The sequence below is a fragment of the Chiloscyllium punctatum genome, chromosome 4 (assembly GCF_047496795.1).
Source record: "Chiloscyllium punctatum isolate Juve2018m chromosome 4, sChiPun1.3, whole genome shotgun sequence".
NCBI classification, from domain to species: Eukaryota; Metazoa; Chordata; class Chondrichthyes; order Orectolobiformes; family Hemiscylliidae; genus Chiloscyllium; species Chiloscyllium punctatum.
The window spans coordinates 4,880,880-5,169,237 of record NC_092742.1 but is presented as its reverse complement, the minus strand read 5'-3'; the positions used below and the strand labels follow the sequence as shown (position 1 = coordinate 5,169,237).

The 288,358-nt window shown below is 44.4% G+C and overlaps 7 protein-coding genes and 1 non-coding gene across 22 annotated transcripts in view; 3 read left to right on the top strand and 5 right to left on the bottom strand.

Moving 5' to 3' along the window:
• Positions 1–28,598, bottom strand: part of LOC140476049 (uncharacterized) — a 452,737-nt gene extending 424,139 nt beyond the window's left edge. For 5 of the 6 annotated variants that reach the window (XM_072568006.1, XM_072568005.1, XM_072568004.1 and 2 more), the window contains exon 1: positions 27,758–28,020. In XM_072568006.1, coding sequence (XP_072424107.1) covers positions 27,758–27,836 — 79 coding nt within the window. In that variant the 5' untranslated portion in view covers positions 27,837–28,020. Of the gene's footprint in view, positions 1–27,757; positions 28,021–28,559 lie in introns of those variants that run through there. The other variant, XM_072568002.1, reaches the window with a different exon arrangement.
• An 18,306-nt stretch (positions 28,599–46,904) lies between these two features.
• glrx5 (glutaredoxin 5 homolog (S. cerevisiae)) lies at positions 46,905–58,445 on the bottom strand. Its single transcript, XM_072568001.1, has 2 exons — positions 58,025–58,445; positions 46,905–47,805 (listed from the first exon to the last, which is right to left on the bottom strand). Exons 1-2 carry the CDS (start codon positions 58,371–58,373, stop codon positions 47,630–47,632), a joined length of 525 nt encoding a protein of 174 aa, XP_072424102.1. The 5' UTR covers positions 58,374–58,445; the 3' UTR covers positions 46,905–47,629.
• A 343-nt stretch (positions 58,446–58,788) lies between these two features.
• On the top strand, positions 58,789–106,513 carry gstz1 (glutathione S-transferase zeta 1). Of its 8 annotated transcripts, none has more exons than XM_072567999.1 (10): positions 58,789–58,901; positions 69,218–69,278; positions 81,670–81,721; positions 82,208–82,275; positions 83,599–83,679; positions 85,551–85,676; positions 85,939–86,017; positions 86,673–86,725; positions 104,874–104,923; positions 106,255–106,513. In XM_072567999.1, the coding sequence occupies exons 5-10, from the start codon at positions 83,629–83,631 to the stop codon at positions 106,373–106,375; spliced, it is 480 nt and encodes a 159-aa protein (XP_072424100.1). In that variant the 5' UTR covers positions 58,789–58,901; positions 69,218–69,278; positions 81,670–81,721; positions 82,208–82,275; positions 83,599–83,628; the 3' UTR covers positions 106,376–106,513. The 8 variants fall into 8 exon arrangements, with proteins under 8 accessions (XP_072424100.1, XP_072424098.1, XP_072424095.1 ...); XM_072567997.1 differs by having other exon boundaries at positions 69,218–69,327; XM_072567994.1 differs by having other exon boundaries at positions 69,218–69,340.
• LOC140476650 (small Cajal body-specific RNA 13) lies at positions 61,508–61,767 on the top strand. The gene has a single exon (XR_011960577.1).
• A 6,365-nt stretch (positions 106,514–112,878) lies between the features above and the next one.
• Positions 112,879–151,615, bottom strand: LOC140476046 (kelch domain-containing protein 2). The gene is made up of 13 exons (XM_072567991.1): positions 151,520–151,615; positions 142,038–142,214; positions 134,163–134,268; positions 131,934–132,059; positions 126,545–126,716; positions 125,139–125,168; positions 123,925–124,047; positions 121,041–121,240; positions 118,486–118,682; positions 117,270–117,361; positions 116,270–116,321; positions 114,526–114,623; positions 112,879–113,170 (listed from the first exon to the last, which is right to left on the bottom strand). Exons 1-13 carry the CDS (start codon positions 151,588–151,590, stop codon positions 112,974–112,976), a joined length of 1,641 nt encoding a protein of 546 aa, XP_072424092.1. The 5' UTR covers positions 151,591–151,615; the 3' UTR covers positions 112,879–112,973.
• A 3,407-nt stretch (positions 151,616–155,022) lies between these two features.
• tmed8 (transmembrane p24 trafficking protein 8) lies at positions 155,023–185,966 on the bottom strand. Its single transcript, XM_072567829.1, has 7 exons — positions 185,939–185,966; positions 185,189–185,839; positions 169,680–169,782; positions 166,432–166,540; positions 162,639–162,789; positions 159,724–160,011; positions 155,023–156,184 (listed from the first exon to the last, which is right to left on the bottom strand). Exons 1-7 carry the CDS (start codon positions 185,964–185,966, stop codon positions 155,970–155,972), a joined length of 1,545 nt encoding a protein of 514 aa, XP_072423930.1. The 3' UTR covers positions 155,023–155,969.
• On the top strand, positions 185,883–204,823 carry LOC140476044 (sterile alpha motif domain-containing protein 15-like). Of its 3 annotated transcripts, none has more exons than XM_072567990.1 (3): positions 185,883–186,111; positions 197,535–197,633; positions 200,923–204,823. In XM_072567990.1, exons 1-3 carry the CDS (start codon positions 186,058–186,060, stop codon positions 201,094–201,096), a joined length of 327 nt encoding a protein of 108 aa, XP_072424091.1. In that variant the 5' UTR covers positions 185,883–186,057; the 3' UTR covers positions 201,097–204,823. The 3 variants fall into 3 exon arrangements, with proteins under 3 accessions (XP_072424091.1, XP_072424089.1, XP_072424090.1); XM_072567988.1 differs by lacking the exon at positions 185,883–186,111 and adding an exon at positions 186,118–186,288; XM_072567989.1 differs by lacking the exon at positions 185,883–186,111 and adding an exon at positions 186,132–186,246.
• noxred1 (NADP-dependent oxidoreductase domain containing 1) lies at positions 204,713–278,078 on the bottom strand. Its single transcript, XM_072567987.1, has 6 exons — positions 277,828–278,078; positions 259,321–259,520; positions 242,851–243,031; positions 240,441–240,598; positions 215,821–216,037; positions 204,713–205,681 (listed from the first exon to the last, which is right to left on the bottom strand). Exons 1-6 carry the CDS (start codon positions 278,001–278,003, stop codon positions 205,516–205,518), a joined length of 1,098 nt encoding a protein of 365 aa, XP_072424088.1. The 5' UTR covers positions 278,004–278,078; the 3' UTR covers positions 204,713–205,515.
• Between the last annotated feature and the right edge of the window lie 10,280 nt (positions 278,079–288,358).

Below are 288,358 nucleotides of genomic sequence, written 5' to 3'. Positions count from 1 at the left end.
ATCTGATGGAAGCAGGTGGGTGCAAATGGAAGCTGATGGAAGCAGAGGGATGCAGATGGAAGCAGGTGGGTGCAAATGGAAGTAGATGGAATCTGATGAATGCAGATGCAAGCAGGTGGAAGCTGATGGAAGCAGAGAGATACAGATGGAAGCAGATGGGTGCAGATGGAAGTAGATAGATGCAGATGGAAGCTGACAGAAGCTGACAGAAGCAGATGGAAGCTGATGGATGCAGATGAAAGCAGGTGGAATCAGGTGGAAGCTGATGGAAGCTGATGGAAGCAGATGGAAGCTAATGGAAGCTGATGGAAGCAGATGGGTGCAGATGGAAGCAGAGGGATGCGGATGGAAGCAGATAGAAGCAGATTGGTGCAGGTGGAAGCAGATGGAAGCAGAGGGATGCAGATCGAAGCAGGTGGGTGCAGTTGGAAGTAGATGGAAGCAGTTCGAAGCAGATGGATGCTGATAGAAGCAGATGGAAGCTGATGGATGCAGATGGAAGTAAATAGAAGCAGATGGATGTAGATGGAAGCAGATGGATGCAGATGGAAGCTGATCAAAACTGATGGGTGCAGGAGGAAGCAGATGGAAGCTGATGGATACAGATGGAATCTGATGGAAGTGGATGGTTGCAGATGGAAGCTGGTGGAAGCTGATGGAAGCAGATGGAAGCTGATGGAAGCAGGTGGGTGCAGGTGGAAGCAGGTGGGTGCAAATGGAAGTAGATGGAATCTAATGGATGCAGATGCAAGCAGGTGGGAGCTGATGGAAGCAGAAGAATGCAGATGGAAGCTGATGGAAGCAGAGAGATACAGTTGGAAGCAGCTGGATGCAGATAGAAGCAGATGGAAGCAGGTGGAAGCTGATGGAAGCTGATGGAAGCAGATGGAAGCAAATGGAAGCAGATAGATGGAGATGGATGCAGATGGAAGCAGAGGGATGCAGATATAAGTAGATGGAAGCAGATGGATGCAGAATGAAGCTGATTGAAGCTGCTGGAAGCAGAAGGATGCAGATGGAAACAGGTTCAAACTGATGGATGCAGATGGAAGCTGATGGATGCAGATAGAAGCAAACTAACACTGGAGTCTTTACACTTTGTCATTGACAAGCCTGGGCAAATTTCTTTCTCCTGCAGGTTATCATGTTTAGTTTGAGTTCAAACAAGGATTGCCAGGAGAGAAAACTCCTTCATGGGAGACAGGGAGAACAGGAAAAATACACAACAAATCAAACCTAAGATTTAAAGATGCCAAAGATGGTGACACAGAATATATGTGAGTATGGGGATATCCAGTAGACATTTACAGGATTTTGACAAGTTCGATATTTTGATTTGATTTGATTTGATTTGATGTGATTTGATTTATTATTGTCACATGTACTGAGATAAAGTGAAAAGTACAGTTTTGCGTTGTATCCACGTAAATCAAAGCTTACTTAAGTACATCAGGGTAATAGAACAGAATGCAGAATATAATGCAGATAGGGATAAACTCTTCGCATTCACTGATGGCCCAAGGATTTGGGGGGGGGGCACAGATTTAAAGTTTGGGCAATATAACAGGGAGATGTGAGGGAAAACATTTTTGTATAATGAGTGTGGTAAAAGTGAAACATATTTTTATGGGTCTGAAAGGGTTAAGTTTTTCTCGTAGAATCCCTACAGTGTGCAAACTGGCCGTTTGCCCAACAAATCCACACAGACCCATTCCCCTACATTTAACCCATACTAATACACATCCCTGAACAGTATGGGCAATTTAGCATGGCCAGTTTACTAGGGGGAGGAAATGCACACAGACACGGGGAGAATGTGCAAAGTCCACACAGACAGTCACTAGAGGCTGGAATTGAACCAGAGTCTCTGGTGTTATAAGGCAGCAGTGCTAACCACCGATCAACTGTGCTGCCCTCTGAAAGGGTTAATACTGTGAATTTCAATGGCCACTCAGGTGTTTCCTTTCTTCCTGGTGGTGAAATTTGAATAAAGATTTGTGCACCTTGCGTCTTTCACTGTGTCTCACACCTGCACACACACTTGGGTGCTGGGGGAAAAATAAGCACTACCGCAGTGAGGCGGTAGTGTGGAGGTAAAAAAGAGAGAAAAAAATACCAGGAATGTCAGAGGCTCTAAAAAAAAAGAAAAAAAAGTACTGTGAATTTCCAAAAGCGCCACTCAAAATGATAAAGTCATATGGACTTTTTGGCAGAACAGCTTCAGATCACAAGTAGTGAGATCAAGTGATCCTGATCCTCCTTATAGTCACTGGAACAATGCCTATCACTGGAACAATGCCTACCACTGGAACAATGCCTTTCACTGGAACAATGCCTACCACTGGAACAACATCCATCACTGCAACAATGCCTGTCACTGGAACAATGTCTTTCACTGGAACAATGTCTTTCACTGGAACAATGTGTATCACTGGAATAATGCCTATCACTGGAACAACGCCCATCACTGCAACAATTCCTATCACTGGAACAATGCCTACCACTTGAACAACGCCTATCTCTGGAACAATGCCAGTCACTGGAACAATGGCTATGTCTGGAACACCACCTATCACTGCAACAATTCCGATCACTGGGACAATGCTTATCACTGCAACAATACAGACCAGTAAGTCTCACGTCTGTCGTCTGCAAGGTGTTAGAAAGGATTCTGAGAGATAGGATTTATGACCATCTGGAAGAGCATGGCTTGATTAAATGCAGTCAACATGGCTTTGTGAGGGGCAGGTCATACCTCACAAACCTTATCGAGTTCTTTGAGGATGTGACTAGAAAAGTTGATGAGGGTCGAGCTGTGGATGTGGTGTATATGGACTTTGGCAAGGCATTTGATAAGGTTCCCCATGGTAGGCTCATTCAGAAGGTCAGGAGGAATGGGATTCAGGGGAACATAGCTGTCTGGATACAGAATTGGCTGGCCAACAGAAGACAGAGAGTGGTAGTAGAAGGAAAATATTCTGCCTGGAAGTCTGTGGTGAGTGGTGTTCCACAGGGCTCTGTCCTTGAGCCTCTACTGTTTGTAATTTTAATTAATGACTTGGATGAGGGGATTGAAGAATGGGTCAGCAAGTTTGCAGATGACACAAAGGTTGGAGGTGTTGTTGACAGTATAGAGGGCTGTTGTAGGCTGCAGTGGGACATTGACAGGATGCAGAGATTGGCTGAGAGGTGGCAGATGGAGTTTAACCTGGATAAATGCGAGGTGATGCATTTTGGAAGGTCAAATTTGAAAGCTGAGTACAGGATTAAGGATAGGATTCTTGGTAGTGTGGAGGAACAGAGGGATCTTGGGGTGCAGGTACATAGATCCCTTAAAATGGCCACCCAAGTGGACAGGGTTGTTAAGAAAGCATATGGTGTTTTGGCTTTCATTAACAGGGGTATTGAGTTTAAGAGTCGTGAGATCTTGTTGCAGCTCTATAAAACTTTGGTTAGACCGCACTTGGAATACTGAGTCCAGTTCTGGTCGCCCTATTATAAAAAAGATGTGGATGCTTTGGAGCAGGTTCAGAGGAGGTTTACCAGGATGCTGCCTGGACTGGAGGGCTTATCTTATGAGGAGAGGTTGACTGAGCTCGGACTTTTTCATTGGAGAAAAGGAGGAGAAGAGGGGACCTAATTGAGGTATACAAGATAATGAGACACATAGCTAGAGTCGATAGCCAGAGACTATTTCCCAGGGCAGAAATGACTAACACGAGGGGTCATAGTTTTAAGCTGGTTGGAGGAAAGTATAGAGGGGATGTCAGAGGCGGGTTCTTTACACAGAGAGTTGTGAGAGCATGGAATGCGTTGCCAGCAGCAGTTGTGGAGGCAGGGTCATTGGGGACATTTAAGAGACTCCTCAACATACATATGGTCACAGAAATTTGAGGGTACATACATGAAGATCAGTGGTCGGCACAACATCGTGGGCTGAAGGGCCTGTTCTGTGCTGTACTGTTCTATGTTCTATGTTCTATGTTCTAATACCTATCACTGGAACAATGCCTATCACTGGAATAATGCTTATCACTGGAACAATGCTTATCACTGCAACAATGCCTATCACTGGAACAACACCTATCACTGGAAAAATGCCATCACTGGAGCAATGCCTATCATTGGAACAGTGCCTATCACTGGAACAATTCCTCTCACTGCAACAATACCTATCACTGGAAAAACGCCTATCACTGGAACAATGCCTATTACTGGAACAATTTCTAACACTGCAGTAATGCGTATCACTGGTACAATGGGGTAAAAACAATGACTGCAGATGCTGGAAACCAAATTCTGGATTAGTGGTGCTGGAAGAGCACAGCAGTTCAGGCAGCATCCAAGGAGCTCCTTGGATGCTGCCTGAACTGCTGTGCTCTTCCAGCACCACTAATCCAGAATCACTGGAACAATGTCTATCAATGGAACAACGCCTATCACTAGAAAAATTCCTACCACTGCAACAATTCCTATCACTGGAACAATTCCTATCACTGGAACAATGCCTATCACTGGAACCGGAATGGGACTATTTGGCACCACCCTTTTGGTGCCGATCATTTGGCCCTACCATTTTGTCTCTAAACTGTTTTGGTGCTCATTACTTTGCGCCAAGCTGTTTTGGCGCCAATTCAGAATTTTAAAAAAGTCTTGTAGAACCCATAAGAAATTCATTTTTATTGCATTGTAAGAAACAAATCTAATTTTTTTTATTCAGTATTTTTAACTTATTCATTATAAAAATGAATTTCTACATTTTGCTACATTTATCAAACGCATATAGATAACCATCGTGTGAAAATTTTGGTTTGTCTCTCTTGCTTATAATGTTTTCAGCCATTTCTGGTGTGGGCTCTACAAGAAAATAGAAAGAAAATTGTATTACAGCTTTCCAGACTGAAGACAGAAGGGCTTAAGTATCATCAAGGCAGTAGATGACTGTTAATAGTTGTTAAATGAGAAAATGATTACAAAACGAGATTTGAATCTGCAGCGGGTCATTACAGCTTTGACTAACTCTTGCTAGTTGAGAAAATTACATCGGGTCGTTAGTCATCCTCTTCTTTAACCAAACAAGACTTTCTTTATTCTGAATTGGCGCCAAAACAGCTCAGTGCCAAAGTAATGAGCGCCAAAACATTTTAGAGCCAAAATGGCAGGGCAAAATGATCGGTGCCAAAACGTACCCGAGCCACCTGGAACAATGCCTGTCACTGCAACAAGGCCCATCACTGCAACAATTCCTGTCACTGCAACAATTCCTGTCACTGCAACAATTCCTATCACTGGAACAATGCCTATCACTGGGACAATGGGAGTGGTACCAGGGGACTGGAGAGTGGCAAATGTTGTGCCCCTGTTCAAAAAAGGAAATAGGGATAACCCCGGGAATTACAGGCCAGTTAGTCTTACTTTGGTGGTAGGCAAAGTAAAGGAAAGGGTACTGAGGGATAGGATTTATGAGTATCTGGAAAGACACTGCTTGATTAGGGACAGCCAGCACGGATTTGTGAAGGGTAGGTCTTGCCTTACAAGTCTTATTGAATTCTTTGAGGAGGTGACCAAGCATGTGGATGAGGGAGACCAGTGGATGTAGTGTACATGGATTTTAGTAAGGCATTTGATAAGGTTCCCTATGGTAGGCTTATGCGGAAAGTCAGGAGGCATGGGATAGAGGGAAATTTGGCTAGTTGGATAGAAAACTGGCTAACCAGTCGAAGTCAGAGAGTGGTGGTAGATGGTAAATATTCAGCCTGGAGCCCAGTTACGAGTGGATCAGTTCTGGGTCTTCTGCTGTTTGTAATTTTTATTAATGACTTGGAAGAGGGAATCGAAGGGTGGGTCAGTAAATTTGCAGATGATACGAAGATTGGTGGAGTTGTGGATCGTGAGGAGGGCTGTTGTCGGCTGCAAAGGGACTTAGATATGATGCAGAGCTGGGCTGAGGAGTGGCAGATGGAGTTCAACTCTGTCAAGTGTGAGGTTGTCCATTTTGGAAGGACAAATAAGAATGCGGAATACAGGGTTAATGGTAGGGTTCTTAGTAAGGTGGAGGAGCAGACGGATCTTGGGATCTATGTTCAGAGATCTTTGAAAGTTGCCACTCAGGTGGATAGAGCTTGTAAGAAGGCCTATGGTGTATTATCGTTCATTAGCAGAGGGATTGAATTCAAGAATCGTGAGGTGATGTTGCAGCTATACAGGACCTTGGTAAGGCCACATTTGGAGTACTGTGTGCAGTTCTGGTCGCCTCACTTTAGGAAAGATGTGGAAGCTTTGGAGAGGGTGCAGAGGAGATTTACCAGGATGTTGCCTGGAATGGAGAATAGGTCGTACGAGGATAGGTTGAGAGTGCTAGGCCTTTTCTCATTGGAACAGCGAAGGATGAGGGGTGACTTGATAGAGGTTTATAAGAAGATCAGAGGGATAGATAGAGTAGACAGTCAGAAACTTTTTCCCCGGGTACAACAGAGTGTTACAAGGGGACATAAATTTAAGGTGAAGGGTGGAAGGTATAGGGGAGATGTCAGGGGTAGGTTCTTTACCCAGAGAGTGGTGGGGGCATGGAATGCGCTGCCTGTGGGAGTGGCAGAGTCAGAATCATTGGTGACCTTTAAGCGGCAATTGGATAGGTGCATGGATGGGTGCTTAAGCTAGGATAAATGTTCAGCACAACATCTGTGCTGTATTGTTCTATGTTCTATGTTCTATGTTCTAATGCCTATCACTGGAACAGTGTCAACCTTGTAGTCATTGCAACAATGCCGATCACTGCAACAATGCCTATTACTGGAACAATTCCTGTCACTGGAACAATTCCTGTCACTGGAACAATGCCTATTACTGCAACAACGCCCATCTCTGGAACAATTTATATGTCTGGAACAATACCTATCACTGGAACAATATCTATCTCTGGAACAATGTCTACCTTGTCATCACTGGAACAATTCCTATCACTGGAACAATTCCTAACACTGCAACAAAACCTATCTCTGGAACAATGTCTACCTTGTAGTCACTGGAACAATTCCCAGCACTGAAACAATTCCCAGCACTGGAACAATGCCTACCACTGGAACAATTCCTATCTCTGAAACAATGCCTATCACTGGAACAATTCCTATCACTGGAACAATTCCTATCTCTGAAACAATGCCTATCACTGGAACAATTCCTATCACTGGGACAATTCCTATCTCTGGAAAAATGCCTATCACTGGAACAATCCCAATCACTGGAACAATTCCTATCACTGGGACAATTCCTATCTCTGGAACAATTCCTATCTCTGGAACAATACCTATCACTGGAACAATTCCTATCTCTGGAACAATTCCTATCTCTGGAACAATGCCTATCACTGGAACAATGCCTATCACTGCAACAAGGCCTATCACTGGAACAATCCCTATCACTGGAACAATGCCTATCACCGGAACAATTCCTATCTCTGGAACAATTCGTATCTCTGGAACAATGCCTATCACTGGAACAATTCCTATCACTGGAACAATCCCTATCACTGGGACAATTCCTATCACTGGAACAATCCCTATCACTTGAACAATCCCTATCACTGGAACAATTCCTATCACTGGGACAATTCCTATCTCTGGAAAAATGCCTATCACTGGAACAATTCCTATCTCTGGAACAATCCCTATCACTTGAACAATGCCTATCACTGGAACAATCCCTATCACTGGAACAATTCCTATCACTGGAAAAATCCCTATCACTTGAACAATCCCTATCACTGGAACAATTCCTATCACTGGGACAATTCCTATCTCTGGAAAAATGCCTATCACTGGAACAATCCCTATCACTTGAACAATCCCTATCACTGGAACAATTCCTATCACTGGGACAATTCCTATCCCTGGAAAAATGCCTATCACTGGAACAATTCCTATCACTGGGACAATTCCTATCTCTGGAAAAATGCCTATCACTGGGACAATTCCTATCCCTGGAAAAATGCCTATCACTGCAACAATGCCTATCACTTGAACAATCCCTATCACTGGAACAATTCCTATCTCTGGAAAAATGCCTATCACTGCAACAATGCCTATCACTGGAACAATCCCTATCACTGGAACAATTCCTATCTCTGGAACAATTTGTATCTCTGGAACAATGCCTATCACTGGAACAATTCCTATCTCTGGAACAATTCGTATCTCTGGAACAATTCGTATCTCTGGAACAATGCCTATCACTGGAACAATTCCTATCACTGGAACAATTCCTATCTCTGGAACAATTCATATCTCTGGAACAATGCCTATCACTGGAACAATTCCTATCTCTGGAACAATTCGTATCTCTGGAACAATGCCTATCACTGGAACAATTCCTATCACTGGAACAATCCCTATCACTTGAACAATGCCTATCACTGGAACAATTCCTACCTTGTAGTCACTGGAACAATTCCTATCACTGGAACAATTCCTATCGCTGCAACAGTACCTATCACTAGAAAAAAACCCATCTCTGGAACAATGCCTATCACTGTAATAATGCCAGTCACTGGAACAACGCTCATCGCTAGAACAATTCCTATCACTGGAACAATTCCTATCACTGGAACAATACCTATCACTGGAACAATGCCTATCACTGGAACAATTCCTACCTTGTAGTCACTGGAACAGTTCCTATCACTGGAACAATGCCTATCACTGGAACAATGCCTATCACTGGAACAATTCCTATCACTGGAACAATGATGGTCACTGCAACAATGCCAATCACTGGAACAACGCCCATCACTAGAACAACTTCTATCACTGGAACAATTCCTATCACTGGAACAATACCTATCACTGGAACAATGCCTATCACTGGAACAATTCCTACCTTGTAGTCACTGGAACAGTTCCTACCACTGGAACAATGCCTATCACTGGAACAATGCCTATCACTGGAACAATGCCCATCATTTTTTTATGGAATTGAATTCCCTACAGTGTGGAAGCAGACCATTTGGCCCAACAAGTCCACACTGACTCTCCAAAGAACATCCCTCCCAGACCCACCTCTCCCTCCCAACCCTATTCCTGTAACCCTGCATTTCCCATGGCTAATCTAACCTAACCTAGGCATTCCTGTTCACTATAGGCAATTTAGTAAGACCAATCCACCTAACCTGAATACCTTTGGACTATGGAGCACCAGAAGGAAACCCATGCATTCACAGAGAGAACATGCAAACTCCACATGCTAACTACTGAACCGCCGTGCCTTATCAATATCGCATGTACCTTCATTGCTGACATGCAATACATTACTTGCTCAATAAAAGACACACTTTCCAGTTACATCAGGAAGTAGTTTTCCTCCATCACACTAGACTGAGCAAATCCTGTAGCTCCCTGAATGTAAAGAGAACGGTGGGAGCAAATGTAACACAGTGCAGACTCGACTCAGCTGCATGTACAACATAGTGGCAGATCACAATCACAATGGATCCCAACACTGCTTTCAAAAGGAAATTGCATGGACATCTAAATGAAATAAGTTAACAGAGCTATGGGGATGGAGCATGGGAGCCATAGTGGAACAGTCACTGAAGGCTGGCAGTCTAGATTAGAGTGGTACTGGAAAAGCACAGCAGGTCAGGCAGCATCCGAGGAGCAGGAAAGGCTGGCATGCAGGTATAGCTGGCAGTGAGGAAAGCTAATTGCATGTTCCCCTTCAAAGCCGGAGTATAGGAGCAGTCTTGCTGCAGTTATACAGGGCTCTTGGTGAGGCCACACCTTAAGAATTGTGTGCAGTTTTGGTCTCCTAGTCTAAGGAAAGACATCCTTGCTACTGACGGAGTCCAGCAAATGGTCACCTACTGATCCCTGGGATGGCAGGAGTGAGATATCAAGAAAGACTGGATCATCTGGGCTTACACTCACTGGAATTTAGAATAATCAGGGGATCTCCTGGAAATACAAAAAGGTCTGATGGAACTAGACAGGCTAAATGCAGAAGCAATGTTCCTGATGTTGGGGAAGTCCAGAACCAGGGTTTCACTTAGAGAGTTGTGAACCTCTAGACTCTCTCCCACAGGAAGCTGTTGGGTCCAGTTAATTAGATATATTCAAGAGGGAGCTGGACATGGCCCTTGGGGCTAAAGGGGCCAAGGGGTATGGAGAGAGAGCAGGAATGGGATACTGAGATTGCATGATTAGCCATGATCATATAGAATGGTGATGCAGGCTTGGAGCCAAATGACCTACTCCTGCACCTATTTTGAATGTTTCTATGAACAGAGGAATGGGACTGACTGGATTGTTCTGTGAGGTGCCAAAATGGATTTGATGGATCGAATGACCTCTTGCTGTGTCTTAATTTACTTCATGATATCCAAGGCTGAACCTAATAGATCAGATATTCACTAGGGCTATGTCATGATAACAAGGGGAGCCATTCAGCCCCTTTAACATGCTGCACAGGAACAGGAGGAGGTCACTCTGCCCCTTCAATCTGTTACTTACTAACAGCAAGAAGCCATTTGGCTCCACTTTCTTGATCCCCAGCATCAAGGAGTGGCCACTTAGCCCCTCAAGCATAAGCCCTTCATCAGGAATGAGGCTTATGGCCAAGGGGGCTGAGAGATAAATGGGAGGGGGTTGAGGCTTGGGGGAAGGTAGCTGGGAATGTAATTGGTAGATAAAAGTGGGGGTGAAAGTGATAAGTTGGAGAGGAGGCTAGAGCAGATAGGTGGGAAGGAAGATGGACAGGTAGGACCGTTGTAGAGGGTGGCGCCAAGTTGGGAGGCTGGGACTGGGCTAGGTGGGGGGAGGGGAAATGGGGAAACTGGTGAAATTTACATTGATCCCATGTGGTTGCAGGGTCCCAAGGTGGAAGATGAGGCGTTCTTCCTCCAGGCGTCGGATGGTTAGGACTTGGCGATGGAGGATACCCAGGACCTGCATGTCGTTGGTGAGTGGGAGGGGGAGTTAAAGTGTTCAGCCACGGGGGATTGGGTTGGTTGGTGCTGGTGTCCCAGAGATGTTCTCTGAAATTATCCACAAGTTAGCGTCCTGTCTCGCCAATGTAGAGGAGACCACATCAGGTGCAACAGATGCTGAAGATGATGTGTGTGAAAGTACTTGTTTCTGTCGGATGTGGAAAGAGCCTTTAGGGCCTTGGATGGAGGTAAGGAGGGAGGTGTGGGCGCAGGTTCTGCACTTCCTGCGGTGGCAGGGGAAGGTGTCAAGAATGGAGGGTGGGTTAGTGGGGGTTGATGGATCTGACAAGGGAGTCACAGAGGGAATGGCCTCTCCTAAATGCAGGTAGGGTTGGGGAGGGAAGTATATCTTTGGTGGTGGGGTATGTTTACTTGTGGTGGAAATGGCAGAGCATAGTGCAGTGTATCTGAAGGTTGGTGGGGGTGGAAGATGAGGATTGGGTGTTCTGTCCTTGTTGTGATTGGAGGGGTGGGGTTCAAGGGGAGAGGTGCAGGAAGTGAAGAAGATGTGCTAGAGGGCATCGCCAACCACATGGGATGGGAAATTGCAGTCTCTGAAGAAGGAAGCCATCTGGGCTGTTCTGTGATGGAATTGGTCCTCCTGGGAGCAAGTGCAGAGGAATTGAGAATAAGGAATAGCATTTTTACAAGAGGCAGGGTGGGAGGAGGTGTGGTCCAGGTAGCTGTAGGAGTTTCACCAAGTTCAGACCCAGTTATAAAAAAAACAATGTGATGGGAAAGGTCAATGTAAAAATAGCTGTCATCATCAGCAGGTGGAATTTGAGCTGAATTTGGAGCCAACCTAGATGCAGCTGTTTTGATCTCCTCCTCACACCCAGTGATTAACACAATCGGCATGTTCTACAAAACAGATTTTGACAGAGGAAAGCTCACAGGCATCAGGCAGTGATCCTCAGCTTTGGGATGGAGTTACTTACTCTTTACTTGTCCTGCAAAGGAAGATTGCTAGGCATGTGACACAGTAACATCCCAACTAGAACTGGCCTGTAAATGGTAACCCGTCTGACGGGTACTTCAAGCTATTGAGCAATTCATGCAACCAGATAGTTACAAAGGGCGTGAGAGGGTGGGGGGACATCACAATTGGAGCAAGGACTGACAACAACAGCTATTTAGCTGTTTTTTTTCCCATAACTATGAATGAGGACAACACAGGAGGGTAACTTCTTCTCCCAAAGGGTTGTGAATCTGTGGAATTCACAGCCCAGTGAAGCAATTGAAGCTACCTCGATTAATATTTTTAAGACAAAGATTTTTGAACAGTAAAGGAATTTAGAGTTAGGGAAGCGGGTGGATAAGTGGAGCTGAGGCCATGAGAAGATCAGCCATGATTTTATTGAATGGCAGAGCAGGCTCAGTGGATCAGATGGCCTACTTATGCTATTATTTCTTATGTTCTTATGGCACAAGAAACAACTTTCAGCTCATCATCTCTGTGCGGGCTCCCTACAGGACCAAATCATTTAATCCCACTGCCCTGCCTTTCCCCCATAGCCATGCAAATCACTAAATTGCAAATTAGCAAATTTCAAACCAAATTCAATGCTTCAGGGTGGAATAGTATGGTCACTCTTTCATCATTTAGATATCCTGGGAAAATGTAGGACAATACATGTCACTGAGTTATGTCAGTTAAAGAAAACACAGATATACACCACAGAAACGGGTAATGGTCAACACTAGCACCTACTGTCCTCATATTTCATCAATCAACCTATTGATTCTCTTCCGCCTTAAATGCCTGTTTACGTTTTTGATAAATGCATTATTCTAATTCCTTCGAACACTGGACTCCCTCCCCAAGGACATTGTGGGTCTCCTTGCAGCAGGTGAACTGCAGTGGTTCAAGAATGCAGCTCACTCCCACCTTCGCCAGGGGCAATTGAGGATGGGAAGTAAAACCTGATCCAGCCAGTGATGCCCACATCTCATGAGTTAATTAAGTAAAACTCCTAGGGGGAGCGGGTTCCATAGTTTCACCACTCCTAAGTTTCTTCTGAATTCCCACTTGGGATTTTTGGTAACTATCTCATACTGTCAGTCCCTAATTATTCTCTTCTCCAGGAAAAGAACTATTTCCTCGGTGTCTACTCTGTCAAAACCTCTCAGAATTTGTGAACAACCGTGGTTGTAGCACTGATTCTTTCCACCTCTGCCATTCTATTCTTTGAGGAGAAAGTGAGGACTGCAGATGCTGGAGATCAGAGCTGAAAATGTGTTGCTGGAAAAGCACAGCATGTCAGGCACATCCAAGGAGCAGGAGAATCGACATTTCAGGCATGAGCCCTTCTTCAGGAATGAGGAAAGTGTGTCCAGCAGGCTAAGATAAAAGGTAGGGAGGAGGGACTTGGGGGAGGGGCATTGGGAATGCGATAGGTGGAAGGAGGTCAAGGTGAGGGTGATAGGCCGGGGTGGGGGTGTGGGCGTAGAAGTCAGGAAGAAGATTGCAGGTTAGGAAGGTGAGTTCGAGGATTGGGACTGAGACAAGGTTGGGGGGAGGGGAAATGAGGAAACTGGAGAAATCTGAGTTCATCCCTTGTGGTTGGAGGGTTCCTAGGCCGAAGATGAGGCACTCTTCCTCCAGCCGTCATGTTGCTATGATCTGGCGATGGAGGAGTCCAAGGACCTGCATGTCCTTGGTGGAGTAGGAAGGGGAGTTGAAGTGTTGAGCCATGGGGTGGTTGGGTTGGTTGGTCCGGGTGTCCCAGAGGTGTTCTCTGAAACGTTCCGCAAGTAGGCGGCCTGTCTCCCCAATATAGAGGAGGCCACATTGGGTGCAGCGGATGCAATAAATGATGTGTGTGAAGGTGCAGGTGAATTTGTGGTGGATATGGAAGGATCCCTTGGGGCCTTGGAGGGAAGTAAGGGGGGAGGTGTGGGTGCAAGTTTTGCATTTCTTGCGGTTGCAGGGGAAGGTGCCGGGAGTGGAGGTTGGGTTGGTGGGGGGTGTGGACCTGACGAGGGAGTCACAGAGGGAACGGTCTTTTCGGAATGCTGACAGGGGAGGGGAGGGAAATATATCCCTGATGGTGGGGTCCGTTTGGAGGTGGCGGAAATGACGAAGGATGAGACGATGTATATGGAGGTTGGTGGAGTGGTAGGTGAGGACCAATGGGGTTCTGTCCTAGTGGCGATTGGAGGGGCGGGGCTCAAGGGCGGAGGAGCGGGAAGTGGAGGAGATGCGGTGGAGGGCATCGTCGATTACGTCTGGGGGGAAATTGCGGTCTTTGAAGAAGGAGGCCATCTGGGTTGTACAGTATTGGAACTGGTCCTCCTTGGAGCAGATGCAGCGAAGACAAAGGAATTGTGAATATGGGATGGCGTTTTTACAGGGGGCAGGGTGGGAGGAGGTATAGTCTAGGTAGCTGTGGGAGTCGGTTGGTTTATAGTAAATGTCCGTGTTGAATCGATCGCCCGAGATAGAAATGGAGAGGTCTAGGAAGGGGAGGGAGGAGTCTGAGATGGTCCAGGTGAATTTGAGGTCGGGGTGGAAGGTGTTGGTAAAGTGGATGAACTGTTCAACCTCCTTGTGGGAGCACGAGGCAGCGCCGATACAGTCATTGATGTAGTGGAGGAAAAGGTGGGGGGTGGTGCCAGTGTAGCTGCGGAAGATGGACTGTTCCACATATCCTACGAAGAGGCAGGCATAGCTGGGGCCCGTGCGGGTGCCCATGGCTACTCCTTTGGTTTGGAGGAAGTGGGAGGATTGGAAAGAGAAGTTGTTCAGGGTGAGGACCAGTTCAGTCAGTCGAAGGAGGGTGTCAGTGGAAGGGTACTGGTTGGTTTGGCGGGAAAGGAAGAAGCGGAGGGCTTTGAGTCCTTCGTGATGGGGGATGGAGGTGTACAGGGACTGGATGTCCATGGTGAAGATAAGGCGTTGGGGACCGGCGAAGCGAAAATCATGGAGGAGGTGGAGGACGTGGGTAGTGTCCCGAATGTAGGTGGGGAGTTCTTGGACTAAGGGGATTCTATTCTTTCCTCTGCCTTGAAGCCAGCTAATATTTCATTTTACCATTTCATCTGACTCCGCATTCTCTGAATAATTCATCAAGTCTATTATGGGGCACCTTATCGAAAGCCTGTTGAAAATCCAGTTAAATTATATCTATTACCATTATCTACATTCACTGTTATTTCCTCAATAGATTCCATAAAGTTGGTCAATCAGAATGTTTTTGTCAAAACCCGAGCTGACCTTATTCATTAACAACTAACACAGAAATTGCTAGAGACAGTCAGCAGGCCAGGAGAGTAAAACAGTTAACATTTTGACTCTGATGTGACTCTTTTTCAGAACGCATTTCCGGTATTAAAGGTACTATGTAAATACAAATGGTTATCTCCACACTAGTATCACAGATGTGATGTCTTCCTATTTCACCCACGTTCCCTGTCTCCCATTCTTTATCAATGAAGATTCAGGAAAGTTCAGGAAAGTTTCGTTAAACAGTATATATAAGATCCTACTCAAGAAGGGGCAGAAATCCAACCTATTCTTGGGAAATAGGGCAGGACAGGTGACTGAGGTGACCGTGCAGGAGCACTTTAGGACCAGGGACCACAATTTTATTTATTTTAAAATAGTTATGTAGAGAGACAAAACTGGTCCACAGGTTCAATTTTCTAATTTGGAACAAGGTGAATTTTGATAGAATTAGACAGGACCTTCCAGGGGATGATGGGAGTAGTTTGTTTGCAGGTAAAGGGACCTCTGGCAAGTGGGAGGCCTTTAAAAGTGAGATAGTGAGAGTTCAAGGTCTATATGTTCCTGTGAGGGTGATGGGCAAGGTTGACAGGAATAGGGAACCCTGGATGACAAGAGATAATAGAGGGGGTATAGGAGCTTCCTGAAAAAGTAATCAGGAAGGTGAAAAGGAGGCACGAGCTAGCCTTGGCTGAGAAGACTAGGATGAATCCAAAGAGGTTGATTAAGTATACTAGAGGAAAAAGAGTAACTAGAGAGAGAATAGGACTCCTCAGGCATCAAAGAGGAGATGTATGTGTAAAACTGCAGGAGATGGGCCAGGTCCTCAATGAATATTTCTCCTCTGAGTTTATCATGGAGAAAGACATGAAGACTTGGCAACTTGGAGAAGTTAGTGGTCATATCTTGGGGACAGACCATATCATGGTGGAAGAGGTATTGGATATATTAGAATGTATGTAAGTGGATAAATCTCCTGGTCCTGACCAGATATACCCAAGAAAAACTGCAAGACGCTAGAGAAGAAATTGTGGGTGGCCTGGCTGATATTTTTGCATCATTATTAGCTATGGATAAAGTCCCGGAAGACTGGAGGATAGTGAATGTTGCGCCCTTAATCAAGATGGGCTGCAAAGAAAATCCTGGGAACTACAGACCAGTAAGCCAAACATCTGTGATAGGCAAGTTATTTGAGAAGATTCTGAGGGATAAGATATTCATGCTTTTGGAAAGATAGGGTTTGATTAGGAGTAGTCAGCATGGCTTTGTGCATGGGAGCTCATGCCTCACAAATTGTTGGAGTTCTTTGATGATGTGACCAGTAGGTTGACAAGGGCAGGGCGGTAAATGTAGTCTACATGGATTTCTGTAAGGCCTTTACTAAGGTTCCATATTGTAGCTGCTCTGGAAGGTTAGGTTGCATGGAATCCATGGGGAGCTGGCAAACTGGATACACATTAGCTTGATGGTAGGAAGCAGAGAGTAATAGAGGGAGGATGCTTGTCGGACTGGAGGCCTGTAACTAGTGGAGTGCCTGAGGGATCAGTGCTGGGCCCATTACTGTTTGATATCTATATCAGTGATTTGGATGAGAATGTACTAAGCATGATTAGCAAGTTTGCAGATGACACTAAAATAGGCGGTATTGTGGCCAGTGAGGAAGGTTATCAGGAATTGCAGCAGGATCTTGGTCAGTTGGGGAATTGGGCTGAGAAATGGTGGGTGGAGCTTAATATAGATAAGTGTGAGGTCTTGCATTTTGGAAAGTCAAATCAAGGTAGTAGTTCATGGTGAATGGTAGGGCCTTGAGGAGCGTAGAGGAACAGAGGGATCAGAAAGATGTTGCGAAACCTGAAAGGGTTCAGAAAAGATTTACAAGGATGTTGCCAGGGTTGGAATTATAGGGAAAGGTTGAAGAGGCTAGGGCTGTTTATCCTGCAGTGTTGGAGGCTGAGGAGTGACCTTACAGAGGTTTATAAAATTATGAGGGGCATTGGGGAAGTCCAGAACTAGAAGGCATAGGTTTAGGGTGAGAGGGGAAAGATATAAAAGAGACCTAAAGGGCAACTTTTTCATGCAAAAGGTGGTACGTGTATGGAATGAGCTGCCAGAGAAAGTGGTGGAGGCTGGTACAATTACAACATTTAAAAGGCATCTGGATGAGTATATGAATAGGAAGGGTTTGGAGGGATATGGGCCAGGTGCTGGCAGGTGGGACTAGATTGGGTTGGGATATCTGGTCAGCATGGACAAGTTGGACCAAAGGGTCTGTTTCTGTGCTGTACATTTCTATGACTCTATGACTTTGGAGTTCAGGTTCACAGGCTCTGAAAGTGAAGCCACAGTGAAGAAGGCTTTGGCACACTGGTCTTCATCATTCAGGGCACTGAATACAGAAGTTGGGAAGTTATGTTGCAGTTATAGAGGACGTTGGTGAGGCTGCACTTGGGAATATTGTGTTCAGTTTTGGTCACCTTGCTATAAGAAGCGAATTATTAAACTGGAAAGAATGCAGAGGAAATTTACAAGGACTCAAGGGTCTGAGGTTAGACAAGCTAGGACATGGCTCTTTAGAGAGTAGGAAACTGAGGGGGCCATTATAGAGGTGTATACGATCATGACAGGCATGGACAGGGTGAATGCACTCAGTTTTTTCCACAGGATTAGGGAATCGAGGACTAGAGGCATCAGTTCAAGGTTAGAGGGGAAAGAATAAAAGTGACCCTGAGGGGCAACTTTTTTACACAGAGGGTGGTACGCATATGGAATGAGCTGCCAGCAGAAGTGGTTGGGGTGGGTGCATTAATAGCAATTAAAAGGCATTTGGACAAATACGTAGATAGGAAAGGTTTAGAAGGATATGGGCCAAGTGCAGGGAAACGGGGTGAGCATGGATGGACATTTTGGTCGGTATAGACCAGTTTGGGCCAAAGGGCCTTGCTCTGTGCTGTAGGACTCTATGATTCTATGACACTAAGATAAACAAAGTAGACAGAAGCCCTGCCCAAGAGTAACAAATGAGAACATAAAGGAACGAGAAGGAACACAGACCATTTGATAAAACATCCCTTCCGAACCAAGGAGAGCGTACTGGAAGAGAGCAATTACTATATATCTAACCTCATGTTGTACGTGCTCTGGGTGTGTGAGAGGGGCAGTGGAGAGAATACTTCACTTTCAGTTTAAAAGAGTACAGGTTGCTTTATTCTGAATTTAACCCTGTGTTGTACCTGTCCGAGGAGTGTTTGATGAGGCAGCCTGTGTCCTATATTTAAACAGCAACAAAACTTCAAAAGGACTTGGCTGCAAATTGCTGTAAAGTGATCAGGGACAACCCCATGTCAGGAAAGGCAGGCAGAAATTTATGCCATCTTTCGGTATCATGCTGTCCTGTCCTGCAGAATACAAAGCAATAGTAAGCAGGTTGGGGGTGGTTTGGTTAGTACGCGGGTGACCGGGAACCAGTGGTTGATGTCTGTCCCAGAGGAAAGTGGGCTGGGGAGGGTCGGTCAGTACACAGGGCAGCCGGAGACTGGAAGGCCAACAACTAACACATAGGAAAACGGCCTGGGGTGGTATGGTCAGTACACAGGGCGACTGGAAACTGGGTGGGGGATGACCAGCCTGGAGGAAAGCAGGCCAGGGGAGGGTCAGTCAGTACGCAGGGCGGCCAGAGACTGGATGACTGTCCTGCAGGAAGGCTAGCCAAGGATGGTCTGATCAGTAAGTGGCGCAGATGGGTGTCAGGCATCTTTTATAGCTATATTGGGTCTGTGCTCCATGTACTTTCTGATTTGATTGCACTGTCTTGCCTGTGTTTGTTACTGTTATCTTTGTGATAAATGGAAGTGGGATTTGAGGTTTGTCCTCATCTCCCTGAAAACTGGTTGAAGGGTGGGTTTGGGGTTTGGCTTTGCTGCCCTTTCCCCTGTATGTAAAGGGTTTTTTTGTGAACTGCTGCTTTGTTTAATGTCAACTGTATTTTGTATTGTTTCAATAAAATAAAACAAAACAAAGCAGGAGTTTGAAATTTCATGTAGCAGAACAAGGGGTTGAATAAATCCTGGAGCTGTCAGTGAGTGGAGCCTGTGTCAGTGAGAAGGAGTCTCATTGCTGCATGCCAAAGATTTTCCATCCCAACCAGCCCGTGTGTATTTCCCTCCACTGTATTTACTTTTGTAACCATTGGCAACAGAATAAACGCGCCAGCCCAAAAAGAGGTGAGGCTGCTTCTCTTCCTTGTCTTTACAGGCCACATATATTATAGGGTGCGTTAGAAACTGAACTTTGATCTCTAAAATCTGGATCTCAGTTTAACCCATACAGCACTCCTTTTCTCTGTCATTTGTCAGTCTCCCTCTTGTAAAGATAAACTGAAACAATAAAGTCAGGAGCTATACAATTAATGGCAAGGCCCTGGGTAATGTGGTTGAACAGTGAGATCTAGGGGTTCAGGTACAAAATTCTTTGAAATTTGCCTCAGCGTGGTTAAGAAGGCATTTAGCACATAGTTGGTGAGGCCTCTTCTGGAATAGTGTGCACAGTTCTGGTCACCTGCGATAGGAAGAATATTATTAAATTGGAATGGATTCAGAAAAGATTTATAAAGGTACTGCAGGGAATGAGGGATGGAGGTATAAAGATAGGCTGGATAGGCCAGGATGTTTTCACTGGAGTGTAGGAGGTTGAGGTGTGACCTTACACAGGTTTATAACATGATGAGGGACATAGGTAAGATGAATGACAAGGGGGAGTTCAAAACTAGGGGGCATATGTTTAAGGTGAGGGGAGAAAGATTTCAAAAACGACATGGGGGGGCAACTTGTTTTACACAGAGAGTGGTTTGTATGTGGAATGAACTGTCAGAGGAAGTGGTGGATACCTGTTTCCAACATTTAAAATGTTACAACATTTAAAAGACATTTGGATAAGTAAATGAATAGGAAAGGAGTGAAGGGACCAAACACAGTCAAGTGGGGCTAGTTTGGTTTGTGAACATGTTGGCATGGACTTGTTAGGCCAATGGGTCTGTTTCCATGCTGAATGTCTCAATGACTCTATGATACATTCCATTGAAATCTATGGAAGTTCCCCTTCCCTTAATCAATATATGCTCTTCAATGTCAAGAAGCCATGTTAAAAGTTATCCACCATAAGATTCTTTTGAAAAATGCTTTTTCACCTGGAGAGTGGTAGGAATCTGGAATGCTGTGCCTGGGCGGGTAGCAGAGGCAGGAAACTACACAACCTTTAAAAAAACTAAGTGGATGAGCACTTGAAATGTTACAACATTCAAGGCTGCGGGTCAAGGACTGGAAAAGTGGGATTAGTGGGCGTGGGTCAGTGCAGATTTGCTGTGGTGTGCTATACAGAATGTCCTTATGACTCCAACTAACACAGGTCTGCTTGTTGTTTATATTAACAAACAATGCACACAATATGAAATTTTTAATTAATTTCAAAACTGAGGCATGATTCCTAAATTCTGCCCCTCCCTCAACATCCCCCAAATTCCCTTGTAACACTTGCCATTTTCCCCCCATTTATCCCTCACCTCATCCATCGCCTCCTCTATGCCTCCACAATCTCAACGTTCCTTCCCTCCCTCTCCTAGCTCTGGAATCTATCCTGACTATCTCTTAGGGATCCACAGGCTGGCACTGGATGAATGAGGGATGTAGTTTTTGTACTTTGGAATCAGACAATGAGTAGGAATCCAGTGGGAGGGGTGTACAACCATCACAAACTCCGCGACAGCTTGTGTGACACTAAACTAACACCTCCTCCCTAAACCACCCTTCAGCGCCTGGCTGTAGCTAATAACCCAGTGTAATTGTTGGTAGCAGGAACAGGTTCAATTACACTGACTGTAATGTCAATGAAATCTTTGTTACTTTAAGCAAACCTGCTTTGTTACTTCCCTCCTGTGCTGATGAGCTATTTTTACCTTATTAGCTGCCTATCCTTTGCCTGTTCACCTTTCTCTGAGCGATGACACAGGGCTTTGTTGCTCAGCCTGCAGTCTGAAGTATTGGTGGTGAGGTGTGTGGGAAATCATCCACCTCCCAACTGCCCTAGTCTGTGTGGAGGTCTCAGACCCTTCCTGAAATAACTCCACAGAGGCTGGTAGCTCATCATCAGGTCAGCCTTTATTTACACATGAACAGTCCTTGACTTTAGTACTGCCAGATCCAGAGTCAATATCAGAGCGTCGGAATCTCTGACACCTGTCTTTTTATCTGTCAGCCAGGGCTCCCTGATTGGACCAGATTATAAGGCCCAATCAGGGAACTCATAGTCTGTGATGTCCAGATGGCTGACCTTGTTACAGCCACAACATCGCTCCCCCTCTGAGTCTGAGGACATAGGCCGGTCCTTGATCTTGGAAAGTCTCTTGGGTCATTTTAGCACTGGGTAAGGCTCCTCTGACTCAGGTCCAATACAGGTGGCATGTAATGCATGAGAGCTCACCTCGAGCACCTTGGTAGAACTTCGCTCTCTTCTTCTGGTGGCAAAAGCATCAAGGTGACTAAATCTATCATGTCCACCTCTGATTCTGAGTTCTCAATAACACTTGAGGGAGAGGGTGAACAGTTTCCAGCAGCCTTTTTGAATGTCCAAGGAACGGGGCATGTTTTGGTAATGCAACGTTAGCGAATTCACGGCTTTCATATGGTCCAAATGTTGTTCAGGACTGTCGTGACTACCCAAACTTTATGTCACTGTTCCTGACCTTGCATCGACCTTGTCTCTTACCCATATTTCCGTGATTCTTACACCAAATGTGTCCCTTGTATTAAACTATCTCTCTCACTTACGGAGTCTTGTGTCTGGCATCAACATTCCTGATGTCATTTCACCCTCTACCCACCCAGGTCCGGGAAGATCAGACTTAACCTGGTGCGGAATCTTCTACACATTAGCAACTCTGCTGGAGCAATCCTGGAAGTTGCATGTGAAGTGGTCCTATAATCAAATAAGAACTGGTATCTAGTGAGGCTTTAGGCTTTTTGGACTGCTTTTTCTGCTGGGCCATTGGACAATGGATGGTATGGAACAGTTTTTCTATTATCAAACCTGTGTTTAATGAATGGACTCTCTGCACAGTCAACCACTTTGAGTGGACATCTACAATGACCAAGAACCGTAAACTGATGAAAGGATCTGCATAATCAACATGCAACCATTCCTACAGATGTGAGGGAACTGCCAGTGGTAATTTTTGACCTTGTTGGCATACTGGGCACTGCCCCACCAACATGGCTATGTCTGCATCCAAGCCTGGCCACTAGACATAACTTCTCACCAACATCTTCATTTTGGAGACCCCTAGCTGGCCCTGGTGGAGTTCAGTCAGTACCTGGTGGCAACATTTGCTCAGTCCGATCATTCTTGCTCCCCATAATAACATACTGTGAGCTGGTCTCTCTGGGTTCAAAAAAGGTTTCAATTCTGGCTGTAACGGCCCTTTGGTTTCCCCCATCAGGGAGAGCTTTTTTCCAAGTATGGTGACGGCGAGCACGAGGGGGCATAGCTTTAAATTGAGGGGTGATAGATATAGGAAAGATGTCAGAAGTAGTTTCTTTACTCAGAGAGTAGTAAAGGTATGGAATGTTTTGCCTGCCAACAGTAGTAGATTCGCCAACTTTAAGTACATTTAAGTTTTCATTGGACAAAAATATGGACATACATGGAATAGTGTAGGTTAGATGGGCTTCAGATTGGTATGACAGGTCGGTGCAACATCGAGGGCCGAAGGGCCTGTACTGCGCTGTAATGTTCTATGTTCCTAAAGGGCAGCATAAAGTGCATAATAAGTGCAAAACACACAAATTACATTGTAATAAAAGAATGATAAATAATAGACATGGTTCTAGCAGCAATTCGAAGTCGTGCAAAGAATTTCAGATGGAACAGAGTCCAATCTTACAGTATTAAGGAGCCTAATGGCTTGGGGGAAGAAACTGTTGCACAGTCTGGCCGTGAGAGACCAAATGCTCTGGTATCTTCTGCCAGATGGCAAGAGGGAGAAGAGTTTGAGTGAGGGGGTGTGTTCTTAGCCTTCCAGATGCAGCATATGGTGTAAGGTCTGTAATGGAGGGAAGAGAGGCCCTGACGATCCTCTCAGCTGTCCTCACTATCCGTTGTAAGGTCTTACAATCTGAGACGGTGCAATTCCCAAACCAGGCAGTGATGCTGCAGCTCAGGGTACTCTTAATGAACCCTCTGTAGAATGTAGTGAGGATGGTGTGTGGGAGGTGGGCTTTCCTCAGCCTGCACAGAAAGTAGAGATACTGCTGGGCTCTCTTGGCTATGGAGCTGGTGTTGAGGAATCAGGTGAGATTCTCTGCCATGTGGATGGCAAGACATTTAGTGCTGTTCACAATCTCCACAGGGGGGCCGTCAATGTCCAGTAGAATGTGGTTGCTCTTTGCCCTCCTGAAGTCAACAACCATCTCTTTTGTTTTGTCCACGTTCAGAGACAGGTTGTTGGCTCTGCACCAGTCTGTGAGCCACTGCACCTTCTGTCTGTATGCTGACTCCTCATTCCTGCTGATGTGACCCACTACAGTCATGTCATCAGCGATCTTGATGATATAATTCAAGCTGTACATCCCTGCACAGTTGTGTGTCAGCAGGGTGAACAGCAGCGGACTGAGCACAGAGCCTTGGGGGAGCCCCGTGCTCAGTGTGATGGTGTTGGAGATGCTGTTCCCAATCTGGACTGACCGAGGGTCTCCCAGTCAGCAAGCCCAGGATCCAGGTACAGAGGGAGGTATTTAAGTCTAGCAGACTCAGCTTTCCAATCAGGTGCTGAGGAACTATAGTGTTAAATGCAGAACTGAAGTCTATGAACAGTAATGTGATGTAGATGTCCTTCTTCTCCAGGTGGGTGAGGGCCAGATGGAGGGTGATGGAAATGACATCATTTTTTGCACGGTTGGGACGATATTGGAACTATAGAGTGTCCAGTAAGGTGGGCAGGAGGGTCTTAATATGCCTCATCATGAGCCTCTCGAAACACTTCATGATGTGTGTTAGCGCAACGCTGCAGGAATCGTTGAGACAGGATGCTGAAGACTTCTTTGGCACAGGTACAATGGTAGCAGCCTTGAAGCATGCAGGAACTATGGTGCAGCTCAGGGAGATGTTGAAGGTGTCCATGAGAACATCTGCCAGCACATCAGAGCATCTCTGAGCACTGTGCCAGGGATGTTATCTGGTTGCATTTGTACAGCTTTATTGTAATAAAAGAGCCCAAGACACTTCACAGGACGGTTACCAAAAAAGATTTAAAAGTGAACCACAACAGCAGATAACCAAACTTTAACTGTACTAGCTATGTAAAGAATTTGGCTACAAGAATGGCTCAGAAACTGGGAATCCTGCAGTATGCAAACTGATCTGATGAAGTCATGATTTGGAGATGCCGGTGTTGGACTGGGGTGAAAAAAGTTAAAAATCACACAACACCAGGTTATAGTCCAACAGGTTTAATTGGAAGCACACTGGCTTTCGGAGCGACGCTCCTTCATCAGGTGATTGTGATCAGATAGTGACAATCACCTGGTGAAGGAGCGTCGCTCCGAAAGCCAGTGTGCTTCCAATTAAACCTGTTGGACTATAACCTGGTGTTGTGTGATTTTTAACTTTGTTCTGATGAAGAGTCACCAGACTCAAGCATTAACTCTGCTTTCTGTCCACATATGCTGCCAGACCTGCTGAGTTTCTCCAGCAATTTCTGTTTTGTTTCAGATCTCCAGCATCCGTAGTTTTTTATTGTGGTGTGTAATCAACCTTCTGACTCCCCAAAGCCTGTCCACAGGGCAAAAGTCAGGAGTGTGATGGAATACTACAAACTTGCTTGGATGAGTACAGTTCCAATAATACTCAAGAAACTTAACACCATCCAGGTCAAAGGAGCCTGTTTCACTGGCACGCTATCCACTACCTTCAATTTTCACTCTTTACACAACTCATCTGCAGCCGCAGTGTGTATCATCTACAAGGTTCAGTGCAACCACTCACCAAGGCTCCTTTAGTGGCACCATACAAATCCACACCCTACAGTAATCAATAATATCTAGAAGGACAAGGGCAGCAGATACGTGGGAACACCAGCCCCTGCAAGTTCCCCACTGAGGAGTGTAGGACCAACTAGGAGAATGAGTATAAATACTGCGTTAAATCATGACATTGTTTTAAAAGTACTCATAGGCTCTGGGGTATTCCTAGGTAGACAATTACAGAAATGTGAACACTGCTTTCTCCTTCCTGTCTCAGGAGGCTCAAAGATCAAGTATAACATCTGTGTCTCCCCCACCGTCTCAGGCATGCTCACTCAGCACAAGATGGCGGTGGAGTAGCAGAGCTGAGCCCACGGCTCATCTGCTCCTTTTCTCATTTTCTTTTCTCTGTTTTACTGTTGCTCATTTTCTTTTCTCTTTCAAGCCTGGAGAGTAGCAGGTGGAGGAGGAGGCTTCTGGTGGCAGCAGCAGCAACACCAGTAGAACCAGACACACCCCCACTCCATCCCGGGTCTACCTACAACTGAGGAGCAGGTTCCGGGCTGACTCCCCCAGCCCAGACTTGCAGGCTGAGCCAAGGCTCCAGGTCCGCAACTAGGCCTGGGTGCCAGTAGGAGTGGGAGCGGAAGCATCAGCGGAAGGGACAGTGACGATCCTGGTGGCTGCAGTGTCAGGAGGAGCAGTGGATGGGGAACAGGAGGCAGGGAATGTGTGCATCCCCGGATCCATGGCTCCAGCTTGGACACAGCTGTTGCGATTGTGGAGGCACATAACTGAGACCCAGAGCCCATTACAGAGACCCAGGAGCCCATTACAGAAACCCCAGCCAATGTCAACCAGTGACTGGAGGAGCAGGGGAGGAGGAACATGGTGAAGAAGGAAAGATGAACTCTGCTGCAGTAAAATCTTGCATCATATTCAGAGCTTAGCGACACTGCGTGTAACATGTGAAAAACTCTTGTCACTCTATTTTTATATATATGAGAATAAATCCAAACCTAATCAAAAGATCTAAACATATATTTTTCTTGCTGCGGGTGGTGTGTCCCACAATTAGGTGTTGCAATCCTGATTTGGAGATGTCAGTGTGGGACTGGGGTGGACAAAGTTAAAAATCACACAACACCAGGTCATAGTCAAACAGGTTTATTTGGAAGCACTCGCTTTCGGAGGACTGCTCCTTCATCAGATGGTGAAGAGGCAGCACCTTGAAAGCTAGTGCTTCCAAATAAACCTGTTGGACCACAACCTGGTGTTGCATTGCAATCCAGAACTGTAAGCAAGTGGCCTGTGCTTTGTTTCCACCTCACGGTCTCCTTATGCGGCAGTGGGTAGGAAACTGTTCCACCTCCATCTGTGGGGAGACACTGGTGTGGTGGTAATGTCATAGCACTAGCAGTCAGAACCCCAGGCTCCATGGTTTGAATCCTGCCATGGCAAATAGTGGAACTTGAATTCGATAAAAATCTGGAATTAAAAGCTAGTCTAATGATAGCCATGTAACAAATGTTGATTGCCATAAAAACTCATCTGGTTTACAAATGCCCCTTAGGGAAGTAAATCTGCCATCCTTACTTGGTCTGACCCACACTGTGACTCCAGACTCACAGCAATAGGGTTGATTCTTAATTGGCCTCTGGGCAATTAGGGTTGAGGGTGTGGTGCTGGAAAAGCACAGCAGGTCACGCAGCATCCAAGGAGCAGGAAAATTGACGTTTGGGGCAAAAGCCCTTCATCAGGACCCCGATCTGCTGTGCTTTTCCAGCACCACACTCTCAACTCTAATCTCCAGCATATGCAGTCCTCACTTTTGCCCTCTGGGCAATTAGGGACAGACAATAAATGATGGCGTGATAATGCACAAGTAGAAACAAAAAAATATGCAAATTAGAGCTGGTTGCATTTAAAAAAACCAAAGAAACAGCTCCAAAACAGAGGATGCAAAAAAGTGCAGCTTATTTTATCACATCTTCAGGATTTGTTTGGAGAAAGGAAGGAATAAAACAGGCAGCTCCTTCACTCCTGTCTGCTTTCTGCTTGGGGTTCCCAACTTTTACACATCTCATTTGCTTCATCACCACAATTTTTCATAAAATCGCCAGATTCACCATAATAACTTTGAAAGTTTTTCTTCACAACCAGAAATTCCTCCACGTAAAGTGGGTGGGGAGGGTTGAATCAGCAGGTTTTGCCTCCCTCTCTCTCTACCCTCGTTCTCCACATTCCCTACTTTCCTCAGCTACCAGCCCCTTCCTGTCTCTTCTCCTCATACTCTACTCCACCATTTTCCTTTCCTACCCACTGTCCTCCACCCTCAATGACAAAGGCATGGATATAGAAGAGTGGTCTGTGAGTGTGAATGGCTGGAACTGCTCAACAGGTTAAAGGCAATGCAATTTGAGTGTGCTCAAACAGGAACCAGGAAGCAGCTGGTTAATTCATGTCCATCATATTCCTGATGCGTCAACACCTGAGACAAAATTATACCTCCCCACCCTGCTGGTCACCTTCACTGGATTCACTTACCTTGCAACACACACTTCACATTGTCGATATCAGCCCTTTCCTCTTGCTGTGATGTTGGTGCAGGACCTGCAGACAGCATCCTTCCCGTTCCCTGTTCATGGGGGGGAGCAGGACCTGACGTGAGAAAACTTTTATCAACGGCCCAGAAATAAAATAACAAATACAATGCATTAACTTTTTAAAAGCGGAATTGCTTTGAAATCCCACTCCTGATTGCCGACAGGACTGAAGCTCTGAGCACTGAGCTCCTGCCCCACTGCAAGACTGTGCTGAGTGGAGAGAAGTACTGACGCGCCAACACCAGCCCAGCAAGGCAGGCTCCACCCACTGAAAATATCTGAATTGATTTCTCTTTGGTTTGGCACTATTGTGTCTGTAAATGATCTACTTACTTGGCCCCTGTCCAGAGACAACTTCATTTACATATTAAATTAAACAAACTTTCACACTGTGTCAGTAAAAGCCAAGACAACCCACAACCTTTTCTTATCTTTGTTTCATGGGGAAAAGAAAAACCCTGGCTTCTCTCTCTTTTTACACTACTGTTCTGCATTACAACCTGGCAATTATATAGCAACTGCTTGATAAGGTTCGAGTTCTATCTCATTTATTTCCTTTTATCTTCTTGTTACAGTAATACAAATGGATCGACTCGATGCTGCGATTAATTCTCACTGATTAGAGTATAAAATAATTTCTGTGTCAACTTTTAGGTTAAGCACTGCTTAGTTTGGGGCTGAGCTGAAACACTACTTCAACCCAGGTGCCTGAGGCTGATCTTGAACAAGCTGACAATGCTCACCTCGGAATCTGACACGTTCACTCAGAGCCCAGCACCCATTCATTCCAGGATAGGGCTTGGCAATTTAACTCAGAAAAAATGCAGATCCATCTCCTATTCTAGTCTTTGAGCAGCACGGACATGAAGCAGCAGGAGTCCTCTCCAAATTCAAAGCAGCTCTCCAATTAATCTCTTCTGAAATTACTGACTCACATTGGAGTACAGGTCTCCTCCTCTCCTGAAGGTGCTGACTCTCACAGTGTATGGGTCCGTGACAGTGCTGAGGGTGCGCACAGTGGGGTACAGGTCCCTAGCTGCTCATGCTTGTATTTTCCACATCTTCCATTGTACTCTGTGAGGCCAATCTTTACACTCTTTGTATGTTTCATTGTGCTTTACAGATCTCCCAGTGCAGAGGATCTGCTTTTATTTTTAAAAGCCACTTTATTTATTTATCTTGGCACTGTTCCTTACATCATCGGTTGACTTTGTTTCATGAGTACAATCTTTGCCTTTTAGGGGTACTTGCATTATACCAAATATGTCTTTGAATATTTACTACTATTTGTAAGGTCACAGGCTAGCACTCTGAGGGATTACTGCACTGTCTTTAAACTGAGATGACAAACCAATAGCCCACTCAAATGGCACTTTGTTGTTAAGAAGCCGTAGAGTTTTTTTGAAGTCCAATATTTGTCACTTAATTAAGATCACTAAAAGGAGAATATGTGGTCAATATCACATGGCTGGTTCGAATAGCTTGCTTTGTGCACATTATCTGTGGCATCCCCTGTAACAGTGACAACACATCAAAAGTACTTACTCAACTGTGAAGAGCTTTGAAATGTCCTGAGATTATAAAAGGAGCAAGTCACTAATAAATTCAGCCCAGTTTGTTGTGGGCAATCAATGTCTCATTCCTTTGGAGTTTGCCTGTGTTTTACACTCATTACGGTCCTCTCCCATTAAGATCTGCAGTGCACCTCTCCTCACTCCTAATATAGTGTCAATTGCAGTCGAACACGCCTGCCCAGTGAGGCTCTAATTTGGGAGAGTAGAGAACCAGCTGTCCTGAGATTTGACATTGGCACAATTCAATGTTTATGAAATAGCAGGGGAAGGTCATGGCAGTTCCTGAGTTGTCTGTTTCATAACCATGAAGTGAACGTAAAACCTGTTTGGGAAGGTGAGCCTGCTGGGTAAAGCCAGGACAGATAGCTAGTTTGTTCAGTTCGGCTAATCACATTGTTTGATCTACTCCTGGTGTTTACATCCATCATCAAGTGCCACAAATTACATCTGTACCACTTAAATAATACAGAAAGAACACTGCTGGTCTATTACAATTCACACCAAGGAGTGAGAGTTGCTGTAGCCTCGTACATTTCCTTGTATGTTGTAGCTTGAAACTATGGCAAAAGCTCCAGTTCCATCACATGGCCAAACAGGCATCTTTCCCACTTTTTAAACTACCCTGTAATTGGCAGTACAGCATCCCAATAGACAACAAATGGACTGTAGTTGTTCAAGAAAGCACTATCACCTTCTCTAGGACAAATAGGGAAATGGGTCCAGCTAGCAACACCATCAGAACCTGAATGAATATTTTTTTTAAAACTCCTTTCCTCCCCAGTTCTGACAGTTCTTTCAGATTGTCTTCAAAAGCTATCTCCTCTTTGGCCTAATATTAAAACTTGATCAATAGGTTACTATACTTGTAGGTTATCTTATATTATATACATAATGATATAGTCTACATAAACTTTGACTCAGATTTCCCACTCCTGTTCTCGCCAAGTATACCACGGTAAAAGGAGAGTGGCCTATGTTATGAGCAGTCCGTGGACGAGGTTCCCAATTCCTTGTTGTTATTAATGGGCCACCCGAAATTGTCATAGTCCCAGCTGAGAAACGGTGAAGTAGTTCCCCTTCTTTAATCATGTAGGTGGCTGGTTGTAACAAGGTTAATTAAAAAGTATTGTTCCCTTGTGGATACCTTATTTCCAGATTAAATGAATTTGTGATTTAATTAGCTTTTCTTGAATCAAAGGAAGAGTGAGTTTATTAGTGATTAAATGCAACAAAAAGTAATTACACAACACAAATACACAGAGACTAGGAATCAGAAATAGAGATAGAAGTTAAAATACTGTTGGAAATTTTGCAGCCGTTACACTGAGTGATGCCAACTGGTTGATGCTGGTAATTGAACAATTGACTTAAGTTGTTGACTTTGCAAGTTAACTGAAATTCTGCTGTCTGGTATCCTTTTTGACAGTGACCAACTTTCAGCATCGAAAGACAGAAACGCTGTCTTCAGCACAGGGGTGGCTAACTGTTGTCCTCAAACTGTAACCTACATTGCATACTAGAATATTAGAATGTAGAACAGTACAGCGTAGTACCAACCCTTCATCCCTTGATGTTGTGCTGACCTGTGAAACCAATCTAATCTACACTATTCCGTTTTCATCCATTGATCATTTATCCAATGATCATTTAAATGAATTGAATTAAATTGAATTTATTGTCACGCGCATCGAGGCACAGTGAAAAGCTTAATCGTGCAGATCACAGAGTTGCGTAGCACAGATAGTAAATAATAGGTAAACAGCGGCAAAAGCAAAAACACACAGGTACAGCCAAATGTTAAGAGTTCGTGAGTCCATTCCATATTCTAACAACAGTGGGGTAGAAACCGTTACAAAACTGGCTGGTGTGTGTGTTCAGGCTTCTGTACCTTCTCCCTGATGGTAGAGGTTGTAGAAAAACATTGCCAGGGTGGGATGGATCTTTGAGAATGCTGGCAGCCTTTCCTTGACAGTGGGCCAAGTAGGTGGATTCTACAGATGGGAGGTTGGCCTTTGGGATTGTCCGGGCCGAGTTCCCACTCTCTGTAACTGACTCCGATCTTGAATGGTACAGTTGCCATACCAGGTAGTGATACATTCAGACAGAATGCTCTCAATGACGTACCTATAAAAGTTGGCATGGGTATTTGCCATCATGCCAAATTTCCTCAGCTGCCTGAGGAAGAAGATACGTTGTTGGGCCTTTGTAACCAGTGCGTCCACAAGAAAAGTCCAAGAAAGCTTGTTTTGGATGACCACTCCCAGGAGCTTGACACTCTCCACTCGTTCCAACTCTGTGCTGTTAATGTGTAGGGGGACATGAGTAACACCCCATCGAAAGTCAATGCCCTTAAAGTTGGCAAGTCTATTACTGTTCCAGGCAGTGTGTTCCACTCTCCATAGGGGATGGCTGATTTAATATGTTTAGGGTGGAAACTAGAGAAGTGTAGCGTTGTGAGGCTATCTGGGGGTTTGCAATAGAGTGAGGTACTGAGGTGCCATCCTTGATGGAGATGCATGCGCTCGAGAATGAGACAGGTACTAAAGAATAGTCCATGGTAAGTCTGATGGTGGGATTAAACTCATTGATATCACTGTGTAGTTGTTTCAGTGACTCCTCGCCATGGGTCCAGAGGAAGAAAATGTTGTCACTACATCTGGCGTATAGTGTTGGTTGGAGGCCCTGTGCAGCAAAGAAGTCTTGTTCGAACTTGTGCATAAAAATCTTGGCATATTGGGGTACAAATTTGGTCCCCATGGCTGTTCCGAGTGTCTGGATGAAGAACTGGTTGTCAAGGGTGAAAATGTTGTGGTCAAGGATGAAGCGAATGAGTTGTGGGATGGTGCTTGGAGATTGGCAGTTGTTGGTATTCAGTACTGAGGCTGTTGCCGCAATGCCGTCATTGTGGGGGATGCTAACATAGAGTGCTAAAACATCAATTGTAATGAGGAATGTTCCTGGTTCGACTGGTCCGTGGGTGCTGAGTTTCTGTAAGAAATCTGTAGCATTGTGACAGAACCTGGGGGGTCCCCTCTACAATGGGTATCAAGATGCCTTCAACATAGCAAGGAACATTCGCACACAGAGTTCCATTGCCTGATATGATGGGACGTCCTGGTGTGTTGGCTTTGTATATTTTTGGAAGGCAGTAGAAGTCCCCTATGTGCGAAGTACGTGGGATGAGAGTGTGTGGGAACCTGAAGGACTGGAGCAAAAGTCTTAATCAATGTGTTTACTTCATAAGACCATAAGACCATAAGACATAGGAGTGGAAGTAAGGCCATTCGGCCCATCGAGTCCACTCCGCCATTCAATCATGGCTGATGCGCATTTCAGCTCCACTTACCAGCATTCTCCCTGTAGCCCTTAATTCCTCTAGACAACAAGAATCTATCAATCTCGGCCTTGAAGACATTTAGCGTCCCAGCTTCCACTGCACTCCGTGGCAATGAATTCCACAGGCCCACCACTCTCTGGCTGAAGAAATGTCTCCGCATTTCTGTTCTGAAATGACCCCCTCTAATTCTAAGGCTGTGTCCACGGGTCCTAGTCTCCTCGCCTAACAGAAACAATTTCCTAGCATCCACCTTTTCAAAGCCATGTATTATTTTGTACGTCTCTATTAGATCTCCCCTTAATCTTCTAAACTCCAACGAATACAATCCCAGTATCCTCAGCCGTTCCTCATATGCTAGACCTGTCATTCCAGGGATCATCCGTGTGAACCTCCGCTGGACACGTTCAGTGCCAGTATGTCCTTCCTGAGGTGTGGGGACCAAAACTGGACACAGTACTCCAAATGGGGCCTAACCAGAGCTTTATAAAGTCTTAGTAGTACATCTCTGCTTTTATATTCCAACCATCTTGAGATAAGAGACAACATTGCATTCGCTTTCTTAATCACAGACTCAACCTGCATGTTTACCTTTAGAGAATCCTCAACTAGCACTCCCAGATCCCTTTGTGCTTTGGCTTTATTAATTTTCTCACCATTTAGAAAGTAGTCCATGCTTTTATTCTTTTTGCCAAAGTGCAAGACCTCGCACTTGCTCACGTTAAATTCCATCAGCCATTTCCTGGACCACTCTCCCAACCTGTCTAGATCCTTCTGTAGCCTCCCCACTTCCTCAGTACTACCTGCCTGTCCACCTAACTTCGTATCATTGGCAAACTTCGCTAGAATGCCCCCGGTTCCCTCATCCAAATCATTAATATATAATGCGAACAGCTGTGGCCCCAGCACCGAACCCTGCGGGACACCGCTCGTCACCGGCTGCCATTCTGAAAAAGAACCTTTTATCCCAACTCTCTGCCTTCTGTTAGACAGCCAATCCTCAATCCATCCCAGCAGCTCACCTCGAACACCATGGGCCCTCACCTTGCTCAGCAGCCTCCCGTGTGGCACCTTATCAAAGGCCTTTTGAAAGTCTAGATAGACCACATCCACTGGGTTTCCCTGGTCTAACCTACTTGTTACATAGAACATAGAACATAGAACAATACAGCACAGAACAGGCCCTTCGGCCCACGATGTTGTGCCGAACTTCTATCCTAGATTAAGCACCCATCCATGTACCTATCCAAATGCCGCTTAAAGGTCGCCAATGAATCTGACTCTACCACTCCCTCGGGCAGCGCATTCCATGCCCCCACCACTCTCTGGGTAAAGAACCCACCCCTGACATCTCCCCTATACCTTCCACCCTTCACCTTAAATTTATGTCCCCTTGTAACACTCTGTTGTACCCGGGGAAAAAGTTTCTGACTGTCTACTCTATCTATTCCTCTGATCATCTTATAAACCTCGATCAAGTCCCCCCTCATCCTTCGCCGTTCCAACGAGAAAAGGCCGAGAACTCTCAACCTATCCTCGTACGACCTACTCTCCATTCCAGGCAACATCCTGGTAAATCTTCTCTGCACCCTCTCCAAAGCTTCCACATCTTTCCTAAAGTGAGGCGACCAGAACTGCACACAGTACTCCAAATGTGGCCTAACCAAAGTCCTGTACAGCTGCAACATCACCTCACGACTCTTGAATTCAATCCCTCTGCTAATGAACGATAATACTCCATAGGCCTTCTTACAAACTATCCACCTGAGTGGCAACCTTCAAAGATCTATGTACATAGACCCCAAGATCCCTCTGTTCCTCCACCTGACCAAGAACCCTACCATTAACCCTGTATTCCGCATTCTTATTTGTTCTTCCAAAATGGACAACCTCACACTTGGCAGGGTTGAACTCCATCTGCCACTCCTCAGCCCAGCTCTGCATCATATCTAAGTCCCTCTGCAGCCGACAACAGCCCTCCTCGCTGTCCACAACTCCACCTATCTTTGTATCATCTGCAAATTTACTGACCCACCCTTCGACTCCCTCCTCTAAGTCATTAATAAAAATTACAAACAGCAGAGGACCCAGAACTGATCCCTGCGGAACTCCACTTGTAACTGGACTCCATGCTGAATATTTACCATCTACCACCACTCTCTGACTTCGACCGGTTAGCCAGTTTTCTATCCAATTGGCCAAATTTCCCTCTATCCCATGCCTCCTGACTTTCCGCATAAGCCTACCATGGGGAACCTTATCAAATCAAATGCCTTACCTCTTCAAAAAATTCCAACAGGTTTGTCAGGCATGACCTCCCTTTACTAAATCCATGTTGACTTGTTCTAATCAGACTCTGCTCTTCCAAGAATTTAGAAACCTCATCCTTAATGATGGATTCTAGAATTTTACCAACAACCGAGGTTAAGCTGATTGGCCTATAATTTTCCATCTTTTGCCTTGATCCTTTCTTGAACAAGGGGGTTACTACAGCCATCTTCCAATCATCCTGGACCTTTCCTGACTCCAGTGACTCTTGAAAGATCTAAACCAATGCTTCTGCTATTTCCTCAGCAACCTCTCTCAGAACTCTAGGGTGTATCCCATCGGGGCCAGGAGATTTATCAATTTTAAGATTTTTTAACTTTTCTAGCACTATCTCTTTCGTAATGGCAACCATACTCAACTCAGCCCCGTGACACCCTTTAATTTTTGGGATATTACTCATGTCTTCCACTGTGAAAACTGACGCAAAGTACTTGTTAAGTTCTCCTGCTATTTCCTTATGGGTGTGTTCTTTGGTCGGATCAGCCGGTAATTGCCTGTAGTGTTTCTGGTTGTTCAGTTGTCGGAACACTTCCTTGCAGTAGTCCGTTCTATTCTGAATGACGATGGCTCCTCCTTTATCAGCTGGTTTGATGACAATGTCATGATTTGTTTTGAGTGCATGAATAGCGTTGAGTTGCGATCGGGTGATGTTTTGCTCTACCCTGTGGGTGTAGCTGATGAATCTGGCGTTCACACATTTTCTGATGGTTTGAGCAAACATGTCAACCCCAGGGCAGCAGTCTTCTTTGGTCGCTTCTCTACAGATCTCTCTGATGACTGTTCTGGTTCCTTGGTGGGTTCATTGGGATCACTGCTGACTGCTGACCTCTTGGAAGAATTCCCAGAGTCTCATTCTTCTGATGAATACCTCTGTGTCTGCTGCAAGACCAATGGGGTCCATTATGGTGGTGGGGCAGAAATACAGCCCTTGAACTGAGAACTTCAATCTCTTCCATTGAAGGGTGTAGTCCCATAAATTGATGATCTACTTCCCAGTGATGAATATTTAACACAGCTCAAGAACTGCAGTTGGCTTTAATCCCTCTTTTTGAAGGGTAAAACACAAACATGTTGTTTGTCTCACATCCAGAGTCTGGAATGTAACCCACAGATGTTTTTCTAAGAGGATTGTCTTACACCGTTGCCTTTTGAAGTTTCTCTTTGAAGAACCCTTAGCATCCTACAAGGTGCGATGTTCAGTGATTCACACAAGGAGTATTTCAGCAGTCAGTAAATTCCATTGTTAGAAGTTACATTACGATCTAGTCAACCAAACTAGGCATGCAATTTGTATTTTTTTAAAAAAACAAAACTTCGTATTCCAAAGGTTCAATATGTCCATAAGTAATTTAGGATCCTGATCCATCATAATGGCACTTTAAAACCTTGACTGTTCATTTCCTGCTTTTATTAAATTACTCACATCACTGATTTTTGGACTGATACTTTCCGTTAAACATTTTACTATTAGTTCAAGGGCAGGTGCCCACTCCTAATTGTCCTGCAGTTGGTGTTTTGTTTAAAGTATTACCCAAAAGAGCATCACTGAGTAGCTGCAGTGAAGTTTGTCGGTAGTACATACTGCTGCTCTACATTAGTGGTAAAGAAAGTGGAAGTTGAAGTTGATGAATGCAGTACCAATTAAGCAGGCTGCTTTTTCCTGAATGGCATCAAGTTTCTTAACGTTGTTGGAGGTACTCATCCAGGCATGTGAGAATATTCCATCATGATACCGGATGGATGGTAAGCATGACTCAAGGTCAGGAGGCGAGTTACTCTGCAGAATTCCTAGCTTCTGTCCTATTCTTGCAGCCAGTGTTGAATGAGACTGTGTAAGTTTTAGAGTCATAGTGACGTACAGCATGGAAACTGACCCTTTGGTCCAACCCGTCCATGCTGACCAGATATTCCAACCCAATCTAGTCCCACTTGCCAGCACCCAGCCCATATCCTTCCAAACCCTTCCTATTCATATACCCATCCACATGCCTTTTGCTAAATGGTAAGTCCTACAATGTTGACAATAAGGTATTTTGCAATGGTGATGCCGTTGAATGTTATAAACAAGAATCTAGATGCTGCTCCATAGTTAAATATATTCAAGGCTGAGATAAATAGATTTTTGTTGACGCAGCATATTAAGGTAAATGGGGAGTGGGCAGAAAAATGGAGTTGCAGCCCAAGAACATATTGAATAGCAGATCAAGAATACATGACCTACCCTTGCTTCCAGTGACTATGCTATGATCAAGTGTTGTCTGATGGTGCAGAATTGTCATGATGGGATTTGCCTTACTTTTTGAAGAAAAGAAATGCTGGGTATTGTTGGATGCCAATGTTTTAACTGTGCTGGAACAGCATGGGCAGGAGCACAGCCCAAGTGGGTGAGTATTTCAGACAGGATACTGTACTCGGACCGAGACTGGGAATTGTGACATACAACTTACCTCTTTTCTGAAAGCCTATTCACCATTTCCAAGGCATAGATCAGAAGTGAAAAGGAATAATCGTTTAGGTGTGTGCAGCTCTGATACACCCACACTCCAGTGAAAGAATATTTTTAAAAATCCAGTGACTCAGCTACTTTTTGACATCAATGGAGTGAATCAACTTGCCTGAAGACTGACATCTGACACTGGGGGCCTCAAAAGGACATCAAGATGGCCCCCCACGATAGTAATTTTTTTTGAAAAACTGAAAAGCGGACATCATTTGCAAGGCCAGTATTTATTGCCCTTCCCTTTGAGAAAGTGTTGGTGAGTACCTCCAGAATTACTGCAGTTCACATGATGCAAATAGATCAGTGTCAGAGAAGGAGCTCCAGGATTTGACCTAGCAGTAAAAGAACATCAACACAGTTGAGCCTGGCTAGTTCAGTCATATTAGACACAACCTCAGGGTTGTAAATTTCAGCCCCACACTCTATGCTTGGTTGGCAGTGGCTGGCATTGCTGCCTCACAGCTCCAGAGACCTGGGTTTGATTCTAACCTTGGGCAACAGCCTATGTAGACTTTGTATGTTCTCGTTGGGTCTGCATGAACTTTTGCTGAATATTCTGGATTATGCTCACAGTCCCCAAAAATGTGCAGGTTAGGTGGATTGGCTATGCTGAATTGCCCATAGTGTCCAGGGATGTGTAGACTCAGTGGATTAGCCATGGTTAATGCAGAGATTACAGGGACGCAGAGAGGGGGTTGGGGGGAGGTGGGGGGGGGGGGGGGGGGGGGGGGGGGGAGGGGGGGGAGGAAGGAAAGAGAGGGGGTTGGGTGGTATTCACGTAGGAAGCATGGTTAGTAAGTTTGCAGATGACATCAAAATTGGAGGTGCAGCGGACAGTGAAGAAGGTTACACCAGAGTACGTCATCTTGATCAGATGGGCCAATAAGTGGCAGATGGAGTTTAATTTAGATAAATGAGGTGCTGCACTTTGGAAAGTCAAATCAGGGTAAGACTTAGACACTTAGTGGTATGGTCCTAGGGCATGTTGCTGAAGAGAGACCTTGGAGTACAGGTTTATAGTTCCTTGAAAGTGGAGTCACAGTGAGATAGGATAGTGAAGGCAGCATTTGGCTTGCTTTCCTTTATTACTCAAACCATGGAGTATAGGAGTTGGGAGGTAAGGTTGCAGCTGCAGAGGACATTGGTTAGGACAGTTTTGGAGTATTGTATGCAATTCTGGTCTCCCTCCTATCAGAAGGATGTTGTGAAACTTGAAAGGGTTCAGAAAAGATTTACAAGGATGGTGCTAGGGTTGGAGGAGTTGAGCTGTAGGGAGAGGCTGAATATGCTAGAACTGTTTTCCCTGGAGCGTCAGAGGCTGAGGGGTGATCTTATAGAGAGTTATAAAATCATAAGGGACATGGATAGGGTAAATAGACAATTTCCCTGTGTTGGGGGGAGTCCAGAACTAGGAAGCAAAGGTTTAGGGTGAGAGGGGAAAAAAGTTTAAAGGGACCTCAGGGGCAATCTTTTCACATTGAGTTTGGTGTGCATATAGAATGAGCTTCCAGAGGAAGTGGTGGTGGCTGGTACAATTACATCATTTAAAAGGTATCTGGATGGATGTATGAATACGAAGGGTTTAGATGGATATGGACTAAGTACTGGCAAATGGGACTAGATTAGGATATCCGGTCAGCATGGATGAGTTGGACCAAAGGGTCTGTTTCCATGCTGTATACCTTTGAGTCAAGTGCATGGTACTGGAAAATCAAAGCAGGTCAGGTAGCATCTGAGGATCAGGAGAATCGACGTTTCGGGAATAAGCCCTTCATCAGGAATGCACCTTTATGAGTCTATGAAGAGTCGGCATAGATCCAAATAGGCTGAATAGCCTCTATTGATACTGTAGAGATTCTATGATTCATTAAATTAAGACAGGCTGCAGCTTGCTCAAGAAACTCCAGATGGCAGTCTTTCCATACAACTGCTACTCTTGTCCTTCTGCATGGTAGAGGCAGTGTTTGGAACATGCTGTCAAAGCAGGCTTAGTGAATTGCTATAACGCATCTTACAGTGGCACATGTGCATACCAAATATATTGATGGTGCAGGAAATAAACAGTTATGAGATATTCCTGGCTTTTCCTGGCTGCTGCCTTTGAGCCTTGAAAAAACTACACTCTCCCAGGCAAACGGAAAATAACCCATCACACTCCTGACTTATGCCTTGTTGGTAATGGATAAGTTGTAGGGAGTCAGATGAGTTACTTGCCACAGCATTCCCACTTTCCTATCACCTTTTAGCCATGTTTTATGTTTATGGTTGGCCTAGTTCAATTCCTGATCAATGGTCACCCCTAGGATGTTGACAGTAAAAGGTAAAAACAAGGACTGCAGACGCTGGAAACCAGAGTCTAGATTAGAGTGGTGCTGGAAAAGCACAGCAGGTCAGGCAGCATCCGAGGAGTAGGGGAAAAAAAATCAACGTTTCAGGCAAAAGCCCTTCATCAGGAAAAGAGGCAGGGAGCCTCCAAGGTGGAGAGATAAATGAAAGGGGGTGGAGAGAAAATAGCATAGAGTACAATACGTAAATGGGGGGGGGGGGGGGGGGGAAATGGAGGTGATAGGTCAGAGAGGAGGATGGAGTGGATAGGTGGAAAGGAAGATAGGTAGGCAGGACAGGTCATGGGGAGAGTGCTGAGCTGGAAGGTTGGAACTGGGGTGAGGTGGGAGGAGGGGAAACGAGGAAACTAGTGAAGTCCACATTGATGCCATGGGTTGAAGTGTTCTGAGGTGGAAGATGAGATGTTCTTCCTCCAGGTGTCAGATGGTGAGGGACCTCCATATCCTCGGCAGAGTGGGAGGGGGATTTGAAATGTTGAGCCATAGGGGAAGGTTGATTGGTCAGTAAAAGGGCTATTTCCAACGGTAATGCCTTTGAACAGAAAGAGGCAATAGGTAGATTCTCTTGTTTGAAACCATCATTACCTTGGTACATGCTTTGCACAAATATTACTTGCCATTTGTCAATAAAACTAGGATTTTGCTCCAGTCTGTCTATACACTGTCTCAGACTATATCAGAATCTGGGGAGTCGCACATGATGCTCAGCATTGAATAATATGATCAGATGAACAATGAATATTCATATACCTGATCTTATGGTGAGGAGGAGGTCATTGAAGGAGATGTCATGAAAAAGGTTAACCACTTATTTTTGTGCTGGTTATGAAAATTAGTGAAGAATTCTCCCTCCCTCCCTCCCCTCTCTGGCTCACTGTATAATCTTCCACCACCATTAACAGGATGTGACAAGACGCCAGAGTTATGATCTGATCCAGTGACTGTGACATCACTTATCCCTATTGCTTCTACGATTTAGCATGCATCCTCTACAGTTGCTTCATCTTATTAAAACCGGAAAGAACAGTGGAAATCAGAAACAAAAACAGAAACTGCAGGTCTGGCAGCATCTGTGGAGAGAAAACAGATAATATTTTGGATCTAGTGACCCTTTAGAATTGATGGTAGCTAGGAAAAGGTTGGTATTAACGCAAATTAGGTTTTGGTAGGGCTTAGGAGGTAATAAACAACAGGTGGAGATAGAGTCCAGATGTAAAAACATTAGACATAAAAAGAAATAGGTAAATGAATAGTTACTAATAGGGACGATTAGAAGCTGACAAGGGGTTTTGTGGTAGCAGCCCATGTGATGACAAGAGCTGCTATGTGGGGTAAGAACATGGATGAAGGTACTTCAAGCCCTAACAGCTTTGAACTCAGTATGGAGGCCAGAAGGCTACAGAATCCACAAGCAGAAAATGAGGTGCTCTTCTTCCAGTTTTTGCTGAGCTTTGCTCGAACACTGCAGCAGGCCTGACATGGACATATTGGCCAAGGAACAGTGGTGTACTGAGGTGGCAGGCAACTAGAAGCTCAAGGTCAGCAGACAGAACAGAGGCTGCAAAGTAGTCACCCAGTTATACACGTTCTGTTATAGGGGAAGGTGCTGTGGGTCAGTAGGGAAGCGTTGGGAGTGAAGGAGGAGTAGACCATGATGTTCCGGAGGAAACGGACCTTGCCAAAGGCTGAGGAGGGACGGGAAGGGAATGTGTGTCTGGCGGTGGCATCCCTCTGGAGGTGGTGTAAATGGCACCTAACGAACGTCTGGCTGTAGATGGCAGTGAGAATGGGAGGTGAACATGAAGGGGACACTATCACTGCTGTGGGAAGGAAGACAGTGGATAAAAGTCAAAGTGGAGATGGTTTGGAACCAGCTGAGGAAGACAGATGACCCTTTGTCAAAACTGGTATCAGAACTAATATGAGAGAGAGGAATGGGAGAATGGAATAGATTATTTACAGGAAGCAGGGTGTGAGGATGTATAGTCCAGGTAACTGGGACTCTGAATTTATAGTGGAAGTTGGCAGCTGGCCTATCCCCCAGAAACTGAAACAGATGTCAAGGAAGGGAAGGGAGGAGTCAGATGGACCAGGCAAAGGAGCGTGGTTGGGTAGAAATTGGAAGTGAAATAGAAAACTTTTCCAATTCTAGATGAAGGGGAAGCAGCACGGATAACATCATCGATATACCAGAATAGACAGTCATAGCCAGGCTGCATCAGGTGCTACAGAAGTCAATGTTTTGGGTGCAACCCTTCATTCAGGACTGGAGATGGGTGTGGGGGGTCCTGCAGATAAAGGGGGTGGCAGGGGCGGGTGGTGAAGTGGGGATATGTGAAGACAGGTAGTGGGCACTACCTGGTTGATCAGTGGGAGGAATGAATCTGTTGGTGACTGGGAGGAATGGAAGGGAGGGGAAGGGGCTGAGTAGGGAGTCAGGGGATGGGAGGGAGGTTATTTGAAATTGGAAAACTCAAATGTTGAGTCATCTGGGAACGCATAGCCACACTTTTCACTGAAGTAAGAAAGAGGAGTTTAAAAGAGAAGTTGCTTGGGGGAGTGGAAGATGGATGGGGATGGTTTGGTCTTTATTCCAGGAAGAATCAAAGAGCCCAGAGATCACCCTGCTGGAGAATGGACATGTAAAGGGATTACAGGCCCATGGTAAAGAGCTGGTGGCTGGAGACACAACCTGGAAATTCTGACACTGAAAGTGTCAGAAAAATTGCAGATGTAAGTGGGAAGGAGCTGGAAGGGGGGAGAAAACATTGAGCCAAGGTAGGAAGAGATGAATTCTGTGGGGCAGGAGCAAACAAATAACGGGTCCGTTTGGACAGCTCTGTTTGTGGATTTTGGCAAGGGAGGTAGAAGTAAGCTGTGAAAGATTGGGAGATGAATTTGGAGGCAGTGGGGGGAAAAAAATCACCAGATGAAATAAGGTTAGTGACCTTAGTGGGCACAATAGCCTGGTATCCCATGATAGGGTCCTGGGGAGATAGGTGGTGGTATGAGAGCTGGCACTCAGCCTCTGCAATGTAGAGGTCAGTCTGCCAAACAACATCAGCACCACCCTTGGTGGCTAGCTTGATTGGCAAGATTGGATCTGAGAACATGGAGTGCAGTCAGTTCTGAGGAAGATAGGTTGGAATAGGTAATGGGGACACAGAAATCAAGGAGACTAATATCAAGTCACCAGTTCTCAATGAACAGGTCAAGCATAGGTAAAAGGCCAGAGGGAGGGAGGGATCTAATGTGGAGGGAGGTGCTGGAGATGGGCAAAGGGATCTGTGGGACAGGAAGAGGACTCTCATCCATTCACTACAGCTCCAGACAACAAGGAAACCAGCTTTTCAGCCATGAAACATACAAATTAGATGCAGAAGGCCAATCAGCCTCCACAAGGTTCCCCATGCTAGGCTTATGCGGAAAGTCAGGAGGCATGGGATAGAGGGAAATTTGGCCAATTGGATAGAAAACTGGCTAACCGGTCAAAGGCAGAGAGTGGTGGTAGATGGTAAATATTCAGCCTGGAGCCCAGTTACAAGTGGATTTCCGCAGGGATCAGTTCTGGGTCCTCTGCTGTTTGTAATTTTTATTAATGACTTAGAGGAGGGAGTCGAAGGGTGGGTCAGTAAATTTGCAGATGATACAAAGATAGGTGGAGTTGTGGACAGCGAGGAGGGCTGTTGTCGGCTGCAGAGGGACTTAGATATGATGCAGAGCTGGGCTGAGGAGTGGCAGATGGAGTTCAACCCTGCCAAGTGTGAGGTTGTCCATTTTGGAAGAACAAATAAGAATGCGGAATACAGGGTTAATGGTAGGGTTCTTAGTCAGGTGGAGGAAGAGGGATCTTGGGGTCTATGTACATAGATCTTTGAAGGTTGCCACTCAGGTGGATAGAGTTTGTAAGAAGACCTATGGAGTATTATCATTCATTAGCAGAGGGATTGAATTCAAGAGTCGTGAAGTGATTTTGCAGCTGTACAGGACTTTGGTTAGGCCACAGTTGGAGTACTGTGTGCAGTTCTGGTCGCCTCACTTTAGGAAAGATGTGGAAGCTTTGGAGAGGGTGCAGAGAAGATTTACCAGGATGTTGCCTGGAATGGAGAGTAGGTCGTACGAGGATAGGTTGAGAGTTCTCGGCCTTTTCTCGTTGGAACGGCGAAGGATAAGGGGTGACTTGATAGACGTTTATAAGATGATCAGGGGAATAGATAGAGTAGATAGTCAGAAACTTTTTCCCCGGGTACAACAGAGTGTTACAAGGGGACATAAATTTAAGGTGAAGGGTGGAAGGTATAGGGGAGCTGTCAGGGGTGGGTTCTTTACCCAGAGAGTGGGGGGGGTATGGAATGCGCTGCCCGTGGGAGTGGTAGAGTCAGAATCATTGGCGACCTTTAAGCGGCATTTGGATAGGTACATGGATGGGTGCTTAATCTAGGTTAGAAGTTCGGCACAACAGCGTGGGCCGAAGGGCCTGTTCTGTGCTGTATTGTTCTATGTTCTATAAGCCTGCTCCACATTCTCACCAATCCTCCAATGACATTTCACCTCCTTGCTTACCAAGAACCTTAAAAATATTCAAAGGCCCAATCCCACACTGCCTTTTGATGAATTCCAAAGATTCCCAACTCTCAGGAAGAAATAATTTCTTTCTATTTTAAGCATGGGACTCATCTGTGTCAAGACACTTTGAAATATAATTTGTTTTATAAAAGATCCTAAAGACTAGAAATCTGAAAACGTTGGGAGAAACTCAGCAGGTTTGGCATTATCTGTGGGGAAAGAATTAGTCAACATTTTGAATAGAGTTAAAAAAAAAATCACACCTCACCAGGTTATAATCCAACAGGTTAATTTTGAAGCACTAGCTTTCGGAGCATTGCTCCTTCATCAGGTGGTTGTGGAGTATAAGATTGTAAAACAATTTATAGCAAAAGTTTACAGTAGGATGTAGAATGACCATGTTAGCTTCAGTTCTTTTATATGTAAATCACAAAAAACTTTTTTAAAAAAGTTAACATTCTCAAGTGAATGTTAACAATGGAGGTCATGTCAGCCTTGATAATGTATTGAAGGTGCAAGCTGCCCTGTGTGAGACTGTCTGTGTCACAATGGTCAGACTGATTCCAAATCTAAAAAAAAAATGGATTTACAGAATCTTACATGGATTCATGCAGCTTTTAGGCAAAGTAAGATGTAACTCTGCAAATACGAATTCAGCCTACAAACTGGTGTATGCGGGTGGGTGTGTCTCTGCATGAGTATATGACAGAGGGTCTGCATGTGTATAGTGCAATGGGGCCAGCTGTAGTGTGACATGAACGCAAGGTCCCAGTTGAGGCCATCCCCATGGCTACTGAATTTGGCTATCAGCCTCCGCCTGGCCACTTTTCGTTGTTGCCAGCCCTGAAATCAGCCTTGAAGGTCAGTCACCCGAAGGTCGGAGGTTTAAAATCCCAGACCGCTAAAAAGTGTTGATTGTTGTGCAGTGTCCATTCATCCATTGCCGAAGCTTCTGCTTGGTTTCACCAATGTACCATGCCTCAGGACATTTTCACCTGCCGCAGATGAGTAGACAACATTGGCTGAGTCGCATGAGTACCTGCGAGACATGGTGGGAGGTGTCCCCACACGTAATGGTGACATCTATGTTGATATTTTGACTCATTGTACAACCTTGTCACGGTAGATGCTGCATGCTATTGTCCTGAAAGCTGGGCAGTTTGCTATGAACAATGATCTTTGAGGTTTGATGGTTGTTTAAAAGCGAGCAGTGGAGGGGTGGGGGAAGGTCTTGGCGAGGTGCTCATCCTCATTGATAAATGTGTTGCAGGCTGCAAAGCACATGGCGTAGTTTTTCAGCTCCTGAGAAGTACTGAACAATGAAGGGTATCCTGTCAGTCTGTCTCCTGAGGAGGTCATTATGGTTCCTCATTGTGGCACATCAGAACTGGCGGTCAATGAGTTGAGCATCTTACCCTATTCCTATGGAGGGCATCACTGAGTACTTCCAAGTGCCCGTTGTGTTCCCCCTCATCTGAACAGATCTGGTGTATGCAGAGGGCTTGTCCATAGGGGATGGCTGCTTTAATATGTTGTGGGTGGAAGCTGGAGAAGAAGAAGTGTAGCATCAGGTCATCTGTGGGTTTGCAGTACAGTGAGGTGCCCACTAGATTAAAAATCAGTCTGACTATTGTGGCACAGTCTCACACAGGGCACCTCACATTATCTGAGCCAACATGACACCAATTGTTGAAGTTCACTTGAGAATGTAACTTTTAAAAAGAAAAGGTTTTGCGATTTACATGTGAAAGAACTGAAACCAACATGGTCATTGTAAAAAGATGAGACTTAAACAACCCAGGTCTTTTTCAGTTATATATAATATATAATTTCAGTTACATCACACTGTAAACTTGCTCTATAAATTCTGTGTCTTATAATGTTATACTCCATAACCACCTGATGAAAGAGCAGCGCTCCGAAAGCCAGTGCTTCTAAATAAACCTGTTGGACTATAACCTGGTGTTGTGATTTTTAACTTTGTACACCCCAGTCCAACACTGACATCTCCAAATTTTGAATCAAATACAACTCTTCCTCAGAACTGAAAAAGGGTTGGGAAAAATGGTGGATTTTATACTTCTGTCAGAGGCAGAGGAGGAAGAATGGTGTGGAGGTGCAGAGGTGCATAAGACAAAGGCATTGCTAATAGGGGTGAAAGAGAAATAGAGGTGGAAACTAGCTGCCAATTAAGTGGTGAAATGGGTTCTTTTAGCCATAATTCCCTTCAAGGTGTTTCAATCAAGTTGCCTCTTACTCTTCTAAACTCCAGATGATGCAAGTTTGGCCTGTACAACCTTTCCTCACTAGACAACCCTTTCATTTCAGGTGCAGTCAAGTAAACCTCCTGAGTATCTACTCTAAGCATTCTTGAAGATCAAGACCATTTCTCAATTTTTCAAAATCCATAAAATATTGGGTCATTTAGTGAACCGCAAAACCAACTTCCAACTCGAGAATTTATTCGAGTACAGTACTGTCCCCAAACACTCAGGGAAGGTACAGCACGGAGTTAGAAACAGACTAAAGATCTCTCTACACCAAGGTTAGTAGAACTGCATCAATGTGATTTCATCATAAGCCAATGCCTTGGAATTAGAATAGAAAACAGACTGTCCATTGGTAAGAAACTGTAGGCAAATTTTGTAAATGACCAGGTTGACAGTGTTGCAAATGCCCTTGGTTACAGGGTACCTTCAACCACCAGAATATTGTGGGCAAAGGGCTGGAGAACGACAATACATTACTCCTTCTGTAGAACCACACTCACTCTTACTGATGTTTTAGTTGGTAATGGTAATGCATGACCTTGTTCATAGACTGACTTTAAGCACCTCTCAAAACAGCTGTCAAATTTTAAAGGAAAAATCACATAATACATTTTATTAACTGATTAAAAATCCAAGGCATTAAAAAAAACCCACTATTGTACGATCTGCTGTTTAAACCTCCTTTACCATTTTGTTTTGTCCACGAGGGCTATGATTGTTGGGTCCAAAAGGACGAAGGAGAGTGTATAATTCATGTATTAACACCAGCCTCTAATGGGCTCCTATTCCAGCTTTCTTCAAGATCCACTTGGCGACACAGGAATACTTCATATAAAACCAGCAACGCCATCCTCATAATGAGACTACAGTCCAGTTGATTCTGGGCACTGATTATTCTATTTTTTGTCCTCTTTCTCAGCATCTAAAAGTGCAGAGCGGATGCCAAGTTTCTTCAGTTCCTCCACGAGGTCCCCATTCTGATGCATCTGTAGTAGGATATCACAACCACCCACAAATTCACCGTCAAAGTAGATCTGAGGTATTGTCGGCCAGTTGGAATAGTTTTTAATACCTGTTTCAGACAAAACAAATAACGAATGAATTAACGAACAAAGAGTTTATCAAGTTCCTCTATCCCGGTTTCCTGCTCCTTCCCCAGTCTCCAATAACTTCAAAGCTTTACCGCAAGCTTGGGTATTTGGACAATTAAGTATTTGGCCCCTTCAGCTTGCTCTGACATTCACAAGACTAAATCATTAAATTCAAGTCCAGTTCCTATCCTATTCCCATATCCCTTGGGTTTTTTCAAATTTATTTGTGGGATATGGGCCTTGCTGGCTCAGCCAGCACACAAGTGTCCTCTGAGCAATCAGGGATGGACAGTAAGTGTCAAGCACACCACTGCTGATCTGGAGTCACAAGTAGGCCAGGTAAGGGTGGCAGGTTTCTTTCTCCAAAAGAACATTAGAGAACCAGCTGGGTTTTCCTGAAAATTGCCAGTGATCACTAGAGCATTAATTCCAGATTTTTAATATTTCAGAATACTGAATTCAAATTTCATCATCTACTATAGTGGGATTTTAACACAGATCCACAGAATATTACCCAGGTCTTTGGATTAAAAAGTCTAGCAATAATACCACTAGGCTATTGCCTCCCAACAACTTATCTATCTGAGCCTTAAATATATTCATTGCCTGAGCAGCCATGGGTCCTTGGGGTAGAGTATTTCAGAAGCTTTAGGAAAGTCAAAGAATTCTATACCTCAGCCCAGAATTGTTATATCCTCAAAGTATGCTTCCTAGCTCTGGATTCACTAACAATGCTCAACATTTAGCATAAGGTTTTAAAAAAAATTGTCTAAGTAAACTCTCTCTCAATTTTACCTTCACAATAAGATACCTTATTCTAAACTTCAGTGAGTAAAAGCTCATTTTACTCAAAGTTGCTTGAAGAGACAGACAATATTCTCAGTATTTACTGCACTCCACTGACATCTTTCTCTCACTCCCACCACACACTTTTCATTCTCACATTGCAACCCCTTTCAACAAACATATGTATGGGGTAAAACAACTTCATTCCACATACAAGACATACAAATTCCTGAGTATCCAGATTCAGTTGTTTCTCATCCATTCACTTTTTTGCCCTTTCTTGAAAAAGATTTAGGATTTTTATGACAAAATTATAAAGTTACTATAAAATGGTATAACAATCTGAATTGAAATTATTGTCACGTGTACCAAGGTACAGTGAACACCTGTGCCTTGAGAGCAATACAGGAAGATCAGAGTTAAATAGCATAGATAAGTAAATAATAGGTAAACAGCAGCATAGCAAAAACAAAGGTACAGGTGAATCCTAGGAGCTGAGAGTCCATTCAATATTCAAACAACAGTAGGTCAGAAACTGTTTCGAAACCGGCTAGTAGATTAGATTACTTGCAGTGTGGAAACAAGTCCTTCGGCCCAACAAGTCCACACCAACCCATACCCATTCCCCTTCATCTAACACGACGGGCAATTTTAGCGTGGCCAGTTCACCTAACCTGCACATTTCTGGACTGTGGGAGGAAACCCATACAGACAGGGAGAATGCGATGGATTCTATAGATGGGAGGTTGGCCTTTGTGATTGCCCAGGCTAAATTCCCACTCTCTGTAACAGTCTCTGACCTTGAATGGTACTGTTGCCATACCAGGTAGTGATGCATCCAGATAGAATGCCCTCAAATGGCGCACTATAAAAATTAGCAAGGGTATTCACCGTCATGCCAAATTTCCTCAGCTGCCTGAGGAAGAGGAGACATTGTTGGGCCTTTGTAACCAGTGCATCCACACAAGTCCAAGAAAGCTTGTTGTGGATGGCCACTCCCAGCAGCTTGACACTCTCCACTCATTCCACTTCTGCCGAAAGTCAATAAGGAGTTCCTTGGTTTTGTCAGCATTGACAGCGAAATTGTTCTCAGCACACCATTTTTCCAGGTCCAAGATGTCCGAGAAGACATCTGCCAGTTGATCTGCGCATGCTCCGAGTGCACGGCCTGGTACTCTGTCTGGTCCCATTGCTTTCCTTGGATTCACATGAAGGAAGACTGATCTGACTTCTGATGCAGTGACTGTTGGGATAGGTTCGTCAGGATGTGTCAGAATAGGTGTTACCGCTCCGTCAAACTTCTGCTCAAAGCGAACATAGAAGGCATTGAGATGATCCAGGAGGGATGGGTCATCGTCTGCTATCTTGCACTGTCTCTGTCTCTTTTTAGAACCTAATGTCATTCAGTCCTTGCCATAGTTGCCGAGTGTCTATCTGAGTCTCTAGTTTGGATCGGTATTGGTCCTTGCCTGTCTTAATGCTCTGCGAAGGTCATACTTGAATTCCTTATATTTGAGTGGGTCTCCTGATCTGAAGGCCTCACACATGGTTTTGTTAAAAGCAGGTTATGTCCTAATTCATCCAGGGTTTCCTATTGGGTAACACCCAGATGGACTTCCTTGGTATGCAGTCCTCCACACACTTGCTGATAAAGTCTGTGACGGTGGTAGCATACTTGTCCAAGGTACCTACGGACTGCTTGAACACGACCCAACCAGCAGCTTCCAGACAGCCCCAGAGTTGATCCTCTGCCTCCTCTGACCAGCACTGGACCTGTATCCACGAGGGGGGGGGGGCTCCTGCTTGAGCTTTTGCCTACAAGCTGGGAGAAGCACAGCATTGTGGTCAGAGTTCCCAAAATGAGGGTGGGGGAATGGACCAGTCAGCAACTTTCACAGTGGTGTAGCAGTAGTCTAAAATGTTTGGGACCCTGGTGGGTCAGGTAAGGTTCTGGTGGTACTTGGGCAACACCTTCCTTAGATTGGCTTGATTGAAGTCACCAGTTACAATAAACAGGGCCTTGGGGTTTTCCGTCTCCAGGGTGTTAATGGGGGAAGTACAGCACATCCAGAGCTTCCTCAACCTTTGCTTGTGATGGTATGTACACAGCAGTTAGTTTAGCAGTGGGAAATTCCCATAATAGATAGAACGGGCAGCATTTGATGGTGAGAAATTCAAGATTTGGGGAGAAAGAGCAGCCCTAGGGTTGCAATGTGTGTTCATTACAAGTTGTTGATTAAAAAGCAAACCCCTTCACCTTTGTCTTACCCAAGGATGCTGTATGGTCCATACAAGAGATAGAAAATCCATCAGCAGTCGGGAATGGATGGGCTAAACCAGGTTCCTGTGAAGCAAAGTGTACAGCAGTCCTGCAGTTCACACTGGAAGCTGAGCCATGATCTAAATTTGTCCATCTTGTTCTCCAGAGATTGTACATTTGTTAGGAGTAAGTTGGGGTGTGGGTGGAGTCTCTGTCTTACTAGCAGGCCAGCACGCTTACCCTGCTTCCTTGCAGGTTTCTTACATTTGAGTGGTCTGGTGGAGTGGATTATGACTGCTTCCAGTTAATCTTAATGCTATAACAACAATAATGAACTACTACTCTACTTCACAAACAAAATGAGAAAATAAATCTACCCATACCACAATTCAAAAAAAAATAATGAAACAAATACTAAACCAAATTAAAATAGATTGAACTAAATTAAATTACAGCACTCAGCGCAACACCAAATCTTCCCCATCCTAGGAGAAATCAGTTGGCATACCCATATTTATTTGGGATTCTTCCTCTCAAGTGTCCCCAGCCCAGCAAACAAAGCCCTCATAGTTACACAAAGACCCTAAATCAATATAGCCAACAAGCCTGTGTTCATATAATTCAAAAAGGACCACCATGTCATACAAAAACATTCCTTTCAAGTATGGTGCACCAGAAAATGGAAGTCTAGGGGGATATGTTCCATAACTAACCTATGCCAACCCAAAAGTCCTAGGGGATTTTCCAATACCCAGATGACCAATGTTCTTCCTCACATAATATGAAAGAATATGAAAGAATATTAAAACAGTTTCTTCCCATGCACATCTAATAAGGGCAAATTCGGCAGAGCCAAGTGGAGGGACACTGCATCTACCTTGACCTCTGTCCCCAAGATCCCTTCCAAAACACACTCTATAGTGCCCCAACAAGAGTAACAATATCTGTTTTACATTTGAGACACATTGGAGGCATTCCTTTTTAAAATTTCGCAAGCCCCTCTGGAGAACCTTCAGGTGCATGGCCTGCATCTTATTACAAATTGACATCTTTCTCACATTTTCCCAAATATCTCCCCCCATGCTTCTGATGAGATCTCCACTCCAAATTCCTGAGTCCAGATCCCGCAGAGCCATTCAATGCCCTTCAAGGCACTACCTCTTAGTAAATGGTAGAGGGTCCCGATTGAGAGAATACTGGTGGACCGAAGTACTCTCCTCTCCACATCAGACTTCTAGGGATTAACCAGTAATGTAGTCTTTTTCGGTATAAAGTCCCCAATCTGAAAATAATGAAAGGAGGTCCCTACTGGACAATTCACATTTCTGGCACAGCTGATCGAAAGACATCATGACCTCCCCCTCAAATAAGACTCCCAAATAGGAAACTCCTCTCGACTCCCAGAACCAAAAGCCAGAATCCACTGATACTGGCAAAAATCCTGGCATTCCCACTGTAGGAGTAGGAAGGGAAGTTTTATATAAATTGCCCTCACTTTGTCACATCATTCTCCATACTTTAACCGTGTTAAGGACAATTGGGTTTTTGCAATGCTCCTTAACAGCCTTCATCTTGTCCATAAACTAATTAATAGGGATTAATTTTGACTGGGAGGCCTCTATGTCCAGCCAAACTGACCTTAGTTCCTTGCAAGCCCAATCAATCATTTACAAAGGATAATAGTGAACTTATTTGATATTTCATGAAATCTGGAAAGTCCAAGTATCGCCCTCCCCCCACCACCAAATCCCCTATATTAAGCTTGCTAAATTGCAGCTTCTAAGAGGTTGCCAGTTATGACACCAGCAGAAAGAACCAAGCCAGCGTTAAGTCTCCCTAACGCTTGCCTAGGTAGCATCAGAGGGCGCATTCACATGTCAAGGCCATGCGATTATAAGCTCCAGAGGCTTCTTCCTCCAGTTTGCACATGGCCATGTGTTGATGGTGGAGGCTGCCTAGGATGGACATGCCGTTGGGGGAGTTCAAATGGATGGCGACCAGAAGATAGGGTTGATTGGAGCGTACAGACCATAAACATTCCTTGAACTTCTGTGACTTTGCGCTCAGTTTCTCCGATGTAGAGGAGACCACAGATGCAATAAAGTCAGGTTGGACAAAGAAAGCTAACATCGAGTCGAGATGACTCTTTATGGGAGATGAAGTCAAGTCACTTTACTTCACTTCACTTCAGCTCTGATGAAGAATTGTCTAGAATTGAAATATCAACTTTCTCTCTCTCCATGGATGATGACTAACAGGCTGTGATCTCCAGCATTTGTTGTTTTCAGTACAGATTCCAATGTCTACAGTAAATTGCTCCTACAGAATGTCTATGGTCTGACTAGTAAGTTTGCAAATACAACAAAGATTGGGGCAGCTGCAATAGTGTGGAGGATTGCCAGAGGATACAGCAGGAAACAGATAATCTGGTGACTTAGATGGAGAAATGGCAAATCGAATTTAATCTGGGCAAAGGCAAAATACATTTTAGAAGATCTAATGCAGGACAGAAGTATACGGTAAATAGCAGAACCCTTAGAAGCATTAACAAAAGGGGATCTAGGCTTACAGGTCCATAGTTCCCTAAAAGTGGCAGCAGAAGTGGATAAGGTGGCCATGAAGGCATATGGCATTCTTGCCTTTGTAGTGGTTAGGGCAGGGTATAAAAATTAGTAGGTTATGTTGCAGCTGTATAGACTTGGCATATTGCATTAGTTCTGGATTCGTGGTGCTGAAAGAGCACAGCAGTTCAGGCAGCATCCAACAGCAGCAAAATCGATGTTTCGGGCAAAAGCCCCTCATCAGGAATAAAGGCAGAGAGCCTGAAGGGTGGAGAGATAAGCTAGAGGGGGGTGGGGGTGGGGAGAAAGTTGCATAGAGTACAATAGGTGAGTGGGGGACAGGATGAAGGTAATAAGCCAGGGAGGAGAGGGTGGAGTGGATAGGTGAAAAAAGGAGATAGGGAGGTAGGACAATGCTGAGTGGAAGTTTAGAACTAGGGTGAGGTGCGGGAAGGGGAAATGAGGAAACTGTTGAAGTCCACATTGATGCCCTGGGATTGAAGTGTTCCGAGGTGGAAGATGAGGCATTCTTCCTCCAGGCATCTGGTGGTGAGGGAGCAGCAGTGAAGGAGGCCAAGGACTTCCATGTCCTCGGCAGAGCGAGAGGGGGAGTTGAAATGTTGGGCCACGGGGCGGTGTGGTTGATTGGTGCGGGTATCCTGGAGATGTTCCCTAAAGCACTCTTCTAGGAGGCGCCCAGTCTCCCCAATGTAGAGGAGACCGCATCGGGAGCAACGGATACAATAAATGATATTAGTGGATGTGCAAGTAAAACTTTGATGGATGTGGAAGAATGCCTCATCTTCCGCCTCAGAACACTTCAACCCCAGGGCATCAATGTGGACTTCAACAGCTTCCTCATTTCCCCTTCCCCCACCTCACCCTAGTTCCAAACTTCCAGCTCAGCATGTCCCAATGACTTGTCCTACCTGCCTATCTCCTTTTCCACCTATCCACTCCACCCTCTCCTCCCTGACCTATTACCTTCATCCTGTCCCCCACTCACCTATTGTACTCTATGCTACTTTCTCCCCACCCCCACCCCCCTCAAGCTTATCTCTCCACGCTTCAGGCTTTCTGCCTTTATTCCTGAAGGGCTTTTGCCTGAAACATCGATTTCGCTGCTCCTCGGATGCTGCCTGAACTGCTGTGCTCTTCCAGCACCACTAATCCAGAATCTGGTTTCCAGCATCTGCAGTCATTGTTTTTAACCATATTGCACATAGTTCCAATTGCCACACTATAGGAAGGTTGTAGAGGCTTTGAAGAGGATATTGTAAAAGGCTTACTAGGATATTGCTTGGTTTGGAGGATATTAACTTGTAGAGATTCAACAAATTTGGTTTGTTTTCACTTGAACATCAGAAGCAGAGGTGCGACCTGACAATTGGAATAGAAAATTGGATAGAATGGATTAGGGGAGTGTCTTTTTCCCCCCCAGGGTAGAAATGTCAATTACTAGGTTAAAAATCACAACATCAGGTTATCGTCCAACAGGTTTAATTGGAAGCACAGTAGCTTTCGGAGTGCCACTCCATCAGGTGATTGACAATCACCCGATGGAGTGGCACTCCAAAAGCTAGTGTGCTTCCAATTAAACCTGTTGGACTATAACCTGATGTTGTGACTTTTAACATTGTGTATCTCAGTCCAACACCGACATCTCCAATCAATTACTAGATCAGTGTATGGTGAAATAAGGAAGTTTAAAAGGAGATGCAAGTTTTTCAAAACAAAAAACGCAGCGGGTAGCAAGTACCTGCAATGCATTGCCAGAGGTGTTGGCAGAAGCAGATACAAGAACAGGCAGAGAATGGAGGGATATGATCGGATTTCAGCAAATGGCTTTTAGTTTAGAAAGGCATTTTGTTAGTGCAGTCTTAGTAGGTCAAATGGCCTGTCCCTGTGCTGAACTGTTCTTTGTTGGTTCCCCTTTATCTAACTGGTTGGTTAGACCTTTTAAAAGCAAATTTATGCAACATGATATCCCTTTCCTGAAACCATGACAACACTACCCAATCCTAGGTACAGCAAACGTTTATTAACCCATTCCAAAAACAAAGGGGCTGAATAGTCTTGTGCTGTCTTCCCTGGAAGCAGAGACTGAGGGGTGACGTTACAGAGGTTTATAAAACCATGAAGGGCATTGATAGGGCAAGTAGACAAGGTCTTTTCCCTGGGGTGGGGGAGTCTAGAAATAGGGTGCATAGATTTAGGGCGAGAGGAGAAAGACTTTTAAAAAAAAAGGGACAATTTTTTCCTCGCAAAGGGTGGTATATGTATGGAATGAGCTGCCAGAGGAAGTGGTGGAAACTGGTACAATTACAGCATTTAAAAGGCATCTGCATGGGTATATAAAATCAGGACAGTTGCGAGGGATATGGGCCAAGTTGGAATGAAGGGTCTGTTTCCGTGCTGCACATCTCTGGGATGACCTCTTGGACCAGGAGTGTACTGGTTGATTAAAGAGGTTCATATAATCAATGTAAAAACACACATTAAGTGATAGAACTATAATGTGGGGCCATATAAACATCACATCACTGTAGTTCACTCAACCTGTTCAGGCGTAACGACAAGCCTGAAAAGATGGTTCTATAAACCTACCACAGGAGCCCTCTGCCCAATCATATTACAAATTAAGTGTTTTTTTTCCAAACTGGAGTACAAAGACCATCATCTTTCATAACTCTGACCTTTGCAATAGCTGAGAACTATGTACACATGTTAATAACTCCAACCAACTATATGACAGGCAAAAGACATCCTGTTTCACACATAGCATTAACTGGGGCAATAAAAAGCTACTTCCCATTGGCACTGCCTGTGATGGGTTTCAACCCCAAGGCCCCTAATCTGCAACGACCTGCTGTTACTGTCACTAATTTCAGATTTCTCACCCTTAAACCAGATAAGGAAGCAGTGATAGGATTAACATGAAATTACATCATGTCTCTAGCACATATAATTATCTCAAGCTGGAAATGAACCATATCTCCATTAGGTCATACATTTCACATGCTCAGTGTTCTAAGAAATAATATTTGGAAAGCACTTTGAATCAGGAGATTGCGACAGGCTGTCCCACGTTTTAGGAACTTGCTCTGCATCAAATCATTGCAACATCCATCAATATAAGGTAAAAACAATGACTGCAGATGCTGAAAACCAAATACTGGATTAGTGGTGCTGGAAGAGCACAGCAGTTCAGGCAGCATCCAACGAGCAGCGAAATCGACGTTTCGGGCAAAAGCCCTTCATCAGGAATAAAGGCAGTGAGCTTGAAGCATGGAGAGATAAGCTAGAGGAGGGTGGGGGTGGGGAAGAGAGTAGCATAGAGTAGGAAATGACCTGAGAGTTGCAGTGGGAGAGGGACTCCCTGAGATTCTTGTAGAGAGAGGAGGAAAACTTCTTCAAGGCAGGCATCCTTGCAAGAGGATTCGCAGTCGGGTTAAAATGCAACTCCCAGGTCATTTCCTACTCTATGCTACTCTCTCCCCACCCCCACCCTCCTCTAGCTTATCTCTCCATGCTTCAGGCTCACTTCCTTTATTCCTGATGAAGGGCTTTTGCCCGAAACGTCGATTTCGCTGCTCGTTGGATGCTGCCTGAACTGCTGTGCTCTTCCAGCACCACTAATCCACATCAATATAATACTGTCTAGCCTCAAAAATTAAATTGGCAGTGAAAGATACTACAATGAAACATTATCACCTTCTAGTTATGTGGAGAAATCACAATTTCAGTTACTAATTGCACATTTCACTGATAAAAATAGAATTTCTTCATAGTTCAGACCTTTGACACGGAGAAGAATCTATAAATTCCCTCAGAACAGAACTGATCTCAGTTACTCTGGGCTTCTCAAGTCTGATCAGTGGAGTTTGAGGCATGGCTCTCTCCAATTACAACCCTCCAGTTTGAAGGAAACTTTTATTTATATGGTGCTTTCACAAACATTGTAAGTTATAGAATCATAAAGCACAAAAGAGGCCTTTCAGCCCATTAATTCCACATTACCAAAAGTATACTACCACCTCCACTAGTCCCATAGTTTTGAATGTTATGACACTTCCAAGTTATCATCCAAGTACTTGAAGGTTGCAAGGTTTCTTGCCTCAACTACTGGCCCAGGCAGCTTCCAGACCCTCACCATCCTCTGGGTGAAAACGATTTTCTTCAACACCTCCCCCCCCCCCCCGAAACCTCCTGCTTTTCTCCATGCAATTACTCCCTTTCATTATTGACTCTTCAACTAATGGGGAACAGAGTCTCAAAACTCTCCACAGCATTGTGGAAGTCACTGTAAGTAAGAAATGCAGCGACCAATCTGTACACAGCAAGCTCTCAAACAGCAATGCGATAACAACCAGTTATCTCTTCATGTGACAGCACTCCTACTGTTTTTCAAAAAAAGTGTGCCGTGGGACAACAGTCCATCCAGGTGCCTCCCCCAACCCCTGCCTCACCAATTCCGCTCCCCCCTCCAACCACAAGCTCCCCCCTGCCCTTCGAGACCTCCCCCGCCACCAAACGCCTCCCCTCCCCCACCCGCCCAGTCTCCCCACAGGTCCACCTACACCCCTCCCCCACCTTGCCGAATCTCCTGGTCCTCCAGCACGTTGTAGGATCCGTAGTCCTCCACCCCATGCATCCTCAGGATCTGGACTACAGCGTTACTGAATCCGCACATGGGCTGTGCCGGGGTGCCCTTGATGAAAACCACCACCTTGTCCTTCTTCACCAGACCCTCCAGCCGCTGGCGGGTCGCGGCCGCCACGGCGGCGCTGCCCGTCCCCTCATCATCCCCGGTCCCGCTGCTGCTGCCGCCGCCGCTTCCTCCTCCTCCGCCCACCGCACCCTCACTCAGATCCCGCCTGGGGCCCTGCACCACCGCCCTCCGTGCCGCAGTCCTACACGATATCCTCAACAACGAGAACATGTCTATCCCGCTGTGGAGGTGCCGCTCCGTTTCTCCCTCCTCAGTCAGCGGCCTCAAAGAGACAACACCCCACTTGACACCCATTGGCTGGTATGGCTATGACCCCGCCCCTGTTCTTAAATTCCATTGGTTGTTCACCACATCACTCGGTGAGCGCGGACACCTATTGATTGTTGTGTCCGTCCATCAGATACCGCGCCCAATAGACGAGGCGGATATCTAATTCCCGCCCACTCACCCCATGATTGTTAATAACCGGAACATCTTAAAATACAAATCGTATCTGCCACCTTCATTAAAAATATAATCAAATAAATAATAGTCTTAGATCCAAGTTTTTCGTTTTTTGTACAAAGATATAGGTAAGCGCCGTCCTCGCAGTCTCTGATTGGATTATTGTGGGACAGTAGGTGGGCTGTAATTGGACGAATGTCATGTCAATCTGAGTGGTGGGGATTTGTATCCGGGGTCAAGGTCACGGTGTTCGATGCGGTAGCCGGTTTTAAATCGGTCGCTGCTTGTTTCTCGGTAAGGCTGGAGGTAGGGCGAGAGTTTGCCTTGGACAGGGTGGAGAAGGGAAAGGGCAGAGTAGACGAGTGTCCGCCGCTCTCCTGAGGTGGTCCCAATCCCGGATTCATTCCCCTGGCAACGGCTGCCGGAGTTCTCCCGTCCCCATAGCAACCACCCTCGTTGCTCTCTACCCGGTTCCTATGGTAACCGTCCCCCTTCCATTTGGGTTTTACCTACTTCCAAATCATTCTTCATGGGAACAGGAGAAGACCATTCAGCCCCAATTGAGCCTGATCTGCCATCCAACCCAGTGAAACATTGTGGCATCGAAGCAGGCTATTAGGGTCAATAAACCTACGTGGCATTGAAACCTCTTCGGCTAATCTCGTCCACGCCGAGTAGGTTTCTGAAACTGAAAAAGTCCCATTTGCCTGGGTTTGGCCCATATACCTTTAACCCTTTTCTATTCATGCACCTGTCCAAATGGCTCGCTTTTGGTAGCCCTGTGATTTCTTGATCCCATCAGATGCTTTTTGAGTTTTGTTTCAAAGCCATAATTCCCTGAGACAATGCATTCCAGATCATAACCCACTTGTTATTTTCTTATAAATTGTCTGGCATTGCATTTGGTGGGTTCTATTGATAATTGCTTTAATCACTGTACTCTGGGCCTTTCTGTCAACAAGAATAGTTTCTGTCATCTGTGATCTTCAGATCCCTCATGATTTTGAAATTCTATTGAATTTTGTTTCAACATTCTCTTCTCTAATCTATCCTCATCAATTATTCTCAGAATCTTTTCTGTACCTTCCCTAAAAAGTTTCACTAAGATTACAATGGTTGTATATCAACACTATCTAGCAACAACAGTATTAATTAAGATTTATCTACTGGTCTCATTGTCTGCCAACTTCCATTAAATGGCGTAAGATTTATGTGCAGACATAGGTCAGTCAACCCATCCAGTATGTTCCATCCATGCCAGCAATGCCCATGTCCCAGGATTTAATTTCTTAAAAATTCTCCTGCCTTCTCCCTGTAATCCTGTACAGTCTTCCTGCCCTAATAACTATCTTACTGCCTTTTGAACAGCTTAACTGAGCCTGCTTTCACCACATGCTCTCAGGCTGTGCATTCCAGATCCTAACTGCTTGTTGTTTTACCTCATTCCTTTTGCTTCTTTGATGAATGACCGTGGCTCCAATTCACTTGAGGTTTTCTGTATTAGGTGGAAACTATAGGCATGAGATTCATAGAGTCATTGAGATGTTCAGCACGGAAACAGACCCTTTGGTGTTCAAAGCCTGTGAGAAGATTTGTAGCTCGGGTGCTCGTTGTTGTGGTTCTGTTCGCCGAGCTGGGAATTTGTGTTGCAGACGTTTCGTCCCCTGTCTAGGTGACATCCTCAGTGCTTGGGAGCCTCCTGTGAAGCGCTTCTGTGATCTTTCCTTCGGCATTTGTAGTGGTTTGAATCTGCCACATCCGGTTGTCGATTCCAGCTGTCCGCTGCAGTGGTCGGTATATTGGGTCCAGGTCAATGTGCTTATTGATTGAAACATGAATTCGACTGGGACAACACTACTATTATAGGACAAGCCAAACAGATAACAGCCAGGGAATTCCTAGAGGCATGGCACTCATCCACAGATTCAATCAATAAGCACACCGACCTGGATCCAGTATACCGACCACTGCAGCGGACAGCTGGAACTGACAACCGGAAGCGGCAGATTCAAACCACTACAAATGCCGGAGGAAAGATCACAGAAGCGCTTCACAGGAAGCTCCCAAGCACTGAGGATGTCACCTAGACAGGGGACAAAACGTCTGCAACACAAAGTCCCAGCTCAGCGAACAGACCCTTTAGCCTAACTCGTCCATGCTGACCAGATATCCCAACCCAATCTAGTCCCACCTGGCCCATATCCCTCCAAAGCCCTTCCTTTTCATACACCCATCCATGCCTTTTAAATGTTGCAATTGTACCAGCCTCCACCACTTCCTCTGACAGCTCATTCCATACACGTACCACCCTCTCTGTGAAAATGTTGCCTCTTAGGTCGCTTCGGTATCTTTCCCCTCTTCCCCCTAAACCTATGTCCTCTAGTTCTGGACTCCCCCACTCCAGGGAAAAGACTTTGTCTATTTATCCTATCCATGCCCCTCATAATTTTATAAACCTCAATAAGGTCACCCCTCAGCCTCCGATGCTCCAGGGAAAACAGCCCTAGCCTATTCAACCTCTCTCTATAGCTCAAATCCTCCAACCTTGGCAATATCCTTGTAAATCTTTTCTGAACCTTTTCAAGTTTCACAACATCTTTCCAATAAAGGAATGTACCTTAATTCAATTTGTTAAGTTTCCTTTAAATTTTGGCGTGTGTGGGAATAGGGTGATTTGTTACAGTTTATTAGAGCTGCTCCTTTAAAAATAGCATATTAATTATCTCTTAGTAAAATAAGCTGAGCATAAAGTTGAAAAATTGTGAATGGTTTAATAAAAAGAACATAGAGGTACTATGGATTTGGAACTGACTTGATATTATTGGATCCCTCATTTATCAGCAATTATAGCCTTGTCAATAACTCGTGGATAGTGGCTCAAGCTCATCTCTGATGGGAGCTGTCTTCTGTTATTGTGCTTGCTTAGTCTGTATGGGACTGTGCAGGAAGTAAACAGCATGTACACCATCACAGCAGTATATAACTTGCAGTTACCTCTGGCCCACTTGTACTGCACTCATGGACTCCTGTTGTCACGGAGATGTTGGCTTTACCAGTGCCTTCATCGATCTCCAAACAGGAAGAGTAAAGTGTGCCAGTCCCAGATATTGTTGATGAAACGAGAGCACTGTTCTGTCAGACACTGAAGGCTGGTACATGTCTTTTCAGTCCTGTATAACCCTCCCACAGAAGGAAGTTACTTACTGATTAGATTGTAATGGATCTGTATCTAAAAACTATTGATCCTTATTTCCTGATAGCCTTATCCAACAACATTTTTCTCTTTACCATTTGCTGTTTGTTGAATGTTTGTTTTTTAGGTGAGTGCAGGTGGCCATTTGGCCATCTATATCGTTTCTTTTTTCAGGATGTCTGAATATTTATCCCTGGTAGTGTCCTGATACAATTGATATATAAATGCTGCTTATTAAATTAAATTTAACATTTGATGGACTAAATTCATTGTCTGGGATTATATGTCATGCAGTCAAAATGTGTGAATGGTGCTTGTATACATTTCACCACTTACCCAATGGAAGTTGTTTCGATTTTGAGCTGGGTCTGGCTGGGTGGGACTGCACTTGCCTGGTTCCACTCTTATCTTATTGTAGCCAGAGTATAACTTGCATTAGCTTCTTTTCCTACTCCCACATTGTTATCTGTGATGCCCCCAATGATCTACCACCGGACCCTCCTATTTCCCATCTATAAACTGCCTTGCCATGGCGTTATCTAAAAGCACAGTTAGTTTTTGCATGAGGACACTGAACTATACTTCACCACCACTTCTGAGTCCAGCAGTGTGTTAACTTAAAAAAAACCTTCAAGAGCTGGGGACAACTCTGGCTAAACTAGCATTTATTGCCCATCCCTAATTGCCCTTGGGAAGGTGGTGGTGAGCTTCCAGAACTGATGCAGTCCCTGTGTTGTAGGTACATCCACAGTCCTTTAATGAAAGAGTGCCAGGAGTTTGACGCCAAAGGAACAGCGGTATATTTCAAAGTCAGAAACAAACTTGCAAGTGGTGGTCTTCCCACGTATCTGCAGCCTTTATCCTTATTAGATGTATTGGGTTTGGAAGGTGATATTGAACGTGATGTAGTGCATCTTGTAAATGGCACACACTGTATTTATTGCATTGTTTGTCTGACAGCCAGTGCTGGATGAGTAGAAATTTCCTTCAATTATATGGATAGAAAGCGGGGGTCATCGGCAGTGCTTCATCCAGAGGCTCACTGGGGATGTTGCCTAGTATGGTGACGAAACATATGAGAATGAACCTTCCAGCTCAGCGAGCAAACCTACATCCAGAACCTCAACCTGAGCTACAAATCTTCTCAACTCTTTAATCTATATTCTGCTCCAAATCATTATAGATTACAAACCACAGGGGTCCCAGTGCTAATCCCTGTGGAACACCACTGGTTACTGATTTCCAGTCAGAAAAGCGCACTTCCATAACATCTGTTTCTTATGACTAAGCCAGTTCTGTATCCATTGTACCAGCTCACTGTGGATCCCATGTGATATCACCTTTTTAATGTCAGTCTGCCATGAGGGACCTTGTCAAAGATCTTACTAAAGTTCATAAAGCCAACATCTACCACCCTCCCCCCATCAATCATCTTTGTCATTTTCATGCAAAACTATTATCAAGTTTGTGAGACAGGACCTTTCCTGCACAAACCCATGTTGTTAAGTTCATATTTTTCTAAATGTGAGTAAATGCTGTCCTTAAGAATCTTCAATAATTTTTCCAAAGCTGATGTAAGACATATACCGGCCTGTAATTTCCCAGATTATCCCAGTTGTTTGCCTTAAACAAAGGTGCAATATTGGTTATTCTCCAGTCCTTGAGACCACTCCTATATCTGAAGGCACCAGCTATGTCCTCACCTGTGTCCCTCAGTATTCTGGGATAGATTCTGTCAGGTCCTGGGGACTTGTCTATCTTAGTACTTTTCAAAACACTCCCTCAGTGCCATCGTTTTTATATTAACATGCCACAATGATCGGTGCTGGGACCTCTGCTTTTTGCCATTTATATAAATGATTTGGATGCGAGCATAAGAGATTTGGTTAGTAAGTTTGCAGATGACACCAAAATTGGAGGTGTGGTGGACAGTGAAGAAGGTTACAACAGGTCTTGATCAGATAGGCCAATGGGCTGAGGAATGGCAGGATGGAGTTTAATTCAGATAAATGCGAGGTGCTGCATTTTGGGAAAGCAAATCTTAGCAGGACTTATACACTTAATGGTAAGGTCCTAGGGAGTGTTGCTGAACAAAGAAACCTTGGAGTGCAGGTTCATAGTTCCTTGAAAGTGGAGTCGCAGGTAGATAGGATAGTGAAGAAGGCGTTTGGTATGCTTTCCTTTATTGGTCAGAGTATTTCTGTACAGGAGTTGGGAGATCATGTTGCAGCTGTACAGGACATTGGTTAGGCCACTGTTGGAATATTGCGTGCAATTCTGGTCTTCTTCATATCGGAAAGATGTTGTGAAACTTGAAAAGGTTCAGAAAAGATTTACAAGGCTGTTGCCAGGGTTGGAGGGTTTGAGCTATGGGGGGAGGCTGAACAGGCTGGGGCTGATTTCCCTGGCGCATCGGAGGCTGAGGGGTGACCTTATAGAGGTTTGCGAAATTGTGAGGGCCATGGATAGGATAAATAGACGAAGTCTTTTCCCTGGGGTCGGGGAGTCCAGAACTAGAGGGCAAAGGTTTAGGGTGAGAGGGGAAAGATATAAAAGAGACCAAAAGGGGCAACTTTTTCACGCAGAGGGTGGTACGGGTATGGAATGAGCTGTCAGAGCAAGTGGTGGAGGCTGGTACGATTGCAACATTTAAAAGGCATTTGAATGGGTATATGAATAGGAAGGGTTTGGAGGGATATGGGCCAGGTGCTGGCAGGTGGGACTAGATTGGGTTGGGGTATCTGGTCGGCATGGATGGGTTGGACCGAAGGGTCTGTTTCCATGCAGTACATCTCCATGACTCTAAATGTTGAGAAGACTAAAGTAGTTATCCTCCAACCCCAACACATACTGTGTATCCTAGCTACCAACTGCATCCTTCCCCATGGCAACTATTTAATTCTGAACTTGACTGTGCATAACTTCGTTTCATGTTTGACCCTGAGAAGAGTTTCCAACCACATTTCTGTCTCCATCATGTGCCCTGACCTCCGATCACCAGCTGATGTAAACCTTATCAATCCATTCTTACCTCTGGACTATTCCATCACATCGTAGCTGATCTCCCTCATTGTTTCCTCAGAAACTTGGGGTCAATCCACATTCTACTACCAATCTTCTTAGTTGCATCAAATCCATTTTATTTATCATGATTTGCTGTCTGATCAAACTGTCTCTCTGTCGAGCAATTTCTAGATTTTACAATTCTGATCTATGTTTTCAAATCTCTCAGTAACCTTGTTCCTTTCCAGGAACAATATGATGCCTATATCTGATGTGCTCATGCAGGGAACATCATCATAGTTGGGTTGTAAGTTTGCTTGCTGAGCTGGTAGATTTGTTCTCAGACCTTTTGTCACCATGCTAGGTAACATCATCAGTGAGCCTTTGATGAAGCGCTGGTGTTCTGTCCCACTTGCCGTTTATCTGTCTTGGTCCATTGTGATGGGTGACATCACTTCCGGTTCTTTTCCTGAGTGGTTGATAAATGGGGTTCAGATCGATCTGTTTGTTAATGGAGTTCCGGTTTGAATGCCAGGCCTCTAGGAATTCCCGTGCTTGTCTTTGTTTAGCCTGTCCCAGGATGGATGTATTGTCCCAGTTGAACTGGTGTCCAAAGTTCTGAAGGCGTTTGGCAGGTTGGACAATGGGAAATTGTTTCCCCCTGGCTGAGGAATGCTGAACACAGTCCCAGGATAAGGGCAATCATTTAGAATTGAGATAAGGAGAAATTTTGATTCAGAATTATACATCTTTTCAGTGGTCTATCCTAGAGGCTTTGGAGTGCACCATTGCATAGATGGAATTCTGTTCTGAAAATTGGAGGATATGGGAGTAGGTGGGAAAATGAAAGTGAAACTGATCAGCTGTGATCATATTGAATACTACATTAGGCTGGAGAGGCCCAACAGTATACTCCTTATAATGTTCTATACACTGTATTTCCCTCTCTGTCATTTATCTGTTGAGGCATTCCTAAAACATGCCAGTTTGGATAAACATTTGGCAATTTGCCATTTGCCCTAATATTGACCAAAAGTTCACTTAATTTCCTGTGAAGGGTTGGGATGTATTATTATTTTTAAATTGTTATATAAATCCAATTTGGCATTGTTGAGCTGTAAGTGGGACACAGGAAGGGTGAAATGTTAACCAAGTATAAAATAACAAAGAACTGCTGATGCTGGAAATCTGAAACAAAAACAGAAACTGCTGAAGAAATTCAGCAGGTCTGGCAGCATCTGTGGAGAGAAAACAAAATCATAATTCCAGGTCCAATTACACCTCTTCTACGCTGAGATTGCCAGAGGGTGGAAGATAGGAAGGCAAGAGATTGTGGATTGGGCAAGATCCATTGCTGGTGTTTCAGTATTGCCAAAGCTGACCAAATCAGTGAAAAAATTTCAGTGAAAGGAGTGTCTGGGAATTCTGTGCGATCAGGACACTTATGAACTAAGTCAGAGAGGATTTGTAAATGTGTACCTTGTCAATGGTGACCATGCCTGGGGAGTTTGGATGGAATACATCTATAAGTGAATGTAATCCAAGGGCCAAAATAAAAAGTGAGCAAACCTAAAAAAAAATGAAGGGCAGAATTGGAAGGACTACAGCCATTGCATATGCTCGAACACTACACTTCTGCAGAAATTAATTAGAGTACTTGGAACTACAAGTATCAGCTGTTCAAAGTGAAATTTATCTCTGTTTGAAAACCCTTTGCCTGTTTGTTAATATTTGAATTGAGTGGATTTTAATTTGTTAGAGTAAAACTTTTATAGAGTGAGTTTTTGTCCATTGGTTTTCTTTCTGTTGGCTTTTTAGAGATAACTTTAATAAAAGCTATCAATCCTGAATGAGGTTGTAACACTACAGTGAGCTCCATTGCCCCAAAACTGCCAGGGTTTCTGCTATCAATTCCTCCGCAGGTAAACCCTGTCACCTTGAGAGTGGTGAAATTCTCTGCCACAGAAAGTGGTTGAAGCCAAACAAGAAGGAGTTCAAACTAGTTATAAAGGTTAATGGAATGGGGAAGGAATGGGGAGAAAGTGGGAACACAGTTTTGAGTTGGATGATCAGCCATAATCACATTGAATGACAGAGCAGGTTTGTAGGGCTGAATGACCTACTCCACTTCTTATTTTCTGTGTTTCTCAGTATGCATTTGCATTGAAGACCAAGAGACTATTGAGAATCTTGTTGATGCTCCTTTCCTTGGCTCACAAAATGGGACTAATTAGATAGTCATTTCAAAGAGCCTGCACATGTAAAATGGGCCAAAAGACCACCTTCTGTGCTGTATCATTCTGTACATCCACTCGACGAAGATACAAATTTCGGTTATCTGAAGAACTGTACCTCTCTGAAGGTGGACAAAGTGAAAAATCACACACTAGGTTATAGTCCAACAGATTTATTTGGAGGCACAAGCTTTCGAAGCACTCTCTTTCATCAGGTAGTTGTGAAGCAGATCACAAAACACAGAATTTAGATTAGATTAGATTACTTAGTGAGGAAACAGGCCCTTTGGACCAACAATTCCACACCGACCCGGCGAAGCAAAACCCTCCCATACCCCTACATTTAGATTAGATTAGATTAGATTAGATTAGATTACTTACAGTGTGGAAACAGGCCCTTCGGCCCAACAAGTCCACACCGCCCCGCCGAAGCGTAACCCACCCATACCCCTACATCTATATCTACCCCTTACCTAACACTACGGGCAATTTAGCATGGCCAATTCACCTGACCTGCACATCTTTGGAGTGTGGGAGGAAACCGGAGCACCCGGAGGAAACCCACGCAGACACGGGGAGAATGTGCAAACTCCACACAGTCAGTCGCCTGAGGCGGGAATTGAACCCGGGTCTCTGGCGCTGTGAGGCAGCAGTGCTAACCACTGTGCCACCGTGCCGCCCACACTATTCCATTTACCCCTTCACCTAAGGCTACGGGCAATTTAGCATGGCCAATCCACCCTGACCTGCACATCTTTGTGACTGTGGGAGGAAACCGGAGCACGCGGGGAGAATGTGCAAACTCCACACAGTCAGTCGCCTGAGGCAGGAATTGAGCCCGGGTCCCTAGCACTGCGAAGCAGCAGTGCTAACCACTATACCACCGTGTCGTACAGCTGAAGTGATATATTGAACAAACCTAGATTAAGTCTTTCATCTTTGAGGATGGGTTTGTTAGTTTCATAAAACATAGAACATTACAGCACAGTATAGGCCCTTCAGCCCTCAATGTTGCACTGACCTGTGAAACCAATCTGAAATCCATTTTAACTTACACTATTCCATTTTCATTTATATGTTTATTCAATGACCATTTAAGTGCCCTTAAAGTTGGTGAGTCTACTTCTGTGGCAGGCAGGATGTTCCACACCCCTACTATGAGATAGACATCTGTCCTATGTCTATCACCCTTCAATTTAAAGCTATATCCCCTTGTGTTCGCCATTACTATCTGAGGAAAAAGGCTCTAACTGCCCATCCTATTTAATCCTTGTGATTATCGAATATGTCTCAATGAAGTCACCTCTCAACCTTCTTCTCTGTAACGAAAACAGCCTCCAGTCCCTCAGCCTTTCCTCGTAAGACCCACTCCCGCATACCAGGCAACATCCTAGTAAATCTCCTCTGAACCCTTTCCAACACTTCCATATCCTTCCCATAATGCGGTGACCAGAACTGTAAGCATTACTCCAAGTGCAGCCGCACCAGAATTTTGTACAGCTGCAACATGACCTTGTGGCTCTGAAACTCAATCCCTGTACCAATAAAAACTAACATACCATATGCTTTCTTAACAACCCTATCAATCTGGGTGGCAACTTTCAGGGATCTATGTCCATGGACAGAGATTTCTCTGCTCATCTACACTACCCAGGATCTTACCTTTAAGCAGTACTCTGTATTCCTGTGGCTCCTTCCAAAGTGAATCACCTCATACGTTTCTGCATTAAACTCAATTTGCCACCTCTCAGCCCAGCTCTGCAGCTTATCTATGTCCCTCTGTAACCTGCAACATCTTTCGGCACTGTCCACAACTCCACCAACCTCAGTGTCATCTGCAAATGTACTAACCCATCCTTCTACACCCTCATCTAGGTCATTTTTGTGTTCAATATATCATTTCAGCTGCATGACACTGTAATCTTTTGCTATAAATTCTGTCTTATGATCCTGCTTCACAATCACATGATGAAGAAGCAGCTCTTCGAAAACTAGTGCCTCCAGATAAACCTATTGGACTATAACCTGGTGCTTTTGTGATTTTTAACTTTGTCCCCTGTCCAACAGCGGCTCCTTCAAATCGTCTCTGAAGGTGATAATGCAAGGGATAAGATCTCTTGTACAAGTAAAATGTTTGTACTCTGGTTCGAAAATAATGAACCTTTTGGTTTATCTTACAGGGATTTGTTGCAGAGAGTTAAATAAATCCAGTTTCATCAATACCTGCTTCTGAGGAATGAGGTGAGGGATGTGAAGAGCTGCAGGTGAATGGAGACACTGAAGTGGAATGGTAAATGATGCAGGTGTGTGGACCAGCTAGAGAGTATGGCCTCCTCCTGATATCACTGATATACTAAATGTACAAGTATAGGGAAATGAGAGAACATGGAGATTTAGCAGCCGTTAGACCTCAGGAAGAGCTTTCTTGTTTGTTCTCAGCCTCGTCTTCTCCAAATAACACTGAAGATCTCCAGAACTACTGATCCCCAACAGGCTGTTTCTGGTACAGCTATGATGTTGATCTCTAACCAACAATGGGGAAAATTGGCTATATATATCCTGTCCACAGAAGGTAACTCTAATCACCTCATCAGGTATTCTCAATCATTCACAGACTAGTCAACAATGCTATCAAATAGCATTTACTCACAAATAACGTGCTCACCAGTGCTCAGTCTAGATTTCTCCAGGATCAGTTGCCTCTAAATCTCATTACAGCTTGCTTTTAATTATGATGCAGACTGAATTCCAGAGGTGAAATGGGTTTTAGAAAGTTAATGTACTGGGGTTGGGCTTCAGTAGGAGGTGTGGTCTCACTAAATTTTGACAGTTGTAGCCAGACTTTATTCTTTTACTCCAGTCCCCTTGTAATAAAGGTCAACATGCCATTTCCTGCTAATTGCCTGCTGTAACCTGCATGCTAACTTTGTTATTTGTAAGTGTACACCCAAGTTCTTCTAAATATCAATGTTTAAAAGTTTCATGTCTTTTTGCAAAATATTTGTACAACAAAACTCACATAATCCAGCACCCGACCAACCAGAATCTCCAAACCACCCCACCCATGTTATAGTTGCTAAGGACATACTGATGGCTTCAGGCTGAAATGTTTGCAAAAGGACCACTGATGGTTCAAGTATTTTCTCTCTGTGCTTACAGTGAAAAGAGTAAAAGGTGGAGAGGCTCCAAATGATTCTAATATATGTCAAGGCATGTTACCATGAGCTGTACTGTGTTAGCCAGTATCTTTGATGTACCAGCATCATCCAATCCCGACTTTACCATATTCATTTCTATCCTCATAACCAAAGTGAATAACCTCACACTTTCCCACACTATCCTCCTCTGCCACTTTTTTGCTTACTGACTTAACCCTGTTTCTATCTCTTTGCAACCTCTGTGTTCTCCTAACAGCTGCTTTCCTACCTATCATTTTATCATCAGCAAACTTTAGATCTATTACTAATTTTTTAAGTCATTAATATAGATTACAAATAATTGAAGTCCTAGTCTGTTCCTTAAAGCACTCCAGTAGTCAGCTTGCCAAATTGAAAAAGATCCATTTATTTCAACTCATTGCTTGCCGATTAACCAATCCTCTATCCACAGTAATATAAAAATCCTAATTCCATACATCTTTATCTTACATACTAATCTTTTATGAAATACATTTTCAAAAGCTAGGTACATTTACTGGTTTGCTATTATCAATGCCATGATCTTCAAAACCACCAATTGATTTGGCAAACATAATTTCCCTTCAGAAACCCATGTTAGGTTTGTCTGGTCATTATAGGTAAAAACAATGACTGCAGATGCTGGAAACCTGGCCGAACCATTGTTTCAGCATGTTCCTGCCCCACTGAAGTCACTTCTACCTACCTCGACACTGTCCTATCCCCCCTAGTCCAGGAACCCCCCACATACGTTCGAGACATCACCCACGCCCTCCATCTCCTCCAAGTCTTGCGGTTCCCCGGCCCCCAACGCCTCATCTTCACCATGGATATCCAATCCCTCTACGCCATGACCAGGGCCTCCAAGCCCTCCATTTTTCCCTCTCCCGATGTCCCCAACAATACCCTTCCACCGACACTCTCATTCATTTGGCCAAACTGGTCCTCACCCTTAACAATTTCTCCTTCGAATCCTCCCACTTCCTCCAGACCAAAGGGGTAGACATGGGCACACGTTTGGGCCCCAGCTATGCCTGTCTCTTTGTTGGCTACGTAGAACATTCGATTGTCCGTAATTACACCGGCACCACTCCCCACCTCTTCCTCCGCTACATTGATGACTGCATTGGCACCACCTCGTGCTCCCGCGAGGAGGTTGAGCAATTCATCAACTTCACCAACACATTCCACCCTGACCTTAAATTTACCTGGACCATCTCTGACACCTCCCTCCCCTTCCTGGACCTCTCCACCTCCATTAATGATGACCGACTTGACACTGACATTTTTTACAAACCCACTGACTCCCACAGCTACCTGGATTACACCTCTTCCCACCGTACCTCTTGCAAAAATGCCATCCCGTATTCCCAATTCCTCCGCCTCTGCCGTATCTGCTCCCAGGAGACCAGTTCCACCACAGAACACACCAGATGGTCTTCTTTAGAGACCGCAATTTCCCTTCCCACGTGGTTAAAGATGCCCTCCAACGCATCTCGTCCATATCCCGCACCTCCGCCCTCAGACCCCACCTCTCCAACCGTAACAAGGACAGAACGTCCCTGGTGCTTACCTTCCACCCTAGCAACCTTCGCATCAACCAAATCATCCACCGACATTTCCGCCACCTCCAAAAAGACCCCACCACCAGGGATATATTTCCCTCCCCACCCCTTTCCGCCTTCCGCAAAGACCGTTCCCTCCGTGACTATCTGGTTAGGTCCACACCCCTATAACCCACCCTCCCATCTTGGCACCTTCCCCTGCCACCGCAGGAATTGTATAACCTGCACCCACACCTCCTCCCTCACCTCCATCCAAGGCCCTAAAGAAGCCTTCCACATCCATCAAAGTTTTACCTGCACATCCACCAATATCCATTGCTCCTGATGCGGTCTCCTCTACATTGGGGAGACTGGACACCTCCGAGCAGAGTGCTTCAGGGAACATCTCCGGGACACCCGCACCAATCAACCACACTGCCCTGTGGCCCAACATTTCAACTCCCCCTCCCAGTCTGCCGAGGACGTGGAGGTCCTGGGCCTCCTTCACTGCCACTCCCTCACCACCAGATGCCTGGAGGAAGAACGCCTCATCTTCCGCCTCGGAATACTTCAACCCCAGGGCATCAATGTGGACTTCAGCAGTTTCCTCATTTCCCCTTCCCCCACCTCACCCTAGTTCCAAACTTCCAGCTCAGCACTGTCCCCATGACTTGTCCTACCTGCCTATCATCTTTTCCACCTATCCACACCTCCCTGACCTATCACCTTCATCCCCTCCCCCACTCACCCATTGTATTCTATGCTACTTTCTCCCCACCCCCACCCTCCTCTGGCTTATCTCTCCACCCTTCGGGCTCTCTGCTTTTATTCCTGATGAAGGGCTTTTGCCCGAAACGTCGATTTTACTGCTCCTCGGATGCTGCCTGAACTGCTGTGCACTACTAATCCATTGTCTGGTCATATTATTATTTTCTAAGCGAATTATTAAAACTTCATCTTTCCTAATAAATAGTTACTTGAGAAAGGGATTCGAGAAAGACAGAAAAAGCTGGAAACGTTCAAGTCTTGTCTTTGGAGCAAAAACAGAGTAAACATTGAGACGTTATCTCAATTTTATTTTCTCTGTAGCGACAGTGTTTCCAGCATTTACAGTTTGATTCAGATGTCCAGCATCAGTAGTATTTTATTTTTTTGTTGGAGAGAAATATTTTAAGCTATTTTCTTTTTTCCCTAATTATGCAAACTGTACTCAGACTGTCTCATTTAACGCTTTATTGAAGAAAGGAAGCAAAGGTGAACTTTGTAGGGTTTTCCTGAGATGAGTGGAGAAGGTTTCAATCCTCAAAACCTCAGTAGAAATCCTGGGGTAATTCTGAAAATAGTCAGATAATCTACTCTCATTTATCAGCAAAAACATTCCTGATTCAAAATAGAAATGTTAATGCTCTGGAAATCCAGTGGTAAGTGAAGGGTAACCAGCACAGAATTGTCAAAGGTAGCTTGCTGTTTCGTGCATATAATGTTTGTTAGAAGTATTTGGTAATAGGAATGTAGTAAATGCCTTTACAAAACACATTGGATAAGATATCACGCATTCAGCTCAATGTGTGCGTTTGCATATGCCTGATGTGAGAGGTAATGGGTAAAAAGTTGACCGGAAGTAGAATTATGTTAGGCGACTTAAGAACAAAACAGCTGGAGATGTTCAGGTCAGGCTCATCAACCTGAAATGTTAACTCTGTTTCTCACCACAGATGCCTCCAGACCTGCATATTTTCAGGCATTTTTTTTTTTGTTTCTATTTCCAGCATATGCAGTATTTTGCTTTAGTATCAGCTTAGTTTGTGTTGCTTGGGTTTGAGAAGTGCTGGAGGTGGAGTGCTCCAGGGTTTTGTGCTGATCTTTCATTTTTGATATATGATTATATAGATATAAAGATTATGTCATCTTTTTTATTTGTGGACTAGATGGAAAAAGAACGGTTTTCAAACCGGGAATTGAAAGATTTCAGAAAGAAAGTAGCCTGATATCCATTGAAAGTACTGTTTAAACAGCCATTGAGTCAAGCAACAGTAGGCGAGACTGGAGAGGAGCTGGAGCCAAGGGCATGTACAAATGGAGATTCAACCAGCAGCAAATAGCTGATTGGTTGGTGGACTAGGGATTAGTTATCAATACTTACTACCAGCAGTTGTCTGATTGGCTGAACATCTGGGGTTGTGAACACCATTCCTGATGAAGGGCTTTTGCCCGAAACATCGATTTTCCTGCTCCTCGGATGCTGCCTGACCTGCTGTGCTTTTCCAGCATCACTCTAATCTAGACTCTGGTTTCCAGCATCTGCAGTACTCACGTTTTGCCTATAAGCCATCAGATCTCCACCAGCTCAGGAGCACTATCAATGTTCATTTTCTTCAGTAGTTGTGATAAGTCTGCCAATTCTAAAAATCTTTTAACCTTCTTACTGAATTGGAATAGCAGGGCATGATTTCTACAATGCTACCCCAGTGGGGCATAACATAGAGATGACTTGGACTTCTGCACAAGAACTAAAATCATAATTTATAAGTCAATATCTTGCAGAATGAACGTCAATGTAAAAAAGGCACTTTGATGACTGGAATAAATACTGATGCAAAAGAAAAGATTAAGGTAAATAGTGAAACACTGGATTAGTATTACTGGTTTAAGCACTTGGAAAACATCTTGTCAGGAGATAGTGTCATAAAGAAGTTGGAACTACAGTCACAATGGTAAAGAACGAATCACATAGATGTAAAGAATTGTTCAGCATATGTTGATCTGGAGTGTCTTGTTGTGCAGAGCTGATAAAATCCAGACAACTAAAAAATAAATGTGAGATGAGGCTCTGGTGATGGATAGAGTAAGTCAATTACAGAACACCAGTGGAATGCAGAAATTTTCAGAATGGTGGAAGAGGAAAGAATATTGCTGAACATCATCAAAAATGTCAGTAAGGTTGGATTGGCCATTTTTAAGGCATGAGCAGTTGCTGAAGACAGTGACTGAAGGAAGAGGAGCAGATGTACATCAAGCTGAAGAGACAGTTGATGTTAGACATCTTGAAAATGGGAGGGTCCTGCAAGCAACAAGAGGAAATTGCAAGATGTTGAGGCATGGAAAAATGAGCAGAGAACCTGCTCTTTGGCAGATCACTACTGCTATAATAACCAATTCTATCAGTTAGGAAGATTATATACGATTTTAGGAATATGGAGAGATTATTGGGATGGGAAGATGGAGATCAGGGCATAGTTAGGAACATAGGACTGGGATATCATAGCAATTACAGAAACATGGCTCAAGGATGGGCAGGGCTGGCAGCTTAATGTTCAAGGATACAAATGCTACAGGAAGGATAGAAAGGGAGGCAAGAGAGGAGAGGGAGTGGCATTTTTGATAAGGGATAGCATTACAGCTGTGCTGAGGGAGGATATTCCCGGAAATACATCCAGGGAAGTTATTTGGGTGGAACTGAGAAATAAGAAAGGGATGATCACCTTATTGGGATTGTGTTATAGACCCCCTAATACTCAGAGGGAAATTGAGAAACAAACTTATAAGGAGATCTCAACTGTCTGTAAAAATAATAGGGTGGTTATGGTAGGGGATTTTAACTTTCCAGTCATCGACTGGGACTGCCACAGTGTTAAAGGTTTAGATGGAGAGGAATTTCTTAAGTGTGTACAAGACAATTTTCTGATTCAGTGTGTGCATGTACCTACTAGAGAAGGTGCAAAGCTTGACCTACTCTTTGGAAATAAGGCAGGGCAGGTGACTGAGGTGTCAGTGGGGAAGCACTTTGGGGCCAGCGATCAAAGTTCTATTAGTTTTAAAATCGTGATGGAAAAGGATAGACCAGATCTAAAATTTGAAGTTCTAAATTGGAGAAAGGCCAATTTTGATGGTATTAGGCAAGAACTTTCGAAAGCTGATTGGAGGCAGATGTTTGCAGGTAAAGGGGCAGCTGGAAAATGGGAAGCCTTCAGAAATGAGATAACAAGAATCCAGAAAAAGTATATTCCTGTCAGGCTGAAAGGGAAGGCTGGTAGTATAGGGAATGCTGGATGACTAAAGAAATTGCGGGTTTGATTAAGAAAAAGAAGGAAGCATATGTCAGGTATAGACGGGATAGATTGAGTGAATCCTTAGAAGAGTATAAAAGAAGTAGGAATATACTTAAGAGGGAAATCAGGAGGGCATAAAGGGGACATGAGATAGCGTTGGCATATAGAATTAAGGAGAATCCAAAGGGTTTTGACAAATATATTCAGGACAAAAGGGTATCTAGGGAGAGAATAGGGCCCCTCAAAGATCAGCAAGGCGGCCTTTATGTGGAGCCAAAGAAAATGGGGGAAATACTAAATGAATATTTTGCATCAGTATTTACTATGGAAAAGGATATGGAAGATATAGACTGTAGGGAAATAGATGGTGACATCTTGCAAAATGTCCAGATTACAGAGGAGGAAGTGCTGGATGTCTTGAAATGGTTAAAGGTGGATAAATCCCCAGGACCTGATCAGGTATACCCTAGAACTCTGTGGTAAGCGAGAGAAGTGATTGTTGGGCCTCTTCCTGAGATATTTGTATCATCGATAGTCACAGGTGAGGTGCCGGAAGACTGGAGGTTGGCAAACGTGATGCCAATGTTTAAGAAGGGTGGTAAGGACAATCCAGGGAACTATAGACCGATGACCCTGACCTCGGTGGTGGGCAAGTTGTTGGAGGGACTCCTGAGGGACAGGATGTACATATATTTGGAAAGGCAAGGGATAGTCAACATGGCTTTGTGCGTGGGAAATCGTGTCTCACAAACTTGATTGAGTTTTTTGAAGAAGTAACAAAGAGGATTGATAGGGCAGAGCAGTAGACGTGATCTATATGGACTTCAGTGAGGCGTTCGCCATGGGAGACTGATTAGCAAGGTTAGATCTCATGAAATACAGGGAGAACTAGCCATTTGGATACAGAACTGGCTCAGAGGGTGGTAGTGGAGGGTTGTTTTTCAGACTGGAGGCCTGTGACCAGTGAGCAGTGGAGTGCCACAAGGATCCGTGCTGGGTCCTCTACTTTTTGTCATTTACATAAATGATTTGGATGCGAGCATAAGAGGTACAGTTAGTAAGATTGCAGATGACACCAAAATTGGAGGTGTAGTGGACAGTGAAGAGGGTTACCTCAGATTACAACAGGATCTGGACCAGATGGGCCAATGGACTGAGAAGTGGCAGATGGAGTTTAATTCAGATAGATGCTGCATTTTGGGAAAGCAAATCTTAGCAGGACTTATATACTTAATGGTAAGGTCCTAGGGAGTGTTCCTGAACAAAGAGATCTTGGAGTGCAGGTTCATAGCACCTTGAAAGTGGAGTCGCAGGTAGATAGCATAATGAAGAAGGCGTATGGTATGCTTTCCTTTATTGGTCAGAGTACTGAGTACAGGAGTTGGGAGGTCATGTTGCGGCTGTACAGGACACTGGTTAGGCCACTGTTGGAATATTGCGTGCAATTCTGGTCTCCTTCCTATTGGAAAGATGTTGTGAAATTTGAAAGGATTCAGACAAGATTTACAAGGATGTTGCCAAGGTTGGAGGATTTGAGCTATAGGGAGAGTCTGAACAGGCTGGTGCTGTTTTCCCTGGAGCGTCAGAGGCTGAGGGGTGACATTATAGAGGTTTACAAAATTATGAGGGGCATGGATAGGATAAATAGACAAAGTCTTTTCCCTGGGGTTGGGAGCCCAGAACTAGAGGGCATAGGTTTAGGATGAGAGGGGAAGGATATAAAAGAGACCTAAGGGGCAACTTTTTCACGCAGAGGGTGGTACGTGTATGGAATGAGCTGCCAGAGGATGTGGTGGAGGCTGGTACAATTAAAACATTTAAGAGGCATTTGGATGGTTATATGAATAGGAAGGGTTTGGAGGGATATGGGCCGGGTCCTGGCTGGTGGGACTAGATTGGATTGGGATAGCTGGTTGGCATGGACAGGTTGGACCGAAGGGTCTGTTTCCATACTGTACATCTCTGTAACTGTATAAAGTACAATTTAATGTGGAACAGTGTGAGTGATGCATATTGGGAGAAAATCCAAGGAATGGGACTTTGGACTTCATGCAAAGTCTGAAGAATCAAAATATGAGAGTACTGGTAGGGTCCTATATTAAAAGAAGAGCAGCATAATTGTGAATTTTCTAAATAGGAGCTAGAATAAAGAAGTAACTCTCTTAAATTTTCAAGTTAGGTCATTGCGTGCAGTTATGGTCCTTGCAAGATCTTGGAGCTATAAAATACAATGCATGCCAATCAATCCCCTGTGATAAGTCAGTTCTTTTGAAGGATGTACGGAATTAGTCTCACTCGCTAATTTTTCCCATAACCCTGCAATTCTTTCTTTTTGAGTAGACAGTATATCCAGTTTTCTTTGAAAGTCATAATTGAATCTGCATCCACCACCTTTTTCTGGAAGGCATTCTGATTACAGCAACAAGCTGTGCAAAACCGAATTCTCCCAATTTCCTGTTGGCTTTTTTTGTTGATTACAATATGTGTGTTCTCTTGACATTTATGTAATGGAAACAAATTCTCCTTGTTTATTCCCATCATATTGAATTCCTGTATTAAATCTTCATCAACTTTCCTTGCTCCAAGACAATATCGCCAGCTTCTGCTGCATCTCGACTAGGAAAGGGCAATGAATCCATAGGGAGTGAGACAGTGGGATTAGTTTTGGATTGTTATAACGAACAACTAGCACTAGAAGGATTGGCATAATGCTTCTTTTTGTGAAACCTCTGTGATTTAGGATTATTATTCCACTATTATTCAACAAAATCCAAGGTATGGGGTTGACCTTCGTACGGTTGACAGAATTATTTTTTCTTGGGCATACATTCTAGTTAGTGACTTCATATAATGAGCTAAGGGGCTCAAGTGGAAGACCTATGTTAATGCAGCACCTGTGATCTGCAGATTGGTAGGCAAATTCAAGAATGGAAATGCACAGGAGACTGTCAGCATCTGACAAAGGAAACATTGAATTCATGTCATGGATGGGAACTTTGCCAGAATTTGTTTGTGTCTCCAACTGTTTCTGCAAAGTGCCTGTGAAGCATTTGACATTTGTGAAATAGCTGAAGAGCCTTTCTCGAATTGCATTTAATTCAGGGCTCCAGAAGGATAGATTTCCTCCTGGGCAGGTGCAGTGTACCCTGGACTAAAAAGTGGGAGAGGATGCCAATGAGTGCCTAAATGTTAGAATACCAGTACAGCAAGTAATTAGGAAAGTTAATCATGTTATTGTATATTGTAGAGGATTTAAATTCAAAGTTAGGATGGTTATGTTTCAGTTAAAAAGGGGATTAGATTAGATTCCCTAGTGTGGAAACAGGCCCTTCAGCCCAACAAGTCCACACCGACCCTCTGAAGGGTAATCCACGCTCTGACTAATGCACCTAACACTTTGGGCAATTTAGCATGGCCAATTCACCTGACCTGCACATCTTTGGACTGTGAGAGGAAACCGGAGCACCCGGAGGAAACCCATGCAGACATGGGGAGAATGTGCAAACTCCACACAGACAGTTGCCTGAGACTGGAATCAAACCTGGGACCCTGGTGCTGTGAGGCCTTTAAGACCACATCTAGAGCACTGCATACAATATTGGCTTCCTTATTTAAGAAAAGATTTGAATGTGCTGGAAGCAGTTCAGGGAAGGTTTACCAGATTAATAGCTATAATGGCTGAGATGTCTTATATGATTTACTTGTTGTCCACTTTATGAAATAAGTGTTGTGTCGTGTCGCTACCTCCAGCACCATCTTAAAACACAGAAAAATAAACCAAAACACAGAGTGTAAAGGCAGAAAAAAACAAAGAAACAAAGAAAAAGTGTTCAACTTTATAGTCCTTCATACTAAGTGCTCCACCATGGGCCTGGTGGCCAGACATGAGTCCCTTCACTGCGCCGCCGTCACTGCAATGAAAGTTTGTCACTTTTTGTTGTCATTTCACCTTCACTGACATCCTCGCTACTATGCTTCTTGGTGACCTTGCCAATGCAGCTGCCATTGAGTACCACTCCAACCCAAACTACTCTGCCGCTGGCGTGAGTCTGCTTTGGGCCCACCCTACCAGTGCAGCCGCTGCTGATGCCGCCGGGTCTCGTATTGGGCCCAAACTCTCCTCTGCCACCTCCATGAATCTGCAGATGCCGCCAGGAACCCACACTCACCTCCACTGAGATAGCCATGAGATCAGAGCTAGGACCACTTCATCAATGCAGGAGCCTGAACACGCCTGTACAGGCTGGACTTCTATCCACTGGAGTTGAGAAGAGTAAGTGGTGACTTGATTTAAACATATGAGGGATCTCGACATGGTAGATGTGGAGAAGATGTTTCCTGTTATGAGAGAATCGAGAACTAGAGGAACTGTTTAAAATTCAGGGGTCACCATTGAAACAAATGAGCATTTTTCTTTGAGGTTCATGAATTTTTGCGTCCAGTACCTTCTGAGGAAGAGAGTTTGAATCCTTGTGTGTTTTTAAGGCAGAGGTTGGTAGATTCTTGATGAGCAAAGGGGTGAAATGTGATTGGGATTAGGAATGTGAAGTAATCAGTGCATATAGGATCTTATTAAATGGTGGGAGAAGAGGCCTCAAAGTGTTCAATGGCCTACTCCTCACTATTCAAAGACAAATAGGAACGGACAATAAATGCTGGCCTGCCGGTGATGCCCATATCCCATGAGTGAATAAAAACAAATGGTATATGATTATTAAAATAGTTTGCAAAGACTTGCATTCCCTTGAGTGTAGAAGATTCGTGGATGTTTTGATCAAAATGTTTAAAATGTCAAAAGCCTTTGATAATGGATCTATGGAAGCTGTGATCTCCAGGGAAGAATTCATGATAAGGAGACACCATGTTCAAAGCATCAACTCTGCAAATGGCAGTGTGCAGCTTTTCATTAGGGCTAGTGGATATCGAGAGCACTTTCCCTGGAAGGCTGTGGATGCTGGGGGTCACTTGGAGCTTTCAGCTCTGAGAACAATAGATAATTGTCTGGTAAAGAGTGTAGTGTTGAGGAGTATTGTGTAAAGGTCATTGGACTTGAGCTCCATTATGATCTCCATTGTGCAGGTTCAAGGAGCTGAATGGCTCCTCCTTCTGTTGCCATGTTTCTTTTAAACTAGACATGGCACCATTTTAAACTTCCTCTTTCCAGATTCTGTGAATGTGTCTTTAAAGCAAGTGCCTAACTTTTAAAATGTCGAACGGGGAGGGGTTTGTTAGCTCAATTATTAGTGAACATGCTTTTTTGCAATCTGGTTAAATGTGACCTGGCCAATTTAAAAGAGTAAAAATGTTAGAATTGCGTGGGAGGCTAACAGTACCACAGGGTGTGTTTCAGACACATTGAGAATTAAACAATGATAGTAAGGAAACGGCTTTAAACTTTCCTTTCCATACTCCTTAAACCAGGAGTCTAGCCCCTGTTATTGCTCTAACCTAGTCATCTACAGTATTCCATAGCCTCCTATTCCTGTGTGTAAAAATACAGATGTCCAGCTTTCATTTGACCTTCAGCCTGTGAGGAGAGGGAGGTTTGATAATCGACAGAGATGTGGAGGAAGAGTCCTTTGAGGTGGTTTATAAATCTCCAAATCATGTTTATTATAGGCTTATTTTCGTGCCCGAACCCTCCTCCCACTTTTTGATCTTGGCTGTGGAATCATATTTGTCCGTTTAAGAGGGCGGAGAATTGACGGACAGGCACTGGGGTCGGAGCGGGAAACATGGCATCGTCTCCTAAAGTTAGTATCGGGAGAGGAGCAGCAGTATAAATCCTGAGGGCAAGACAGGGCCGTGAGGCTGTGAACGTTCTGTTAATGAATGTGATTTTAATTGTTGTTTCTTTCGACAGCCTGTGTTATACACATACTTCAGGAGTTCCTGTTCATGGAGAGTGCGAATTGGTGAGTAGCTGACCACTGAAACGTTGGGAAATTCTAGCATTGGGTTCTCTCGGCTTTTGCAGAAATTAAGTTTGCGCAGTCTGTTTACTGCGTGTTTATAGGGGCTTTGTGGCTCAGCGATAGTATCTCTACCCTTGGCTTAAGTCCCAGCTCCTTCAGGCGTGTGTCTGAGCAGAATCAAAAGCAGAGTATGCTGGAGAAACTCAGCACGTCTGGCAGCACCTGTGTAGAGAAAGCAGTGTTAACGTGTCAAGTCCGGTTTCTCTCCGCAGATGGTGTCAGACCTGTTGAGTTTCTCCAAGCTCTGTATCTGAGCAGGTTGATTAAAAACATATTCTATATGATTATCTTTGATTTTACTGGGCGGGGAAGCACACTGGAATGCATGTGAGAGTTTTCATATTTGTTTAGATAGATTAGATTACTTACAGTGTGGAAACATTTAAGACTCGATAAAACCTTTCTCCCATCTCTGTGATCACACAGCTCTGGCTTTCAAGGGAGTCGCATATGACCAGGTAGCTGTCAATCTGATCAAAGACGGAGGCCAGCAGGTATATTTCCAGCCTTTTCCACATCTGTCCTTGTCATGTTTCTGAGCCATTACATTATACCCCATTCCCATCCCTAAGAATTTTTCCCCTTTTTTGTCAATTGTCATTTTTAGCTGCACAAACTCCCTTACTATCCAAGCTGTGTGGAACACCCATTTTCTAAATAAGGTAGGAGTGACAGAGCCTGCCATCTACAGTAGTTCCCCTCCTCCCTGTACTCGCAGGGGATACCTTCCAAGACCTACCGTGGAAGCCAGAAACCGCAAACCAATTCATTTCGAGGGGAAATTTACCTTCCGAGCAGCTCCTGGTCCCTGGTTCCGGAAGGTTCCCTATAATATGTTTGGGGCTGCAGTAAACCGCAGGTAACTGTAACCATGGGAAACAATTCTGCAGATACGGCGGTCAACCTGTATTTTTTGTGGGATAGGAAGTAGTGCCTGGTTTGCCTATCTGGGAGTAAAACTTACAAATCCATTTAGCTACCTGAGCCTGCTCCAGCATTCAGTAAGATCATAGTTGATCTGATTACTCTACATTCCCAACTACCACCAATAACCTTTCACCCATAACAGCATAAGAACTAGGAACAGGAGTAGGCCGTCTGGCCCTTAAAGCCTGTTCCGCCATTCAGCAAGATCATGGCTGACCTTTTCATGGACTCAGCTCCACTTAACCGGACTCTCACCATATCCGTTAATTCTTTTGTAGTTTAAAAAAAAACTACCTTACCTTTAAAAATGTTCACTGAAGTACCGTCAACTACTTCACTGGGCAAGGAATCCCATAGATTTACACCCCTCTGGGTAAAGAAATTCCTTCTCAATTCAGTAAAATTTACCCTTTAGCTAATTAAAAATATATTTACTTCTGCCTGAAAAATATTCAAACACTGTGCTACAAGAGAGTCCAAAAATTTTTAGACCTCAGTGAAAATTCTCTTCTCTCTTAAATGGACAACCACTTACTTTTAAAGTGACCCCTCATTCTCTATCCTCTGCACAAGAGGAAGCACCCTCTCCACACTTACCCTGGCAAGATCCTTAAGATTTTATATTTCAGTCAAGCGACCTGTTTCTTGTCTAAACTGGATAGAAGCCTAGACTGTCAAACCTTTCTTCATAAGAACAACTTATTCACTCCAGCTAATAGTCTGGGAAGCCTTCTCTGAATTGCATCCCTCTTCAAGTTAGGAGACTATAGTCTGTTGTCAGCTTTTATTTGCAGCCAAATCCTAACATTGTCCTGTGGAACTACAAGTGTATTACACTGTTAGATAATCTTTTAAATTCCATGTTAATCTGAACCTCACCATCTCTACAGCATGTTGATTCATTCAAGACCATCAATCCCATGAAACAAGTTCCAGCTCTCGCTATTGATGGCATTGTCCTCTCCCAGTCCGTAAGTTTGTTTGTTATGTGATGGGAAAGGGAAGAGGGGAGATTGCTTTCTGTTACTGATTGATGTTTTTCATTGGAAATGAGGTCAGAATTCCAAGGTCTGTTTTCTGGCTCTGTAAATATTTAATTTGTAATCTGACATGACTTGCACTCACCAAAAATTGTGAATCTAAGTTAATTCTGTGGTAGAAGGTGGAATGTGCTGACTGAGAGGGTGGTGGAGGCAGGTTCTCACAACATTACAGAAGCATCTGGATGAGCACTTGAAATACCCAGATGTAATGGTTGTGGACTAAGTGCAGGTAATTAGAATTAATGTAGTTTGGTGTTTATTAGTTGGTATAGACATGTGCCATGAAGGGCCTGTTTCGATGCTGTATGACTATCTGACCAAAGTTTTATGATGATTGAGCCTTGAACCTCTCAAATGGCATAGGTGCACTTAATTACTTCTGACTTCCAGCAATTTTTGTGATGTAGACAAATGTTAATGGCCAGTTTGACCACACCAAGTGACATATTTGAATCATAGAATCTTACAGCTCATTGGGAGTCCATTGTGCCTCTTCAAAAATTGTGCACTTCTTTCCCACTCCCTGCTCTTCCTCAGAGCCCATCAAATTTGTCACCTTGTTTATCAAATTTCCTTTTAAAGGTTGCTATTGAAACTGCTTCCATGACCCTTTCAGTCTGTATTCCAGAAAACAATCATCTGCTGTATGTCAAAATTTCACTTCATCTTTCCCTCGTCTTTTTGTCAAATATCTGAAATCTGCTAGGTACTGACTTCCCTGCTGTTGAAAGTAATTTCTTTTTTATTTACCCCAGAGATATTCATAATCTTGAATAATTTTATTACCTATCATTTCAACTCCCTTAGCTCTTGAGGGAAATGCTGCCCTTTCCTTCAACTCTTTATGTAACTGAAATCCCTCTTCCCTGGTGCCATTCTGGTACATCTCACTATCTTCCTCAGTTAAGGAAATGTTTTATTTCTCTTTGAATGAGGAGTGATGGCTAGAGTACAGGGTAAGATCCCTTTTTTTCCCCTGGATATGCCAATGGAAGTTTTAATGTCTATTGCCACATGTCTTTACAGGAGACCGTCTGATTTGAAGTCCATCCTCCTGACAGTGCAGTGCTGCGTGAGTGCTGTGCTGGAGTATCTGCCCATACATGAGCTCAAATCTTGAGTGTGGCTTGACCCTCACTGTCTCCTGATCAATAAGTGAGCGTCCACTGAGCTAAGCTGCTCATGCAAGTGATTACTGAAGCCTGACAAAATCCCAGTTTGAGGTTTCTTTTCATTTATTTGATGAATCCCTGGTTTTCAAAACAAATGTTTGTTAATTGATGGAATTAAAATATGAAAAATTGTCCTTAAATCTTTCATTCCCATTCCATGAACATTTTTGCTTCCGGTGTACATCAAGTGTGTCATTGACTTCACTGTTGATGACACTTAGTTTCTCTCAGAAAACTTTGGCAACTATTTTCACAGGCTGCCTCTGCCATTGAGTATGTTCAATACGGATTGTTAGATTTATGGATACGAAAGAAAGCAATGTATGTGGAGATAGTGTAAGAAGCTGGAGTTAATGTAGAAAATCAGTGATCGTGATGAATGATAGAGCAGGTCTGAAGGACTGAATAGTCTACTCCTGTTTCTCACCTTGACTTGACATCCCTAACTAGCAAGACTGCAACTCTCCCATACCCTTTACCAGATAATAAAAGTTCTGCTTCTGTGCTTTAATGTCTGTGTAGTGTGAGTCTATCTGCATTTCTAGAATTGGCAAAACTTTGAGGTTGTAGATTATTCTCAATGGATGCTGCAGTTGGATGATCAGTAACTTTCTCTCCTAATGGTAGCTGGCTATAGTACAGTACCTGGATGAGACTAGACCTGGTCCTCGGCTGCTCCCAGAGGATGCCAAGAAACGTGCCCAAGTTCGGATGATTTCTGACCACATCACCTCTGGAATCCAACCTCTGCAGGTAAGACTTCAATGGTAGAAACCAACTTTCTGAGCCCTTGTTACTTCTGGACTAGAGTCCATCTATTATTTCCATTTCTGGTGAGCCCACAGTCCCTTCAATCATCTGTGTGTCAGGCACATGGTGCCTCAATCAGACTGAATAAACCTTGGAGGGAGCTACTTAAGTCAGGTAAGGTCACTCAGGATGAGATTTGTTTGGCTTCAGCTTTGATGCCAATGTGTTTGTAGCTTACTCATGCTGTCTGATGATTTTTTTTCAGAACCTGCATGTTTTGCAGAAGATAGGAGAGGAGAAGAAACTTGAATGGGCTCAGCACTTCATCATTACTGGCCTCCAAGGTAGGTCTGATGGGTAGACCAATAGGCTAATTACACCAGAATAGTACTGTATTGCATTCTAACCCATACAGCACTAATGCCACCAACGTCCATCGTCCTCTCCTCCCACAATATATCCTGCTGAAACCAGCATCATCTACCCCAGCCTTGGCTATTCTGCTGATGCTTTGCCAACTTGCCATTGTCAACTCACTCTCTAACCTGACCTTATCCAGAATTCTACTGCTGGTGTCCTAACTTAAATCATGTCCTGTTTATCCATTGCCCAGTGCATTCTAGAAATTTTAAAATCCTCACCTTTATTTGCTTCCTTGGACTCTTGCCACCCACCTCCCCAATATTCTGTATCTTCCTTCATCAGTCCTACACCCCTCTGAAATCTCTGTGCTCCAGCAATTGCCCATCGCTCTACCTTCAGCTATCTGAAGGTAGAGCTACCAAGCTCTAGAATTCCCTTTGTAAACTACTTCCTCCTCCAAGGTACTCCTTAAAATCTCTCTTCTAACAGAGATTTTAGTCAATTGCTGTAATATCTCCATGAATCTTGATGTCACAGTCCCTGTTACTTGTGAAATGTGCTATGATGTCTTATTATGTAAAAATGCATGTTGTTGTTTACACCACCCTCCTTTGCTAATATCTGCCTCTTTTCCAGCCCTGGAGAGTCTCCTGCAATACACGGCTGGGCAGTATTGTGTTGGTGATGAGGTATGTATGAAGGTGCAATCTCAGTGACTGAGCTTCATACACTGTACAGTTTAGGGCAAGCACTGATGATGTTACCGATGACAAACCAAAAACATTCAAATTATCAGATCTTTACGGCCAGAGATACGTGCACACACATGTGCATGCACACTCCTGCACACACATATATATCCCTACACCACCACCACCACCACCACCCCACCCAATGCAGGCACATATATCTCCAGCACTAACTCTAAATCGCTGTACTTGATGTAGTTGTTTGATTTCCTTGTGATATTACAGCTTAGTTGGCCATGCACACAGCTCATTTTATACTGCGTGCAGTTCAACTGCTTACTCATATAATGGCTCCCCCAATGCTGTTGCAGCTCTTCACCTAAGCCACCATGCTGCAGTTGCGCATTCAAACAATGATTGTTCAATGACCTTCAAAGGGCTTGGCTGTGATGTCCTCTTTGTTCTCTAGCAGTGACCAAAGTGGGGAGTAGACAGTGATCAAAAGCCTTGGATGATTTTCTCCCCTATTCAACCCCCTCACTCACACACACACACACACACACACACACACACACACACACAAAATAAGGAGTGGGGAGTATGCAGGGTTGACTCTTTCTGTCCAATGGGTAACGGAGTTGAGTGTATAAAACAGGCAAAAACTCTGCAATATAGAGGTACGGCTAGAAGGTGAAACAAAGTGTGGCACAAACAAGAGGTCAAACTAAAGCCTCATCTTCTGGTTGCTGAGTCAGTGCTTATTAAACTTGCTACAGCTCTGTTTTTCCCCTAGCTCACACTTGACTTGATCTAAGGTACCCCCTTGCCCAAACTCCGAATGTCCTTTCACAACCTCTTGAGTTCATATTGTCTTTGAGGCTGACTTCCTGTTCTGTGGACCACATTCATCCTAAAGGGATTTCAGCTCCCATTTCTTGCTCATCCGGGCCAGGGACAGGGTCAGTGACAGGGACAGTGTCAGGGACAGGGTCAGGTTTGATTCTGCTTCCCCCACCACCACCCCCCCCCCCCCCCACCCCCCAAGTTTTCATACAAATGAGCAGAAAATTCTACAGCAGTGTCTATAAGGGAGGAAGGAGCTCGCCTGGTTTCATTCTATTTCTATCTCTATCATCATGGATAGTATCTATCCCTGCACTGTGATGTCTAGTGTGTGACAGGGATAGAAGTCTTGATTCACTCCTATTTCTCATCCACATGTTGCCCCTCAGTAATATGTGAAATTGTGTTTTCAGTTTGATTATTTGTGCTGACAGCACCCCATTCTTCCTGTCCTCTACATCTGACCTCTTTGCTATCTGCAATTTGTCAGACTGTCTGTAGTGAAGTAACCTGAATTGCACACAATACTACACAGCTGTGGCCTAACCAATGCTCTGTACAACTCCAATATCACCTCCTTGCTCTTATACTCTATGCCACAACTGATGAAAGCAAGTTTCCCACATCCTTTCTTAACTATCTTATTCATGTGCTCTGTGACTTCAGGGATTTGTGAATAATTACCACAAGATCCCTGTTCTCCTGAGCTACCAATGTCATGTCATTCATTAAATACACCTTTATTTTGTTGTTACTTCCAAAGTATATCACCTTGGACTTATCTGTGTCAAATACCATCTGCCACTGTTCAGCTCATCTGACCAACCTCTTTATAGCTTGCTGTAATCTACTTCACTATGAACCACCCTACTAATCTTGGTGTTGGCTGCAAATTTGCTTAACATTCCCCCACATTTCCATCTATCTTATTTATGTATATAACAAACAATAAGGGTCCTAGTAATGATCCTTGTGGTAAACTGGACAGCAGACTCCAAGACTCAAACAGCCTTCTATCACTACCCTTTATGTCCTGTTACTAAGCCAGTTTCTGATCCATCTCGCCAAGTTTCCTGAATTCCTTGTGTTTTAAACCTTCTCGATTAGTTCCCATGTGCGACCTTGTCAAAAGCTTTGCTAAAATCCATATAAACGACATCAACTGACTTCCATTATCTACGCACTTGATCGCATTTTCAAAAAATGCTAGCAAATTTGTAAGGTATGACAAAGCCATGCTGACTATCCCTAGTTAATCCATGCTTTTCCAAGTGGATATGAATCCTCTCCTTCAGTATTTTCTCTAATAGTTTCCAAGTGGGCTGCTTTGTTTAAAATGATGTCAAACATCAGCAGTGTTAGAGCTACACTCCTGATAGCAAGTGTGTATTCCATCACATTCCTGACTTAGAGTCATAAAATCATACAGCATGAAAACAGACCCTTCGGTCCAACTCGTCCATGCTGACTAGATATCCTAAACTGATCTAGTCTCATTTGCCAGCATTTGGCCCATATCCCTCTAAACTCTTCCTTTCATATACTCGTGTAGGTGACATTTAAATGTTGTAATTGTAATCACCTCTACCACTTTCTCTGGGAACTTCTTCCAAGCTTGCAACACCTTCTGCATGAAAAGTTCTCCCTCTTACCCTTTCATCTTACAACTATGCCCTCTAGTTTTGGACTCCACTACCCTGGGAAAAATATCTTAGCTATTCATCCTATTCACATCCTGCATGATTTTATAAACCTCTAAAAGGTCACCCCTCAGCCTCTGCTCCAGGGAAAAGAGCTCCAGCCTACTCATAGAATCCCTAGCGTGGAAGCAGGCCATTCAGCCTAACAAGCCCACACCGACTCTCTGAAGAGCATCCCACTCAGACTCACCCCCCCCCCCCCCCCCCCCCCCCCCCCCCACTATGCCTGATATCCCATGGCTCATTCACCTAACCTGTACATTTCTGGATGCTCTGGGCATTGCCAATCCACCTAACCTGCATGTCTTTGGACTGTGGGAGGAAACCCACTCAGACACTGGGAGAATGTGCAAACTCCACACAGATAGTCGCCTGAGGCTAAAATTGAACCTGGGTCCCTGACACTGTGAGGCAGCGCTAACTACTGAGCTACCACACCTCCAAACGTCCAGCGAAGATCAAACTTGCGACTCCTGGTTTATGACACAGTGTTCTAACCACTGAGCTATGAGCCTATATTCAGCCTCTCCCTAATGTGACACCCCTGTTTAAAAGGAGACTAAGGCAATATATAGAAAATTACAGACTGATTAGCCTAATTTCAGTCATGGGTAAGATCCTGGAATCCATTGTGAAGGATGAGATTTCTGAGTATTTGGAAGTGCATGTTAAAATAAGGCAAAGTCAGCATGATTTCATCAAGGGGAGGTCATGCCTGACAAATCTGCTAGAATTCTTTTCAGGAAGTAATGAGCAGGTTAGACCAAGGAGAGCCAATGGATGTTATTAGATTAAATTAGATTACTTAGAGCGTGGAAACAGGCCCTTCGGCCCAACAAGTCCAGACCGACCCTCCGAAGAGCAACCCACCCAGACCCATTCCCCTACATTTACCTCTTCACCTAACACTACGGGTAATTTAGCATGGCCAATTCACCTAACCTGCACATTTTTGGACTGTGGGAGGAAACCGGAGCACCCGGAGGAACCACACAGACACGGGGAGAATGTGCAAACTCCACACAGACAGTTGCCTGAGGTGGGAATTGAACCCGGGTCTCTGGCCCTGTGAGGCAGCAGTGCTAACCACTGTGCTACCATGCTGCCCACTAATCTACCTGGACTTCAAGAAGATCTTTGACAAGGTGCCGAACAGGAGGCTATTGAGTAAGATAAGGGCCCATGGTGTTAGAGGCAAGGTGCTAGCATGGAAAGAAGCTTGGCTGTCTGGCGGAAATCGGAGAGTGGGGATAGAAGGGTCCTTATCAGGATGGCAGCCGATGACAAGTGGTGTTCTGCAGAGCTCAGTGTAGGAACCACAGCTTTTCACTTTATACATTTAATGATCTAGGTGAAGGAACTGAGGGCATTCTGGCTAAATTTGCAGATAATACAGAGATAGTTAGAGGAACGGTTGCATTGAGGAGGCAAGGAGGCTGCAGAAAGATTTGGACTGGTTAGGAGAGTGGGCAAAGAAGTGGCAAATGGAGTATAATGTGGGAAAGTGTGAGGTCATGCACTTTGGTAGGAAGAATAGAGGCATGAACTATTTTCTAAGTGGTGAGAAAATTCAGAAGTCTGAAGTGCAAAGAGACTTGGGAGTTCTAGTCCAGAATTCTCTCAAGGTATAAACTTGCAGGTTGAGTCAGTAGTTAGGAAGGCAAATGCAATGATGGCATGAATAGAGAAGTGGGAATGTACATCTGAAGTTGTGTAAAGCTCTGGTCAGACCACGTTTGGAGTATTGTGTGCAGTTTTGGACCCCATATTTCAGGAAGGATGTATTGGCCCTGGAGTGTGTTCAGAGGAGGTTCACGAGAATGGTCCCAGGAATGAAAAGCTTAACGCGTGCGGAATGTTTGAGGACTCTGGATTTATACTCGATGGAGTTCAGAAGGTTGAGGGGGGTATCTAATTGAAATATACAGAATACTGAAAGGCCTGGAGAGAGTAGATGTTGGGAAATTGTTTCTATTGGTAGGAGAGACTAGAACCCAAGGCCATAGTCTTAGGGTAAAGAGAAGACCTTTCAGAACGGAGATAAGGTGCAGCTTTTTCAGCCAGGGAGTGGGGAATCTATGAAATTCATTGCCACAGAAGGCTGTGGAGGTCAGGCCATTGAGTATATTTAAGACTGAGATATACAGGTTCTTGTGTATCGAGGGTTAAGTGGAGAAAGAGGGAGTATGGGGTTGAAAAACCCATCAGCCATGATTGAATGAAAGAGCAGACTCAATGGGCTGAATGGCTTCATTGTTGTGGTTCTGTTCGCCGAGCTGGGAATTTGTCTTGCAAACGTTTCGTCCCCTGTCTAGGTGACATCCTCACTGCTTGGGAGCCTCCTGTGAAGCGCTTCTGTGCTGTTTCCTCCGGCATTTATAGTGGTCTGTCTCTGCCGCTTCCGGTTGTCAGTTCGAGCTGTCCGCTGTAGTGGCCGGTATATTGGGTCCAGGTCGATGTGTTTGTTGATAGAGTCTGTGAATGAGTGCCATGCCTCTAGGAATTCCCTGGCTGTTCTCTGTTTGGCTTGCCCTATAATGGTAGTGTTGTCCCAGTCGAACTCATGTTGCTTGTCGTCTGTGTGTGTGGCTACTAAGGATAGCTGGTCGTGTCGTTTCGTGGCTAGTTGGTGTTCGTGTATACGGATCGTTAACTGTCTTCCTGTTTGTCCGATGTAGTGTTTTCTGCAGTCCTTGCATGGGATTTTATACACTACATTAGTTTTGCTCATGTTGGGTATCGGGTCCTTCGTTCCGGTGAGTTGTTGTCTGAGCGTGGCTGTTGGTTTGTGTGCTGTTATGAGTCCTAGTGGTCGCAGTAGTCTGGCTGTCAGTTCAGAAATGCTCCTGATGTATGGTAGTGTGGCTAGTCCTTTGGGTTGCGGCATGTCCTCGTTCCGTTGTCTCTCCCTTAGGCATCTGTTGATGAAATTGCGAGGGTATCCGTTTTTGGTGAATACCTTGTATAGGTGTTTCTCTTCCTCTTTTTGTAGTTCTGGTGTGCTGCAGTGTGTTGTGGCCCTTTTGAATAGTGTCTTGATGCAACTTCTTTTGTGTGTGTTGGGGTGGTTGCTTTCATAGTTTAGGACTTGGTCTGTGTGTGTGGCTTTCCTGTAAACCTTTGTGGTGAATTCTCCATTCGGTGTTCTGGCTTCATGTCTCCTCCTATGTCTTATGGTCTATTTCAAACCCTCCAATCCTGGCAACATCCTTGTAAATCTTTTTTTAACCCTTTCAAGTTTCACAACATGCTTCTTATAGCAGGGAGACCAGAATTGAATGCAGAATTCTAAAAGTGGCCTCACCGATATCTTGTTCAGCCACAACATGACATCCCAACCCCTATACTCAGTGCTCTGACCAGCTTCTCCACCACCGTCTATCTTCAACTCTACTTTCAAGGAGCTGTGCACCTGCACCCTGAGATCTCTCTGTTTGCCAATCCTCCCAAGGGTCCTACCATTAAATGTATAAGTCTTGCCCAGGTTTGCCTTACCAAAATGCAACACCTCACATTTATCTAAATTAAACTCCATCTGCCACTCCTCAGCCAGGTCTCATTGTAGTCTGAGATAACCTTCTTTAGTGTCCACTACACCTCTATTTTGGTGTCCTCTCCAAATCATATTTATAAATGATGAAAAACAGTGGACCCAGCAGCGATCCTTGCAGCACACCACTGATCCCAGGCCTCCATCCGAAAAACAACCCTCTACCACCACCCTCTATCTCCTACAGTCAAGTCAATTTTGTATCCATTTGGCTAGTTCCCCCCCAAGATCCCATGTGATCTAACTTTGCTAAACAGTCTACCATGCAGAACCTTGTCGAATGCTCTGCTGAAGTCCATATAGACAATATCTACTGCACTGTCTCCATCAATGTTCTTTGTCACCTCTTTAAAAAACCCAGTCAAGTTAATAAGACACAATTTCCCATGCACAAAGCTATGTTGACTATCCCTCATTCCTGATGAAGAGCTTTTGCCTGAAACATTGATTCTCCTGCTCCTTGGATGCTGCCTGACCTGCTGTGCTTTCCCAGCACCACACAATGGGGGAGATACTAAACAAATATTTTGCATCAGTATTTACTATGGAAAAGGATATGGAAGATATAGACTGTAGGGAAATAGATGGTGACATCTTGGAAAATGTCCATGTTACAGAGGAGGAAGTGCTGGATGTCTTGAAACGGTTAAAGGTGGATAAATCCCCAGGACCTGATCAGGTATACCCTACAACTCTGTGGGAAGCTAGAGAAGTGATTGCTGGGCCTCTTCCTGAGATATTCGTATCATCGATAGTCACAGGTGAGATGCCGGAAGACTGGAGGTTGGCAAACGTGGTGCCACTGTTTAAGAAGGGTGGTAAAGATAAGCCAGGGAACTATAGACCAGTGAGCCTGACCTCGGTGGTGGGCAAGTTGTTGGAGGGAATCCTGAGGGACAGGATGGACATGTATTTGGAAAGGCAAGGACTGATTAGGGATAGTCAACATGGCTTTGTGCGTGGGAAATCATGTCTCACAAACTTGATTGAGTTTTTTGAAGAAGTAACAAAGAAGATTGATGAGGGCAGAGCAGTAGATGTGATCTATATGGACTTCAGTAAGGCGTTCGACAAGGTTCTCCATGGGAGACTGATTAGCAAGGTTAGATCTCATGGAATACAGGGAGAACTAGCCATTTGGATACAGAACTGGCTCAAAGGTAGAAGACAGAGGGTGGTGGTGGAGGGTTGTTTTTCAGACTGGAGGCCTGTGACCAGTGGAGTGCCACAAGGATCGGTGCTGGGTCCTCTACTTTTTGTCATTTATATAAATGATTTGGATGCGAACATAAGAGGTACATTTAGTAAGTTTGCAGATGACACCAAAATTGGAGGTGTAGTGGACAGTGAAGAGGGTTACCTCAGATTACAACAGGATCTTGACCAGTTGGGCCAATGGGCTGAGAAGTGGCAGATGGAGTTTAATTCAGATAAATGCTGTATTTTGGGAAAGCAAATCTTAGCAGGACGTATACACTTAATGGTAAGGTCCTAGGGAGTGTTGCTGAACAAAGAGACCTTGGAGTGCAGGTTCATAGCTCCTTGATAGCTCTGGATAGTAGTAACAGGATAGGACAGAGTCAGCATGGATTTATGAAGGGGAAATCATGCTTGACTAATCTTCTGGAATGTTTTGAGGATGTAACTCTGAAGATAGACAAGGGAGATCCAGTGGATGTAGTGTACCTGGACTTTCAGAAAGCCTTTGATAAAGTCCCACATAGGAGGTTAGTGAGCAAAATTAGGGCGCATGGTATTGGAGGCAAAGTACTAACTTGGACTGAAAATTGGTTGGCTGACAGGAAACAAAGAGTAGTGATAAACGGCTCCATTCGGAATGGCAGGTGGTGACCAGTGGGGTACCGCATGGATCAATACTGGGACCGCAGCTTTTTACAATATATATTAATGATATAGAAGATGGTATTAATAGTAACATTAGCAAATTTGCTGATGATACAAAGCTAGGTAGCAGGGTCAAATGTGAGGAGGATATTAGGAGATTACAGGGTGACCTGGACAGGTTAGGTGAGTGGACAGATGCATGGCAGACGCAGTTTAATGTGGATAAATATATGGTTATCCACTTGGGTGGCAAGAACAGGAAGGCAGATTACTACCTAAATGGAATCAATTTAGGTAAAGATGCAGTACAAAGAGATCTGGGTGTTCTTGTACACCAGTCAATGAAGGTAAGCATGCAGGTACAGCAGGTAGTGAAGAGAGCTAATAGCATGCTGGCCTTCATAACAAGAGGGATTGAGTATAGAAGTAAAGAGGTTCTTCTGCAGCTGTACAGGGCCCTGGTGAGACCGCACCTGGAATATTGTGTGCAGTTCTGGTCTCCAAATTTGAGGAAAGACATTCTGGCTATTTGAGGGAGTGCAGCGTAGGTTCACGAGGTCAATTCCTGGAATGGCGGGACTATCTTATGTTGAAAGATTGGAGCGACTGGACTTGTATACCCTTGAGTTTAGAAGACTGAGAGGGGATCTGAATGAGACGTATAAGGTTATTAAAGGATTGGACACTCTGGAGGCAGGAAACATGTTTCCCCTGATGAGTGAGTCCTGAACCAGAGGACACAGCTTAATAATAAGGGGTAGGCCATTTAGAACAGAGTTGAGGAGAAACTTCTTCACCCAGAGAGTGGTGGATCTGTGGAATGCTCTAGAAGGCAGTGGAGACCCAGTCTCTGGATTCGTTTAAGAAAGAGTTGGTAGAGCTCTCAAATATAGTGGAATCAAGGGTTATAGAAATAAGGCAGAACAGGATACTGATTGAGGATGATCAGCCATGATCATAATGAATGGTGATGCACGCTCGAAGGGCAGAATGGCCTACTCCTGTACCTATTGTCTATTGAAAGTGGAGTTGCAGGTAGGTAGGATAGTGAAGAAGGCGTTTGGTATGTTTTCCTTTATTGGTCAGAGTATTGAGTACAGGAGTTGGGAGGTCATGTTGCAGCTGTACGGGACATTGGTTAGGCCACTGTTGGAATATTGCGTGCAATTCTGGTCTCCTTCCTATCAGAAAGATGTTGTGAAATTTGAAAGGATTCAGAAAAGATTTACAAGGATGTTGTCAGGGTTGGAGGATCTGAGCTATAGGGAGAGGCTGAACAGGCTGGGGCTGTTTTCCCTGGAGCGTCGGAGGCTGAGAGGTGACCTTATAGAGGTTTACAAAATTATGAGGGGCATGGATAGGATAAATAGGCACAGTTTTTTTCCCTGGGGTCAGGGAGTCCAGAACTAGAGGGCATAGGTTTAGGGTGAGAGGGGAAAGATATAAAAGAGACCTAAGGGGCAACATTTTCACACAGAGGGTGATACGTGTATGGAATGAGCTGCCAGAGGAAGTGGTGGAGGCTGGTACAATTGCAACATTTAAGAGGCATTTGGATGGGTATATGAATAGGAAGGGTTTGGAGCGATATGGGCCAGGTGCTGGCAGGTGGGACTAGATTGGGTTGGGATATCTGGTCGGCATAGACTGGTTGGATTGTACATCTCTCTGACTCTCGACTCTTATCCCTAATCAGTCCTAACCTTTTAAAATGTATGTAAATCCTGTCCCTTAGAATCCCCTCCAACAATTTACCCACCAGTGGCACCAGGCTCACAGGTCTGTAGTACCCTGGCTTTGCCTTACCGCCTTGTGCCTTTTCGATGATAGACCAGCTTTGGGGATTCAGGAGGTGAATTATTCTCTGCAATATTCCTTGCTTCTGCCCTGCTCTTGTAGCCACTGTGTTGATATGGTAAATACAAGTTCTGGTCAATGTTAGCCCCCATGATGTTGGATGTTTCAGTGATATTAAATGTCATGGGGCAGTTGGTAGATTGTCTCTTATTGGAGATGGTCATTGCCTGGCATTTGTGTGGCATAAGTGTTACTTGCCATTTCTCAGGCCACTTGTGAATATTGTCCAAATGCCTCACAGCGCCAGAGACCCGGGTTCAATTCCCGACTCAGGCGACTGACTGTGTGGAGTTTGCACATTCTCCCCGTGTCTGCGTGGGTTTCCTCCGGGTGCTCCGGTTTCCTCCCACAGTCCAAAGATGTGCAGGTTAGGTGAATTGGCCAGGCTAAATTGCCCGTAGTGTTAGGTAAAGGGGTAAATGTACAGGAATGGGTGGGTTACGCTTCAGTGGGTCGGTGTGGACTTGTTGGGCCAAAGGGCCTGTTTCCACACTGTAAGTAATCTAATACAGACCATTTGCGAACAGGCATTTCTGGATTTGATGATGTGTAAAGAGGCAAACTTGATTAGGGAGCTTAATGTGAAAGAACCCCCTGGGGACAGTGATCATAATGTGATAGAATTCACTTTGCAGTTTGAAAGGGAGAAGCTGGAATCAGATGTAACAGTATTACAATTGAACAAATAACCTGAGGGAGGAGCTGGCCAGAGTTGATTGGAAGGGAAGCCATGCAGGGAAGATGGTGGAGCAGCAATGGCAGGAGTTTCTGGGGATAAAATGCCAGGCATAGCAGAAATTTATCGCAAGGAAGAAGAAACATACAAAGGGAAGGATGAGACAATTATGGCTAACAAGGGTTGTCCGGGACAGCATAAAAGTAAATGGAAAAGCATACAGTGTGGTGAAGATTAATGGGAAACCAGAGAATTGGGAAGCCTTTTAAAAACCAGCATAGGATGACTGAAAAAACAATAAGTGAGAAGATGAAATTTGCAGGTAAAATAGCTAACACTATAAAAGAAGACTGCAAAAGTATTTAGATTCATAAAAGGCAGTAATGGACTTTGGACTGCTGGAAAATAAGGCTGGACATGTAGTAATGGGGAACTAAGAAACTACTGAGGAATTGTATAAGTACTTTGCAAACATTTTCACAGTGGAAGATATGAGCAGCATGCCAGAACTTCAAGAGAGCTGGGGGTAGAGGTGAGTGTCATGGTCATCACTAAGGTGAAGGTGCTAGGGACACTAAAAGTTCTGAAGGAGATAGCCGAGGAAAGTAATTGGTGAATTTCAGGAATCATTGCATTCGGGGAGAGTGCCAGGAGACAGGAAACTATAGGCCAGTTAACCAGATCTCTGTTGTTGGTAAGACTTTAGAGTCCATTATTAAAGATCAGATTGTGAAGCACTTGGAAGTGCATGATAAAATAGGGCTGAGTCAGCACAGTTTCAGCAAGGGGAGGTCATGCCTGACAAATTTGTTAGAATTCTTTTGAGGTGGTGATAAGAAAGTCAGACAAAGGAGAGCCAGTGGACATGGTCTGTTTGGATTTTCAGAAGACATTTGAACCACACAGGAGGCTGCTAAATGAGATAAGACCCAATGGTGTTAGGAGCAAGGTACTGGTATGGATATAGGACTGGCAGAAGGTAGAAAGTGGAGATACAGGGTTCTTTTTCAGTATCGCAGCTAATGATTATTGGCACGGGTCAATGTTTGAACCACAATAATTCACATTATACATTAATGATCTAGATGAAGGAACTCTGCATTATTGCTAAGTTTACAAATGACAAGGGACAGCTAGTGTTGAGGAAGTTGAGAGGCTGCAGAAGGACTTGGACAGGCTGGGAGAGTGGGCAAAGGAGTGGCAGTTGGAATACAATATGGAAAGTGCAAGGTAATGCGCTTTGGTAGCAAGAATAGAGACGTAAAATATTCCCTAAATGAGGAAAAGGCTTTGGAAATCTACAGCACAAAGGAACTTGAACGTCCTAGTTCAGGATTCTCTTAAGGTTAACTTGCAAGTTCATTTGGCAGTTAGAAAGGCAAATGCAATGTTAGCTTTCATTTCAAGAGAGCTATAGTAAAAAAAGCAGAGAGGAGTCCAGAGACAGTATATTCCTGTTAGGGTGAAAGGAAAAGCTTGTAGGTTTAGGGAATGTTGGATGACTAGAGAAATTGTGGTTTTGGTTAAGAAAAAGAAGGAAGCATATGTCAGGTATAGATAGAAGAGATCGAGTGAATCCTTAGAGAATAAAGGCAGTAGTATACTTAAAAGGGAAATCAGTAGGGCAAAACGGGGATATGACAAATAGGGTTTGTCATTGGCAAATAGGGTTAAGGATAATCCAAAGGGTTTTTATAAATACATTAAGGATAAAAGGGAGAGATTAGGGCCCCTCAAAGATCAGCAAGGCAGTCTATGTGTGGAACCGCAGGAGAAGGGGGAGATACTAAATGAGTATTTTGCATCAGTGTTTGCTGTGGAGAAGGACATGGAAGATATAGAATGTGGGGAAATAGACGGTCACATCTTGGAAAAATGTCCATATTACAGAGGAGGTGTTGGATGTCTTGAAACGCATAGAAGTAGACAAATCTCCAGGACCTGATCAGGTGTATCCTAGAACACTGTGGGAAGCTGGGGAAGTGATTGCTGGGCCCATTGCTGAGATATTTGTTTCATTGATAGTCAAAAGTGAGGTGCCGGAAGACTGGAAGTTGGCTAACGTGGTATCACTATTTTAGAAAGGTGGTAAGGAAAAGTTGTGGAACTATAGACCAGTGAGCCTGACATCGGTGGTGGGCATGTTGTTGGAGGCAATCCTGAGGGACAGGATTTACATGTATTTGGAAATGCAAGAATTGATTAGGGTTGTCAGCATGGCTTTGTGTGTGGAAAATCCTGTCTGACAAATTTTTTGAAGAAGTAACAAAGAGGATTGATGAGGGCAGAGCAGTGGGCATGATCTATATGGACTTCAGTAAGGCATTCATCAAGTTTCCTCATGGAAGACCAGTTAGCAATTTTAGATCTCAGGGAATACAGGGAGAACTAGCCATTTGGATACAGAACTGGCTCAAAGGTAGAAGACAGAGGGTGGTGGTGGAGGGTTGCTTTTCAGACTGAAGGCCTGTCCAGTGGTGTCCCAGGATCGGTGCTGGGTCCACTACTTTTCATCATTTATATAAATGATTTGGATATGAACATAGGAGGAATAGTTAGTAAGTTTGCAGATAACACCAAAATTGGAGATGTAGTGAATAGAGAAGAAGGTTACTTCAGATTACAACAGGATCTTGATCAGTTGGGTCAATGGGCTGAGGAGTGGCAGATGGAGTTTAATTTAGATAAATGCGTGGTGCTGCATTTTGGAAAAACAAATCCTAGCAGGACTTATACACTTAATGGTAAGGTCCTGGGGAGTGTTGCTGAACAAAGAGACCTTGGAGGGCAGGTTCATAGCACCTTGAAAGTAGAGTCGCAGGTAGATAGGATAGTGAAGAAGGTGTTTGATATGCTTTCCTTTATTGGTCAGAGCATTGAGTACAGGAGTTGGGAGGTCATGTTGCGGCTGTACAGGACGTTGGTTAAGCCACTGTTGGAATATTGTGTGCAGTTCTGGTCTCCTTCCTATTGGAAGGATGTTGTGAAATTTGAAAGGGTTCAGAAAAGATTTACAAGGATGTTGCCAGGGTTGGAGGATCTGAGCTACAGGGAGAGGCTGAATAGGCTGGGGCTGTTGTCACTGATATGTCAAAGGCTGAGGAATGACCTCAGAGGAGAATGAAATCATGAAGGACATGGATAGGGTAAATAGACAAAGTGTTTTCCCTGGCATGGGGGAGTCAAAACTAGAGGGCATAGGGTTCGGGTGAGAGGGAAAAGATATAAAAGAGACCTAAAAGGCAACATTTTCACGCAGAGGGTGGTACGTGTGTGGAATGAGCTGCCAGAGGAAGTGGTGGTAATTAGCTTAATTTAGGATATCTGGTCGGCGTGGACAAGATGGAGCAAAGAGTCTGTTTCTATGACTATATGTACTGCTAAGGCTATATAAGACTCTGGTCAGATTGTATTTGGAATATTGAGAGCAGTTTTGGGATCCATACGTAAGGAAGGATGTGCTGACATTGGAAGAGTTTAGAGGACGTTCACACGAATGATCCTGGGGCTGTAGGGCTTGACATGAGGAGCAGTTGAGGACTCTGGGTCTACTCAGCAGAGTTTAGAAGGATGAAGGGGAGCTCATTGAAACTTACAGAATACTGAGAGGTGGGTATAGACAGGATGGTTCCACTTGAAGGCACAACTTCAGAGTGAAGGGACAACCCTTTAGAACTGAGCTGAGGAGGAATTTCTTCAGGAGAAACAATGGAACTCATTGCCACAGAAGGCTGTGGAGGCCAAGTCATTGTCCTTGATTTGTTTAGATTCATTTGGGACATGGGCATTACTGGCTATCCAGCATTAATGCACATCCTTTGTTGCTGTTACAAAGGTGATGGTGAGCTGTCTTTTTGAACCTCTGCAGTCCACCTGCTGTAGGTTGACCCACAGTGCCATTGGCAGGGAATTCCAGGAATTAGTATGGGGATCAAGAGTTAAAGGGTGAGGGTGGAATAATAGTATTGGGAAACATATCAGCTATGGTGGAATGGCAGAGCAGACTTGATGGGCCAATTGGACTAATTTTGTACTATATCTTATGGCCTTACAATGGAGCTGTTGAGAACACTGGTTAAGTCATATCTGGAGTTGTGTGTACAGTTCTGGTCAATGCACAATAGGAAGGATGTGATCGTACCCCCTCCAGTGCAGAGGAGATTCACTAGGATGTTGCCTGGGATGGAGCAATTCAGTGATGAAGCAAGGCTGGATAAGCTTGAGCTGTTTTCTTTGGAGCAGACAAGGTTGAAGGGGGTCCTTTATGCAGGTGTGTAAGATTAAGGGACATGGCTGTGGTGGATAGACTCCAGCTGTTACCCTTAGTTGAAGAGTGAATAATATGGCGGTGGGAGGTGGCACAGAGGGGCCACTTGTGGCACAGTGATAGTGTTCCTCCCTCTTAAACAGGAGGCCTCGGTTCATGTCCCACCTGCTTCAGGGGTGTAACATAACATCTCTGAACAGATTGATTAAAAAGTATCTAACAAGGGAGATATAATTTTAAGGTGGAAGAAAGGAGGTTTAGAGGAAATTTGAGGAAAGATGACCACAACATCCTAGAGTTACAAATTCAGATTGAAAGAGTGAAGACAGAATCCCATACAAGAGTTTTAGTGTTGGGCAGAGGAAATTGTGTAGGCCTGAGGAAGAAGTTGGCCCAGGTGTACTGGACAAAATTATTAAAGGGCAAATATTAAATATTGAAGAACAGTGGCAAATGCTTAGAGAGATGCAAATACCTCTGAATTAACAAATATTCTTGAGAGGAAGAGAAATGGTAAAAAGGTGAAAATCATCTATGGCTTAACAAGGAAGTCAAGGACAACATAATGGCAAAAACTGGGGCATATCTTACTGCAAACGTTAGTGGCACTCTGGAGGATTGGAAGAACTTTAAACGTCAGCAAAGGGTTACTAAACATGGCATCAAAAGAGCTAAGATGAAAGGAAGCTAGTGGAAAATATAAACACTGATACCAAAAGTTTCTATAAGTATATAAAAAGGAACAGAATAATGAAAATAAATGTTGGCCCTTTAGAGGATGGAAATTGAGATAATAATGGGATATCCAGAAATGGCAGAGGTGCTAAACCAATAGTTTGGCTCTGATTTCACAGTTGAAGATAATAATGTTTTCCCTAAATCTGCAGTAACTACAGAGGAACTTGATGAATTTACTATAACTAAGGGAGGAGGTGTTAAGTGAACTGATGGGTTTAAAGGCAGATAAGTCCACGGGGCCTGATGGCCTGCACCCTAGGGTATTAAAGGAGATGGATGCATAAGCTATGATATTCCAAAATTCCCTTGATTCTTGAAAGCTACCAGTGAATTGGAAACCTGCTAATGTGACAGCTTGGCTTAAGGATTGCCTGACCGACAGAAAGCAGAGGGTCAAGATGGTGAACTGTAATGTGTGGGGTGCCAAAAGGTTCACTTCTCAGACCTCAACTAATAAAATCGATATAAATGATCTACAAGCAGGGACAGTGTGTAACATAGCAAAATTTGTGGGTGATACTGAAATAAGTGGGAAAACAAGTTGTGACAAAGATATAAGAGTTTATTGCTGGATATTATTAGGTGAGGAGAATGGGCCAGAGTCTGCAGATGGAGCTTAATGTGGAAAAGTGCCAGGTTGTCCATATTATTTAAATGGGAAGCAGATTCAAGATATGTCAGTGCAGAAGGATCTGGGCATATTTGTGTTGCTGTGTTGCCATAGTCTTACCAGACCCTAGGGGCTGCTCTCTTCTTCGAGAAAAGTGAATGGTGGTGATTTAACCTGAGGGCCACCAAACCCCAGGCAAGAGGTTGAGAAGGAGAGTCATAGAGATGTACAGCACGGAAACAGACCCTTTGGTCCAACCTGTCCAGATATCCCAACCCAATCTAGTCCTATCTGCCAGCACCTGGCCCATATCCCTCCAAACCTTTCCTATTCATATACCCATCCAAATGCCTGTTAAATGTTGCAATTGTACCAGCCTCCACCACATCCTTCATTGTAACCTCAAACTGGCGGTGGGAATTGAATCAATTTGTGAATGAATCGCTGAAAGTAGGCATGCAGGTGCCGCATATAATAAAAAAGAGGCAGATAGAATTGTGGGATTTATTGCAAAACCACTGGACTATAAAAGTAAAGAACTGTTGTCGGTGAGACCATACCAGAGTATTGTGTCCAGTTTTGGTATTGTTACTAGAGGAAAGATGTGGTGGCACAGGAGGCAGGTCAGGGGAGGTTCACTGGGTCCAGCGATGAAAGGAGCTGTCATACAAGGTGAGGTTGAATGCTTTGGGCTTGTGTTCGCTGGAGTTCAGAAAATTATGGGGGGAATCTGATTGAGGTGTATAAGATACTAAAGGGGATTGATAAGGTCAGCATTGAACAGGTGTTCCCCTTATGGGACTCTCTCAAACAAGATATAGAATGAGAAGAAGGAGGTTCAAAACTGAAATGAGGAGAAACACCTTCTCTCAAAGGATTGTGAATCTGTGGAACTCGCTGTTTTAGGGTGTAGAGGAGGCAGAATCAATCAATCAATGGATTCAAGAAAGAAATAGATATGTTTATGTTGAAATACAGGTATAGGTCTATGGGGAGCAGGAAGGAACTGCAATAGAGACCAGGATATGATCAGCCATACTCACTAAGTGGTAGAGTGGGCTTGAAGGGCTGAATTTGCCTACTCTTGTTCCTAATTCCTATGTTCCTATGACTGTTTTTTTCACTGAAGGCTGTGGACCTCTGGATTTGCCTCTGAGGGTAGTTGAGGTGGGAAACCTCACTACTTTTGAAAAGTACTTGAAACAATATAACATTCAAGGCAATGGGCCTATGTGGGAAAGTGGCACTAGTGCAGATTTTTTGTAATTTTGCTGGTTCAGACTGGATGAGCTGAAGGGCCTTTTCTGTAGTGTTTGATTCTATGATCAGTTCCTTCCACCATTGATGCTCACTAGCGGCAGTGTATACCATCTGGAAGGTGCACTGCAGAAGCTTGCCAAAGATCCTTAGACAGCACCTTTGAAACCCATCTCAATTTCCATCTAGAAGGACAAAGATACATGGGAACACCACCCCCTACAAGTTCCCTTGAAAACCATCTTGACTTGGAAATATATTGCTGTTTCTTCAGTGTTGCTAGGTCAAAATCCTGGAATTCCCTCCCTAAGGGAATTGTGGCAGCTCACCACCACCACCACCTTAACTGTGGTAAAAGATGAGTAACAAATACTGTCTCAGCTGATAACATACCATATGTATAAAAAAATTAAAGTGCTCTACCATTGCAAATTCTTGTTATAACATGGGAAATGCAGAACAGTTTGAGTGATGTTTGCTAACTGTGAATGAGACAGGATACCTCAATTCTACTTTGGAATAGTTCCTTTTACATTCACCTGAGTAGGCATGCAGAGCATAGTTTAATATTTCATCTGGAAAGTGGCATCCATTACATTGTAGCACACCTTCAGTACTCTCTGGCAATGTCAGTTTGGATTCTGTGAACAAGTGCCTGGAGATGAACTTCAACTCATAACCTCTGTATCAGCGATGAGCACCACAGTTGACCATGGTGTAAGATGTAGAGGAGGCTAGATGAATGCAGATCTGTTCAGCTGAATCTGCTTGGTTTAATCTTGTGACACATCCTGTTCTGTTCCAGGTGACAATGGCTGATCTGTGTCTGGTCCCACAAGTGTATAATGCTGTAAGGTAAGGTTTTGTGCAGCATGTCTGTAGAAATTGTAACTTAGTGTAGTATTTAAATAAAAAGTAATTGAACTAACCGACCCACAAAGAACATTTGACAAAAATTATAGACTTCACCACAGCCCGAAAATCTCTAACTGTTATATACTTAAAGCCCATTTCAGATTTTCACTCTGTGCTAAATGCTGAGAGTATTTCAGCAGTGGTGAGCACTTCTGTTGTTTGTATGTAATTTCTCTCCTCTTTCTCCCCACCCTGTCAACAATAGATATTTTCTAATTGACCTGTTCAAAGATGTTATCATATATCTAATATGGAAATGAGGCAAACACATAGAAAAGGCCCGTAAAAGAAAAAAGGTTTCAGTAGATTTTAACATGACAGATTCAAAAGGAGATTACCACATGTCAGAAAGGTACTTCAGTATTTTGTGTTATTCTTTGGCTCAAAATGTTTGAGAACAGGAAGATTGGGTACAGTAACTTTATTCTGGAATGAATTCATGCGATTGGATCATTCTGCTAAGGCCAATATTTATTGTCCTTGTTTAGCTTACTTGGCCCATTTTAGGGGGCACTTAAGAGTTAACCATATTTCTATGGACAAAGTTAAAAATCACACAACACCAGGTTATAGTCCAACAGGTTTATTTGGAAGTGCAAGCTTTCAGTGCTTGCAAGTGCTCCTTTATCAGGTGGTGAGTGGGGCAGGATCATAGGATGCAGAATTTATAGTAAAAGATCAAAGTGTCATGCAACTGATGCGATGTAATGAATGAAATTAGATTTGCTGTTAAGTCTTTAATCAGGAATGTGATTTTGAAAGAAGTTCTGAGATTTACACATTAATAAGTTGAAACCTCCATCCCCATTCTAAGTGATTAGAAGCTGGCCGAAAGCTTTTACTTCCAATTAAACCTGTTGGGCTATAACCTGGTGTTGTGATTTTTAACTTGGTACGCCCCCAGTCCAACACCGGCCCCTCTAAATCCAGCCATCTTGATTCGATCAGATCCCACCATCAGCCACATTAATACTTGAACCCATGTTCCCAGAGCATTAACCAGGACATCTGGATTACTAGTGTCATAGCACTCATGGACTATCTCCCCTAAAACATCAAAATAGATTCTGATCAACACAAAAGACAAGTAGCTGCAGAGATGAAGTTTTTAGAAAATACAAAAAGGAACAAAAGTGACTCTAAAAGACCATTCCGGAAATTAGAAACTCGTTGGCAGTAAATCTTCACAATGAGTTCCTGTCCCGTTTCTCTAATCAGTGCCGAGGCTGTGGTTCACTTGGTCACTTTAAGGTTTATCCTCTCACCCACAGGTTCAAAGTGGGCCTCACACAATTTCCCACCATTGTAAAGATCAACAATGCCCTTCTGGAACTAGATGCCTTCAAAGTCAGTCATCCATCTTGCCAGCCTGATGCACCTCCTCAATCCTGACCCCCAATCAGCAAGAGCAACATCAGATCAAACAGCTCCTGATGAAACAAGAGAACTTCTCACATCAGTTGCTGGTTTGATAGAACGTGCTCCTTGGACTTTCAAAATGATTAATTAAAAATTATTTTTGTTGAAGTATTTACTGTTCTCTTTTCTGATTCTTTGCCAAACAAACTTACAAAGTGCGAGGGTGGAAACATTTTTTTGGTAATGTTTTTGTTAATTCAACAGCTGTAAATCACTGTCAGCTGTCACATTGTATTTGTAATCATGCCACTTGATGGCTCTGTGGACCGAGTTTCCCTCCCACTTTGTCACCATCTTATGTTGTTCACATGCTTTTGATTTATTGTCTGATTCCATCAATAAGGGAGAAAGAAGTCGACTTGTAATTTTTTTTGTCCCTCAAAGTAAACCTTGAAAAACAACTACTGGAACCTGAGCTCATTTCAGGGAGTTAAACAGCAGTTTTAAGGAAAGCAAAAATATTCACATAGAAGCATTGAAAAAAAAGTAGACCATTTATCCCTTCAGGCCTGCTCTGCCATTTGATGTGATCATGGCTGAAAGAACATGACAACACGTACAGGCCCCTCAGCCTTCAATGTGCCAAGCTGTGAAACCAATCTGAAGTCTATCTAACCTACGTTATTCCATTATCATCCAAATGTTTATCCAATGACCATTTAAATCGCCTTAAAGTTGGCAATCATCCAGTGATCTGTACTCTGTTCCTCTTTTCTCCCCATATACTTTGATCCCTTTATCCCTAAAAACTATATCCACCTCCTTCCTGAAAACATTTACTGACTTGGCCTCATCTTTCAGTGGCAGACAGATCCATAGGCTCACCACTCTCTGGGTGAAGGCATTTCTCCTCCTCTCCATCCTAAGTGATCTGCCCCAGTTCCTTAGACAGTGAACCCTGTTTCTGTTTCCTTACCAGGACCATCCTGGTTTACCGGGGGAGGCAACAACCTGGTGGTATTACAGCTGGACTATTAATTCAGAGGGGAGAAAGTGAGGACTGGAGATCAGAGTCGAGAGTGTGATGCTAGAACAGCACAGTGGGTCAGGCAGCGAGCAAGAGCATTGACATTTTAGGCATAAGCCCTTCATTAGGAATGAGGCTTGAGGGCCAGAACAAACTGTTCAGTCCTTGATGGTTTCACAGGTAAGTGCAACAATCTGAAGCTCATCTAACTTACACTATTCCATTATCATCCAGATGTTTATCCAATGACCATTTAAATGCTCTTAAAGTTGGTGAGTCTACTGCTGTTGCAGGCAGAGCATTCCACACCCTTACTATAAAAAGACCCTCGTAAGTCAGCGGCCTCCATTTTTTGTAGCAAGAACAAGGACCAAGGGGCTGCTGGGAAAGTAAATTAATCCTATAAAAGGTTTACCTCATGTAAAGGTGGAACACACGCTGAGCAGGAGTGGACATGGGACTGCTGAGTAAGTGAGGCTTCAGATTTGGGAGTTGCTTTACTCTAAATACTACTTAGGTAGTGTTTCCTGCCCATCCTCCTCCTCTAACTGAGAAAAAGATTCCAAGTGCAGATTTGGTAAGGTAACTATTCTTTTTCCCCAGTAGTCTCTTTGGGAATTCAGAACAGTGGGAGAGCAGTTGAATGTTCCTCCTGTAGAATGTGGGAGGCAATGGTCACCACTAGTGTCCCTGCTGACTTCATCGGCAAGAAATGCACCCAACTCCAGCTCCTTTGAAGTCACATTAGGGAACTGGAGGTGGATGAACTGCAGATCATTCTGGAAGCTGAGGGGTAATTGAGAGGAGTTAAAGGGAGAGAGTCACACCTCAGGTACAGGAAGAAGGTAGATGGGTTACAGTGTAGGAACGGAAACAGGATAAGTATATACCACAGGGCAAGAGTTATAGCTGGGGGAAAGGCAATGATGATGCAATAAGGCAAGATTCAGGATACATAGGATAGGAAAGGAAACTGCAGGGGATGATCACAATTGAAATGTGGAGTTGTTCAAGGAACAGCTATCGCGTGGCCTTGATAAGTACGTACTGTCAGGCAGGGAGCAAGTGGTCAAGCAAATGAACTGTGCTTTACGAAAGAATTTGAATCTCTTCTCAAGAGGAAGGAGGAGGCTTATGTTAGGATGAACGTGAAGGCTCAGTTAGGGCCCTTGAGATGCCAGGGAGGATCTAAAGAGGGAGCTAAGAAGAGCCAGGAGGGGACATGAGAAGTCTTTGACAGGTAAAATCAAGGAAAACCCTATAGCTTTCTATAGGTCTGTCAGGAATAAAAGAATGACTAGAGTAAGATTAGGATCAAAGAGTGTGGTTCTGGAAAAGCACAGCTGGTCAGGCAGCATCCAAGGAGCAGGAGAATTGAGCATAAGCTGTTTGTCAGGAATTTCCATCTGTCTTAAATGCACATGCTATGGTAATGCTATGGTTTTCGATTCACCCACAAGTGAAACCAGCTTTTCCTCATTTACTCTGTCAAGTCACCTAAGAATGTTGCTTCAATAAGATGACCTTATTCCTTTAAATAGCAGTAAATCACAACTGTTCAGTATTCCAGGTGCAGTCTAACCTAGCAAAACCGGTTTTTATAAGTCATTCCTTCTGAAGTCAAGGCAAACATTCAATTTATTTTCCCTATAACGCAGGCAAATTTTTTTTGAGATTTATATACAATGTCTCCCAAATTCCCATTCCGTAGCTTTCTGCAATCTTTATACAGGTAGAGGCCATTCAGCCTCTCAAGCCTATTCTGCCATTTAATGAGATCATTGTTGATCTGTGGCCTAGCTCCTTATACCTGCCTTTGGCCTATATCCCTTTAAACTGTTTAACAAAACGTTAACGTCATAATTTAAAACTAAACACCTAATTTAGCATCAACTGCTATTTGTGGAAGAGTTTCAAACATCTACCTCTGTGCATAGAATTGCTTTCTAACATCTCTCTTGAATGAACTAACTTTAGACCATACCCACTAGTTCTAGAATCCCCAACCAGTGGAAATAGCTCATCTTCATCTACAATCTTTTTCTGTTCATATCTTAACAACTTCAAACAGATCACCTCAACCTTCAAAATTTACCCTATTTAAATAATAATCAGCTCCTCTATTCTTCCTGTCAAAGTGTATAATGTCATATTATATTCCATCCACTACATTTTTGTCCAATCACTTAGCCAGTCTCTATCCCTCTTCAGACTATTTCCTTTTTAATCGACTCAACACATTCCCAATTAAGCAAAAAGGTCTATAGTTACCTGTGATTTTTTGTCTCCTTCCCTTTTTAAGGGAGACTCTCAATTCACTGGGAAATTTCCAGAATCTAAGCATTTCGGAATTATTACCATTGCATTCACTAGCTCTGCAGATAATTTTTAATATCCTAGGATGCATCGTCAGGTCCAGCAGCTTTAATCAGTCTTCTGCCCTATTAAATTCCCTAGCACATTTTTTTCTATTGATAGTTATTGAATTTATTTTCTGTCCTTTGATCCACAATATTTTGCAGTTTTGACATTCTATTAGTGTTGTCTTGCGTGAAGACTGATACAAAGAAAATTTTCAACCCAGGAACAGGCCCTTCAGCCCTCCAAGCCTGAGCCGATCCAAATCCACTGTCTAAACCTATCGCCCAATTCCCAAACATCTGTATCCTTCTGCTTCCCACCTACCCATGCATCTGTCTAGACACACCTTAAACAAATCTACTGTGCCTTCCTCAACTACCTTAGCTGGCAACACATTCCAGGCACCACCACCCAAATGCTTGCTAGAATCCCTCACGCTGGGAAAAAGCTTATCTCTATCCACCCTGTCTATACCCTTCATGATTCTGTCGACCTCAATTAGATCCTCCCCAATCTTTTTTCTAATGAAAACAATCCTAACCTACTCAACCTCTCTTCATAACTAGCACCTTCCATACCAGGCAACATCCTCGTAAACCTTCTCCAAAGCGTCCACATCCTTTTGGTAATGTGGTGACCAGAACTGTACACAGTATTCTAAATGCGGCCGAACCAAAGTCTTGTACAATTTTAACATAACCTGCCAGCTCTTAAACTCAATACCCCGTCTGATGAAGACAAGCATACTATATGCCTTCTTGACCACTCTATCCACCTGTGCAGCAACCTTCAGGATACAAGTTTTTATTCAAGTCCTCTGCCATTTTCTGGTTCTCCATTATCTTTACCAGTTGAATTCTTGAATGGGCCCTTGTTAACTTTGTTTGATTATACATAACTTTAAAGTTCACTGGTGGGCCATAGGAGTTTATTTGCCATCTCAATTATACTTAAAATAGTGTGACTGTCAGTTTTGATATTATGTGCGAGTTTACTTTCAAGGCTTATTTTCTTTTTTTTTGGTCATCATTTGTTGATTTTATCATTAACTTCCTCAGTTTCTCTCTTCTTAGAACCTTTCTTTCTCATTGGGATATAGCTTTGTTGTGAGTTATGAGCTGTTTTCTGAAACATCTACAATTGTTCAATCATCTTTGCTGTTAAATTCATTTCCCAGGTCGACTCCAGCCAACACTTTCCTCCATTCTTTAATTATCCTGATTTACGTCCAGCACAATTGTTTCGGACCCAAGCTCTTCCTTTTCAAATTCTAGCAGATTCTTATACTCATTTATGAGACCTACCTCATTACACATTGTAAGATCAAAATTAGCCTGATTCATGGTCGGAATCACAACATATCATTCTAGGAAACTGTCCCAAATACACTCTGAATTTGAATGGCTCCCTTTACCAAGGTTGAAAATGTGTTGCTGGAAAAGCACAGCAGGTCAGGCAGTATTCAAGGAACAGGAGAATAGACGTTTCAGGCATCAGCTGCCTGACCTGCTGTGCTTTTCCAGCAACACATTTTCAGCTCTGATCTCCAGCATCTGCAGTCCTCACTTTTTCCCTTTACCAAGGTCCCTTGATCAGTTCACTGATCTGCCCCGATCCACAGAGAATCCTGTAACTTCTGCAAAATTCCAGAGGCCAAGGTTCCTTTTGGTACCCAGACCTGCTCCAGCTGTTGTCATACCCCCATCTCTGATCACAGACCAAGTTTTAATTTCCTAGTTTGAGGATTATGCCCACCATCTGGAATAAAGTGTCCAGCTACCTTCCCCTTCCTGATGTGATGCAACGTCTACAGCTGGGACTCCAGTCCCTCAACTCTGATCTGAAATTCTTTAAACTGCAAACACTAACTATAGATATGCTCGCTCCCAATCACCGAGTCCAGCAGCTTTCACATGTTCCAGGAGCAACACATCACCTATCCTGCCATCATTACCACACTGGAATTAATTTACTAATTATACTAGATTCCCACTCTTTATGTTTAATATTAAAAAGCATTGTAAAAGACACCAGTTTCCTAAATACCGAACTAGTTATTTAAGAAAAAGGAAACATTGAACACCTCAAAACAAACTGAAGATCTTACCTTTACTTCAAAGAATAGAAATGCTTAGCATCCAGTGCTCTGGGCCAAGTGCTGCAAAGTGGGACTAGGGTCGTTTTTTGCCCGTGCAGCCACAACAGGCCAAAGGGCCTCTTCTGTACTATATGATTGTATGAAATACTCACTAATTCTATTCACAAATTAGTTTCATTCTTTGCATTCATGTCACATTGTGGTTTGTGACATCGCTCCACCATTGGTCTCACTGCAAGTCATCCTCTTGAGCTATGACTTCTATCCTTTCCCATTCTAGAGAGTTTACATCCTGCAGTAAACCTGAACGAACATCTGTCCCCCTTTTCATCAAATTCCAGTTTCACTCACTCAGACTCAGTCTCACTCAAAGTCTCCTTCACACTAACCATACTGCTTTAACGTTTTGTTTTAATGAAATCACCCTCATCCTTTAAAATTCCAGGAAATACAACCCTAATCTGCATAATATCAGCTTGTAATTTAAACCTGAGTGTTCAGGTATCATTCTGGGAATCTAACACCATAAATCATCCAAAGACAATTTCACCACCCTGTGGTGTGGTGCCTAGAAGTGCTCAGAGTGACTGTGGATATGATCTAACAGGGTTTTGTAAAACTGGGCACAATGTCTGTGAGTATATAACTGGAAGACAGCGGGATAAGATGCAGACTTCATTATTCTTTTTGACCAGTCTTTGGATTGCCTCATAAAACATCTTCAAGAACAATTAAAGAGGAGGTGATAACTTCTAGCCTTGTCAGAACTGTGTAACCAATCAAATTCCAGGAAGAATACTGAAAGCTCCCTCCCTCTTTCCAAAGTCACCGTGTTGCATGTTGGCGTATTCCTACCCATCAGGAACTTGACTGAGAATCACAAACATTGGTCGTTTTAATCCCTTCCAGCTCTTCTGTCCTAACACTCGGATAGTGAGGGTGTCTGAGCACTGCCCTGAGCAGTTGTTCAGGATTATTATTTGGGTTATTAAAACAAGACAACAAAGGCCTCAATTCTAACTTTTAATGATGAAGTGCAAAATTGTTTAGCTATTGGATGGTCAGATGGCTGTTGTCCACATCGCCTGCTCCTAGAGTTTACTGCCACACACTTAGATGGAAGTTATTTTTCAGGAGAGGTTGGTTCAGTCCCCATCCAGCACCATGCCTACTCGGACTGTGTCACTGTAGAATTTCCCAGCGTTGTCCGAGCCCCCAAACACCAGCAGCTTGTGGCAGGACCCTGTGCTGCATCGACTCGAGTTCAGATACACTAGGCTGTGACCTGTCCGTGGCACGGAGCAGAGTATAGGGTGAGACAGACTGCTCCAACTGTAGGTGTCTGGTGAGGGGTGTGTGGGGGGAGGTAGAAGAAAGAATAAGGATTAGACTCAACATGTCTGATGGTCAAATCGTCACAAGATGGATCTCTGTTTTTGCCAAGGTCTCCTCACTAGAACATGCTTGTTTTGTAATCTCAGTCAACAACTCTGAACTGAAACAGTTGCAGTGTGTATATTTGTTCTTTCTGTCTACAAACAGGATCCACTGCGCTCATGAACAGACCTTCCAGACCATTGCTAGTGAACCCGACTGATGACCCTAAATTAGTTGTCAGCATAATCATTTGTATACTCAGGATGACCCAGATATCATCTAATTGCAGACTTACATCCAGTGTGGTGAGGCTGTTTGGGTTATGGTCAGTACCTCACTCTTGTGAACAGCTACAGGGACATGCTGCTTGATACGATCTGCCAACCTTCAGGATGTTGAGCCAACATATCTAGCATCACACTGGCACTAAAATGATGCTTGTGTTGGTTTCTCTTTATTCATTCATGGGATGAGGGTATCACTGGCTAGGCCAGCATTTACTACATATCCCTAACTACCCAGAGGGCAGTTAAGAGTCAACCACATTGCGGTGTGTCTGGGGTCACATGTAAAGCAGACCAGGTAAGGATGGCAGTTTCTTTCCCTGAAGGATATTAGTGACCGAGATGGGTTTTTCTGACAACTGATTCACAGTTATCACTACATTACTAGTTCCACCATCTTCCGTGGCAGGATTTGTACCCAGGTCCCCAGAACATTATCTGGGTCTCTGAATTAACAGTCCAGTGATAATACCACTAGACCATCACCTCCCTTTGTGTATTAGGCACAACATCTTTTTGGTTGAACAGCAGTACCAATTCATAAACTTCAATCATATTGCTACTGCTTAGCAGCAGTGTAAAACTACAGGCTTCACCTATTGCTTAGACTCAAGATACTTTACCCTTCTGAGGTAAACAGGGCACCTTTCAGGACCAAAGGTAACTGTCTTCAGGCCTTTCACGAGTTTACATGAAGAATGATCTGCGCTGTAATGTTCTATGAAGGTCACTATTATCGCACAGGATAACTTTGACATGCCTTATTTCAGTATGATGTCTGCACGTGAAAAAATGGCCAACCTATTCATGTGTGGCAATGTAGGAATTCCAGCATGAAATGTCTGTCAGAGTCATCAGTCAACAACACAAGATGAGAGATAAGGAGAAACAAACTAAAAGATTTATACAGCTCCAGAAACAACAATAAATGGGAGCTTTAAATCCATAGGACAATCACACAGAAAGACAGACAGACACAGAGAGAGACAATGACAATCAATGGCTTTGCAGCTAGAGGCTACATCCTTGGCCTTACCTATATTGAAGATGAACAAATCCTGCAGGGCTCCGCTCAGATTATGCCCTCCGCTGATCAGTATCTTGTTACCACACACAGGAACAGCAGCATGGCAGCTAGAAGAAAGAATTGCTTTGTCACAGCATCTTTCACAACACCCAGGCACTCCAAACAACCTTGGATCCAACGCAGCAAACTGAGAGATTATAACACCCTCCAACCAGATTTTAAAGCTTAATTCCTCCTGCAGTGTACCTTCCCCAATAGGGAGGCAACAGTCCAGTGGTATTATCATTAGACTGTTAATCCAGACACCAAGGTCATGTTCTGGAGACCTGGGCTCGAATCCCACTACAGCAGGTGGTGTAATTTGAATTCAGTAAAATCTGGAAATAAAAGCCTAAAGATGATCACGAATCCATTCTTGGAAAAACCCATCTGGGTCATGAATGCCCTTTAGGGAAGGAATCTGCCTTCTTTACCTGGTCAGGCCTTACATATGACTCCAGACCCACAGCAATGGGATTGACTCCTAGCATTTAATGCCCAGAGGGCAGTTGTTTTTTAGCCAGCGATACCCTCATCCTGTGAATGAATAAAAACAACGTACAGCACAGGATTAGATACAGAGTGAATAAAGTGGTCAAGAGGGTATATGGTACGCTTGCCTTCACCAGTCAGAGCAAGTCAGGTTGCAGCTGTATGGAACTTTAGGGAGATCACACTTGGAATACTGTATGCAGTTCTGGTCAGCACACCATCAGAAGGGTGTGAGGCTTTGGAGAAGGTACAGAAATAGTTTGCCCAGATGTTACCAGGTTGAGGGTATTAGCTATAAAGGAGACATTGTACAAACTTATTTTGTTTTCACTTTAATGTCAAAGGGTGAGATGTTTAAGGTTAAAGGAGGTACATTTAAAGGAGATGGGAAAGGAAGTTTTTTTATTAAAATGCAGAGAGTGGCAAGTGCCTGGAAAGTGAAGGCAGATACAATAGCAATGTTTAACAGCAGCCTTGACAGACACACAAACAGGCAGGGATATGGACTACAAAGAGGCAAAAGGTTTTTAGTTTAGAAAGGCAGTCTTGGTGGGCTGAAGGGCCTGTTCCTGTGCTGGACTGTTCTTTGTAAAGTGTTGTGACAGTCTCCATCAAACACTCCCAGGACAGGGACAGCACAGGGTTAGATACAAAGTAAAGCTACCTCTACACTGTCCCCAACAAACACTCCCAGGACAGGGATAGTACGGGGCCCCAAACTTTTCCTGAGCACAGATTAGGTGGAGTCAAATCACATTATTCAACTCCAATATCATGCCCACATCCAGATTTTGGGAAACACAACCAAACATAATGCTGTCACTGGATTAGTGGTGCTGGAAGAGCACAGCAGTTCAGGCAGCATCCAAGTAGCTTCGAAATCGACGTTTCGGGCAAAAGCCTTCATTCCTGATGAAGGGCTTTTGCCCGAAACGTTGATTTCGAAGCTCCTTGGATGCTGCCTGAACTGCTGTGCTCTTCCAGCACCACTAATCCAGAATCTGGTTTCCAGCATCTGCAGTCATTGTTTTTACCGCGATAATGCTGTCACTGTTTGCTTTATGAATCTACACTGGCTATCCTGTATGGTCTGTCAGTGAGACCAAGTATAAAGAGCAAGGATCGGACCAGTGCCAGTTCACAGCTTTCAGACTCTCGAGCTGTGCATTTCTCCCATCGCCCTCCTGAAGTGTCCATGTCAATGTTCCTCAATGGTCCTTACCATCGTGGCGAAGGAGGGGCTTGACCCTGGATGTTAATGTACTCCATGAAGCCTAGAAGAAACAGGCAGTGTCAGTTCAGAAACAAATCAACTTGCAGAGTATTCTTCAACTGAAAATACAAGCAGTCCCCTCTTCCACCACGCCCTGCACCAAGCCACGACAACCCCAGACAGTACCAGTCACTCAGATGGCTGGATGATGTTAAATGGAGATCACTTCACAGAGTAGTGCAATTCTCCACCTCGACCCCCAGTAAGGTTGTTGGGATTGGCAATCAACTAAAAGTTTCAAAATAGCTTTTACTTCGCAAAAAAAAACATTAAAGGTCACAGAAACACGTGGGGACATGGAGTTCAGATTTAGATCAGCTGTAGACAGATTGAATGATGAAACATGTTAAAGGGGCTGATGAGACTTCAGCTGTTCCAGTTTTCCGAATCAGGAATCCTGGTGACAGCATCAATGATACGATTCCACTGAGTTACTGTTGACAAACCAACAGCCCCAAGATCACCTCTACCGAGACCAGGCTTTTATTTCCAACATCTTAAAACCAGAATTCAGATTTTCAAACTGTCTGTGGTTACACGCCTGTTTCCCTGAGTTTATGATGATCAGTGCACCCTCGTACTCTAAGGTGGCCAATGTTTCTATCGTACACACAGACACACACGCACACATACAGACGTGAAGTCTAGACCATGTAAAACATTTGTTCATAAAATTAATGCAAATAGCTCTAATTTTGGACCACACAATTCAGGTTGATCAACCTCATCAAGTAACCATCGACATCGTTCCCTTCATTAGCCCATCCCATAATTTTGTCTTTTGTGAAAAGTTCTCAACTCCTTTTCCTATCCCCAGAACAAGTCGTTTTTACCTTTGGAAGTCCCTTCCAGGGGACTCCAATCTATTACAGGGGCCAATCTCCAAGGAGTGAGTTTCTGATAGCCCCTCCCACCCTGTTCTTAAGCCTGAAATCTGGAGTTTCCTCACCAAGATCCAACATGTGAAGATCGTTCAGGAACACTCTGCTCCGACTGCCACCAAACAGGATGAGTTTATCTCGCAGGAGAGTGCCGGAGTGACTGAGAGAAAAAGAGAGACACACAACAAGGGAGAAACAGAAACATCTGCTGAACCACCACCATTCGCAACCGGCATTCCCTGTGGCTACGCTGCAGAATTCCTGGAAAGTAGAATTTCCATCTCGATATCCCACTGCCCCAGACACCAAACAGGTGCACAGACTCCCATCTCACTGACCTGCCCAGGAGGTAGTGGTATCTACTCTGGTCTAGAGGGACCATGACCATCGAAATCAGAATGCTGTGGGTTTAAATCCCAACCCATTCACCAGATCCACATTCTGACCCCAAAGAACCACATTTCACATGAGACCTGACATCAAGCTCCCATCGTCTCCCTCAGGAGGATAGAGGGGATGCCACAGGCTCCATTCAAACAGCAGGGGAGATGCCTTTGGAGTCCTCGGGTGAACCTCAACTAATATCACAAAGGAGGAGGAGAAGGATATGGAGTTAATATCCCTTCACTGTTTGTTTGCAAACTGGCTCAGACACAAAACAGCAAGTGAACCGAACCAAGCCAACCATAGCAAGCAGCGAGTAACTCCCCTCCCAACTCCCCAAAACCTGTCCACCATCGACAAGGCACAGATCAGGAATGGGATGGAATCCTCCCCACTTTTCCTGGATTGGGACAGTTGTAACAACACTCAAACTCGACACCATCCAGGACATGGACTGCAGCGGTTCAAGAAGGAAGCTCACTACCACCTTCTCAAGGACAACTCGGGATGGTCAACAAACACTGGCCCAGTCAGCAACACCCATATCCCAACAGTGAATGAAACAAAAGCAGACCAAATACCCTGGAACTAAACAAAGACAAGATTAAGCAAAGTGATCTTAAAGATATCAGATTGCTGTTAAAAACCCATGACTGATGTCCTTCAAGGAAGGAACCTGGCACCAGGGTGCTGATCTATGTGACTCCAGTCTCCATGCCCATATGGGGTTGATGTTCTCATCCTCTGAAGGGGTTCTGGTTCAAGCAGCAAGGGTAGCCCCTGTGCTCAGGGCAAACTGGGGGTGGGTATTAAATGCTGGCTCCTCCCGTATTCTGACTAAACCAGACTGATGCCAACACTCCCAGCACCCTGCCACGCTAGATCGAGAGGGTGACTCACCCATAGCGAGGGAGGGGCCTGTCACCCACCACGATAGGCTGGTACCAGATCTCATGCTCAGCGTTGAAGATGTACAGGGTGTTGCTGCAGCTTTCTTTGGTCAGTGGCGCTCGGCAAAGTAACCCACCAAATACAAAGAGTTCCCGATGGAAGACCACCGCACTGTGATAGGCCAGTGAGGGCACCTTGCCCCTCCCCTGGGAGAGCAGAACGATTCCATTAAATCTCAGACAGATAATACAACAAGGACACAGCAGGTTCAAGAGACTTTAGACAAAAACAAAACATCAAGTTACACAACATGACATTAGGGCAGATAACTGGACACTGAATTAAAGAGGAAGGCTTTAAGTTACATCTTAAAAAGAGGAAAGAGGTAGAAGGGTGTTCTGAGGGAACTGTAGACATTGGCCGTCAGCAACTGAAGACACTGAGGTGATCAAAACCGAGGATGCCCAAGAGAGGGAGGAGCTGATGGCCTAGTGATATTCGCCCTAGACTATTAACCCTGAGACAAGATTATGTCCTGAGGACCCAATCTGAAGTCCCACCACAGCAAACAGTGGAATCTGAATTCAGTAAAAATCTGGAAGCAAGAATCTAATGGCGACCATGATATCATTGTCAAATTGTCAGGAAAAACTCAGCTGGGTCACTAATTCCCTTTAGGGAAAGAAACTGCCATCTTTACCTGGTCTGGTCTCCATGTGACTCCAGACCCTCAGCAATGTGATTGACTCTTAACTGTCCTCTGGGTAATTAGGGATGGGCAATAAATGCTGGTCTCATCCCGTGAATGAATTTTAAATAGGCAAGAATCAGAGGAAGACAGATCTCAGAGGCCTGTGGGGGAATAGGTAGGACCATCAAAAGCCTTGAGAAAGATTGCATCGATACAAGTCATCTGACAGATTTACCAAATTGTGGAATTGTTTATATCCACTGGAGAGTCTTCCACAACTTCAGTTTGACAGTGGATGCTGACCAATGATAGGGAATGAAGTATCTACCCTCAGGTTCTTGATGAGCGAATACAGTCACTGAAGTAGCATTTATAACACATCTACCCGAGAGTGATAGACAGACCGGGAGTGGGGGATGGGGGACACCACCCTCTCAATAACCACCTTCCATGTAAGTGACCTCACAGCTTCCAGAGTTTCAGGTGAGGAGCCAGGTTCCTCTTAAAGGAGTTGACGGTTTCTGCCTCATCCACCAAACCAGGCTGTGAATGCCATGCAGCCACTACCTTCTGAGCAGGTGATAGTCTCACGCCCACAACTCATTCCAATGACCTTAAATCTGTGCAGCCGAGAGAGTGGTGCTGGAAAAGCACAGCAGCTCAGGCAGCATCCATGGCGATGACCTGCTGTGCTTTTCCAGCACAACACTCTTGACTCTAATCTGCAGTCCTCACTTTCACCTAGTTGATTTTAACCTCACTGTGAAGCTTCTAACAAGGATGCCTACCTTGAAGAAGTTCTCCTCCTTTCTCTACAAAGATCTTGGAGTCTCTCTCTCATTGCAACTCCCAGGTTGCTTCCTCTGCCCTGAAGCTCTTCAGCCACGTCCTGAAACAGGGTCACTACCACAGCCACATCTCCCTCCTCAGTGCCTGCCTATGGAACCGACTCATCCCAAACCAACTCTTAGACCAATGCAATTTGGATCAGGATACTGCCTGACCTGCTGTGGTTTTCCTCTCTACTCATCTCCAGTATCTGTAGACCTCACTTTCACCCTTAAAATCTATGGGGCCTGGTAAAGGAGCTGTCCACTCGGGAGACAGGTCTTCCCCATGCAGTCTGTATAAGGCCCTCATCACCTTTTACACTTCAACTGTACAATGGGAGAGCATCATCCAAACAGCTTCTTTTCCCCCATTCTTCAACATTTACACACATTGGGAGGTGGGGGGGGTCGGGGTGGTGGATACACAATTGCCTTTGATAATCTGATAAATGTGAGGTGAGCAAGACAAGGGAGCTCTCAATGAATGAAGGACACTAGGAAGCTCTTGGAGGGACCTTGGCGTGCTTTATCCCCAGATCCCTGAAGGTGGAAGGACACATTTGTCTAAGGAGGTATACGAGACACTTGCCTTTATCTGTCAAGGCATCGAATGGAAGAGCAGGGAGGTGGTGTTGGAGCTGTACAGGACTTTGGTGAGGCCACAGCTGGAGTACTGTGGGTAGTCCTGGTCCCCACACTATAGGAAGGATATGACTGATGGAGGATGTGCAGAGGAGATTCACCAGGATGTTGCTGGGTATGGAGCAGTTCAGCAATGAAGAGACACTGGCTAAACTCAGGGTGCTTTCTTTAGAGCAGGGAAAACTGAGGGGGGTTGGAGAAGGGATTATAATACTCAGAGGGCACAAGATGTGCAGAGAGAGAGAGAGAGAGATGGATGAAGGAAGACAGTTGGAAATTAAAGAGCATTGGATGATTGAAAGTGGAAAGAACTGGAGGAGATGGAGGTCAATGTGAGGTAGTGTGTTTAGTCTGTGTGAGGAGCCATTTCCTTTGGTATTCAAACAACTGCTCCTACTTACAATTACAGAAGACCACTTCCAGGTCAAAGTATCCAGAACGTAAACATTATCGAAGCATTGCTCATCTTTCACCCCTCCGAAAATGTAGATGCGTTTGGTGTCAGGATCAAAGGTGGCAGAGTGACCACAGACACGTCGAGGAACTGGAATGGTCTTTGCAGAGGTCGTCTCCAAGGGAAACCAGAAATTCTCACCATTATCTGCTCAAAGTTCAAACCAAGAACACATCAATGTAGAAGAAAAAAAACTCTATTCCCTTTGGAATAAAGGCCAACATTCCATTTGCCTTTCTTGTTTCCCAAGGATCTCAGATGCTAGCTTTTGGTGATTCATGAATGAAGATTGCTAAATCCCTCTGTCTGCAGCCTTTCTCCCACCTCTTTGTGTCATCTACAAACTTTGTGATAGTACATTCACTTTCCTCATCCAAGTCAATACAGATCTTGTCAATAATTGTGGGCCCAGCACTGATCCCTGTGGAATTCCTCTTGTTACAGGTTGCCATCCTGAAAACGTTCCCTTATCCCCATTCCGTCTTCTATGAGTTAGCCAATCCTCTATTCATGCTGGTACACTATCTTCAACACCATGGGGTCTTAGAAGTATCATAATGTGTGGCACCTTATCAAGTGCTTTTTGAAAATCCAAAAATATTACATCCACTGCTTCCCCATTTTCTATCCTGCTTGTTACCACCTCAAACAATGTAGTAAATGCATTAGGTGTGATTTCCCCCTTCATGAAGCCATGCAGACTCTGCTGGATTATATGTATATACAGCTAAATGATCTGCTACTACAACCTTTATAACAGACTCTGACATTTTCCAATGACAGACCTTAAACTAACTGGCATATGGTTACTTGCTTTATTTTTGTCTTCCTCCCATTTGAAACAAAAGGTGTTACACTGACAGTTTTCCAATTCGTTTGGACTTTGTCAGAATCTAAAGATTCCTGGAAGATTACTCCCAGTACATCCACACTCTGTAGCTACTTCCACTCACATTCTAGAATGCATCTAAATCAGGTCTGCAAGACTTTACTGGGAGTGTGAGGGACCTGGTGGGTCCGAGATTTGCTTAGGGGAGGATTGAAGACCACTGAAGAACCCAGCAACCAATGGTGGTGATGGGGGGAACAGGAGGAATTGTGAAGGATTACTTATGGTTAGAATCTGTGGACTGCCACCCTATAACTTATAGTTAAAACACTAATCCCTTTGTAAAACTCTCTCTACACACAAACATCCAGAATCAAAATACAGATCTGAAAGTAGAGCGTTCCTATGAAACTACTCATAAGCTGAAACAGTGTAAAGGAAAGAAGCAATTCCCATTAAATTTAGGAAAACATTTTGAGCGTTCCCAGACCCAAACAAATCCTACCAAATAAAACACACAAAACCTAAACAAATACTAACATACAGTAAAGGCCAGAGGTTGGGGTAGTAGGAGGTTCAGGAAACCTTAGGACATAGCTTGCTAACGAATCACAAAATAAATGGAGGTAAAGCACAGATGCTCTCAGACACAGTTCAAAGCTGATGCTGGCTGTAGTTCCTAGGGAAAGTGCTTGGTGGCGCCACACTCACTGCACATGCTTTTTTTGTAAAAGTGAAAATCCTCTTTCAGTTAGCGAAAACAGACACTAAAGTAGGTCATTTGTAAAAGCGAACTGGCATGAGAATGCTCAAAATGCGGGGGATATCTGTAAAACATTGATGTTATGAAATAAAGGGATTAAAATTACTTGGAAGGGAGCTGGTTGGTACCAGTCCTCAGGATTTGATGGGCTGTGCCTTTTGTTTCCAGAGTCCTTCAGTTCTCTCATCTTTTCCTTCAGACTCTTTCGCTTCTTCACAGGGGGCACAGAGTGACTGGGTCACAAATGATAAAAGTCTCTGACTTATTGGGTAAAAGCCACAGCTTACAGCAACCGCTGGCAGAAAACAACTGACTTTGTGTAGCTTTTGTAGACAGAGGGGGGCGGGGGATATCGCATCCATTCCAAAGGCTTCTTACTGTCTCGAACATATCCACACGCTGTTCAGTTACCCAGGGTCCAGACAGCTGTCATCAGGCTGATGACCTTCACCTTTGGAATCCAAGACTGGTCACAGGTGCACAGACTAATCAGCTACACGTTGCCAGCCGAATGTTGCTTTGTAAACATGACCTGGTGCTGTGCCATTTCTTTGCACGTCCCCCTCCCCACTAAATGTTTGCAAAGCAACACAACATACAATGAGGTTCAGTAACTTGCTTTTTTAAAAGCAGGTACAGAAATTCTTCCCTCAGGCCTCTCTTGTAAAATAATCCTTTTCCCAGTTGAGCCCACAAAAAGAAAGAAAAATAAAGACAGTTTTTATTGTGATACAAGTCCACCTGGCTCACTACTGCAATCCTTACCTGGTCTAGTCCACATGAGACTTTAGACCCACAGCAAGGTGGTTGACTCTAAATGGCCCCTTGAAAAGGCAAAGCTAATTACTCAGTTCAAGGGCAGTTAGGGATGGACAATAAATACTGGCCCATCCAGCAATACCACATCAAGAATGCAAAAGGTCACAACAGCATTTTGGGGTTGAGTGTGCCCTTTTGTTAGTTTGAATTGAATTTGGAGATTCTGTTCTCTTGTTTTGGACTGCCCTGAGGGGTAAAGTAGTTCCTTTCTATTAATCCTATTAAATCTTTTCATCATCTTAACTGTTCAATTAGATCACTTCAATAAATTTAATTTTGAGACTGAACAGATCACAGACAGAATCTTGGAGACTGTTGTCAGTTGAACTCTCCATCACTGGAAGCTCAATCGTCACTACCTCCTAACTGCATGATGCCCAAAGCCAATCGCAGTTTCTCCAGTTCCCGGATGTCACTCACCGAGCTCCAACCTCCACAGACCATCTTTACAGTAGCTCTTCGGTCCCCTCTCCCCTCCAATCAGAATGGCTGTTTCTGGGTCACTCAGGCACAGTGTGTGATTCCAGCGTGGGCTTGGACAGGCTACAAAACAGCAAGAGAGGGACATCTCCGCAGTCAGTTACTGAACGAGCGAGCGAGAGAGGGGTCACATCAGGGTGCTTGGGAATCACAGGGGTTTCCCAGGAACCAGAGCTTTCCCTTCCCTGGAAAAGTTAACAGGTGGCAGGATGAGCTGATGGCATAGAGTCTGATTCCATTCAGGGATGTACTCCTCCACGTGAAACAGAACCCGATTGACCAATCACATGAACAGCTTGTACCAAGTGCCACTAAAGGCTGCTCAGTGACTCTCAGGAAGTTTACTGACCCAACTGTGACAGCAATCCACAGCTGAACAGGTCACAGGAAGTTTCATTAAGGTTTAGACATTGTTTTGGTGTTAAAGAGACACTTAGAAGAAAAAACTGTGAGGAAGATGGCATGGGACTCTAAAAGGACATTGACAAGTTGGTGGTGTGGATGAAGAGGGAGCAGATGAGGTTCAATGCAGAGAATTGTAGGGCAATGCACTTTGGTCGAAGAACATTGAAAGACAATATAAAACAGGGGAACCATTGTAAAGGGGCGAGTGCAGGGTCAGAGGGAGCTGAGTGCAGATGTGCACAGATCATTAAAGGAGGCAGGACTCCTTCACAGGCTTGGAGGGCCGAAGGGCCTGCTCCTGTGCTGTAATTTTCTTTGACCCGGGGAGAGAGCAGTAAATAAAGCACACAGTCCTCGGCTTTATACATAGAGGCATGGAGTTCAAGAGCAGGGAGGTGATGGTGGGTTTGTACAAGACCCTTGTTAGCCCCCAACTGGAGTGTTGTGTACAGTGTCTTTTCCCAAGGGGACTGAATTACTCCCTTTGGGACTAACGTTACTGCATAATGTCCATTCAAACGGCACAGACCCAGACCCAGTGTCTAGAAAGTGAGTGAATTATGGAGACTGTCATATTCACAGCACAATCACATTCAAAGCACAAGCTAAACGTTTCCCAGCAGGTTACGAGCAAGTCCACAGGTAGCAGGGTACACCTCCCCCCCTCGGCCCCCTTCCCACCCTCGACACCATGGTTAAAGGGAAGCTTCTTTGATTTAGTCTGATATTTAGAATCAGTGCTTGCTCACCTTTCAGTCTTCTCACACCAGCATCACTACCTAGGACAGAAACAGGAACAACAGTCAACTGTCATCCCTCCATCCCACAATATATTATTTAACGTGGCAACGTGCCAAATCTTCAGCCAGCCCTGTGTGGTCAGGGGCTTAGTCTGGGACATTTGAAGGTTTGGAAACTCCCAGATCACCGAATTTTCAAAAGGCTGTTCTTCCCTACAATGGAGGGAACTGTCCCCCTTTCCTTCGACAAATACATTTCAGTTTGGAAGTTTTCAACCAGCACTCCTACCTCCCCCAGAATCCAAAACGCTTAGCGAGAGCTTCTCATAGTCATTCCCTTCCGTGTGAAGGAGTTTCCTGATATTACCCATGAACAGTTGGGCACAAGTTGGAGTTTGTAACCATTTTCCCCCTTAACCTGGGCTGCTCCCCCTTCCCACCTCCTCAAAACAAACCTACAGTCTATCAACTCCTTTGACCATCTGGAACATCTCCATTAGATGGTCCTTGGGGCAGGTGACCTCCCATGGCCACACCATCTACTCAACAGAACCAACCATAGCTTCACCGACAAAAGCAGAAATTGCTGGAAAAACTCAGCAGGTCTAGCAGCATCTGTTGAGAAAGAAAGCAAAGTTAATGTTTTGGGTCCAGTGACCCTTCTTCAGAACTGACCGTAGCTAGGAAAAGATTGATATATATTAAAGATGGGGTGGGGGTTGGATGAAGAGTAAACAATAGGTAGAGATGGAGCCCAGAGAGAGAAGATCAGTTGAGCAGACAAAGGAAGGGGAAACAGTCAGCCTGGGAGAATAAATGGGTCCATTAGCGACAGATTGTTTGTGATAAAAGCCCATGTGATAACAGGGCCTGGTGTGTGGGGGTTGGGTAAGGACTTGGGAGAAGGTGCTGAGGCCCTAAAGTGAAACTGGAAGAACACCACCTCACTTTTCACTTGGACACCCTGCAGCCTTCAGGACTCAATATTGAGTTCAACAGTTTTAGGGCCTGAGCACCTTTTCCCACGTCCTTCCCCCTAACCCCCACACACCAGGCCCTGTCATCACACGGCCTAATACCACAACCATCCCATTGTCAGCCATTAACGGTCCCCATAAGCAGCTGTTCATTCTCCCAGACTGACCCTGGCCCATTCCTTTGTCTACCCAACTGTTTGTCTCGCTGAGCTCCATCTGCACCTATTACTCCCCTCCCCCAACCCAACCTTCAGCATACATACCAACCTTTTCCTAATCACAATCAGTTCTGAGGAAGGGTCACTCAACCCAAAACATTAACTCTGATTTCTCTCCACAGATGCTGGCAGACCTGCTGAGCTTTTCCAGCAATTTATGTTTTTGTTTCTGATTTAGAACAGCTTTGGTTTTTAAAAAAAATATTATTCACAGCTCCACCTAGCTCGTCGGAAGAAACTGTCTCTTTTCCAGAAGAGTCTGTGTCCTTTCCAGAGGAGTCCGTGTCCCCTAACGGAGCAGGAAATGGTGCCCGAGGACAGGAAGCCTCCTCCATCTTCAGGGTGAAATTCAGGCTCCTGTCTTGCTGTAGATGGGCATGGCCCACTCGAGGCTGCAGACAGGACCAAGATGTTAGTGTAGAACCACACATCACCCCTTCACCACTCCCCCATACCACCTCCCCCGGAGATTTCTGGGTTTCCTACACAGACTGGCTAAAAGGTTTGACTGGGAGTATTCCCCAGGAAGGAGAGATTGGAGGTGGAGGGCTGTAGCACAGATTCACGACAGTGGGACCACATTTGTAGGAGTTAAGTTATAAGTAAGGTGTGTACAATCTAAACTCTAATCCCTTGAGGACATAAAATTAAAGGATGACCAAATTGAAGGTGATCAAAGACGTTACAAGGATAGAGAGAGAGAAAATGTTGTTTTGGCTGGGGATAGCAGGAGCAAAGTTCAAGCATAGAGATGTACAGCACAGAAAGAGACCCTTCATTCCCACTTGTCCATGCTGACCAGATATCCCAACCTAATCTCGTCCCACCTGCCAGCACCGGGCCCATATCCCTCCAAACCTTTCCTATTCATATACCCATCCAGATGCCTTTTAAAGATGCCATTGTACCAGCCTCCACCACATCCTCTGGCAGCTCATTCCATGCACGCACCACCCTCGACATGAAAATGTTGCCCCTCAGGTCCCTTTTATATCTTTCCCCTCTCCCCTAAACCTATCCCCTCTAGATTTGGTCTCCCCTATACCAGGGAAAAGACCTTGTTTATTTATCCTATCCATGCCCCTTATGATTTTATAAACCTCTACAAGGTCACTCCTCAGCCTCCGACGCTCCAGGGAAAACAGCCCCAGCCTTTTCGGCCTCTCCCTGTAGCTCAAATCCTCCAACCCTGGCAACATCCTTGTAAATCTTTTCTGAACCCTTTCCAGTTTCACAACACCCCTCTTATATCAGGGAGACCAGAATTACAAGCAATATTCCAAAAGGGGCCGACCACTGTCTGTACAGCATCAACATGACTGTCTATACTCAGTGCTCCGAACAATAAAGGAAAGCATACCAAGTACTTCCTTCACTGTCCTCCACTTTCAAAGGAGCTATGAACCTGCATTTCAAGTGTCACAAAGCTAGTTCTTTTTGTTTAGAAAAGCTGTTCCTTGGCTCAAGGAGACTCTGTCCTTTTTTCAAGGTGTGGTGTATATTAATGACGTGATGATTTTTCGTCACTCATGGAAGGAACATTTACAGCATTTATCAGACTTGTTTGATCGACTTCAGAAGGCAGGCTTGGTGGTAAACCCTGTTAAAAGTGAATTTGCCAAAGCCCAAGTCACCTTCCTGGGCCGTGTTATTGGACACGGACAAATGGCCCCACAAGATGAGAGAACAAAAATAATCGGGGAATTTTCCCACACAGTCAGTCAACAAACAAAAACAGTACTACAGTCCCTGGGATTGAGTGGATTTTATCCGAAAGTTTGTGCCGAACTTTAGCAGTGTGGCTGCTCTACTCACCGAATTGTTAAAAAAGGGCAAGAAGCTTCAGTGGACAGTGGACTGTCAAAAGGCACTTGACAGACTAAAAACTGTGTTACCCACTGCCCCAGTATTAGCCACACCGGATTACACAAGCCTTTCAACATGGCTATCGATGACAGTGGTGTGGGGGTCGGTGCGGTGCTCCTGCAGGAGGATGACGAGGGAATAGAAAGACCCATCGGATATTTTTCCAGGAGGTTGAACGTTCATCATCAGAAATATTCAACGGGGCGGGAGGGGGGGGGGGGGGGGGGGGGAAGAAAAAAAAAAGACTGAGCTTGGTGTTGGCATTACAACATTTCAGTTTATATGACCAGCAACGCATCTGAGACAATCATATACACCAATTTGTGGAGAAATTTCAGGACAAGAATGTCAGTCTGTTCAGATGGATCTTGTTGTTGCAGCCATTCACTTTGTCAATTGTGCAGGTGACAGGTCACAGAAACGCGATTGTCGATGCGTTACTGAGACTTGAATGAGATATGGAGGAGTTCAGTGGTGGGTATACCTTGCCCTGAATTTGCAGGAGGTTCTGCATGTTTATAGTTAGTATAGTATATATGTGTGTTTAAACTACTAACCGGGGTTTTGAAGAGTTAAAAATGAAGCCATCTTTTGGGATTGATGGGTTTTATTTTACAAAAGGAGGGAGGTGTCACAAAGCTAGTCCTTTTATTTCCAAAATGCTGTTCCGTAGCCCAAGGAGACTCTGTCCTTGATTTTTTTTCCAGAGGGCAATAAATTGAGCCAGGCTTCGATCAGTTGGTTTGATACAGAGATGATAAGGATTTTGAGAGGCCTTTTGTTTATATGTAAACTGATGAGACTGCAGGCCAATGTGGTCATGTTTTAGAAGTGACCTGTATAAAGAGAGGGGAGTGGTCAGCTCTCTAGCCGAGTTGAGCTGGTTTTAGTTCAGTCTTGAACTGGGAAGTTCAACAGGGAGCTGTGTGGAAACGGTCTCTTTTCTGCCCTTCAACTTCAACCTATAAGCATGTGTTCCATTTGTACTGTGTTTTAAAGGGAGTTTGCTTATTGGGATTGTTGGGTGTATTTGGAACAGCATAATTAAATCTAGTTAGATAGGCGGAGTTCTGTCGGGATTCTTTGTTCTTTGTGTTTCATTGTGTATTTCTGTGAATACATTTTTTTGTCTGTTTTAAAATGTAGTAGTCAACCTAGTTATCTTATTCCAGGTAATATTCACTGTACACTTACCGAAACAAATTGCAAAGTTAGGTCTAGGGCTGCCTGCTTAAGAATGTTTTGAGTGATCTGGCCTAGTCCATAACACAAGGTCTCTTCGTTCAGCAACACTCCCCAGGATCTTACCCAGTGTGTAAGTCCTGCTGTGATTTGCTTTTCCAAAACGCAGCACCTTGCATTTCTCTAAATTAAACTCCATCTGCCACTCCTCAGTCCATTGGCCCATCTGATCAAGATCCCATTGTATTCGGAGGTAACCTTCTTCGCTGTCCACTACATCTCCAATTTTGGTGTCATCTGCAAACAAACTAACTATTCCTCCTATGTTCATATCCAAATCATTTATATAAATAATGAAAAGTAGTGGACCCAGCATCGATCCGTGTGGCACACCACTGACCGCAAGCCTCCAGTCTGAAAAGCAACCCTCCACCGCCACCGTCTTCTACCTTCAAGCCAGTTCTGTATCCAAATGGTTAGTTCACCTGGTATTCCAAGAAATATAACCTTGCTAACCAGTCTCCCATGGGGAACGTTGTTGAATGTCTTACTGAAGTCCATATAGATCACGTCCACTGCTCTGCCCTCAATCTTCTTTGTTGCTTCTTCAAAAAACTCAATCAGGTTGACAGAAAACAGTTGACAGAGAAATGGAGGATCATTTGGAGCGGACGCATCCAGATTAGCATGTGTTCTTGGACAAGGCTATCGAAGGATATTGACCTCAGGTGGGAAAATAGAGCAGAGGTATTTATTGATTGAACAACAAACCTAGCTCGAGGGGCTGAATGGCCTGTTCCAGCTGTTTTGAAAGTAACATTTTGTACATACCTTATTAATAGTAGACAAAACCTTTAGATGCTATTAATTGAAGCATTTGGGGGTTACATTCCCCCTCTGACTTGATAAATGAGTCAGGAATCAGACAGATACAAGCTGATCAGGGATCTGTACTGTGCTGTACTGTTCTTCGGCCCACGATGTTGTGCTGAACTTTTATCCTACTGTAAGATCTGATTAACCTACATACCCTACATTTTACTATCTTCCATCTTTCATGAGCCTATCCAAGAGTCGAAGAGTCAGTATGGATGGAAGTCAGAAACAGGAAAGGAGCAGTCACTTTATTGGGAGTTTTCTACAGGCCCCCCAAATAGCAGAGGCAGGGAGGCAGATTTTGGAAAGGTACAGAAGTAACAGGGTGTTGTCATGGGTGACTTTAAATTCCCTAAATGTCGATTGGAACTTTCTTAGTACAAATAATTTGATGGACCAGTTTTGTCAGGTGTGTCCAGGAAGGGTTCCTGATTCAATATGTAGATAGGTCGACTAAAGAGAGGCCATATTGGATTTGGTGATTAGCTGCCAATCAGACCAGGTGCCAGATCTTTGTGGGAGAGCATTTCGGTGATGTGGTGATCACAACTCCCTGACCTTTACTATAGTCATGGAGAGGAATAGGAACAAATGGTATGGGAAAGGGGTTAAGTGGAGGAGGGGGAATTACAAAGCAACTAGACACGAACTGGAGCTCCTAAATTGGGAACAGACATTGGGTGACAAATGTGGAGGTTGTTTAGGGAGCACTTGCTGTCAGTGCTGGATAGGTTTGTCCCACTGAGGCAAGGAAGGGATGGTAGGGTGAAGGGACCTTGGATGACAAGGGATGTGGAGCATCTAGTCAAGAGGAAGAAGGAAGCTTCCTTAAGGTTGAGGAGGCAAGGATCAGACAGGGTTCCAGTGGGTTACAAGGTAGCCAGGAAGGAACTGAAGAATGGACTGAGGAGAGAGAGTGAGAAGGGGGCATGAAAAAGCTTTAGCAGGTAGGATTAAGGAAAACCCCAAGGCATTCTCTAGTTATGTGAGGAACAAGAGGATGGCCAGAGTGAGGGTAGGGCTGATTAGGGACAGTGGAGGGAACTTGTGCCTGGAGTTGGAGAAGGTTGGGGAGGTCTTTAAGAAATACATTGCTTCAGTATTCACGATTGAGAGGGATCTTAACATTTCTGAGGACAGCGTGAAATAGACTGATATGCTCGAACAGATTGAATTTAAGAAGGAGGATGTGCTGAAAATTTTGAAAATCATAAGGAGAGATAAATTCCCCTGGGCCAGACGGGATATACCCAATGTTAGTACAGGAAGTGAGGGAACAGATTGCAGTGCCTTTGCTTTGCATCCTCACTGTCCACTGAAGTTATTCTCTTGTTCAAGAAAGGGAATAAGGATAATCCTGGGAATTACAGATCAGTCTTGTGTCAGTGGTAGATAAAGTATTGGAAAAGATTCTGAGAGAAAGGATTTATGATTACTTGAACAACCATAGTTTGATTAGAGATAGTCAACATGGCTTTGAGAAGGGCAGGTCACATTTCACAAATCTTACTGAATTCTTTGAGGATGCGACAAACACATTGATGAAGGTAGAGCAGTAGATGTGGTATATATGGATGTTAGCAAGGTGTTTGATCAGGATCCCCATGGTAGGGAAGAATTGATTTTGAACACAATCCCACAGGGAAATCACATTTCCAATCCCAAACCTTTTTCCAGGGACTTACGAGTGCAGAGAGACAGGGGAACGATGGACAGAAGTCATCGAGGAGATCAGACAGGAGATCATCAAGGGCGGGGCGAGTCTTCACAGGGACCACTGGAGTGCTGCTCAAGAAATCCACCCGCTTCAACTAGCAAACAAAAATAGATCATTCTTAAACATTCCAATCACAGGACATGGCTGTCCAGCATTTATCGCCCTTCCCTAGTTGACCCTTGAGAAGGTGGGGGTGAGCTGCCTTCTTGAACCGCTGCCGTCCACCTGCTGTGGGTTGACCCACAATACCTTGAGGGAGGGAATTCCAGGAATTTGACCCAGTGACAGTGAAGGAACGGCGATATATTTCCAAGTCAGGATGGTGAGTGACTCGGAGGGGAACTTGCCGGGGTGGGGAGGGGAGCTGTTAGAAGGTGCTGTCTGAGGATCTTTGATGAATGTCTGCAGTGTATCTTGTAGATGGTACACACTGCTGTTACTGAGTGTCGGTGGGGGAGGGAGTGGATACTTATGGATGTGGTGTCAATCAAGCGGCTGCTTTGTCCTGGATGGGGTTGAACTTCAAGTATTGCTGGATCAGAAGAAGGGCTTATGCCTGAAATGTTGATTCTCCTGTTCCTTTGATGCTGCCTGACCTGCTGCGCTTTTCCAGCAACACATTTTTAAGCTCTGATCTCCAGCATCTGCAGTCCTCACTTTCTCCTAGATCAAAAATACTGCCTTGTATTTACATAGCATTTTTCTCAACCACTTTCTCAAGGCTCTTCATAACCAATTAGATACTTTTCAAAGTGCCTCTACCATTCACATGTAGCAAAGTCAGCAGCAAATTTATGCACAGCAAGATCCACAGACAGCACACTGATAATGGTCAGATCATCTGTTTATGTAACATAGCTTGGTATCTAAATACTGCCAGGGGCCCTTTGATAACCACATCGTAATGCCTTGAAAAATCCCACACAACCTTTCACATCCACCTCAGTGTAAAGCTCAGGCCTCAGTTTCACATTGAATGGAGTTGAATTTATTGTCACGTGTACGGAGGCCCAGCAATCTGAAAAACAGCATCTCCAACAATGCAGCACCCTCTATGGGTGGGTTATATCTTGATGGCGATGGCAGTTGTCTGGCATTTGTGTGGCATCAATGTAATTTGCCACCTGTCAGCTCAAGCCTGGATATTGTCCAGATCTTGTTGCATTTGGACCTGGAGAGGACAATTTTCCATATTGTCAGGTAGATGCCAGTGTTGTAACTGCACTGGAAGAGCTTGGCTTGGCAGGGTGGCAAGTTCTGGAGCACATGTCTTTGGTACTATTGCTGGGACCCAAAGCCTTTACAGTATCCAGTGCCACCATCTGTTTCTTGATATCACATGGAATGAAATCAAGTTGGCAGAAGACTGGTATCTGTGATGCTGGGGAAACTGGAGGAGACTGAAATTGATCATCCCTCAGCATTTCTGGCTGGAGATTGCGAGGAATGCTTCAGTCTTACCTTTGCACTGATGGACTGGGCTCTTCCATCATTGAGGATGGGGATATTTGTGGACCCTCCTACTCAAGTGAGCTGGTTAATTCTCCACCAAGATGTGGCAGGACTACAGAGCGAAGATCTGACCTGTTGGTTGCGGGATCACTTAGCTCTATCACTTGCTGCTTATGCTGTTTGGCGAGTGATCCTGTTTGGTGGCTTCACAGGTTGACGCCTCCTCTTCAGGTACACCTGGTGCTGCTGTGGGCATGCCCTCCTGCACTCTCCATTGAGCCAGGGTTGATCCCCTGGCTTGAAGGTACTGGTTGAGTGAGGGATATACCAGGCCATGAGGTTACAGATTGTGCTGGAGTATAGTTATGCTGCTGTTGGTGGCCCACAGCACCTCATGGATACCCAGTTTTGCATTGCCAGATCTGTTCAAAGTCTGTCCCGTTGTGTCACTATCACTTGTCGCGTTGAGCACAGGTGATAGTGCCACACAATTGGTGACACTAGGAAGCTGAAGACGAATTTTTTTAAAAACTAGGACAGAGCAGGGAGTGTGGAACTAATTAGACAGCACTTTCCAAGAGTCACCACCTAATAAAAGGGATGAATGGCCACCTTCTGTACAGTGAAAATGTATGATTCAAAGTGGCCACCTGCTCTCCCAATGTAACAGGCAGGAGTGTTTTACATTTAGGAACTCAGCACTCACAGCCCTTACTGCAGTTGGTGTACCCACCTCATTACCTACCTGTCCACTGAGGATCAGAGAGAGTGTGCCATGGCCCCCCCTCTCAGCGTTGGTGTTGGCAGCTGCCATCAGGTCTGTCCTCCACTCTCCCTGCCACACCAGACACCTAAGGAAAACAAAACAAGACTACCTCTCACTCGAGACGCAGAGACACTGGTCACAACTTTACGTGAGCCCACACTCGCTCCACACACACTGTTCACCATTCTGTCACCTGCAAAAAGATTTCACTTCTTAAAGCCTTACTGGCTGTGTCCTCATACACAGCATGTCCCATTGACCCATTTCCCCCAGCAATGGCTTGTCATTACATCAACCTTGATTTTCAAAACTTCATCCCAGTTTTCAATACCCTCCTAGAGGTCTCCCCTCCCTAACTCTGACCACCTCCAGCCATGCAACCCTCTGATATATCAGCACTCACCTACTTCAAACCAGTTCAGGATCCTGGATTTTAATCACTCCACCATTGATGGCCGTTCCTTAAACTGCCTGGGCTCCATGCTCTGGAAGTCACTCCTGAAATCTCTCCTCCTTCTCCTTGACTAAGTTTTAATGTTTAAGAGACTCCCTCACTAAGTTTCTGGTCATTTGCCCAATTATTGTAGGTGACTCTGTATCAGAGAAGATACTGAAGCACCTTGAGACCTTTCGCTCAAAACTTCAGGTTAACGCAGGGAGCCATATCTAACCTTCAGTAAAACCAGCCAGAAACCTCAGCCATTCACAGTAAACAGTAAAGCCTAATGATAACATCAAGCAGCATTGTGGCTGGGCCTGAAGTTTTCACCTACTCACTAAGCCGGTCACCCTAATACTGGGTTGTTTCTTGTGATCATATATCTTGCAGGCTCCTTTTATCTAAGAACCATAAGACAGAAGCAGAAATTAGGCCATTCAGCCCATTGACTGACGGAGCAGACTCGATCATACCTGATAAGTTTCTCAACCCCATTCTTCCCACAATCCTTGATACTCAAGAACCTCTCAGTCTTAAATATACTTAGGGAGTTCAGTATATTTTGTAGTGCAGGTTGAGGTTTTGGATGTAGGTTGGCTCAATGGGCTGGAAGATTCATTTTCAGACATTTCTTCACCATACTAGGTAACCTCTTCAGTGAGCCTCCAGATGAAGCACTGCTGGTATTTCCTGCTTCCCATTTAGATGTTTGGGTTTCCTTGGGTTGGTGATGTCACTTCCCGTGGTGATGTGATTTCCTGATCTTTTTATCAGGGGGTGGTAAATGGGACCCAAGTCAATGTGTCTGTCGATAGAGTTCCGATTGGATTGCCATGCTTCTAGGAATTTGCATGAGTGTCTCTGTTTGGCTAGTCCTAGGAGGGATGTGTTGTCCCAGTTGAAGTGGTGTCCTTCCTTATCTTATGTGAGGATACTAGTGAGAGAGGGTCATGTCGTTTTGTAGCTAGTTGGTGTTCACATATCCTGATGGCTAGTCTTCTGCCTGTTTGTCCAATGATGTAGTGTTTGTTACAGTTCTTGCAAGATATTTTGTAAATGACATTAGTTTTGCTCATTGTCTGCATAGGGTCTTTCAAGTTCATTAGCTGCTGTTTTAGTGTGTTGGTGGGTTTGTGGGCTACCATGATGCCAAGGGGTCTGAGTAGTCGGACAGAAATTTCCGAGATGCCTTTGATGTAGGGAGAGTGGCTAGGGTTTCTGGATGTGTTTTGTCTGCTTGTTTGGGTTTGTTGCTGAGAAATCAGCGGACTGTGTTCATTGGGTACCCATTCTTTGTGAATACACTGTATAGTTGATTTTTCTCTGCTCTGTGTAGTTCCTGTGCTGCAGTGTTTGTTGGCTCATTGGAATAATGTTCTGATGCAATTTTGTTTGTGGGTTTTGGGATGATATGGTTCTGTAGTTCAGTATTTGTTCTGTATGTGTTGTTTTTCCTGTAGATGCTGGTTTGAAGTTCCCCATTGGCTGTTCGCTCGACTGTGACATCTAGGAATGGCAGTTTGTTGTTGTTTTTCTCCTCTTTAGTGAATTTTATACCAGTAAGGGGATTATTGATGGTCTTGAAGGTTTCCTCTAAATTGTTTCATTTAGTGATGACAAAAGGTGTCATCCACGTAGCGGACCCAACGTTTGGGTTGGATGGTTGGCAGAGCTGTTTGTTCGAGTCTCTGCATTACTGCCTCTGTGAAGAATCCTGATATCGGAGATCCCATGGGTGTTCCATTGGTTTGCCTGTAGGTTTTGTTGTTGAAGGTGAAGTGGGTGGTAAGGCATAGGTCCAGTAGCTTGACGATACTGTCCTTGCTGATGAAGTTGGTGGTGTTTGGCGTATGTGTCTTTGGGTCTTCTAATAGTGTAGTCAGTGTTTCCTTGGCCAGGTTGATCAGCAAAACTAATGTCACTTACAAAATACCATCAAGAACTGTAACAAACACCACATTGGACAAACAGGCAGAAAACTAGCCACCAGGATACATGAACACCAACTAGGCACAAAAAGACATGACCCTCTCTCACTAGTATCCTCACATCTGGTTGAGGAAGGACACCACTTCAACTGGGACAACACAAGCATCCTAGGATAAGCCAAACAGAGACACGCACGAGAATTCCTAGACACGTGGCATTCCAACCAGAACTCTATTGACAAACACATTGACTTGGATCCCATTTACCACCCCCTGAGAAAAAGAACAGGAAATGAAATCACCATAAGAGATGACATCGCCACAGGAAGTGACATCACCAATCCAAGGAAACCCAAACATATAAATAGGAAGCAGGAAACACCAGCAGTGCTTTGTCCGGATGCTCACTGAAGATGCTACCTAGTATGGTGACGAAACGTCTGAAAACCTTCCAGCTCAGCGAGCAAACCTACATCTTTAAATATACTTAATGACATGGTCGCCACTGCCTTTTGTGGCAATGAGTTCCATAGATTCACCACTCTCTGGCTAAAGAAGTTTCTCCTTATCTCCATTCCCTTTACTTTAAGGCTGTGCCCTCAGGTCCTAGTCTCTTCTCCCACTGGAAATATCTTCCCAATATCTACACTGTCCAGGCCATTCAGTATTCTATGTTTCAATTAGACACCCCTCATCCTTCTGAACTCCAGTCCTCAAACATTCCTCATTTGTTAAGCTTTTCAGTCCTGGGACCAGGACTGGAGTTCAGAAAGATGAGGGGTGTCTAATTGAAACATACAGAATACTGAATCCCCTCTGAATGCGTTCCAAGGCCAGTCCATCTTTTCTGAAGTAAGGGGCCCAAAGCCACACACACTACTTCAAAAGTGGTCTGACCAGGACCTTACAGAGCCTCAGAATTACATCCCTGGTTTAATATTCAAGTCCTTTCAAAATAAATGCTTTTACTGCAGTTACTGAACTTTTCAGTATTTGAGGTATTGCTGCAGTTACCTGCTCTCTTGCTTCATGGCTCCAAATGAAAGAGGTCCCTCACTGCCAAGCCCAGCTTTCTCACTCATTCCCTTCAAACAGGAGCTCTTCCAGCCCAGGCCCAACATCTACGCCATGCCCCGCTCTGAGCGGCTGGAGCTGGACACGAGATTGAAGGTGGATCTGAACAGAGCTGGTTGCTGGTGTATGGGAACAAAGACCATTATTGGTCTTTTACACCCAGGTGACTCTCAATTTTATATAGAATAGAATCCCCAGTGGGTAGAAACAGGCCATTCGGCCCAACAAGTCCACACCAACCCTCTGAAGAACATCCCACCCAGACCCATTCCCCCAACCTATCCCTATAATCCTGCATTTCTCACAACTAACCCACCTAACCTGCACATCCCTGAACACTATTTGCAATTTAGCATGGCCAATCCACATAACTTGCACATTTTTGGACTGTGGGAGGAAACTGAAGCACCCGGAGGAAGCCCACACCGAGACAGACAATGAAAATATGCAGATTGCACACAGTCGCCAGAGGGTGGAATTGAACCTGAGACCCTGGTGCTATGAGGCTGCAGTGCTAACCACTGAGCCACCATGCCACCCCAAGGATGTGCTTCGCAATGAGTTCAAGCCTTAATTGCAACATCAGTTAGCACAGCAGGTCCCTCTCAACTTTGCCTGTAGCTATTTGTATACCATTGTCTTCACAATGTAATATCCAGCCTCAGTATTGTCAGCAAACTCAAACCGCAGGCATTGAGCCTGACGCAACACCAGACCCGAAATGAAGTGAAAAACTCCCCACCCCCTGTCCTGTATGTCTGTTTCCATGTAAACAGCAGCAAAAACACAGGTACAGGCGAATGTTAAGAGTTTGACAGTCCATTCAGTATTCTAACAACAGTGGGGTAGAAACTGTTCCGAAACCAGCTGGTGTGTGTGTGTTCAGGCTTCTGTACCTTCTCCCCGAAGGTAGAGGTTGGAGAAAAACATTGCCAGGGTGGGATGGATCTTTGAGAATGTTGACGGCCTTTCCTTGACAGCGGGCCTGGTAGATGGATCCTATAGATGGGAGGTTGGCCTTTATGATTGTCCGGGCCGAGTTCACCACTCTCTGTAACCGTCTCCGATCTTGAATGGTACAGTTGCCATACCAGGTAGTGATGGAAGGTGCAAAAAAAAAAACTACTGAAAGGGTCCACAAATAATTTAATGGGCTTAGAATGTTAACTATTCCTGACCACCTCTTGAGAGAACAATGTGAAAGGCAAAAGGTTTAAAGGAGATTTGAGAAAAAAAATGGTTTCACCCAGAGGCTGGTGGGAATCTGGAATGCAGGGGAATCTCAACTTTTAAAACGTAGCTGGATCAGCACTTAACATCATAACATTCAGGACCAGACGTTAGTAAGGAGGGCATTGCAGGGTTCACACAACACCAGGTCCACACGCCACCTGATGAAGGAGCAGCACTCTGAAAACTTGGTAGACTTGAATGGCAGCTTAGTAAACCAGTGAGCTGGAAGGGGACAGGAACCAAACTTTTGGTATTTGTATCGATTACAAAAGTTTTCAAATGCAGACGGTGGTGGGGGTGCAATTAGAACATTTCATTAATTGGCCACGCTAAATTGCCCATAGTGTTAGGTGAAGGGGTAAGTGTAGGGGAATGGGTCTGGGTGTGTTGCTCTTCGGAGGGTCAGCGTGGACTTGTTGGGCCGAAAGGCATGTTTCCACACTGTTAATCTAATCTAATCTAATCTAGTCTAGTATAATCTACAACATGGAGACAGGCTCTTTGTCCCAAACTGGTCCATGCCGACCAAAATATCCATCCACGCTAACCCCATTTCCCTGCGCTTGGTCCTTCTCATCCCTGCCTATCCATGTATTTGTCCAAATGCCTATTAAATGTTGTTAAGTACCTGCCTCAACTGCTTCCACTGGCAGCTCATTCCATTTGCTTACCACACTTGTAAAAAAAAAAGTTACCCCTCAGATTCCCTTTTATCCTTTCCCCTCTAACCTTAAACTGGTGCCCTCGAGTCCTTGATTCCCCAACCCTGGGAAAAAGGCTGGGTGCATTCACCTTATCCATGCCTCTCACGATCTCATATTCCTCTCAGACTCCTACACTCCAAAGAAAAATTAAACTAATTCAGCTGGGGGATGAGAACCGAAATGTGCAGTTCGAGTATACAGGAGGATGAGAGTAGTGAAGTCAGGATTAATATTTCAAGATCGCAAGAAGGCACCAGCAGGAAAGATATTGGTTTGAAGTGTGTCTACTTCAACACCAGGATCATCCGGAATAAGGTGTGTGAACCTGCAGCATGGGTTGGTACCTGGGATTTCAATGTTGTGGCCATTTCGGAGACATGGACAGAGCAGGGACAGGAATGGTTGTTGCAGGTTCTGGGATTTAGATGTTTCAATAAGATAAAGAGAAGATGGTAAAAGAGGGGGTGGTGTGGCACTGTTAATCAAGGACAGTATTACAGTTGCAGAAAGGATGTTTGAGGGCTCGTCTATTGAGGTAGTATGGGCTGAGGTTAGAAACAGGAAAGGAGAGGTTACCCTGTTGGGAGTTTTCTATAGGCCTCCGAATAGTTCCAGAGATGTACAGGAAAGGATAGCAAAGATGATCCTAGATAGGAGCGAGAGTGACAGGGGAGTTGTTGTGAGGGACTTCAACTTTCCAAATATTGACTGGGAATAGATGGGTCAATTTTTGAACAATGTGTGCAGGAGGGTTTCCTGACAGTATGTAGACAGGCCAACAAGGGACTGATTTGGTGCTGGCTAATGAACCCAGCAAGGTGTTAGATTTGGATGTAGGTAAGCACTTTGGTGATAGTGACCACAATTCAGTTATGTTTACTTTAGTGATAGAAAGGGATATAGATATATACCACAGGGCAAGAGTAATAGCTGGGGGAAAAGGCAATTACGATGTGATTAGGCAAGATTTAGGATGCAGATGATGGGAAGGAAACTGCACAATTGAAATGCAGAGCGTATTCAAGAAACAGCTACTGTGGGTCCTCGATAAGTATGTACCTGTCAGGCAGGGCCCATTCTTTTCCATCACCACACTTTTTGAAACTTACTAATCATGGCTTGTATATTTTCATCCAAATCACTGATATCGAAAACAAACAGTAATGGGCCCAGCACCGACCCCTGAGGCACTCCATAGTCACAGGCCTCCAGTCCAACAAACATCCTTCTACTATTACCCTCCGCTTCCTACCATCAAGCTAATTGTGTGTCCCAATTTGCCAGCTCCCCCTGGATTCCATGTGATCTAACCTTCCAGAGCAGCCTACCATGTGGAACCTTATCAAAGGCCTTACTGAAATCCATATCGACTATGTCTATCGCCATGCCATCGTCAACGTTGCTGGTCGCTTCATCAAAAGGTTCCTGGATGGGTATACGAACAGGAAGGATTTAGAGGGATAAGGGCCAAATATTGGTGAATGGGACCTATCAGTTTAGGACACCCAGTCAGTGAGGACAAGTTGGATGGGAGGGTCTGTTTCCATGTTGTATAACTCTATGGCTATAAGCCTGGTGCTGGAACGTGGGACTCGTGTAGATTTAGAATAACTTTTGTCAGTACAGAGTTGATAAGCTGAAGCGGCTCTTCAGTACAGGATGACTCTTTAAATTGAGAGTCTCAGGAATATGGAGTATTGAACCCAAGGTTATCATGGTACTGTTGAGCAAACAAAAACAAAAGTACTGATTGGAATAGTAAGGGAAGATGATTCTGCACTGGACTATCAGATTAATTCTATCAATGACCTACACTGTGCCAAATGGTCTCCTCTGTTATTAAGCACATGTTCAAATGCTCCTCAGGGAGCATTTATATTCGAGGACGTTTTGCTCCTCTGCACTATACTGAAAGCTTGGCATGGTCACTCCATTTGACCAGAGGTGCAAAATTTACAATGCACTGTTAAAAGTTGAGGTGTTTCCACTTGCAGAGGAAAGTGAGGCCGGCAGATGCCGGAGATCAGAGTCTAGATTAGTGTAGTGCTGGAAAAGCACAGGTCAGGCAGCATCTGAGCAGCAGGAAAATCAATGTTTCTTCCAGTCAAGGCCAGAATGCAAGGGGATAAGCACAAGGGAGTCACAAATAAATGCAGTGGGAAATTCAGAAAAAAAAGCTCCTTTACTCAGCATGTGGAGAGGCTGTTTCATGGGTTGGTTGAGGCAAATATTGTAAGTAGATAAATGACGTATAGAAGGGATAAATAAACAGGTCCTGTTGAATGGCTGAGGTGAAGTACAGAAGGGACAAAGTATGGAGTAGTCAGGCCCAGTCGGTTCCCCAGCCATAAATACTTTGTATTTGACAAGAAGTTACATTGCACCACAATCTATCAATATTCCTGTACCCCTCAAGCACCAACACTCAAAGTCTATGATACCCAGAGCAACACTGACCAAACACAATGGGTCTTACCTTGCCACTGAAGAAAGCATTCCAATTCGCTGAGATTTTGTCTCAGGGCTCACTGACACCTCAACTGAAAGGAAGGTCTCCTCTGGGGACGTGTCCCAGTTTCCAACACCAAAAATAACCAGGTGCTTTGGCAGAGGCAGCACTAACCGACAATGGAACATGGAGCCATTGTGTGCTCTAAGGCAAAAGACAGAAGTGAAAACAAGTCAAAACTCTGAGCTGGTCTACAGCTGGCTCCAACAGAAGGCTGCACAGACTTCACACTCCAGCTTGTTTAGGTGAGAAACCTCCATGGTAGGAGAGAAATTGTCGCCTGAGAATTTGAATTCAGTTCAAAAACCTACAATAAGAAAAGTCCATTTCCCGTGAATATAACCGTACAGATGTTGGATTGCCATAAAAGCCAAACTGACTCACCTTCCCTCCTCACCTACACGGGACTCCACTTAAACACCAATGACTTTTTACGAGGAAGTGAGGAAAATTGAGGGTAATACAGTAGATGTTACGTACATGGACTTTCCTACAGCAAGTGACCACATCCCTCATGCTCGGCTGGTCCAGAAGATTAAGTCACATGGGATCCATGGAGAGTTGGTAAATTAGATACAAAATTGGCTTAGTCATAGAAGACAGAGGGCGGTTATAGAGGGGTATTTTTCTGACCAGAGATCTCTGCCTAGTGGTGTTTTACTTGGATCAGTGCTGGGACCTCTAATTGCTATAAACGATTTGGATGAAAATGTACATAGTCCCATTAGTGAGTTTGCAGTGACAGTAAAATTGTCAGAGTTGTGAATAATGAGAAAGGTGGTCAGAGGAGAAAGCAGGGTGGAGATCAGTTGGAAAGTTAGGTGGAGAAGAACAGATGGAGTTTAATCTAGACAAGAGTGAGATGATGGACTTTGGGAAGTCAATGCAAGAGGAAAGTATAGAGTAAATGGCAAGACCGAGATGAGTACTGATATTCAGAGGAATCTTGGGAAACAAGTCTTTGGATCCTGAAAGCTGTAACACAAGAGGATATGGTTGCAATTGAGGCATTGACATACTTGCCTTCATGGCTCAGGATATTGGGTATAAAAGGGGGAAAGTCATATTGTAGCCATATGGAACATTAGTGAGGTCATGTCTGAAGAATAATTTGCTGTTCTGGTCACCACACTATAGGGAGGATGGGGGAGGCTTTGGAATGGGTCCAGAACGGGTTTACCAGGATGTTTCCTGGATTGGAGTGTATTAGCCATAAAGGAGAGATTGGATAAACTTTGATTATTTTCACTAGTTTGTCGGAGCCTGAGGGGTGACCTGATAGAAATATATAAAATTATGAGAGATATGGATAGGATGGATAGTCAGAATCAATCGTTTTCCCAAGGTGGGAATGTTAAATACTACAGGAGTCAGGTTCAGGCGAGAGGGAAAAAGGTTAAAGGAGATGTGCAAGGCAAACTTTGCTTTTTTAAAAAAAATGCAGTGGCTAGTAGGTGCCTGGTACACGCTGTCCGGAGAGATAGTAAAAGTGGGTATGATACCAAAACTTAGAAGGCATTTAGACAAACACAGGCAAGGAAGAGAGGGATACAGACCACATGCAGACAGATAGGATTAGCAATGTTTGAGAAGAAGATTTGTAACTCAGGTTGAGGCTCTTGTTTTAAGCTTCTCACTGACTGGCATACAATTCACAAGAGGAGGAGAATGACAACAGACTCCCATTCCTAGATGCCACGCTAGAATGAACAGTTAATGGAGAACTTCAAACCAGCATCTATAGGAAAACAACACATACAGACCAAATACTGAACCACAGGAGCAATCATCCCAATACCCACAAATGGAGCTGCATCAGAACATTAATTTCAACGAATCACAAGACACTGCAGCACCCAGGAAATACAAGAAGCCGAAGAAAAATGCCTATACAGTGTATTCAAGAACGGGTACCAAATGAACACAGTCCACCGATTTCTCAACTACAAACCCAAACAAGCAGACAATGTGCACAGAAACTCCAGCTATGTTACCTTACATCAAATACATCGCTGAACTGACTTCCAGGCGACTCAGACCCATTGGCAACATGGTCGCCCACAAACCTACCAACACACTAAAACGGCAGCTAACGAACCTAAAGGATCCAATACAAACAAATCAGCAAAACGAATGTCATTTACAAAATACCATGCAAGGCCTGTAAAGGATAAATAGGGTGGTCACTAGGACTTTAAACTTGGGTTGGGGGGGGGGGGGGGAAGGAAAGCAACAGGAAGTATGGTCATAAATTAAAAGGTAGCAGGTTAACATGTATGCAGGAGGGTTTAGGTTCAAGGCAGATATGAAAGAAGCAAAATTGAAGGATAACTCAGGAGATATTACAGATGTTGTGAAGCATGATAGTAAGAAAGCTAACAGAAAGGCACTTTACCCGAATGCTTGCAGCAGTTGTAACAAGGTTGAGGAGTTAACGGCACAAATCATTGTGAATAAACATGACTAAGTAGCCATCACGGAGACATGGTTGCAGATTGGTCATGACTGGGAATTAAATATCCAGGGATACTAGACTATTCGGAAGGACAGACAGGAAAGCGAGGAATGCACTGATATTCAAGGATGACATCGTGGCGGTGTGGAGAGATGATATAGGTGCAATGGAGCAGGAGGTCAAATCCATTTGGGTGGAAATTAAGAACTCAAAGAAAAAGTCACCAATGGGCGTAGTCTATTGGCCACCAAATAATAACATCACATTGGCTCGGGAAATAAACAAGGAAATAATTAAGGCCTGCAAAACTGATACGACCATTACCATGGGGGATTTTAATCTGCGTTTAGATTGATCGAACCAGGTCAGTCAGAGTAGCCTTGGGGAGAAGTTTGTTGAGTGTATCTGTGATGGTTTTCTTGAACAGTATGTAATGGAACTGATCAGGGAACAAACTATCCTAGATCTGGTCCTGTGTAATGAAACAGGAATAATTAATGACCTCAGTCAGTGATCCTCTTGGAAGCAGCGATCACAGTCTGGTTGAATTTAGAATACAGATGGAGAGTGTGAAGATAAAATCCAATCCCAGGGTCCTGTGCTTGAATAAGGGGGACTATGATAGAACGAGAGAGGACCTGACTAAAGTAGACTGGAAACAGAGACTTTATGGTGCAACTGTTTTCAAGCAGTGGAGGACCTTCAAAGCAAATTTTAAAAGTGTTCAGCAAAAGCATCATTCAGTGAGAAGGGAGGACTGGAAGAGGAGCAGTAATCTGCCATGGGGTGTCGAAGGCAATAAGGTCGGCTGTCAAAGTGAAAGAGAAGGCATACAAAGTGTCAAAAACAGCAGGAAACTAGAAGATTGGGAAAACTTTAAAGGTCAACAGAAAGCCATAAAAAGAGCTAGAAAGTAAAGTAAGATTGAGTATGAGAAAAAACTAGCACAGAATATAAAGACAGGCAGTAAAAGTTTCTGTAAATATATAAAATGAAGAAGAGTGGCTAAAGTAAATGTTGGTCCTTTAGAGGATGAGAAGGAGCAGTTAGTTCTGGGAGATGATGAAATGACTGAGGCATTGAACAGGTACTGTGTGTCGGTCTTCACAGTGCAGGACATGAATAACATGCCAGTCAGTGACAAAGAGACAGAGGTGGGTGAGGACCTGCAAACTATCATTAAAATGGAACAGCTAGTGTTGGGTAAGCTAATGGAGCTAAGGATAGATAAGTTTCCTGGCCCTGATGGAATGCAACTCAGGGTACTAAGAGAGATGACAGGAGAAATAGCAAGTGCAATGGAGGCAATTTTCCAAAACTCGCTGGACTTAGGGGCAGTCCCAGCAGATTGGAAAATAGCAAATGTGACGCCACTGTTTACAAAGGGAGGTAGACAAAAGATGGGGAATTATAGACCAGTGAGCTTAACCTCTGATGGGGAAGATGCCGGAGTCCATTATCAAGGAAGAAATAGCAAGGCATCTCTAAAGAATATGTCCCATTGTACAGACGCAACATGAGTTCATGAAGGGCACGTCATGCTTAACAAATCTTTTGGAATTCTATGAAGACATTTCAACCAGGTGGACAATGGGGACCCAGTGGATGTGGTGTACTTAGATATCCAAAAGGTCTTCAACAAGGTGCTGCACATGAGATAAGGATGCATGGTGTTAGGGTGAGAGTATTAGCGTGGACAGAGGATTGGTTGACTAACAGGAAGAATTTGCTGATGACACTAAAATGAGTGGCAGAACAAAGTGTGTAGAGGACTGTCAAACTTTGCAGATGAATATAGATATATTCAAAGAGTGGGCAAAGGTCTGGCAGATGGAAGACAATGTTAATAAATGTGAAGTCATCCATTTTGGTAGGAATAACAGCAAAATAGATTATTACTTGAATAGTAAAAGTTGCAGCTTGCTGATTTGCAAAGGGACCTGAGTGTCCTTGTGCATGAATCACAGAAGGTTGGTCTGCAGATACAACAGGTAATTAGGAAGGCAAATGGAATTTTGTCCTTCATTTGCTAAAGGAGGTTGAGTTTAAAAACAGAGGGGTAATGTTACAGCTGTACAAGGTGTTGGTGAGACCATGCCTGGAGTAGTGTGCAGTTTTGGTATCCTTACTTGAGAAAGGATCATAGAACATAGATAGAACATAGAACAATACAGCACAGAACAGGCCCTTCGGCCCACGATGTTGTGCCGAACTTCTATCCTAGATTAAGCACCCATCCATGTACCTATCCAAATGTCGCTTAAAGGTCGCCAATGAATCTGACTCTACCACTCCCACGGGCAGCGCATTCCATGCCCCCACCACTCTCTGGGTAAAGAACCCACCCCTGACATCTCCCCTATACCTTCCACCCTTCACCTTAAATTTATGTCCCCTTGTAACACTCTGTTGTACCCGGGGAAAAAGTTTCTGACTGTCTACTCTATCTATTCCTCTGATCATCTTATAAACCTCTATCAAGTCACCCCTCATCCTTCGCCGTTCCAACGAGAAAAGGCCGAGAACTCTCAACCTATCCTCGTACGACCTACTCTCCATTCCAGGCAACATCCTGGTAAATCTTCTCTGCACCCTCTCCAAAGCTTCCACATCTTTCCTAAAGTGAGGCGACCAGAACTGCACACAGTACTCCAAATGTGGCCTAACCAAAGTCCTGTACAGCTACAACATCACCTCACGACTCTTGAATTCAATCCCTCTGCTAATGAACGATAATACTCCATAGGCCTTCTTACAAACTCTATCCACCTGAGTGGCAACCTTCAAAGATCTATGTACATAGACCCCAAGATCCCTCTGTTCCTACACCTGACCAAGAACCCTACCATTAACCCTGTATTCCGCATTCTTATTTGTTCTTCCAAAATGGACAACCTCACACTTGGCAGGGTTGAACTCCATCTGCCACTCCTCAGCCCAGCTCTGCATCATATCTAAGTCCCTCTGCAGCCGACAACAGCCCTCCTCACTGTCCACAACTCCACCTATCTTTGTATCATCTGCAAATTTACTGACCCACCCTTCGACTCCCTCCTCTAAGTCATTAATAAAAATTACAAACAGCAGAGGACCCAGAACTGATCCCTGCGGAACTCCACTTGTAACTGGACTCCATGCTGAATATTTACCATCTACCACCACTCTCTGACTTCGACCGGTTAGCCAGTTTTCTATCCAATTGGCCAAATTTCCCTCTATCCCATGCCTCCTGACTTTCCGCATAAGCCTACCATGGGGAACCTTATCAAATGCCTTACTAAAATCCATGTACACTACATCCACTGCTCTACCCTCATCCACATGCTTGGTCACCTCCTCGAAGAATTCAATAAGACCTGTAAGGCAAGACCTACCCTTCACAAATCCGTGCTGGCTGTCCCTAATCAAGCAGTGTCTTTCCAGATACTCGTAAATCCTATCCCTCAGTACCCTTTCCATTACTTTGCCTACCACAGAAGTAAGACTAACTGGCCTGTAATTCCCGGGGTTATCCCTATTCCCTTTTTTGAACAGGGGCACAACATTCGCTACTCTCCAGTCCCCTGGTACCACCCCAGTTGCCAGTGAAGACGAGAAGATCATTGCCAATGGTACTGCAATTTCCTCTCTTGCTTCCCACATAATCCTAGGATATATCCCGTCAGGCCCGGGGGACTTGTCTATCCTCAAGTTGTTCAAAATGTCCAACACATCTTCCTTCCTAACAGGTATCTCTTCTAGCTTATCAGTCCGTTTCACACTCTCCTTTTCAACAATACGGTCCCTCTCGTTCGTAAATACTGAAGAGAAGTACTTGTTCAAGACCTCTCCTATCTCTTCCGACTCAATACACAGTCTCCAACCACTGTCCTTGATCGGACCTACCCTCGTTCTCGTCATTCTCAGGTTTCTCACATACGCATAGAATGCCTTGGGGTTATCCTTGATCCTATCCGCCAGGGATTTTTCATGCCCTCTCTTAGCTCTCCTAATCCCTTTCTTCAGGTCCCTTCTGGCTATCCTGTATCCCTCCACTGCTCTGTCTGAACCTTGTTTCCTCAACCTTATGTAAGCCTCCTTCTTCCTCTTTACTAGACATTCAACCTCCCTCGTCAACCAAGGCTCCCTCACACGACCATTTCTTTCCTGCCTGATCGGTACATACATATCAAGGACACGTCGTATCTGCTCCTTGAAAAAGTCCCACATTTCCACCACATCCTTCCCTGACAGCCTATGCTCCCAACGTATGCTCCTCAAATCCTGTCTTACAGCATCGTAATTTCCCTTCCCCCAATTGTAAAAACTTCCTTGTTGTGTGCACCTATCTCTCTCCATAACCAAGGTGAAAGTCACAGAATTGTGGTCGCCATCACCAAAATGTTCACCCACTAACAAGCCCACCACTTGTCCCGGTTCGTTACCGAGTACCAAATCCAATATGGCCTCCCCTCTGGTTGGACAATCTACATACTGCGTTAGAAAAGCTTCCTGGACACACTGCACAAACACCGCCCCCTCCAATCTACTTGATCGACTGGCTCTAGACTGGGTGCAGAGGAGGTTCATTAGGTTGGTTCTGGAAGTTGAAGGGGTTGGCTTATGAGGAGAGACTGAGCAGACTGGGATTATATTCATTGAAATTCAGAATAATGAGGGGGACTTTATAGAAATATATAAAGTTTTGAAGGGAGTCGATAAAGTGGAAATAGATAGGATGTTTCCACTGGTAGGTGAGATTAGATCAAGAGGGCATGGCCTCAAGATTAGAGGAAGCAGGTGGAGAACTGAACTGAGAAAGAACCTCTTCACCAGAGTGTTGTAAATCTATGGAGTTCCTGCCCAGGGAAGTAGTTAACACTACTTCAGTAATCGCTTTTAAAAGATAAGGCAGATTTTTTTTTGAAAACTAAAGGAATTAAGAGATATAGTGAAAATGCAAGTAAGTGGAGCTGAGTCCACAAAAAGATCAGCCATGATCTTACTGAATGGCGAAGTAGGCTCGAAGGGCCAGATGGCCTACTCCTGTCCTACTTCTTATATAACAATAACTACATCAGACAAGCAAGCCACCAACATACATGAACACCAACTAGCCACCAAAAGACCTGACCCACTCTCACTAGTATTATACAGATGAAGAAGGACACCACTGACTGGGACATCACATCGATCCTAGGACAGACTAAACAGAGACTTGCACAGGAATTCCTAGAGGCCTGGCATTCAAACTGCAACTCGATCAATAAATACATCGATTTGGACTTCATCTACCATCCATTGAGAAAAAGAACCAGAAATGTTATCACCCACCTTAAGAAACCAAGACACATTATTAGACAGTCGGACATAATACCAGCACTTCACCAGAGTCTCACTGATAACGTTATCTAGTATGGTGATTTAGAAAGCTCCCCAGTTATATGAAGCAAAGAATAGAGTTAAAAGCAAAATAAGGTATAGATGCTAGAAATCTGAAATGAAAACAAAGTATACATTTAATGGTAAGGTCCTGGGGAGTGCTGCTGAACAAAGAGACCTTGGAGTGCAGGTTCATAGCTCCTTGAAAGTAGAGTCGTAGGTTGATAGGATAGTGAAGGCGGCGTTTGGTATGCTTTCCTTTTTTTGGTCAAAGTATTGAGTCCAGGAGTTGGGAGGTCATGTTGCAGCTGTACAGGACATTGGTTAGGCCACTGTTGGAATATTGTGTGCAATTCTGGTCTCCTTCCTATCGAAAAGATGCTGCGAAAATTGAAAGGGATCAGAAAAGATTTACAAGGATGTTGCCAGGGTTGGAGGATTTGAGCTATAGGGAGAGGTTCAATAGGCTGGGGCTGTTTTCCCTGGAGCATAGGAGGCTGAGGGGTGACCTTACAGAGGTTTATAAAATCATGAGGGGCATGGATAGGATAATAGGCAAAGTCTTTTCTCTGGGGTGGGGGAGTCCAGAACTAGAGGGCATAGGTGTAGGGTGAGAGGGGAAAGATATAAAAGAGACCTAAGGGGCAACTTTTTCACACAGAAGGTGGTAAGTGTATGGAATGAGCTGCCAGAGGATGTGGTGGAGGCTGGTACAATTGCAACATTTAAAAGGCATTTGGATGGGTATATGAATAGGAAGGGTTTGGAGGAATATGGGCCAGGTGGGACTAGATTGGGTTGGGATATCTGGTCGTCATGGACGAGTTGGACCAAAGGATCTGTTTCCATGCTGTGCATCTCTATGACTCCATACTGGAGAAACTCAGCAGGTCTAGCAGCATCTGTAGAGAGAGTTAGCATTTCAAATGCAATATGATTCAAAATTCTGAAGTGTTCATTTGTTTCTCTCTCCAAAGATATTACCAAACCTGAATTACTCCAGCAATTTCTGTTTTTGTTTTAAAAATAGGATTGCACAGACATACAGTCAAAATTAATTTAAGATATGGAGACAGCATCACTCTATCAAGGGCAACAAGAATATCAATACAAACATTCAAGAATAAATCATTCCCACAAGAGGGAAGCAGAATAGGAAATAGCAGCCAAGTGCCAACAAGTTTAGATTTTCAGCAATGTAATGGGATATACCCAGGATGGCCAGGAGAAAGTTAGTAGGAATATCTTTTGCTAAAATATTTGCCTGTTAAGATAAGAAGTAGTGATGCAGAGGATGTAAACAGGACCTTGTACTCACCCATGTGCATCTACCACTGGAGTACAGCCTCCTTACCTACACAGCAAGAACCTACTCCAGCTCTATCTGACTACAGTCCACTGCTTCTCCCATTGTAGTAAAATTTAATTTACAGTTTCGATCGAAATGAAACTGCCACAGAAACACAAACTTCACAACAAAGGATATGCATTGCTTTTTTTAAAAAAGAAAGACAAATTTCTATCTTTAAACAGGCTGAGAAATCTGAATTGAAATGTTTGGTGATAGGATATGAAGTTTGTTAGTGCCATGCGTCTCCATCCTAGTAGTTTGATTCTGCCCTGTCTATTTTACCTGACTAATTGCTGAGGTGGCTCAGTGAGTGAGCACAGTAAATAAAACTCCATCCTTCCCTCCCCATTCATCCGCACGTGGTTCAGCTACTTGCCGCCAGATTCAAATCTCCCGCTACCGCGCTGCACCACGGGACCTCGCCCATTGGCGGCCGAGTCACAACCGGTGCGGTGACGTCACCTACAAGCCCCGCCCCTGATTTTGACAGAAGGATTTCCGGAAAAAGTGATGTTCCCATTCAAACTATTTATTATCAGTGACATTCCAATTCATTATCCCAGGGACATTCCAATTCATTATCCCAGGGACATTCCCATTCATTATCAATGATTCCAATTCATTATCCCAGGGACATTCCCATTCATTATCAATGATTCCAATTCATTATCCCAATAATTATCATAATGATTCAAATTCATTAACCCAGTGACATCCCATTCATTATCCGTGATTCCCATATATTATCCCAGTGATTCCCTCTCGTTATCACACTGATGCATTATTTGCCATTATTCCAACAATTCCTACTTGTTATCCCAGTGATAGCATTATCCCAAGTGTGATGCCTATTCATTATCCCAGTGATTACTTCTCATTACATCAGAGATTCCATTCATTATCCCTATTTTTCATAAGCCAAGGGAGAGATTGTAGCAGTGTTGCAATGTTACTGAACTAGTAATGCAGAATTCCTGATGAAGGGCTTCGACCCAAACGTCGATTTTCCTGCTCCTCGGATGCTGCCTGACCTGCTGTGCTTTTCCAGCAACACATTCTCAACTCTGATCTCCATCATCTGCAGACCTGTCTCCTAGCAATGCAGAAGCCCAGGCTGATATCCTGAGGATAAACGTTCAAAACCTATTGTGGCAAATGATGAAATTTCAATTCAATGTAAATCTAAACTTTAAAAAAAACTTTTTAAATTGTTTTACTATTGAATCAATCAGATTCACCCACTAGGGAAAGAAGTCAGCTGTCCTTATCTGGTCTGTTCCACGTGTGACTCCAGATCCATAAGCAACGTGGTTGATCATTAACAGCTATCTCAGTTCAAAAGGCTATAAGGGATGGGTAACATATACTTACCCAGATAGCAACAGTCACACCAACGCATAAATTCTACAGAATTCCCATTTACATTTCCTGTGACCTCATTTTCTATTTAACTCTCATTCACTACCCCAGAATTTCCATCCATTATTTCTGACTTCCAGTCATTATCCTCGAGATTCCCACTCATTAACCCAATTCTGCAAATTGTCTTCATAGATCATAGACATTATCCTCAGCCTCCTTCAGGGAATCAAACATTGCTTGCACAGATCTTTCCTCAAAGACTCTGGTGGTTTCACCTGATGGATCATTGCTGGAGCTGCTGATACTGATTGGGAAATTCTGGCTCTTAAAGCAGATTTCCAGCCTTATTACAAATTTAACTAGCAGTGAAAGTTAAAAACAGACTCAGGGAATGAGACCCAATCCAGGAGTATGAGGTTTAATTGTGGGTGTGGAGGGGTTGTTCCAGTAACCAATTTTAATAGGGTACGATTGATAAAAGCATATGTTATAGATTCATTGGGAGGCAATGGCGTTGTGGTATTGTTAGTGAATTACTAATCCAGAAACCCAGGTTAATATCCTGGCGATGGAGGTTCAAATACCAGATGGTGGAATTGAAATTTAATTAAAAATCTGGAATTATGATGGCATCATAAAACTACTGCCAATTGATGTGGGAAAACTCCAATGATTTATGAATGCCCTTCAGAGAAATCTGATATCCTTAACTGGCGGCTTATCGATGTGCAGAATACACCTCCTGCAAGGGCGATGGAATAGATTGAAGAGTAACTTCCTAAAGGTAATTCAATAAAACGCAAAAGGGCAATATTTGCTAGATTAGGATAAGAACAGAGAAGGAGGACTAATTGAATAGCCTCCATCAACAGTCAACACAGGTACAATGAAAGTGCTTGGAGAAACTCAGCAATTTTTGGTGGGGAGGTGGCGAGGATCCATCACCTCGTTTCAGTGTTAAACCTCTTATGGGTTTCACTGCTACACCTCCCTGAAAACTTTTTAACATTAACGAAAGAATAGCTATTGCTAGTGTGTAAATAATGGCTAATATAGACTGCAATTGGCCAGGTATAATTACAAAACTAGGTGTATTTGCAAGCAATGTTTTTGATTGATAAATTCTTGATGTCACAAGGAATTAACGGCTACGGGGAGAATCCGGGTAAGTGGAGTTGAAATGCCCATCAGCCATGATTGATTGACGGAGTGGACTTGATGGGCCGAATGGCCTTACTTCCACTCCTATGGCTTATGGTCCAAATGGCCCCCCCTTCAATGTTACAAGTTTCTCTGAATGTGAAATTCTAAATCATAATTCCCACAATATTATCTTTGTTGGACGGGTTTTGGGGGACAGGTGGGGTGCGGTGTTGGACGGGGTTGGGGAGCAGGGGCAGGGTGACAGGAATGGGGCCAGGGCTCGTGCATGTTGTGCTGTTGCTAGACTCCTGAATAGTGAGCAGACTTAAAAGGAAGCTCCAAGCCTCGGAGGAAAGGCATTGAATCAACTAACTGAATAATCAATTATCCAAACGAAATACTGCCCACCAATCTCGGTCAGATATTTGAGGTTCCCCTGTAAAAGGATGTTGCCAGGGTTGGAGGATTTGAGCTATACAGAGAGGTTGAACAGGCTGGGGCTGTTTTCCCTGGAACGTCAGAGGCTGAGGGGTGACCTTATAGAAGTTTATAAAATCATGAGGGGCATGGATAGGATAAATAGACAAGATCTTTTCCCTGGGGTGGGGAGTCCAGAACTTAGAGGGCATAGGTTTAGGGTGAGGGAGGGGAAAAGATATAAAAGGGACCCAAGAGGCAACGTTTTCACACAGAGGGTGGTATGTGTATAGAATGAGCTGCCAGAGGAAGTGGTGCAGCCTGGTACAATTGCAACATTTAAAAGGCAATTGGATGGGTACATAAGTAGGAAGGTTTTGGAGGGATATGGGCCAGGTGCTGGCAGGTGGGACTAGATTGGGTTGGGATATCTGTTCGGTATGGACGGGTTGGACCGAAGGGTCTGTTTCCATGTTGTACATCTCTATGACTCTAATTGCCAGATACAAGCAGTGATTCCATCTGCCCTCTCTGGTGGCTGTGAAAACCCTCATGGTAATGTTTGAAAAAGGGCAGGGGAGCTCTCCTTTGTACCCTGCGGCAATATTTACACCTCCGCAAAAGAATTAAACAGATTATCTGGTTATTATCACAGGGCTATTTGTACAGGGTAACAATGTACAAACTGGCTGCCCTGTTTCCTACAGTGCAGTGGCTGTAATTCAAAGACACTTCAGCAGGTGTGAAGTATTCTGTCTGTAGATTGGGGATCTGTGAGCTTTCTTTTGCAATCAAATTTCTTTAAGAGTTTTTCTTCCTGCCACTCACCCCAGCCGCATTTCACAGAGCTTACCCTTCAATCATTTTAAGTTTACATTTTTCTATTTATTTATTTTTCCAGGCAGTACACAGAGTACAAAATATAATTGTTTTGTGAAGGCTGCAAATGATATTCATTTCTCTCAACTTCATCACGTTCTGTCTGACATCCCTGCTCAACTTTTCCAGATTCCAGTGATTGCAATGTGATTTTAATAAAAGAATTACCAATTAACTCCTTTTTTTTTGAGGAGAGGGTTGAGGGAGCAGCAGGTGACTTGTAAACACTGGAATGCAACTGCAACGTGCTGAGAAAACAGTACAGAACAAGCCCAAATCAGATATTGCACAAATAAAGGCAGTGTAGCTTGGGTCTTTAAACATATACAGTGATCAGGTCAGAAGTCACATGACACCAGGTTATACTCCTATAGGAGTATTTGAAATCACAAGCTTTCAGAGTGCTGCTCCCTCACTTCACCTGATAAAGGAGCAGGCCTCGGAAAGCTTGTAACTTCAAATAAACCTTTTGGACCATAGCCTGGCGTCATGAGACTTCTGACTTTGTCCACCCCAGTCCATCACCAGCACCTTCACATGATGGATATACAGTGATAGATTTACAAAGTAAGCACATAGCGACATTAAAACAGTGAAAATAAATCTTTAAACATAAAATGATATTAATGTATACATATTATATATAAATTCAGTTGTACCAAGAACACAACAAGTAACACAAAAACAATACTGTGAACACAAAACAAACAAAGAAGATGCATAAAGTGCCACATTTGTAAGAGTTTGGAGAGCTCGTGGGGTTGAATGTTGGGCACATTTGCTCCAGTCAGATTTTTGTAAAGAAAAACAATTGCCAGAGAAAGAAAACAAGAGGCTGACTCGGAGAGAGAGAATCTCTGGAGGAATGGGACGTGAATTCAGTCCCCTTCCCCAGGGATGGGCTGCTGCTGCTGCTGCTACGGCTGCTTCTTCAAGAGCTGTAGTTGACCTGGTAATAGAGGGTTTTGTGTCTCCAGATCGAGTAGGAATTGTCAAATTTGAGCAGGTAGACTCCCTGTCCCGGGTACTTGTGACTGCCGGACTGAACCTCCAAGTGACTGTCCTTTCGGTATACAGGCAGGATCTCCTCCAATTCAGACCGGAAGAAATCTTTCCCTCTCTCGATATCTCCTTGGACTGGGGGTGCTGAGGAACAACGCATGAAGATATTAATAGCAGCGCCAGACGGAGGGACAGGCAAGAAATGACAGGTCCACAGGGAGCTCATATATCGAAAGGTGGATATTGGGGATGAGGAGGATGCACATGCATAAATACATCAGCTATACCTGTTGAGCATCATGCAAGGCTAAATGAGGCTGGGAACTTAGGTGAGAAGAGACCAAATAACACAGGGAGCCAGAAAGTCCATTCCAAAGATCAGAGCGCCACATGCGCCGCGCTGTGTCCGGGGGTCAGCGCCGGGCTGTGTCCGGGGGTCATGAGTAGTACTGCAATTTTGAATGTGTTGAATTTCAGTCGTTACGTTAAATCAAGGTTTGATCTTTTCTCTCAAATTCAACAGTTTTACTTTCAGCACAAGTTCATTAGCTATGAACATTTTGGGAAGCCCTGAAGCAAGAAAAGGCACAACAGCTAAGAGTCTATTTTTCTGATATTTTGATTTCTCCAAGGATATGAAGGACACTGGCTGCACAGAAACACTGCAGCTTGAGAACTGGATTAGTTCAATGGTAAATTCAGGCCCCTCTCTCCCTTGTTTGGAGAAGGGAAAAAAAATTCCTTATAGCCAGCTACTCTCCCCACAAAGTTCAAAGTGGGGGGGAAATAAAATATCTTCTGAAACAGTGAAATGTGAATTCTCAACCAGTGAATGAAAGACTGAGAATTGGCACTTGCACAACTTTGTATCATCAGTAAAGATTCAGAAAGAATCCAAGACAGACAGCTTTTTTAATTGGTGAGGGAATTGAGGGTTATGGGGCAAGGGCAGGGAATTGAGGGTTATGGGGCAAGGGCAGGAAAGTGGAGAGAATTGATGGGCTAAAGCATAAATTCCTGCTCTTATGATTTTATAGTCTTAAGAGAAAAGAACTCATTGAAATTTCTGATCTAGACCAGCGGCAGAACTCACTCACTCTGGCATTTTTTTAAAAGTCCCATTTCCTACACTCAATGTTTGCATCTTATCTCTTTGAATGTCTGTAAGAATGGGCATTTTAAGGAAGGGATGGAGTTAAAGATTAGTAAATTCAACTCCAAGTTTTTGCCACTGGTTAAAGATTTTTAATTAAAATAAATTGTTATTCAAAAAAAAACCTGATGTGCATATTCTTTTAATCTGAATTAGATAGTTTGGTAGAATGAGGCAATTCAGTGGAAGATTAAATTTACACTCCAGGAATAGCAGGGCTTGAATTCCAGTACATTACCCCAGTTCTTCATAACAACAGGCACAATGTTCCAATTGTTCCCAATGGGAGAGAACATTACAGTTTACAAAACTTATCTGGCTATAAAGTTCATATTCTTGCACAATTCTTTCAAAACTCTTGGATAGAAACCATCTTGTTCTGAGGATTTGTCTCAGTTCAGCTCCATTATAGGACCAGTAGATGATCATTTATCCTCAAGCTTGTCCTGTTAGGTCATTCAACAGGATCATGGCTGATCTTCTACCTCTATGTCATTTTCTTGCACTACCCAACATCTTTAATAGTTAGAAATCTATCGATCTCTGCATTCAATATAATCAATGACTGAGCTTCCACAGTTCTAGGGACTAGAGAATTCCAAAAATTCACCACCCAAGTGAAGAAATATCCCTCCCATCTCAGTCCTTATTCTGACACTGTGTCCCTTGGTTTGTAGATCATCAATTAAAGCTACTTTCCATGGTCTAGCCTGATAAGCCCTTCTAAGACTTAAATGTTTCACTAAAATCACCTCTCACTTTACCAAATTACACAGAAAACAAGCCCAATCTTCATTTCTATTAGTATGAGAACTTGATTGAGTTCCTGTTCTGATTCAATATCCCTCCCTAACGGGTCAATCTAAGCAGCATCACCTTAACGGGGCAATTAGGGAGGGCCTTCCCATACTGAATTAAAATTTAAAATGTGTTCATTGGAAAGTCTGGCATTTTGAGTTCTTTCTCCCCTATTCAGTGCATGCATCTCCTCCCTTAGATCAACAACATCGTCTTTACCAACTTTAATGAGGCTCACTATTCAGCTAGTCAAACAGTACAGGCTCTTCAGCCCATCAAGTCTGTACTGACAAAAACTACTGTATATACATGTGTATAGGTCGATCTCACAGTCATAGATATGTACAGCATGGAAACAGACCCTTTGGTCCAACCCGTCCATGCCGACCAGATATCCCAACCCAATCTAGTCCCACCTGCCAGCACCCGGACCATAGCCCTCCAAACCCTTCCTATTCATATACACATCCAAATGCCTCTTAAATGTTGCAATTGTACCAGCCTCCACCACATCCTCTGGCAGCTCATTCCATACACGTACCACCCTCTGCGTGAAAAGGTTGCCCCGTAGGTCTCTTTTATATCTTTCCCCTCTCACCCTAAACCTATGCCCTGTGGTTCTGGACTCCCTGACCCCAGAGAAAAGACTTTGTCAATTTACCCTATCCATGCCCCTCAACTTTATAAACTTCTATAAAGCAGTAAAAACCTATCTTGGTCAAAAAATCTCATTTTCCATATATCTCATGCATCCCGTACTCCCACTGGCCTCCGGGGCAGGACCATTTTTTCTCAAATCTCCTTTAAACCTTTTGCCTTTCCCACTATTCCTGACCACTTCTTGAGAGAACAGTCAGCATTCTAAGCCCATTAAGGTATTTGTGCACTGTTCCAATAGTTATTTTTTGCCATTTCTACTCTTACATCCCTAAATCTCTCTGCTCCACAGATATGTGCTTGCTTATCATTTAGAAAACACTAGTCTATTTGTACTAAAGTAGCCCACAGCACATGACAGTGGATTTTGTTTGCCTCAGTTATACCCACACAATGTCCTTTCGAGATAGAAGTTAAAAGAATGAACACAAGCAGCATCAGAACTGGAATAAACAGAGAATGAAGGAGAAACTCAGCTGGTCTGGCAGCATCTGCGGAGAGAGAAACAAAATTAACATTATGAGTCTGGTATTGTTCTCCTGTTAGAACCGAAGATTGTTTTTGGAGGGCGTGGGGTGGGTGAGGAAGACAGAGAGAGGAAGGATGAGGGAGGTTTGCTAGTTTGGTAATTCACATTATTCTAAGTATTACCCAGAAGTACTTGATTTACAATGTTTATGGTTGAAAGAGGAGAATTAAAAACTGAAAATAGCAAATGCTGAAAATCTGAAATAAAAAATGATACTATAAAGACAACAGATCTGTCAGTAGTTTTCTCTGAATTGAATAAATGAGTGCCAGCGAGGAAGCTGGAACCGTGTGGATCAAAGACAAATAAAATGTAAAGGAAACAAAGAAAATGGCAAAGTGGGAGAGACAAAGCATTTGAGAGAGAGTGAGCGAGTGAGAGAGAGTGAGAGCACAAGTGAGAGAGTGAATTAATGGTTAAGCATATGTGCCAGTATTGGGGGAAGAGAGAGAGAAAGAACAAATAAATACATGCATGAGAAATGGTGGGTGCTGTGTGCGATGGGGAGATATTCTACATATTAATCATTCACAAAGCCCTTCTTACCTTCTGTCTCTTCCTCGTCCTCTTCATCACTTGACTCGCTAACCAGCACCGTAATCTCTGTGTCGGTCACAGGAGTCCACTCAAAGTACACCCCAAAGCCAATATCATAGGTGTCTGTGGCAAAGTCCCAGCAAACAGAGTTACCCTCAGGGTGGGTGGGAACTCGCACTGTCACTACATTCCCACGGTTCACCTTCATCACCCCAGCCTTTTCCCTCCGGATCTTCTCTTTGAACTCGTTCAGCTCCGTGGAAATCCAGGTGGCAGCAGCATCAATTACAGGAACAACTGCAAGGTAAGCAGAAATTCAGGAGCTGGTCATGCTTCAAGATGAGATGGTCTTCTGACAAGTCCTAAACTCCCATACTGACAGCTTTCATGGCCTTTTACATTACAGTCTAATGCTTTGTAAGAAACAGTTACATATTGTTATACACAACTAGCATAGTTTAAAAATTAATCAATCAATCATTCTCAGAATGTGGGTTTGACTGATAAGGGCAACTTGAGGTGGTGATGGTGAACTACCTTCTTCAACACAACCCAATGTCTACCTCAGCCATTTTACAGGGTAGTTAAGGGTCAACCCATTGCTGTGGATCTGGAGTGATGCCTAGGCCAGACCAAGTAAAGATGACAGACTCCCTTCCCTAAAAAGGATATCATTTAACCAGAATGGATTTTTATAACAATCTATTTACAAGTAATTAATTATTAAAAAATATGTTATAAGTAACTGAATTACCCAGCAGCTATGAATGACTTTGAAATGACGTGTCTGGATCACAATCCAGTAACAGAATCATAGCTCAAAGTTTGAGAGAAGATTTGTAGCTCGGGTGCTCATTGTTGTGGTTCTGTTCGCTGAGCTGGGAATTTGTGTTGCAGACGTTTCGTCCCCTGTCTAGGTGACATCCTCAGTGCTTGGGAGCCTCCTGTGAAGCGCTTCTGTGATCTTTCCTCCGGCATTTATAGTGGTTATAACCACTACAAATGCCGGAGGAAAGATCACAGAAGCACTTCACAGGAGGCTCCCAAGCACTGAGGATGTCACCTAGACAGGGGACGAAATGTCTGCAACACAAATTCTCAGCTCGGCGAACAGAACCACAACAGAATCATAGCTCTCAAACCCACGACATAGCAACAAGCAAGACCCAATGCTACACATTCCAACTGTGCCTTGGATTGTAGGTAGCTTCCTACTGCCTTCTCAAGGGCAACTGGAGATGGTCAATAAATGATGGTCCCAACAGCAATACCCATGAATGAATCAAAAAAAAAAGTGCCAGATCTAAAAGAGCCTGATCCACAGTTGGATTCAAAACATATTGTCCTTGAATATTATGGCCCAGTCACCTGGTGGACGAGCAAGGGAGAGGGGGCAAGAGGAGCTGGCCAATTAGCAAGGGAGTGAGAGGCTGCTGGGTTGGAGAGTAAACCAGTGCCAATGAGCAGGCTGGTGACTGTGGGCAAATAGACACTCAACACTATCCCCATCATACACTCAAAGAACATGTACAGAGTTAGGAACACAGTAAAGCTGCCTCTACTCTTAAACACTTTCAGTGTTGAAACTGCATTAGATCTGTAGCATCCAAAATGGATCAGTGTTAGATAGAGTAAAGCTCCCTTTACACTGTCTCCACCAAACACTCCCAGGACGGGGTCAGTACTGGGTTAATACAGTGTAAAGCTCCCTCTACACCTCTATACAGTGTGGAAACAGACCCTTCGGTCCAACTAGTCCACGTTGACAATGTTCCCAAACTAAACTAGTCCCACTTCCCTGCGTTTGGTCCATATCCCTCCAAACCTTTTCTATTCGTGTACTTGATCAAATGTTTTTTAAACTGTACCCACATCTGTCACTTCCTCTGGCAGTTCATTCCACACACAAACCACTCTGTGTAAAAATGATGCTCCTCATCCTTTTTAAATCTTTCTCCTCTCACCAGAAGAACATGTCCCTCAGTTTTGAACTTCCCCCCACCTTATGAAAAAGAGCCTTGCTATTCACCTTTTCTCTGCCCCTCATTATTTTTTCATCCCCTATAAGATTACCCTTCAACCTCCTATGTTCCTGGGAAATAAATCCCAGCCTATTATTAAACCTCAAATTCACCTTTTCCCAGCAACATCCTGGTAAATCTTTTCTGAACCCTCTCCAGTTTAATAATATCCTTTCTATAACAGGGTGACCAGAAGTGCACATAGTACTCTAGTACCAACATCCTGTATAACCTCAACATAACGTCTCAACTTTTATACTCAATGGTCTGAGCAATAAAGGCAAGCATGTTAAACACCTTTTTAACTGCCCTGTTGACCTCTGACACAAATTTCAAACACTTATGTACCTGAACCCGGAGGTCTCTCTGCTCTACAACACTACCCAGGTCCCTGCCATTAATTGTACAAGTTCTGCCCTTGCAATACCTGGCATTTATGCAAATTAAACTCCATCTGTCATTCCTCAGCCCATTAACCCAATTGATTAAGATCTCTTTGTAATTTTAGATAATCTTACTCACTATCTACTATATCACCAATTTTGGTGTCATCCTCAAACTTACTAACCATGCCTCCTATATTCTCATCCAAATCATACATATAAATGACAAACAAAAGTGGAGTCAGCTCAGATTCCTGTGGAACACTACTAGTCACAGGCCTCCAGTTCAAAAACAACCGCCCACCATCACCTTCTGTCTCCTATCATGAAGCCAATTTTGGATCTCACCCTGAAGCCCACGTGATTTAACTTTACTACTTAGTCTACCATGCAAAACCTTATCAAAGGCTTTATTAAAGTCCATGCTCCATCAAACACTCCCAGGACAGGGACAGCACAAGGTTAGAAACTGACAGAAACCTTCTCTCCAATCTTCTTTCTAATTATTACTTGCACTTACCTCTCCCAGGACCTTCTAATGGATCAGCTGGTAACTTTTCTGGCCCCCCATGGTCAGACTGAATGATCACAGAATCACTGCTGACTTTACGAACCCGGTATGCAGCAAGTGCTGTTGCAGTTATCTCACACCCTTTATTATCCTTAACATCCTGAAGGATAACATGAAAAGGTCCATTAAAAGCTGCATGGAATACTTTTACAATCCAACTCAAAACATCCAAGAATTAGCTCACTTCATAACATTCTTTCCAAAAGCTAGAAAATTCTAGAAGCCACGATAATCCACCTTCTGGGACAGGTCCTAAAAATAAGCTACCAGGAGGAATTGTACAAATGGTAATGGAGATAATAATGGGACCCGAGGGGCTGAAATCTCCACAGCCTGATGCTTTTTATTCCCAGGGTATTAAATAAATCACGTAATGAAATTATTGAAGTGTTGATCACCATTTTCCAAACTTTGCCTTGATTCAGAAATTCTGCCTTTTGAATTTGGAATAGTAAACATCACCCCGGCATTTTAGAACATAGAGCGAAATCACACAAGTACCGATATGTCAGTTTAACATTAACATTAGGGAAGTTAGCCCATCAGGGATCAAGAGTCTGAAAATTCACAGAAGTAGTGATTTAACTTGGATTTACAAAGTACATGACATCTCAGAATAGGAGATGGTGTATCATCCATGGATGCTTGCATAATTCTAGTCTTCCAGCTATGGGAAAGATGTTGTTAAATTTGACAGGTTTCAAAAAAAGACTTACAAGGATGTTGCTGGAGTTGGAGGGTTTGAGCTATAGGGAGAGGCTGAACAGGTTGGGACTTTTATCCCTGCAGCGTTGGAGGTTGAGGGGTGACATTATAGAGGTTTATAAAATCACAACAGGCCTGGATAAGGTGAATAGCCAAGGTCTTTTCCCCAAAAACTAGACTGCATAGGCTAAGGTGAAAGGGGAAAGATTTAAAAAGGACCTGAAGTGCAACTTTTTGACGCAGAGGGGGTGGGTGTATGGAATGAGCTGCCAGAGGAAGTGGTGGAGGCTGGTACAATTACAACACTTAAAAAGACATCTGGATAGGTATATGAATAGGAAGGTAAAAACAATGACTGCAGATGCTGGAAAGCAAATACTGGATTAGTGGTGCTGGAAGAGCACAGCAGTTCAGGCAGCATCCAACGATTTCGCTGCTCGTTGGATGCTGCCTGAACTGCTGTGCTCTTCCAGCACCATTAATCCAGTATATGAATAGGAAGGATCTAGAGGAATATGGGCCAAATGCTGGCAGATAGAACTAGATTAAGTTAGGATATCTGGTCCAACGTTGGACCAAAGGGTCTGTTTCCGTGCTGTAGGACTCCATGAGTCAGGAGTGTGGAAACCATTCCCCCAGACCATTAGCCTGGGCTGGATTACTGGTCCAGCAACATTACCATTAAGCTATGGTCTCCCTCGTTATTAATTAGGCTCCTCATAAGATTATGAGCAAAACTGCGACACAACATTGGAGCAAACTCTGCAGCAGGACTTTGAAGGTAATTGGGCTTTTGGGAGTTAGATCAAAGATGACAGAAGCTTTCTTTGACAGGAGTTACTCATAAAAGTCTTGGCTTTTGTTGTAAATGTTTTAAATGAATTAACTGTGTTATGAACTCATGTTTACAAATGGCAGAAGTTGCAACCACAGTAAGTTGTATAGATAGAATCAGAAAATATACAGTGATGTTCCTCATGGTTCAGGACAAGGAGCAGTGCAGTTTTTGATATATATTGACTTGGACTTGGGGACCACGTGCTTTATAAATAGAAGCACACAGTGAGAGTGTGAGAAAGTTATGTTAACCTTTTATAAAATATCACCTTGGCACCATTTGGAGGACTGTGTCCAATTGGGAACGCCATTCTTTCGGAAGGGCTTTGCAAAGAACATAGAAAGGACTTTACTCAATCAGTTCCAAGCTGGGGGGTTAGTTATATGGGGAGATGACAGAAACTGCGGCTGGTCTCAGAGGGAGTTGGAGTGAGGTTTTTGAAATCATGACATGTTTAGACAAGCGTAAATGAAAAGGAACTGTTGCCAATGGAAGGAAGATTGGGAACTAGATATCACAAACTGGGAGTGACAGAACATTTATTACAGCAAATAACATTAATTTACAAATACCTAAAGGAATTGGATGTAGGTTTGCTCGCTGAGCTGCAAGGTTCATTTCCAGATGTTTTGTTACCCTACTCGGTAACATCTTCAACGGGCCTCAGGTGAAGCAGTGCTGAAAATTCCTACTTTCTATTTATATTTGGGTTGGTGATGTCATTTCTTGTGGTGAAGTCATTTCCTGTTCCTTTTCTCAGGGAGTGGTAAATGGGGTCTAACTCGATGCGTTTGTTGATTGAGTTCCAGTTGGAATGCCATGCTTCTCGGAATTCTCGTGTGTGTCTCTGTTTGGCTTGTCCTAAGATGGATGTGTTGTCCCAGTCGAAGTGGTGTCCTTCCTCATCCATATGTGAGGATACTAGTGAGAGAGGGTTGTGTCTGTGTGTTTCCTTTGGTTCTCAAAAGGTTCTCAAAACCACTTTTAAACTAGGCATTCCCTTGTCGCCTACGGATGAGAAGAGCAAGTGCAGACTCAAAAAGCCAAGCAACTTCTGTTCCATGATTCTAAGGGACATACACTAACTAAGTAATTGGACAAAGCTGTGACAGATGGTCCTCATTGCACAAGTGTGTAAACATTTTTGACTTTGAATCCAACAAAATTAAACCAACATTTTCTTCAGAGAGAGACTGGAGCTGAGGAGGAACAAGTGGATTTAGGCAAGCAAATACATAAATCACCAAAAATTAGCCTAATAGCCCATCCACCAAGAGGGCTGGCATACATAACATGGAAAAATGATGCTTCCATTGCAGAGCTCAGAACTGGGCACTGCTTTCAGAAAGGTTATGCCTTGGGAGAGGCTACACTGCAGATTCAACACAATGATTCCAGGAATAAAGATTCAATTACACACACTGATTGTACAGACTGGACCCATATAGGCCAGATGTCCAAAATCTGCAGTCTGAGAAATGAAATTGTCTGAAAACTGAATTTTTTTTTTATCCCCATCAAGAGGTCTTGGCACCACTCTTGTAACAGGGTAAACAGTCCACACAGGACCTGAGCCCATTGCAGCGCTGTAACATCTGCTCTGGTCTTCAGGAGTGAAGAGGAAGTACTCGGGAGGCCTGCGCACTCTGAAACCCCTCTCCCTCAAAAAGGTTGCGGAGGCTGAGGGTCAACAGGAGCTCTCAAGATTCAGAAACAATGTTTCTTTATAAAAGGAATGTGATTTAATGTGGAACACCAAGATCATGGGAGATGCTACAGCAATATAAACCTTGCTTTGAAATTTCGTTGCTGTTATAATGTAGAAATGCAGCAGACAATTTGTACATAGAAAGTCCCACTAACAGCAATTGGAAGAGAGCCAGATATTCTATTTTTAAAAATGCTGGCTTTAAACATTGATCAAGGCGACAAGGGAATGCCTAGTTTAAAAGTGGTTTTGAGAACCTTTTACATCCAACTGGGAAAGCAGAAGGAGACCCAGTTTAACATTTCATCCAGCGCCTCTAACAAGTTCCCACTCCCTCAATACTGTGCAAGCAATGTCAGATGAGATTCTTGGCTGCAGTCTCTGCAGTGGGCTTGCACACCTGCTTGGCTGTTCCATTAAGTATTGAACTAAGAATCATACTGAGAATATGAGGTTACGTAAAGAAAGTTACATGGGATCAAAGTACACACCTGTTGTAGTTGCTCATCTTCTGCCTCCATTGTCTGGCCCAGTGGAATTTTGGAACTTTCTGTAGAATTGCCTTGTGTTTCTTCAGTCACCAGCCTTGCATTCTGTGGTCTCTCACAAGAAAAACACATTCTTACTCAAAAATATTAAACTCAACAGTTGCTGCACCCTGCCTGCATTCCACCTGACCTCCTGGCATTGCAGAGTGCCAAACAAGAATAATTTACAATTCTGACCCAGGACCATAGAATAAGTGCAGCCCTTGGTGTGAAATGGAGATGGAGATTCAGAAAAGCCTAAGGGTTTAACTCACACTCTGCTCAGAGAGATGATTGCAATTGTGCAGCCAAAGGAAACAGGTCTTGAGCTACAACTATTTGGAATATCGTGAGCAGTTCTGGACCCTGTATGTAATGAAGGATGCATTGGAAGAGGTCCAAATGAGGTTCACAAGAATGATCCCAGGAAGGAAGGGTTTGTCACATGAGAACTTGAGGATTCTGGGTCTATACTCGATGCTGTTGAGAAGGATAAAGGGGCTTCTCATTGTTTTATTCTCTCAGTATTCTGCAAATTTCAAAAAAACTGTGGATGCTAGAGATCTGAAACAAAAACAAATTGCCAGAGAAACTCAGCAGGTCTAGCAGCATCTGTGGGATGAAAACAGAGCTAGCATTTTGAGTCCAACTCCATGTCTGAACAACTCAGACACGTGCCCGAATTCAAAAGGCTGAAGTACAAGTGAAACCCAAATCTACAGACATGGAGTGGAATCTGGCCACGAAAGTGAAAGGCATTGGCAACAAGTCAATGCACCCATCCCTAGTAAATAATATTTTAAAAAACAAGAGAGATACTGGCTGCTGGGAGTTGCACAATTCTGCTAATTAGAATGTAACAATCCTCCCAGTGACTACTCTCAAAGGGGCTGATCCTTCAGCCAGTCGAGAGAACATTGCCATAATTACAGTAAAATGGAGTAAATTAGCATCCACTTAAACAGCTCATTGCACGCTGTCACTTTCAGAAGCACATCTGCTACCACATTGCCCCTTCTGGCTATATTATGTCTCCCACCATCAATTAACCCCAAGACGACAACATTCCTCAATCACAGCTGAGGCTATTCTAGTGAGCAACACAGAATTTTTCCACAAACTCCTGCATGCTCAAATACAGAATTCAGCTCAAATCCCCTACCCTGTTATCTCTTTACACCTGACTGCGTGCAACAGATCTCTTGGGTGTACAGACTTACTTGGGGTGGGGCAGGAATCTCAGTAACTTTAATGACTCCCAGCAGGCTTAGCCCACTGAGGAGGGGGTGGCCAGGGGGGCAGATCAGGGTCATGGACCAGGATGCATTCTCTGTGTGCAGTGACAGTGATTACAGCAAAAACCTGTAGCCCTTTGTTAACGAAGAACTCAGGATTATAGAGCTAAGCAGCAGATAGAGAACTCTGAATCAACAAACAGATAGGCACCTTATTTGGAGGAAGTATTAGAAGGTGTTCATCTTCCAGACAATGGTTAGCACCTTCAGTAGGTGGTGGACTCAGTGGGAAGAAAGGAGTAAAATAGTTGGCCATAATACAACATTCATGCAACACAAGAGACGTTATTGTACAAGACAGAGCTCACGATATTGGGAGAAATGTATTAGCATGGATTGAAAATTGGCTAACACAAAAGAGAATCTGTATAAATGGGTTCTTTTTCAGGTTGGACTGCCACAGGTTCATACAAGAGGCATTAATTATTTACTATCTACATGAATGATTTGGAGGAGTGGGCAGTGCGCTAAAGATACAAAAATAGTTGTGACAGCATGCTTTGTTGAGAACATAAGGAACCTTAAGGGGATATAGATAGGTTAGGTGTGTGGACACAAACTTGGACTTTGATGTTGGAAAACATGACATTGAGTTCTTTATCAGGAAGAATCAAAAGTAGACTATTACTTAAATGAAGAGACACTTTTAAAAAAAAGACGTTCCTGAGTATGAGTCACGAAAGATTTGCCTGTAGGTACAGCAAGTAATTAAGGAGGAACTTTGGCCTTCATTAATTGAGGTTTGGAGTTTAAAAAGAGTGAAGTCTTGTTACAACTTTACAGCGTATTGGAGGGGCCACATCTGAAATTCTGTATACAGTTTGATCCCCATATTTTAAAAAGGGGATACTAGCATTGAAGGCTGTTCAGAAGAGATTCACAAGTTGATATTTCCATTGGTGTGGAATTTGGGGACAGGATTACTGCATAAGGAGACCTTCATTTAAAAGAGAGATGCAAAGGAATTTCTTCTATCCTAGAATTTGGAAGTTAGATCAGTGGAAGTATTTAAGAGACAGTAGATTCACCTTATCTATCGTCCTCATGATTTTATAAACCTCTAGAAGGTCATCCCTCAACTTCCTACACTACAGTGAAAAATGTTCCAGCCTATCCTTATAATTCAAACCTTTCAGTCCCAGCAAAATCCTGGAAAACCTTTTCTGAACCCAAGCCAATTTAATAATATCCTTCCTATAGTGGGCACCAGCACTGTGCACAGTACTCCAAAAGTGGCCTCACCAACATCCTGTATAATCACAATATGATATCCCAAGTCCTATACTCAAAGGTCTGAACAATGAAGGCAAGAGTACTAAATGCCTTCTTAACCACCCTACCTGGGACACAAATTTCAAAGAATTACATACTTGTAGATTAATTTAGGTTGGCATGGATGAGTTAAACCGAAGGGTCTGTTTCCATGCTGTACATCTCTACGAACCCCAGGTCTCTTGGTTCGAAAACACTATATAAGTTCTACCTTGTTTGTCTTAGCAAAAATGTAACACCTTGCATTGGTCTAAATTGAACTCCATCTGCCACTCCTCAGCCCAGTGGCCCAACTGATCAAGATCGCTTTTTAATCTCAGATAGCCTTCTTCACTGTCCACTATACCAATGTTTTTGGTGTCCTCTGCAAATGTATTAAAAATGCTTCCTAAATTCTCATCCACATAACTTATAATAATGACAACCTACAATACTTCACAGGAACATGATCAAACCCAGCATGATATGGAGCCCCATAAAGATGCAAGATAAATGTATGGAGGGAGAGAGTAATAGCAGGATACAGGGACACAGAGCGTAATAACTCGTAAAGAACATGAGTAAAGCATATACCTCAACGTGGGCCACCTAGGTGAAATTATTTGTTTTTTTTGGGTTGTGACTCTCCCACTGCTAATTTATTACCTGTTTCCGGGCTCCATCTGGCACTTCTCACTTTCCTCTGACACACGCAGGCTGGACAGTTGCGAGGTCATGTCAGCCTCAGAATTCTGCTCAGATTCTGCATCTAAAATAAATTTTTAAGTTATATTGAGTGCAATGGCATAAATACATTACCAAAGTAAATGCGATGAGGAAAAAAGGTGACTAAGTTCAGAGCCTATGGTGATCATTGTCAACACCCATTACTTACAGAAAGGACAAGGAGAAAGTAAGGACACCACAAGATTCTAACTGAACTACAGAGGTTGAAATGAGATACAGAGGGATTTAGGTGTCCCACTGCTTGAACCACTAAAAGGTTACACAAATAGGTATAAAAAGTCTAAGAATTTTGTCTTGCAAACGTTTCGTCCCCTGTCTAGGTGACATCCTCAGTGCTTGGGAGCCTCCTGTGAAGCGCTTCTGTGATCTTTCCTCCGGCATTTATAGTGGCCTGTCTCTGCCGCTTCCGGTTGTCAGTTCCATTGACAATGGAACGAGGACATGCCGCAACCCAAAGGACTAGCCACACTACCATACATCAGGAGCATTTCCGAACCGACAGCCAGACTACTGCGACCACTAGGACTCATAACAGCACACAAACCAACAGCCACTCTCAGACAACAACTCACCAGAACGAAGGACCCAATACCCAACATAAGCAAAACCAATGTAGTGTACAAAATCCCATGCAAGGACTGCACAAAACACTACATCGGACAAACAGGAAGACAGCTAACGATCCGTATCCATGAACACCAACTAGCCACGAAACGACATGACCAGCTATCCTTAGTAACCACACACACAGATGACAAGCAACATGAATTTGACTGGGACAACACTACCATTATAGGGCAAGCCAAACAGAGAACAGCCAGGGAATTCCTAGAGGCATGGCACTCATCCACAGACTCTATCAACAAACACATCGACCTGGACCCAATATACCGGCCACTACAGCGGACAGCTGGAACTGACATCCGGAAGCGGCAGAGACAGGCCACTATAAATGCCGGAGGAAACAGCACAGAAGCGCTTCACAGGAGGCTCCCAAGCACTGAGGATGTCACCTAGACAGGGGACGAAACGTTTGCAAGACAAATTCCCAGCTCGGCGAACATAACCACAACAATGAGCACCCGAGCTACAAATCTTCTCCCAAACTTTGAATAGAAAGTCTAAGCAAATAGAATTTAGTAGTTCATTGTGAGGGAATTGCACCCACTGCAGTTTAGAAGAATAAGAGGGGACTTGATTGAAGAATATAAGATCCAAAGGCGTTTTGATAGGGTGGATATGGTGAGGACAATTCCTGTTCTGGGAATATCTAGAGCTAAGGGACCCTTTCAAAGTTAAGGATCACCCTTGTAGATCAGAGATGTGGCAGATTTTCCCCACAGAGGGTCTTGAGTCCTTGGAACTCTCTTCCTCGAAAGCAGAGACCTTGAATATTTTAAAGGCTGAACTAGATCACAGGGAGAGAGATTTTTAGAATAGGCAAGAACATGGAGTAGGAGAAGGAGGGCTTATGCCCGAAACGTCGATTCTCCTGCTCATCGAATGCTGCCTGGCCTGCTGTGCTTTTCCAGCAACACGCTTTTCAACTCAGGAACATGGAGTAATCAGATAGCTGCAACCTTACTGAACTTGGGTGTGGAGGTGGGGGGGCGGAAAAGAGGGTGGAAGAGATAGGCTCGAAGGGTATGTACATCAAAAGGTTTTTAATCTGGTATTCATTGTCCAACCCTAACTGCCTTTAAGGAAGTGACGGTGAGCCACAAATTCCCATCGTTTGCCATTTCCAATCCGGAAAAATCTCCATCAAATTATCTCTGAACCTCCTATATTCCAGGGTTCACAAAGTCTAGTTCAATAAACCTAGCTCCTCACCAATCAGAGCCAGAAGTGACATAGCTACAACTAATCCTCACCACATCAACTTAAAATTATAAACAAAACCTGAGCTGTTTTTGTGATGGGAACATTTTTAGGGCTATAATTCCCAGGTGAAACACTGGCAATAACAACAGTTAATTTAAAGCTAGAAGAACCACTCAAGCAGCACTACGACCTATTACACAGTATTGGCTTACAGCCACATTATTTCGGAGTACAGTTATCCAAAGAGACAAAAACAAGATAGTGGAGAAAAGAGACTAGAGTCATAGGGATGTACAGCATGGAAACAGACCCTTCAGTCCAACCCGTCCATGCCGACCAGATATCCCAACCCAATCTAGTCCCACCTGCCAGCACCCGGCCCATATCCCTCCAAACCCTTCCTATTCATATACCCATCCAAATGCCTCTTAAATGTTGCAATTGTACCAGCCTCCACCACTTCCTCTGGAGCTCATTCCACACATGTACCACCCTCTGCGTGAAAAAGTTGCCCCTTAGGTCTCTTTTATATCTTTCCCCTCTCACCCTAAATCTATGCCCTCTAGTTCTGGACTCCCCCACCCCAGGAATATACTTTGTCTATTTACCCTATCTATGCCCCTTATAATTTTGTAAACTTCTATAAGGTCACCCCTCAGCCTCCGACGCTCCAGGGAAAACAGCCCCAGCCTGTTCAGCCTCTCCCTGTAGCTCAAATCCTCCAACCCTGGCAACATCCTTGTAAATCTTTTCTGACCCCTTTCAAGTTTCACAACATCTTTCCGATAGGAAGGAGACCAGAATTGCATGCAATATTCCAATAGTGTCCTAACCAATATCCTGTAAAGCCGCAACATGACCTCCCAACTCCTGAACTCAATACTCTCACCAATAAACAAAAGCACACCAAGTGCTTTCTTCACTATCCTATCTACCTGCCACTCCACTTTTTCAAGGTGCTATGAACCTGCACTCCAAGGTCTCTTTGTTCAGCAACACTCCCTAGGACCTTACCATTAAGAGTATAAGTCCTGCTAAGATTTGCTTTCCCAAAATGCAGCACCTCGCATTTATCTGAATAACTCCATCTGCCACTTCTCAGTGTATTGGCCCATCTGGTCCTGATCCTGCTGTAACCTGAGGTAACTCTCTTCGCTGTCCACTACACCTCCAATTTTGGTGTCATCTGCAAACTTACTAACTGTACCTCTTATGCTCGCATCCAAATCGTTTATGTAAATGACAAAAAAGTAGTGGACCCAGCACCGATCCTGGCACTCCACTGGTCACAGGCCTCCAGTCTGAAAAACAACCCTCCACCACCACCCTCTGTCTTCTACCTTTGTGCCAGTTCTGTATCCAAATGGCTAGTTCTCCCTGTATTCTGTGAGATCTAACCTTGCTAATCAGTCTCCCATGGGGAACCTTGTCGAACTCCTCACTGAAATCCATATAGATCATATCTACCGCTTTGCCCTCATCAATCCTCTTGGTTACTTCCTCAAATCAAGTTTGAGAGACATGATTTCCCACGCACAAAGCCAAGCTGACTATCCCTAATCAGTCCTTGCCTTTCCAAACACATGTACATCCTGTCCCTCAGGATTCCCTCCAACAACTTGCCCACCACCGAAGTCAGGCTCACTGGTCTACCTTGTCCTTACAGTGGCACCACATTAGCCATCCTGCGAAAGCAAAGATTATTTTGCCTCAAAATGATTCAGAAGAAATTCAACAAGTGACAATTATGACAGCTTTAACTATAAAGTATTAATGAGGAGAAAAAGTTTCTAGTGCCGAGGATTAGGAACCACGAAACACAGATTTAAAACAGTTGATGTAACATCCATGGGACAGAAGGAAATTTTTTTTACTGTATAGAAATGTCATGTGTTTTGCATATGGGACACACTGCCTTAAGGGGTGCTGGAAACAGAAACATTCAAAAACAGAATTGGACGAAGGAAGTGAAAAATTGGAGGGTCATGGGACAAGATTATACTGGGACCAATCAAATAATTCTCACACAGCAGCACTGACATGATGTCTTACTCTATATAGTAATACCAAAATACTTACTTTAAACTCCGATATTTACAGAACAGGAGGCGGCCATTTGGCCCATTGTATGTGCACCAGTCAACAAAGATCTGATTACACTTGGAACACTCCGCCACAAATGGCAGTGGATTCTGGATTAGGTGCTAATTTTAAATCTGAGGTAGCTAAATTATTGGTAAGGAAAGGTGTTAGGTCACAGATCAGCTTTTCACCCAAACTCCGGAGGTTATGACAACACTAGTGAATACATAAATACTGTTTAAATGTTACAAGAGTTTCTGATTCAACCAGCCTTTCAGGCAGTGAGGTTCAGAATCTCACAACCTACCTTGGTGAAAACATTTCTCTTCAATTCACCTCTTAGCCTTTTAGATTTTACTTTAACTTTATGCCTATGGTATTGACCCCTCCTCTAATGTAAACATGCCTTCCTATTCAGGCCCCTCATAATCTTAGACACTTCTATCTAGCCCTCTTGCAAGCTCTGTTGCTCTAAAGTAAACAATCCCATCCTATCTAATCTTTCCTTATAATTCTGACCTTCCAGCCCCGACAGCATGCTAGTAAATCCCCTCGTACAATTACACCCTTCCGATAATGTGGTGACCAGAACTGCATGCAGTACTCCAGTTGTGACCAGAGCAGTATTTTATACAGGTCTAAGTTTGCTCACCGAGTTGGTAGATTTGTTCTCAGACGTTTCATCACCACACTGGGTAACATCATCAATGAGGTAAAAACAATGACTGCAGATGCTGGAAACCAGATTCTGGATTAGTGGTGCAGGAAGAGCACAGCAGTTCAGGCAGCATCGAAGGAGCTTCGAAATTGACGTTTCAGGCAAAAGCCCTTCATCAGGAAAAAGCCTGATGAAGGGCTTTTGCCCGAAACATCAATTTCAAAGCTCCTTGGATGCTGCCTGAACTGCTGTGCTCTTCCTGCACCACTAATCCAGAACATCATCAATGAGCCTCCAATGAAGTGCTGGTGTACTGTCCCACTTTCTATTTATGTTCTTAGTCTATTGTGGTGGGTGATATCACTTCCTGTTCTTTTTCTCAGAACATTGGGTCCAATTCGATGTGTTTGTTGATGGAGTTCCATTTTGAATGCCAGGCCTGTCGGAATTTGCGTGTGTGTCTTTGTTTAGCCTGTGCCAGGATGGATGTATCGTCCCAGTTGAACTGGTGTCCCTCATTGTCTGTGTGCAAGGATACTAGTGATAGTTGGTCATGTCCTTTGGCAGCTAGTTGGTGGCTTGTGTATCCTGGTGACTAGTTTCCTGCCGGTCTGTCCGACATAATATCTGTTGCAGTCTTTGCAGGGTATTTTATATTTGATGTTCGTTCTGCTGGTTGTTGGTACAGGGTCCTTTAAATTGATCAGAAGTAGTTGCGGTGTGTTGGTAGGTTCGTGGCCTTCCATGATGCCAAGGGGCTGGAGTAGTCTCGTCGTCATCTCTGAGATGTCTTTAATATGGCAGGGTGGCTGGAGTCTCTGGGCATTTTCTATCTTCTTGTTTAGGTTTGTTGTATAAGAATCTGCAGACTGTGCTTGTCAGGTACTGGTTGCTCTTGAACACATTGTATAGATACTTTTCTTCAGCATCACATAGTTCCTGAGTGCTGCAGTGTGTTGTGGCTCATTTAGATAATGTCCTGATACTGCTCCATTTATGGGTGTTGGGATGATTGCTCTTCTGGTCGGTATGTGTTGCTTTCCTGTAGACGCTGGTCTGCAGCTCTCCATCGACTTTTCCTTCTACTGTGACATCTACAAATTTTCACAAAAATTGCAGTATTTTATACAATTCCAGCATAACCACCCTGCTCTGCTATTCCATCTTTTGGCTAATAAAGTCATATAACTCACATTTCATCTTCAGAGGGTCAGGCAGACTTGATGGTCCAATGGCGTCGTTCCTCATTATTGGGATCCTATGATTCTACCTACCCTGCGATCTTCAGGGTCTATAATATGATGCACATCAAGATCCCTCTGATCTTCAGTATGTTCCAGGTTCCTACAATTAATAGCATAACCTCGTCTTGTTAGCCTTTCCCCAGTACATTGTCAAACTTTTCCAGGTTGAATTACATTTGTTCTGCCCACTTGACTAATCTGTTAATATCCTCCTGCAGTTTATGGCTATTTTCCTCATTATTTACCACCTCCATTTTTGTGTCACTTGTGAATTCCTTGATCATACCTGCCTCATTTCAGCCCAAAACATTAATGTACACCATAAATAGCACAAACCGGTACCAAGCCCTGCAAAACCCACTGAAATCAGACTTCTACTCACTGAAACAATCTTCTGTCATACACAGAAATAGGAGTAGGCCATTCAGCCCCTTAAGCCTGTTCAGCATACAATGAGATCATTGCTGATCTGTGGCCAAATACCTTCGTTTAACAATAATTTATCTACCTCAGACTTAAAGTTGGCAACTGATCCAGAATCTACTGCCATTCGTGGCAGAGAGTTCTAAACATCTGCCACCCCTTGCCTATAGAAATGGTTCCTAACATCTCTTCTGAATGGTCAAATCCTAATTGTCAAACAATGCCCCCTTGGTCTAGGATGCCCAACCAGTGGAAGTAGTTTCCCTCTATCTGCTCTGTCTTTTCCTGTCAATCGGTTTACCTTCTAAATTTTAGAGAAAGCCAGCCTAATGTGAGTAATCTCTCTTCATAACTTACAGGTGTCATTCTTGCAAACCTCCCTCCAAAACCAATCTATCCTTCCTAAGTAAACACCAAATAAATTGTGGATGCTGTGAATCAGAAACAAAAACAGAAATTGCTGAAAAGCTCAGCAGGTCTGGCAGTATCTGTGCACAGAAATCAGAATTAACATTTCAGGTACAGTGACCCTTCCTCAGAAGTTCTGTCTACAATGCTATCTCACTTTGTGCTATCAGCAAATTTGGTGACTTGACCCTTTCTGCCATTATTCAAGTTGTTAAGAAATAATGTGACCAATTGAGGGTCTAAGACACATGCTTGTGGGACAACACTGGTCACATCCTACCAATGAGTACCTGCCCATTAGCCCTACTTTGTCACCTGCCACTCGGCCAATGTTAGTAACTTGCCCACAATTCCATGAGCAAACTTTAGTTAACAATCTCTTAAATTGGACTTTATCAAATACCTTCTGGAAGTTCATATAAACAATATCCAGCCCTGTCCACTACCATAGTCACCTCTTCACAAATCTAATGAGGTATTTTGACCTATCCTGCTCTCCTTGCTTAACTGAAGATTTTCAAGAGGTTCAGTTACCCCAACCTTGATTTTTTTCTTAAAAATTCATTTTAGGGATGCAGGTGTTGCTGGCTGAGCCAGCATTTAAAGTTCATCCCTAGTTGCCCCTTGTGAAGGTGGGGGTGACTGCCTTCTTGAACCGCTGCAGTCCACCTGCAGTGGGATGACTCAACGCCAATAGGGAGGGAATTCCAGCATTTAGACCCAGAGACACTGAAGGAACGGTGATATTTATTTCCAATTCAGGATGGTGAGTGGCTTGGAGGGGAATTTGCAGGTGGTGGTCTTCCCATATGTCTGCAGCCCCTGACTTTCCACATGGGAGTGGTCAAGGGTTCGGAAGGTACTGTCTGAGGATCTTTTGTGAATTTCTGCAAGGGATCTTGTCGATAGTACACTGCTACCGAGTGTCGGTTGTGGAGGAAGGAGATGCTTGTAGACATAGAGCAAATCAAGCAGGTTGCTTTGTCCTGGCTGGTGTCAAGCTTCTTGAGTGTTGTTGGAGCTGCACCCATCCAGGCAAGTGGGGAGTATTTCATCTTGACCTGTGCCTTGTAGATGGCGGACAGGTTTTGTTTGGGGGTGGGGTGGGGGAGGGGGCATGGTCAGAAGCTGAGTTACTTGCTACAGTACTCCTAGCCTCTGGCAGTGATTAGATTGTCTCTTATTGGTGATGGTTATAACCTGGCATGTGTGTGGTGCAAATGTTACTTGCCACTTGTCAGCCCAAGCCTGGTTATTGTTCAGATCTTGTTACATTTGAATGTAGACTCCAATAACGTCCATATCACAGATGTTAGTCTAACTGGTCTGTAACTCCCTGGTTTTCCCAATTTGCCTTGAAAGCTTCTGCATCCTGTCTCTCAACCAATTTTGAATCCAATGTGCCACATTGCTTTGCATCCCATGGGCTGCTTATTCTATTTTATCCTCATTTCTGTTGTCAATAAACTTCTGTTTTGTAATTAAAGCAAAACTTGCAGCATTACATGCCTATATTTCAATGAGAGACCACTTTATTAATCCCAAAGCAAACTAGAATACAATCAAATCAGATCCCATTCAAGTAATAACGTCAGCTGGGATCATAACAATGCCCTTAGGCCATATGGGGATGGGAAATAATATACCTCCTCCTAGAACAAAACTAGAGGCGTGCAGGGGGCTGTCAAGGCTTGGTCTTTAAGTATATTCAAGGCTGAGATAGACATTTTAGACTAGGAAGAAAATCAAGGGCTATAGTGAAAAGGCAGGTAAATGGAGGAGTTGAGGAATGAGATCAGCCATGATTTAATTGAATGGTAGAGCAGACTTAGACAGGGTGGTCTAATTTTGCTCCCATAGCTTATGCTCTCAATGCTTTTACTTTCTTGATCAGTCTGCCACAAAGAACCCTCTAAAAACTTTGTTAAAGTTCATTCATACACATTAAACACATTATATTCATCAACACACTGCGCAGATACAAAAGTTTAATCTAACTTGTCAAACATGACCGTCCCTTACAAAATCCATGCTGACTATTCCTGATGAATCCATGCCTCTCCAAGTGTAGATCTATTCTGTCCCTCAGAATTCTAATAACATCCCCACCACTCAGGTTACTCTGACTGGCCTATAATTTCTTAGGTTTATCCTCCTGCCCTTTTTTAATAGTGGACAATATTAGCAGTCCTCCAATCCTTTGGCACCTGATCTGTGGCCAAAGAGATTTGAAAATTACTGTTAGGGCTCCTGTTATTCCTCTCATCTCATTCATCAGCTTGAAATGCATCTCATATGAGCATGTAGGTTTATCCATTTTTAAAGCTGCTAAACTGACTAGTACCTTTTCTCTCTTTTGTGTGTTCTCTCTACATTAATACCTTTTAATATTTCACAATCATCCACCCTGATGTCAATAGTTGTGTTGTCCTTTTCCATTGTGAAGACCATCGCAAAGTACTCATTGAGGGTTGTGGCCATATCTTCTATGCTTTCGTGGGTAACTCCCTTAGTGACAGGAAACAGAGTGTGGTGGTTGAAGGCTGTTTGTGTGACTGGAGGCCGGTGTCTAGTGGCTATGGCAGGAATCAGTACTGGACCCCATATATATGTAATTTATACTGATCACAAACAACATCAGAAACAATTTATATATATCATTCATACAAAATCACAAACAATAAAGACTCCAGCACTGATTCCTGTGATGTGTATGTACATTGTACATATATATGTATATGGGAGAATGTCAGAGGAATGATAAGTTTGTATAGGACGTTACAATTACCTGGATGTTTGACAGTGAGGAGGAAGGTCTTTGGTTACAGGAGGATACATATTGAATCATCATAGAATCACAGAATCCCTACAGTGTAGAAACAAGCATTTGGCCCAACACGGTGGCACAGTGGTTAGCACTGCTGCCTCGCAGCGCCGGAGACCCGGGTTCAATTCCCGCCTCAGGCGACTGACTGTGTGGAGTTTGCACGTTCTCCCCGTGTCTGCGTGGGTTTCCTCCGGGTGCTCCGGTTTCCTCCCACAGTCCAAAGATGTGCAGGTCAGGTGAATTGGCCAAGCTAAAATTGCCCGTAGTGTTAGGTAAGGGGTAGAGGTAGATGTAGATGTAGGGGTATGGGTGGGTTACGCTTAGGCGGGGCGGTGTGGACTTGTTGGGCCGAAGGGCCTGTTTCCACATTGTAAGTAATCTAATCTAAGTCCACACCAACTCTCAGAGGACCATCCCACCCAGACTCACTCCTCCATCTATCCCTGAAAGCCTGCATTTCCCATGGCTAATTCACCTAAATTACATATCCCTGGACAGAAGCTCCTTGGATGCTGCCTGAACTGCTGTGCTCTTCCAGCACCACTAATCCAGACTATGGGCTAATCCACCTAACCTGCACATCTTTGGACTGTGGGAGGAAACTGGAGCACCCAGAGGAAACCTATGCAGACAAGGGGAAAGTTTGCAAACTCCACACAGGTAGTTGCCCGAGGTGCTGTGAGGCAGTAGGGTATATCAATTATATGGGTATATCAATGGCAGATGGAACTTAATTCCAAAGCGTGAGTGATGATGTACTTTAAAAATCAGTAACAAGACAAGAGAACACTCAATGAATAGCAGGACTCGAGGAAGCTCATTGGAACAGAAGACTCTGGGAGTGCGAGCCCACAGATCCCTGAAGGCAGGAGAGGTTAATATGGTTAAGGTGGCATTTGGGGCACTTATCTTTATCAGTTACGGCATAGATTTTAAGGGTAGGGAATTTTATGTCAGAGCTGTACAAAAGTTTAATTAAGTGTCGAACAATATGATTGCACTGGAGGGGGTGCAGAGGAGATTCACCAGGATTGGTGCATTTTAGCAGGTATATAAGATGGTATGGATAGGGACAGCTTTTCCCCTTGGTTAATTTTAAGGTGAAGGACAGACGGCTCAGAGGGGACTGGAGGAAACTTTTTTTTCACCCAGAGGTTGATCAGAATCTGGGAGGGCAGGAGAAGCAGGAAACCTCAAACTTTAAAATGTACGTGGATGAGCTTTGGGTTAAGTGCTGCAAAGTGGGATACTGTAGAAAGGTCAATGAAGACTTGAAAGCTGTCGGGTCTCTTCTGCACTGTATGATTCAACACCAAGACATTGATGCATTTCCCAACAAGGCAACAGTTCCAGGTAAAAGGAGAATGACTATACTCTGAGTTATTCACAGTCAGGAGTTTTTGAAAGTCAGTTAAATCAGTGGGACATCAGAAATCAGCAGCAATCTTCAAAGAGTACAGCCCATGCATAAAACATCCAATGAGGATACAGCCTCGTAATTATTTCACACACCATTTCTAAAGGAAATGCAAACATTCTGCACAGCAACAGTGCCTATATCACACTCCCTGCAGAGTGGGCAGCAAATTCCCAAGTAAGGATATAGACATAGTTAATGGGAACTGTCTTTTCCCCAGGATGGGGGATTTGAAGACTATGGCGCACATTTTTGAGGTGACAGGAGAGATTTAAAGATATGGGGCAAACCTTTTACACAGAGTGGTTCACATATGGAATGAATTTCCTGAGGATGTAGGTACAAATACAACATTTAAAAGATATCTGAATAAGTATATGAATTGGAAAGGTTTAGAGGGAAATGGGCCAGGAGCATGCAGGTGGAACTAGTTTAGCATTAACTGGTTGGACTGAAGGGTCTGTTTCCATGCTGTATGACTCCATGACTATGACTCTACCCTGCTATTTGCTCTTATTCTTGTCTCTTTCCACTTACAAAGACTTTCCTTGAATTGGATCTCTTTGACCAAGATTTAGGTGGTTATAACCTAGTGCTTTTTTGAGTAGTTGGTGTGACTGCATTCCTGTGAAACAACCCTCAACTTATTTTTAATCGACAATGAAGGCACTACACAAATGCACGTTTTTGTCTTTTTCTGACACATGCAAACAGTTCTCCAGGTGGAAAGGCTGGGGGTTTCCAGGAGTTTTTTTTAATTTATTCATTCACAGGATTTGGGTGTTGCTGGCTAGACCAATATTTATTGCCCATTCCTAATTGCACAGAGGTCAGTTCAGAGTTAACTGCATTATTGTGGGTCTGGAGTCACATGTAGGCTAGACCAGGTAAGGATGACAAGCTTGAGGCTGGAAGAACATCTCTGCCTCCTGATGCTGCCTGGTTTGCTGTGCTCTTCCAGCCTCCTGCTTGTCTACCTTCGATTCCAGCATCTGCAGTTGCTATTTTGTCTCAGACCCAGGTAAAGAAAGCAGCTTCTTTCTCAAAAGGGCATTAGTGAATCAGATGTTTTTTTATTAAAAACTGACAATTGACAACAGTTTCAAGTTCATCATCAGATTCTTAATTCCAGACTTTATCAAATTCACAATTCTACCATTTCCCACGGCAGGATTCAAACCTAGGGGACATTTCCTGGATCTCTAGATTATTAATCTCACAATAATACCACTGCTCCCGATGCGGTCTCCTCTACATTGGGGAGACTGGGCGCCTCCTAGCAGAGCGCTTTAGGGAACATCTCCGGGACACCCGCACCAATCAACCAAACCGCCCCGTGGCCCAACATTTAAACTCCCCCTCCCACTCTGCCGAGGACATGGAGGTCGTGGGCCTCCTTCACCGCCGCTCCCTCACCACCAGACGCCTGGAGGAAGAATGCCTCATCTTCCGCCTCGGAACACTTCAATCCCAGGGCATCAATGTAGACTTCAACAGTTCCCCCATTTCCCCTTCCCCCACCTCACCCTAGTTCTAAACTTCCAGCTCAGTAACTGTCCCCTTGACTTGTCCGGACTTGTCCTACCTGCCTATCTCCTTTTCCACCTATCCACTCCACCCTCTCCTCCCTGACCTATCACCTTCATCTCCTCCCCCATTCACCCATTGTACTCTATGCTGCTTTCTCCCCACCCCCACCCTCCTCTAGCTTATCTCTCCACGCTTCAGGCTCCCTGCCTTTATTCCTGATGAAGGGCTTTTGCCCGAAACGTCGATTTCGAAGCTATTTGGATGCTGCCTGAACTGCTGTGTTCTTCCAGCACCACTAATCCAGAATCCACTGCACCATTGCCTTGCCTAAAGCCAGGCTTGTACTTTTCGAAGCAAAATTGCTACAGACAGAATCTCCCCTTATAGCGGTCAAAAGATACAAAAACAAACGCAATACAAATCATTCCCACATAATAAATCTCAATCGATTCCATCAAAAGCCACTAAAAAAACCCAGTAAAATCTGCTTAACTGACAATGTTAAATATCTAGGGTTTTCCATATCTTGCAAAGAAAAACATAATCAATATCTAGGTAAAACTGTAGTACTAATGTTCATATATCATAGCATATCAATACAAGCACGATACGCCATTTTGCCTTTCCCACCAGTGGTATCCAATTAACCTCAAATCTTCCATACATCCCTGAAATTGATTTTCCTTCATTTTGCTTTCTTCTAGCATAGCTGGCAGCATCAACATTTGTTGCCCATCCTAATTGCCCCGAACCTGTTCAGCCATTATAGAGTCAACTATATTACTGTCTCTAGATCATAAAAGCCAGGTTGGGTAAAGATGGCAGATTTCATTTTAACTAGAGTGTTAGTGAAGCAGATGGTGTTTTACAATGATTACTGAGACCAACTTCATGTTGCAGATTTATTCATTTAATTCAAATTCCACTAGCTGCCATGATTGTATTCAGACCGATGGCAGCATAGAATTAGTCCGAGTTTCTGGATTATTGCCCCTGCAATGGTACAACCACAGCATTACCGCCTCCCCCTCGCAAAATACTTTACCATTTCCAACAAAAACAAAAATTGCTCAGGACTGAGGAAGGGGCAGCAGACCTGAACATTAACTCTGATTTCTCTCTGCAGATGCTGCCAGACCAGCTGAGCTTTTCCAGCTATTTCCATTTTTATTTCTGATTTACAGCATCTGTATTCTTCAGGGATTTTTTACTTATCCATTTCCTTTCTGAATATTATTATTAAATGGGTTTCCATCACCTTCTCAGGTACTAATCCAAGATCACAACCTCATCAAGTAAAACATTATTTTCACATCTCCTGCTACAGCTCTTTTACCAGCTGCAATAAATCACTGACCTTGTGCTACCAAACCTTCTGTCTCTGAAACAGTTTCTCCTTACTTATATAATTACAAAGGGGTTTTACAAATTCGGAGCAGAAGTAGACCATTCAGTCCCTCAAACCTGCTCTGTTATTCAATGAAATCATGGCTGATCTGTTTGTGTTTCAAATTCCACATTCCCATCTACCCCACTAATACTCAATCCGCCGGCTAACAATAATCTACCTCCACCCTAAAGACAATTAATGACCCCATTTCCTCCGCCTTCTGAGGCAGAGATTTCCAAAGTCACACCACCCTCAGATCAGAGAAAAAACATTTCTCTTCTCTGCCCTAAAAAGGTTACCGGAGAATCGATGTTTCGGGCACAAGCCCTTCTTCAGGAACGTCAATTCTCCTGTTCCTTGGATGCTGTCTGACCTGCTGCGCTTTTCCAGCAACACATTTTCAGCTCTGATCTCCAGCATCTGCAGTCCTCACTTTCTTCCCTAAAAAGGTGACCCCCTAATTTTAAAACAGTGCCCTGTAGTTCTGGACTGACCCAAGACAGCAAACAACCTTTCCATGTCCACTTTGAGAAGGAATCTCTCTCTCTTGAGAACACTTCTATCATTTAATTTTCACCACTCCAAGGACAACACCAATGTCTCCAGTTTTGTTTAGCCCACATAACTGAAGCTCTCTCATTTCCGGTGATGTTTAGATTCTATGTTGAACGTCAGTCATTCACCTGGAATTATGATGGTGGGCAAATACAGATTGCTCGAGATATACTGTACACAGAGCAATTGCACATTTGCCTCTGGCGAACAAACTCCTCAGACGTTGCCATCAGAATGGCAACTGTTAGTGCCTTGTCTCACAGTATTTTCAGCACAGCTCTGTAAATATTGTTTCTTTGAACAATAATCTTTTGAAAGCATCTGTCGAACCTAGCTCCACCACTCTGTCAGGTAGTGCCTTCCAAATTCTAACCACACCTTCTACTAATTCACCATAAAACCTGCAGAAAGCCAGCATTAGTAAAAGATGCCATCTAGCCTGAAAACTGTTTCATAAAGACAAACACTTCCTTGTCAGATTTCAAGAGGCTACACCACAATCAAGATAAAAATCTGCCAAGATTTATTCAGATGTTCTACACTCTTAGTTCAAACCTGAATTAAAAACAAGTCTGACCTTTCACAAAGTGGAAGTGGGATCATTGCTCTCAGAAACTCTTCAAATTACTGATTTAAAGAAAATGTAGATTTTCAGAGATAGATTCAGTCTCAATTTTTTCAAATAAATTCAGCCATTTCAGAGGACAGGATAAAGACATGAATGTTGATATCAATGCAAAGGCACAGACTATGGGTGGGTTTCTAGTCTTTGCAAAACGTCTCTGGTGCTGCAAAATATACAAGGTGGGATGGGGATGGGGGTGGGTACAGGCATGGGGTTCAGGGATGATAATGGGGTGGGGGATGAGGATGGGGAATGGGTTTCGGGGATGGGGGGAAATGGGGATGGGGAGAAACTGGGATGGGGGTCAGGATTCCGCCCGGGGGTTGGGGGGGGGGGGTCAGGATTCCGCCCGGGGGTTGGGGGGGGGGGGGGTCAGGATTCCGCCCGGGGGTTGGGGGGGGGGGGTCAGGATTCCGCCCGGGGTGGGGGGTAATGGGGCCCTTACCTGGTACCGAGACCCGGCCCCGACGCCGCGGCCGCTGCTCCTTCTCCTCCTCTTGCTCCTGCGGCTGCTTGTCGGTCCCTGGCACCCCTAGGTTCATCCCCATCTTCATCTCGCTTCGACTCGGTGTCTTCCCTCCCTCCGAATGCCGCTCAACCTCTTCTCCCGCTCCCTCCTCCTCCGACATCGGCTCCGCCTCAACAGGACAGCGTCCAGCAGCCGCTCCACTCGCCATCATCCAGCCGCCGAGCCGAGGAGGGGCGGAAATAGCCGAGTACCGCCGGAGGTCGCCGAGGACCCGCCTCCTCGCGGGTGGAGCCGAGTACCGCCGGAGGTCGCCGAGGACCCGCCTCCTCGCGGGTGGAGCCGAGTACCGCCGGAGGTCACCGAGGACCCGCCTCCTCGCGGGTGGAGCCGAGTACCGCCGGAGGTCGCCGAGGACCCGCCTCCTCGCGGGTGTAGCCGAGTACCGCCGGAGGTCGCCGAGGACCCGCCTCCTCGCGGGTGGAGCCGAGTACCGCCGGAGGTCGCCGAGGACCCGCCTCCTCGCGGGTGTAGCCGAATACCGCCGGAGGTCGCCGAGGACCCGCCTCCTCGCGGGTGGAGCCGAGTACTGACGGAAGTAACCGAGGGGCCGTGCTACGGCCCCGCCCTCTCACGGATGTAGCCGTTGTCCGACACCGGAAGGGGAAGTGATGCCCCGCCCCATTGTCGTCGGGAGCCGGACATTCCCGATGCGTAGACGGAAAAAACCGAAAGGGAAACCCGATTCAAAATCCATATGGCTATTTCCCGGCGCGCAGAAGAACAAATAAAAATAAATATTTGAAGCTGGAGCCAGGTTTCCCGGGTTATGTGGAACGCGGTCTCGGATGGAGGTGAACGGGGCTACCGTTTGCAGCCGTGACGTACTGCTTGGTTTCCAGGTAACGGTTGCCGTAGTGACGGGGCCTAGTCGGCGGTGCTGAGCCCGGATGGCCAGGTACCCGTGCTCTGGGGAATGTCGCTGCGGCTGTCACCCCTTGGTGGTGCCCCGTAGTCAGCGCTGGCACGAGAAGGAGGTGGGCAACTGGATCCAGAAACTAGGCTTCCCCCAGTACAAGGTGAGGGCCAGGGGACACCTACACACACACAATGCAGTTAGTGAGACATGGCCTTCCCCACACAAAGCCTATTGCTGCCCATATTTATCCAAGTGTGAGTAAATCTTGACCCGAAGAATCTTCTTCAATAATTTCCCTCGCACTGATATAAAGCTCACCCAGCCTGTGATTTCCTGGATTATCCCTGTTCCCCACCTTAAACAAAGGGACAACGTTGGCCATTCTCCAGTCCTCTGGGACCTCTCCTGTAACTAAAGAGGATACAAAGATCTTATTCAAGGCCCCAGCAATTTCCTCAGCGTTCTCGGGTAGATCCCATTGGGTCCTGGGGATTTGTCTACTTTAACGCCTTTCAGAGCATCCAACACCACCTCCTGTTTTATAATCGACATACCCAGGCATATCAATATAGCCCTCCTGAGACTCATCATCCACCATGTCCTCCTTGGTGAATGCCAATGCAAAGTATTCATTAAGGACCTCACTCACTTCCTCCAGCTCCATCTCATAAATTCCCTCCTTTGTTCATGATTGGACCTACCCTTTCCCTAACTATCCTTTTTACTCCTTCTATACATATAAAATGCCTTGGGATTTTCCTTCACCTTGTTTGCTAAGGATATTCCATGGCCCCTTTTAGCCTTCCTAACTCCTTGTTTAAATTCTTTCCTGCTATCTTTATATTTTTTAGGGTTCTGTCTGTCTTTTGTTTCCTAAATCTTATGTGTGCCTCCTTCCTTTTTCTTTCTGACTAAGCTCTCAATTTCTCTTATAATCCAAGATTCCCAAATCTTGCCATCGTTATCCTTCATTTTCACAGGAACATGCTGGTCTAATCAACTGCTGCTTTAAAAGATTCCCACATGCCAGATGTGGTTTTACCCTCAAACAGCCACCCCAATCTACATTCCCCAGTTCCTGCCTAATATTGTACTACTTAGCCTTTCACCAATTTAGTGTCAAGGTAGGGCTACTACTCAAAATAGGCACAAACTGTCCTGCATTCAAGTTTTTATACACTTTGATTGTTGTCTTCGGCCTCTCTGGTTCTGATTCCCGATTGCTGATCAAGTTAAAACTGTTACGAGCAGTTGTAATGACTGCCAACTTCTCCTAGAATTCTCTTCTGTTGCTTCTTACCAGTGCCTTCTGTTGGATGCTCTTCCTCTTGTTGACCACAGGACCTGTGCAACCCTCTTCTGGGCTTTGGTGACTGAACCAATGTCTCCCAGCTTCCTCCTCACTCGCTTCTCACCATTGACTTTGGAGAGCTACCAGATTCGAAATGGTACCACTGCTTTCTTCCCACACCCACAGATGCTGCCAGACTGGCAGAATGTCTCCAGCAATTTCTGGTTTCGTTTCAGATCTCCAGCATCTGCAGTTCTTTGTTTTATTCTTCCTTATTAATTTTGATCCCTTTTAGTGACAGAGTTTCTTCCTCGGTTGCCATGCTTGGCAGCATACGTTTCTTTTGTAAAGGCAAAGTATTCATTTAAAACCTCAGCCATGACCCCTGCCTCCATGTGTAAATACCTTTTTGGTCTCTAATCAGCCTTACTTCTCCTTCAACAACTGTTTTACTATTTGTATACTTATAGACAATTTTGGGATTTCCATTTATGTTAGCTGGTAGTTTTTTTTTCATCGTTCTTTTTTTTTATTTCAAAAATATACTTTCATCATAAAATATTTTGATGGTCTGTACAGTTGGCCATGCCATACATGCATAAACATTTGCATACAGAGGTCAGAATTTATCATTTGTACATACAGGTCTGTACATTTATCAATCATATGTCCAGGTCCATCCTTTGCAACACTGAGGACAGGTAAAACCTCAGTACATAGTGACACTTGGTGTTTGCGTACCAGGGATCCACGCACATCATGATGCAGCCACACATATGGCCATCAGGGTGAGGGTGACATTGGGTGCATTTTTTCCCCCGTTGCCCAGATCTTTATACATCGAGTCCCTTCGGACACAATCCATCTTTGATCTCCATATAAATTGGAAGGTGGCCAGGGTGACTGCAGCAGCACAGGTTCTGGGAATAGGCCAGACCTGTGCCAAGTATAACAGCAATGACAGTGCCTCACACCAGGTTTTTTTCCCGCGATAGAGAGCAACTGTAGCTTCCATCTGCCCAGTTTCTGCCTCACTTTGCTGATACACTCCTCCCAAGACGTGGCGCACGCCCCAGCCACCCCCCTGCCCCCGAATCAAATACCCAGCACCTTCAAGTGGTCGGTCCTGACAGTGAAGGGGACTGAGGATTGGTCGGCCCAGTTCCCGAAGAGCATGGCCTCGCTCTTGCCTCGATATACCTTGGCCCCCAAGGCCCGTTCGAACTCGTCACATATGCACATGAGTCTGTGCACAGACAGCGGATCCGAGTAGAAAACGGCGATGTCATCCATGTACAGGGAGGCCTTAACCTGCAGGCCCCCCATGCCAGGAATAGTCACCCCTCTCAGGCTCGCATCCTTCCTCTTTATTTGCTTCCATCCTCCTTCCAAAACTTTGGTATTCCTGTTGTTTCTCACTTGTATTTTCTGCCTTGCACCTGTCTTTAGCAAACCTTTTCTTTCTAATGTTAATTTCTACCTCCACCATTCACAGCACTTTGGTCCTGTTTGTCTTACTGTTTCTATCACAGGAAATGTACATCAACTGGACCATAAGACACAGGAGCAAAAATTAGGCCATTCAGCCCATGGAGTCTGCTCTGCCATTCAGTCATCGCTTTCTCCCTGTAATCGTTGATCCCCTTGGCAATCAAAAACTTACCTATCTCTGTTTTAAATATACTCAATGACCTGGCCTCCACAGCCTTCTGTGTTGGAGGGAATCCTGAGGGACCGGATGTACATGTATTTGGAAAGGCAAGGACTGATTCGGGATAGTCAACATGACTTTGTGCGTGGGAAATCATATCTCACAAACTTCATTGAGTTTTTTTGAAGAAGTAACAAAGAAGATTGATGAGGGCAGAGCAGTAGATGTGATCTATATGGACTTCAGTAAGGCGTTGAAACAAGTTTCCCCATGGGAGACTGATTAGCAAGATTAGATCTCATGGAATACAGGGAGAACTAGCCATTTGGGTACAGAACTGGCTCAAAGGTAGAAGACAGAGGGTAGTGGTGGAGGGTTGTTTTTCAGACTGGAGGCCTGTGACCAGTGGAGTGCCACAAGGATCAGTGCTGGGCCCTTTACTTTTTGTGGTTTACATAAATGATTTGGATGCGAGCATAAGAGGTACAGTTAGTAAGTTTGCAGATGACACCAAAATTGGAGGTGTAGTGGACAGCAAAGTGGGTTACCTCAGATTATAACAGGATCTGGACCAGATGGGCTGAGAAGTGGCAGATGGAGTTTAATTCAGAAAAATGCGAGGTGCTGCATTTTGGGAAAGCAAATCTTAGCAGGACTTATACACTTCATGGTAAGGTCCTAGGGAGTGTTGCTGAACAAAGAGACCTTGGAGTGCAGGTTCATAGCTCCTTGAAAGTGGAGTCGCAGGTAGATAGGATAGTGAAGAAGGTGTTTGGAATGCTTTCCTTTATTGGTCAGAGTATTGAGTACAGGAGTTGGGAGGTCATGTTGCAGCTGTACAGGACATTGGTTAGGCCACTGTTGGAATATTGCATGCAATTCTGGTCTCCTTCCTATCGGAAAGATGTTGTGAAACTTGAAAGGGTTCAGAAAAGATTTACAAGAATGTTGCCAGGGTTGGAGGATCTGAGCTACAGGGAGAGGCTGAACAGGCTGGGGCTGTTTTCTCTGGAGCGTAGGAGGCTGAGGGGTGACCTTTTAGAGGTTTACAAAATTATGAGGGGCATGGATAGGATAAATAGACCAAGTCTTTTCCCTGGGGTTGGGGAGTCCAGAACTAGAGGGCATAGGTTTAGGGTGAGAGGGGAAAAATATAAAAGAGACCTAAGGGGCAACGTTTTCACGCAGAGGGTGGTACGTGTATGGATGTGGTGGAGGCTGATACAATTGCAACATTTAAGAGGCATTTAGGTGGGTATATGAATAGGAAGGGTTGTTGTGGTACTGTTCGCCGAGCTGGGAATTTGTGTGGCAAACGTTTCGTCCCCTGTCTAGGTGACATCCTCAGTGCTTGGGAGCCTCCTGTGAAGCGCTTCTGTGATGTTTCCTCTGGCATTTATAGTGGTTATAGCGGCGAACAGCACCACAACAACGAGCACCCAACCTACAAATCTTCTCCCAAACTTTGAATAGGAAGGGTTTGGAGGGATATTGGCCGGGTGCTGGCAGGTGGGACTAGATTGGATTGGGATATCTGGTTGGCATGGATGGGTTGGACTGAAGGGTCTGTTTCCATGCTGTACATCTCTATGACTGTATGTGGTCTGACCAGAAACTTATAAAGCCTCAGAAGTACATCCCTGCTTTTATGTTCTAATTGTCTCGATGAATGACAACATTATATTTGCCTTCCTAACTACCGACTAAACTTGCAAGTTTACCTTATGAGAAACCTGGACAAGGACTCCTAAGTCCCGTTGCACTTCAGATTTCTGAACTTTCTGAAAATAGTTCATGTCTCTATTCTTCCTACTAAAGTGCTTGGCCTCACACTTTCCCATGTTGTATTTCATCTGTCACTTCTTTGTCCACTTTCCTCATCTGTATAAATCTTTCTGCAGCCTCCCCACCTGCCCCTCCACCTATCTTTGTACCATCTGCACACTTAGCCAGAATGCCCTCAGTTCCTTCATCCAGATCGTTAATGTATAAAGTGAGAAGTTGTGGTCCTAACACTGACCCTTCTGAAATACCACTACTCACTGGCTTCCATCCTGACAAGGACCCTTTTATCTCAACCGTCTACCTTCTGCCAGACATACAATCTTCTATCCATGTTAGTACCTTGTCACTAACACTATGGCACTTATTGTACTCAGCAGCCTCCTGTGCAGCACCTTATCAAAGGCCTTCTGGCCAATGGATAACGCCCATTGTCTCTCCTTGGTCTAACTTGCTCGTCACCTCCTCAAAGAATTCTAACAGATTTGTCAGGCATGACCTCCCCTTGATGAAAACATGCTGACTTTGCCTTATTTTACCATGCACTTCCAAGCAATCAGAAATCTCATCCTTCACAATGAACTCCAAAATCTTACCAACAACTGAAGCCTATTCTGCCTATAATTTCCCATCTTTCCCCTTGCTCCCTTCTTAAATGGGGGGGTTACATTCGTGATTTTCCAGTCTTCTGGGACCCTCCCTGACTCCAGTGATACCTGAAAGATCACTACAAATGCCTCCACTATCTCTTCACCTATCTTCATCTGAACACGAGGGTGTAGCCCATCTGGTTCAGGCGATTTATCTACTTTTGGACCCTTCAGTTTTTCTAGCACCATCTCCTTGCTGATGGCCACCATACACATCTCTGCCCCCAACCTTGGATGTTACTCGTGATTCCCACTGTGAAGACTGATGCAAAATACTTATTCAGTTCCTCAGCCATTTCCTTGTTTCCCATTACTATTTCTCTAGCATTATGCCCAATGTCCCTTTTAGCCCTTTATATATCTAAAGAGACTTTTGCAACCTTTCCTAATAAAACTGGCAAGCTTACTCTCATATTTAATCTTCTCCCTCCTTACTTTTTTCTTTGTTGTCCCCTGTTGGTCTTTGGAGATTTCCCATCCTCTGGCTTCCCACTGCCCTTCACCACATTACATGGAACATGTAACATTACAGTGCAGTACAGGCTATTCAGCCATTGATGTTGAGCCAACCTGTGAGTCCAATCTGAAGCCCATCTAATCTACACTATTCCATTCTCCTCCATATGCCTACCCAATGACCATTTAATTGCCCTTAAAGTTAGTGAGTCTACTACTGTTGTAGGCAGGGCATTCCACTCCCCTACTACTCTCTGAGTAAAGAAACTACCTCTGACCTCTGTCCTATATCTACCACCCCTCAATTTAAAGCTGTGCCCCCTCATGCTAGAATCACCATCCAGGGGAAAAGGCTCTCACTGTCCACCCTGTCGAATCCTCTGATCATCTTATATGTCTCTATTAAGTCACCTGTCAACCTTCTCTCTAATGAAATCAGCCTCAAGCTCTTCAGCCTTTCCTCCTAAGACCTTACCAGGCAACATCCTGGTAAGTCTCCTCTGAACCCTTTCCAAAGCTTCTAAATCCTTCCTAGATTGCAGTGACCAGAACTGTACGCAATACTCCAAATGCGGCCGCACCAGAGTTTTGTACAGCTGCAACATGACCTCATGGCACCGAAGCTCAATCCCTCTTCCAATAAAAGCTAACACACTGCACGCCTTCTTAACAGTCCTATCAACCTGGGTGGCAACTTTCAGGGATTTATGTACATGGACATCGAGATCTCTCTGCTCATCCACACCATCAAGAATTTTACCGTTAGCCCAGTATTCTGTATTCCTGTTAGTCCTTCCAAAGTGAATCACCTCACACTTTTCCACATTAAACTCCATTTGCCACCTCTTAGCCCAGCTCTGCAGCTTATCTATGTCCCTCTGTAACCTGCAACATCCTTTGGCACTGTCCGCAACTCCACCAACCTTAGTGTCATCCGCAAATTTACTAACCCATCCTTCTGTGCACTCATCCACGTTATTTATAAAAATGATAAACTGCAGTGTCCCCAGAACAGATCCTTGTGGCACACCACCTGTAACTGAACTCCAGGATGAACACTTCCCATCAACCGTCACCCTCTCCTTCTTTCAGCTCGCCAATTTCTGATACAAACTGTTAAATCACCCTCACTCTCATATCTCCATATCTTCTGCAATAGCCTACCATGGGGAACCTTATCAAATGCCTTACTTGAAATCCATATACACCACATCAACCATTTACCCTCATCCACCTGTTTGGCATCCATGGCATATCATGTTGCCCCTCAACCTGCGGCATTCCAGTGAAAACTATGACTCTATAAAACAAACCCAGTCTATCAAACCTTTCTTCATGGCTAAAATCCCCCATACCAGGCAACATCCTGGTAAACCTTCTCTGTACCCTCTGCAAAGCATCCACATCCTTCTGGTAGTGTGGTGACCAGAACTGGATGCAGTATTCCAAGTGTAGAGTAACTAAAGTTCTATAAAGCTGCAGCATAACTTGCTTACCCTTCTACTCAATGCCCCTTCCAATGGAGGCAAGCATGCCAAAGGCCTTTTTTTACCACCTATTACTACCTGCGCTGCTACCTGCACACCAGATCCCTCTGCATATCAATACTCCTAAAGGTTATCCCATTCACTTTAATTTCCACCATACTTGATTCTCCAAAATGCATCACCTCACATTTGTATGGATTAAACTTTATCTGCCATTTTTCTGCCTTTGCCTCCAACTGATCTATTTTTTGTATCCTTATAATCCTCCTCACTATTCGCAACTTCACCAATCTTTGTATAGTCTTCAACTTGCTAATTAGACCAGCTACATTTTCCTCTAAAACATGTATATAGCCCACAAACAGCAGAGGTCCCAGCACTAATCACTGTGGAACACCAGTAGTCACATCCCTCCATTCTGAAAAGCATCCTTCCACCACTATCCTCTGTCTCCTGAGACAAAGCCATATCTGTATCCATCATGTCAGCTTGATCCTGATACGATGTGACTTCCTCTTTTGTATCAGTCTGCCATGAGGGACCTTGTCAAAGGCTTTACTGAAGTCCATGTAGAGCACATCAACCGCTTTTTCCTCATCGGTCATCTTTGTCTCCTCCCCAAAAAGCCTGATCAAGTTATTGAGGCATAACCTCCCACCTTGCACAAAACCATGCTGTCTATCGTGAATAAGACCGACTAAATGTGTGTAGATCTTGTCCGTGAGAGTCTTTTTAAATAAGTTCCCAACCACTGACGTGAGACTCACTGGCCTGTGATTTCCAGGGTTATCCCTGTTACCTTTATAAAACAATGGGACAATATTAGTTATTCTCCAGTCCTCTGGGACATCACCTATGGCCAAGAAGATAGAAAGATTTCTGTCAATGTTCAGCAATTTGTTCTCTTGCCTCCCTTAATCTTTGGGGATAGATCCCATTAGGACCTAGGGACTTATCTATCTTAACATGTTTTTTAAGATGCACAACACCTCTTCCTTTTTAATAGCAACTTGGCTGAGAACTTCAACAATCCCTTGAGTTTAGAAGACTGAGAGGGGATCTGATTGAAACGTATAGGCTTATGAAAGGACTGGACACTCTGGCAGGAGGGAACATATTTCCGTTGATGGGGGAGTGCCGAACCAGAGGACACAACTTAAAAATACGGGGTAGACCATTTAGGACAGAGATGAGGAGAAACTACTTCACACAGAGAGTGGTGGCTGTGTGGAATGCTCTGCCCCAGAGGGCAGTGGAGGCCCAGTCTCTGGATTCTTTTAAGAAAGAATTGGATAGAGCTCTTAAAGATAGTGGAGTCAAGGGGTATGGAGATAAGGCTGGAACAGGATACTAATTAGGAATGATCAGCCATGATCATATTGAATGGCGGTGCAGGCTCGAAGGGCAGAATGGCCTACTCCTGCATCTATTGTCTATTGTCTATTGTCTATTCATCTCATTTATCTCTTCTTGCTCCACACATAGATTCCCTCCTTCGTCCTTGAGTGGGCTTTTTATACATAAAAAGCCTTGGGATTCTCCTTAATCCTGTTTGCTAATGACTTTTCATTACCCCTTTTAGTCCTTCTAATTCTTTGTTTAAGTTCTTTCCTACTTTCCATATACACTTCAAGGGCTTTGTCAGTTCCCACCTTGCTCGACCTTATGTTTGCTTCCATTTTCTTTTTAACCAAGGTCATAGCATCCCTAGCCATCCAAGATTCACATAACTTGCCATTACCTAGCCTTCATTATTGCAGGAACGTGCTGCTCCTGAACTCTTATGAATGCCCGCTTGACCTACTCCCACATATATGATGTGGATTTACCCTGAAACAGCTGCCTCTAATCAAAATTCTCCAGTTCCTGTCTAATATTGTTGTAGTTTGCTTTCCCCCAATTTAGCACCTTCACCTGAGGACTGCTGTTAACCCCTTTCATTCGTGAGTATCTTAAAACTCACGATATTATGGTCACTACTCCCTAAATGCTCCCTATTGAAACTTCCCAAAACCAGGTCCAGTATAACCTCTTCCCTGGTTGGACTGTTTACATACTGTATGAAGAAATCCTCCTGAGTGATCCTTACAAATTCTGCCCCATCCAAGCCCCTGGCACAAAGTAAATCTCAGGCAATACAGGGCAAATTAAAATCACCCATCACAACAACACTGCTGATTCTACATCTTTCCAAAATCTGTCTACATATTCTCTCCTCTATCTCCTGCTGACTGCTGGGAGGCCTGCAGTATACCCCCAGCATTCTGATTTCACCTTTCCTATTCCTGAGTTTTACCCATGTTGCCTTGCTGCATGAGTCCTCTCATGTATCCTCCCTCAGTATGGCTGTGAGATACTCCTTTGCCAGTAATGCAAGTCCCCTGAAACGTCTAAATCCTGGAACATTGAGCTGCCAGTTCTGTCTCTCTTTCAGCCAAGTCTCCGTAATTGCAATAGTATCATAGTTCCAATTACTAACCAAACCTCTCAGTTCATCTACCTTGCTTATTATACTTCTTGCATTGAAACACACGTATTTTAGACCATCTCCCCTGCTCTTTTCAGCAGTGTTTCTCTGACTGTTCTTAATCATGTTTGCCTTGGTTTCTACCTCTCCCTCAATTTTTGTATCTTCTGCCCTACTCTTCTGGTTCCCATCCCCCTGCTACACTAGTTTAAACTCTCCCCCTCAATCTCAGTCCTGTCTAAATGTAACCCTTTCAGTTTTTACAAGTCCCACATCCCCCAGAACCGGTCCCACTGCTCCACAGATCTGAACCCTCCCTCGCACACCATCTTTTTCAGCCACCTGTTCAGCCTATATATCCTGTTGTTTCTACTCTGACTAGCTCAAGGCACTGGTAGTAATCCTGAGATAACTACCTTTTGAGGTCCTACATTTCAACTTTTTTCCTGGTTCTCATTGTCCTGCTTTTAGGACCTCATCCCTTTCTTTACCTGTGTGGTTAGTACCAACATGTAATGCGACCACTGGCTGTTCACTTTCCCCATCCAGAACGTCTGCAACCGCTCAAAGACATCCAGGACCCGAGCACCAGGGAGGCAACACACCATCATAGACTCTTGTTTAGAACATAGAACATTACAGTGCAGTGCAGGCTCTTTGGCCCTCGATGTTGTGTTGACTGTGAAACCAATCTGAAGCCCATCATCCATACGTCTATCCAATGACCATTTAAATGCCCTTTAAAGTTGGTGAGTCTACTACTGTTGCAGGCAGGATGTTCCACACCCTTACTACTCTCTGAGTAAAGAAACTACCTCAGGCATCTGTCCTATATCTATCACCCCTCAATTTAAAGCTATGTCCCCTCGTGCTAGCCATCCATGGTCTGCAGCATTAGAAACACCTATCTGTTCCCCTTATGATTGGATCCCCTATAACCATAGCATTCCTATTCCTATTTCTCCATCCCTCTGTAGCAGAGATAACCATGATACTATGAATTTGGTTGCTGCTGGTATCCCTTGAGACACCATTCCCCTCACCAGTATCCAAAATGGTATTTCTGTTTTGCAGGGGAATAGCCACAGGAGAATAGCCCTCCTGCGCTGCTCAGCGGTCATCCTTTCCCTTCCAACCGATGGAGTCTGCAGTGTGACCACCTGCCTATACATGTTATCCACGACATTTGCTCCCTCGAAAATGCTCCACAGTGTGCCGAGACGCTGCTCCAGCTCTAAAGCCCGGGCATCCAGGAGCTGCTGCTGGAGACGCTTCTTGCACACATGTAGGTGTCCAGCATTAGCAATGTGCCTGGCCTCCCACCTCGAGCAAGAGGAGCAGTCTACGATTTAGATCTCTCCTGTCATGTCTTAGCCCTTTAATTTAGCTAATCCTTACAACATCAGATACATTTAATAATAAATTGAAGGTTCTGATGCTCTCTGCTCCAACAACAATTTCTCAAAACTCAGGCTATTTGACTCCCCCCGGTTCTAATTGTCAACCATATAATTTTTCAGCTGCTACTGAAATGCGCCCAGAGACCAAGTGTCACCCATCCTCACTGCCTACTTCCATTCGATAGCAACTCTTGGGTCATGTTTTTCTGTTTTTTCTTCCAGGACTGTTTTATATCAAACAGAATCACTGGCAGGAAACTTATTTTCGTCAACTGTTCCACCTTGCCTCGTATAGGAATCACAGACTTTGAACATATGAAGGTCAGTGCCTAGTTTGAGGCACCTCCTGTTGGTGCCATCTTTTAATCAGATGCCATCTGACTGAGATATGAATAGTCAGATGCTATGTACTTATGCTTATATTCTTGATAGAAGCTTCCACATCCATATTTTTATTAGAAATTTTACTATTTGTTCCCATCAACTGTTAACAAATCTGAGGGTGACAGGACTAAGCAGAAAGTTCAGAGAAAATGTGTTAACATAGGTATAGTAACACCAGCTGGGCTATTTTGGAACCTGTCAATGTCAATTGGTCACACTGGGTTGCATTCTCTGGCCATTAGTGGTGCTGTAGCACCCTCACTAATTCTCCTAACATTTATATAGAAATTTACATGAAAATTTATATGAAAATGTGATAAGTGCAATCAATATGCTAACATGAAGCCCCATCCCATTGCACAGGTGGATACGTAAGATTCTGTGGCACTGTTTTGAAGAGGAGCAGGGGAATTGTCCCTTGATCAGTATCACTAAAATAAATGATCTGGTCATTATCATGGTGCTGATTCTGGAAGCTTGCTGTAGGCAATTTGACTGTCGAATTACCCACATTACAACAACGACTACATTGTGAATGCATTGAATTGGATGAAAACCACTGTGAGATCTCTGGTGGTTATGAAAACTGCTATATGGGTGCAAATTATTAAAATGGAGAGGGTTCAGAAAAGATTTGCCAGGGTTTTCCTGGGAATGGAGGGTTTGAGTTATATTAATATGCTGGACAGGCTGGGAGTTTTTTCACTGGAGTGTAAGAGATTGAGGGTTGACCTTTATAGAGGTTCATGAAATTATGAGTGACACAGAGAAGGTGAGTAGCAAAGGTCTTTTCCATGAAGTGGAGGAGTTCAAAACTAGGGGGCATTTTTTAAGGTGAGAGGAGAAAAATTTTAAAAAGAACATGAGGGGAAACGTTTTTACACAGAGAGTGGTTTGTGTGTGGAATGAACTGCTAGAGGATGTGGTGAATGCAAGTACAGTTACAATGTTTCAAAGACATTTGGATAAGACTGAAGACGAAAGATTTGGAGGAATATGGACCAAACAAAAGCAGATAGGACTAGTTTAGTTTGGGAACGTAGTTTGCATGGACTAGTTGGATTGAAGAGTCCATTTCTGTGCTGTATGACGATAAGACTTCTCTTTTTATTTGCATTGAAATAGCTGTAAGCCTGAGGAGGGGCAGCAGAATACACTTATAAAATTTACTGATATATCACCTCAGGTGACTGACTGTGTGGAGTTTGCACATTCTCCCCGTGTCTGTGTGGGTTTCCTCCGGTTTCCTCCCACAGTCCAAAGACGTGCAAGTGGGGTGAATTGGCCATGCTAAATTGCCCGTAGTGTTAGGTAAGGGGTAAATGTAGGGGTATGGGTGGGTTGTGCTTCGGTGGGGCGGTGTAGGCTTATTGGGCCGAAGAGCCTGTTTCCACACTGTAAGTAATCTATACTAATCTAATCTGATCTGCTCCTCTGCAGTTCTGATTCCTTATGGATCCCGGATTTTAATCACTTCACCATTGCTAACCACATCTTCAGATCCAGAATTCCCCCCCTAACTAAGACCATAAGACATAGGAGTGGAAGTAAGGCCATTCAGCCCATCAAGTCCACTCCACCATTTAATCATGGCTGATGGGCATTTCAACTCCACTCTCCCAGTAGCCCTCCAACGTATCTCATCCACATCCTGCATCTCTGTCCTCAACAAGAGAATTTGGGAGGAGGCCAAGGACCTGCATGTCCTTGGCAGAGTGGGAGGGGGAGTTAGTGTTCAGCCACGGGGCAGTTGGTTTAGTTGGTGCGGGTGTCCCAGAGGTGTTCTCTGAAACATTCCACAAGTAGGCGGCCTGTCTCCCCAGTGTATAGGAGGCCACATCGGGTGCAGCGGATGCAGTAAATGATGTGTATGGATCTCTGCCCTCAAACCCCACCCCTCCAACCGTAACAAGTTCAGAATCCCCTGGTCCTCACCTTCTACCCTACCAACTTTTGCATAAACCGCATCATCCACCAACATTTCAGCCACCTCCAAACGGACCCCACCACCAGAGATATATTTCTCTCCCCACCCCTTTCTGCAAAGACCGTTCCCTCCGTGACTACCTGCTCAGGTCCACAACCCACCCTCCCCTGCTACCGCAGGAATTGCAAAACCTGCGCCCACACCACCTCCCTCACCTCCATCCAAGGCCCCAAAGGAGCCTTCCACATCCATCAAAGTTTTACCTGCACATCCACCAATATCATTTATTGTATCCATTGCTCCCGATGCGGTCTCCTCTACATTGGGGAGACTGGACACCTCCTAGCAGAACACTTTAGGGAACATCTCCGGGACACTCACACCAATCAACCCCACCGCCCTGTGGCCCAACATTTCAACTCCCCCTCCCGCTCTGCCAAGGACATGCAGGTCCTGGGCCTCCTCCACTGCCACTCCCTCACCACCCGATGCCTGGAGGAAGAACTCCTCAACTTCCGCCTCAGGACCCTCCAACCCCAGGGCATCAATGTGGACTTCACCAGTTTCCTCATTTCCCCCTCCCAGTTCCAACCTTCCATCTCAGCACTGTCCCCATGACCTGTCCTACCTGCCAATCTTCTTCCCCACCTATCCACTCCATCTTCCTATCTGACCTATCACCTCCATCCCTACCCCCATCCATCTATTGTATGCTTTGCTACCTTCTCCCCAGCCCAACCCCCCCCCCCCACCCCTCCCATTTTTCTCTCCACCCGGAGGCTCTCTGCCTTTATTCCTGATGAAGGGCTTTTGCCTGAAATGTTAATTTTCCTGCTCCTCGGATGCTGCCTGACCTGTTGTGCTTTTCCAGCACCACTCTAATCTAGACTCTGATTTCCAGCATCTGCAGTCCTCACTTTTGCCTCAATGTTTAACGGCCTCCACTGCATTCCGTAGCAAGGAATTCTCTCTGAAATCTCTCTGACTTTCTCACTTCTTTTTTAAGATGCACATCAAGCTTTTACTAACCCATCTTAATATCTCCATAAGTAGCTCAATTGCAAATTTTGGTCTTCTGATAAGATTTCACTTGTGGATATGAGTGTTTCTGACTTGACCAGCATTTACTGCCCATCCCTAATTGCACTGCATTCTGTAACCACTTCAGTCCTGGGCAGTGCTATTTGTGGGGGAGCTCTAAGGTTTTGATTCAGCGACAGCAATTGCCCTCTTGTTAAATGACTAACATTTTAGTATTTTAAAGGCACTACATAAATGGATAATGCTGTTTGTTTTTAGGTGATTTCCCATGAGATTCAGAAACTGCTGGACATCGAGGAGCCGCTCTGGAGTCGGAGTATTTCCAAACCCCACAGAGATCCCATGGGGCTATTCTTGGAGCGCAAAGCTCCAACAGGCCGGAGAGCTGATGCACTAACACTCGAAGAATTCCTGAAGGAGATGGATGAGTGAACCGCTCTGCACTCCAAGTGCAAATTGGGAAGGACCTTGCTAGCTGTAAAGATTTCAAAGAAACCTCTGGCTTTTCAAAGTGGGGTCCCAAAGCATTGAGAGACCAACAAGAATGGGATTCCAGGCAGTCTGGCTATCAGATTTCTGTATTTCACAAGATGCAGTATTACGGTATTCTTGCTGCCATATCATTGTGTGTGTCTCTTTGGTCAGTGGTCTGGTTACTGATTCTTGCCACTTGTCACCACATTTATGAATTTCTACTTCCATCATATCCTGTGATAGGGCTACACTGAACACTTCATATAAATCACAAAATCCACTGGTTCTAAATTGGAAAATATCCAGGTATTTTCAGTAAATGTAAAGTGTTTGACACCAGCAAAACTGATTCTTATACAAATGGAACATTCTGACAGTTAACCTCAGTTATAGCAGATTGTCTGTTCAGAGGCTGTGTAGAATATCCATTGTATCTCCACCTAGTTCCAATGGTAAAATCAATTACAGTACATGCACATGTTACAAGCTAAACTACCACTCGCGATCTAAAACAAATAATTTAGGTCAATGTTATAATTGTTACTGATGATAGTTAGATGAAAGTGAGGTGAGATTTGCAGTGTCAGTGCAATTATACTCAACCAAATTCAGAAAGAGGTGCAGATAAGGATCAGGTCCCACCACAATTCCACATGCCTCCCAAACTTTCCACTGTCTCTGATTTATCAAATTGCTCAGCCAATGTCCAGTCTGCATGATCAGAAATTTTCTCCAAAATGGGAGAACTGAAACCGGTGTCTTTGATTGTAGCCAGAAAATGGAATCCTTAAATATGATTCCATCTCTGGGCACTATTTAAGGCCAAACCAGACTGTTTGCTGCCCTTTCCTGGAATACTTTTCTGACTACAAAGCCACCCCATTGCTAAGACTACCTATACTTTTACCTCTAACACTGGCAGATGTGGGGAGGTAGGGCCATAATGGTAGTGCCACCAGACTTGTTGTCCTGAAGCCTGTGCTAATGTTTTTGGGACATGGGTTTTAATCTGACCATAGTGGATTGTAAACTTTGAATTCAATTTTATTAACCAGCCTGGAATAAAAAGGTACCCTCATGGCAATCACATAATCACTGTTGATTATTGTAAATGGCACTACTGTCCTCTAGGATAGGATATTTACCTACATGTAACTCCGGATTCACAATGTGGTTGACCCTTAACTTCTGGATTAACCAGAGATGTCCACATCTTGTGAATAACAGATTTTGATCCTGCCTGAACTGCTCAATCTTTATCGATACATTTGTTGCCTCTGGACTTCATGACTAATGCTCCTGTCACTTGGCATCATCATCTACCCTCCAGACACTTGAGGCAATCTAGAACCTGGGTGGCTGTATTCACCAAGTTCTGTGCACCCATCTTCCCAGTGGTCATTAACCTATGTAGGCAACTTCTCAATTTTAAAATTCTCAGCCTCATTTTCAAATCTCTCCATGGCTTTGTATCCCTCCATAGCTCTCTAAACACCTCCCAACTCCACAATCCTTTCTCTGCCTTCTTTAGTTTGACTCTTTAGGCATCCCAATTATCTTCACTGCACCTTTATAGATTGTACCTTTGACTACCTAGCCCCAAAGTCTGGAATACCCTCCTACCGCCACTCTGACTGTGATATGAATAGTTAATGAGGAAGCAAAGGCATGAAAGATGTACATTCTCTGTCCTTGGTCGAATTTTACTGTCCCATGTAAGGAGGCTTGGCTTCAGCCCTGACCTGACTTGCCTCATAGAGCTCAATTAATGGCCATTTCCTGCCCTGCTGCAGTTTTTAGACTGGCTGAAGATCAGGGACAGTGGAGGGGGCTGCTCCACAGGTCAGCCAGGCTTCTCTTCGAAGACTGCACCTTCCCCAGTGGTCCCTCCCTTTCTCGATCCTGCCCTCACACTGGTAGGTGCAAATCAGCCCTGACACCCCCAAAATGCTCAAGCCCAAACTCTATCACTATGGTGGGTTCCACCGTTTCCTCTGTGCCAAAAGGCTGAGGGATCAAGCCACATTCCAGAAATACGAGCCACACATGTGACTTCTGACCCAAAACAGCATAGTTGAATCTTAACTGCCCTCTGAAGTTTCACCACAGAATCAGTTCCACCACTGAACACACCAGATGGCCTCCTTCTTTAAAGACTGCAATTTCCCCTGCCACGTGGTTAACAACGCCCTTCCTGCATCTCATCCACTTCCCGCATCTCATCCACTTCCCGCACCTCCATCCTCGAACCCCACCCCTCCAACCGCAACAAGGACAGAACCCCCCCCAGTCCTCACCTTCCACCCCACCAACGCCATATACATTGCATCATCCTCTGCCATTTCCACCACCTACAAACAGACCCCACCACCAGAGATATATTTTCCTCTGCACCCCCTATCCACTTTCTGTAAAGACCATTCACTCTGCGACTCTCTCATCAGGTCCATACCCCCCACCAACCCACCCTTCCCTTCTTTGCACCTTTCCCCTGCCACTGCAGGAATTGCAAAACCTGCGCCACACCTCCCCCACCCCACCTCCATCCAGATCCGTTAAAGTTTTACCTGCACTTCCACACATGTCATTTAATGTATCCATTGATCCTGATGTTGTCTCCTCTACATTAGGGAGACAGGACACCTACTTGCAGAATGCTTCAGAGAATATCTCCGGTTCACTTGCACCAATCAACCCCACTGCCCCATGGCCAAACACTTCAACTCCCATTCATGCAGGTCCTGGGCCTCCTCCATCACCACTCCCTAACAACCTGATGCCTGAAGTAAGAATGCCTCATCTTCCGCCTCAGGACCCTCTAACTCCATGGCATCAATGTGGATTTCACCAGTTTCCTCATTTTGCTTCCTCCTACCTTATCCCAGTTCCAACCTTCCAACTCAGTACCGTTCTCATGACCTGTCCATTTTCCTTCCCACCTATCCGCTCCACCCTCCTCTCTAACCTATCACCTTTACCACCACCTCCATTCACCTATTGCACTCTTAGCTACCTCCCCTCCCCCCTCCATTTATCTCACTAACCCCCTGGGCTCACAGCCTCATTCCTGATGAAGGGCTTTTGTCCAAAACGTCGATTTCCCCTGCTCCTTGGATCTTGCCTGACCTGCTGTGCTTCTCTAGCACTACAGTCTTGACTCTAGTATTTGCAGTCCTCACTTTCACCTGCCCTCGTAAATAGTCAAGTAAGGTGGTCAGTTCAAGAGCAATAAATGAGGCTGTGACACACATATCCCATGAAGGAATACGTTTTTCAAAAGATAGGTTAACGCCTCTCTGGTGGAGTGAGAACCCTTGACACTATTTGAAAAAGAGCAAGGGAGTTCTTTTTGTATCCTGGCCAGAGTTACTGAGGGGTCATACGTTGGTTATTATTTCTGCTGCTGTTTTGTCAAGTTTCTTATCAAAGCGACTACAGTTTCAAAGTGCTCCAACATTTGTAAATTACTTCTGTATAGGTGGCTAATGTGATGAAATAAACTGGACAAAAATGTATTCTACCTCTTCCTATTCAGGCACTGATTCATGTTTATGGTCAAAGCAAAGGTCGAGACTTCAAAAAAAACCTTTTTTTTAATTGTGAGTTAGATTGGAACAACAGAAAGAAATACATGGAAACACTGTCCTTGTTGATCTCATTAAAATAAAGAAGCTGGAACATCTGGTATGCATTTGTTTAATTCGGTGATACTCAACAGAGATATCGAAGACTGAATAGAATGCTGTGAATTGTCCCCTTTCTCCGGAGCAGTCAGTCCCTGCTCCACTGTTCTCCAGGCCTTTGCTCGCTCCTGGGATACAGCTTGAGTAAACAGTGGGATGGGACGGTGGGGGGGATAGGGAATGGACAGAGATCAACTCGAAATAAAATTCCAAAAGTAATTATCTCCACTTTTACTCCGAATTTGTGAGCCAATCATCAACAACACCCAGGTGCACACACCTTTGCTAGCGGCGCTTAAAGTGTGCCTTTGCAAATGCCTAAAATCAAAGGGAAAATTTGAACTTAATCCCAATGACTAACCTTTCATTTTACACAAAAGAGTCCCCAACTTAAGTGAGTGGCCAAAGACTCTGCAGTGACAGGTTGTGACCCAATGTGACAAGATAAGAAATTGACTGATCAGGGAAGGGGGATCTCTGGCAGCAAGAGAGAATTGGACAGATTACTATACAGCAAAATAAGTCACAAGTCCAGATGTATCGAATGAGATTTTTGTACTTTAGGATTGGTCATTTAATTGCCTTCTGGAATTGTCTTTCTGATGTATAAATTCCTCTCAATGATGTGAACATGGAGCTGTGTGGCACTTGTAGCTCAATCGCCTCGCTGCTGCCCACTTCTCCTCAGACCAGATCAGTGTCCACAGCAATCACTAAATTCAAGCAGTTGTTTCCTCCTTAGCAAAGACATCCGGTATATGAAGCTTAAGTTTTGTTGCATGCGTGGATGTAACAAGAAGAACTTTGTAAGGGGGGTGTCTCTCATGGACACAGATGCCAGGTTGAACCAGGGGAATGGGCTGGGAAGAGATATTTAAAGAGAAAGTAATTTAAAGACCTATCACCATCATACCTCACCTTCATTTACATATCACATTAATTGTGCCTTCCCCCCAGCCCCACCTCCACCTCCCTCCCATTTATCTTTCAGCCCCCTTGGGACCCCCCACATTCTTGATGAAGAGCTTATCCTCGAAACGTCAACTCTCCTGTTCCTCGGTGCTGCCTGACCTGCTGTGCTTTTCCAACGCCACACTTTTTGTTTCTGATCTCAAGCATCTGCAGTCCTCACTTTCTCCTCTGTTAAACTACTGTCAAGTGTTGTAAAAACACACTTGGCTCACTAATGTCCTTTAGGGAAGGAAATCTGCCATCCCTATCTGGTCTGGCCTACATGTAACTCCAGACCAAAAGCAATATTGCTGACTTTTAAATACGCTCTGAAATGGCCAAGCAAGCTACTGAGTACAAGGGCACTTAAGGGTGCACAATAAATATTGGCCTTGCCATAGATGCCCACATTACAGGAACTTTAAAAAAAAGTTAGGCAGGGTGCAGTGAGGGAGGATATGAGCTATTAGCGTGTTGTGATCCCAACTGAAATTACTACTGGACAAATCTGATCAATTTACAGTTAATCAAAATTCAGAAAAAAAAATCTATCGCTAACAAAACAATTCCACTGAATGTTTGTCTTAACTGCTTCTTTCCCGTACTAATCCCATGAACTGTCAGGCCTTTTCTCTTGACACTCTCACAACCAAGAACTTCAATTTTCTCAGTCTTTCCATAATGTATAGAGGTCTAACCAAACACAGCTGATCTGGAATTTTTGCAAACAACACAAAAAGCATTCTGTCAGGTGCTGTACCAAACGTTAATGGGCAAGAGTTCATAGAGTTGGGGTTATAACAATGCAGGAAGCTTGATTGGAAAGGAACATAGTTTATTGGTGCACACCAAAACAGAATTATTACACAGGGTGTAACCAGCCTGGATCAGACAGTTTTGCAGACCCATCCCGGGTATCCTTTTTTTTATTTTTTCATATCCAAAGTGCTCTTATACACAACTGAACCATTTTCCCATCACTAAAACACTGACATTTTTTTTGTTGGTTTTTAACCAACAACTACCACCAGTAAATCTTTCAAGTAGCCAATTAGAAATTTACATGCACCGCCCATTACAGGCAATGCAAACCATCTGAGTCTGCGTTTTTCCATTTGGTTTCTAATTGTTCAGAGATATTACACACCTCTGAAGCAGATGAGACTTCAATCGTGGCCTCCTGACCCAGAGGCATGTACAGTATCACTGCCACAAGGACCAAGATCTTTTTAAATTATCTTTAAACCCAGAAGTGTTATCACATAGAACTGAATGATTTTCCCACCTCTGAAAATCTGACTTTTTAAAAAAAACTGCTAATCACCCACAGACTCCTTCTCCAAGGGCACATGGGCAAGAACATAATTGCCGACAGGGTCTGTTTTTTTTAAGATTTAACCTATTTTTCTAATCAATCTGTTCAGAGGTGTTATAGCCCTGGAGTAGGTGGGACTTGAACCCAGGTCTCGGAACACTACCACCACACCACAAAATGATCCTTCATCGAACATTACAACACAGTACAGGCCCTTTGGCCCTCGATGTTGCGCCAACCTGTGAAACCAATCTAACTTACACTATTCCATTTTCATCCATATGTTTATCCAATGACCATTTAAATGCCCTTAAAGTTGGCAAGTCTATTACTGTTGCAGGCAGGGCATACCATGCCCTTATTACTGTCTTAAATAACCTAACTTTGACCTCTGTCCTATATCTGTCACCCCTCAATTTAAAGTCCCTTGTGCTAGTCATCACCATCAGAGGAAAAAGGGTCTCACTGTCCACCCAATCTAATCCTCTGATCATCTTTTATGTCTTTATTAAGTCACCTCTCAACTTTTTTAATGAAAGCAGCCTCACATCCCTCAGCGTTTCCTCATAAGACCTTCCCTCCATACCAGGCAACATCCTAGTAAATCTTCTCTGCAGCCTTTCCAATGCTCCACATCCTTCCTATATAGTGGAAGCCAGAACTGTACGCAATACGCCAAGTGCGGCTGCACCAGGGTTTTGTACAGTTGCAAAATTACCTCGTGGCTCCAAAACTCAATCCCTCTACCAATAAAAGCTAACACACCGTATGCCTTCTTATCAAGTCTATCAACCCAGATGACAACTTTCAGGGATCTATGTACATGGACAAAGGTCTCTCTGCTCGTCTACACTACCAAGAATCTTACCATTAGCCCAGTACTCTGCATTCCTATTGCTCCTTCCAAGGTGAATCACCTCACACTTTTCCACATTAAACTCCATTTGCCACCTCTCAGCCCAGCTCTGCAGCTTATCTATGTCTCTCTGTAACCTGCAACATCCTTTGGCACTGTCCACAACTCCACCAATCTTAGTGTCATCCACAAATTTACTAACCCACTCTTCTAAGCCCTCATCCAGGTCATTTATAAAAATGACCAACAGCAGTGGCCCCAAAACAGATTCTTGTGGCGCATCACTAGTAACTGAACTCCAGGATAAATACTTCTCATCAACCACCACCTTCTGTGTTCTTTCAGCTCGCCAATTTCTGATCCAAACCACTAATCACCCTCAATCCCATGCCTTTGTATTTCCTGCAATAGCCTACCATGGGGAACCTTATCAAACCCCTTACTGAAATCCATATACACCACATCAATCACTTTACCCTCATCCACCTGTTTGGTCACCTTCTCAAAAGAACTCAATAAGGTTTGTGAGGCACGACCTACCTTTCGCAAAACTATGTTGACTATCCCTAATCAACTTATTCCTTTCTAGATGATTATAAATCCTATCTCTTATAATCCTTTCCAATAATTTACCCACAACTGAAGTAATGCTCACTGGTCTATAATTACCAGGGTTGACTCTACTCCCCTTCCTAAACAATTCGCTATTCTCCTGTCTTCTGGTACAATTCCTCTAGGCAATGGCAACATAAAGATCAAAGCCAAAGGCTCAGCAATCTCCTCCCTGGCTTCCCAGAGAATCCTGGGATAAATCCCATCCAGCCCAGGGGACCTATCCATTTTCACACTTTCCAGAATTGCTAACACCCCCTCATGAGCCTCAATCCCATCTAATCTATTCGCCTGTATCTCAGTATTCTTCTCAATAACATTGTCTTTTTCCAGTGTGAATACTGACACTGAAATTCATTCAGCACCTCTCATATCTCCTCAGATTCCACACATAACATCCCACTACTGTCCTTGACTGGCCCTAGTCTTACTCTAAATCATTCTATTATTCCTGACATACCTATAGAAAGCTTCAGGATTTTCCTTAATCCTACCTGCCATGTCCCCTCCTGGCTCTTCTTAGCTCTCTCTTTAGGTCTTTTCTGGCTAATTTGTCACTCTCAAGCACCCTAACTGAGCCTTCACGCCACATTCTAACATAAGCCTCCCCCTTCCTCTTGAGGGACCTTCAGGGTCTGCTTAATAAAGGGCTTATGTAATAAGTTCCAGCCAGGCAGGCCATTGTTTGTTACCAAAGGAACCCATTCTCAACAAGTTCCACAGGGAGATTAATTATCCATAAACATGCCTTAAAAGGGTTATCACATGGGTAATGCATTAGTATAATAATAGAAGACTGGAAGGTGCCTGCCCCTCTTCCATGGTTACGTTTGAGTCCAGGTGTCTACCAACACCCTTGAGCTGTTCAGGGAGAGGTGGGCATCACAGGGAGTGGAGTGTTTTATTTCCTCCAACACAATTTTGATTTAATCCCTGCCCTCCCCTTCACTGTTTGATCACTCAGCATTGCCTTTTGATGTGAAGGGCACTGCTTGTCATTGGCCACTCGGGTGTTTCCTTTCTTCCTGGTGGTGGGAAATGAAGTTAGATTTATACACCTGTTGTCTTTCACTGTGTCTCACACCTGCACATGCACAACATGGGTGCTGGGGAAATATAAGCACTACTGCGGTTAGGTGGTAGTGTAGGGGGAAATAGAAAAAAATACAAGACTGGAATCAAAGATTGGTCATAAACGGGGTATTTACAAGTTGGCAGACAGTGAATGGTGGAATGGTGCAAGGATCAGGGTTGGGGCGTCAGCTATTTGCAATCCACATTAACGAATAGTCAAAAAGCCAGGAAGTGATATATCTAAATTTGTTGATGATACAAAGTTAGGTGGAAAGGTATATGGGGAGGAAAGAAAGAGGCTGCAAAGAGATACGAATGAGTTTAGTGAGTGGGCAATAAGACAGCTGATGGAGTATAAAGTAGGGAGTTGTGGAGATGTCTACTTTTCGTAAGAGTAGAAAATCAGGATATTTTTAAAAAGATATGAAACTTGAAGTTTCAAAGCAACTTGAATGTTTCTATATGAGGTATACATTATGTTAGCAGTTACAGCAGGCAATTTCGATGGCAAATGGCATGTTAGCCTTTATTGCAAAGGGATTTCAGTACAGAAATAAAGAAGTCTTGCTAATATTGTACAAGATTTTGGTGAAACCACATCTGGAGCGCTGTATGCAGTTAAATAGACAATGTCTTTTGCCTCGGGTGGAGGAGTCCAGAACTCAATGGCATAGGTTTAGGGTGAGAGGAGAAAGATATAAAAGAGACCTAAGGGGCAACTTTTTCACACAGAGGATGGTGCGTGTGTGGAATGGGCTGCCAGAAGAAGTGGTGGAGGCTGGTACAATTGCAACATTTAAAAGGCATCTGGATAGATACATGAATAGGAAGGGTTTGGAGGGATATGGGCCGGGTGCTGGCAGGTGGGACTAGATTGGGTTGGGATATTTGGTTGGCATGGACAGAAGGGTCTGTTTCCGTGCTGTACTTCTCTATGACTCTATGACTCTAAAGGTGGTTAAATGGAAGTTCACTATATTCAACCCTGGGATGAGAGACTAGTCCAATTATGACATATTGAGTAAATTAGGCCTGTATGCACTGGAGCTTAGAGTATGAGAGGTGATTTCAATGAAACATACAAGGTTCACAGAATCATGGAATCCCTACAGTGTGGAAGCAGGCCATTTGGCCCATCAAGTCCACACTAACCATCCAAAGATCATCCCATTCAGACTCACACCCATCCCTATACCCTGCATTCCCCATAGCTAATCCACCTAGCCTGCACATCCCTGAACATTATGGGCAATTTAGCATGGCCAATCCACCTAACCTGCACATCTTTGGACTGTGGAAGGAAACTGGAGCACCCGGAGGAAACCCACTCAGACACCGGGAGAATGTGCAAACTCCACACAGACAGTCACCCAAGGGTGAAATCAAACCCACGTCCCTACCAAACCTAGCTGGGAAAGAGTGGTGCTTATGCTGATGACTGCGTGGGGAGGGAGGAAGTGAATTGTGTACATTAGTCCCCCCACACCCATGGGGATTATGTTCCAGGACCTACTGCAGAAGCCCGAAACTGCAGATAGGAGCGAACCCATTGATTTCATTGGGCAACGTAGCTTCCCAGCAGCCTTCTGGTCCCTGGTTCCGGAACGTTCCCTTTTATATGTTCTGGCCATGGTAAACCACGGGTAAATGAAACCATGGAAAATGATTCCACTGAAACTGAGGTTGCCCTGTACATGGAAATAGTATCCAGAGATACAGAGTCATAGTGTCATAGAGATATACAGCACAGAAACAGACCCTTCGATCCAACTCGTCCATGCCGACCAGATATCCCAACCCAATCTAGTCTCACCCTGCCAGCACCTGGCCCTCCAAACCCTTCCTATTCATATACCCATACAGATGCCTTCTAAATGTTGCAATTATACCTGTCTCCACCACTTCCTCTGGCAGCTCATTCCATACACGTACCACCTTCTGCATGAAAAAGTTGCCCCTTAGGTCTCTTTTATATCTTTCCCCTCTCACCCTAAACCTATGCCCTCTAGTTCTGGACTTCTGTTCTACAGGACCAATCTTTATAAATATTTGCATCATAAAGCAACAGACAGGCTCCTGGTGAAGGCTGACTCTCTATGGATGTTTGGGAGTTGAAGCTTTAACATAGAACATAGAACATTACAGCGCAGTACAGGGCCTCCGGCCCTCGATGTTGCACCGACCTGTCATACCAATCTGAAGCCCATCTAACCTACACTATTTCATGTACGTCCATATGCCTGTCCAATGATGACTGAAATGTACTTAAAGTTGGCGAATCTACTACCATGGCAGGCAAAGCATTCCATACCCTTACTACTCTCTGAGTAAAGAAACTACCTCTGACATCTGTCCTATATCTATCACCCCTCAATTTAAAGCTATGCCCCCTTGTGCTCACCGGCACCATTCTTGGAAAAAGGCTCTCCCTGTCCACCCTATCTAACCCTCTGATTATCTTATATGTCTCTATTAAGTCACCTCTCAACATTCTTCTCTCTAACAAAAACAGCCTCAAGTCCCTCAGCCTTTCCTCATAAGACCTTCCCTCCATACCAGGCAACATCCTAGTAAATCTCCTCTGCACCCTTTCCAAAGCTTCCACATCCTGCTTATAATGCAGTGACCAGAACTGTATACAATACTCCAAGTGCGGCCGCACTAGAGTTTTGTACAGCTGCAGCATAACCTCATGGTCCCGGAACTCGATCCCTCTATTAATAAAAGCTAAAACACTGTATGCCTTCTTAACAACCCTGTCAACCCGGTGGCAACTTTCAAGGATCTGTGTACCTGGACACCGAGATCTGTCTGCTCCTCTACACTACCAAGAATCTTACCATTAGCCCAATACTTTGCATTCCGGTTACTCCGACCAAAGTGAATCACCTCACACTTGTCTGCATTAAACTCCATTTGCCACCTCTCAGCCCAGCTCTGCAGCTTATTATGTCTCTCTGTAACCTACTACATCCTTCGTCACTATCCACAACTCCACCAACCTTAGTGTCGTCTGCAAATTTACTAACCTACCCTTCTACGCTCTCATCCAGGTCGTTTATAAAAATGATGAACAGCAGTGGACCCAATACCAACCCTTGCTGTACACCACTAGTAACTGGACTCCAGGATGAACATTTCCCATCAACCACCACCCTCTGTCTTCTTTCAGCAAGCCAATTACTGATCCAAACTGCATTATCTCCCACCATCCCATTCCTCCGCATCTTGTACAATAGCCTACTGTGGGGAACCTTATCGAACGCTTTGCTGAAATCCGTATACATCACATCAACCGGTTTACTCTCATCTACCTGTTTGGTCACCTTCTCAAAGAACTCAATAAGGTTTGTGAGGCATGACCTTCACAAAACTGTGCTGACTATCCCTAATCAAATTATTCTTTTCTAGATGATTATAACCTTTTCCAACACTTTACCAACAACTGAAGTAAGGCTCACTGGTCTATAATTACCAGGGTTGTCTCTACTCCCCTTCTTAAACAGGGGAACCACATTTGCTATCCTTTGTTGGAGATACCTTAATTATCAATAATTAACATTAGTGAGGCAGCCTTCATTATAAAACCATGGGCCCTAGTTAGCTCACAGGACTTCTGTGGCAAGGTAGAACTACTGATACATTCCAGAAGAAACCCCCTTGCCTAACAAACCCTACCCATTATTTATGAGAAAGTTGTCTTTTAAAGAAATCTCAGATATAATAAGCTGACTACCTCGTAGTGGTATAATTTTCCTTTACATGCATTTTCCATTTTACCGCAATCTAAATCAATGTTGTTGTAGGTTGGCATATAGTACTTGTTTACTTTGGCTCTATTCTTGTTAAAAGTCAACTTGTAAAGATGCCAGAGTGAAAGGTGCCCAAACATCCTCAAATAAAACATTATACAAACGCCCATATTAAAACGCACTCATTCTTTCTGATGTGAGCTCTCAATCCTTCGGAATGTGGGCGATGCCAGTATTCAGAGGGAACTGGGCTTCCTAGAGCAAGTGACACAAGTTCAATGTATGTGTGTGCATGTGCATGTGTGAGTGTGCATGTGTGTGTGTGTGCATGTGCGTGTGCACGTGTGTGTGCGTGTGCGCGTGTGTGTGCGTGTGCGTGTGTGTACGTGCACGTGTGTCTGTATGTGAATTTGTGTGTGCATGCATGTGTGTCTGTATGAATGTATGCGTGAGTGCTTGTGTGTGTATACGTGTTTGTGATGTGTGCATGCGCACGTGTATGTGTGCACGCATGTGTGAATGTGTCTATGTGTGTGTGTTCATGTATGTGTGCATACGTGTGTGTGTGTATGCTATTGTGTGTCTAGTGTGTGCACACGTATGTGTGTGCACGTCTGTGTGCACGCGTGTATCTGTATGCGCATGTGCTTGTGTGTATGCACGTGTGTGCGCTTGAGTGTGTGTGTATGCACGTGTGTCTGTGTGTGCGCATGTCTGTGTGTGTGCGCGTGTCTGTGTGTGTCCGCATGTGTGTGCATGCAAGTGTGTGTGCATGCGTCTGTGTGTGTATGCACGTGTGTACATGTGCGTGTCCGTGCCTGTGTGCGCGCGTGTATGTGTGTATGAGCGCGTGTGCGCGTGCATGTGTGTGTATGTGTGTCTGATACAGAGAGAAAGAAAGAGATAGGACAATAAAGAAATTGCTGATGATAAGCTGATAGAGAAATGTCTGCTGGGTAGGTGGCCAATGACATGCAATTCTGGTCTCCTTCCTATCAGAAAGATGTTGTGAAACTTGAAAGGGTTCAGAAAAGATTTACAAGGATGTTGCCAGGGTTGGAGAATTTGAGCTACAGGGAGAGGCTGAACAGGCTGGGGCTGTTTTCCCTGGAGCGTCGGAGGCTGAGGGGTGACCTTATAGAGGTTTACAAAATTATGAGAGGCATAGATAGGATAAATAGGCAAAGTCTTTTCCCTGGGGTTGGGGAGTCCAGAACTAGAGGGCATAGGTTTAGGGTGAGAGGGGAAAAATATAAAAGAGACCTAAGGGGCAACGTTTTCACACAAAGAGTGGTACAGGTATGGAATGAGCTGCCAGAGGAAGTGGTGGAGGCTGGTAAAATTGCAACATTTAAGAGGCATTTGGATGGGTATATGAATAGGAAGGGTTTGGAGCGATATGGGCCGGGTGCTGGCAGGTGGGACTAGATTGGGTTGGGATATCTTGTCGGCATGGACAGGTTTGGACCGAAGGGTCTGTTTCCATGCTGTACATCTCTATGACTCTATGACAAGTGTAAATAGTTGAAAATGGGTTGTCTTGCTGGGTGTAACCCATACAACACATGACCTAGGGGAGTGGGAGAAGAATAATGAACAGGGAGGATGGTGTTCACATTCCAAATTTATTAAGCTCAATGTTGAGACCTGAAGGCTGTGAGGTAACAAGGCTGAAGATGAGGTGCCTTGTTAGAGCACTGCAGAAAGCCTGAAACAGAGATGTTACCCAAGGAACATGGTGGTGTGTTGAAGTACCAGGCAACTGGAAGCTCAGTGTCATTTTTAATGGACAAAATATAGATGTTCTGCAAAATGGTCACCATCTGCATCAAAGAACTGTGGAGCCCAAAGCACTGAAAATAGCTATAGAGAGAGATAGATTTTTCAAATACTGGGGAGTTGAATGCAATGAGGAGATGGCATGAAAGAGGAGTTGAGATTTGCGGTAGATCAGGGTCCTATTCCAATAGAGAATTCAGAAGGAAGTTCTTCATCCAGAGAGACGAGAGAATGAAGAATTTGATACCAAATTGAGATGAGCAGTCAAGATGGTGATGGAGGAATCTGGGATACTGGCTAAAATGCATGATTCTGAGCATATGATTGATTTGTCTGTGGGGCAGCTCTCACTTTTAGCACAATTTTCCAGATGTTAGCTAAAGGAATGAAACAGTGTTAGACGATACCTTGTTGATATATTCATGTAATTAATAATGGTTTTAATATTAAACTATTAACAATTTAATAATTTTTACGGTCACCTTTATTGACACCAGATAACTAAGTTCAAAATCACAAACTACTGTGGTGAGATCCAAACGGTAATCACAAGATTATTAATTCAGGCCACTGGAATTCTCATCCCAAAACAGATTCATTAAGCTCCTATATCCCCAAGCACATGCAGTTCTAATGATCAAGTCATGAGATACAACATACCTGCTATACGACAGTGACTGAATGCAGGATGCATTGACGAAGCTTTCTTGAGAAAACAATGTTGGGTTGTCAATTGCTTCCACACCTTCTGAAGGGCTGAAGAGGAGTTCATTGAGTATGTCCAGAGTGAGATGATAGGGCACTTTCAGCAAATGGAAGACATTCAGGACAGAATACATTACTTCTTCAAACCACTTGAGGTCCAGACATGAAATAACTGAGAGGATCAGAAGCAAAAACAATTGAGTTTGGAAAAATCAAACAAAGCGAAGTTACACACAGTATTTATGCAAATATTCAGGAGCAACTTGATAAGGTTCCACATGTGAGGCTTTTAAAGTTGATAGCTCTCTTAATGTTTAACCTCCCTGCGAATCTTCTTTTTTTTAAACTAATTCATAGGATGAGAGTATCACTGGCTTGGCCATCTCTAATTAACCAGAGGGCAGTTAACAGTCAACCATTGTTGCAGGCCTGGAGTCACGTGTAAGCCAGACCAGGTAAGGATAACAATTTCCTTCCTCAAAGGACATTAGTGAACCTGATGAGTGTTTTCTCCCCCAACAACTGACAATGGAATCATGGTCAACATTAGTGTTTTAATTCCAGATTTATATTGAACTTATATTGGTGGCATTTGAACCCAGTTCCCCAGAACATTACCTGGATCCAACAATAATACCATAACAGGCCTTTGCCTCCTTGCCTCCTCTTTCATAGCTAATAACTCAAGGTTTATCTGATAAGGGTCCATTCCCAAAGTATCAGCCTAGTCATTGTCAACAATCTGTTTTAGTATGGACACTGTTAACAGATAAGTACAATGGGTTTCATACCATATGTCCAACTTAGGAAGGTGCCATACTGGACCTGGTGTGGGGGAATAAGCCTGGCCAGTTGGTTGAAGTTTCAGTAGAGGATGACTTGGGAATAATGATCACAATTCCATAAGTTTTAGAATACTCATGGACAAAGATGAGAGTGGCCACAAAGGAAGAGTGCTAAATTGGGGGAAGATCAACTATACCAAAATTTGTCAGGAGCTGGGGAATATAGATTGGGAATCCCCATTTGATATAGAACAAAGAACCAAGTGCTTGGGAGCCTCCTGTGAAGCGCTTCTGCGATGTTTCCTCCGGCCAACCGCCTAAGCGCCACATACGAAACCACTACAAATGCCAGAGGAAAGATCACAGAAGTGCTTCACAGGAGGCTCCCAAGCACTGAGGATGTCCCCTAGACAGGGGACGAAACGCCTGCAACACAAATTCCCAGCTCGGCGAACAGAACCACAACAACGAGCGCCCGAGCTACAGATCTTCTTACAAACTTTGAACAAAAAACAAAAAAATAAAGAAAATTTCCAGCCCAGGAACAGGCCCTTCAGCCCTTCAAGCCTGAGCCGATCCAAATGTACTGTCTAAACCTGTCGGTCAATTCCTAACCATCTGTATCCCTCTGCTCCCCACCTACTCATGCATCTGTCCAGACGCAGCTTAAATGAATCTACCGGGCCTGCCTCTACCACCTCTGCTGGCAACGCGTTCCAGACGCCCACCACCCTCTGTGTAAAATACTTGCCGCGTGTATCCCCCTTAAACTTTCCACCTCTCACCTTGAAAGCGTGACCTCTCGTTATTGAATCCTTCACTCTGGGAAAAAGCTTGTCTCGATCCACCCTGTCTGTACCCTTCATGATTTTGTAAACCTCAATCAGGTCCCCCCTCAATCTCCTTTTATCTAGTGAAAATAAACCTAACCTACGCAATCTCTCTTCATAGGTAGCTACTTCCATACCAGGCAACATCCTCGTAAACCTTCTCTGCACCCTCTCCAAAGCGTCCACATCCTTTTGGTAATGTGGCGACCAGAACTGTACACAGTATTCTAAATGAGGCCGAACCAATGTATTGTACAATTTTAACATGACTTGCCAGCTCTTATACTCAATACCCCATCCGATGAAGACAAGCATACTATATGCCTTTGTGACCACTCAATCCACCTGTGCAGCAACCTTCAGGGTACAATGGACCTGCACTCCCAGGTCTCTCTGCCCATCAACTTTCCCAAGGCTCTTCCATTCACTGTATAATTTGCTCTAGAATTAGACTTGCCTAAATGCATCACCTCACATTTGTCTGGATTGAAAGCCATCTGCCACTTTTCCGCCCAACTTTCCAGTCTATCTACATCCTCCTGTATTCTCTGACAGTCCCTTATGCTTTCTGCTACTCCACCAATCTTTGTGTCATCTGCAAACTTGCTGATCATACCAACAGTGCCCTCTTCTAGATCATTTATGTATATTACAAACAACAGTGGCCCCAACACTGACCCCTGTGGAACACCACTGGTCACCTTTCTCCATTTCGAGAAACTCCCTTCAACTACTACTCTCTGTCTCCTGTTGCTCAACCAGTTCTTTATCCACCTAGCTAGAACACCCTGCACACCATGTGACTTCACTTTCTCCATGAGTCTACAATGGGGAACCTTATCAAACGCCTAAAGTCCATGTATTTGACATCAACAGCCCTTCCTTCATCTATCAACTTGGTCACTTCTTCAAAGAACTCTACTAAGTTGAAAATCACACAACACCAGGTTATAGTCCAACAGGTTTAATTGGAAGCACACTAGCTTTTGGAGCGACGCTCCTTCATCAGGTGATTGTGGAGGGCTCGATCGTAACACAGAATTTATAGCAAAAATTTACAGTGTGATGTAACTGAAATTATATATTGAAAAATTGATTGTCTGTTAAGCCTTACATCTGTTAGAATACAGTGATGGTTTCACTTCTTTCATATGTAAATCACAAAACTTTTTTTTTAAAACGTTGCATTCTTGGGTTAGCTGTTAACAATGGTGATAGCTAGACAATATATTGAAGGTGTTGGCCCCCTGTGTTCTCTGTCTATGCCATGATGTTTAGATTGATTCTAATCTAAAAAGTGAGATAACAGCGTTTTACATGAATTCATACAGTTTTTGAGCAAAGTACAATGTAACTCTGCAAGTACAAATTCACCCCACAAAATATATGTGTGCATGTGGGTCTTTGTCTGTCTGGGTTGGGGGTTGCGATTGTGAGAAAGTGTATGTGTATGTGTGTGTAGTGAGTGCAGAGTGTCTTAAGTCTGTGAGGGAGTGCACATGAGAGTGTGTGTGTCTGTAAGAGTGTGTGTGGATGTCTGTGTGCGCGTCTGTGTGTATGCGTGTCCGTGTGTATGTGTGTATAGGAGTGCCTGTGTGTGCGTGTGTGTGTGAGAGTGTGTGTGTGTAGGAGTATCTGTGTGTGTGTATAGTGCAATGGTGGTCACCTGTAATGTGACATGAACCCAAGGTCCCGGTTGAAGCCCTCCCTATGGGTACCGAATTTAGCTATCAACCTCTGCTCGGCCACTTTTCTTTGCTGCCTGTCCCGAAGTCCACCTTGGAGGATGGTCACCCGAAGGTCTGAGGCTGAATGTCCTGGACCACTGATGTGTTCCCCAGCTGGGAGGGAACCGTCCTGTCTGTTTATTGTTGTGCAGTGCCCATTCATCCGTTGTCATAGCCTTTGCTTGGTTTCCCCAATGTACCATGCCTCCGGGCATCCTTGCCTGCAACGTATAAAATAGACAATGTTGGCTGAGTCACATGAGTACCTGCCATGTACAAGGTGGGAGGTGTTCCCACGCGTAATAGTGGTATCTATGTCCACACTCTGACACATCTTGCAGGTCCACCGTGACAGGGTTGTATGGAGTTGTCCTGAGAGCCGGGCAGCTTGCGACGAACAACGATCTGTTTCAGATTTGTTTGTTTAAAGGCAAATAGTGGAGGTGTGGGGAAGATCTTGGTGAGGTGCTCATCCTCATTGATACTGTGTTGCAGGTCATGAAGAACATGGCCTAATTTTTCAGCTTCTGGGAAATACTGAACTATGAAGGGTACCCTGTTGGTTGCAGCACGTGTCTGTATCCTGAGGAGGTCATTATGGTTCCTTGCTGTGGCACATCGGAACTGGCGGTTGATGAGTTGAGCATCGTACCCCGTTCTTGTGAGTGCATCCTTGAGTACTTCCAAGCGTTACAGTGTGATGCTGAGGTGTCCATCCTTGATGGAGACGCATGTGTCCAAGAATGAGACAGATAATCGAGAGTAGTCCATGGTGAGTTTGATGGTGGGATGAAACTTGTTGATATCACTGTGTAGTTTTATCAGTGACTCCTCGCCATGGGTCCAGAGGAAGAAAATATTGTCAATGTACCTGGTGTACAATGTTGTTCGTTGTTCGTAGCAAGCTGCCTGGCTCTCAGGACAACTCCATACAACCCTGTCACGGTAGATGCTGCAAAACGTGTCAGAGTGTGGACATAGATACCACCATTACGAGTGGGGACTCGTCTCACCTTGTACATGGCAGGTACTCATGTGACTCAGCCAACGTTGTCTATCTTATACGTTGCAGACAAGGATGCCCGGAGGCATGGTACATTGGGGAAACCGAGCAAAGGCTGCGACAACGGATGAATGGGCACCGCACAACAATCAACAGAAAGGAAGGTTCCCTCCCATTTGGGGAACACTTCAGTGGTCCAGGACATTCAGCCTCGGACCTTCGGGTGACCATCCTCCAAGGTGGACTTCGGGACAGGCAGCAAAGAAAAGTGGCCGAGCAGAGGCTGATAGCTAAATTCGGTACCCATAGGGAGGGCCTCAACTGGGACCTTGGGTTCATGTCACATTACAGGTGATCACCATTGCACTATACACACACACACACACGCGCATTCCTATACACACATACACACGGACACGCATACACACAGACGCGCACACAGACACCCACACACACCCTTACAGACAGACACACTCCCACACTCTCATGTGCACTCCCTCACAGACTTAAGACACTCTGCACTCACTACACACACATACACATATACTTTCTGACACTCACAACCCCCAAACCAGACAGACACACACACACAGACAGACAAAGACCCACATGCACACATATATTTTGTGGGTTGAATTTGTACTTTCAGGGTTACATTGTACTTTGCTCAAAAACTGCATGCATTCATGTAAAACTCTGAGCTCAAAAACTGCATGAATTCATGTAAAACGCTGTTATCTCACTTTTTAGATTGGAATCAATCTAAACATCATGGCACAGACAGAGAACACAGGGGGCCAACGCCTTCAACATATTGTCTAGCTATCACCATTGTTAACAGCTAACCCGAAAATACAACTTTTAAAAAAATAGGGTTTTGTGATTTACACATGAAAGAAGTGAAACCATCACTGTATTCTAACAGATGAAAGGCTTAACAATCAGTTTTTAAATATATAATTTCAGTTACATCACACTGTAAATTTTTGCTATAAATTCTGTGTTAGGATTGAGCCCTCCACTATCACCTGATGAAGGAGCGTCGCTCCGAAGGCTAGTGTGCTTCCAATTAAACCTGTTGGACTATAACCTGGTGTTGTTGATATTTAACTTTGTGCACCCCAGTCCAACACCGGCATCTCCAAATCATGTCTATTAAGTTGGTAAGGCACGATCTCTCCCGCACAAAACTATGTTGCCTATCACTGATAAGCTCATTCTTTTCTAAATATAAATAGATCTTATCTCTTAGTACCTTCTCCAGCAACTTCCCAACCACTGACGTCAGGCTCACTGGTCTGTAGTTACCCGGAATATCCCTACTACCCTTCTTGTTCAGGGGGACAACATGAGCAACCCTCCAGTCCTCCAGCACCTCACCTGTGTTTAAGGATGCCACAAAGATATCTGTCAGGGCCCCAGCTATTTCCTCTCTTGCCTTCCTCAGCAACCTGGGATAGATCCCATCCGGTCCTGGGGATTTGTCCACCTTAATAACCTCTAGAATACCCAGCACATCTTCCCTACTTATATCAACGTGATCCAGACTAATCAAACTTCTATCTCTAATCTCAAGATTCATCATGTTTCTCTCCTCAGTGAACACTGATGCAAAGTAATCATTCAGAATCTCACCCATTCTCTCAGGTTCGGCGCACAGCCTTCCTTCTTTATCTTTTAGTGGACCAATCCATTCTCAAGTTACCCGCTTGCTTCTTATATAAGAATAAAATGCTTTGGGATTCTCCTTAATTCTGCTTGCTAAAGCTATCTCGTGACCCCTTTTCGCCCGCTTGCTTCCTCGTTTAAGACTTCCTACTCTTCCGATATTCCTCCAGGGCCCGTTCTGTTCTTAGCTGCCTAGACCTTACTTACGCTTCCCTTTTCCTCTTGGCTGGTCATACAATTTCTCCTGTCATCCACGGTTCATGAATCTTGCCCTTCCTATCCTTTGCCTTCAACAGGATATGCCTATCCTGCATTGCCGTTAATCTACCTTTGAAAGCCTCCCACATCTCAAATGTGGACTTCCCTTCAAATAGCTGTCCAGTCCACATTTCCCAGCTCCTGCCTAGTTTTGATATAATTGGCTTTGGCCCAGTTTAGTACTCTTCCCTGAGGACCACTCTCTTCTTTATCTATGAGTATTCTAAAACTTACAGAATTGTGGTCACTGTTCCCAAAGAGATCCCCCACTGCAGCTTCTATCACCTGTTCTGGCTCGTTCCCCAGTACCAGGTCCAATATGGCCCCGTCCCTCATCAGACTATTGACAAACTGCTCTCGAAAACTCTCCTGGACACTTCGTACAAATTCTGCTCCATCCAGATCTCTGACGCTAAGTGTACACCAGTCAATGTTAGGAAAATTAAAATCTCTGATCACCACTACCCTATTTCCTCTTCATCTATTCATAATCTGTTTACCTATTTGTTCTTCTACCTCACGCTCACTGTTGGGAGGTCTGTCATACAGCCCCAACAATGTAACTGCACCTTTCTTATTTCTCAGCTCCACCCATAATGCCTCACTACCCAAGACCACCATAGAGTCCCCCTTTAGCACAACCGTGATATCGTCCCTGACCAGCAATGCAACTCCAGGTCCTCTTTTACTTCCCTCCCTGTCCTGTCTGAAGCATCTATATCCTGGAACATTTAGTTGCCAATTATCATGCCCTTCCTTCAACCAAATCTCTGTGATGGCAATAATGTCATACTCGCAGGCACCAATCCAAGCCCTAAGTTCATCTGCCTTACACATTATACTCCTTGTATTAAAGTAGATACATTTCAGGCCACCAGTTCTTTTACGCTCACCTGCTCTCTGCCTACTCTTCCCTTTATTAATGCTCTCTTCATGATTTTTACAGTCTGCAGTCTCCACCTTGCTGCCTACTTGTTTTCTCTTCTGGTTCCCAGTCCCCTGCCACATTAGTTTAAAACCTTCCCAACAGCAGGAGCAAAAACTCCCCCAAGGACATTGGTTCCGGTCTGGTTCAGATGTAGATCGTCCCTTTTGTAATAGTCCCACCTTCCCCAGAACCGGTTCCAATGTCCAACAAATCTGAACCCCTCCCTCCTACACCATCTCTCAAGCCACGTGTTCATCCTGGCTATTTTTTCATTTCTACACTGAATAGAACATGGCACTGGTAGTAATCCTGAGATCACTACCTTTGAGGTCCTCCCCTTTAACTTCTCTCCTAGCTCCCTGTATTCTTCTTTCAGGACCTCATCTCACTTTCTACTTATATTGTTGGTGCCTATATGCACCAAGACAACTGGCTGTTCACCTTCCCCTTTTAGAATGCTCTGCAGCCGATATGTGGGAGGATTTTAAAGAAAGATTAGATTAGATTAGATTAGATTACTTACAGTGTGGAAACAGGCCCTTCGGCCCAACAAGTCCACACCGACCCGCCGAAGCGCACCCACCCATACCCCTTCCCTTGATTAGATTGCAGGACAGACATGTTCTTGTGAAAATGAGGGATAGAAATGGCAAGATTAGGGAACCATGGATGACAGGTGAAATTGTGTGACTACCTAAAAGGAAAAAGGAAACATACATAAGGTCTAGGTGACTGAGAACAGACAAAGCTTTGGAAGAATATCAGGAAAGTAGGACCAATCTGAAATGAGGAAGAAAGAGGGCTAAAAGGGGTTGTGAAATATGTTTAGCAAGCAGGGTTAAGGAAAATCCCAAAGCCTTTTATTCGTATATAAGGAGCAAGAGGGTAACTAGAGAAAGGGTTGGCCCACTCAAGGACAAAGGAGGAAAGTTATGTGTGGAATCAGAGAAAATGGGTGAGACTCTTAATGAGTACTTTGCATTGGTATTCACCGAGGAGAGGAATATAGCAGATGTTGAGGTTAGGGATAGATGTTTGATTACTATAGGTCAAGTCGGCATAAGGAAGGAGGAAATGTTGGATATTCTAAAAGGCATTAAGGTGGACAAGTCCCCAGGTCCAGGTGGGATCTCTCCCAGTTTACTGAGGGAAGTGAGAGGGGAAATAGCTGGTGCCTTAACAGATATCTCTGCAGCATTCTTGAAAACGGGTGAGGTCCCGGAAGACTCGAGAATTGGTAATGTTTTCCCCTTGTTTAAGAAGGATAGCAAGGATAATCCAGGTAATTATAGACCGGTGAGCCTGAAGTCAGTGGTAGGGAAACTGCTGGAGAAGATACTAAGGGATAGGATCCATTTACATTTGGAAGAAAATGGGTTTATCAGAGATAGGCAGCATGGTATTGTGCAGGGAAGGTTATGTCTTATCAACTTAATAGAATTCTTTGAGGAAGTGACAAAGTTGATTGATGAGGAAAGGGCTGTAGATGTCATGTACATGGACTTCAGTATGCCATTTGATACGATTCCACATGGTTGGCTGATGGAGAAAGTGAAGACGCATAAGGTCCAGGATGTACTAGATAGGTGGATAGAGAACTGGTTGGGAAGCAGGAGATAGAGTAGTAGTGGAAGGGAGTTTCTCAAAATGGAGGACCATGACCAGTGGTATTCCACAGGGATCCGTGCTGGGACCACTGCTGTTTGTGATATGATATAAATGATCTGGAGGAAGGTATAGGTGGTTTGATTAGCAAGTTTGCAGACGACACTAAGATTGGAGGAGCAGCAAATAGTTAAAAGGACTGTCATAGAATGCAGCAGAATATAGATCAATTGGAGAGTTTGGTGGAGAAATGGCAAATGGAGTTCAATCCAGGCAAATGCAAGGCAACGCGTTTTGGAAGATCCAATTCTAGAGCGAACTATACAGTAAATGGAAAAATCCTGAGAAAAATTGATGTCCAGAAAGATCTGGTCCATTGTACCCTGAATTTTGCAATGCAGGTTGATAGAGTGGTCAAGATGGTGTACAGCATGCTTTCCTTCATTGGACGAGGTATTGGACAAGAGCTGGCAAGTCATGTGACAGTTGTATAGGACTTTGGTTCGGCCACATTTGTTTACTGTGTACAGTTCTGGTTGCTACATTACCAGAAGGATGTGGACACTTTGGAGAGGGTGCAGAGGAGGTTCACCAGGATGTTGCCTGGCATGGAGGGTGGTAACTATGAAGAGAGGTTGAGTAGATTAGGATTATTTTCATTAGAAAGATGGAGGTTGAGGGGATTGAGGTCTAGACAGAGTGGACAGCAAGAAGCCTTTTCCCAGAATGTGGGACTCAATTGCTAGGGATCACAAGTTCAGGCGAGAGGGGAAAGGTTTAAGGGACATAGGCATGGAAAGTTCTTAACACAGAGGGTGGTGGGTACCTGGAATGCACTGCCAGCAGACGTGGTAGAAGTGGGCACAATAGCATCATTTAAGATATATCTAGACAGATACATGAATGGGCAGGGAGCAGAGGGATACAAACCCTTAGAAAATAGGCAACAGGTTTAGATAGAGGATCTGGATTGACGCAGGCTTGGAAGGCCAAAAGGCCTGTTCCTGTGCTGTAATTTCTTTGTTCTTTATTGTTTGTCCAACCAAACTGACCACCGCATTATAGGAAGGATGTGGAAGCTTTGGATAGGGTTCAGAGGAGATTTACCAGGATGTTGCCTGGTATGGAAAGAAGGTCTTATGAGAAAAAGCTGAGGGACTTGAGGCTATTTTCATTAGAGAGAAGGCTGAGAGGTGACTTAATTAAGATATATAAGATAATCAGAGGGTTAGAAAGGGTGAACAGTTGCAGCCCTTTTCCTTGGATGGTGATGGCTAGCATGAAGGGACATAGCTTTAAATTGAGGGGTGATAGATATAAGACAGATGTCAGAGGTAGTTTCTTTACTCAGAGAGTAGTAGGGGTGTGGAACGCACTGTCTGCAACAGTAGTGGATTAGCCAACTTTAAGGGTATTTAAATGATTATTGGATAGGTATATGGATGAAAATAAAATAGCGTAGGTTAGGTGGGCTTCGATTGGTTTCACAGATCAGCTTCAACATTGAGGGCCAAAGGGCCTGTACTGCGCTGTAATGTTCTATGTTCTATATGTTCTAAACTAGATCACTTGCTGAAAATGTGAAGCATTCACCCTGATGGATTTGCATTTTCCCTAACCCAGAGCTGCTGGAGTTCAACCAGTGACCAGGTTAAGACCAGCACAAACCAGAATTGAAACTTGCTTGTTTCTTGATTTTATGGCTAGGCTATATACCAAGTGTTAAATCATTAATTAGAGAATTCCTAAAGAAGATAAGACTGTCCAGAGTTTAAAAAAAAGTCATGAGAGTAGGTAGCAAGAAATAACTCTTTTAATGAGGACATAATGTTGTCAACTGGAATGAATGGAGTAGCTGTGATGGGAATAGGAACAATTGCCTCTTCCAGGAGTGATGCTGTTATGTCTAAGACACTAAATCATAACAACACTTAATTTTTCTGACTCTACAAGTGATGCTGTGACCTCCTGTTCCAACAAATCCAATGATAAAACATCAATTCATCAAAAAGCACTTGTGATTTAACCAGGCAGAATATAACTAAATGAATCATAGAATTTTACAGTACAGAAAGAGGCTACTTAGCCGAACATGTTTAAAGCAGGTCTTGAAAGAGTTATCCAGCCCTTTCTGCAGATACCTCACAATTCATTACTTTTAAATATATATCCTGCTCTCTTTTGAACCCTCCTATAGTAAGAACAATCTCCTGACTCCCAAAGCCTGTCCAGCATCTACAAGGCACAATTCAGGAATGTGATGGGATACTCCCCACTGGCCTGGATGAGTGCACCTTCAGTAACACTCAAGGAGCTTGACAACATCCAGGACAAAGCAGCCTATTTGATTGGCTCCATATCCATAAGCATCCATTCCCTCCACCACTGACGCTCCGTTGTAGCCGTGTGTACCATCTACAAGATGCACTGCTGAAATTCACCAAAGATCCTCAGACAGCATCTTACAAACCCACAACCATTTCCACCGAGAAGGACAAGGGCAGCAGATACATAGGAACACCATCCCCTGAATGAATGGATGAATCAATGATTTGTCACATGTACCTTGAAGTACAGCGCAGTGTGTTGTCGCCACAATCCGGCACTGTTTTGAATTACAAAAAAGCTATAAAGGAATTACTTAAATAAGAGTTCATCTTCTGTTCAAAGTGGGATCGCAAGCACTGCTTCAGGGTTTCTGCAAGGTCTTGAGAAGGTGTTCTGGTCCTCGAGGAGACCCACTCTGGGAACAGCAACGATGACATGAATATGCCAGGAGACTCCGACTCTGCTGCCCCTGTCACCTCACTGCCTCCTCAAGAGTCCAGGCTCGGGGCCTAGCACTGCCAGGTGTCCAGGTGTAGTGATTGTAATGAGGTCAGCCAGGTGGACGTCATAGAGTATGAGATCCCTGATTGGGGCTATTAATCTGGTCCAATCAGGGAGCCTTGGCTGACAGATACAATAGGTGTGTCAGACATCCTTATCATTCTGAGAGCTGGCTCTGAGGGAGCTGGATCAGTTTCAAGGACTTCCTACATGTAAATAAAGGGTTACTTGGTGACAGGATATCGTGGAAATGAGAGAAAAGCATGTTTCCAAAGAAATTTGCTCACAACAGATGTCTTTGAGTTGGGGTAAACATTTCTGGCATCATGGCATTGTTTGAGAAGCTTGACTCGTTTGAACCTGCCTTTGAAGATTGGGCCCAGTATGTGGAAAGAATGCATTATTTCTTTCTGGGCAAATGACATTGAGGCAGAAGAAAAGCAATGAGTAATTCTCTTGACAACTTGTGGACCCGCAGCATTTTTGGTTATTAGGAGCCTAACTTCTCCTGAGGTAACAGATATAAAAACCTTTCAAGAGTTGACAGATTTAGTAATGACTTCAAGCCTCCTTTAATTCTGAGATGTTATTGGTTTTACATGGCAATTCAAGAACCAGGGGAATCCATATGGGAATTTTTGACTAAGTTAAGATGACTGGCAGAGGCATGTGACTTTGGTTTAACCCTTAATGAGATGCTGTGAGACTATTTGGTATGTGGGATTAATAATGTAACTATGCAAAAGTGCCTACTAGCTGAAGCCCAACTGGACTTCAAACACTCACTATAACTGGCTTTATCATTAGAAAATGCAGCAAGTGGAGCATCTGGGTTACAGGGTATTCCAATCAAAATGGACATGTTCGCCAGTTAGACTGAGCTTGGGAACATCACTTGAGTTCAGGCAATTGCGCAGCCTCAAGGACATATCCTGAACAGAGGGACTCTAGGTCAGCCCACAGCAAAACCCCAAAACAAATCCAAGCCTCGGCTAAACTTTACTTCAGGATCCAGCCAACAATCCGTGATAGTTGATGCCGAAATGTGGGCTCGAGACAGCAAGAGTCCCACTAAGCCTGAATTGAGTAAGAGGACTCATAGGCCGGTATCCAGGAGAGTGCACACCCTGGAAACCCCACCCACATCTGGTTTGGAATAGTTTAAATTGCTTGGTAACATCCAAATCAGAACCAATCAAAATAAATATCTGTTTAAACGGTTACTCAGTTCTAATGGAGATAGTACAGGTACAGCCATTGCAGTGATCAAAGAACCAGACTCGAACAAAATGCGTTCTGGACTCCAACCCTTAGGGTTGCACAAGTCCTCGGCCAGACTGGGAATCTGCTATTGCCGTCACTACAGGAACCCTGTTTGGGCACATTGTTTGCTCACTGACCAGACTGACTCCAGCACCGCTAGCTGGCCTGGAGGTCACTCAGGCAGTGTGAAGTCCTGGATTTGCTCCCTTGTTAAAGTGGAACTCCTCCCACCGTGGGAACTCGCTCAAACCGCGTCACAACTCAGCCTGCACTCAGCCTGTCATATGATCGAGCACCAGCTGCAACCCTCCTGACCTCAAGGGGCTAGCTTCCTGCCACTTGAAACTCCCCAACACTGACCCATCATAGACATAAGGCAGTGCGATCGTGAGAGGACATCTGCGAGGAGTTGGGGTGACAGGGGCCAGACTGGCCTAAGTAATGACCGCCCAGCCCGCACACGGCTGTGGTGGATTGGGGACCTCAAGAACAGTTAGCCCCGCCAGCCCTTCCTTGCAACGCAGCTTTCCCACAAGCCACCAACCACCAATCAATGCCAGGCACCCTGACCGAAAGCCCAATCCCTTGTTAACCCTCCGGACAGTTTCTTCGGACACATCCTGTACTGAGCCCGAGAATCGACGGGCAGTAACACACAAGTTTTTAAACCATTTCCGACAGCCCGCAAATGCATAGAGACCCTGGTGGGAATGTGCAAGTGACATGCTGAAGGGAATGGTGGCGGAGAGAGCATAATCAGTTATCCGAACAAAATACTGCCCACCCGTCTCGCTCGGATAATCGAGGCTGTTCTGTATTAGCTCATAAGGTGGCCTACGGCGAGGAACACCCAATAGCATATGCATCCAAGACTTTGGCTAAGGCAGAGCATAAATACACCCAGACAGAGAAGAAAGGTTTGGCAATCATTTTTGGAGTCAGGAACATCCACCAAAACTAAGTTTGTAATAGTAACGGACCACAAACCCCTGCTAGGACGACTAATAAGGACAAGGCAGTATCACTCGTAGCTTCAGGCCACATTTGGCAGTGGTTCTTATAAGTGCATATAATTACAAGTTGGAACATGATCCAGGAGGCTAAGTAACAAACGTGAATGCATTGAGCTACCTCCCGCGGGCAGGTATACCACTGGTGGTACGGCCACTGCAAAAGTCCATAATGGTTTTAAATTTTCTGGACGTACTTTCAGCCACAGATAGCCGGCCATCATTCACCAGCAGGAAACTTTTCCTAAACTTGATTGGTATTTGACATATAAACTCAACTGCATGCCATCCATCAGCCAATGGCCTGGCAGCAAGAGCAGTCCAAACTTTGAAAGCAGGCTTAAAGAAATAGCCTACAGCTTCATTAGGTTCCAATCTGTCCCAGTTCCTATTTGATATTATAGAACTATGCCTAAGCAATGACCGCCCAGCCCGCACACGGCTGCGGTGGATTGGGGACCTCAAGAACAGTTAGCCCCGCCAGCCCTACAGGGATAGCTCCAGCAGAGTTGTTAATGAGTAGAAGACTCTGCACCAGGTTAAATCTGTTGTTCCTGTTCCTGGAGGGGGTGAGGGGTGGGTGGGGGGTGGGGGTGGGGATGGTTGGAGGTTTGGGGAAGAAGGTGAAACTTTATCAGGAACACTAATGCCAGATACAAGACTCTGCTAAGCAAGAGAGACAGTTTACTTCAGGGGATGAAGTTTAGTGTAGGAACCATGGGAATGACTCTGCACGGATATGAGGTGTGTTGGCCCTGAACAAGTACATGGACCATAAAAAAGCCGCAAACTTGCAAACGGTGCAGGAGCAAAATGTGCCGAGCTCCTTGACAGTCTTTCCGACTGTTCTGGAACCCAGGCTCTCTCTCTCTCTCTCTCTTTCTCTCTTCATCAGGTGTTAAAGATACTTTGAATCTGAGATAGATATGGCGGATGTGGCCATCTTGAAAAGAATAAATTTCTTCCAAGACGCTCCAAGCACAAGAGGCAAGCTCCTGTGCATTACACATGGCTCGTATCAGAGACAGAATTAGGGGAACCTGATCTGGTGCTAAAACGCCCCAGGAGGGCCAACATAAAACAGAACTGGCCTACGTCCTCAGACTGAGAGGGGAGGGATGTACTGATTGTAACAAGATCAGCCAGGTGGACCACATGAATATGACTTCCAATCAGGCAGCCCTGGATATAGAACACAGAACAGTACAGCATAGAACAGGCTCTTCAGCTCACGAATTTGTGCTGCGCATTTGTCTTAATCTAAGATCAACCTAACCTACACACCCCTCAACTTACTGCTGTCCATGTGTTTGTCCAGCAGCCGCTTAAATATCCCTGATGTCTCTGACTCTACCACCACTACTGGCACTGCATTCCACATACCCACCAGTCTTTCCGTAAAGAACCTACTTCTGGCATCTCCCCTATACCTTCCTCCAATCACCTTAAAATTATGACCCTCGTAACAGCCATTTCTGCCCTGGGAAATGTCTCTGGCTGTCTACTCTATCTATGTCTCTCATTACCTTGTACATCTCTATCAAGTCACCTCTCTTCCTTCTTCTCTTCAGTGTGAAAAGCCCTAGGTCGCTCAGCCTCTCTTCATAAGACAAGCCCTCCAATCCAGGCAGCATCCCGGTAAATCTCCTCTGCACCCTCTCCAAAGCATCTACATCCTTCCGATAATGAGGTGACTAGAAATGGACACAATATTCCAAGTGTGGTCTAACCAGGGTTTTATAGAGCTGCAGCAAAACCTCGCAGCTCTTAAGTTAAATCCCCTGTTAATGAAAGCCAAAACACCAAACGCCTTCTTAATAACCCTATCAACATGGGTTGTACCTTTGAGGGATTTATGTATGTGGACCCCAAGACTCTGCTATTCCTCCACACTGCCAAGAATCCTATCTTTAACCCTGTCAACCCTGTCATAACCCTTTAACTCCTGTCTAATAGCGGTTTAACCCTGTCAGCAGTCAAATTCGACCTTCCGAAATGAATCACTTTGCATTTATCCAGGTTGAACTCCACCTGCTACTTCTGAGCCCAACTCTGCATCCTGTCTATACCTTATTGTAGCCTGCAACAGCCCTTGAAACTATCCACAATACAACCCACCTTTGTGTCATCGGCAAATTTACTAACCCACCCTTCCACTTTTTCATCCAAGTCATTTATAAAAACTACAAAGGGCAGATTCCAGCGGGACACCACTGGTCACCAACCTCCAAGTGAAATACTTTCCATCCACCACCAGTGGCTGTCTTCTTTTAGCCAACTAATCCTGTATCCAGGCAGCCAAATTTCCCTGTATTCCATACCTCCTAACTTTCTGAATGAGCCTACTGTGGGGAGCCTTATCAATGCCTTACCGAAATCCATATACAGCACATCCACTGCTCAGCCTTTGTCAACTTGTCTCGTCACATTCTCAAATATCTCAATAAAGTTTGTGAGATACGATCTGCCCCTCACAAGGCCATGCTGACTATCCTTAATCAAACTATGCTTTTCCAAATAGTCATAAATCCTATCTCTCAGAATCCTTTCCAGTACCTTGCTTACCACAGACATAAGACTGGCCGATCTATAAATTCCCAGGGTTTGCCCGATTCCCTTTCTTGAACAGAGGAACAACATTCGCCTCCCTCCAATCATCCAGTACTACTCCCCTGGAGAGTGACGATGCAAAGATCATCACCAGAAGCACAGCAATCTCATCCCTCACTTGACATAGTAACATTGGATATATCTGGTCCAGCCCTGGGGAATTATCTATCTTGATGCTTCCCAGAATATCCAGCTTTCCACTTTCTTAACATCAATCTGTTCACCTGGTGCACAGTATTCTCACTATCAACAAGGTCCCTCTCTCTCTAGTGAATACTGAAACAAAAATCTCAATTAGGGCCTCCCCTACCTCTTCAGACTTCAAACACAAGTTCCCTCCACTATCCCTGATCTACCCTCTTTCTGATAATTCTTAATCTTCACGCCTTTCGGTTTTCCGTAATCCTTCCCAGCGAAGCATTTTTGTGCCCCCTCCTAGATCTCCTCAGTCCATTTTTGAATTCTTTCCCAGTTACCCTGTAATCATCTAAAGCCATGCCAAATCTTTGCTTCCTCAATGTTAAATAAGCTTCCTTCTTCCTCTTGACGAAGAGCTCCTCTGCTCTTGCCATCCGAGGCTCCTTCACCTGACCATTCCTTGCCTGTCTCAGTGGGACAAAGTTATCCAACACTCGTAACAAGTGCTCCTCAAATAGCCTTCACATTTCTGTTGCGCATTTCCCATAGAACAACTGATCCCAATTTATATTCCACAGCTCCTGTCTAATAGCAGTTTAATTTCCCCTCCTCCACATAAATACCTTCCCATACTGTCTGTTCCTATCCCTCTCCATGGCTATGGTAAAGGTGAGGCAGTTGTGATCACTGTCACCGAAATGTTCTCCCACCGCGAGACTGACACCTATCCTGGCTCGTTGCCTTGCACCAAATCCAATATGGCCTCCCCCCAGTTGGCCTATCTACATATTGAGTAAGGAATCCTTCCTGAACACACCTGACAAAATCAGCTCCATCCAGACCATCTGCACTAAGGAGGTTCCAATCAATATTGGGGAAGTTGAAGTCACCCACAACAACAATTCTGTTACATCTGCACCTTTTCAAGATCCGCTGTCCAATCTGTTCTCCCATCTCTCTGCTGCTATTGGGGGCTCTATAGAAAACACCCAATAAAGTGACTGTTCCTTTCCTGTTACTGACTTCCACCCATACTGACTTAGTAGACAAACAAGTATACCATTTTGGATACTGTTGGGGGCACAACTCACCAGGGGTACCCATGGGGTACAGGTCTCTGGCACAGAGTCTGTCCCTGTTGCTCAGAAGGGAAGGGAGGAGAGCATTCATCATTGGGGGTTCCATAGTTAGGGAGACAGATAGGAAGTTCTGTGAGAACAAGAGGGACTCACAGTTGGTGTGTTGCCACCCAGGTGCCAGGGTTCACAATGTCTCGGATCGTGTTTTCAAGATCCTTGAGGGGGAGGGGGAGCAGACCCAAGTCATGGTCCACTAATGACATAGGTGGGAAAAGGGATGGGGATTTAAGGCAGAAATTCAGGGAGTAGAGTGGAAGCTTAGAGCTAGAACAAACAGAGTTGTTATCTCTGGATTGTTGCCCGTGCTATGTGCTAGCGAGGCGAGAAATAGGGAGACAGAGGAGTTGAACATGTGGCTACAGGAATGGTGCGGGAGGGACAGTTTTGGATTCCTGGATAATTGGGGCTCATTCTGGGGTGGGTGGGACCTCTACAAACAGGATGGCCTTCGCCTGAACCAGAGGGGTACCAATATCCTGGGAGGAAATTTGCTATTGCTATTTGGGAGGGTTTAAACTAATTCAGCAGGGGGATGGGAACCTGAAGTGTAGTTCCAGTGTCCAGGAGGTTGAGAGTACTAAGTTGGAATTGAGGTTTCAAGGTCGTAAGAGTACACTGGCAAGCAGGAAGGTGGTTTGAAGTGTGTCTACTTCAACGCCAGGAGCATCTGGAATAAGGTCGGTAAACTTGCAGCATGGGTTGGTACCTGGGACTCCGCTGTTGTGGCCATTTCGGAGACATGGACAGAGCAGGGACAGGAATGGTTGTTGCAGGTTCTGGGATTTAGATGTTTCAGTAAGAACAGAGAAGGTGATAAAAGAGGGGGAGGTGTGGCACTGTTCGTCAAGACAGTATTATGGTGCAGAAAGGACGTTTGAGGACCTGTCTACTGAGGTATATGGGCTGAGATTAGAAACAGGAAAGGAGAGGTCACTCTGTTGGGAGTTTTCTGTAAGCCTCCGAATAGTTCCACAGATATTGAGGAAAGAATAGCAAAGATAATTTTGGATGGGTGCGAGTATAACAGGGTAATTATTATGGGGGACTTTAACTTTCCAAATATTGATTGGAAATACTATAGATTGAGTACTTTAAATGGGTCAGAGTTTGTCCAATGTGTGCAGGATGTAGACAAGCCAACAAGGGGAGAGGCCACATTAGACTTGGTAATGGGTAATGAACCCGGCTAGGTGTTCAGTTTGGAGGTAGGTGAGCACTTTGGTGATAGTGACCACAATTCAGTTATATTTACTTTAGCGATGGAAAGGGATAGGTATGTATAACAGGGCAAGAGTTATAGCTGGGGTAAAGGCAATTACGATGTGATTAGGCATAGGATGGGAAAGGAAACTGCAGGGAATGGGCACACTGAAATGTGGAGTTATTCAAGGAACAGGTACTGTGGTTCCTTGATAAGAATGTACCAATCAGGCAAGGAGGAAGTTGTCGAGCAAGGGATCTGTGGTTTACAAAAGACATCAAATCTCTTGTCAGGAGGAAGAAGAAGTATATGTTAGGATGAGACGTGAAGGCTCAGTTAGGACGCTCAAGAGTTACAAGTTAGCCAGGAAAGACCTAAAGATTAGAGAGCTAAGAAGAGCCAGGAGGGGACATGAGAAGTCATTGGCAGATAGGATCAAGGAAACCCTAAAGGTTTCTATAAGTACATCAGGAATAAAAGAATGACTAGAGAAAGATTAGGACCAATCAAGGATAGCAGTGGGAAGTCTTGTGTGGAGTCCAAGGAAATAGGGGAAGAGCTCAATGAATATTTTACGTCAGTAGTCACACTGGAAAAAGACAACGTTGTCGAGGACAATACAGAGATACAGACTACTAGACTAGATGGGATTGAGGTTCACAAGGAGGAGGTGTTAGCAATTCTGGAAAGTGTGAAAAGAGATGGGACTTATCCTAGGAATCTCTGGGAAGCCAGGGAGAAGATTGCAGAGCCTTTGGCTTTGACCTTTATGTTGTCATTGTCTACAGGAATAGTGCCTGAAGACAGGAGGATAGCAAATGTTGTCCTCTTGTTCAAGAAGGGGAGTAGAGACAACCTTGGAAATTATAGACCAGTGAGCCTTACTTCGGTTGTGGGTAAAGGGTTGGAAAAGGTGTTAAGAGATAGGACTTATAATCATCTAGACAGGAATAAGTTGACTAGGGATACTCTGCAAGGTTTTGTGAAGGGTAGATTGTGCCTCACAAACCTCATTGAGTCCTTTGAGAAGGTGACCATACAGGTGGGTGAGGGTAAAGCGGTTGATGTGGTGTATATGGATTTCAGTAAGGGATTTGATAAGGTGCCCAATAGGCTATTGCACAAAATACGGAAGCATGGGATTGAGGGTGATTTCGCGGTTTGGATCAGACATTGGCTAGCTGAAAAAAGAGAGAGGGTGGTGCATGATGTGAAATGCTCATCCTGGAGTTCAGTTACTAGAGTTGAGAGTGTGTTGCTGGAAAAGCACAGCAGGTCAGGCAGCATTTGAGGAGCAGGAAAATCGACATTTCGGGCCAGAGCCCTTCATCAGGAACAAGGCTGGGAGCCTTGGGGGTGGACAGATAAATGGGAGGGGGTGGGGCTAGGGAGAAGGTAGTTAAGAGTGCAATAGGTGGATGGGGGTAGGGGTAAAGGGGGAAAGGAGGGTGGAGCGGATAGGTGAGAAGTAAGATTGACAGGTGGGACAGGTCATGAGGGCAGCGCTGAGTGGAAGGTTGGAACTAGAGTAAGGTGGGGGGAGGGGAAATGAGGAAACTGGTGAAATCCACATTGATTCCACAGGGTTGGAGTGTCCTGATGCGGAAGATGGTGTTCTTCCTCCAGGTATCAGGTGGTGAGGGAGTAGCGATGGAGGAGGCCCAGTACCTGCATGTCCACGGCAGAGTGGGAGGGGGAATATACTCTCAACTCTGCTCTCCAGCATCTGCAGACCTCACTGTCTCCTAGTCTTTCAGTTACTAGTAGTGTGCTGCAAAGATCTGGTTTGGGGCTACTGCTGTTTGTCATTTTAATAAATGACCTAGAGGAGGGCATAGAAGGATGGGTTGGTAAATTTGTGGATGACACTGAGGTCAGTAGAGTTGTGGATGGTGCAGGTTACAGAGGGACATAGCTAAGCTGCAGAGCTGGGCTGAGAGGTGGCAATTGGAGTTTAATGTGGAAAAGTGTGAGGTGATTCACTTTGGAAGGAGCAAGAGGAATAAAGAGTACTGGGCTAATGGTAAGATTCTTGGTAGTGTAGATGAGCAGAGATCTTGGTGTCCATGTACATAGATCACTGTAAGTTGCTATCCAGGTTGAAAGTGTTAAGAGGCATACGGTGTATCAGCTTTTATTGGCAGAGGAATTGAGTTTTGGAACCATGAGGTCATGCTGCAACTGTACAAAACTCTGGTGCAGCCGCACATGGAGTATTGTGTACGGTTCTGGTTACCACATTATAGGAAGGATGCGGGAACTTTGGAAAGGATGCAGTGGAGATTTACTAGGATGTTGCCTGGTATGGAGGGAAGGTCTTATGAAGGAAGGCTGAGGGACTTGAGGCTGTTTTTGTTAGAGAGAAGAAGGTTGAGAGGTGACTTAATTGAGACATATAAGATTATCAGAGGGTTAGATAGGGTGGACATGGAGAGCCTTTTTCCTTGGATGGTGATGGCTAGCACAAGGGGACATAGCTTTAAATTGAGGGGGTGATAGATTTAGGATGGATGTCAAAGGTAGTTTCTTTACTCAGAGAGTAGTAGGGGCATGGAACACCCTGCCTGCAACAGTTGTAGACTTGCCAACTTTAAGGTCATTTAAATGGTCATTGGATAAACATATGGATGATAATGGAATAGTGTAGGTTAGATAAGCTTCAGATTGGTTCCAAGGGTCAGTATAACATCGAGGTTCGAAGGGCCTGGACTGCACTGTAATGTTCTAAACCCTCCTCAACAACCTCCTTTTCTGCAGCTGAGATACACTCTCTAATTAACAATGCTAGCCTCCCATCTCTTTTACTCCCTCCCTGTTTTTCTTTTAAATGTCTAAACACTGGCACATCCAACAACCATTCCTGCCCCTGTGAAATCCATGTCTCCATTATGGCCACAACATCATAGTTCCAAATACTGATCCTTGCTCTAAGTTCATCACTGTTACTTTTGACACTCCTTGTATTGAAACAGACAGACTTTAACCATGTATCCTTCCTGCCAGACTCTCTGCATTCTATTTCTGCCTGTTGACAACTGTCCTCTCCTCAGATTTGTAGCTCAGGTTCCCATCCCCTACCAAACTAGTCTGAACCCTCCCAAAGTGCTCTAGCAAACCTCCTGCCCAGGACATTGGTGCCCCTCAGTTTAAGTGTAACATGTTCTTCATGTACAGATCCCAACTTCTCTAGAAGGTACCTCAATGACCTACATATCTGAAGCCCTCCCTCCTACACCAGCTCTGTAGCCACGTGCTTAGCTGCACTCATTCCCTGTTCCTTGCCTCACGAGCACATGGCACTAGAAGTAATCCTGAGATTAGTACTCTACTCGTCCTGCTTTTTCCGCTCCCATCCTAACTCCATGTAATCACTTTTTTAGATTCTCATCCACCATCCTAGCTATGTCACTGGTTCCAATGTGCACCATGACATTTGGCTGCTCACCCTCCCCCTTCAGAATCTGGTAGACTTGATCAGAGACTTCAAAGACAACCTCGTTGAAATGGGGACAGTTAGGGAGAGAACCGGGGGGTGCCAGGAGTGTAAATTCATCCTTTAAAAACTTATCTCCTGGGATCAGCGGCCTCCATTTTGCAGCAGCATGTGTGTCAGACATTCTGTTCACTTTGAGAGCTGGATCAATTTCAAGGACTCTCCACATGTAAATATAGGGTGATTTGATTATGGGATACTGGCCTCTGTGGAATTATCTCACCAGGCCTCTCTTACCTCCCTATTACCTGCCACCTATTTTCTAAGGATCTGTATCCCTTTGCTCCCTGCCCATTCATGTATCTGTCTAGATACATCTTAACTGATGCTATCATTCTTACCCCTACCTCCTCCACTGACAAAGCATTCCAGGCCCCAACCACCCTCTGTGTAAAGAACTTTCCATGCATATCTCCCCTAAACCTTTCCCCTCTCACTTTGAACTCGTGACCCCTAGTAATTGAATTCCCCCATTCTGGGAAAAAACTTCTTGCTATCCCCCCTGTCTCTTCCTCTCAAAGTTAAAAATCACACAACTCTAGGTTTATAGTCAAACAAGGTTATGTGGAAGCACTAGCTTTCGGACCACTGTTCCTTCATCAGGTGGCTGTGGAGCATAAGGTCATAAGACACTGTGGCACAGTGGTTAGCACTGCTGCCTCACAGCGTCAGAAGACCTGGGTTCAATTCCTGCCTCAGTCTGTGTGGAGTTTGCACATTCTCCCCGTGCCTGCATGGGTTTCCTCCCACAGTCCAACAAAATGTGCAGGTCATGGGAAATTGCCTGTAGTGTTAGGTGAGGGGGTAAATGCAGGGGAATTGGTCTGGGTGGGTTGCTCTTCAGAGGGTCGGTGTGGACTTTTTGGGCCTGTTTCCACAATGTAAGTAATCTAATCTAATAACAAAAATTTAAAGTGTGATGTAACTGAAATCTTATATTGAAAAAGACCTGGATTGTCCATAACCATCTGATGAAGCAGCAGCACTCGAAAAGCTAGTGCTTTCTAATAAACCTGTTGGACTATAACCTGGTGTTGAGTGATTTTTAACTTTGTATTCCCCAGTCCAACATCAGCATCTCCGAATCATGTATACCTCTCATGATTTTGTAGACCTCAATCAGGTCCCCCCTCAATCTCTGTCTTTCTAATGAAAATAATCCTAACCTCTCTTTATTGCTAGCGCCCTCCATACCAGGCAACATCCTGGTGAACCTCCTCTGCACCCTCTCCTAAGCATCCACATCCTTTTGGTAATGTGGCGACCAGAACTGTACGTAGTATTCTAAATGTGGCTGAACCAAAGTCCTCTACAACTGTAACATGACCTGCCAGCTCTTGTACTCAATACCCCATTCAATGAAGGAAAGCATGCCATATGCCTTCTTGACCACTCTCTCGACCTGCATTGTCAAAGTCAGGGAACAATGGACCTGAACACCTAGATCTCACTGTAGGTCAATTTTCCTCAGGAGTTTTCCATTTACTGTATAGTTCGCTCTTGAATTGCATCTTCCAAAATGCATCACCTCGCATTTGCCTGGATTAAACTCCATCTGCCATTTCTCTGCCCATCTCTCCAATCTATCCATATTCTGCTGTATTCTCTGATAGTCCCCTTCACTATCTGCTACTCCACCAATCTTGGTGTCATCTGCAAACTTGCTAATCAAGCAACTGATACTTACCCCCAAATCATTTACATATATCACAAACAAAAGAGGTCCCAGCATGGATTCCTGTGGAACACCACTGGTCACAGGTTTCCAATTTGAGAAATTCCCTTCCAATGCTACTCTGTCTCCTTCTGCCCAGCAGTTTTCTATCCATTGAGCTAGAACACCGTGGACCCCATGCGACTTCACCTTCTTCATCGGCTTACCATGGGGAACCTTATCAAACGCCTTACTAAAGTCCATGTATATGACATCTACAGCCCTTCCCCCAGCAATCAATGTTGTCACTTCCTGAAAGAATTCTATTAGGTTTGTAAGACATGACCTTCCCCACACAAAACCATGCTGTCCATTACTTTCACCACACTTCAGCATACACAGAGGAAAACCATCATGTTTTCTGCTTTACTTACAAGCCTTTTTAAATGGTGATGTCACTTCAATAATTTCTTGAACCTTTAGGGCTTCAACAGGAGTTCTGCCACTCCTCCACAGTTTAGGCCAGGCACTTTTTGTATGGAAGAAATAATGTGGCCTCACAATGCTACTGTGTGCCAGGAGGTTCTTGAGTCTGAGGGACAAAGACAAAGCAGTATCTTTATTTAAGTAAGTACAAAAATCACATAAATGAGAGTTATTCAACAAGTTCAAAATCAAGGGTTTTAACAGAGTAATTTAGAATTTGTGTTGCAGACGTTTCATCCTCTGTCTAGGTGACATCCTCAGTGCTTGGGAGCCTCCTGTGAAGCGCTTCTGTGATCTTTCCTCCAGCATTTGTAGTGGTTTGTCTCTGCCGCTTCCGGTTGTCAGTTCCAGCTGTCCGTTGCAGTGGCTGGTATATTGGGTCCAGGTCGATGTGCTTATTGATTAAATCTGTGGATGAGTGCTATGCCTCTAGGAATTCCGTGGCTGTTCTCTGTTTGGCTTGTCCTATAATAGTAGTGTTGTCCCAGTCGAACTCATGTTGCTTGTCATCTGCGTGTGTGGCTACTAAGGATAGCTGGTCGTGTCGTTTCGTGGCTAGTTGGTGTTCATGGATGCGGATCATTAGCTGTCTTCCTGTTTGTCCTATGTAGTGTTTTGTGCAGTCCTTGCATGGGATTTTGTGCACTACATTGTTTGTACATGCCCGAAACGTCGATTCTCCTGCTCCTTGGATGCTGCCTGACCTGCTGCGCTTTTCCAACAACACATTTTCAGCTCTAATCTCCAGCATCTGCAGTCCTCACTTTCTCCTCCTATTATAGGACAAGCCAAACAGAGAACAGCCAGGGAATTCCTAGAGGCATGGCACTCATCCACAGATTCAATCAATAAGCACATCGACCTGGACCCAATATACTGGCCACTGCAACGGACAGCTGGAACTGACAACTGGAAGCGGCAGATTCAAACCACTACAAATGCTGGAGGAAAGATCACAGAAGTGCTTCACAGGAGGCCCCCAAACACTGAGGATGTCCCCTAGATAGGGGACGAAACGTCTGCAACACAAATTCCCAGCTCGGTGAACAGAACCACAACAACGAGCGCCCGAGCTACAAATCTTCTCACAAACTTTGAAATGTAATTCAGAAGTCACTATTTCCAATGGCAGCAGGACCAATGAAATTACAGATTACTGAGCAAAGGCAGGAGATGAGATGAGAAGAATTTTTAATTCTTTTTAGTGTATTAAGTTTTTATGATCTGGAATGAAAGTACAGAAATTCACACCATTAGCTTCCAAAAGGAATTTGGATAAGTATTTTAAAATGACAAAAATTGCAGGGCTATGGGAAAAATCAAGGGTTTAGTAAGAACTGGATACATTCTACAGAGTCAGCACAAGCCTGACGGGCCAAATAGCCTCCAGCTGAAGATCTCACATCAGATAATGATCAGATATCTAAGGTCAGTCGCAACTCCCGATAATGCAGTGTGACAGTGGGTTCGAATGCATTCATTTCATCCATTCTGCCCTCTCAGGCCCCATGGTCCATGACCTCCAGTTCACCCAGAGTTCTGCTCCCACATCCTCTTCCACTTATCCTTCCCTCACCAAACACATCTCCAGTGGTTCCCAGGGCCCCCGCACCCCGCCCCCCAAAAAAATATGGATTTCCAAACCCTTCTCCCAATCACTTAATTATCTTCTGAATCAAACCGGCTTTGTCCTCCTCCAGGACTGTTCCATCTGCCTCTACAAACATGGCCTCATGGAGGTCCACCCTCCCTCCATTCTTGTACAGCTGCTATATGAAGCTCACCCTGTACCCTGGGTCTCTTTCCTCAAACTCTTCCCCATTATTTTGGCTGCATTGTCCAGTACATATCAGTGTATGAATTATGAAATGCTTTGGCCACAGATGTTCTGAATAGATAATTCATAATAATGTATTTGCTCATGTCCACACAGCTTGTTGTCACTGAAGTACTAATCTCAGTCTATGAGGTGTCGCAAAGCCATGGCCAGAATGATGCAAAAGGAAGATAAAAGATATTGTATGGAATGACTCTAGTTAGCTTTATAGCATCTTCAAAGTGCCCAGTTCAGGAAGGAATAGCGTAAATCAACCTGATTGAAGATAAAAAATTAGCTGCAGGCTCCTCTCCAAACCATGCACCATCCAAATTTGGAAATATACTGACCATTCTTACACTGTTGCTGGGTGGACGTCCTAGAACTCGCTCCCAGCAGTACTATGGGTGTACCGCTAAACACATTCACTGCAATGACTCAAGAAGGTGATCGCCATTACCTAATGAAGGGCAGTTAGGGCAGGGCAATAATTGCTGGTCTGTAATATAGGATTCCCACTCTGATGTAAGCAGGGGACTGACCTTGCTGCGGGCACTGCAGTTACAAGACTGTACACAATGCAGGATTCAGCAATGCAGCCATGAATCTGAGAAGAAACAGCTGACAGATGAGATGGTAGACAGCAGAGAAACATCACGTCCACTGAGGCTGCCAGTCGTTTGTTGTCATAAAAACACTTGATTCCCAAATCTGAGAGGTCACCTGAAAGAAAGGAGTTGACATGTTGTTACAAAACAGGCTTTGGATGCTGAAGGCAATTCAATCCATTGGATCTCACCAAGCTAGAACCTAACCCTACGATCTCTTTATTCAACTGTTTTCAACCTAATCCTGTGTAGTGTGCCAGATTTTCGCCTCACCACGCTATGCAGACTTGTGTTGTGCATAAATAGCAGGATACAGTGCAGTAATTTAAAATTTATCTGCCCTTTCTCCACAGATACATTTTTTCGGGGCATTTAATAATCTGTTGCCGATGGAAAGACTATTGATGTTTCCCTGATGTTGTTTTTTTCCCTCAAAAGTTACTGATCATTTCCTGATTGCTGTGTGAACCATGCAGGTTACTGGCCAAAGTGTTCCAGCCAACTACAAAACTGGCAATGTGAAAAATGCAGGACAAATCCAATTCAGACAATTACCGGCTAATCAGTTGTTTAGCAAGTGACATCAAAATTGGAGGTGTGGTGGACAGCCAAAAAAGTTACCTCAGAGCCTTAATGGAACCTTGATCATGTGGGCCAATGTGCCGAGGAGTGGCAGAATAGAGTTTAACATAGATACATGTGAGGTGCTGTATATTAGAAAGGCACTTCAGAGCAGGACTTATACACTTAATGGTAAGGTCCTGGGGAGTGTTGCCGAACAAAGAGACCTTGGAGTGCAGTTCCTTAAAAGTACAAACACAGGTGGACAGGATAGTGAAGAAGGCATTTGGTATGCTTGCTTTTATTGGTCAGTGCATTGAGTATAGGAGTTGGAAAGTCATGTTGCAGCTGTACAGGACATTGGTTAGGCTACTTCTGGAATACTGCATTCAATTCTGGTCTCCCTGCTATAGGAAGGATGTTGTGAAACTTGAAAGGGTTCAGAAAAAATTTACAAGGATGTTGCCGGGGTTGGAGGGTTTGAGCTATAGGGAGAGGCTGAGCCTGATTTCCCTAGAGAGGCCTTAAAATCATGAGGGGCATAGAAAGGATGAATAACCAAAGTCTTTTCCCCAGGATAGTGGAGAATTAGATGAATTTAGGAGATCTGGTTGGCATGGATGAGTTGGACCCTAAGGATCTGTTTCTATGCTGTACATCTCTATGACTCTATCAGCAAAGTGGGTTGTTAACATTACTAAGAAGCACTTGTTCAGCAACAACCTGCTCAATGATGCTCAGTTTGGATTAAGCCACAAACACTCAGCTCCTGACTTCATTATAGCCTTGGCAGATGAGGTTCAATGTAGAGAAGTGTGAGATGATACATTTTAGTTGGAAGAACATTGTAAGACAATATAAAATATGAGGCGCAATTGCTAAGGGGTGGGGTACATGAGGATAGGGATCTGGAGTATATTTGCACAGATCATTGAAGGTGGCAGGACAGGTGGAAAGAGAAATAGGCAAAGCAGACAGTGAGGTAAAAACAATAACTGCAGATGCTGGAAAGCAAATACTGGATTAGTGGTGCTGGAGGAGCACAGCAGATCAGGCAGCATCCAACGAGCAGCAAAATCGACGTTTCGGGCAAAAGCCCTTCATCAGGAAACCAGACAGAAAGCAGACAGTGACCTAAGCTCTATGAATCAGGGCACAGAGTACAAGAGCTGACACTGACATTATATAAGACCTCAACTGGAATATTGTGTGCAGTGTGGGCACCGCATGATAGGAAAGATGTGAATGCATTGGAAGAGTGCAAAAGTGATTAACAAGAATGGTTGCAGGAATGTGTATCTTTAGTGATGAGGATAGACCGAAGAAGTCGGGACTGTTCTCCTTTGAGAAGAGAAGGTTAAGAAGAGATCTGGCACAGGTTTTCAAAATCATCAGTGGACAGGGAGAACATGTACCCATGTGTAAAAGAAACAAAAATGAGAGGGATTGATTTAAAGTGATCTGCAAAAGACATAAGAGTGATGTCAGAAAAAGCTTCCTCACATAGTTAGTATACAGGATGTGGAAAATGCAATGCCTGAAAATGTGGATGAGGCAGTTTCAATTGAGCCATTCACAGATATTGGATCATTACTTAGATAAACGTAATGTACAAGGGTATGTGGAAAAAGTGGTAGATTGGCACCAGGTGTCAATGCGTATTTAACAAGCCGGTGCAGACATAATGGAGCAAATTGCCTCCTTTTGGACCAAAATATTTTGGTGATTCTGTCGTCCAAACAAAGACCAAAAAGCTGAATTCCAGAGGTGAGGTTAGAGTGGAGTGACAGTCTTTGACATCAAGAAAACATTTGATTGAGCATAAAGGAGACTGAGCAAAACTGGAATCAATATGTATCAGGGACAATCCCTCTGCTGGGGTGAAGTCAAACTGACACAAAGGAAGATAGTTGTGCTTGTTGAGGTCAGTCATCTCAGCTCCAGGACATCTCTGCTGGAGTTCCTCAGAGTAGTGTCCTAGGCCCAGCCATCTTCAGTTGCTTCATCAATGACATTCCCCACATCATAAGGTCAGAAGAGGGATGTTGCTGATGATGTTCAGCACCATTTGTGATTCCTTAGATACTAAAGCAATCCATGTTTGAATGCAACAAAACCTGGACAATATCCAAGCATAAGCTGACAAGTGTCAAGTAACATTTGCATCACCTACAAGAGATAACCTAACCATTTTTCCTTGACATTCAATGGCGTTACCATTGCTAAATACCATAGTATCAACATCCTGGGGGTGAGGTTATGATTGACTAGAAACTGATCTGGACCAGTCAAATAAAACTATGGCTACAAGTGCAGATCAGAGACTCTGAATTCTGTGTTGGTTAATTCACCTCCTGTCCACCATCTACAAGGCACAAGTCAACACTGCAAGGGAATACTCCCCACTTACCTGGAAGAGTGCAGCTCCAAAAGAAGCTCGATACCATCCAGGACAAAGCAGTCCATTTGACTGCTCCATCCATCATCCTCAATATTCATTCACCATCAATACACAACAGGAGCAGTGTATCCAATCTGCATGAGGTACTGCCACAACTCTCTAAGGGTCCTTTGGTAGCACCAGCCAAACCCATGACTTCTGTGGAAAGGGGAGCAGATGCAAGGGAATACCAATATCTGCAAGTTCCACTCTAAACCACACATCATACTGATGTGACTATTTCTTCACTGTTTGCAAGCTCAAAATCCTCGATCTCCCTTTCTACCAGCACTGTGGGTGTACACCACCACATGAACTGTAGTGGTTCACCTTTCCAAGCAAATTAAGGAAGGGGAACAAATGCTGGCTTAGCCAGTGATGACCACATCCTGAGAAAGAATAATCAATAGGGAAGTCAATTCATGCATCTTGGGAAAAACCTGGTGCAGAGTTGGAAACCTTAAGACTGTTAAGTTTAAGAGATCTTACCAACTTTAAATGGCATAATGTAATGGTATATGATAGAGTCATAGAGTCATAGAGATGTACAGCATGGAAACAGACCCTTCGGTCTAACCCATCCATGCCAACCAGATATCCCAACCCAATCTAGTCACACCTATCAGCACCCAGCCCATATCCCTCCAAACCTTTCCTATTCATATACCCATCCAAATACCTCTTAAATGATGCAACTGTACCAGTCTCCACCACTTCTTCTGGCAGCCCATTTCATACACGTATCACTCTCTTGTGTGAAAAAGTTACCACTTGGGTCTCTTTTATATCTTTCCCCTCTCATCCTAAGCCTATGCCCTCTAGTTCCAGACACCCCACCCCAGGGAAAAGACCTTGTCTATTTACCCTATCTATGCCCCTCATGATTTTGTAAACCTCTATAAGGTCATCCCTCAGCTTCCGATGCTCCAGGGAAAACAGCCCCAGCCTGTTCAGCCTCTCCCTGAAGCTCAAATCCACCAACCCTGGCAACATCCTTGTAAATCTTTTCTGAACCCTTTCAAGTTTCACAACATCTTTCCGATAGGAAGGAGACCAGAATTGCACACAATATTCTAACAGTGGCCTAACCAATGTCCTGTACAGCTGCAACATGACCTCCCAACTCCTGTACTCAATACTCTCACCAATAAAGGAAAGCATACCAAACACCTTCTTCCCTATCCTATCTACTCCACTTTCAAGGAGCTATGAACCTGCACTCCAAGGTCTCTTTGTTCAGCAACACTCCCTAGGACCTTACCATTAAGTGTATAAGTCCTGCTAAGATTTGCTTTCCCAAAATGCAGCACCTCGCATTTACCTGAATTAAACTCCATCTGCCACTTCTCAGCCCATTGGCCCATCTGGTCAAGATCCTGTTGTAATCTGGGATAACCCTCTTCGCTGTCCACTACACCTCCAATTTTGGTGTTATCTACAAACTTACTAACTGTACCTCTTATGCTCGCATCCAAATCACTTATGTCAATGACAAAATCTAGAGGACCCAGCACCGATCCTTGTGGCACCCCACTGGTCACAGGCCTCCAGTCTGAAAAACAACCCTCCACCACCACCTTCTGTCTTCTACCTTTGAGCCAGTTCTGTATCCAAATGGCTAGTTCTCCCTGTATTCCATGAGATCTAACCTTGCTCATCAGTGTCCCATGGGGAACCTTGTCGAACGTCTTACTGAAGTCCATACAGATCACATCTACTGCTCTGCCCTCATCAATCTTCTTTGTTACTTCCTCAAAAAACTCAATCAAGTTTGTGAGACATGATTTCCCACGCAGAAAGCCTGTTGACTATCCCTAATCAGTCCTTGACTTATACATGAGGTATTGCTTTCGAGGGGATAAAATTCATGCTTGGCATGAGTCAAAAAATTGACAAATAAGATCTGGTTCTCTACATACAATAATAAACAACAAAAGGAAATTATGACCATTATTGAATATTTATCTACAAAATAACTGTCTCCATTCTGCCTGCTATGGTAGAATGGTACAGTACCAACACTAGTTACCTTGTCTTCCCACAACAGCTGCCATAAGGGCAGCCATAACGTACCATAGATATTTGCATGCACAGGTCAAAAATGTATGTAAATATTACATAAATAAATATATACAGTATAGTTACCAACATTCAATTTAACAATTTGAAAATCACATTGCGCAAATAAATACTGGTGCGTGGAACATGTGATGTCGCAGGTGTTGCATTTGAATCAAAAATGTGGAAATCATTTAAAATGTACCGTTCATATTCATGTATAGTCGATCTCATGTATAAGACAAAAGTAATTCCTGATGAAGGGCTTTTGCCCGAAACGTCGATTTTCCTACTCCTCGGATGCTGCTGTGCTTTTCCAGCACCACTCTAATCTAGAATGTGGAAATCATGCCCTTTAAGACTGCAAATATGATCAGGAAGAGACTCCTGAAGAACTAGGGTCAACTTATACATGAGATATATGAAAAATACCAGATCTTTTGGCCAAAATAAGGGGTCAACTTATACATGAGATCGGAGTTGAAACTGTGCTGCTGGAAAAGCACAGCAGCAACCGAGGAGCAGGAAAATCAATGTTTCGGGCAAAAGCCCTTCAGCAGGAATCACTTTCGTCTTATGCATGAGATCGACCTATACATGAGTATAAATGGTACATTTTAAATGATTGATCATAGGGCTCTGTCCTTAAAAGGTAAGTGAACATTAAATGGACCTATATAGTGTGTGATTCAAATGCATTAAGGTACTTTCTCCAGAGAATAAAACTAACATATGTGTTCAACAGTATTGGGAATCTAATTTAAATCGATCATCCAGCCACCGTTTGTCAAACAAGGTTTTGAAGAGATTTGAATAACTAATAGAAGCCAGAGTGTGGGAATTTTGGGGGAACTTTCAGAATGGTAATTTGAAACTAGAGGTATGCATCCTGTCAATGTCCTGCTGCAACCTATAACAGCCCTCCACACTATCCACAACTCTACTAACCTTTGTGTAATCAGCAAACTTACCAACCCACCCTTCCACTTCTGCACCCAATTCATTTATAAACATCACAAAGAGCAGAGGTCCCAGAACAGATCCCTGCAGAACATCACTGGTTATCAAGCGCCAGTCTGAATGCTTTCCATCTACTACCACCCTCTGTCTTCTATGGCCAGCCAATTCTGTATCCAGAAAGCCAGACTTCTTCTTACTTTCTGAATGATCCTACCATGGAGGTCCTTATCAAATTGGGTGGCATGGTGGCTCAGTGGTTAGCGCTGCTGCCTCACAGTGCCAGGGACCTGGGTTCGATTCCTGCCTTGGGTGACTGTCTGTGTGAAGTTTCACATTCTCCCTGTGTTTGCGTGGGTTTCCTCCCACGATCCAAAGATGTGCAGGTCAGGTGAATTGGCCATGCTAAATTGCCCACAGTGTTAGGTACATTAGTCAGGAGTAAATAAAGGGTTGGGGAATGGGCTTGGGTGGGTTACTCTCCGGAGGTTTGGTGTGGACTTGTTGGACTGAAGAGCCTGTTTCCACACTGTAGGGAATCTAATCTAAAAACGTCTTGCTAAAAACCATATACACCACATTCACTACTCTACCTTTATCAATGTATTTTGTCACATCTTCAAAGAATTCAATAAGGCTTGTAAGGCATGACCCTGTCCCTCACAAAGCCATGCTAACTATCTCTAATCAAACAATTGTTTTCCAAATAATCATAAATCCTGTCTTTGTTGTGGTTCTGTTCGCCAAGCTGGGAATTTGTCTTGCAAACGTTTCGTCCCCTGTCTAGGTGACATCCTCAGTGCTTGGGAGCCTCCTGTGAAGCGCTTCTGTGCTGTTTCCTCCGGCATTTATAGTGGCCTGTCTCTGCCGCTTCCGGTTGTCAGTTCGAGCTGTCCGCTGTAGTGGCCGGTATATTGGGTCCAGGTCGATGTGTTTGTTGATAGAGTCTGTGGATGAGTGCCATGCCTCTAGGAATTCCCTGGCTGTTCTCTGTTTGGCTTGCCCTGTAATGGTAGGGACAACACTACCATTATAGGGAAAGCCAAACAGAGAACAGCCAGGGAATTCCTAGAGGCATGGCACTCATCCACAGACTCTATCAACAAACACATTGACCTGGACCCAATATACCGGCCACTACAGCGGACAGCTCGAACTGACAACTGGAAGCGGCAGAGACAAACCACTATAAATGCCAGAGGAAACAGCACAGAAACGCTTCACAGGAGGCTCCCAAGCACTGAGGATGTCACCTAGACAGGGGACGAAACGTTTGCAAGACAAATTCCCAGCTTGGCGAACAGAACCGCAACAATGAGCACCCGAGCTACAAATCTTCTCCCAAACTTTGAATAAATCCTGTCTCTTAGCATCCCCTCCAATAATTTGCCCACCACCGACGTAAGACTGGCAGGTCTGTAATTCCCAGGGTTATCCCTATTCCCTTTCTTGAACGAGGGAATAACATTTGCCACCCTCCAATCATCTGATGTTACTGCAGTGGACAGTGAGAACGCAAAGATCATTGCCAAAGGCGCAACAATCTCTTCCCTTCCTTCCCGTAGTAACTTTGGGTATATCCCTTCTGGCCCAAGGGCCTTAAGTTTCCTCATATTGGAGGAAAGTATAGAGGGGATGTCAAAGGGGGGTTCCTTACACAGAGAGTTGTGAGAGCATGGAATGCGTTGCCAGCAGCAGTTGTGGAAGCAAGGTCATTGGGGACATTTAAGAGACTGCTGGACATGCATATGGTCAAAGAAATTTGAGGGTGCATACATGAGGATCAGTGGTCGGCACAACATCGTGGGCTGAAGGGCCTGCTCTGTGCTGTACTGTTCTATGTTCTATGTTTAACCTATCAGCCTGTTTCATGTATCAGCTTGTTCCTCACATAAGTGTTGAATGCCTTAGGGTTTTCCTTGATCCTACCTGCTAAAGCTTTTTCATGCCCCCTTCTCACTCTCCTCAGTCCATTCTTCAGTTCCTTCCTGGCTACCTCGTAACCCACTCGAACCCTGTCTGATCTTTGCCTCCTCAACCTTAAGTAAGCTTCCTTCTTCCTCTTGACTAAATGTTCCACATCGCTTGTCATCTAAGGTTCCTTTACCCTTCCATCCCGTCCTTGCCTCAGTGGGACAAACTTATCCAGCACTCGCAGCAAGTGCACCACTAATCCAGAACCTCCACATTTCTGTTGAGCATTTCCCTGAGAATATGTGTTCCCTACTTCGGCTCCACAGTTCCTGCCTAATACCAGGATGTGGACAGGTTAGGAAAGTGGACAAAGAAGTGGCAGATGAAGTACAACATAGGAAAGTGAGAGGTCATGCACTTTGGTAAAAAGAATTGAGGCAGACCTATTTTCTAAATGGGGAGAAAAGTCATACATCTGTAGAGTCATAGAGATATACAGCATTGAAAGAGACCCTTGGGTCCAACTCACCCATGCCAATTAGTTATCCTAACTTAATCTAGTCCCATTTGCCAGCACATGGCACAAATGCCTCTAAAACCTTTCCTTTTCATTAACTCATCCAGATGCCTCTTAAATACTATATTTGTATCAGCCTCCTTCATCTGGCAGCTCATTCCACATACGCACCACCCTCTGCATGGAAAAATTGCACCTTTGGTCCCTTTTATATCTTTCCCCTCTCACCCTAAACCTATGCTCTCTAGTTCTAGACTCCCCCACCCCAGGGAAAAGACTCTATTTATCCTATTCATGCTCCTCATAATTTTACAAACTATATAACCTGTGTTCACATCCAAATCATTTATGTAAATGACAAAAAGTAATGGACCCCAGCGCCAATTCTTGTGACACACGATTGGTCACAGGCCTCCAGTCTGAAAAGTAACTCTCCACCACCACTCTCTGCCTTTTTCCTTCAAGCCAGGTCTGTATCCAAGTGGCTAGTTCTCTCTGTATTTCATGTGGTCTAACCTTGCTAACCAGTGTACCATGAGGAACCTTGTTGAACGCCTTACTGAAGTCCATATAGATTAAGTTCACCGCTCTGCCCTCATCAATCCTTTGGTAGTTCTTCAAAAAACTCAAACAAGTCCATGAGACATGATTTCCCATGCACAAAGCCATGCTGACTGTCTCTAATCAGTCCATGACTTTCCAAATACATGTAAACCATGTCCCTCAGGATTCCTTCTAACAACTTGTCCATCACCAATGTCAGGTTTGTAATAAAAGAATGCCTGTAAGTATAGTTTACTTTAATCTGGATCTAGATTTGGCAAATCAAATTAGTAACAATAGTGCAAAGAGACTTGGGACTTTGAGTCCAGGATTCTCTCAAGGTAAACTTGCAGGTTGTGTCAGTAGTTAGGAATGCAATGATGGCATTTAATTTGAGAGGACTTGAATGTAAAAGCACAGATGTAATTCTCAGACTTTATAAGACTCTGATCAGATCACATTTGGAGCATTGTGCGCAATTTTGGGCCCCATATCTCAGGAAGGATGTACTGGCCCTGGAGCAAGTTCAGAGGAGGTTCATGAGTACGATCCCAGGAAATGAAAAGCTTAACATATGAGGAATGTTTGAGGACTCTGCGTCTATACTTGATGGATTTTAGAAGGATGAGGAGGGATTTAATTGAAACATACAGATTACTGAATGGCCTGGACAGAGTAGATATTAGGAAGATAGAGTCATAGAGTCATAGAGCCATAGAGATATACAGCACGGAAAAAAGCCATTCGGTCCAACTCGTCCATGCCAACCAATTATCCCAACCCAATCTAGTCCCACCTGCCAGCACCCAGCCCATATCCCTCTAAACCTGCCCTATTCATACACCCATCCAAATGACTTTTAAATGTTACAATTGTACCAGCCTCCACCACTTCCTCTGACAGCTCATTCCATATACATACCATCCTCTGGAGGAAAAAGTTGCCCCTTTGGTCTCTTTTATATCTTTCCCCTCTCACCCTAAACCTATGCCCTCTAGTTCTGGACTCCCCCACCCTGGGGAAAAGACTTTGTCTATTTATCCTATTTATGCCCCTCGTGATTTTGTAATCCTTATAAGGTCACCCCTCAGCCTCCGACGCTCCAGGGAAAACAGCCCCAGCCTATTCAGCCTCTCCTATAGCTCAAATCCTCCAACCCTGGCAACATCCTTGTAAATCTTTTCTGAATCCTTTCAAGTTTCACAACATCTTTCCAAAGGGAAGGAGACCAGAATTGCACGCAATATTCCTGTGGAACAATCCTAGTTTCAGTCCTACATTGGCCCCCTTCCCACAAATCTGTGTTCAGTATATTCACGACAGCTTTGGTCCTGCTTCATGCTCCCAACAGGACCTTCATTTTTGCCTCCAAGTTCACCCTCTATAACTTTCACATTGTTCATTTCTGACATTTCCCTTCCTTTCCTTGACCTCACCATGTCCATTTCGGGGAATAAACTGGCCACTGCCACCTCCTACAAAGCCACCGACTTCCATAATTACCTTCACTCCAGCTCTTCACACTCCACATCCTACAAGGATTCCATGCCATTCTCCCAGTTCCTTCACCTACATCATACCTGTTCACTCGATGTCACCTTCCTAAACAGTGCTGCTGACATGGCTTCCTTCTTCCACAACCATGGATTCCTGCCCATTGTGGTTGACAAGGCCCTCAATCACATCCAACCTATCACCCGTGCTTCCGCCCTTGCCCCTCCCCATCACGCACAACAGCGTGATTGGGTTCCCCTTGTCCTCATGTTTCATCCCACCAGCCTCCGCATTCAAAGGAGCATTCTCCTCCATTTCAGACAACTTCAGCAGAATGCCACCACCAATCACTTGCCCTGTCTGCATTATGTAGGGATTATTCCCTATGGAACATCCTAGTCCATTCCACAAACACCAATACTAACCTCTCCCTTCGCGGCACCTATGTTTCCATTGGTAGAAGAGACCAGGACCCAAGGGTCCTAGCCTTAGAGTAAAGGGAAGACATTTTAGTACGGAGATAAGGAGAAACTTATTTATCTATGGGATTCACTGCCACAGAAGGCTATAGAGGCCAGGTCATTGAGTATATTTAAGGTTGAGATATATAAGTTCTTGAATATCAAGGGGATCAAGAGTTACAGGGAGAAAGTGGGAGAATGGGGTTGAGATACGTATTAGCCATAGTTGAATGTTGGAGCAGATCTGATTGGCTGAATGGCCTAATTTCTGCTCCCAGGTCTTAAGGTCTTATTTACTGTATCAATGCCCCTCATGACTTTATAAACCTTTATAAGGTCACCCCTCAGCCTCCAACGCTCCAGGGAAAACAGCCCCAGCCTATTCAGCTTCTCCCTGTGGCTCAAACCCTTCAACCCTGGCAACATCATTGTGAAATCTTTTATAGAACATATAACATAAAACAACACAGTGTAGAACAGGCCCTTCGGCCCTTAATGTTGTGCTGCCTTGTGAACTAATCTAAGCCCATCGCCCTACACTATCCCATCATCATCCAGGTGCTTATCCAAGGACTGTTTAAATGCTCCTAATGTGGCTGAGTTAACTACATTGGCAGGCAGGGCATTCCACGCCCTTACCACTCTCTGCGTAAAGAACCTACCTCTGGCATCTGTCTTAAATCTATTACCCCTCAATTTGCAGCTATGCCCCCTCATACAAGCTGATGTCATCATCCTAGGAAAAAGACTCTCACTGTCCACCCTATCTAATCTTCTGATCATCTTGTAAGTCTCTATTAAATCCACTCTTAGCCTTCTTCTCTTCAATGAGAACAGACCCAAGTCTCTCAGCCTTTCCTCATAAGATCTTCCCTCCAGATCAGGCAATATCCTGGTGAATCTCCTCTGCACCTTTTCCTATGTTTCCACATCATTCCTGTAATGGGGCGACCAGAACTGCACACAATACTTGAAGTGAGGCCACACTAGCATTTTGTACAGTTGCAGCATGACATCACTGTTCTGGAACTCAATCCCTCTACCAATAAACCCTAACACACCGTGCCTTCTTAACAGCACAATCAATCTGGATGGCAACTTTCAGGGATCTATATACATGGACTCCAAGATCCCTCTGCACATCCACACTATCAAGAGTCTTTCCATTGACCCAGTATTCTGCCTTCCTGTTATTCTTCCCAAAGTGAATCACCTCACATTTATCTGCATTGAACTCTATTTGCCACCTTTCAGCCAATTCTGCAGTTTATCCAAGACCCCCTGCAACATTCTTCCACACTGTCCGCCGCTCCACCGATTTTAGTATCACCTGCAAACTTACAAACCCATCCACCTATGCCTGCATCTAAGTCATTTATAAAAATGACAAACAGCAATGTCCCAAAACAGATCCTTGTGGCACACCAGCCTAAATATTTTCCATCAACCACCACTCATTGCCTCCTTACAGAAAGCCAGTTTCTAATCCAAACTGCTAAATCACCTTCAATCCCATGCCTCTGCATTTTCTCCAACAGCCTACCATGTGGAACCTTATCAAAGGCTTTACTGAGGTCCATGCACACTATGTCAACTGCCATACCCTCATCCACATGCTTGGTCACGTTTTCAAAAAACTCAATGAGGTTTGTAGGACACAACCTGCTCTTGACAAAACCATGCTATCTGAAATCAAATTGTTGCTTGCTAGATGATTATAAATCCTATTCCTCATAATCCTTTCCAAAACTTTTCTTACAACAGATGTAAGGCTCACTGGTCTATCGTTACCTGGGTCATGTCTATTGCCCTTCTTGAACAAGAACATAACATTTGCAATCTAGTACTAAACCTCTAGACAATGATGACTCAAAGATCAAGGCCAAAGGCTCGGATATCTCCTTCATAGCTTTCCAGAGAATCCTTGGATAAATCCCATCCGGCCCAGGAAACCTATCTACTTTCATGCCTTCTAGAATTGATAATATCTCCTCCTTACTAACCTCAATCCTTTCAAGTCTAATAGCCGTATCTCAGTTTTCTCCTCTACAATATTCTCTTTTTCTTGAGTGAAAACAGATGAGAAATAGTCATTTAGCACCTCTCCGATCTCCACAGGGTCCCCATAGAACTTCCCACTTCTGTCTTTGACAGGCCCTATTCCTACCCTAATCATCCTTTTATTCCTCACATACCTATAGAAAGCTTTAGGGTTCTCCTTCATTCTATTTGCTAAAGATTGCTCATTTACATTCTTTGCTCTTCTTAACTCTCTCTTTAAATCCTTCCTAGCTACTCTGTAACTCTCCATCGCCTCTTCTGAACCATCTCACCTCAATGTCACATAAGCCTCCCTCTTCCACTTAACAACAGATAAAATTTCTTTTGTAAACCATGCTTCCCTTACCTTATAACTTCCTCCCTGCCTGACAGGGACATACCATTCAAGGAAAAGCTGAAGTTCTAAATTGGAGAAAGGCAAATTTTGACGGTATTAGGCAAGAACTTTTAGATTAGATTAGATTACTTACAGTGTGGAAACAGGCCCTTCGGCCCAACAAGTCCACACCGCCCCGCCGAAGCGTAACCCACCCATACCCTGACATCTACATCTACCCCTTACCTAACACTACGGGCAATTTGGCATGGCCAATTCACCTGACCAGCACATCTTTGGACTGTGGGAGGAAACCGGAGCACCCGGAGGAAACCCACGCAGACACGGGGAGAATGTGCAAACTCCACACAGTCAGTCGCCTGAGGCGGGAATTGAACCCGGATCTCTGGCGCTGTGAGGCAGCAGTGCTAACCACTGTGCCACCGTGCCGCCCACTGAACCCGGATCTCTGGCGCTGATTGGGGGTAGATGTTTGCAGGTAAAGGGAAGGCTGGAAAATGGGAAGCATTCAGAAATGAGATAACGAGAATCCAGAGAAAGTATATTCCTGTCAGGGTGAAAGGGAAGGCTGGTAGGTATAGGGAATGCTGGATGATGAAAGAAATTGAGGGTTTGGTTAAGAAAAAGAAGGAAGCATATGTAAGGTATAGACAGGGTAGATTGAGTGAATCCTTAGAAGAGTATAAAGGAAGTAGGAATATGCTTAAGAGGGAAATCAGCAGGGCAAAAGGGGGACATGAGATAGCTTTGGCAAATAGAATTAAGGAGAATCCAAAGGAGTTTTACAAATACATTAAGGACAAAGGGGTAACTTGGGAGAGAATAGGGTCCCTCAAAGATCAGCCAGGCGGCCTTTGTGTGGAGCCACAGAAAATGGGGAAGATACTAAATGAGTATTTTGCATCAGTATTTACTGTGGAAAAGGATATGGAAGATATAGATTGTAGGGAAATAGATGGTGACACCTTGCAAAATGTCCAGATTACAGAGGAGTAAGTACTGGATGTCTTGGAATGCATAAAGGTGTATAAATCCTCAGGACCTGATCAGGTGCACCCTAGAACTAGAGAAGTGATTGCTGGGCCTTTTGCTGAGATATTTGTATCATCGATGGTCACAGGTGAGGTGCCGGAAGACTGGAGGTTAGCTAACGTGCTGCCAATGTTTAAGAAGGATGGTAAGGACAATCCAGGGAACTACAGTCCAGTGAGCCTGACGTCGGTGGTGGGCAAGTTGTTGGAGAGAATCCTGAGGGACAGGGTGTACATGTATTTGGAAAGGCAAGGACTAATTAGGGATAGTCAACATGCTTTGTATGTAAGAAACCATGTCTCACAAACTTGATTAAGTTTTTTGAGGAAATAACAAAGAGGATTGATGAGGGCAGAGCAGTAGATGTGATCTAAATGGACTTCAGTAAGGAGTTCGACAAGGTTCCCCATGGGTTCAGAAGGGTTCAGAAGAGATTTACAAGGATGTTGCCAGGGTTGAAGGATTTGAGTGAAAGGCAGAGGATGAACAGGCTGGGGCTGTTTTCCCTGGAGCACCGGAGGCTGAGGGGTGACCTTATAGAGGTTTACAAAATCATGAGGGGCATGGATAGGGTAAATAGACAAAGTGTTTTCCCTGGGGTCGGGGAGTCCGGAACTAGAGGGCATAGATTTAGGGTGAGAGGGAAAGATATAAAAGAGACCTAAGGGGCAACTGTTTCACGCAGAGGTGGTATGTGTATGGAATGAGCGGCCAGAGGAAGTGGTGGAGGCTGGTACAATTGCAACACTTAAGAGGCATTTGGATGGGTATATGAATAGGAAGGGTTTGGAGGGATATGGGCAGGGTGCTGGCAGGTGGGACTAGATTGGGTTGAGATATCAGGTCGGCATGGATGGGTTGGACCAATGAGTCTGTTTCTATGCTGTACATCTCTATGACTCTATGACACACAATATCTGTTCCTTAAACCAGCTCCACATTTCAATTGTCCCCATCCCCTGCATTTTGCTGCCCCATTTTATGCCTCCTAAGTCTTGCCTAATTGCATTATAATTGCCCATCCCCCATGTATAACTTTTGCCTGTGGCACGTACCTATCCCTTTTCATCGCTAAACTAAACATAACCAAATTATGGGCACTCTCTCCAAAGTGCTCACCTATCACTATATCAAATACCTGGCCTGGTTCATTACTAAGTACCAGATCCAGTGTGGCCTCTCCTCTTGTCAGTCCTTTGACATACCGTGTCAGGAAACCCTCCTGCACACATTGGATTAGTTTTTATCCATTCAATGTACTAGAGTCATCACATTTCCAGTCAAGACCCTTTCCTGAACCCTTTCAAGTTTTACAATATTCTTCCAAAAGCAGGGAGACCAGATTTGCACACAGTATTCCAAAATCCAATATCCTGTACAGCTACAACATTACCTCCCAACTCAATGCACTCAATTCTCTGATAGTTTGGCACTCCCTCAGTACTGACCCTGTGACAGTGCTGCACTCTCTCAGCACTGCATTAAAGCTTTCATCCACGACAAATTTCCCAGATGAGTGCACTTTCACTCACATTATTTATTCAGCAATCCTGTTCAAATCTCTGAAGAGAGGTTGAGCAAACTTGAGGTTTTGTTTTATTCATTTGTGGGACTTGGGCATTGCTGGCTGGCCAGCATTGATAGCCTATCCCTATTTGCCCTTGAGAAGGTGGTGGTGAGCTGCCTTCTTGAATCACTGCAGTCCACTTGCTGTGGGTCGGCTGACAATGCCGGTAGGTAGGGAATTCCAGGATTTTGACTCAATGACTGTAAAGGAACAGCAGTATGTTTCCAAATCAGGGTGATGAGTGGCTTGGAGAGGAACTTGCAGGTAGTAGTGTTCCTAAGTACCTGCTGCCTTTCTTCAGCCAGAGAGTGGGGAATCTATGGAATTCATTGCCACAGAAGGCTGTGAAGGCCAGGTCATTGAGTGTAGTTACTCAACATACCACTTCCTATCTTTCAGCTCTTGCTTTAATACAGGTATAGAACATAGTTAGAACTTTGCTCATTTAAAAAAAGACCGTACTGAGTTTTTCTGGTCTCCTGGTGGAGACAGTAATACATGTTGCAGTCAGGTCCGTCAACTGAAGTAAGGATAATACCAGTTGCTTCCCGAAGTGGCCACAGCCCAGCACCCCAATTCTCAGACAGCCTCTGTTAAACTTAAGGATCTGGTATTTCGCCATCCAGGAGTTTGGAAAATGGACTCCATCGATTATTTTGCATCTGCAGAAATTGGAAAACTCAATTAGCTTACTTTTAGCATTGTGTCACATTGAGGTACATTGCAATTACAGCAGGACACGACCCATTCAGCACTGGTCTGGAATTCTGGTTGCTGTTTCTATTTCTTTCTCCCTCTTGCAGTCTCCAGTTATCTCACATGTGCTTTTTGTTATGTTCATCTATTATTTCCTGTGATAGCCAATTCCACATTCTCACCACTGAAAGAGGTTTTTCTCCTGAATTCCCTTGAGGGAATACCTTTGCCATTATTTCAGATAACCTCTGAGAATTGATCATTGGCCTCCTATCCTACATCTTCAAGCTGCATTTTGACAATATAATCTGAAAATAGTGTCAGTTTCCACAGTCATGCTGGAGGATGGCCAGAGTGAGAATACGGCCGATGAGGAAGAGTGGAGTGAACTTTCGCCTGGAGTCAGAGGAGGTAGGAGAGGTCCTTAATGAATACTTTGCTTCAGTATTCGCTACTGAGGATAGTGTGAAACAGACTGATATGTTAGAACAGCTTGATGCTAGGAAGGAGGATGTGCTGAAAATTTTGAAAAACCTAAGGATAGATAAATCCCCTGGGCCAGATCCCTAGGTTGCAACATGAAGCGAGGGAAGAAATTTCTGTGCCTTTGGCGATGATCTATGGGTCCACACTGTCTACTGGAGAAGTGCCAGATGACTGGAGGGTGGCAAGTATTATTCCCTTGTTCAAGAAAGGGAATAGGGATAATGCTGGCTGGGCAAAGTATTGGAGAAGATTCTGAGAGACAGGATTTATGATTATTTGGAAAACTATAGTTTCAATAGAGATAATCAGTATGGCTTTGTGAGGGCAGGTCATGCCTCACAAGTGTTATTGAATTCTTTGAGGATGTGACAAAACAATTTGATGAAGGTAGACCAGTCAATGTGTTGTACATGGGTTTTAGTAAGGTATTTGATAAGGTTCCCCATGGTAGGCTCATTCAGGAAGTAAGGAGGCATGTAATACAGGGAAATCTGGTTACTTGGATATAGAAGACAGTGGATGGTGGTAGATGGAAAGCATTCAAACTGGAGTTCGGTGACCAGTGGTGTTCTGCAGGAATTCGTTCTGTGACCTCTACTCTTTGTGATTTTTTTTATAAGTTACTTGGATGAGGAAATGGAAGGGTGGGTTAGTAAGTTTGCCGATATCACTAAGATTGATGGAATTGTTAATAGTATGGAGGGCCATTGTAAATTGCAGCAGGACATTGACAGGAAGCAGAACTGGGCTGATTTGTGGCCAATGGAGTTCAACCTGGAAAAGTGTGAAGTGATTAACCTTGGAAGGTTGAATTTGAATTCAGAATACAGAGTTAAAGACAGGATTCTTGGCAGTGTGGAGGAACAGAGGGTCTTGGGGTCCATGTCCGTAGATTCCTCAAAGTTGCCATCCAAGATGATTTGGTTGTTAAGAAGGCATATCAGTAAGAGAGGTAAAAACAATGACTGCAGATGCTGAAAACCAAATACTGGATTAGTGGTGCTGGAAGAGCACAGCAGTTCAGGCAGCATCCAACGAGCAGCGAAATCGACGTTTCAGGCAAAAGCCCTTCATCAGGAAGGGCTGATGAAGGGCTTTTGCCCGAAACGTCAATTTCGCTGCTCGTTGGATGCTGCCTGAACTGCTGTGCTCTTCCAGCACCACTAATCCAGTATATCAGTAAGAGAATTGAGTTTAAGAACCATGAGGTTATACTGCAGCTCTATAGAGCCCTGGTTAGACCATAGTTGGAATATTGTGTTCAGTTCTGGTTGCCTCATTATAGGAAAGATGTGGGAGCTTCAGAGAGGGTGGCAGAGGAGATTTACCAGGATGCTGCCTGGACTACAGGGCGTGTCTTTTGAAGATAGGTTTTTCTGATTGGAACAAAGAAGGTTGAGAGGTGACTTGATCGAGATGTACAAGCTGTCAAAAGGCACTGATAGAGTGGATAGCCAGAGACTTTTTCCCATGGTGGAAATGTCTATCATGAGGGGACATAATTTTAAGATAATTGGAGGAAGGTTTAGGAGAGATGTCAGAAGTAGGTTCTTTATACAGAGTGTGGTGGGTGCCAGCAGTGGTAGTTGAGTCAAATACATTATGGGCATTTAAGAAACTCTTGGATAGGCACATGGAAGTTAGTACAATGAAGGATATGTAGGTTAGTCTGATCTTAGAGTAGGATAAAAGGCTGAAAGCACAACATCAAGAGCTGAAGGTCCTGTATTGTTCTATTTTCTATGTACCTAGCTTTAATACCTGGTACCCTAATCACTATCACCTTGAATCATTACAGTTTCTAAACTCCCAGACTACCTGACAGCAAGGAACTAAATGAACTGAAATAACCTCCAAATAAAATATGGCAGGTTTCCATCCCTCCACCTGGCTAATGTCTAAGACTGAAACAGACTTTTTCACAGCTTCGTGTCATATTTGACCCCGATATAATTTATTTTCCATTTCTCGTTTTCATGCCTCCCCTTGGTGATGCCACCCATTAGCAGAATGCTGATTTTCAGCTATCACATAGTCGCGTCATCACAAATTTCACATATTTCTACCTTACATTTGCTCCTTTGCTCTTGTATCAGCTCCACTGTTGCTGAAACCTCCATCTATGCCTTTGTCACCTTCAGAATTGATGATTCTGCGCACTGCTGGCTGGTCTCCCACATTTTGCACAACCCCTCCAAAAGCCCAACCCCTCCCTGCCCCGACCTGTAAACCTGAGGTTATCCAAAGCTCGGTTTCCCATGTCCTAACACGCACCAAATCCTATTCACCTATTATCCCCTGTTCACTGATCTATACTAGCTACAAATTTGACAATTTGGATTTTCAAATTCTTATCTGTCTTTTTGATTTCCCTCCTTGGCCTTCCCTTCTTCCTGTTGATTGATAAATAATTAACACTTAAAAATTAATAATTTATAATTCTGATGAATAGTATTGAGCTAAGTATTGAACAACAGTCACCCACAAGCGATCAAAAACATTGAATTGATGAATAAGAATATTGATTATTTATTAGTTGAACCCTGCTATGATTTATAACATTAGCAACAAAAACAGAAATTACTGGAAAAGCTCATTGGGTGTGGCACTTTTGTGGGGAGAATCAGAGTTAACATTTCAGAGTGACCCTTCTTCTGAAGGGATTTGTTTGCATCAATGTCATTCTCAGTTATAAATTTGATTATTTTTGTTGTGTTTTTATTGATCATAATTGGCTTATTTTCACTTGTTTATTTGGGGTTGATTATTGACTGCTATATGTTCATTGTTATTTGGACGTTACTTTAATTCTTTGCTGTTGTTTGGAGCCTGGGAGACCAGGAGCTGCTGTAATATTTGACTGTCTCCAATGTAGACTCATGCAGTCAGCAAGTGCCATGATAATTGCTTGGCCTGCTGAGTATTGCCAGCATTTCCTGTTCATACTAATCTCTTGTTGGTTTGATTCTTGTGATTGTATAAAAGCTGTCAGGGTGATTTACTTAAATCTTGTACCCTATTGTAAATAATTCAAATTGTTTGCATGAATAAGTAATACTGAGAAACTGGGTTGGGTTCGCACAGTTTGCAAAACATTCTCCAGATTAGTGAGTTTTGAGAAGATTTGTAGCTCAGGTTGAGGTTCTGGATGTAGGTTTGCTCGCTGAGCTGGACTGTTTGGTTTCAGATGTTTCGTCACCATACTTGGTAACATTTTCAGTCAGCCTCCAGATGAAGCTCTGGTGATATGGCCCGCTTTTTATTTATGTGTTTAGTTTCCTTGGGTTGGTGACCCCATTTCCCATGGTGATGTCATTTCCTGTTCTTTTTCTCAGGGGGTGGTAAATGGGATCCAAGTCAATGTGTTTGTTGATACAGTTCTGGTTGGAATGCCATGCTTCTAGGAATTCATGTGTGTGACTCTGTTTGACTTGTCCTAGGATGGATGTGTTGTCCCAGTCAAAGTGGTATCCATCCTCATCTGTATGTAAAGATACTAGTAAGAGTTGGTCATATCTTTTTGTGGCAAGTTGACGTTCATGTATCTTGGTGGCGAGTTTTCTGCCTGTTTGTCCAATGTAGTTCTTGCAAGGTATTTTGTAAATGACATCAGTTTTGGTTGTTGTCTGTATAATGGTCCTTCAAGTTCATTAGCTGCTGTTTTAGTGTGTTAGTGGGGTTATGGGCTACCATGATGTCTGACAGTCATTTCCAAGATGTCTTTGCTGTAGGGGAGAATGGCTAGGGTTTTTGGGTGTGTTTTGTCTGCTTGTTTAGGTATGTTGTTGAGAAACCGGCACTGTGTTTGTTGGGTATCCATTCTTTTGAATACACTGTGCAGGTGATTTTCCTCTGCTACATATGTACATTTTCAAATAACCTTTCACCATTTCAAAAGCTGTTCAGTGGGCTTATACTGAAATGCTAACGGAATTACATCCTCTATATCTCATTTGCTTGCTCTGTCTGAGTGGCACAGTGGCACAGTGGTTAGCACTGCTGCCTCAAAGCGCCAGAGAACGGGTGCAATTCCTGCCTCAGACTGTGTGGAGTTTGGACATTCTCCCCGTGTCTGCATGGGTTTCCTCCAGGTGTTCCGGTTTCCTCCCACAGTCCAAAAATGTGCAGGTCAGGTGAATAGGCCATGCTAAAATTGCCCGTAGTGCTAGGTGAAGAGGTAAATGTAGGGAAAGGGTCTGGCTGGGTTGCACTTCGGTGGGTTGGTGTGGACTTGTTGGGCTGAAGGGCCTGTTTCCACACTGTAAATAATCTAATCTCATCACAGTTAAAAATAAGGAAATAACTGACAGATTGACACTCTTAATTGAATGGTTACCTAATTTTAAAAATCTTTGTAACAAACGTGTTTCTCTTAAGACGCACTGCAGCATTGTAACATTTACAGCATTATACTTTCGTCATATATTTAATAATTAATTTGAAAACAGTTTCACCAACCAAGAAATTATGAAAACTAGTGATTTATTAGATGGACATTGCTAGATTTTATTTTAAAATTAATCATAGCTTGCTGTGAACGGTTTTGTGGTATTATTTCTGTGATGTCGATGATTGATTGCTGTCATCTGAGCAGTGATCTTGAATTGATTGATGTGATGTTGATGACTAATATACCATCTACTGTGATTTTTTTCAGTGCTCTGATTTACACAGTAACATTTATTATTGGTCATGTGATTTGCTCAGTGATAATTACTATGAATTAAAATTCAGATCGCATCACAGTTACAATTCTCTAACGTTTCGAAAAGAATGCTAAATAACATTTTGAGTTCCCATTGTCACCACAATATTGTAAATGATTGATTCTGGCAGAAACACCTGAGATATACTAGCTAGATTTGCCACCACTGATCCTTCAGCTAGTATTAGTCAAGCTACTGACACCACATGAGAAGAGATGCCCACAAGAACTCTTCAGCAGGAATTGATGTTGTCTTAGTTAATCAGTAAGTGTTTACTCTGTATTACTTAGTATCTGGTTATAGTATATCTAAGGTACATGGTAGTCTCATAGCAGACAATCAGAACAAGAACATAGTAACTGCGAGATGGAAAACTAGTATGATACATTGAAGAACTGATTAGCTCCTCCCAGAAATAGCCCTATCCATCCTGATGGTGATAGATATCTTGTGATATCAGTTAAACCATTCAAATACTGCTGCATACAACAATATTTAGTATCTCCAGGACTTACAACATTCCTCTGACTACACCAGATCCAGCGATCGACGATCAGTGCCATGCACCTTCACATGCACACACTGGACCCCACTCTGCAGCAACATCAACACAACCTTTCTCAAAGCTGTGCCATTCCCCACTTCCACTTCATCCTTTGTCTCATCCGTTGCCTCAAAAAAAAAATTTCTCTTTCTTTCAGGCATCAAGGTGCAAAAGCCCCAGAAACTGATGGACTCCCAACAACAGTCCTGCACTGCTCTCCCCTTTCCACCTCTCAGACCCCATCCCATCCCTTCACTCAGAGCCGATCTTTACTGTCCCTTTGTACCCACCTCTTCCACCCCCTCCGATGCCATCCCTTTCCGTCCCCCAGAGATCACTCCCCCCAACCTCAGCCCTTGTTGTGTTTTCACCATACCTCCTGACCTTCCCCTCTCTGAAAGTGAACATACTGTCCTCAGCAAAGGACTTAGCTTCATACCCTTACACTCCCACCTTAATGAATTTCAGGCTCGCCATGATGTTGAATTGTTTTCCTGCCGTCTCCATCTCCGTGTTCACTTGTTCAGGCAGGACTCCCCCTCGTTCCACTGATCCCTTCACCTAGTATTCCAGTATTCACCCTCCACTTGGAGCTCTTCCCCAGCCTCTTACCTGCTCTCAATCTCTTCATTGAAAACTGTCAGTGTAACTTCAGCCATCTCAATGTCTCTGCTCCTCTCACCCACTAACCTGTCCCCTTATGAAATTGGCCCACTTTGCTCTCTCAGATCCAACCCTAACTTTGGCATCAAAGCCGCCGACAAGGGTGGTCTGATTGTAGTCTGGCACACTGATCTTTACGTTGTAGAGTCTCAACGCCAACTCTTGAACACTTCCTACCACCGAGGAGAAAGTGAGGACTGCAGATGCTGGAGATCAGAGCTGAAAATGTGTTGCTGGAAAAGCGCAGCAGGTCAGGCAGCATCCAAGGAACAGGAGAATCGACGTTTCGGGCATAAGCCCTTCTTCAGGAATCCAGCAACACATTTTCAGCACGTCCTACCACCCGCTGGACCATGACCCTACATCCGAACACGAAGCCTTTGTTGCCCGGACTTTCGCTGACTTCGTTACCTCCGGAGACCTCCTCCCACTGCTCCCAACATTATAGTCTCCCAACCCTCCACAGCTCGCTTCTACCTCCTTCCCACAATACAATGGGTAGGCCCATCGCATCAGCCTGTTCTTGCCCCACCGAGCTCATTTTCTCCTGCCTTGATTCCACCCTCTCTCCCCTTATCCAGACCCTGCCCACCTACATCTGTGATTCCTCTGATGCCCTCCACAATATTGACAATTTCCAGTTCCCTGGCCCTAACTGCCTCCTGTTCACCATGAATGTCCAATCCCTCTACACCTCCATTCCCCACCAGGATGGTCTGCAAGCTCTTGACTTCCTCCTTGACCAGAATCCTGAACAATCTCCATCCGCTACCAACCTCCTCCACTTGGCAAAACTTGTTCTCTCATTGAATCATTTCTTCTTTAGTTCATCTCACTTCTGCATAAGTGAAAGGAATGGCTATGAGTATCCGCACTTGTCCCAGTTATACCTGCCTCCTTCTAGGGTATGTGGAACAATCCTTGGTCCAGTCCGATACTTGCCGCCCACCCCCCCACCCCCCCTGACAACTCTTCTTGGTACATTGATGACTGTTCCGGTGCCACTTCATGCTCCCACCCTGGTCCTTGAGACATTTGTTCATTTTGCCTCCAATTTCCACTCCTCCATAACTTTCACATCGTTCATTTCTGACACTTCCTTTCCTTTCCTTGATCTCTCTGTCTCAATTTTGGGAAATAAACTGTCCACATTCATCCACTATAAAACCACTGACTCCCAAAGCTATCTTCACTACAGCTGTTCACACACCATGTCCTGCAAGGATTATATTCCATTGCCTACGTCATATCTGTTTGGATGATGCCACTTTCCAAAACAGTGCTGCTGACATGGCTTCCTTCTTCCATAACTAAGATTTCCCAAGAGTTGGAGATGCTGGTGTTGGACTGGGCTGTACAAAGTTAAAAATCACACAACACCAGGTTATAGTCCAACAGGTTTATTTGGAAGCACTAGCTTTCGGAGCACTGCTCCTTCATCTCCACAACCATCTGATGAAGGAGCAGCGCTTCGAAAACTAGTGCTTCCAAATAAACCCTTTGGACTATGACCTGATGTTGTGTGATTTTTAACTATGTTTTCCCACCCATTGTGGTTGACGGGCCCTCACTCGCAATCAACCTATCACCCATGACTCACCCCTCATGCTCCTTCCCATCACTCACAACACCATGATTATGTTCCCCTTGTCCTCACTTTTCATCCCACTAGTCTCCACATCTAAACGATCATTCTCCGTCATTTCAGACAACCCCAGAAAAACATCACCACCAAACACACCTTCCCCTCACTCCCCCTCTCTGCATTTGCAGGGATTGTTCCCTCTGGGACACCCTAGTCCATTTCTTGACCACCAACACCATGCTCCCCCGCTTCCCATGGCACCTTCCATATAACCACAGAAGGTGCAACACCTGCAATTCAACTCCTCCCTGTTCACCATCCAAGGGCCTGAACAGTGTTTCCAAGTGAAGCAGCATTTCACCTACACCTTCTCCAATCTGGTCGATTGCATTCATTGCACCCAATGTGGCCTACTCTACATTGGAGAAACCAAACGCAGACTAGGTGACTGCTTTGCAGAACACCTCTAGTCCGTGCTCAAGCATGACCCCGGCCATCCTGTAGCTAGATATCCTGCTTGCATGTCCACTTGTCTGTCCTCAGCATGCTGCAATACTCCAGCAAATCACACCGCAAACTGAAAGAACATCATCTCATCTTCAGATTAGGCACTTTACAACCTTCTGGGTTTAATATCGAGTTCAGTAACCTTCAGATTGTGAACCCAATCCCATTTCTTCCCTTTCTTTTAGCTATACTTTTTGTATTCTCTGTCACTATGTCCTCTCTCCTCTTCCCCCACTCCAATTGGAGTATCTATTCTTTCCAGTTTTGCAGTTAGACACACTATTGTTCTAGTCAAAAGTGAGGACTGCAGATGCTGGAGATTAGAATTGAGAGTGTGGTGTTGGAGAAGCACAGCAGGTCAGGCAGCATCCAAGGAGCAGGAGAATTAACATTTTGGGTAAAAGCCCTTCTGCCATTCTCACATACCAGTCACTTAATCTGCACTGTCAGCAGTCTTTCTCCCCTCAACACTCCACCACCCCCCCGCCCCACTATTGCATCAATGTTGTCCCCGTTGCAATTCATGTCAGCTCTGATGAAGAACCACCTAGAGTCAAAATGTTAGCTTGCTCTCTCCAAGGAAGCTGCCTGACCCGCTGTGATTTCCTACAATTTTTTCCCATACTCATAACTGTTTGCCCTGATCTATTTACTGATATTGACAATTGATTAATTATTCTGATTGCTTAGTGATATTTATTGATCAACTGCTCAGTGATTGATTGCTCTGATTTGGACTATCCATTGATTTTTGTATTCTGTGTCTATAAATTAATTATTTTGATTTAATCACTGATATTGACGAGGGATTGCTCTGATTGACTCGGTGATATAGAATCATAGAACTGATTGATTTATTATTGTCACATGCACCGAGATACAGTGAAAAGTGTTGTTTTGTATGGTACACTGACAGAACATACATACAAAGTACGTAAGGTTAGCAGAACATTGTATTCTACACTGTGTTACAGCAACAGTGAAGGTGCAGGGAGAGAGGGAGGGATTAACATTTGATTTGATTTATTATTGTTACATGTAGCTCGGTACAATGAAACGTTTTGCTTTGCAGACAGTACAGGCAAGTCATACCACACAAACTGCATAAAGGTATTAGAACAGAGCAAGGAATTTAATGTTACAGCTGCTGAGAAGGTGCACAAGGAACACGATCAACATTAAATTTAAAATTTGAGAGGTCTGTTCAAAAGTCTGATAACAGCAAGGAAGAAACACTCTTGGACCTATTTAGAGTCATGGGGATGAACAACACAAACAGTCCAACTTGTCCATGCCAACCAAATACAGAAGAATCTTGATTATCCGAACGAGAAGGGCCTGCCCCCCAACCCCGTCCAACACCACTTGCCTTCCCCCCACCCCAGCCCACTCCCAACCCTGTCCAACACTGCCCCCACCCCCTGGTCTGCCCCGGCCCCTCTCCAGGGCAGCCACACTGGACACCAACAAGACTGCTGCTGCTGCTGCCTTTTGGGGGGGGGGGGGGGGCTGAGTCTTCAAAAAGCACACACAAACAGCCACAAACAACTTTTTACTGCAACTTTTTAACAGGTTTCACCTTTGCCCTGTACAGGACAATGTTTATCTGGTGAAGAGGGGGGGGTTTAGGGTACACGCCTGTGTAAAAAACTCCAGGGAAAGTGTGGGGGGAGAGAGAGAGAGGACAGGAGGTCAGTCATTTGGAGACGGTCCTGGGCTCCCATCAGTCCAGGACTGTTCTCGGCAGCATTTCAGAAAGCGGAGTTCACTTTTAATCACTGTAAACAAAAGACGAGATCAGTGTTGGAAACACTTATTTGACATAATATTTCTATCGGGACCTCGAGATCTCCTTTGGATAATCCGATATTCAGATAATTGATATTCAGATAATAGAGGTTCCTCTGTATTCTAAATTAATGGAGTCCCATTTGCCAGCACTTGGCCCATAACTCTCTAAACCCTGCCAATTCATATACCCATCCAGATGCCTTTTCAATGTTGTAATTGTATCAGTCTCTACCACTTCCTCTAGCAGCTCATTCCAGAAACGCGCCACCCTTTGTGTGATAAAGTTACGTCTTAGGAGGCTTTAAAATCTTTCCCCTCTCACGCGAAACTTATACCCTCTAGAATCATCATCATAGAAGCCCTACAGTATGGAAACAAACTATTTGGCCCAACAAGTCCACACTGACCTTCCAAAGGGAAACCTGCCAGACCTTTCCCCTACCCTATTACTCTACATTTCCCCCTAATGCACCTAACCTACACATCCCTGAACATCAAGAACAATTTAGCATAGCTAATTCACCTAACCTGCACATCTTCGGACTGTGGGAGGAAACTGGAGTACCCAAAGAAAACCCACACTGACATGAAGAGAATGTGCAAACTCCACACAGTCGCCCGAGGCTGGAATCGAACCTGGGTCTCTGGCGCTGGGAGGCAGCAGTGCTAACTACTGAGCCACCATGCCACCTGTGTTCTGGACTCCCCCACCCCTGGGAAAAGACCCTGTCTATCTACCTTATCCATGCCCCTCATGATTTTATAAACTTCCACAAGGTCACCCCCCAGCCTCCGACAGACCAGGAAAACAGCCCCAGCCTATTCAGCCTCTCCTTATAGATCAAACCCTCCAACCCTGGCAACATTCTTGTAAATCTTTTCTGAACCCTTTCAGGTTTCATAATATCCTTCCTATAGAAGAGAGACCAGAATTGCACACAATATTCTAAAAATAGCCTAACAACAGCCACAACATGACTTCCCAATTCTGATAATCAATGCTCTGACCATAAAGGAAAGCATACTAATCGCCCTATTCACTATCCTATCTACCTGAGACTCCATTTTCAAGGAACGATGAACCTGCACTCCAAGGTCTCTTTGTTCAGCAACACTCCCCAGGAACTTACCATTAAGTATATAAATCCTGCCCTGATTTGCCTTTTCAAAATGCAGCACCTCACATTTATCGAAATTAAGCTCCATCTGCCACTCCTCAGCCCACTGGCCCATCTGATCAAGATCCTGTTGTATTCTAAGGTAACCTTCTTAGCTGTCCACTACACCTCCAATTTGTCATCTGCAAACTTACCAATTGTACCTCCTATGTTCACATCCAAATCATTTATGTAAATGATGAAAAACAGTGGACCCAGCACCAATCCTTGTGGCATTCCACTGGTCACAGGCTTCCAGTCTGAAAAGCACCCCTCCACTACCACCTTCTGTCTTCTACCTTCAAGCCAGTTATGTATCCAAATGGCTAGTTCTCCCTGTATTCCATGTGATCTAATCTTACTAACCACGAGGAGCCATGTATTCAAACTATTATATCTTCTGGCCAACACATGAAGATGGAAGAGAGTATAACCAGAGTGGGAGGCTCTTTGATTATGTTGCTTTTCTGTAGTAGTGGGAAGTATAGATGAAGTCAATGGAAGAAAAGCTAGTTGGTGTGATGGATGGAGCTGTGTCCACAACTCTGTATTTTCTTCCGATCTTGGGAAGAGCAGTTGAATCACAGAACACCTGTAGTATGGAAGCAGGCCATTCAGCCCATCCATCCAGCCTACACCAACCCTCCAAAGACTCACCTCCCCTAACCTATTCCATTGACTCTGCATTTTCTATGGCCAATCCATGTAACCTGCACAATTTTGGACTGTTGGAGGAAACCAGAGCATCCAGATGACACGCAATACAGACTGTGTGTGTTGGGGGCGGAGGGGGAGGGTGGGATTGAATGTGCAAACTGCACTCCACTCAGTCACCTGAGGGTGAAAACACAATTGGCTCCATGGCACTGTGACACTGCAGGGTTAAGCACTGAGCCACCTGATCAGGATCAGGGATGGCTCTGATTGACTCAGTGCTATTGATTCAGGACAGCTCTGATTGACCCAGTCATATTGATTAGGGTCAGCTCTGATTGATATTTATTAAGGATGGCTCGGATGGACTCAGTGTGATGGTGATTAAGGATGTCTCACGGTTGCTGGGCCTTCCCAAACGGGAGGAGGAAGGCCAGCTTGTGGATTTCTTGGAACAATGGCTCCCACGATTATTGAAGTTGGAGTCGGAGCTGGTCTGGGTGCAGCGGGCCCACCAGGTTGCTGTGCGTAGGCCCGGGTCGGACCAGTGCCCCCGCTGGGTTCTAGTCTGACTTCAATGTTATAAAGAAAAACAAATGCTCCTAGAGGCCTCCAGAGTCCTGGGAAAGGAGCCCCAGGCCATGATGTACAAGGGCTCCAAGATAATGCTATTTCAGGACTTCTCTCCAGTCGTGGTCTGCAAGAGGAGGGCATTCAACAAGGCAAGGAAGCAATTGAGAGACTTAAATATTCAATCATTGCTGATGTCACACGCTCACCGACGTCTGCCCCAACCCCCCGCCATGTTCGCCACCACTCCCACGCATACTGTTGACACACCCCCCACAGGTCCCACTGTCGAGTTTTCACCATTCCCCCAGACTTCCCCTCACTGAGAACCAATGATCAGTCCTCAGCAAAGGCCTTACCTGTATCCCCCTCCATCCATGCATCAATGAATTTAATACACGTCGTGTCGTCGAACCCTTCTTCCGCCGCCTCCGCCTCCGATCTTTACAATCAGGACTCCCGCCCACCTTCTGAAGACCCCTTCACTTGCCTCCATCACACTCCATCCACCTGGACCCTCTACGCTGGCCTATTACCTGCCCTCGATCTCTTCATTTCCAACTGCCGCCGAGACATTAACCGCCTCAAACTGTCTACCCCCCTCCCCCACTCCAACCTCTCACCTCACAACGCGCCGCCCTCCACTGCCTCTGCTCCAATCCCAACCTCACCATCAAGCCAGTGGACAAAGGGGGTGCAGTGGTAGTTTGGCACACTGACCTCTACACCGCTGAAGCCACACGCCAACTCGAAGACACCTCCTCCTACCGCCCCCTTGACCATGACCCCACCACCCCCATCACCAAACCATTATCTCCCAGACCATACAGAACCTCATCACCTCAGGAGATCTCCCACCCACAGCTTCCAACCTCACAGTCCGGGAACCCCCACCGCCCGATTCTACCTCCTTCCCAAGATCCACAAGCCTGACCACCCTGGCTGACCTCGCTCAAAGGTAGAAGACAGAGGGAGGTGGTGGAGGGTTGTTTTTCAGACTGGAAGCCTGTGACCAGTGGAGCGCCACAAGGCTCGGTGCTGAGTTCTCTACTTTTTGTCATTTACATAAATGATTTGGATGCGAGCATAAGAGGTACAGTTAGTAAGTTTGAAGATGACACCAAAATTGGAGGTGTAGTGGACAGCGAAGAGGGTTTCCTCAGATTACAACAGGATCTCGACCAGATGAGCCAATGGGCTGAGAAGTGGCAGATGGATTTTAATTCAGATAAATGCGAGGTGCTGCATTTTGGGAAAGCAAATCTTAGCAGAACTTATACACTTAATGGTAAGGTCCCAGGGAGTGTTGCTGAACAAAGAGACCTTGGAGTGCAGGTTCATAGCTCCTTGAAAGTGGAGTCGCAGGTAGATAGGATAGTGAAGAAGGCATTTAGTATGCTTTCCTTTATTGGTCAGAGTATTGAGTACAGGAGTTGGGAGGTCATATTGCGGCTGTACAGGACATTGGTTAGGCCACTGTTGGAATATTGCGTTCCAATTCTGGTTCTCCTTCCTATCGGAAAGATATTGTGAAACTTGAAAGGGTTCAGAAAAGATTTACAAGGATGTTGGCAGGTTTGGAGGATTTGAGCTATAGGGAGAGGCTGAACAGGCTGGGGCTGTTTTCCCTGGAGCATCGGAGGCTGAGGGGTGACCTTATAGAGGTTTACAAAATTATGAGGGGCATGGATAGGATAAATAGGCAAAGTCTTTTCCCTGGGGTCGGGGAGTCCAGAACTAGAGGGCATAGGTTTAGGGTGAGAGGGGAAAGATATAAAAGAGACCTAAGGGGCAACGTTTTCATGCAGAGGGTGGTACGTGTATGGAATGAGCTGCCAGAGGGAGTGGTGGAGGTTGGTACAATTGTGAGATTTAAGAGGCATTTGGATGGGTATATGAATAGGAAGGGTTTGGAGGGATATGGGCTGGGTGCTGGCAGGTGGGACTAGATTGGGTTGGGATATCTGGTTGGCATGGACGGGTTGGACCGAAGGGTCTGTTTCCATGCAGTACATCTCTATGACTCTAAGTTAATGGCTTTTGGGGTCTGCCAGACAATTATAGGGGGAGATTTTAACTGTATTATTGATCCAGAGACGGATAGGATACCTAGGAGCACTGCGGGCATGTCTCTGAGATCTAGACAATTGGCAGGTCTAGTAGAAGTGTGGAGGTGTCTTCATCCCCAGGGTAGAGACTTTACTTTCTACTCTAACCCACACAAGAGCCATACCAGAATTGATTTTTTTTTGCCCTCTCGACCCTTTTGAATTCAATACTGTTTTGTAAAATAGGTAATATAACAATTTCTAATCCCCATATCCTGGCTAGGCAGAGTAGCCTTAGTTAAGATGAGTATCCTACCTCATCTTCTATATCCTATGAGAATGCTTCCTTAATGCTGCCGAGACAGGCGTTGCATAAGCTTTACAGCTGGCTCGGCTCCTTTATTTGGAATCATAGACGGCCCCTTATTAAATTAGAAAAGCTGCAGCTCCCACAAGCAAGGGGTGGACTAGACTTTCCAGATTTCAGGTGGTACCAATTGTAGCTGATTGGGTCTCTTGTGACCCACAATCAATCTAGTTAGATATTGAGACCTCCCAAGCAAAATGTCCCCTCAATCTATTATTTATGGACAAGATGAGAGTTATTGCAGACTATTGTAACAACCCTATTGTACTAAGTACAATTAAAGTCTGGAGGACAACATGACAAGATGAGGGGTAACCTGCAAAAAACCTCCCCTTATACCCCCATAGTGGGAGCATCGGGATTTCAGCCAGGGCTGACGGATGCTACATTTAAAACTTAGGACTCCAGAGGTATCTCCTGTTTGGGAGACCTGTTCGATGGGGAGGTTATAATGTCCTTTGAGCAGCTGCGCCAGAAGTTTGGGCTGCCTAACAAGGACCTCTTTCGGTATCTTCAAATACGAGACTTTATACAAAAGAAGACCATACTGCTAGTCAATCCCTATAAATCGGACAGGGAAAGGAGAGTGCTATGGCCGATGGGGTTGCCCTCAGTCAGTACTCTTTATCATTCGCTATACAATAAAGTCTCGAAGGACATGGAACGATGATATAAAACCTGCAATCAAGGAATAGGGTTGGAAATCTCTTTAGGAATGTAGGAGGACATCTGGGAAAATGCCAGAAAGATCTCTATCTCTAACTGACCTCAGGCTACTCAACTAAAGATACTCCACAGGTTCATATGGCACCTGAACGACTCGCAAAATTCAAGGCAGGAACATCCCCAATGTGTCCTAAATGTAAAATAGAAGTTGACACTCTCACATATTGTCTGTGGACATGCCATAAGATCCGTAGGTATTGAGATAGAGTAGCGAATGCCTCGACAGAGATTTTGGGCACAGAGATTGGATCGGATCCACTGTCCCTACTTTTGGGCTCTCCAAATTTTCCCTCCCTGGATGTATACGGGAGGAAATTATTTATTATCCACTCCTTTAGTGCGAGGAAAAATATTTTAGTGAAATGGATATCTGAAGGTTCCCCAGGACTTTCAAACTGGCACAGGATATATCCCCCTTGACTTGCTCACGAATATGGTGCACCAAAAAACAGAATTATTTTATAAAACATGGCAGCCCTTTTTGAACTACATCGACACAGACATTTCAGCCATACTGTCCAGGCTGTTGTTTAGCTGTGGTAATAGTTCTGGCTGGTTCGGAGACCCGCAGGAGGAGGAATCCCGTATAAATACGGGTTTTATTATGGCTTGATGTAAATCTATTTTGACCAAGTTAAAAATCACACAACACCAGGTTTAAATGTAACAGACAATCAATTTTTCAATGTATAATTTCAGTTACATCTCACTGTAAATTTTTGCTCTAAATTCTGTGTCCCTCCACTATCACCTGATGAAGGAGTGTCGCTCCGAAAGCTAGTGCTTCCAATTAAACCTGTTGGACGATAACCTGGTGTTGTGTGATTTTTAACTTTGTACACCCCAGTCCAACACCGGCATCTCCAAATCATGACTATTTTGACCATGTATCTAGTTATTTCATTACTTTGTTGTTTACTGTTAGTAATGTATGATATCCTTTTTTATGTTTTGGTTGTTTGTGGAATAGATTAGTAGATAGTTGGGTTTTTCTATTTAAAATAACAACACCAATATTAAATTAAATATTGGTAAAGTGAAATAGACTAGTTTGCATTATTTTTGTAAAAAAATCTTTAAAATTTTCTTTTTTCAATAAAAATACCTATTTAAAAAAGTATGTCTGATTGATTGACTCAATGACACTGATTAGGGATGGCTTTTATTGACTAAGTGATAGTGATTAAGGATGACTCTGATCGACTCAGTGGCATTGATTAGGGACAGCTCTAATTGATCCAGTAATATTGATTAGGGATGATTCTGACTGACTCACAGATTATTGATTAGGGACGGCTCTGATTGATTGACTCTGACATTGATTAGGGATGGCTCTGATTGATTGACTCTGACATTGATTAGGGATGGCTCTGATTGACTGACATTGATTAGAGACGGCTCTGATTGACTGACATTGATTAGAGACGGCTCTGATTGACTGACATTGATTAGGGACGGCTCTGGTTGATTGATTGACATTGATTAGGGACGGCTCTGGTTGATTGATTGACATTGATTAGGGATGGCTCTGGTTGATTGACTCTGACATTGATATAGGGACGGCTCTGATTGACTGATATTGATTAGGGTCAGCTCTGATTGACTGACATTGATTAGGGACGGCTCTGGTTGATTGATTGACATTGATTAGGGACGGCTCTGGTTGATTGATTGACATTGATTAGGGACGGCTCTGATTGACTGACATTGATTAGGGACAGCTCTGATTGACTGATATTGATTAGGGACAGCTCTGATTGACTGACATTGATTAGGGACGGCTCTGGTTGATTGATTGACATTGATTAGGGACGGCTCTGGTTGATTGACTCTGACATTGATTAGGGACGGCTCTGCTTGATTGATTGACATTGATTAGGGACGGCTCTAGTTGATTGATTGACATTGATTAGGGACGGCTCTGGTTGATTGACTGACATTGATTAGGGATGGCTCTGGTTGATTGACTCTGACATTGATATAGGGACGGCTCTGATTGACTGATATTGATTAGGGACAGCTCTGATTGACTGACATTGATTAGGGACGGCTCTGGTTGATTGATTGACATTGATTAGGGACGGCTCTGATTGACTGACATTGATTAGGGACAGCTCTGATTGACTGATATTGATTAGGGACGGCTCTGGTTGATTGACTGACATTGATTAGGGACGGCTCTGGTTGATTGATTGACATTGATTAGGGACGGCTCTGATTGATTGACTCTGACATTGATTAGGGACAGCTCTGATTGACTGATATTGATTAGGGACAGCTCTGATTGACTGACATTGATTAGGGACGGCTCTGGTTGATTGACTGACATTGATTAGGGACGGCTCTGGTTGATTGATTGACATTGATTAGGGACGGCTCTGATTGATTGACTCTGACATTGATTAGGGACAGCTCTGATTGATTGACATTGATTAGGGACGGCTCTAACTGATTGACAGCTCTGGTTACCTGACTGCGGTCAGTAGCCGGCAGTAGAAGACGGCGTGTGCACAGGCGCAGACTGTCAGGGCCCATCTCCGGATCCTGAGGTATTCGCTGAACTCTCTTTCCTCTTCAGTGAGTGGCACCTCAAAGACGAGAGTCCGCAGGCCCTGGGTTAGTTTCGGCTCTTGGCCGCTCGCCATTCCCCAGACGCGGGCGGCCACCGAGGAAAGGCCGCTGTCCCTCGGTCACCACGGGTAACGCCAGCCGGCCCCGCCCCTCGGTCACCATGGCAACGGGCAGTCGCCCCCTCAGCTTGGTCACTATGGCAACGGCAGCCGGCCCACCCCCAGTCACCATGGCAACGGGCAGTCGCCCCCTCAGCTTGGTCACTATGGCAACGCCAGCCGGCCCCGCCCCTCGGTCACCATGGCAACGGGCAGTCGCCCCTCAGCTCGGTCACTATGGCAACGGCAGCCGGTGCCGCCCCTCGGTCATCACGGCAACGGGCAACCTGTCGAAATCGCCTACTGAACGGTGCTGAATTTCTATAGCGCCTTCAACAATCTCAGCGCTGACCCCTTTCCCCCCCCCCCCACCTCCAATATCCTGGAGTATTTCTCAGATCCCCACCGTGTTCCCTCAGGAATGTCGGATACCCATGGTCGGGGTGAATGCTGGATCAGGCTGGAGGGGCCGAATGGCCCACCTCTGTTGGTAATTCTGATGGTCTGTCTGGGTGATGGCCATGTTGCTCATCCTGTGAGTAGGCCATTCTGCCCTTACACAGCGGTGTCTACCCACATGTTCGTACTCTGCTCGAATAGAGTCAGAGTGTGGTGCTGGAAAATCTCAGCCGGTCGGGCAGCATCCAAGGAGCAGGAGAATCAACATTTCAGGCATAAGCTCTTCCTGAGCTTTCTTGATGCTTGAAATGCTTATGCTTGAAATGTCGATTCTCTTCCATAAGCTTGGGGGAGGAGATTTGGAAACTAGTGAAATCGACATTGATCCTGTGTGGTCAGAAGGACCCGAGATAGAAGATAAGGCCTGGAGGAAAAACACTTCTTCTTCCAACCACGTGGGATCAATGTCAATTTAACCAGTTGCCTGATTTCCCCTCTCCCACCTTATCCCAGATCCAACCTTCCAACTCAGCGCTGCCCTCTTGAATTGTCCTACCTGTCCATCTTCCCACCTATCTGCTCCACCTTCCTCTCCAACCTATCACCATCATCCCCCACCTCCATCTACCTGTCATATTCCCAGCTACCTTCTCCCCAGTCCACCCCACTTCCAATTATCTCTTCGTCCCCTTGGCGCCTCCCCCCTCCCCCAACATTCCTGATGAAGAGGTCATGGTTGAAACATCAACTCTCCTGCTCCTTGTATGCTGTCTGACCAGCTGTGCTTTTCCAGGGCCACAGTTTTTGACTCTGATCTACAGTCATCACTTTCTCCCTGGTGGAATAGTGTGCAGTTCTGGTCTCTTTGTTATAGGATGGATTATTGAACTGGAGATGGTTCAGAAGAGATTTGAGGATTTTGCCTTCAATGGATGGTTTGAATTACAGGTAACGCAATGGTTGCATTCTTGTGTCACCCCACACGATTGAAAAATCACACTTTAGAAACAGTGCTTAGTGTTGGCAGTGTAATCACATGACAGCCAATGCACATTTTAAAGGTTTGCGCTTTAGAAACAGCATTCCCAATTTGTCAATTGTGTTACAGCAAATTCACATTAACAAAGTGCACATTATAGCCAAAAGACCTCTATAAGGAAAGGCTGGGACGTTTTTTTTACTGGACCTAACAGGTTGAGAGGGTGACCTTGTAGAGGTTTATAAAATCATGACTGAAATGGATAGGGTGAATGTTTGGTGTCTTTCCCCTAGGGTGGGGGATTTCACAACCAGGGGGCATAGTTCTAAGGTGAGGAGAAAGATTTAATAAAGACACAGGCCAGTTCTTTTTAAGCAGAGTGTGGTTCGTGTGTGGAATGAACTTCCAGAGGAAGTGGTGGATGCAGGTACAGTTGTAATGTTTAAAATACTCTCTTAGATAAGTACATGAATAAGAAATGTTTGGAGGGATATGGATGAAGAGCAGGCAGGTGGAACTAGTTTAGGATTATGGTTGATGTGGACTGGTTGGACTGAAGGGTCTGTTTCTGTACTGTATGACCCTATGACAAGGTAACATACAGGAGACTGCCAAATAAGATAAGAGCCCATGTTATTAGGGGCGACATACTGACAAAGCCATAGAATTGGCTGACTAGCAGTAGGGATAAAGGGTCTTTTTCCAGTTGTAAATTTGCTTGCTGAGCTGGTAGATTTGTTCTCAGATGTTTTGTTACTATGGTAGGTAACATCCCTCAGTGAGCCTCTGTTGAAATACTGGTGTTCTGTTAAGGTGGGTGATATCATTTGCACTTCTGTTTTCTGAGAGGTTGGTAAATGGGGTCCAAATCGGCGTTAGTTGGGAGTTCTGGTTTGAATGCCAGGGCTTCTAGGAATTCCCGTGCGTGTCTTTGTTTAGCCTGTCCCAGGATGGATGTATTGTCCCAGTTGAAGTGGCGTCTGCCTTTGTCTGTGTGTAAGGATTCTAGTAATAGTTGTTCATGTCTCTTGGTGGCTAGTTGGTCTTCATGTGTCTTGGTGGTTAGTTTCCTGCCTGTCTGTCGGGTATAATGTATACAAAATACCCTGCAAGAACTGCAACAAGCATTACCACCAAAAGATATGACTAACTATCACTGGTACCCATACACACAGATGACGAGGGACTCCAGTTCAACTGGGACAACACATCCATCCTGGGACAGGCTAAACAAAGACAAGCACGGGAATTCCTAAAAGCCTGGCATTCAAACCAGAACTCCATGAATAAACACATCGATTTGGACCCCATTTACCAACCTCTAAGCAGTAAATTAGCAGCAAAGAGAATGCAATATTGAAATGTGTGAGGTTGTTCATTTTGATAGGAAGAATAGAGGCATAGACTGCTGTCTAGATGGGGAAAGGCTTCTGAAATCTGATTTGGGAAGTGATTTGGGAGCCCTAGTTCATAATTCTCTTCAGGTTAACATGCAAATTGTCAGCAGTTAGGAAGGTAAATACCACGTTAGCATTCATTTCAATCTGGCTAGAAAGTTAGCAGAGATGCACTGCTGAGGCTATACAAGGCTCAGGCCAGACAGTGTTTGGAATATTGTGAGCAGTTTCAGACACCTATTGAAGGAATAGTGCTGGCATTGCAGGAGGTCCAGAGGAAGTTTACAAGAATGATCCCGGGGATGAAGGGCTTCTCATCTGAGGAGTGATTGAGGACTCTGGGTCAGTACTCGACAGCGAAGAGAAGGATGCGGGGAGATCTGATTGGAATTTACGGAATACTGAAAGGCCTGGATAGAGCAGACATAGAAATGCCTCCATTAGGAGGGACATAGACTCTGACTGAAAGGATGATTCTTTAGAACTGATATGAGGAATTTCTTCAGCCAGAAGATGGTGAATCTTTAGAACTATGGAGGCCAAGTCATTGACCGTTATTAAGATAGAGATAGACTAATGATTAGTAAGGGGATCAAGGGTTAGGACGAGAAGGCAGGAGAATGGGATTGAAAAACATATCAGCCAGGATTGATTGGTGAAACAGACTTGATGGGCTGAATGGCCCCATTCTACCTCCATATCTTATGCTCTTAATAGGTTCTGCCTTAAACATTATCCTTTAAAATAACCCAGCATCCCAAATGTCTGGGTGGAGAAACTCCAGCTGTCTTCACTTCTAACTGACCATTCATCTTGTTCCATGCATCATTGACCTGTACTCAACAACAGGAAACAATCTATCCACCTCACCCATCCTCATGACTATTTTAAAGAATAGCATATTATTCTTAACATGGATACAATCTTTCTATTCTGTTGGGCAGAGCAGTGCAAACAAAACTTAGCCTGAAAAAAGGTGAGGTGATGCACTTGGGGACGGTAACAAGCCAAAGGATTACATATTGAATGGTCAGATCCAAAAATATACTGAAGATCTGAGGGACTTTCCACTGATCCCTCAAAGTAGCAAGGGCAGCTACATAGACAGACTTCTGTTTTATTTATTCGCAGGATGCAGGTGTCACTGGCTGGGCCAGCATTTATTGCTCGACCCTAGTTCTTATTAAGAAGGTGGGGGTGAGCTGCCTTCTTGAACCGTTGCAGTCCATGTGCTGCAGGTAAACCCAGAATGCCCTTAGGGAGAGAATTCAGGATTTTGATGCAGCAACACTGAAGGAACAGCAATGTATTTCCAAGTCAGGATGGTGAGTGGCTTGGAGGTGAACTTGCAGGTTGGTGTATCTGTGCGTCTGTTGCCCTTCTGATAGAGTTATGAAGTGGGAGTTCACACGGGGCATGCTCAGAATGGGGAGACCTTAGAAAAGGCCTACCTCTACTTATGATAGTTGGGTGGTCTGCGGGAGGTCTCTGAAGTCACCTTCTTGACCACAAAGGGGGGGATGAAGTGGGATTTGACATGGGGCATGCTGACACAGGGCACACAGACATAACGTGGCCACTGAACCATAAATTGGTCACTTAGCACAAGATAGCTGCTGATCCATTACATGGAAAAATGCAGCAAAGCATACACAGATACTGCCTGAGGCGAACAGCACAATAGACACAGAGCATAGATGCTGAAAATGTGTCGCTGGAAAAGCGCAGCAGGTCAGGCAGCATCCAAGGAGCAGGAGAATCCACGTTTCGAGCATGATTCCTTCTTCTGGAATGAGGAAAGTGTGTCCAGCAGGGGAAGATATAAAGGTAGGGAGGAGGGACTTGGGGGAGGGGCGTTGGAAATGCGATAGGTGGAAGGAGGTCAAGGTGAGGATGATAGGCCGGAGTGGGGGTGGGGGGGGGGGGGGGGCGGAGAGGTCAGCAAGAAGATTGTAGGTTAGGAAGGCGGTGCTGAGTTCGAGGAATTTGACTGAGATAAGGTGGGGGGAGGGAAAATGAGGAAACTGGAGAAATCGGAGTTCATCCCTTGTGGTTGGAGGGTTTCTAGGCGGAAGATGAGGCGTTCTTCCTCCAACCGTTGTGTTGCTATGGTCTGGCGATGGAGGAGTCCAAGGACCTGCATGTCCTTGGTGGAGTGGGAGGGGGGAGTTAGTGTTGAGCCACGAGGTGGTTGGGTTGGTTGGTCCGGGTGTCCCAGAGGTGGTTCTCTGAAACGTTCCACAAGTAGGCGGCCTGTCTCCCCAATATAGAGGAGGCCACATCAGGTGCAGCAGATGCAATAAATGATGTGTGTGGAGGTGCAGGTGAATTTGGGGCCTTGGAGGGAAGTAAGGGGGGAGGTGTGGGCGCAAGTTTTGCATTTCTTGCGGTTGCAGGGGAAGGTACCAGGAGTGGAGGTTGGATGAGTCACAGAGGGAGTGGTCTTTTCGGAATGCTGATAGGGTAGGGGAGAGAAATATATCCCTGGTGGCGGGGTCCGTTTGGAGGTGGTGGAAATGACGGCTGATGATACGCTGTATATGGAGGTTGGTGGGGTGGTAGGTGAGGACCAGTGGGGTTCTGTCCTGGTGGCGGTTGGAGGGGCAGGACTCAAGGGTGGAGGAGTGGGAAGTGGAGGAGATGCAGTGGAGGGCATCGTCGATCATGTCTGAGGGGAAATTACGGTCTTTGAAGAAGGAGGCCATCTGGGTTGTATGGTATTGGAACTGGTCCTCCTGGGAGCAGATGCGGCAGAGACAAAGGAATTGGGAATATGGGATGGCGTTTTTACAGGGGGCAGGGTGGGAGGAGGTGATGTGTAGGTAGCTGTGGGAGTCGGTCGGTTTATAGAAAATGTCCGTGTTGATTCGGTCGCCTGAGATAGAAATGGAAAGGTCTAGGAAGGGGAGGGAGGAGTCTGAGACAGTCCAGGTAAATTTGAGGTCGGGGTGGAAGGTGTTGGTAAAGTGAATGAACTGTTCAACCTCCTCGTGGGAGCACGAGGTAGCGCTGATACAGTCATCGATGTAGCAGAGGAAAAGGTGGGGGGTGGTGCCAGTGTAGCTGCGGAAGATGGACTGTTCCACATCTCCTACGAAGAGGCAGGCATAGCTGGGGCCCATGCGGGTGCCCATGGCTACTCCTTTGGTTTGGAGGAAGTGGGAGGATTGGAAAGAGAAGTTGTTCAGGGTGAGGACCAGTTCAGTCAGTCGAAGGAGAGTGTCAGTGGAAGGGTACTGGTTGGTTCGGTGGGAAAGGAAGAAGCGGAGGGCTTTGAGTCCTTCGTGATGGGGGATGGAGGTGTACAGGGACTGGATGTCCATGGTGAAGATAAGGCGTTGGGGACCGGGGAAGCGAAAATCATGGAGGAGGTGGAGGGTGTGGGTGGTGTCCCCAACTAGGTGGGGAATTCTTGGACTAAGGGGGACAGGACCATGTCGAGATATGCAGAGATGAGTTCGGGGGGTGGATGGGAGATCCCCTGAGGGTGATGAGGTTATGGATGGTCTGGGAGATGATGGTTTGGTGGTGGGAGGTGGGGGTCATGGTCAAGGGGACAGTAGGAGGAGGTGTCTGCGAGCTGGCGTTTAGCCTCAGCGGTGTAAACGTCGGTGCGCCAAACTACTACCGCGCCTCCCTTGTCTGCCGGTTTGATAGTGAGGTTGGGGTTGGAACGGAGGGAGTGGAGGGCTGCACATTCCGTGGGTGAGAGGTTGGAGTGGGTGAGAGGGGTGGAGAGGTTGAGGTGATTAATGTCGCAGCGGCAGTTGGCTATGAAGAGATTGAGGGCAGTTAAGAGGCCAGCACAGGGTGTCCAGGTGGATGGGGGGTGTTGGAGGCGGGAGAAGGGGGTCGTCAGAGGGTGGGCGAGAATCCTGGTTGAAGAATTAGGTGCGGAGGCGAAGGTGGCAGAAGAATTGTTTGATGTCACGCCGCGTGTTGAACTCGTTAATCCGAGAGCGTAGAGGGATGAAGGTGAGACCTTTGCTGAGGACTGATCTTTCATCCTCAGAGGGGTAGTTCTAGAGGGATGGTGAAAACACGGCAGGGCTGGGAGCTAGGACCTGGTGTGGGGCTGGAACTGGGAGTGGGGGCGGGGTTGGGCACGGAGTTCAGCGTGGGGGCCGGGATGGAGATCGGCGTGGGGCCGGGGTTAGGCATGGTGACGGAGATCGGTGTGGGGGCTGAGACGCATGCGGTGTGGTGGTTGTGCAAGTTAATGATGTCACTGGGGCAGGAAGTGGCTGTGGCGATGGAAGTGGCTGTGGCGATGACAGAAACAGTGTTATTCCCGATAGCCGCGGAGGCCACAAATCTGTCGGCGATGGTCTTCCTACCAACACCTTCCACCCCGACCTCAAATTTACCTGGACCGTCTCAGATTCCTCCCTCCCCTTCCTAGACCTCTCCATTTCTATCTTGGGCGACCGAATCAACACGGACATTTACTATAAACCGACCAATTCCCACAGATACCTAGACTACACCTCCTCCCACCCTGCCCCCTGTAAAAACATCATCCCATATTCCCAATTCCTTCGTCTCTGCCGCATCTGCTCCCAGGAGGACCAATTCCAACCTCCACACACGTCATTTACTGCATCCGCTGCACCCGATGTGGCCTCCTCTATATTGGGGAGACAGGCCGCCTACTTGCGGAACGTTTCAGAGAACACCTCTGGGACACCCGGACCAACTAACCCAACCATCCCGTGGCTCAACACTTCAACTCCCCCTCCCACTCCACCAAAGACATGCAGGTCCTTGGACTTCTCCATCGCCAGACCATAGCAACACGATGGTTGGAGGAAAAACGCCTCATCTTCCGCCTAGGAACCCTCCAACCACAAGGGATGAACTCAGATTTCTCCAGTTTCCTCATTTCCCCTCCCCACCCCCCCCACCCACCTTGTCTTGGTCAAATCCCTCGAACTCAGCACCGCCTTCCTAACCTACAATCTTCTTCCTGATCTCTCCGCCCCCCCCCCCCCCCCCCCACCCCGGCCTATCACCCTCACCTTGACCTCCTTCCACCTATTGCATTTCCAACGGCCCTCCCCCAAGTCCCTCCTCCCTACCTTTTATCTTAGCCTGCTGGACACACTTTCCTCATTCCTGAAGAAGGGCTCATGCCCGAAACGTGGATTCTCCTGCTCCTTGGATGCTGCCTGACCTGCTGCGCTTTTCCAGCAACACATTTTCAGCTCTGATCTCCAGCATCTGCAGTCCTCACTTTCTCCTCCACAGAGCATAGATAGTTAGTTTAAGGCAGGTGGGTGAGAAAATGCACATCAGTAACTTCTACTGCCCGCCGAAGTATCTGAGTCCAGCCACCACCTTCAATAGAAATGTTAACTACCTGTGACTGCATGTATACAAGTGTTAATATTTAAGATCTGCAGTAATGGAAAACAATTTAGTTTAGATTAGATAGATTACTTACAGTGTGGAAACAGACCCTTCAGCCCAACAAGTCCACACCGATCCTCCGAAGAGCAACCCACCCAGACCCATTCCTCTACATTTACCCCTTCGCCTAACACTATGGGCAATTTAGCATAGCCAGTTCACCTAACCTGCACATCTTTGGAGTGTGGGAGGAAACCGGAGCACCCGGAGGAAACCCATGCAGACATGGGGAGAACATGCAAACTCCACACAGACGGGAGTTGCCTGAGGTGGGAACTGAACGCGGGTCTTTGGCGCTGTGAGGCAGTAGTGCTAACCCCTGTGCCGCAAGAAGAATTATCACAACCATTGAAACTGACAATGATTTTGTAATGTTTTCTGAAAACAAACCATGCTGTACAAACAGAGACTTCACACTTGAACTATTGTACCACAAAATGTATAAAATATCCTGGTGTGCTCAGAGAGTGAGAGGGGGCTCACAGCTGACAGCAGTGCTGACGAACATCTCTCTCTCCCTGGAGCTCTGATTTCTTTGTACAATAAACTCTGACTCTGAGACTGGTGATTTTCTCCACAACAGTTACATAGTATAGAAATAGGTTATTTGACCCATCATGTTTACGCCAACCAACAAACACCAAATAAACTCGTTCCATTTACCTATACTGGTTCACAGCCTGTTATGTCCAGATGTTTCTTAAACATTGAGAGTACCTGCCTCCATCAGCCCCTTAAGGCAGCACATTCCATATTTCCACCATTCTCACGGTGAAAACAGAACTTTTCAGATCTCCTCTGAAGCACTTACATCTCATCTTAAACTTATACTGTCAGGTCTTAGACATGGCTACCATGGGGAAGAGATTCTTACAATCTACTGTCTGTATCTCTCAGAATTTTGTATATCTCAGTCAGATCACCCTCAGCCTACTCTGCTTGAAGGAAAACAAAACTTAAGTCTGTGCAGTCTCTCCTTAAAACAGAGTCTTATCATCCCAGGCAACATCCTGGTGAATCTCTTCTGCACCTCTCCAGTGCTATATGTCTTCCTTCTAGGTGAAAGTGATCATGGGATTGGAAAGTGCTGTCTATGGTGCCTTGGTAAATTTCTGAAGTGTACCTTGCAGATACTATATGCTGCTGCCACTGAGTATTGATGGTAGAGGGAGTGGATATTTGTGGATGTGGTGCCAATCAAGCAGGTTGCTTTGTCCTGGAGGGTGTCAAGCTTCTTGAGTGTTTTGGGAAATGCACCCATCCAGGCAAGTGGGGAGTATTCCATCACACTCCTGACTTGTTTATTGTAGATAGTGAACAGGCTCTGGGGAGTCAGGAGGGGAGGTACTCACTACATTCCTGGCCCCTGACTTGTTTTTGTAGCCCACTATTTATGTGGTGAGTTCAGTTCAGTTTCTGGTTAATGATAACCTCAAGGATGTTGATAATAAGATGCTAGTGGGACTACTTTAGTTTGGGATTCTGGTCAACATGGATTGGTTGGACCAAAATGTCTGTTTTTGTGCTATAGGACTCTGAGTCTGAGTAGAGGATTCAGTGATGGTAATCTCATTGAATGTCAAGGGGCAGTGGTTAGATTGTCTCTTATTGGAGATCATCATTGCCTGCCATTTGTCTGACTTGCCCCTTTTCAGTTTAAACTGGATTTTGTCCAGGTCTAGTTGCATTTGAACATGGACTGTATCGGTATCTGATCAGTAGCAAAAGATGCTGAACGTTGTGTAGTCATTGGTGAACATCTCCACTTCTGGTGGAGGGAAAATCATTGAAGCAGCTGAAGATGGTTTGGCGTAGGACACTACCCCTGAGGAACTCCTGCAGAGATGTCCTGGAGCTGAGATGACTGACCTCCAACAACTACAACCATCTTCCAATATGTCAGGTATGACTCCAATTGGTGGAAAGTTTTCCCACTGATTTTAGTCTTGCTAGGTCTCCTTGATGTCACACTGGGTCAAATGTGGCCTTGCTGTTAAGGGCAGTCACTCTTACCTCATGTCTAAAATAAGGAGTTGCCCCTTTAGGGAAGATGAGTATAATTGTTTCCTTTCAGGGTTATATGATTTTGGAAGTCCGCCTCAGAAGGTAGTGGTGGTGATGACTTTAAATATTTTGAAAGTATCGCT

What these genes read in the sequence shown, in the direction of transcription:
- glrx5 (XM_072568001.1), bottom strand. Translation starts at nt 58,373, where the DNA reads ATGTTCTCGTTGTTGAGGATATCGTGTAGGACTGCGGCACGGAGGGCG. An exon ending in GGACCAGGAGATTCGGCAAG is followed by an intron (nt 47,806 to 58,024) that starts GTGGGGGAGGGG and finishes TGTCTGAAACAG; the next exon opens with GTATTAAAAACTATTCCAAC.
- gstz1 (XM_072567992.1), top strand. An exon ending in TTCATGGAGAGTGCGAATTG is followed by an intron (nt 81,722 to 82,207) that starts GTGAGTAGCTGA and finishes GTGATCACACAG; the next exon opens with CTCTGGCTTTCAAGGGAGTC. An exon ending in CTGGAATCCAACCTCTGCAG is followed by an intron (nt 85,677 to 85,938) that starts GTAAGACTTCAA and finishes ATTTTTTTTCAG; the next exon opens with AACCTGCATGTTTTGCAGAA.
- LOC140476046 (XM_072567991.1), bottom strand. Translation starts at nt 151,590, where the DNA reads ATGAATGGGGAGGGAAGGATGGAGTTTTATTTACTGTGCTCACTCACT. An exon ending in ATGCTTTCTTCAGTGGCAAG is followed by an intron (nt 134,269 to 142,037) that starts GTAAGACCCATT and finishes TGTTTTCCTTAG; the next exon opens with GTGTCTGGTGTGGCAGGGAG. An exon ending in GCCCCTCCTTCGCCACGATG is followed by an intron (nt 114,624 to 116,269) that starts GTAAGGACCATT and finishes TCTTTCTTCTAG; the next exon opens with CTGCCATGCTGCTGTTCCTG.
- tmed8 (XM_072567829.1), bottom strand. Translation starts at nt 185,966, where the DNA reads ATGGATTTTGAATCGGGTTTCCCTTTCG. An exon ending in TGAATCGGGTTTCCCTTTCG is followed by an intron (nt 185,840 to 185,938) that starts GTTTTTTCCGTC and finishes TACATCCGTGAG; the next exon opens with AGGGCGGGGCCGTAGCACGG. An exon ending in AAGATGAGCAACTACAACAG is followed by an intron (nt 162,790 to 166,431) that starts GTGTGTACTTTG and finishes GTTATCCTTCAG; the next exon opens with GATGTTAAGGATAATAAAGG.
- LOC140476044 (XM_072567988.1), top strand. Translation starts at nt 186,160, where the DNA reads ATGGCCAGGTACCCGTGCTCTGGGGAATGTCGCTGCGGCTGTCACCCC. An exon ending in TAGGCTTCCCCCAGTACAAG is followed by an intron (nt 186,289 to 197,534) that starts GTGAGGGCCAGG and finishes TTTTTCTTCCAG; the next exon opens with GACTGTTTTATATCAAACAG. An exon ending in CAGACTTTGAACATATGAAG is followed by an intron (nt 197,634 to 200,922) that starts GTCAGTGCCTAG and finishes GTTTGTTTTTAG; the next exon opens with GTGATTTCCCATGAGATTCA.
- noxred1 (XM_072567987.1), bottom strand. Translation starts at nt 278,003, where the DNA reads ATGGCGAGCGGCCAAGAGCCGAAACTAACCCAGGGCCTGCGGACTCTC. An exon ending in ACTGCAGTGCCCGCAGCAAG is followed by an intron (nt 240,599 to 242,850) that starts GTCAGTCCCCTG and finishes TTTGTCCCTCAG; the next exon opens with ACTCAAGAACCTCCTGGCAC. An exon ending in CAGTCACTGTCGTATAGCAG is followed by an intron (nt 205,682 to 215,820) that starts GTATGTTGTATC and finishes ATCTCTTCCCAG; the next exon opens with CCCATTCCCCTGGTTCAACC.